The sequence below is a fragment of the Bubalus bubalis genome, chromosome 6, assembly GCF_019923935.1.
Source record: "Bubalus bubalis isolate 160015118507 breed Murrah chromosome 6, NDDB_SH_1, whole genome shotgun sequence".
NCBI lineage: Eukaryota > Metazoa > Chordata > Mammalia > Artiodactyla > Bovidae > Bubalus > Bubalus bubalis.
In genome coordinates, this window is record NC_059162.1 from 43,182,905 (window position 1) to 43,443,655 (window position 260,751).

At 38.4% G+C, this 260,751-nt stretch overlaps 5 protein-coding genes, 1 non-coding gene and 1 pseudogene across 19 annotated transcripts; 3 read left to right on the forward strand and 4 right to left on the reverse strand.

The window, feature by feature from the left end:
- Positions 1-4,168: 4,168 nt before the first annotated feature.
- On the reverse strand, positions 4,169-6,350 carry LOC102410123 (annotated as a pseudogene).
- An 8,176-nt stretch (positions 6,351-14,526) lies between these two features.
- Positions 14,527-37,314, forward strand: LRRC39 (leucine rich repeat containing 39). Of its 2 annotated transcripts, none has more exons than XM_006049786.4 (9): positions 14,527-14,680; positions 18,001-18,193; positions 26,253-26,358; positions 27,749-27,905; positions 28,472-28,608; positions 31,028-31,173; positions 32,167-32,319; positions 33,202-33,338; positions 37,058-37,314. In XM_006049786.4, exons 2-9 carry the CDS (start codon positions 18,081-18,083, stop codon positions 37,111-37,113), a joined length of 1,005 nt encoding a protein of 334 aa, XP_006049848.1. In that variant the 5' UTR covers positions 14,527-14,680; positions 18,001-18,080; the 3' UTR covers positions 37,114-37,314. The 2 variants fall into 2 exon arrangements, with proteins under 2 accessions (XP_006049848.1, XP_006049849.1); XM_006049787.4 differs by having other exon boundaries at positions 14,623-14,680; positions 18,001-18,095.
- On the reverse strand, positions 35,685-54,975 carry TRMT13 (tRNA methyltransferase 13 homolog). Of its 6 annotated transcripts, XM_006049790.4 has the most exons (12): positions 54,807-54,944; positions 53,701-53,787; positions 50,134-50,180; positions 49,980-50,046; positions 46,563-46,625; positions 46,314-46,383; positions 45,961-46,067; positions 45,442-45,609; positions 42,782-42,854; positions 39,530-39,604; positions 37,836-38,268; positions 35,685-37,535 (listed from the first exon to the last, which is right to left on the reverse strand). In XM_006049790.4, the coding sequence occupies exons 2-12, from the start codon at positions 53,725-53,727 to the stop codon at positions 37,340-37,342; spliced, it is 1,326 nt and encodes a 441-aa protein (XP_006049852.1). In that variant the 5' UTR covers positions 53,728-53,787; positions 54,807-54,944; the 3' UTR covers positions 35,685-37,339. The 6 variants fall into 6 exon arrangements, with proteins under 6 accessions (XP_006049852.1, XP_006049851.1, XP_006049850.1 ...); XM_006049789.4 differs by lacking the exon at positions 53,701-53,787 and having other exon boundaries at positions 54,838-54,975; XM_006049788.4 differs by lacking the exon at positions 53,701-53,787 and having other exon boundaries at positions 54,807-54,953.
- Positions 54,976-55,069: 94 nt separating this feature from the next.
- SASS6 (SAS-6 centriolar assembly protein) lies at positions 55,070-95,216 on the forward strand. 3 transcript variants are annotated; one of them, XM_044944644.2, is made up of 17 exons: positions 55,070-55,373; positions 60,697-60,757; positions 62,650-62,729; positions 63,145-63,249; positions 67,445-67,616; positions 68,265-68,330; positions 69,368-69,487; positions 80,137-80,388; positions 83,372-83,566; positions 83,676-83,765; positions 83,860-84,039; positions 84,397-84,478; positions 85,154-85,290; positions 86,965-87,093; positions 91,180-91,277; positions 93,155-93,249; positions 93,357-95,216. In XM_044944644.2, the coding sequence occupies exons 1-17, from the start codon at positions 55,075-55,077 to the stop codon at positions 93,461-93,463; spliced, it is 2,268 nt and encodes a 755-aa protein (XP_044800579.1). In that variant the 5' UTR covers positions 55,070-55,074; the 3' UTR covers positions 93,464-95,216. The 3 variants fall into 3 exon arrangements, with proteins under 3 accessions (XP_044800579.1, XP_006049856.1, XP_025143994.1); XM_006049794.4 differs by having other exon boundaries at positions 80,137-80,328; XM_025288209.3 differs by lacking the exon at positions 80,137-80,388.
- A 242-nt stretch (positions 95,217-95,458) lies between these two features.
- MFSD14A (major facilitator superfamily domain containing 14A) lies at positions 95,459-149,255 on the reverse strand. 3 transcript variants are annotated; one of them, XM_025288212.3, is made up of 13 exons: positions 146,082-146,107; positions 140,891-140,945; positions 128,738-128,833; positions 117,788-117,850; positions 116,923-117,050; positions 114,962-115,076; positions 111,401-111,619; positions 111,013-111,126; positions 110,076-110,147; positions 100,720-100,832; positions 99,450-99,547; positions 97,886-98,049; positions 95,459-96,813 (listed from the first exon to the last, which is right to left on the reverse strand). In XM_025288212.3, exons 1-13 carry the CDS (start codon positions 146,090-146,092, stop codon positions 96,607-96,609), a joined length of 1,455 nt encoding a protein of 484 aa, XP_025143997.1. In that variant the 5' UTR covers positions 146,093-146,107; the 3' UTR covers positions 95,459-96,606. The 3 variants fall into 3 exon arrangements, with proteins under 3 accessions (XP_025143997.1, XP_006049845.1, XP_006049847.1); XM_006049783.4 differs by lacking the exons at positions 140,891-140,945; positions 146,082-146,107 and adding an exon at positions 149,011-149,254; XM_006049785.4 differs by lacking the exons at positions 128,738-128,833; positions 140,891-140,945; positions 146,082-146,107 and adding an exon at positions 149,011-149,255.
- Positions 149,256-163,834: 14,579 nt separating this feature from the next.
- On the reverse strand, positions 163,835-209,053 carry SLC35A3 (solute carrier family 35 member A3). Of its 4 annotated transcripts, none has more exons than XM_025288215.3 (8): positions 208,234-209,034; positions 182,249-182,453; positions 178,177-178,331; positions 177,981-178,103; positions 175,831-176,002; positions 174,777-174,895; positions 172,998-173,131; positions 163,835-167,123 (listed from the first exon to the last, which is right to left on the reverse strand). In XM_025288215.3, exons 1-8 carry the CDS (start codon positions 208,504-208,506, stop codon positions 167,111-167,113), a joined length of 1,194 nt encoding a protein of 397 aa, XP_025144000.1. In that variant the 5' UTR covers positions 208,507-209,034; the 3' UTR covers positions 163,835-167,110. The 4 variants fall into 4 exon arrangements, with proteins under 4 accessions (XP_025144000.1, XP_006049841.1, XP_006049843.1 ...); XM_006049779.4 differs by having other exon boundaries at positions 163,835-167,613; positions 208,234-209,009; XM_006049781.3 differs by lacking the exon at positions 208,234-209,034 and adding an exon at positions 207,766-208,091 and having other exon boundaries at positions 163,835-167,613.
- LOC112585904 lies at positions 192,039-192,153 on the forward strand. The gene has a single exon (XR_003110471.1). It is a non-coding gene; the product is annotated as a U5 spliceosomal RNA (small nuclear RNA).
- Positions 209,054-260,751: the final 51,698 nt, after the last annotated feature.

Here is a 260,751-nt window from a genome sequence, read left to right on the forward strand (position 1 = left end):
AAGTGAAGTCTCTCAGTCATGTCTGACTCTTTGTGACTCCATGGACTCTAGCCTACCAGGTTCCTTCGTCCATGGGATTTTCCAGGCAAGAGTACTGGAGTGGGTTGCCATTTCCTTCTCCAGGGGATCTTCCCAACCCAGGGATCGAACCCAGGTCTCCTGCATTGCAGGCAGATGCTTTACCGTCCCTTGGCACACTAGTTAAGATTAATTTCCAGTTCTTTGTGGTGAAGTTATTGGAGACTCAGAACTCTCTAAATTTAAAAAATTATATTGTTGATAAATGTGGAAGTTCAGTGTTGAATGTCCATAGAACCATTTCCTTTTCCTTCTGGGCACACAGTTATATTTTTACAGGTTAGCCTGCAGACAGATAGGGCCATGTGATTATTTCTAGCCATTAGAATATGGGTAGAGATGATGTAGACCATTTCCAGATGTGGCCCATTAAACCTCCCAAGAGCTCCTCCATACTCTCTTTCCTTCCCCTCTACAGCCCTGAAGCCTGCATGTTGGAAATGACAGACATACAAGGTGGGAAGCACCAATATTTCCAAATGACTAGGTGGAGCAAGGGCTTCCCTGGTAGCTCAGCTGGTAAAGAATCTGCCGGCAATGCAGGCGATCCCAGCTCAATTCCTGGGTCAGGAAGATCCCCTGGAGAAAAGATAGGCTACCCACTCAGTATTCTTGAGCTTCCCTGGTGGCTCAGATGGTAAAATATCCACCTGTAATGCAGGAGACCTCAGTTCGATCCTGGGGTTGGGAAGATCCCCTGGAGGAGGGCATGGCAACCCACTCCAGGATTCTTGCCTGAAGAATCCCCATGGACAGAGGAACCTGATAGCCTACAGTCCACAGGGTCACAAAGAGTAGGACATGACTAAACACAGAACAGGTGGAGAAACCCCCACCACCCCATATTCTGGCACTAATTGGTTTACATGTTCAGTTCAGTCGCTCAGTCATGTCCAACTCTTTGCGACCCCATGGACTGCAGCACACCAGGTTTCCCTGTCCGTCATCAATTCCCAGAGCTTGCTCAAACTCATGTCCATTGAGCCCTTGATGCCATCCAACCATTTCGTCCTCTGTTGTCCCCTTCTCCTCCTGCCTTCAATCTTTGCCAGAATCAGGGTCTTTTCAAATGAGTCAGCTCTTCACATCAGGTGGCCAAAGTATTGGAGCTTCAGCTCCAACATAAGTCCTTCCAATGAATATTCTGGACTAATTTCCTTTAGGATGGACTGGTTGGATCTGTGCAGGTGAAAAATAAACTTGTATTGTTCGAAGACTCTTATTTTGGGACTAATCTCAAAATAATACTCTAAGCTGTCCAGTGCAATACCCACCAGCCAAATATGACTATTTAAATTTAAGTTTTAATTATTATGGCTATTGTGCAATTGAGATGTGACTAGTGTAACTGAGAAGCTGATTTTAATTTTATTTAACTTTTAATAAATTTAAAGAGCCACCTGTGGCTAGTGGCTACCATATTGGACATTGTAGGTACAGAATATGTCCATCAACACAGAAAATTCTGTTGGATAGGGCTGCTCTAGTTAATAAAGTTATTGAGAAAACTTATTTTTAAAATAAAGTCCCCTCCTGACCAAAACAAAAACAAACAGAAAACCTCCCTACCTCTTTAATAGCTAATTTCCCTCTGTCTAAAAGAAGACTCAGAGAATTCCCTAGTGGTCCATATGGTTAGGACTGTGAACTCTTATTGCCGAGGGCCTGGGTTTAATCCCTGGTTGGGGAACTAAAATCCCAGAAAAAGTAGACTTGAAACACTTCTTTCTTGCATTGTTACCTCTACCTGCCATTGCAGGGACAAGCTTCCCGTCCTGCTCCTTCCTGCCTTTGCCTCACTTGAGTTCAATTAATTAGGATGAACCAGTGAACTTGAACTCCTTGCAGTCTGACTTTCTTCCCCACTACTTGCCTGTAATCATGGTGTGCTTGGCAAGAGGTCCGGCCATATCTCTCTCCCCAGTGTCTACTAAATAGTTCTCTCTGGATCCACCTTTCTCCTAAGCTCGTTTTCACTCTTTAGCAACTCAAGGTCGCCACACGTCTCAGCGACATCTCACCAGACAGACCAGGTCACCTCTGAACTATTTGTGCCGAACCTGAGATCAGTCATGTTACCATTGTTGTCCCATCAAAATAACCGCAGGCTTTTTCATGTGACAGAAGGCATTCCTATGCAGGCAAATATTGAAGGTAACATGAATCTTTGTGCTCAAGCTCAGAATTAAAGAAAAATAAACTCATTAGGAGGCAGTCCCAGTACTGAGCAGAAGGGCTGTAACCACGAGCTAATTTGTATGCAAGTCAGAGTCCTCTGAGAGAACTCTCTGCCAGCTGGCTAAACTGAGCAGAAGAATTTGGAGACAGTCCAGAGGAGAGCCACATAAACAGCCAAAGCATGACAAGAATAATTGCAGTCCTATTAGAAAGAGGCCATCTATATCAGGCTTTTACTGAGTACCATGTGGAATGTTACAAGGCAAAGCATGGGGGACAGCTGCTGTGGATCCTAACAAGAGATGGCAGAAGAAATGAGAACAGGTAGGAGAGATCAAGAATTAGGTTTGAGTTAGGGGGAGAGTCAGGGTGGTTAAAGATAGGCTTACCTTCATCTCAGCTGAGGAGGGGGCAGCCTCCCCCAACAGGTAGCACAGGGCTCCCGCCTGCCCGCATTCCCAGGGAGCCACCTGACAGGGTTAAACTTGCAGTAAACTATGTAACTTGAAGTTTGCTGCAAGAAGCTTCTAAATATGTGGTGCCAAGTGCAAGTTGCTCAGTCATGTACAACTCTTTCTCACCCCCTGGACTGTACAGTTGCTCAGTCGTGTCCGACTCTGCGAATCCATACAGTCCATGGAATTCTCTAGGCCAGAATACTGGAGTGGGTAACCTTTCCCTTCTCCAGGGGATCCTCCCAACCCCGGGATCAAACTGCATTGCAGGTGGATTCTTTACCAGCTGAGCCACAAGGGAAGCCCAAAATATGTAGATAGTTCTAAAAACATGGTAAGAATGGAAAGTAAAAAACAAAAGTTATAAGCCAGTACAGAAGTCTAATCATCTGGAACAACCTAGCAATTTAATTTCCTTGAAAAATGCAACCAGAGTTCAGACTGCAGTAACCAAGGCAGATTAACTAGGTTGATGGCAGGTATAATTAAGTAATTGGAAACTGCAGGCATGAATATACATTTGAACATGACTGACAATTTGAAACATAATAAATGTTCAAATGTGACAGAGAGGAGTCCACAGGCTAAGCCATCACACCAACAACTCTGCAAACCAGGGCCTCACAAATTGCACCAGAACCTGACCTTAGTCCTATTTTGTTTCTGGCATAAGATGAGAAGGGCCTTGGTTCAAGCGTTCTGTGTACAGAGCAGGACAAACTGTCAGAGACTTGGTGTAATGTTTTAAAACCATTGCTGCCGCTGACTGCACTTCCTCAAATAAGTTTGTGGATATTAAAAATATTGATATATAAATGCAATGCTTTCCAATTTCTTTTTTTTTAACTTGTTTTTTTTTTTTTTTTTGCCTTTTTTTTCTTTCTTTTTAAGTCTAGTTGCCCTGAATGAACACAAATATATAGATATACATATACCCTTTTCCTAGGTTTGATTCCTCCCCCAAGAATAAAATAGAATATTTACAAAACAAAACCCCCAAAACTTCTTAAAAACCTATAGAGTTTGAATTTCACTATTTCTTTTAAAAAAAAAACAACAAAGTTCCCGAAAGCAACAACAACAAAAAAATTCAACTGATCTTGGCTCAGGGGTTTCATTCAACACAAGGAGCTGGGTGTGGTGAGTGTGTGACAAATGGATGGACCAAAAAAAAAAAGCAAAGAAAAAAACAAGATTAAAAATGAAAAAACACAGTGCAGGGATGTATGAGGTAAATAGGATTGGCCTGTTGACACCAGACACCAGTCCACGTGGGTCCACCAGGGCTGCAGGCCCTAGTAAACATTTGCCTCTCTCATTTCTAATTTCCTTTGATATTCTCACAATTCATCTCTGAATGTCCGAAACCTGATTAATTCAAGCGTTCCTTGGTTTTCCCCTGTTTTATTCAATTTTCTTTATATATATGCATGTATATTTTTCTTTTCCTTTTGGTGTTAAGCAGTCGCTCCTCTGTGGATACCTCCCCTCCCCACCAGTATCTTCCACCATCCCACCCCCTGCTTGGCCCACCTGGACCCCCCTGCCCAGTCTGGCAGGTTCCCAGGGTGGAGAGTGTTTGAGGTAGCTGTCGGGGGTGCAGACATCCCTGCTGGCCCTGCCTGGCTGCCTGCACAGCTGCTGCTGCTGTTGGTCTCGCTGTTTCCTCCCCGGCTGCTGCCGCCTCCACCTTTGCTGGGAGCGGAGCGTGGCATGGAGGCCGGCGGCTGGTCGAACAGCACTCCTGTGTACATGATTCCGTTTATCTCTCCTGACATGCCAATACTGTTGCTGCCGTTGGTGCTGGTCAGGTTCGCAGCCGAGTCCTGGTGGCTCTCGGAGGCTTGGCTGTTGATCTGGATGCTCATGGGCAGCTGTGCCATCATGGCCAGGAAGTTCTGCTGAAGTGCCCGCTGCATCAGCCGCTGCTGCTCCTCTGCCACCAGGGCCATTTTCTTCTCAGGAGGTTCCCCATACTCCAGTTTCTCCTGAAGCTGCTCCAGGGCAGCCACCTGTGCTGCTACTGCCGCTTGGGCTGCTACTGCCTGGGCCACCACCACTGGGTGACCAGGGAGACTGGCAGGCGGCCGGGGACTGTGATGGGGATGGCCACATCCTCCTCTTTCTTGACCTTGGGGACTGGGGGGATGGAGCTGCCGTTGGTGCTGGTGGCCAGGCCCAGGGAGGACACAGGCAGCTTGGGCGAGGACAGCATGCTGTGGGCCCCGGCCGGCAAGTAGGCAAAGAGGGAGCCCCCAAAGCTCTGGTGCTGGCCCTCCCTCCGATTGCTGTTGATGGCTGCCTGGAGCTCGTTGGGGTTGCTTAGGCCACGCTTCTCACACTCCTAGGGGTACAGGTACTTCATATACTGGGTTCGCAGCGTGAAGGCAGCACTGGTGATGGACGTGGGCAGGTTCAGTCCTTTGGTGATCTCCCGCCACGGCTGCTTGTTGATGACCTCCACCAGGCTGCCCTTCTCCATCACCAGCACATACAACATGAACAGGTCGAGCACCTGCTTTGCCACGATGGGATGCAGTTCACAGGTATCCCTCGCTTCTGCATGAAACTGAACAAGTCATCCTGGAACTCCTTCCTCTTGGGGTCTGCATCTAGTTCATACAGCTGCTTGAACTGCTCCTCATATGTCCAGTCCCCATGGTCTGGTGGCTGCAGCTGAGGTGCAGGATGGGCAATCCCTCCGGGGACAGCCGGGCCAGTCCCCGGGTGCTCCTGGCCACCCAGTGCCGGGATCCACTGTCACAGCGGAAGGCTTGGAGCGGCTGAGCCTTGTGGGGAACAGGGCTGAGGGGCCCAGGCTGGCGGTGCCCGGGGGCCCAAGCCCCTCCTTGTCCTCATAGTCCTCATCTTCCTCGTCCTCTTTGTCATCCCTCAGGTCTTCCTCCAGCTCCTCCTCCTCCCATTTTGGCTTCAGGTCATCGTAGGAGCCAGCATCCTCAAAGCGGCCATTGCCCGTGGGGAGGCTGGCTGCCTCCCTGCCTCGGCTGGGTGGGGTGGGTGAGCCCATTGCCCCCTCCAGGGCTGCATCCTCATCGTTTGAGCTGGGGGGGCCCGTCCTCCGAGCTGGGACTGGGCACATGGCCAAGGCCGGCAGCAGTGGCCTGCATGGCGGCCAGGGTGGCCATCTGCACCCACTGCTTCTAGGCACTTTCAGGCTCCTTGTCCTCTTCCGGAGTGACCCTGGTGCAGGCTGGGGGTTCAGGGGACAGCGGTGGCTGCCGGGCCTCCAGTTCTTGGTGTGCCTGCTGCTACCGCAGTGGTAGCATCCCCATCACAGCCTGCAGCTTCATGGCCCTGCCGGCCGGGCCGCCCTGGGCACCAGGAGGGGGCCATGGGGTCGGCCCCTGTGGGGAGGGGGCCTGGCTGCACTGCAGTGTGGGGGCCGCGGGGGAGCCAAGGCAGTACAGAGTGGCAGGGGGCAGGGGCAGGCGCCTCTGGGCTCAGGCTGAGGGCTGGCTGGGCATGCCAGTGGCCCGTGGGCGACGCCTCCTTTCTCACACTGGGCACTGGGGAGGCGGGTGGGAAGGCGGGTGGCGGCAGCTGGCCGGTGGCTCAATCATGTGTGTACAGAAACCTACTGCCCCAGCCTCACCGCGCGGGCCGCTCGGAGGGGGCGCATGCCCCACGCCTGGCCTCCAGCCCAGGCCGCGAGCTGCACGCTGCTGGCTCCTGGCCACCACCGGGTTTGTGCCTGCTTTCCAATTTCAATAAAATGCTGTTATTTCCATAAGATGTTTCTTTTCAGTTTGTAATACTTTCTTAATACAACAAAAATTCTCATAGCTCCCATCTTTACGAGCTGTTAAATGTTCTGCATAGTATTTGTGGACATACGAAAAAATCATTTTCGTGGTTGCTTATTGAAATGTATACCACGTTTCAAAAGTTGGATCAATATCCTAGAAACAAAGTATTATGTAATTCATATAAAATTATGCAGTGAAAGTTTAACATTTCTATAGAAATAAAGAGTAGTGCATAAAAATAAAAGTGGAAACATATCTTTTCAGTATTATGAGGCTAAAAATACCTTAACATAGGAAACTAGTGTAATTCGGGGGTCAATATTTGACAGATGTGGAAGGGCTATTGCTTTTTCTCTTTTTTTGTTTCTTTGAAAAAAGACTATAATGGTTTTTATTCTGTGTTCATCTGATGTTAGGTTTAAATTGCCCAAGGAAGTTGAATAATATTGATTATTACTGCTTAGGTTCTATATTTTATATGAGAATTATCCTTGCACAAGAAAGATAGTTTAAGGGAAAGACCATGGCAAACCACTTCATCCATAAGAGAAATTGTTTTGTTCACTTGTATTTTGTTTGCTGAATAACATATTGTTTATAGAGACTCACAGCATACTTAACACAAATGAGGATTAAATCATTTCCATGACTTTCTAATTTTTGACCCATTTCCAGTTCAGTTCAGTGACTCAGTCACATCCAATACTTTGCAACCCCATGGACTGCAGCATGCCAGGCCTCCTGTCCATCACCAACTCCCAGAGATTGCTCAAACTCATGTCCATTGAGTCGGTGATGTCATCCAACTATCTCATCCTCTGTCATCCCCTTCTCCTCCTGCCTTCAATCTTTTCAAGCATCAGGGTCTTTTCTAATGAGTCAGTTCTTCACATCAGGTGGCCAAAATGTTGGCGTTTCAGCTTCAGCATCAGTCTTCCAATGACTATTCAGGACTGGTCTCCTTTAGGATGGACTTGTTGGATCTCCTTGCAGTCCAAAGGACTCTCAAGAGTCTTCTCCAACACAATAGTTCAAAAGCATCAGTTCTTCAGTGCTCAGCTTTCTTTATAGTCCAACTCTCACATCCATACATGACTGCTGGAAAAACCATAGCTTTAACTAGACGGACCTTTGTTGGCAAAGTAATGTCTCTGCTTTTTAATATGCTGTCTAGGTTGGTCCTAGCTTTTCTTCCATGGAGCAAGCATCTTTTAATTTCATGGCTGCAGTTACCATCTACAATGATTTTGGAGCCCCAGAAATAAAGTCTCGCACTGTTTCCATAATAAATTATTTTCACATAATATTTTCTTGTGTCTCCACTATTGACTGACTTAGGGAAATGATGTGTTTGTGTTTGTATGTGTATATCTATCAAAAATGACAGCCAGCACAAAAATCCAAGGTCACAAGTACATTTTAAGTATGTGCATGTGTGCTCAGTCACTAAGTCATGTCCAACCCTTCACAACCCCATGGACTCAGTCCTCGAGGCTTCTCTATCCATGAAATTCTCCAGGCAAGAATACTGGTGTGCGTTGCCATTTCCTCCTCCAAGGGATCTTCCCAACCCAGGGACTGAACCGCATCACCTGTGTCTCCTGGATTGGCAGGCCAGTTCTTTACAACTAAGTCACCTACATTTTAAGTACATTCTTGGTTAAATACATTAACTTTTTATTATAAAACACATATTCAATAATAGGAGAAAAAGGGAATAATTAACATTTTTAATGAAATGCTTTCCCCAGCCATTTTAATAACTTCATTATTAATGATTGCAACTCTGTAGAGTCATGTGGCAGAAGTCATGTGAGACTGACCGGAATCTAGGAGCTCAAGCTCCAGAGGAGAGACTTTTGGTGCCTAATAAATTTCCTACCATCTCCTCAGGAAATAGCTCTGTTTTGTTAAACAAAGTGAAATGAGTTAGTATGTAGTTATAACTTTCTAATATAAGTATCAAAATGTGGAGAAGAGATGACTCCTTAATATTTGGCAAGTATGTGATCTGTTATCTAGGACTTTGGGTACACATATACACACACATTCACCCAGCCTTTTTTAACCTGGAACATTTCCACATTAAAGAATACCAGTGTTGGACTTCCTTGGTGGTCCAGAAGTTAAGACTTCATGCGTCCAACGTAGGAGGCATGGGTTTGATCCTTGGGCAGGAAAGTTCCATATTCCATGTGGTGCAGCCAAAAAAAAAAAAAAAATATATATATATATATATATATATCAGTATTTTTGAAAGTTCTAGAGCTGAACAGAAGCTTTAAAAGTATTCTTGTTTGTCTTTCAAATATTTGAAGTGCAATTATAAAGTCTTCAAATTCTATCTTTGTAAAACAGAATTCTTAGCATTGTAGAATTATTGATCTGATCAATAAGAGCAAGTCTGATATATTTATTTTTCTCAGTCCTCTAGAGTTATATTTTGTTTCTTCTTCGAAGCCCTAAATACTGACAAATTGCTAGTTTACTTGTTTTATTAAAGTCATAAAAAGTGATATAGTCCAAAATCCCTAGATAATATGCTTATTTTTTTCCATTTTTCCCTGTTTCATTATTTTTTCTTGTTCTTATTTGAAAGAATGGGTCACGCATGAAATATATGCTTGTATGCTGGTGGTTCAGATGGTAGAGAATCCACCTGCAATGCAGGAGACCTGGTTCGATCCATGGGTTGGGAAGATCCAGAGAAGGGAATGGCAACCCACTTCTTTATTCTTGCCTTGAGAATCCCCATGGACAGAGGATCTTGGAAGGCTACAGTCCATGGGATAAAAAGAGTCAAACACGACTGAGTGACTAAGGACAGCATAGCACATGCTTGGAAAAGGCAATGGCAACCCACTCCAGTACTCTTGCCTGGAAAATCCCATGGAAGGAGGAGCCTGGTAGGCTGCAGTCCATGGGGTCGCACAGAGTCGGACACGACTGAAGCGACTTAGCAGCAGCAGCAGCAGCAGCACATGCTTGATATGACTACTTACAGTACTGTAGTCTTGTCAGAATTTGTGGAAAGAAATTTGACTAATGACTGTTAATCCTTTTATTACAATTTTTTAAAGGAAAACACTCTAGGTTTCATAAAACCAACTTAAGAAAAACAAGGTAATAGCTATTTTAGTGTTTTATGTTTAAAAACATTATAGTCTTTCTCTAAATTTCTACCTATTTATTAACACAGGTTATGATGGCATAGAGTGAAAAATAATGGAAACTATGTATCATGAACTATTCTCAGCCCCCTTGTTGCTTTTACATTTATTTGTTCCCCCATCTTCATTTTCACTGCCTCTCAATAGACAAATTAAGCAGTAATTAAAACATTGTTTTGATGTTATGGGTATCTACCTACCAATACAATTCTGTGTAACTTCCATAAACTTGTCTTTAAAAGGAAGTAGAATAGCCCAAATGGTCAAAGTTTAGGGGCCAGATCCATTTGAGTTAGAATTTAGCTCAGCTGTTTTCCAGCTTTGTCTTTGACAAGTCCTTTACTCTCTTTACTCTTGGTTTCTTTGTACATACAATAAGGATGCCTACTCTGATGGCTAATTTATGTTTTAGCTTGGCTCAGCCAAAGGATGCCCAGACACTTGTCAAACATAATTCTGGGTATATCTGTGAGGGTGTTTCTGATGATGTTAACATTTGAATCTGTAGACAGAGTAAAGCAGATTGTAATTCTTAGTGTGGTGGACCTCATCTAATCAGGCGAAGACCTGAATTGAACAAACGTCTGTAACTGTTTCTTTCTTGTAACTAGTATCATGAACATTTCCTCATATTATTAATTACCTTTCTACTTTCTGTTTTTGTTATTTTGACTACTTTAGATACTTCATGGGAGTAGAATGATAGATGATTTGTTCTTTTGTGACTTTGTTTTTTCATTTAGTATCATGTTTTCAAGTTTCATCCATGTTGTAGTATGTGATATTCTGTTGTAGGCATAGACCACAATTTCTTCATCCAGTCATCTGTCAATGGATACTTGGGTTGCTTCTACCTCTGGATATTATGAATAATGCTATGATGAACATGGGGTGTATGAATATCTCTTAATGATCTTACTTTGAGTTCTTTTGGATGATGCTATATTTTTCAGTTCAGTTCAGACGCTCAGTCGTGTCCAACTCTTTGTGACCCCAAGGACTGCAGCATACCAGGCCTCCCTGTCCATCACCAACTCCTGGAACCTACCCAAACTCATGTCCATTGAATCAGTGATGCCATCCAACCAGCTCATCCTCTATCATTGCCTTCTCCTCCTGCCCTCAATCTTTCCCAGCATCAGGGTCTTTTCAAATGAGTCAGCTCTTTGTATCAGGTGGCCAAAGTATTGGAGTTTCAGCTTCAACATCAGTCCTTCCATTGAACACCCAGGACTGATCTCCTTTAGGATGGACTGGTTGGATCTCCTTGAAGTCCAAGGGACTCTCAAGAGTCTTCTCTAACACCACAGTTCAAAGGCATCAGTTCTTCAGTGCTCAGCTTTCTTTATAGTCCACCTCTCACATCCATACATGTCTACTGGAAAAACCATAGCCTTGATTAGACAGACCTTTGTTGGCAAAGTAATGTCTCTGCTTTTTAATATGCTGTCTAGGTTGGTCATAACTTTCCTTCCAAGGAGCTGTATTTTTAATGTGTTTTATTCCCTCTCTCACCCGGCCATCCCACTTGTCCCTCCTCTAGATTTGTTGTCTTTTTCTAAACACAAGCATCACAGTTGAACCCAGTCAGGGCCATGGATCCTGATGAAATATATGCCTGAGGGACCTCAGAACGCAAACCTGGGTAACAAGCAGCTGGAAACACACAGTGAGAGGAGAGGATAGACCAGTGTGTTTAACATTAAAATGAGATACTAACTGTGTGTGAAGAGTGGAGCCATTTAGCTATTAAGCACAGCTCAGTCGTGTCCGACTTTGCGACCCCATGGACTGTAACCCACCTGGCTCCTCTGTCCATGGGGATTCTCCAGGCAAGAATCCTGGAGTGGGTTGCCATGCCCTCCTCCAGGGGGATCTTCCCAACCCAAGGATTGAACCCAGGTCTCCCACAATGCAGGCAGATCCTTTACCATCTGAGCCACCAAGAATACTGGAGTGGGTAGCCTATCCCTTCTCCAGGGATCTTCCTGACCCAGGAATTGAACTGGGGTCTCCTGTCTTGCAGGTATATTCTTTACCAGCTAAGCTAGATGAGCTCATTTATCTCCCCTCCACTGTGAAGCTGTCTTCTTAATTTTATCTCAGTTTAGGGTTTCCCTGGTGGTCCACTGGCTAAGACTTCACCTTCCAATGCAGAGGGTGCAGGTTTAATTCCTGGTTGAGAAACTAAGATCCCACATGCTGTGCCACCAAAAACCAAAGCAATGTTATAACAAATTCAATCAAGGCTTTAAAAAAATTGTTTTGTCTCAGACTCAGAGGAAAATTCTTTTAAACTTAGACAATCTTCAGCACTGACTTCCACACCCAGCTCTTCCATTGGCTCCACTGCTGGAGGGTGGAAAAAATAACAAACCCTCACTGAAGACTTATTATCTTCAGGCATTGTCCAAACTCTTTCATCGGAGAAGGCGATGGCACCCCACTCCAGTACTCTTGCCTAGAAAATCCCATGGATGGAGGAGCCTGGTAGGCTGCAGTCCATGGGGTTGCTAAGAGTCGGACACGATTGAGCGACTTCACTTTCACTTTTCACTTTCATGCATTGGAGAAGGCAATGGCAACCCACTCCAGTGTTCTTGCTTGGAGAATCCCAGGGATGGGGAGCCTGGTGGCTGCCATCTATGGGGTCGCACAGAGTCAGACACGACTGAAGTGACTTAGCAGTAGCAAGCTCTTTCATATCTTAACTCACTTAATCCTCATGAAAACCCATGAGCAGCTCTTATTTTTATCTACATTTTACCAATAAGGAGCTGAGGCACAGGGAGATTAAGTAACTTGTCTGAGCTACATACAGTGGGAATTGGGACATTCAAGTGTATAAAGATATGGTAAACATACACAGGAAATTTAAAAAGTTTAAAAAAGTACACTTAACTCCAGAAAACACAGAAAGTACCAAAGCAAAGAAATGTAATCATATCTACTATTTAGTTCATCTATGAATAATATTTTCATAATAATAATGATCACTACTGATTTAACAAAAATTATAGTAGAACTAGGAGAGGACAGGAGAAGGGGACTGTAGGATAATGATGGGTGGTTTAAGACAGCAGAATACTCATCTTTCATGGTACAAAGTTAATAGGTGATTCTGCAATTCGTAGATGAATAAATAGCAGAATAAGAATATTTTTGGAAATCTAACAAGACATAGTTACAATACTTGTGTCAGTTTTTCAGATGCAGATAACAAAATTCTCCCAAGCAGATTTAAGGAAGCGATGTTAGTTCACAAAACAACTCTTGGAACTACATTACGGAACTGGCCTGGTGAGGGGGCTGTTGAGGCTGTCCCCAGAACCAGCTTCATCAACTGTGTCCTGAAAACTCTTGCTGCCCAAACTAACTCTTGAATATATTTCCTCTGCTGTACCCACACCAGCAAAAATGGACTCTGGTCACTCAGCCTGTGTCCTCACCTAGTTTGCCTCTAAATCAAAGTAGATGATTAGCAAAATCTTAGTCCCATCCCTAATCCAGTAGCAAGGGAGATTGGGATATTTCCCCCTAATTCTATCTTGGTAGAGTAAATTCACAATGTGGGTGGGGGAGGGGTTATCAAGCTATGGAGAGGGTGTTTGGAAGATATGGGCAGCCATGAATGACGGATAGTCACTATACATGCCTTATCTCTTCTTTCTAATCCCTTGTGTGTGTGCTTGGTTGCTCAGTCATGTCTGACTCTTTGAGACTCCATGGACTGTAGTCTGCCAAGCTCCTCTGTCCATGGGATTCTCTAGGCAAGAATATGGAGTGGGTTGCTATGCCACCTCCAGGGGATCTTCCCAACCCAGGGATCAAACCCAGGTTTCCTGTATTGCAGGCAGATTCTTTACAGTCTGAGCCACCAGGCGAGCCCGAGCCTTTCCCTTCACCAGGGGATCTTCCCAACCAGGAATTGAACTGGGGTCTCCTGCATTGCGGGCAGATTCTTTACCAGCTGAGCTACCAGAGAAACCCTTTCTAATCCCTTATTTTCCTCAAATAACCAAAATTGCCTAATCTCCTCATAAATAGCTCATAAATCTGTTCACTTTTTTCCCCACTCTCCCTGCCATTTCTCTAGTGTAGGTCACTTTAACAACTTCTCAACTTGTCTCACTCCCTGCCCTGTTGCCTCTTGGATCTGCATTATGGAAAATAAGAGGCTAGATAAGAGAAGAGCGAAACTTTGAAATTTGTGGATTTTCTATAAATATGGTCAAATTAAAATTTAATTGTAGACAGTGCCAAACACAGAAATAAATCTAAATTCTTTCCAAGGGGACAATTTAGTCTTCTTTTTATGGAAACAAAGCTCCTCCCTGAATTTCGGTGTTGACTTATGAATGTATTCAAGGCAGCTGTGTGTGGAATGGTGCCAGCTCTCTGGATAGGGAGATTATAGAGTTTAGGTTCTGTGATCTCCTTTACTGTTTCTGTGATCTTAAGAAACCCCACAACTCTCTGAACTTATTCACTATAGAGGCATTAGAGAATTTCTGTGGAATAATTGGGGCTTCCCAGATGTTGCTAGTGATAAAGAATCTGCCAACCAATGCAGGAGACGCAGGAGATATGTGTTCAATCCCTGGGTCAAGAAGATCCTCTGGAGTAGGAAATGGCAACTCACTCAAGTATTTTTGTCTGGAAAATTCCATGGACAGAGGAGCCTGGTGGGCTACAGTCCATAGGCTCACAAAGAGCCGGACATGACTGAAGCAACTTAGCATGCATGCATGCAGATAGTTTTATAATACCTGCAGCACAGCATTTTGCAGCACATGGAATGCACTCACATGTGTTATCAGTTGGTCCTTTGCACAGAAGCTCCATGTGATTTTTGCTATTCTCAGCTTTGTCCATGAACTAAAATTAGAACTAGGCTGACATTACATTTCACCCAGCTACAGTCTGAGGATTTTCATCACTGGGAGTCACACTGAAAACAATTCTGCCTTCAGTCCACTCCTAGTTGATACACTAACTTTGGACATGTCAGCTCCTGTATGCACTGACCGCGGTACGTATTTTTCAAAAACATTTTTTTTCCTACTCTTGACTTATAAATAGATAGCTGTTGATGCTTTTACTGTGTCTGTGTTTGCTGGAAGGTACAACTAAAGTTGGAATTGAATTTAAAAGTCTCTTTGGAGGTTCATAGTCATTCATCTAGTTGTCCTCCTCTGGAAGACTGACTTCCCCAGAAATCAAGAAGTGTTTCTTCAGAGATTGTAGTTCTTTTGTTTTCTTTTGACTCTGGGGAGTTGACTGCTCAGTCATGTCACAACCATGCTTACTTTACTGCCATGGTTTCTGTTCTTCTGTTGTAATAACCAAGGTAGAGAACACAATCCCACGTGGGAGGCAGAAATACATATATCACTACTGACTTGTTTTCCTCAAAGGGACATTGGTTACTGTTATAGGAAAATTGATCAAAGTTGATCAAAGTTTAATGGGAAATGGGGAAATGAATTGGCACATGAAGTTATACATGTCTAGTAAAATACACATTTACATGTAGGTACTTGAGATTTGAATTCTTTATTATCTGATAAATGCATGCTTCAAACCTGCTTACATCTGAGACAACAAATTATAACTGCACAATGTTATTAATTACCCAGAGGGTTGGATTATCAGCATAAATACTCCTAGTTTCTTGATGGGAGAAAGATCTTGCAAATCTGTTCCCATTTAAATGCTGCATTTATTGCTTTAAGTAAGGACCTCCTCCTAATAATTTCCTGCATATCAGTAATTATATATTCATCCTCAAATGTTAAAATTTTCCCTTTTTTAATACATTTTTCTTCCTCTCTCTGTCTGCCTTTCTGTCTCTCACACACAAATTACATAGTTTTAGTTTAAAGAAATCAGTAATTTAGAGGAGATTAATAATGGAAAAGCAATATTATGTACCCTTTTTATCACCCTAAAAGTAACCATTTTAACTCAGTATTTAGTTTTCAGTGGTTACCTCCTTAATACTTTTTTTCTTTTTCAAGGCAGTATGCTGTGTCTTCTCAGCTTTAGACATTATCTATTGTCTCATTATGAAAGATGATGCTTAAATTTACCTGCACTCCCATAGAGTTATATCTCTTTTAATTTCTTTTTTGTTGCCTTATAGCTTCAATACTTAAATCTCTCTCATTCCATAAAGTATAGACTATATCTCTTATCTCCCTCACTCTCTATTTTCTCATATCCTTCTATACCCTATTAAAAGGACTTTTATTTTTATATTTTGAAGATGTATTACATTCTGGTTTTTTAGCCACAAATAATCTTTGCTTTTTCATAGGTTGATTTATTTCAAAAGTTGATTTTCATCACTCAGAAAAGAAACTTTGTGCCCTTATCAAAGCCCCGTGGTTATCATTAATCTACATTCTTTCTTCATGGATTTGCCTATTCTGGACATTGCATATAAATGGAATAATACAATGTTTGGTGCTTTGTGTCTTCTATCAACATCATTTTACTCAAAGTTTCCCCATGATGTTGCAGTGCTTAGGTTCCTTTTCATGCCAGAATAACATTCTATTGTATGGATGTCACATTTTGTTCATTAATAGCCATTTGTTAGTTAACGGCCATTTGTTTACACTTGTCAGCTACTTCTTTTCCACTTTGGGGCCATTGTGAATAATGCTATTATCAACATTCATGTACAAGTTTTTGTGTGAACATATATTTTAATTTCTCTTGGGTATAAACCTAGATTGATCTTTTTCTATTTTGTGCCTTCCATTTTTTCTATTTTCATGTTTTAGGTATGACCTTGTAAATAATACACAGGATTTTGTCTTTCATTTAGTCGGGCAATCTTTATTAGCCTGGAGCAGTTAATAATCCAAAAAACATAAATTATGATCATGATATCATTTTATGCAGTAATATGGGGTGAAGATATACATCAATGGGGAAACAATTTCCAATGAAAACTGTTCCTATAATTAAGGTAGAGGCCACTTGTTTTCCATTGGAAATTACTTACTACAACTGTACAAGGAAAACAATTGGCCTCTATCTTATAAATTTGAACATAGTGATCTAACAATTCTAATTCTGGGTATACTCAATAGAAATAATACCACTTGAGCAGCAAGAAGATAAGAACAGGAATTTCAGAAACAGTTTTGCTCATTTGAGCAAAAATTTGGAATCTAAATATCCACATTAATTAGAATGGATAAATTGTGTCATTTTGGATATCATGCTTTGTCAGTGTATAACATGCTTTTCCTTCTTTATGGAGCTATATAATTCCTCATAATATGCATCTACTGTAATTTACTGGTAGAAAGTTATTGTTGTTTCCAACCTTTTGCTGTCATGAAAAACCCTACAGTGAATAATTTTGTATGTGTCATTTTCAAATCGAAAATATTTTCAGTGTAAATTCCTACAAGTGTTGGTGTGACTCTTAAGTTTGATAGATGTTACCAGAATTCTCTCCGTAGAGACTTGAACAATGTGCGCTGTCACATTCAGTGTATGAGAGCACCTTTTTCCCTATGCTGTTGCAAATTTTACTTCCTTCCAAACTGTATACCTGTCTATTTTATTCACGATATTGCTTTATTGCATTTCAATATAATGTTGAATAGAAGTGGTAATTGTGGACATCTTTTACTCCTTGAATTTTGAAGAAATAATTTAATTGTGAATCAAACTCTTTCATTATTGCTAGTTAATTTGGTGAAAAATCAATACCACTACATGAGAGGCAAAGAACATCTCATCAAATAGATCTACCGTGATTTACACAACCATTCCCCTATTGTTGTTTGCCTCTCTTTTCCGAGCTTCAGGTCACAATCCTCAATGTTAGATGAGTCCATTTGCAATTTATTTTCCACAAGGGCAAACAATCCCACCATATTACCACTTAACTGAATTCCAGCTTGTGTATATAGGGTCTAGATTAAGTAGCTCTGTCAAGATGCCTGCTCATCTTGTATATCCGTTACTGCATATTTCCCTATAATTGGACATGTAAAGCGGTTGCAGTGTTTCATTACTGTGAATTAATAGTAACAAAGGAAGTAGACTTGGCATCAGTTCCACCCTCTGTCACTTATTAGAGACAGGATGTAAACCACTTAGCCACCTTTTCTAGGGCTCGATTTTCTCCTCTTTATACAAAGACAATAAAAGTACCCATGTCATGACATTTTTATGAGAATTATTAAGTGAAATATGGCATGTAAAGTACATTAAATAGTCTTGGAAACATAGAATGTGTTCAATAAATATAAGCTATTATGTTCATTATGGCACTCAGTAAACATTCTGAAACACATTTCCCCCTATCTTCTCTGGTTCAATCAGGTCCTTTCTGAGATGGCATCTGTGATTCAGTTATTCAAAATTTAATGAAGTTGGTGACCCTGTGACAATGTGGAGAAATCATGTCAGAAAATGTGGTTAGTACTGGGGCTGTCAATGCTGTAAAGGAAGTTTGGGAAAAAAGAATAAAGAAACTCAATGAAGACCTGAAGCGAGAGAAGGAATTCCAACAAAAGTATGCTAAACCATGTTTATTATTTTGAATTAACAAAAATTTATAACATCTTCATTATTAAAATAGTATTTATTAATTGCCTTATTATTGAATTTTATAGAAGTTTTTATTTACAGAAAACTCAAAATATAACTAAAGGAAGCACCTGACAATGAAGTGTGGCCATATGATGCTAGCCACAAAAAATACAAATGAATTTAGTAATTATCCTAGGAGTCTGTTCAACATTCATCAAAGTTCGATTAGTATCATTTAGTCTACTTTTCACTGGAGAAGGAAATGGCAACCCACTCCAGTCTTGCCTGGAGAATCCCTGGGACGGGGGAGCCTGGTGGGCTGCCGTCTATAGGGTCACACAGAGTTGGACATGACTGAAGTGACTTAGCAGCAGCAGCAGCAGCAGTCTACTTTTCAGAGATTGTTTGTTCAACATTATATTCCCTAGGAGTTAAAACAACATCTTGCATTAGAAGTTCAGTCGATTCTCACCTAACTAAATAGCTGTGAGTTCCAGCCAGGGCCACTGTGGATCACCTGAGTCCTCTCTTTGGGTTATAGTTTGACTCTCATTTCCTCTGCCTTATTGATACCTACCTACTTTCCTCACTGGATGTTTCCAAAGTATTGCATTACTTTTACAAGGATAGCCCCTGTCCTCATAGATTCCATATAGCTCCCTACAGTTATCATTCATTAGATCTCTTTCTAAACATTGAATGGCAATGTTTAGTGTTTTGCAATATGTACAAATATCAAGCCATTATGTTGTACTAGACTTGAATTGTTGTTCCATTGAACATTAGACTTGTTGTACCATTAGGCTTGTACCATTATGTTGTATTAGACTTAATATAATGTTATATGCCAATTATATCTCATTTTAAAAAATGGTCTTGTGTCAGCTAATAAAAGAAAATGTGACTAAAAATGGCTTAAACAATAGGGAAGTCCTGAGTTTAGGCAATTCCAAAGCTTGCACAATTTTCTGGACTCTGTTTCTTCCACCTTCACAGCTAATTTTGGTATGCCAGTTTGGTCCTCAGGTTAGCTTCTCTCAGTGTTGCAGGGTGGCTGGTACACTTTCAGGCATCGCAGCCAGACATCATTATGTTATCGGAAGAGTGGGAACAATTATATTTATTTCTGTTTCTTATTTAAGAATGAAAATACCTTTCTGAGGTCCCCTAGCTAGCCTCTCCTTCACCTCTCATGGGCCAGAATCAGGTCATTTTTATACCCTTAATCCAGTAACCTTTTAGGGGAATGAGATTGTATGACTGGTTTAGACAAATGAAGATTTATACTTCGGTAACTTGGAGGGAGTGTAAAAACTTGGAAATAACTGGTATTCTCCCAGAAAAGAAGAGGACTGGCATAGCACTCCACTGCGTCAGACATTCAGGCTTTTTATCTTGTTGCTCAACTGGGCATGGTTTCCATTCCTTTAGGAACGGACTTTAGTTACTTCATGGCCCGAAATACATAGATAGACCAACTGTGGCCAACGTACTTGATTCCAGCCAGCCGGAAGTTGCACACATTACTATTTCTGCTAACATCTCACTAGCCAAAGCTTCACATGACCCATTCCTAACAGCAAGGGAGGATGGCTAAATGAAGTCTTGTGCCCAGTTATATTTAGAGATCTATTATGAGGAAGAAGAGGAATAACATATTGGAGAATGATAAGCAATCTCTGTGACACATGGGTGATGTTATTTTCTCCATTTTAAAGTCAGAAAACCTGAAGGATAGGCCTAGGTAACTTGTCAAAGATCATACTGCTAATAAATGTGGAACTGGTATTCACTAGTATTCATACCTAAGCAATCTGACTCAGTAAGCATTATATTAACCTCAGGTCTTAAATTTCCCTAGATTGACCCTTTACAGTAAAACTACTCTTACAAAACCTATTATGTTTATATTATACAATTATGATAAACTTGAGTACTCTTTTTTAAAACTTTTACTGAAATATAGTTGATTTACAATGTCATATTAATTACTGCTGTATAGCAAAGTGACTCAGTTACACCACACACACACACACACACATATATATATATCCTTTTTCATATTCTTTTCCATTATGGTTTATCACAGGCTATTGAATATAGTTCCTTGTTGTTTATCCATCCTATATATACACTACTTTATATCTGCTAATCCCAAACTCCCAATCCTCCCCCCTCCAACACTCCCATCCTTGGCAACCATAAGACTGTTCTCTTTTAACTCAAGTACTCTTAATAAATCCTATCCAATTTTTTAAAAAGCAGTGGTCAGAAATCATGAGTTATTACTTTACTCCTGACTTTCACCTATTAATATTAAACATGTCTGGCTAAGAATCATTTAATTTCAGCAGCTTCAATTTTCTCTGCACAAAACAGGCAAGGGCCAAAAAAAGATAACAATGTAATCTAATGCTCTTTTCTCAGCTAAAAGTGGCTAAAGATTTAACTAAAAACCCTTAAGTTTAACTTTTTTTTTTTGGTTGCACCACGGGATCTTAACTTCCCCCACCAGGAATCTGACCCATACTTCCTGCAGTGGAAGCATGAAGTCTTAACCACTGTACCACCAGGGAAGTCCCCCAAGCCTTACATGTAAACAGAAATTGTTCTGTCTTTTGATACAAGGTGGCCTGGAAAAAAATTAAGCACTTGGGTAAGAGTTGATATAACGACATTTGACAAAGGCTTTCAGTTCAGTTCAGTTCAGTTGCTCACTCGTGTCCAACTCTTTGTAACCCCATGAATCGCAGCACGCCAGGCCTCCCTGTCCATCACCATCTCCCAGAGTTCACTCAAACTCACGTCCATCGAGTTGGTGATGCCATCCAGCCATCTTATCCTCTGTCATCCCCTTTTCCTCCTGCCTCCAATCCCTCCCAGCATCGGAGTCTTTTCCAATTAGTCAACTCTTCACATGAGGGGGCCAAAGTACTGGAGTTTCAGCTTTAGCATCATTCCTTCCAAAGAACACCCAGGGCTGATCTCCTTTAGAATGGACTGTTTAGATCTCCTTGCAGTCCAAGGGACTCTCAAGAGTCTTCTCCAACACCACAGTTTCAAAAGCATCAAATGCTTTAGAGTATAATAAAAGGGTTTTAGAGGAGGTAGAAAATTTCTATTCAAAACTTGAAAGAGCCTCAAGCTTAAAATAAGCAGTGTAGGAATTACAGAATATTAGAGCTAGAAGAAACACTAGATATTATTTAATCCAAACCCCATATATTATTGGCAAAATCCTTGGAAGTGAGATGTCTTGTCCATGATCTCTGAATTAAGTGATACATTCTGGATTTAGATCACACAGAGCCAGAAAGAATAAGTGAATCATTAAAGAAATGGAAATAAACTTATCTGGTAATAGTTACGCTCACTATAAACTCATTAAGGACAGAGGTTTTTGTATCCACAATGTCTAACATAATATTTGGCATATAATAGGTGCTTGATGGAGATCTTTAATTGAAGTTAGAGTATAGGGAGTAAGACACCTCATTGCTCAACATTATATCTTACTCTGAATATGTATATCTAAGTGAGTAGTATAGTAATTAATAATCATTATGTCTACCATTTGAATAATTCTATTTTTATAAAACATGGTATAATTGAATATAAGGCATCATATATTTTGTCTCACTTAATCACATTTATTGCAAGCTTCCCTACTAGGGCTTCCCTCGTAGCTCAGGCGGTAAAGCATCCGCCTGCAATGCAGGAGACCTGGGTTCAGTCCCTGGGTTGGGAAGAGCCCCTGGAGAAGGAAATGGCAACCCATCCCAGTATGCTTGCCTGGGAAATTCCATGGACAGGGGATTCTGGTGGGCTACAGTCCATGGGGCCGCGAAGAGTTGGGCGTGAGTGAGCGACTGTTCAGTCTGGAAGGCCACACACAGTCATGGCCGCAGTGCAATTGTTAGCAAATTAGTTAATATTCAGAAAAGTAGTGGATGGAAATATGCAGGCTCCATAGAAATATTTTGCAAACACAAACATACAGAGATAGCAAATATTACACTTTTAGAGATATTTGGTTTTCTGTTCATTAAAATAAAACCCTCTCTGAAGATCAGTTAGTATGTAAAATTGCTAAGTATATATATTAACTCTCAGATTGTCAAGAGAATTTTGGTAAATAAATATTCAAATTGATTAAACCTTTGTTCTTTAATGATTGCTTATATTTTGTTTATTCTGTATCATTCTAATAGGCTAAAAGTGTAAAGTTTTCAATTCTAAACTCATTATTTTTCATACGTGAAAAATTTCTAGTATAGGAATAGGTAACCTTCTGTAACCTTTGTTAATCATTTTTATAGCTTGACATTATGTATTTTTGCTATGAACCAAAATTCAATAGGATGTATTCCAGAATTTTGTGCATTTTTATATCTGGAAAACTAAATCTCGATAAAATGGAATATAGTAATATACAATTTAACTCTGAAGTTGAACTATATCATTTGCAACCCTTTTAAAAACTTTTAAACTAGATAGCTATAGATTAGATATTTAATAAATGCAAATCAAAACAACAGTGAGGTACCACTTCACACCCACTAGGATAGCTATGATCAAGAAGATGGACTCGAACAACTGTTGGCAAAGCTATGGAGCAACTAGAGCCCTCATACACTGCTGGTGGGAAGGGAAAATGACGCAAGCAATTTGGGCACAATTTGGCTTAAAAAAGTTAAATGTAGATTTATGAAATGATCCAGCAATTCCACTCCTAGGAATATACACACACTCAAGGGAAACGAAAACATAGATCTACCTGAAAGTTTTACATGAATATTCATAGAAGCATTATTTATAATAGTTACAAATGTCCATCAACTGATGAATGGGTCAACAACTTTGGTATATCCATGCAGTTGAATTTAAGGGACTAGATCTGATAGACAGAGTGCCTGATGAACTATGGAATGAGGTTTGTGACATTGTACAGGAGACAGGGATCAAGACCATCCCCATGGAAAAGAAATGCAAAAAAGCAAAATGGCTGTCTGAGGAGGCCTTACAAATAGCTGTGAAAAGAAGAGAAGTGAAAAGCAAAGGAGAAAAGGAAAAATATTCCCATTTGAATGCAGAGTTCCAAAGAATAGCAAGGAGAGATAAGAAAGCCTTCCTCAGCGATCAATGAAAAGAAATAGAGGAAAACAACAGAATGGGAAAGTCTAGAGAGCTCTTCAAGAAAATTAGAGATACTAAGGGAACATTTCATGCAAAGATGGGCTCAATAAAGGACAGAAATGGTATGGACCTAACGGAAGCAGAAGATATTAAGAAGAGGTGGCAAGAATACACAGAAGAACTGTACAAAAAAGATCTTCACAACCCTGATAATCACAATGGTGTGATCACCAACCTAGAGTCAGACATCCTGGAATGCGAGGTCAAGTGGGTCTTAGGAAGCATCACTACGAACAAAGCTAGTGGAGGTGACGGAATTCCAGTTGAGCTATTTCAATCTTAAAAGATGATGCTGTGAAAGTGCTGCACTCAATATGCCAGCAAATTTGGAAAACTCAGCAGTGGCCACAGGACTGGAAAAGGTCAGTTTTCATTCCAATCCCAAAGAAAGGCAATGCCAAAGAATGCTCAAACTACTGCACAATTGCACTCATCTCACATACTAGTAAAGTAATACTCAAAATTCTCCAAGCCAGGCTTCAGCAATACATGAACTGTGAAATTCCAGATGTTCAAGCTGAATTTAGAAAAGGCAAAGGAACCAGAGATCAAATTGCCAACATTGTTGGATCGTTGAAAAAACAAGAGAGTTTCAGTAAAACATCGATTTCTGCTTTATTGACTATGCCAAAGCCTTTGACTGTATGGATCACAATAAACTGTGGAAAATTCTTTTTTTTTAATTTAATTTTATTTAACTTTACAATATTGTATTGGTTTTGCCATATATCAAAGTAAATCTGCCACAAGTATACATGTGTTCCCCATCCTGAACCCTCCTCCCTCCTCTCTCCCCATACCATCCCTCTGGGTTGTCCCAGTGCACCAGCCCCAAGCATCCAGTATCATGCATCGAACCTGGACTGGCGACTCGTTTCATATGTGATATTATACATATTTAATGCCATTCTCCCAAATCATCCCACCCTCTCCCTCTCCCACAGAGTCCAAAAGACTGTTCTATACATCAGTGTCTCTTTTGCTGTCTCGTATACAGGGTTATTGTTACCATCTTTCTAAATTCCATATATATGCGTTAGTATACTGTATTGGTGTTTTTCTTTCTGGCTTACTTGTATAATAGGCTCCAGTTTCATCCACCTCATTAGAGCTGATTCAAATGTATTCTTTTTAATGGCTGAGTAATACTCCATTGTGTATATGTACCACAGCTTTCTTATCCATTCATCTGCTGATGGACATCTAGGTTGCTTCCATGTCCTGGCTATTATAAACAGTGCTGAGATGAATAACTGTGGAAAATTCTGAAAGAGATGGGAATACCAGACCACCTGATCTGCCTCTTGAGAAACCTGTATGCAGGTCAGGAAGCAACACTCAGAACTGGACATGGAACATCAGACTGGTTCCAAACTGGGAAAGGAATACATCAAGGCTGTATATTGTCACTCTGCTTATTTAACTTATTATGCAGAGTACATCATGAGAAACGCTGGGATAGATGAACCACGCTGGAATCAAGATTGCTGGAAGAAATACCAATAACCTCAGATATGCAGATGACACCACCCTTATGGCAGAAAGTGAAGAAGAACTAAAGAGCTTCTTGATGAAGGTGAAAGAGGAGAGTGAAAAAGTTGGCTTAAAGCTCAACATTCAGAAAACTAAGATCATAGCATCTGGTCCCATCACTTAATGGCAAATAGATGGGGAAACAGTGGAAACAGTGTCAGACTTTATTTTGGGGGCTCCAAAATCACTGCAGATGGTGACTGCAGCCATGAAATTAAAAGATGCTCACTCCTTGGAAGGAAGGTTATGACCAACCTAGACAGCATATTAAAAAGCAGAGACATTACTTTGCCAACAAAGGTCCGTCTAGTCAAGGCTATGGTTTTTCCAGTAGTCATGTATGGATGTGAGAGTTGGACTATAAAGAAAGCTGAGCACCAAAGAATTTATGCTTTTGAACTGTGGTGTTGGAGAAGACTCTTGAGAGTCCCTTGGACTTCAAGGAGATCCAACCAGTCCATTCTAAAGGAGGTCAGTCCTGAGTGTTCATTGGAAGGACTGATGTTGAACCTGAAACTCTAGTACTGATGTGAAGAGCTGACTCATTTGAAAAGACCCTGATGCTGGGAAAGATTGAAGGCAGGAGGAGAAGGGGACAACAGAGAATGAGATGGTTGGATGGCATCACTGACTCAGTGGACATGAGTTTGGGTAGGCTCTGGGAGCTGGTGATGGACAGGGGGGCCTGGTATGCTGCAGTCCTTGGGGTTGCAAAGAGTTGGAACAACTGAGCGACTGAACTGAACTGAACTGATGCAGTAGAATATTCTTCTTCTATAAAAAGGAAATGCATACTGATACACACATGCACAAATTTTGGATAAAACTCTGCTTCACAAAAGACCACATATTATAGAATACCTTTTATATGAAATATCTAGTATAGGCAAATGCATAGCTATTGAAAGGAGGTTATTGGCTGCCAGGGGCTGAGGGAGGGAGGAATAGGGAGTGACTGCTCAGGCATGGGTTCTTTCTTGAGTGCTGAAAATGTTTGGATCAGACAGTGGTTATGGTTGCACAGTTCTGCAGATATACCAGAAAACACCAAATTGTGTCAGATTTTTATGGTATATGAATTATATCTTAACAAATCTGTACAAAAAATCTAAGGAGAGGTATAATACTTTTCAGAAACTTAAAAAGAGGGCATTTATCATATTAATCAAATTAAATGTCTTGCAAAATAATTCTTGTCTGATTTCCAGATACTGTCAATCAAATGTTTGTTTTTAATGGGTTACTTTTTCATACAAAAGTGAATGCTACCTATGTTACTACCTGTGACCTAAAATGATTTCCTGGTCTCCTAGGCTAGTGCGAATCTGGGAAGAACGAGTATGCTTAACCAAGCTAAGAGAAAAGGTCACCAAGGAAGATGGAAGAGTCATTTTAAAGATAGAAAAAGAGGAATGGAAGGTAAGTTTTATAGAAGCAATATTTTTTATATTTTGCATTGTGTGGGAGAGTTGAGAGAATGATTCTTAGAGTGTGTGCTTAAGTCTGAAATAGTTAGGAATTCTGATTTTAATAGTGTTTAATATCAAATGAATTTGGGCGACAGGAACTGAAAATGAACATAACTTCCCAACTTTTTTGTGCAAAAATTCAACCAGTGTGCTTTAATGCTGCCTAAATTTCAGTCATTTGTAGTATTTTCTCCACTAATCCTTCTAATAGGCATTTTCTCAGTTTTCATAAAGACTGTCTGCTTAACGAAAATCATATTGCTTTCCAAAGCTAATGCTCAGGTAAAAGTTCACAAAATGGAAATGTATATTAATTTTTCTTAGGTCCACAATCGGATTCATATTATCTTCTCTTTCTCTCCTTCCCTCCCTCTCTCTTTCTCTTTCACACATACACATATACATATACAAACAGATATCTGTTTAATTATTGTATGTTAGGCCTAGTATAATTTTAACAAGGGCCAACTTTATCCCTTAACTCAGTGTTTGTCTTCATACACATTGGTATATTTAGCTAGGTGGTTACCACCTTTATTTTGTCTTTTGGCTGCTGTAGGCTGATAGAGAAAAGGCATAAAGTTCAGAAGAGTTGAAACTTTAAAACTCTTAATTTAAAAGACAATCGTCTTTAAAACACTATACTATTTCGAAACAGAAAGGAAAGGGACTTTCCTGGTGGTCCAGTGGTTAAGAATCCACATGCCAGTGTAGGGGACACGTGTTCTATCCCTTGTCCTGGAAGATCCCATATGCCATGGGGCACCTGAGTCTGTGTGCCGCGACTATTGAAGCTTGCCTGCTTAGAGCCTGTGCTTCTCAACAAGAGAGGCCACAGCAACTAGAGACTGGCCCCCGCTCACCGCAACTAGAGAAAGCCTGTGTGCAGCAATAAAGACCCAGAGCAGCCAAAAATAAATAAATAATTTAAAAAAAAGAAAGGCAAGAGAAGTTTGAATTACTGATTAAAATGATCTTTTCTTCTATAATTTCAATTAACCACCATATTCTCATTTTCAATAACATATGTACTCTCATTAAGCCTAATAAAGAATCTTTAGAACACAGCTGTATGTGTGAGCAATATTGACTAAAATACCTTATTTTTGTTTATGTTATTCTGACTGGGGTTTGAAGGTTTAGCATCCCCTCTGGAAAGTAAAGTTCTTAAAACTTAGAAGTAGCACAAAGCACTTGGAAATGTAACTCATTAAAGAAAAAATATTCCTAATTTCTTTTACAAATCAAGTAATATCTCTACAATCACATTTCAATGTGGCATGATACTGAAATAATTTAAGTAATATAGTAACCCTATCATTTCTTTTTCTTGAGTTTAGACTCTCCCTTCTTCTCTACTAAAACTGAATCAGCTACAGGAATGGCAACTTCATAGAATTGGCTTGCTGAAAATTCCTGAATTCATTGGAAGGTTCCAGAACCTTATTGTGTTAGATTTATCTCGAAACACAATTTCTGAGATACCTCGAGGAATTGGTAAGGAAGATTGCTTCTATTCCTGTGTTTTTTATTGAAAAAATTTTTTTTGATACATGGAATAAAGATCTCATCTTTATATAGTCCTACATCTTGAGAAAACTCTAAACATCTGAGTTGAAGCTTCCAGGAGGTCCAAGCTTCTGGGTTTCCTGAGGTGATTCAAGATGAGGTTTTAATGCAAGAAAAGTCTCTTTGGAAATAATATTGTACTGATTCTGGAAACAATATTGTTAGTTCAGTTATTCCTTCTACAAGGGAACTGATTGAAGACAAGAAAGAAAAATTAGATAAAATTCTTTAAAAGAGGGGGAAAAAAATCCCCAAATGGAAAAGTGGTCAGGATATAGTACAGATAAACCAGAACAAAAAATTTTTTTTGCATGTACTGATAAATCATCTGCTGCTTTTCTGAAGAAGGCGCAGGAAACATACCAGGAAAAGGGAAGAGCCCAAATGTGAACTTCCCAATTTGAACCTGGAAAGTAAGTTATACTGTAATACTTAATAACTGGAAACAGTATTTTATATCCCTCTGCTATTTATTGTGTATTATTTTTCCATAGGACTGCTCACTAGACTTCAGGAACTGATTCTTAGTTACAATAGAATCAAAACTGTCCCCATGGAACTAAGTTACTGTGCCAGCTTGGAGAAACTTGAACTTGCTGTTAACAGAGACATCAGTGATCTTCCACAAGAGGTCAGAATGATGTAAATGCCTATGATTATATTTTCCATCTAATAGTGATTTATTTCTCCCCTGTAAGATCACTAGTGAAAAAATGCTATAAATTTTATTTCAGAAAATATTTAGAGAGAACAATTTATTATTATAAAACATGTTTTTAATTAGAGAAAGACCTATTTAGCATAAAAGATATTTCTACTATTGGCACAATACCGACAATATTTGTTGACTAGACTATGATCTCCTTGAAGGCCAGGGTGAGAATCATGTTTCTATTCCCAGAATTGAAGGCTCAGCTCAGTATGAAGTCATTACGCAATACTGAATGAATGTCCTTATCATAAAGCACAGGCAGTGTGGTGACAGAAAAACTCTTTTTATCTGTTGGTTTTTATAGGTGATCAGGTTTTGAGGTACAGGTGAAGTGAAAGGACATGAATTCTTCAGGTTAGGAAGTATATTTGCTAGCTTCCCAGGCTCTATCAAGGAAAAGCCAAGGCGATGGGCTTGTGAAGCCTTCAAACTTTTCATTGGTATATCTTATTATTGGTAAAACTGATCATAGAGATACAGATTCTTGTATTATTTTTCAAGCATATTTAAGGCTCTTATGAATCAGCAAAGGAAATTTCCATGGTGCTTTGCCTAGAAAACAATGATTTTGCAGGATAAGAGTTATATAAAAGAATAAAATTCACTTCATCTTGGTTATCATACTTGATTATGATGAAAATCATGATCATAGGGACAATTTCTTTTTATCTAAGAGAAGGCCAATAAATATTTCATTTCTAATTCCTAATTATTGTGATTTTGTTTTTAGCTTTGGTTCTGTCAGTAAAAAGTGAATTTGGGCATGTCTAATAACCTATCTTAACCTTAATGTCTTTACTTAAAGGTTTTATAGGAACAAATACTGAACTGAGATCATGAGCCTGGAATTATTTCCAAGTGTGGCCTTTAAGTAGCTGTGAGGCCTTGAACATACCACTTTACCTAAGTTAGGTCTCAGTTTTCACATATGCAAAATGAAGATTTAGATTATAATGGTTTTAATATCTTTCTTCATTCTTCTAGAACCAAAGGATCTTAGTACCATTGAGAAATCCTGTTACAGGAGATGTATCTCTAAGCCATTAAGATGCAACACTGTAACACACAAACATAATTATGCTAATGCAAAAGTAATCTTTTTATATACCATTCTGAACCATCTGAAAAATTTAAAATCTGATGACAGGTTTTGAAAAAGTTTTTTTTTTATCACTTGAATTCTAAAGTTGGAGAAATATCACTACTAAATGGAAAACTGCCTTTTTGCATTACCCATAATCACTGTATCTCTGCATTTTTTGAAGTTTAGTTAAAGTTGTGGAATGAATCTGAATGTGCCCTGAGACAGAAGGAAAACATAGAGTTGCCTAACTAAATGGAGAATCTTTTGTAAAACTTAACTAAATTCTTACATTTTGAAATTTTCACTACAGAAGAAAGAGAAATTTAGAAATTTTGTGACTTTAGGTCCATGAAAACTTGAGTGCACACCATAGCTCTCCCTTCTCTTTAAACCATTTTGTCCGTAAAAGGGAAAAAAGGTACTAACTTTGTAAAGTTAATGACTAAACTAGAGCTGTATGCATCAATAGGATTTATATAAAGACTGACACTGAGAGATAAAAGCAAGTTAAAGATAGATAAGTATAGTATCATCTTTAAAACTTATAAAAAGATAATTTTGTTTCTGAAAAAATACACATAATAGTAATATATATAGAAAAAAACATAGAAAACATATATTTATGTATAGTAATAAAAACATCTGAAGCATGGGAATAATAGATACCAAATTCAGGATAGAGTTATCTTTCAAGAGGAAGAAGGGAGATGTATATAGAGGGCAGTGATATCAATATATTTGCTTTCTTAAGCTGAGCACACTCATGCTGTTAGTCTTAATCAATTTTTTATTGATGTTTTCATTTAAAAAACAGAATTTACCAAACAGTAAATTCTATGACGGAGATAACACGTGTAAAGCATCAGGCACAAAAAAGAGGGTTTAACAAAGATAAGTATTATTCTGAACTTTGGGTTTTCCCAAGAAAATCTTCACTACTAGATAAAAGGAAAACATATTTACTCACAGAAAGAAAAACAAAAGCTTCTGCCAGGTGGATGCTCTAAACCCTGGAGCCTGGTGATTTTGGAAGATATGTTTTCTTTGAATAGATGAATTTTCTATGAGAACTTTTCATTTATCTGGAGGCTATTTAGCTTTATTGTTCTCTCAAATTTGCTGTGGATTTCTACGACTGAATAAAGCCCAAGCATAACGTAAACACTCCTTGACGTGAAATATCTCCTTTACCAATGTGAGTGTTGTAGTAGCTTACATTGTGGACAGTTTGAAAAACTTTGCCTTCCTCTTCAGCTCAGCAATTTGTTAAAGCTTACTCACCTTGATTTGAGTATGAACCTCTTTACTACAATCCCTCCTGCTGTGTTGAACATGCCTGCCCTTGAGTGGCTTGATATGGGAAGCAACAGACTTGAACAACTTCCTGATACTATAGACAGGTAAAATAACTTTTTTTTTTTTTGTTACCAAGAGATGTGTTGAAGCCATCTATGACAAATAAGAAAAACAAACAAAACAAAGGAGACCCCAGAGATAATCACTCACAATACATCTGTTTAGTGCTACTTCGGATTCCATCTCTGGTCCAGGGAACTAAAATCCCACAAGCCGTGTGGTGCAGACAAAAAAAGGAGGGGGCATGAGGTTTGGGACAGAAAAATGGGCCTTCTGACATCAACAAATTGACAAGAATACGCCACAATAACATTGCTTAGTGCTTGCTCTGTGCAGTTTAAAAACTGATTGAGGAAACTGAAGTGGAGATGTTAGTGAACTGCTGAAGATCACAGGAGGTGTGACAGCTACGATTTGAACCCAGGCATCCACACCCTCCAGTGGCTCAGCTGTAAAAAATCCGCGTGCAGTGCAAGTGATGTGGGCTTCGATCCCTGGGTCTGGAAGATCCCCTGGAGAAGGAAATGGCAACCGACCCCAGGATTCTTGCCTGGGAAATCTCATGGACAGAGGAGCCTGGCGGGCTATAGTCCCCTGGGGTCTCAAAAGCATCAGATATGACTTAGTGACTAATCAACACCTCGCCTGCACCCTCGCCTGAGCCCATGCTGTTAAACAATATGCATACTTGCCTTGCTCTAAATGGGCATATTAATAATTTCTGACTTTGCTTTTAAGATTCTAACTAAGATTAGATAACATTTTAGCAGTTCTTCTGCAAGATAGCCTATGAAATAGTGAAGAATTGTAGAATACCTTGATTTCATTTCTACTACTACATGGGAGTTGTACTGTGGATGGAGATTAGCTCTCTGATCCAGTTTCCCTAAAATCAGGTAATGTTAAGTCGGTTAACTCAGATAGACTGGTTAAACAAAATATTATATAGTATGACATTAAATTTTTTTTAAGTTAATAAGAACCAGGGTTTTCATATTATATGTGATTAATCACAGAAACCTCTTTTAATTCTTCAGAATGCAAAATCTACATACATTATGGCTGCAACGGAATGAAATAACATGCTTGCCAGAAACAATCAGCAGTATGAAAAATCTGAGTACTCTTGTTCTCAGCAACAATAAACTGCAAGATATTCCAGTGTGTATGGAAGAGATGACCAATCTAAGGTAAAACTTGTAGACACGGAACTCACATGTTCCTTTCTGACTGCAGAACAAAGTAATATGAAGAAATGATTATGAATAGATTTGAGTTCTCATTCACATAAATAAATACATTTAAAAATCTCTTCCAACTTTGACTATAGTTTATAAATAGGATTCATATAATACTGGCCTAAATTACTCAAGAATCCTTGAAACTAAAACAGTAGCGGGATTTATGAGCTTTAAGGAATGCCATCTGTTGGTGACATCTTCCTGAAAATCATCTTTATAATTGCTAACAAACTTTATCCATGATATAAACACCAAAACTGTAAGAACAGTGATTATTTTCCTTCTAAATAACTACAAATGGACACAGGCAATTATAACTTTTTACTAATTACTAACACATCTTCCTCAAGTATCTTCCAAAACTTAATTTCCTGACAGTGAGCATAAGACATTAGAATTCAGAACAAATCCCGCAACTTTCAACAGAATCATTCATTTATTTAGCAACTATTGCCCTGTACCCAGTGGTGAAAATACGATAAGACATACTTTTAAAAATATGCAGAAAATTTAAGTTCATAGCATTAATTGTACTTTTGAGATGCACTGGGATTGCTCTTGCAAGTTAAATTATACCACATTAAACATATGCTATGGACTAATAATTGCTTTTACAAGCTTGAAAAATAAGTTGTCTAAAGCTAATATTTTTTTCTTCTAGGAAAGAAACTTAAAGATTCTTGGGATATATCACATCTCACCAAGATGTTCAGTTATTGAAACCAGTTAAAAAAGAGTAATTTAGTATATTATCATTTGATCTTTCTCCAGGAAAATAAATGTACACTTCTATGGCACCTATAAAAATACTGTTTTTTGGTGAACTGCTAGGTTTGTCAACTTCCGAGACAACCCATTGAAACTGGAAGTAACACTTCCTCCCAGTGAAAACATAGAAGAGGAAGAGGAACGGGAATTATTCGGCCTTCAGTTTATGCACACATATATACAGGAGTCACGGAGAGCAGGTATGAGATTTGTATATAACACAGGTTAAAAATTCTTTTTAGTAATGTGTGTAAGTGTATATATATATATGTGTATATATATATATATGAATTCCTTTATAGAGTTTCATTCCATCTTACCTTTTCTGTCAAATCCTAGTCTCTTAGTCAATATTGTTGAAGGAAAAAAAAAGTGAAATTCAAATGTGTTCACAATTTTGATAAAGCCTTGGAGAGAAAGGTTGTAAAAATGTTAAGAAGTCTTTTAAATAGAGTCAGGAAATAAATTTCTTTGGTCAGGAACTTGAAGCAGGACCAAGTGATCAGATCAGATCAGTCGCTCATTCGTGTCCAACTCTTTGCGACCCCATGAAGATGTAATTCTTAAAGCTTCACTGCCTCATTCTATCAGTTTGTTATGTCAGTTACTCATTAAACACTACCTTCCCTACTGTTTCCTCTTTTTCTGCAATAATCCACAAACAGAAAAAATTGACTAGGAAAAAGAAAAAAGATTTTGCTACTGTGCCTAGGAGTGAAATGTATCAAGAGAACATAGATTTTAGCCAATAGTTACAATGTGAGTTTTTGATGTGTAGATTTTGATCACTGATAATTTAGAATTAAAACCTTTTTGTTGCTTTTTTTTGTGATTTGATACATTTTATTTTGTCATCCCTATTATAGTCAGGAATTACAGATGTTTTCAGTGTTTCTGGAGGAGACTTTTCTACTTGGCTTTAATTTTTATGCCTCAAATTTTATTATCTTCTTTGGCCTAAGCATTTTAATCTCTATTTTTTATTTTTTTATTAATTGGGTGTTTTTTTTTAATTTATCTATTTTAATTAGAGGCTAATTACAATATTGTATTGGTTTTGCCATACATCAACATGAATCTGCCACGGGTGTACACGTGTTCCCCATCCTGAACCCCTCTCCCACCTCCCTTTCCATACCATCCCTCTGGGTCATCCCAGTGCACCAGCCCCAAGCTTCCTGTATCCTGCATCGAACCTGGACTGGTGATTCTGATATTATACATGTTTCAATGCTATTCTCCCAAATCATCCCCCCCCCCTTCCTCTCCCAGAGAGTCCAGAAGACTGTTCTATACATGTGTCTCTTTTGCTGTCTCGCATTCAGGGTTGTCATTACCATCTTTCTAAATTCCACATATATGCGTTAGTATATGGTATTGGTGTTCTTCTTTCTGGCTTACTTCACTCTGTATAATAGGCTCCAGTTTCATCCACCTCATTAGAACTGATTCAAATGTATTCTTTTTAATGGCTGAGTAATACTCCATTGTGTATATGTACCACAGCTTTATTATCCATTCCTCTGCTGATGGACATCTAGGTTGCTTCCATGTCCTGGCTATTATAAACAGTGCTGCGATGAACATTGGGGTACACGTGTCTCTGTCCCTTCTGGTTTCCTCAGTGTGTATGCCCAGCAGTGGGATTGCTTTTTTAAACTATGGATAGAATGACTTAACCCAAGGGGAAGAGGACAAAAGGCATAATTATCTGTTAATAAAAAATAAGCAATAGGATAGTAATAGAAAACATCATTTTATAATTCACTAAAATGTGAAGAATTTAGTTAAAAGACTGTTCTTTTAGTTACATCTTCAGTTATTTTGAAGAGCAGGTATAATCCAAGCAAAAGGTAAATAGTATTTTCAGCTGGAAAAAATATTTTTACCAACATCCAAGGAAGGTCATTAGATCTGTTGTAGCAAGGTTGCAGAAAACAGTAACATGGAGGACAGACCGGAGGAAGATACGTAAAAAATTCGTGATAGTGTGGGGCCTAGGTTTGGATAGCAGAGTATAAATATATAAAAGACAGGTAGGAGACAGAATTGATGACTGAAAGAAGATGAGAAAAGGAGTCATCCAGGATGAATCTGGTTTTGGCTGGAACTACTAGATGACTGGTGATGCTGATGGGGAAATGAAGCTGGTTTGGTGGTAGAAGTGGAACATGAACTTAAGTTTCAACACAGTATATGTGATGTACCTGTGGGACATGCAGGAAGAGGTAGTTGTGTAGATCAATCTAAAGTTTAAGGAGTTTACTGAACCTGCAAATTTTTCTGGTCAAGAAATAGCTCCTATGTATATCCCACATATTCACTGTCTCATGTTATCTTAAGGGAAATAAGCAAGGTTGGGGAAAACAATAATCTTTACCTACAGCTGGCATGTTGATCTACAGCAAGTACTCTATGGCTTATCTTCCCATAGAGTACCTGGTATTATTGTCAGAAACATTCATTAAGCTAAATGGTCCACAGGACTTCATCAGTGTAATTCTTGTGTGCGTATATATGTTTTATGAAATATAACAGAGATAATGTCTGTTGTAGAATATCTTTTTATTTCCAGGCATAAATTGTTGAATAAAGTAAAACAGACTGTATGACACAAATTAGCATTGCCTAACTCAGCAAAATTGGGGTTAATTATTACAATGTATTATTATCTTCCTTTATGGTCTCAATTTGCAGGCATGAATAGCTAATTTAAAAAATAATCCAACTACTTTATTTTAATATTTGACATAGAACTTACAACAAGAGAAAAAAGGTTACAACTTAAACAGAGATAATAAAACCAAGTCTGTCATTAAAAATATTTTTATGAATTAGTACTATTAAAAACATAATATTTATTAAGTACTTACTCTGTACTTAGAACTGTTCTAAGCATTTTAATATGCTATATCACTTAATGCTCATATGACAACCCTGTGAGGTATTATCTTCGTCATCCCCATTTCAAGAGGGGAATTGAGGCACAAAGAGATCAAGTAGTAAGGATCTGAACCTAGGCAGTCTCATGAGATATATGTAAGTCCTAAGTAGAAAGGTCAGAAAGTAAAAATGTGCTAGACTTTATAATTAACATACTCACAGACCTACAAATACTAGTTATTTAAGAGTATCATTATAGTATCTAAATTAGTAATTCTGGATCTTTATCTTGGCAAATGTACAATGATTAAGACAATTTTTACAAATAAAGCAGAAATAAACCAAGGATGAGATGAGGAAAAGACTAACAGTCCTACCATATGTTTGGTTTAATGTTTACTTGTGCATAGAAACTGCTTATGAGCTGAGGCCCAAAAGTGAGGTTTTTGGTATCACTATCTAATTTCTACTTTATTCCAAATTATCTTCCCAAACAGGAGAGAATATACTTGTAATTGTCCTTATATATGTAAAAATGACCCATTAAAAGATGCTGATGCCTAATTAACTTCAGAAGTTATTTACAAATTTCAATTTAATTTGTGAATTAGGCTTATAAGTATCCTTTTTGAAGTTTTAACTAGATAATTATCCAATTAGTTATTATCCAAGAGGTAATTATCCAATTACCTCTTTAGTTTTAGTGTCTGTCATGATAAATTTTGATAATATATAAATACAGGTATGGCTCTTGAAATCTGAAGATAAATTCATTAATTGAGAACATTTCTGTATTTATTTGTAATAGAAACAAATAATCACAATTAATTATTCTTTCCAGATCTGCCTGGACAAAAAATCCATACATAAGCCAAATTCTCAGATTGGTCCTTGTTGTAAACTGATAATTGATCATTACATCTTGAACTTGAAAAATAAAAAGTATTAAATAAAACCAAAGGAAAATAAGTTTCTAAAATTAATGCAAATAGAAAGTGAATGTACTAGTTACATGCTGGCATGGTATGTGTTTCAGGTAACCAAGTCAACTGCTCGACTACTTCCCCAAACTCCATAGATGCTGATGGATAGTATAATTCAAGATGCCCTGCTGAAGAGGATTGCTTTGGGAATTTGGTGAATTCTCTAATGTTTGGATTTCTAAAGTAAAAAACAAAGCCATTATCTAAGTTCAATGAGGCCACAACATTTTTAAAGTTCACATTATCTGCTATTTAAATATTTCCATGGATATAAAAATACAATTAAAAAAATTTTTTTTGGTGGAAGACAGATGTTGCTCAAAATTTCTTTCCTTTTAAACACTTGCTTCTGGTGATGAAGAATGATTTGGTAAAGCAGTTAACAACACATTTTCCAAAGACACCAGAGGGTCTATATAGTACTGTAAAGCAGGACTGAAGCCTTTCTGCTGTAAATACTTGATTCGGCCTTGGTCAATCAGCAATTTACAAAGATGCCCTATTTTCTTCTTTTCTTCAACAGTAAGAAACCTAAATTGAATAAACACATATAACACATTATTAAAATTCTATAAAACCTTATAAAAATTATTTTAGCTATTCCTATTTATTGACAAACTGCTACATAACCCACCGTATGTTCTAGGTATGCTTCAAAGATACGTTTTGTTAATGCCACAATAAAAGTGTGTGTAGTTTAACTTATTCTAAAATTAGATGGTAAAATATATTTTCATGAATGAATTTTTGGCAGTATTCATCTAAAAATAAAGTACAGCAATAATAAAGTATTTCTGCCTTAGTGCGGTGCGCTTCAAAGTAGTCACTCACCCAGGCAAACCCTCAGGGCTGTCATCAGTGATTCTGTATCCTCCATCATCGTGCTCTTCACTGCCATCATTCTGTTTATCTCTTCTTTTTGTGGAACTATTTGAAGCTTCCAAAGTCGTTTTTCGCATCCCACAAGTCGCCCAACTACTCATTCGCTGGAAATAGTGGAAATCCACTGCTCCAAGGCCCAGAGCCCTGAAATATTCTTTGCCCACATAATGTCTCCAATCACACCTGTGGTGACAACAGAGCGCAATAACAATGCCAGCCACAGGGCTCCGCTTCTCTGGGGTTTTTTTTTCATTTCCTTCCTTGGCCAAAGTGTTAATTTCTTTTTCTGTTTTATCATTCTTTATGCGTTTGGCTAAAGGTTCTTCATTCCTTTCCTCACAACTGGCAGCATAGGTTTCAACCAAACATCGTAATGCAAGATCTGCAAACACAATTATGTGGCCCCCCCAAACCACATCATCTTTAAAAATAAGTCATTTTTACATTTATTAGGCAGTATGGTTTTAAAAGCCCAACAACAAAAACTTACTTAGCTTTATACCTGTGCTAATATCAACTTTGTTCATATTTGCTCTTTTCTCATTACTGAATAATTTTCTCTAATGATTTATTCTGCAAAAAGTCAACTCCCCCACCCCCAAAAAACTATGTGAAGCTTAAGATCTAAAATTTGAAAAACTATAGTCCAACTACTCAAACTGGCTCTCATTTTTCCTACCCTTGTTGAGGAAATGACTTGCAAAGAAAAAAATTATGTTTTCTACATATATATTCCAGGGAAGTTTTGAGCTTAAAGAACCCAAAAAAAGAAAGAAGAAAGGCATCAGCTAAGCATCTGCTGAAACTGACGTTCAGAGTCAGTCTTGAAATGTAAGATATTCACAGCAAACAGTGAAGAGTTAAGAAGAACAGGGTCAGAATGTGGAAAGCAGGCCTCACGGAGGCTCAAAGTTTAATCTGCCAGAGTTACACAACAAAGCTGAACCCTGTACTGTTTGATTTCAAAGCCCATGTTCTGTCTACTTTATCATACTACATCTGATGGATCCAAGTTTAAGACAACACATCTTAACATTTCTTTTTTTGTTTCCCCTAGAATTTTGATAAATAATCATCTTCTAGTGGGAGAGTCCTTTCTAAGCAATTCTAAAAAAATGAGTAGCTTCAGGAAAAGAACCATAATAGCTTCTGTAAATGACTGATTTCCTTTTTGGATGAAATATAACCCAAAGAACTTTAAGGTTCCCCCCACCCCCACCCTTTTTTAACATCACTCAGTTGTGTCTGACTCTTAGCGACCCCATGGTCTGAAGCCTACCAGGCTCCTCTGTCCATGGGATTTTCCAGGCAAGAGTACTTGAGTAGGTTGCCATTTCCTTCTCCAGGGCATCTTTCCGACCCAGGGATCAAACCCAGGTCTCCTGCATTGCAGACAGACGCTTTACCGTCTGAGCCACCAGGGAAGCCCTTATGATACAGCATTTACAAAAACTCCTAATTTATCCTGCAAAGTGGCCAAAATGAGCAACTAAATAGGAAAGCTCTAAAACTGGATATAATACAGGGCGAGTGCTACTAAGAAGATAATGAGTTACAAACAAGGGATTAAAACTACTGAAAAGAGACGCTTTCATGCTAAAACTTAATGTGTTCATCTCAACATTACTCATATGTTTACATACCTGTTGCCACACCACACAGATGCTTTCCAATTCCTACAACAGGTAGTTTTTCTTTGCTTAGCAAAGGAATCTTGTCTGAAATGAAGTAAGAACTAAGTTAGTTCTCTTGTGAGATAAGGCATTAAGTGGGCTTCCAAAGAGAACTAACTAGAATCTTTGAATTTTAGGGCCAAAAGAGGCACAAACAAAAAAATTCTCACTTTATAGCTTAGAAATAAGGGGCTCAAAGATGTAGTAACTTGATAAGTAACATAAGATGACTACTGATATGGAGAGAATTAGTTAAAAAGTTTTTTGTTTTCCTTTTCTTCCCACCTCATCCCCAGCAGGTCCTTTACTCCTAATTTAAAGCTTCTTGATTTTTTAGGCCAGTGCTATTCCATACTGACTCAGGACTTTACCCTGTTGAAGCCTTATTTAGCTCAATATTATTACCGATTGATAAAAGGACTAAAAAATTTCCCTACAAGGTTTATTTTTCATAACTAATATATATGACAAATACACATGAATAATACAACCAACATTTTACATTACACAATATTATATACTCCATATTATCAAACTAAAAATATAGCTTTTATTGTATCTTGAATAAGATATAATCTTATATAAGAATAAGACATTATTTTAGCTTTTCACACTGTTCTGAATAAAAGAGTCATAATATTAGTATAAAAAAAAAAAAGACATCTACAAGGTAATGTAGCAAAATGCAGAACATCACACACAGTTATGGCTTCTGTTCCCAACACCCCCACCCCCCCACCATCCAATTCATTTTCCTTTTTATAAGTTTCTGAAATGAAAAGTATGTTTCCCCCTACAAATTCAGCTATAGCACCCAGCACAGTTATTTGTCCAATGGAGGTCCTTAGTAAATATTTCAAATTTTCTGTTGCTTGCTTTCAGATGGTATCACATGGTAGGAGAAATTGCTAACAAGTGGAACAGTTTGCCCATGTAAAGTGACTTAAGAAACTTACATATCAGAGTGAAGAGAAAGGTTGTCTAAGCAAGCCCTTATGGAACTGGGGGCATCAGGGATTTTGGAAGAAGAGCTGAGACAGTTCTGTTATGAGTAACAGCGCACTGGCAGAAAGTCTGTTTAAGAAGTAGTCAGATCCACATCTCATCGCCACTTGATGATTACCTCTACCAACTGGTGGACAACTGGATAATCCTCTGAAGCAATTAAGACAGGAGGTCACTGGACTGATGGACGGTAAGAAGTGGAAAGTTGTGTGTGTGTGTGTGTGTGTGTGTGTGTGTGTGTGTGTTAGTCACTCAGTCATGTCTGACTCTGTGACCCCGTGGATTGTAGCCTGACAAGCTCATCTGTCCATGGAATTCTCCAGGCAAGAATACTGGAATGAGTTGCCATTCCCGTCTCCAGGGGATCTTCCCAACCCAGGGATCGAACCTGGGCCTCCCACATTGCAGGCAGATTCTTTACTGTCTGAACCATGAGGGAAGCCCAAAGCAGAAAGTTGATGTGTGGTAAAATAGCAGGATTAAGTGAGTATGCATATGGATGAAGCTCTTACTCCTCACTGGGTCCCACAACATTAGTAACTAGACTCTTACCCTCTAGGCAGGTGATCAAAAAGTGTTATTTGGGGAACCCGATCAGCCCAAGAGGAAAGATCATGTTTTAGACAAGTTACTTCAAACTGGAGCTTGAAGTCAACAATTCCACTTGAAGACTCAAGAGTTCATAGTCCCTTGATCCTCACTATGAACACACCATCAAAAAGCACAGATGTTTGAGCAGAGCCTCCAAGTTGAAAAAGATAGACCAAAACAAATGGAAAAGAGCAACTGAGTGCAAACAGACTCTAAAGGGAGAATACTTCTTAAAAAACGTACTGTTAATATCCTCACAAAGATACTGCATTATGAAAAAAAGAACAGTTAAAATAACAAAGATAAATTCAGAGAAAAAGATCTTAGAAATTAAAACTATGATAGAAGAAATTAAGTTGAAGAAATTTGTGAAAGTATAAAAAAAAAAGATAAAAGATATAGAACAGAGAAGTAAACTCAAGAAAAGTAGAGAACTATTCCAGGAGGTCTAATAACTAAATCATAAAAGTTCTCCCATTAAGGGAGAAAATAAAAATTGAAGTAGAGAAAATTAAGAAAGAAAGAACGCAAAGAAATTACCCAGAATGCAGGAAAATTTCCCAGAAAGCTGAGAATACTGGAATCTCTAAATCAGGATTTCTCACCCTTGACATTATTAACTTTTGGCTCCAATAATTCATTGTTGTGGAGAACTGTACTGTACCTTATAGGATATTTAGCAGGGCTCGGGTCTGTATCCATCTAGCCAGCAACATGTCTCCTCTTTTGACAACAAAAAATATCTCAGACGTTGTCAATCCTCCCTGAGGGCCACAACTGTCCTTAGTTGAGAACCACTGCTATAAACAGAAGAGCACACCAAGTGCCCAACACAATAGGTAAACATACGACTACAACAAGACACATTACTGTGAAACTCTGAGGACAAAGAAAAGAGCCTATAAATTTCTAGAAAGAAAAAAGGAGATGATATATAAGGGGTCAGGACTCAGAACAGCACTGAACTTTTGAACAACAATACTAATGGAGTAATAGTTTCAAAATTCTTAGAAATAGAAAGTCACTCAGTCGTGTCCAACTCTGTGAACCCATAGACTATACAGTCCATGGAATTCTCCAGGCCAGAATAATGGAGTAGGTAACCTTCCCCTTCTCCGGGGGATGTTTCCAACCCAGGGATCAAACCCAGGTTTCTTGCATTGCAGGCAGATTCTTTACCAGATGAGCCACAAGGGAAGCCCCAGAAACAGAAAAGACCCAGCCAAATCAAGTGTAAGGGTAAAGTTAAAGATATTTTCAGACAATGCAAGGCATCAAATTTCTCTCTGATGCAAGTGTTTCTCAGGAAGCTACAGAGGAGGTCTTTGCCCAAGAAGAGAAAATCAACAGAGGAAGATGTGGGATAAGATGTAGATAAATAGGGAATTAAACTATTCTCTAGTATGACATTTCATGCCTAGCTGATCCTGAAAAACAATTTCTTAGAGTGTCAACCCTCATCCCATTTATATTTTTCTAAATGTTAGATATAAAATTCTACATTAAAAACGGATTAATTTTGTTTTTCCTGAAGCACTGTTCTGCCTGATTGGATTTCTAAGCAACCCTCAAGAGTTTGAAAGTTCTTTGATTTATGGAAGAGCAACTGAAAGTTATGCAACTTACTCAAACACAAATGTTGAATATCAATTTGAAGTCTTTCAAACACTGAATTTTTCTTTCTGTGTTTGCCATCTACCTGTACAAATAGAACATTATTATAACAATGGGTTTCACGTAAGGGAAAAAAAAGCTTTATGAAAATAAAAAGATTTCTATTTATTTTCAAAAGTCAGAGCTAATAATTTTCCATTTTATTTTTTAGTATTTAAAAGTAGAATTGTTAACTGTATATTCTGTGACAGAAAATAACAAGTCCATGGGATTCTCCAGGCCAGAATACTATAGTGGGTAGCCTTGCCCTTCTCCAAGGGATCCTCCCAACCCAGGGATCGAACCCAGGTCTCCTGCATTGCAGGTTATTCTTCACCAACAGAACCACCAAGGAAGCCCAAGAACACTGGCGTGGGTATGCTATCCCTTTTCCAGCGGATCTTCCCAACCCAGGAATTGAACCGGGGTCTCCTGCATTGCAGGTGAATTCTTTACCAGCTGAGCTACCAGGGAAGCCATCACATTTTTATAAGCCTTGAACATTTCATAAATTATAATGTACACATTATTTCCTTTAATTCTAAAAATCCCCAATTCACTGATGAAGGCATTAATGTTCATAGATGTTAACTGACTTAACTAAGATTATTTGCCGGTTCCTTTATCTTTATCAGGCCCTAATACACTATTTGTGGCTTGCTTCTCTTCTTACTCTCCCTGAAAGATCACAACCATTCTCACCTATATCCATATACCTATGATTGATAAATCTACATTGTGGCCCAGACCGTTCTGATGAGCATACACAAATTCAATTGTCAAACAGAAAGTTCTACTTCAACAGCAAACTCACCCAAAACTGAACTCATTATTTCTCCCTCTGAACTATTCTTCCCCTTCATTCTGGCACATTCCCTGTCTGAGGGAAGAACACCACTTAAGTCATTTAAGGCACAAAAGGTCACCAGAATTAACTCCTCCGTCTTACTTAATCAAGTCTCATGGCTCCCACTATCATTACATTTCTCATACTCTTTCCCTCCTCTCTGTCTCACTGCAACATCCTTAGCTCTGGCCCATTTCTTACCTGGATCATAGGATGCTGCTGCTGCTGCTGCTAAGTCACTTCAGTCGCATCCGACTCTGTGCGACCCCATAGACGGCAGCCCACTAGGCTCCACCGTCCCTGGGATTCTCCAGGCAAGAACACTGGAGTGGGTTGCCATTTCCTTCTCCAATGCATGAAAGTGAAAAGTGAAAGCGAAGTCGCTCAGTCGTATCCAACTCCCAGCGACCCCATGGACTGCAGCCTACCAGGCTCCTCTGTCCATGGGAGTTTCCAGGCAAGAGTACTGGAGTGGGGTGCCAGGGCCTTCTCCGGGATCATAGGATAGTATCTTATTATTAATCTCTCTAGTTCAAGTTTCATACTCTTCTGATACTGCTAAGATGAACTTTTAAAAACTCTATTTACTTCACCAATCCTTATATACTCCTTAAATCTCTTCTTTGCTGCTTCCTTCTCCTCAGGAAACCTGAGGCTGGTGTTTCATCTTCTGGTAGAACTCTTACATATCTGGTACTTATCACTTAGTGTACTAAACCAATATACTTATAAAACTGTCCCATTAGATGTAAGCTTCTTGAAGACAAGAATTAAATCTTGTTTCCACTGTATCCCCAGCATGTAACAGGATAAAGTCAAATTCCTTCCATAGCATAAAATATGACCCCTTCCAGAATCTGTCCCACCTCTCCCATCTCACTGTTGAACTCTACTTCACACCATGTACTTCCATCACACAGAAATGTTCCTGTGTTCCCCTGTCTTTTCAGGCATTTTGTTACACTGTTCTTGCTTCCTAGAATGCTTCTCAAACCCTGTACCTAGCAAATACTCACTTTTCAAGACAGACCTCAAACATCACTTTTTCTATGTAGCCATTTATCATCCCTTCCCTGCAGTAAAACTTGTCACTCCCTCCTTTGAACCCACACTGTATTCTGTGCAGCATCTTTTTTTTTCTTCATATTTTAACACCATTAAAAAAATAATCATTTATCTATTTGTCTCTTCTTTCTAAATATAAGTGGGCTTCCCTTATGGCTCAGCTGGTAGACTCTGCCTGCAATGCTGGAGACTTGGCTTTGACTCTTGGGTTGAGAAGATCCACTGGAGAAGGGAAAGGTTACTCACTCCAGTATTCTGGCCTAGAGAATTCCATGGACTGTATAGTCCATGGGGTCGAAAGAGTCGGACACAACTGAGTGACTTTCACTTTCACTCTGAACATAATAGAACACAGGGACTCTTGTATTATTTGACTTTATCTACTCATTATCTGTCATGGTTCTGGTGGTATGCTCAATAAATGTTTACTGAACAAACAGTAAGTTTCAGAGGTAGGTAAGGACTCAAGACTTTTAACTGCTAGCTTGAGCTTGGCTCTTTTCACATATCTCCTTGTCTTTGTTATTATTTTAAGAACTCAGAAATTTAGATTAAAAAATTACCTTTAAGTCATCATTTTTTTTTTTTTTTTTAAGTCACCAATATAATTAGAATAAAAAACTACAATCAAATAAACACAAAAAACTCATTTTCTTTTAGAGGCTTTTTAAGTGCAAACAAAATCTGGCTACAAATATACCACAGTGTGGATTTCACTTACCTTGAATCTTGTGGTCACCTTTTCTACTAGGATGAAGTGAACTTTTTCAGCATCTTTTAAGGCAATATCAACCCAATGAGATAATTTTCCCTTTCCTGCTCCAAATTCAACAAAGCATCTTCTTGGACCAAGTAACTTTAAATTTTCAATATTACCTAAAATAGAAGCCTGCAAACTTCACGAGATTATTTTATAAACTAGAACAAAAACATGTGGCTCAAATGGAAAAACAGCAAGACAATTTCTGTATAGGGCACCATGTTCACAATGGTAATTTTTGTTTGGCTTTAAAGTTTTTCTCCTGCTTTTAAATACTTAACATGCAGTACTCAGAACCCTATCCATGCCAAGGACTTTCTATATATGTTTGAACAACCTTGTTTGAAATGGAGATTCTGTACCATGAAAGATAATCTAAACAAAATTTCATTAATACTATTTTAGAAAAAATAGAATGTTAGCTTCTGACAAATGAACAAAAAGGCCATTTTTAGTGGAGTTACTATGGCTTAAACATACCTGCTGTTTCAGATGTTTGGCTGCAGAATCACCATTTTTAGGGTCATTAAGGGCATCATGCAATGCTGGATGGGACATAATTTGATCTTTAAGTGTGCAGTTCAAACCTGTGCCAAATAAAAGCACACAAGCCTAAACAACCAAGTGTGAAACTGTAGGGTTCTAAGCAATGGTAGTAATATTAAACCACAGAGAAATTTCCCTTCTCCAGGGGTCTTCCCAATCCAGGGATCGAATCTGGGTCTCTTGCATTGCAGGCAGACTCTTGACTGTCTGAGCTACCACGGAAGTTCAACTCATATACTACCTCATTGTTCTAATAAAATTTAACTTGTAAATTTAGGCAGACTTACCTTCACTTGCTTTTCTCAATTTCTTAATTAAGTTTTCCAGCTGCTCTTCAGAGAGAGACGAAATTGGAACCTATATACAAAAATGGGACATGAGCTGGTCTGGGAACTGATAACATTGATTCTATAAGAAAACGCACTTTACGTCAAAATAGTTAATTTATTTCAAAAATTTGAACAATAATTGTAAGCTTATTTACAGTGTGGAGATGCTCTAGAACACCTCATAAAATTAAAAAGTCAAGTACTTACTAATTGATCTGGTATTTCAGTTTCATCTTTTAAACCTGCATTAATATCTTGAATAAAGAAGTCCTTAACAAAAACAAAATGATAACAAAAGTTATTAATGTGAAGAGTTCACAAAAATTAAGGCCAAAAACTGATTCATTCCTTCTAATACTCTGCACCTGCCACCTTCTCTTTCTTCCATTCATTTATTCATGAAAAAATTATTCATAAATAATTACTGAGAGACTAGTCTGGTCCTTAACTTGCTTTAGTTGCTGACGATTCACCAGAGTGAACAGAACAGACAAAAATCTCTGTGTTGCTGGATCTTACATTCTAGTGAGCTGGCTATCTGAATAGACATTTATAGTCTAAAGAAATTCATTAGTAATTTCTATGAACATTTTTACCTATCTCTAGCATAGACTGAGGATGTTACTTTTGCTAACTGTTAAAGCAAAAACAAAGGCCCAACTACAAATGGCTGTTTATCAGATAGGTAGCATGGCCACAAACAGATATGAAAAAATATTACAATGGTTTAGGTCTGATTTCTTCTATTTTAAAATACTAATTAAAACAGAATATAGAAATGTCCTGTGATACTATGTTGTATAAATTAACATAGTGAGATATTTCTAGTCCATTTTCAGAGACAGAAAGACTCTAAGTAAGGATCTAGTTCAACATGTTCAATAATGAAAATGTTCTATATCTGCCCTAGCTAACATGGTAGCTACAGCCTTGAAATATGGCTAGTGTGACTGAGGAACTGGACTTTCATTTTGCTTAATTTTAATTAACTCAAATTTAAATAGTTACACATGGCTAGTGGCTACATTGAAGAAACCAATGGCAACCCACTCCAGTACTCTTGCCTGGAAAATCCCATGGATGGAGGAGCCTGGTAGGCTACAATCCATGGGGTCGCGAAGAGTTGGACACGACTGAGAGACTTCACTTTCACTTTTCACTTTCATGCATTGGAGAAGGAAATGGCAACCCACTCGTGTTCTTGCCTGGAGAATCCCAGAGATGGTGGAGCCTGGTGGGCTGCTGTCTATGGGGTTGCACAGAGTCAGACATGACTGAAGCGACTTAGCAGCAGCAGCAGCAGTGGCTACGTATTAGACCATGTAGACATAAATGAATGAAATAGTGTAATTTTCTACAAATTCTCTTTTGAAGGTGAAAAGAACTCCTGAGACATTATGTAAAGTACTTTAGTTATATTAGACATTAATGCACAGGCGTTAGTTATACAAATGGCAGAGAAGTAATGTGCGGATTGTGGGTTGCTACTTTTACTTATATGGGTAATAAGAGAAACTAGTGATTAAGTGGAACAGGTTAGAAAGTGAGTATTAGAGTGTTTTGTTGGATAACTGACAAAACTATAACAGAAAATTATTAATAGCTACAACTATTAGTAAAGCAAAACCTGGGTTTCATGTTTTACATAGTGTACTAGACAAAAACTGTTCTATGTTTCTTTTCTCTATCTGGTCACCCCACTGCTTTTCTCCCTTTCCTTTCACTGTGTCCCTAGCATGCAATGAAATCTGTGCATGGGTATTCCATTTTTTTGGGGGGCCCAGTGCCACTCAGCCTGTGGGATCTTAGTTCCCCAACCAGGAACTGAACCTGGTTCTTCAGCAGTGAAATCATGGAGTCCTAATCACTGGATCACCAGGAAATTTACAGGGGTATTTCAGTTTTAATAAATTCACTTTTTATCTCAAACTGTTCTCAGAACACATATTCAATCTGTTTGCTTTAACTAAAGCCTAACAGTTAGGTAAGGAAGAGAACCTCCATGCCTGTGAAAGTGAAAATGTTAGTTGCTCAGTTGTGTCCGACTCTTTGCAACCCCATGGAATGTAGCCTGCCAGGCTCTGTCCATTGAATTCTCCAGGATAGAATGCTGGAGTGGGTAGCCATTCCCTTCTCCAGGCGATCTTCCCAATCTAGGGACTGAACCCAGGTTCCTTTGTGGCTCAGATGGTAAAGAATCTGCCTGTAACGCAGGAGACCCAGGTTCAATCCCTGGGTTGGGAAGATCCCTTGGAGAAGGAAATGGCAACCCACTCAAGTATGCTTGCCTGGAGAATTCCATGGACAGAGGAGCCTGCTGGTTACATGTAGTCCATGGGGTTGCAAAGAGTCAGACACTACTGAGTGACTAACACTAACAACTCCTGCATTGCAGGCAGGTTCTAAAGAACCTGTCTGAGCCACCAGGGAAGCCAGATAATCTCCATGCATAGTTGAAAGTAAAGGCAACATTCTTTTTACTAAGAGGCTAACTAGGGATAGTCATCACTTTTCTACTACACATCTTAATGTAAACATTTTTTCTTTTTAAACTTATGCCATCTGGCCTACTGGGTTTCAATTAGGAGGCATTTGGAAATGTATGGGGATAATTTGTTGTCAAATGACAGTGGTGTTGGGAATTCCCTGGTCGTCCAGTGGTTGAAAATCTGTCTGCCAATGCAGGAGACAGATTTGGTCCCTGATCCAGGAAGATTATTATCCAGGCGCAGTTATGCGCCATAACTACTGGACCTGTGCTCTAGAGCCTGGGAGCAGCAACTACTGAGCCTATGTGCCACAATGACTGAAGCCTGCGCACCCTAAAGCCTGTGCTCTGCAACGAGAAGCCACCGCAATGAGAAGCTGGCATACTGCAACTGGAGAGTAGACGCTGCTCTCCACAATTAGAAAAAACCCCACACAGCAACGAAGACCCAGCAGAGCCAAAAAAAAGAAAAAAAAAAAAAAAAAAGAATTATATATTTAAAAAAGGACTCAGTTCAAGTGTTACTCTCTCTGGAAAGTCTTTCTTGATCCCTCAGATTTAATTTTAATGCAAGTATGTGCTCTTATCACATGTACACTTACTTCTTTCATTGAACTTAAGAGTTCACTGAAGACTGGGATCATATTTTATTGAAATAAACTTGTATGCTAATGTGCTAAGTTGCTTCAGTTGTGTCTGAGTCTTTTTTACCCTATGGACTATAGCCCCCGAGACTCCTCTGTCCATGGGATTCTCCAGGCAAGAATGCTGGAGTGGGTTGCCATGCCCTCCTCCAGGGGATCTTCCTGACCCAGGGAATGAACCTGTGTCTCTTAGGTCTCCTGCACTGGCAGGTGGTTTCTTTACCACTAGCGTTGGCACTAAGTATTTTTGAATAGATAAACTGTGGAATTACTCTCTGAATACTATTTTTGTTGCAAAATCATCTGTTACCTGAATTAGGACTCTTAGTGGATTCACAGTCTAATGTCCTATATACACTCAGATGTATTTACCGTATTTCAGTCTCTTGAAGCAAGAGCTTTGTTAAAAGCTCATATTTGTAATCTACTAAGTATATATAAATATTACATAGCACCTATTTTATCATTCCATTTTACTGACCAAACACTTACAGGTTTCGGCTTCTCTCTTGAGTTACACTTTTTCAGATGCTTTGCTAGTTGATCTTCATATACTGTGCTAAATTTAAAGAGAAAATTATTTAAAATAAGACTGTGATAATCACTGTTTCTAGCATAGAAAAACCCTTCTCCAACCCATACTTACTGTTTTGGATCTAAAGGACACAGAATTCTTTTCCGAGCATTTTCTTCCTAAAAACAACCACCAAAAAAAGAACATATTTATTCTAACTATATATCAAGTTTATTGCTTACAGATACTAGATACAACTTCAGTATAATCCTAAGCTTATGCTATCCCAAAACAAGATTAAGGAAACCTTAAAGGCACATTAACAAAACACTCCCAAAATCAGATCATCGAGTTTAAAACACAAATCTCTAGTGTAATGAGATATCACCTCATACTTGTCAGAATGGCTATCATTAAAAAGAACATAAATAACAAATACTGACAGTCATGTGGAAAAAAGGAAATCCTCATTCACTGTTGGTAGGAATGTAAATTGGTATAGTCACTGTGGAAAACAGTAAGGAAGGTTTTCAAAAAACAAAAAATACAACTACTATATGACCCAGCAATTCTACCTCTGGGTACATATCCATAAAAACACTAATTCAAAAAGATATGTGTACCCCAATGTTCACAATAGCATTATTTATAATTGCCAAGATATAGAAGCAACATAAATATTCATCAACAGATGAATGGATTAAGATGATGTGGTAAACACACACACACACCCCCTATGGAATAGTATTCAGCCTTTAAAAAGACTGGAATTCTGCCATTTGCAACAAAATGGATAGACTTTGAGGATATGGTCAGAGAAATAAGTCAGACAGGGAAAGACAAATACTGTATGATATCACTTATATGTGGACTCTAAAAAAACAATACTCCTAGCAAAAATAAGGAAAAAAAGCAACAGAGTCACAAATATACAGAACAAACTACTGAAGAGAGGAAAGGGGAGAGGAGCATTATAGGGGCAGAGGATTAAGAGGTACAAACTATTATGTATAAAATAAACTACAAAGATATATTGTACAACACATGGAACATAGCCAGTATTTTATAACCATTGTAAATGGAGTATAACCTTTAAAATTGTGAATCACTGTATTATACATCTGTACCCTGGTGGCTCAGATGGTAAAACGTCTGCCTACAATGTGGGACACCCAGGTTTGATCCATGCGTCGGGAAGTTCCTCTGGAGAAGGAAATGGCAACCCACTCCAGTACTCTTGCCTGGAAAATCCCATGGACGGAGAAGCCTGGTAGGCTACAGTCCATGGGGTTGCAAAAAGTCAGACAGGACTGAGCAACTAAACTTTCACTTCATCTATACTTCAATTAAAAAAAAACCTTTAGTGTAGCTCGTTTAGGTATATATGAGCAAATATTGCTTTGGATAACATTGATCTACAGCTTCAAACAGGTTATAGAGAAAGCCTACATATGTAATTTTCAATCTATGACAGCACTGACTAGATATACACTATTATTCTAGGGACACTAAGGAAAAAAATGCTGCCGGTTTAAATTATGACATATTGATTATATTATGTAATCGTAATATCGTTGATATTAGAAAATATTCTGATTTTAGAGATGTTAAAATGTGTGGGAAAAGTGTGTCTCAGACACAACTAAAGATAGATCTTCCTCAACTTATGATGGAATTACATCCTGATAAACCCATTGTGCGGAGAAGGCAATGGCACCCCACTCCAGTACTCTTGCCTGGAAAATGCCATGGACGGAGGAGCCTGGTAGGCTGCAGTCCATGGGGTGGCTAAGAGTCGGACGACTGAGCGACTTCACTTTCACTTTTCACTTTCATGCATTGGAGAAGGAAATGGCAACCCGCTCCAGTGTTCTTGCCTGGAGAATCCAAGGGATGGTGGAGCCTGATGGGCTACCGTCTATGGGGTTTCACAGAGTCAGACACGACTGAAGTGACTTAGCAGCAGCAGCAGCAGTAAACCCATCCTAAGTTGACATATTCTCAAAAATGCATTTAATATACCTAACCTACCGAGCATTATAGCATAACCTAGTCTATCTCAAATGTGATCAGAACATTTATCAAAAGTCTATAGTTGGGCAAAATCATCTAAAAGCCTATTTCATAATAGTGTTGAATATCTCATGTATTTTATTGACTACTGTACTGAAAGTGAAAAACAGATGATTGTGTGGGTACAGAATGACAGTTAGCATATTAGTTGTTTACCCTTGTGATACTGTGGCTGACCTGGAGCCCTGACTCCTGACACTGCCCAGTACTGTGTATCACCAGCCCCAGAAAGATGAAAAATTCAAAATTCAAAGTATGCTCTCTACTGAACGCCCACTGCTTTTGCAGTATCATAAAGCCAAAGAATCATAAGTTGAGCCACAGTCAGTTAGGGATGTCTATACGGTCTTTTAACCACTTGGTACGTGATCATACTCTGCTGGCTTTGCAGCTTTTGGTACAGAATAATAACATCCTATTCATTTCTAAGTTACATTGATTTAATTACAAGTACTCAGAAAAAATAAAGGAGTTAATAGTTAATAGTGTTGGCAAGTGTGTATAACAGTCAAAACCAAAGGTCAGTCAGACTGCTTAGATTCCTAATTTTTCTAACAGTTCCTAACTATCGGCTCCTAACTCTATGATCTGAAGTCTTACTGCCTCATATGAAAGATAAGAATAAGGTATCTTACTTCTCAAGGGTTGTAAAAATTGAGCTAATAGGTTTCAAAAGAAATGTTAGCACAGTGCTGTTCATACAGCAAATGCTGTGTTCATTACTAGTATTAACAATTTCTTTTTCAGTCTATTTCAGTTCTGTTCTGTCTCCTAGCGAATCCACAAAATGATGTTCACTGAACTTCATGAACAAGTTAAGAGACTTTTCAATATCTTTTGAAGATAAAGCACATATTCTTCCCTATTTGCTGACTTTAAAGTCTAAACTCCATGAAGGAGAAGACTCTATGTTAACTTCCCAAAGTATAATGAATGATAAGTACGGGAAGAAAGTACTTTTAGAATTTGTTATTTGTTAGAAACAAGGCTTCTCAACCTTGGCACTACTGATATTTGGGGCTGGATAATTCTTTTTTGTGGGGGCTGTCCTGCCCACTGTAGGATGTTTAGCAGCATCTCTGGCCTCTAGCCACTAGATGCAAGAAACAGTCTTCAGCTGTGACGACCAAAATGTCTTCAAACATTGTTTGGGGAGGCTAAATCACCCCCACATTAGAAACACTGGGTAAAAATAAGTACAAGTTATACTTGTACTTATAACTCAGCCATATATGACACTTAAGAAAAGAGATGAAAACAATATACTCAATCATAACAAAAATTAAAGATTCAGTGAAAGTGTTAGTTGCTCAGTGTCTCCCACTGTGTAACCCACCAAGCTCCTCTGTCCATGGAATTTTTCAGGCAAGAATACTGGAGTGGGTGGCCATGCCTTTCTCCAAGGGAACTTTCCAACCCATGGATTGAACCTGGGTCCCCAGCATTGCAAGCAAATTCTTTACGGTCTCAGCCACCAGGCAAGTCCAGGATACCCCAAACTGAAAACCAAACTATAGTCATTGAAAGTGTTTCCACTTGGAGCTTTCAGTCTTTTTTCAAGAGATTAATAACATGATGTCATTCCTCTGCAGGAATATGGATTACCCTGTAAGGATCTAGTCATACTCTACTACTGTTTCCATCTGCTGTCATCTTCTGGACGTCTGGTTAAGGTGAAATACCAGGCCTTATAACAGGGAGAACAAAATCCTCCTGCAATCATAAAATTCATTTTTCAGTCAGGGGATGTTTGCTGGTCCTCTCAAAATACAACAGAAAGTGTACTTCAGAGTTCCTGTAAGTCACAGGTCAAAAGAAGAATAAGCTTGTTTCAGTACACTTCATTCCAGCCAAGTATCGGTTAAATCAAAATATGAGTTAGAGCTATAGCTATGAGGGATCAGTAGCAGATGAAGGGGTTCTACAGTGGTATTGGTACTGGATATTGCCTAGGAGGATAAACCATCTAACAAACAAAAATAATGTAAATAATACTGGATATTCAGAAGGCAGGAAATCAAATGGTTTTCTCTATGGCTTAATCTTCCTAAAACCTATGAAACATGCTCTTTTTCTATAAGCATTATGCTGATCTTGTTTTTAAATGCCCTGTCATATATACTCTAAAGAAATACACATACATAAAAATATAGGCTGCTTGACAATACAATCATATGTACAATCGAGCAAAACTGTACACTTTCTGTTCTCAATTTTAAAAGAATTCATTCTTACGTGTTTTTTAAATCTTTCCTTCCCCTTTTCAGCAAAGTAGTTACTAGTTGCTTTCAAAAGATTGTACGTCTAAATAAAAAATTTTTAGAAGTTTCTCTCAACCGCATTCACAAGACGTGATTATCGTTCACGAAACAATGAAAACACAATTAGTGAAACCTTGGATTCTTTCATTGATCACTCTTCTTTCTAAACCACCATTTCCCATCAGGAAGGCGGAGAGTGAGCCGAGCGCAAGAAGCGGTAGTCTGCAGTAAAACTAAAATCTAGCATTACCATGAGTTGGTATCAAGATAAACGGGTCACTGCTGGCGCTTTACTTAAATAAAACAATGCACTTCACTACGGCTCATCATTTCTCCCTAGAGAGGCCAGTATTGCGTTTATCACAGGAAAAGCTGCAAAATCCAGGGGGCTGAAGCAGAAATCTGTCAGAGGGGAGGTGCCGGACCAGGAAACTTATTTCCGACCCTCGAGAGGGTAAGGCGATACCAGACCTCCGAGGCTCCAGCGTGTTCACCACAGAACCTTTTTCCGGCTGCCACCACCATCCTGCAGAACCGCTTCTTCTTTTCCACAAAATAACCGCATCGCCCCTCTTCTGGAAAGGCAGTTCCATGCGGCGTCAGCGCAGCGGCCGCCATAATTCAGGGCTCACTCCGGGTGGCAAGCATTGATCGGCTGAAGAGACGAAAAGTTCTCAGATTCACTCCGGCCCCCTTCCCGTAACAAATATGGCTGCGTCAGGTCCCTCCACGCAGGATAATGCCATACCCGGAACTTTACCACCCCAGCTTCGTTAAACCGGAAGAAGTTGATGGTGGCCGGCGAGGTCCAAACCTCCTTTGTATTCCCTCTGTTTCGCTTTCTCCGCCTCCTCCGCGGAAGCAGAGCGGCAAACTCAAACTTAACAGGACCCGGAAGTCTTTGAAGCTAATATCTCGGGCCGGGCCTGTTGTGTTTTATTTTTTCGCACACCGGCCAGGGCAGCGGTTCAGCATGAGCCAGATTTTGTTCCAGCAACTCGTCCCGTTGCAGGTGAAATGCAGAGACTGCGAGGAGAGGTGAGGTTCGCGTTACCCCGTGCCCGTGGGTGGCGGTTGGGGTCGGGCCAAGGGGAAAGATGGCGGCCCCCGCCAGTGCGCAGCGGCCTGCGGGAGGGTATCCAGCAGGAGTCCCCGGGAAGAGACTTATCTGGGACCTGGCTCTCTCTCACTAAGTAAGTTCTCCGTCGCCGAAAAGGGAAGGGTGTGAGGAATGGGACGCTGACCTGCATCAAATTAATTTAAAGAAAAACTTATCTCTGAACGTTATCGTGGACATTATAGTCCTTTGCTCTTTGACAGATAAGAACTCCTGCTGAGAAAATTAATTTACTCGAGGGCTTACGAGTTCAACGCAGGGCGGGCACTAGAACTCAGGCCTTGGTTCCTAGCCATTTTACCACTCTTTTTTGCGTTATATTGGAAGTAAATTAAGCTTCGATTTAATCAACTATATGGTATATTGCTTCTTTTTCACATTAGTTACTAGAAATAAGATAAATTACTTTTAATAGACTAAAGACGATTGGGGAACACCGTAAATTCATTTATCCATTAAACAAATATTGCATGTTTGCAAAACACCTGCTAGGCACTGGGGATGCAATGGTCAGGAAAAAGTCCTTGCGTTCGTGGAGTTCACATTCTAGTGGGGTAGGAAATAGTCTCACAGATAAATGCAGAATTACAACTTTGACAAATGAGGTGGTGCTGTTGAGGCTTAAGTAGAGAGATCTTGGCGAGAAGTCAGATCAGATCAGATCAGTCGCTCAGTTGTGTCCGACTCTTTGCGAAGCCATGAATCGCAGCACGCCAGGCCTCCCTGTCCATCACCAACTCCTGGAGTTCACTCAGACTCATGTCCATCGAGTCAGTGATGCCATCCAGCCATCTCATCCTCTGTCGTCCCCTTCTCCTCTTCTTCTGGCGAAAGGTCAGGAGACTTCAATTTTGTCTCAATTCCACCAGAGTGGCAGCTGTCTCATTTGTAAAACTGACATAACATGCCTACCTACATGGTTGGTTGTTAGGAGGATCACGTGTGGAAATGTGACTAAAAATGAAGACGTTGGTATATTGAGCTACCAATAATGTGAAACTGGTGTATAGTTCAGAATTAGGTTCAAAATCAACTGGCAGGCCAGGCAAGTAGATGGTACCAAGACCAGCAGCTGTTAAGTGGAGATTTATAGGTTAGTTGGTGGTTCTTTTGTGCTGTCCAATATGGGAGCAACTATAGTTGACATTTGAAATGGATGTTAAGTGAGCTAAGGTACATAAGAGTAAAATGCACACTAGACTGAAGACTTACTATGAGAAACAAAGGAATGGAAAACATTTCAATTTTTATATTGATTATGTGTTAAGATGACAATATTTTGATATGTAGGGTTAATTAAATGTATAACAAATTTATCTGTTTCTTTTATGTTTTTTAATGTGACTTCCAGAAAATTAAAAATTATATATGTGCCTTATATTTGTGGCTCCATTGTATCTCTATTGGATAGCCCTGTTCTAGAATGATTATAGAAAGAAGAAAGAAAGGTGGGGGGCATAATTTCTAATTCCAGTATTGAAGCTCCTTAGCCCATTGCCTTTTTTTGTAGACAAAGTTTTATGAAATTCAGCCATTCTCATTTGTTTAAGAATTGTCTATTGCTGCTTTTGTGGTATAGGAGGAGAAATGAATAAATGTGACAGAGACCTTATGGCTGGCAAAGCTGAAAATATTTACTATCTGACCCTTTACAGATAAAGTTTGCCAACCTCTTATGGGAAAAATAGTCCAGACTTACGTAGTCAAGGCCAGTTCAGCTCAAATATTTATGAAAGCCTGCTGTGTACCAGGCACTGTCCTAGGTGCTGAGAATATAAAGCTCTTCTCCTTACCACCTTACTCCAATGACAGCAACAGCAACAAAACTATTTTCATTCTAGCTCTCAAGGAACTCACTTTAATAGAGGAAACAAAAAGTTCTTCCATCTAGAGGTAGTATAGCACAGGTTAGGAGTTCAGGCTCTGATAAACAACAAGGTCTGGGACTATATTTAATATCCTGTGATAAACCATAATGAAAAAATATGCAAAAGAATATGTATGACTGAGTCACTTTGCTGTATAGTAGAAATTAATACAACATTGTAAATCAGCTGTACTTAAATTTAAAAAAAAAGGATTTATAATCCCTCTGTTTTCTACATTAAAAAAAATAGGCTATGGAGCCACACTGTTTAGATTCTACTTTACCAGTTACTGCTTGATTCTGTACAGTTTTTCTTACTTCTCTGTGCCTCATCCTTATAATTGATAAAAATAAAGTACCTGTTTGTGGGATTATTATAAGCATAAAATAATACATATAAAGTACTTAGAACAGTGCCTGGAACTTAAGAGCATTCACTAACCATTAGCTATTATTGAAGAGTGATTAATGCATGAAGTAAAGTAAAGGAACTAAAGTCATAGAGAAAAAGGAACTTCAGTTGAAGACAGTGATAGGGCTCAGAGAACTATGTCTGGAGAAAAGTGGTACAAAATTTTGAAGCCCATGGTTTGACACCAACCTGCTTTTTCATTTTATTTTTCCCCTAAGCTCCTCTTCCCAATATAGCAGTCATGCAGGCCTACGTGCTATCCTCTGAGTGCACCTGATACTCTCTTAATACTTTATCTTTACTCCAGCTCTCCCTTCTACCTCAGATGCTTTTTTTTTCACGACTTCTATGTCTGTCTTAAATTCTTTCTTTATAAGGACGTTTTCAAAGTTGCCTATGTTGAAATTAATTGTCCTTATTTGTTTGTTAGATAGCATGGTATAAGTGAAAGATTTGAGTTCAGATTTGGGCTCTGTAGTGTGACCTTACCCAAATTTGCAACTCTGTGCATCTCAGGTTCTTTCTTTGAATGACGGAGATAATATTTACTTAACAACATTGTTGTTAAATAAGTTGATATAAGCAAGGTGCCTGGCAGACACTTAATAGTGTATGTATTAAAGCCTTAGAATACCATCAGAAGCAAATCTAGGATAAAGTCATTTAATATCATCTCAGTATGAGGTCATGAACCATGTTTATTTCTGTTTGTATCCCTGGCACCCAGCATAGTACCTGGCGTAGAGCAGCTTTTGTTTGAATTGAGAGTTTAAGGTCAGAGCTATTAGGTGGCAGAGGTGGCTAGGATCCAGTTCTGCTAATGCCAAATCTAACTGACAGGAAGGATGTTATGCAGATTTATGAAATTTATTTTGAGAAACAGCACTTTAAAAATTGTTTTTTTAAACTTGTTTTGTACTGTTCCTATGATGTTCACCATTACAGTGGAGAAAAGATTTCTGATTTTGGATCCTCTGAAAGCTCACATTTTCCTACAAGTTACTGCTCTGGAGGTTTTTGAACTGAATGTGGGAAATAGTTTTAACTTATGGGGTTCTCCTCTTTTTCTTCCCGTCATCTAATGCATATAGGCTTTTGAAATGTGTGTGTTACACGCTCAGTCATATCCTACTTTTTGTGACCCCATGGACTGTAGCCTGCCAGGCTCCTCTGTCCATGGAATTCTGTAGGCAAGAATACCGGAGTGGGTTGCCATTTCCTACTCCAGGGGATCTTCCTGCATCTCTTGCATTGGCAGGTGGATTCTTTACCACCAAGCTACCTGAGAAACCCACACATTTTAAAAAGTGTAAAGTTATCAACCACAGTGTCATATCATTATGGGAGTATGTACTAGGAAAAGCTTCAGAAGATGAAAACCAAACATAATGACATTGTAGAGCTGAATGGCCCTCACAAACCTGACTCGATTCACTTTTTTTTTTTTTTATTGGTTTATCTTATACTTTATTTTTTTTTAATTTTATTTTATTTTTAAACTTTACATAACTGTATTAGTTTTGCCAAATATCAAAATGAATCCGCCACAGGTATACATGTGTTCCCCATCCTGAACCCTCCTCCCTCCTCCCTCCCCATTCCATCCCTCTGGATTCACTTTTCTTATAAGTTAGGAAATTGAAAGTTGTTGTGTTCCTCCCCTCTGCCCCTCTGCCCACCACTGCCTAAGAATACATAAATGGAATTGGAGTAGGAATTCAATATTTTCACATATATTGCTTTAGATACTAGAAAAATAGAAATGAAACATTTTCTTACTTAAAGATAATTCTTCCTATCTTGGTGCTGTTTACCGGTACTGTTCTTTTTTAGATATTAATATACAAATTATGGTAATCGCATCATGTGAACTAAAATTTAACATCCAATCATATGTTCAATAAGAAATTTAACTAAAATCACATGGATTGAACCAATGCAAACTGCAAGTCAGAGCATAAAAGACTAAACTATTGAATCTAGGCTGAGTCAACTATTACCAGGTTTTTCCATCAACACTCAGTTGTTATGTCTGTACTTCTGTGGTAGAATGTGAAAAAAGTTTAAAACACATCTTTAAAAAAATAACTTAATATCGAACAAATTCAGTTTATTTTCCCTGCACATCAGGAAAAGACCATTATTATTTAATTCTAGCAGAATAGTTTGAGAACCACTTGTGCAGAGATGTATTTTCACCATTACCCCTTTATTTCCTGAGTGTTTTTTTTTTTAACATTTTTGCTCGGTTTGATTAATGTTTATGAACACCTTTATTTATATACCTCTGTTTGATACTGAATTTTCTAAGATGCAGTATAGAATGTGCAAAAAGCTGTGTTTTTTCTTTTTTTTCTTTTAGGGTTTAGAGTTGCTCTAGGATTAGATAGATAATTAACTTGTTGATAGTACTTATATTGTATGGAGAGTCCGTTGAGCAACGTAGTTTGTGGATCTGAAAAATTTGTGTGTGTGTGTGTACATAAGGAAAGTGAATATGTTATCTTATTTCCTTGGTTGTAGACATTCAGAGTATTCTAATTCTCAAATTAATTTGGTCATTTCAGTTTTTTATTTTTTATTTATTTTCAGTTCATATTTTTATGTGAAAAATCGTAAACCTGATGGTTTGGTTTTCAGTAGATGCTATTTGAAAATCAGTCCAGTGAGGTTGTATACCAAGCTAATAATAGGCATTCCACATCATTTATCTCATTTAATCCTCACAACATCCTCTTTTTACAGGAGAGAAAAAATTTAGCATCAGGTTAAAAACCTGATTACTTGTGGAAAAACAGGAAGTTAAATTTCAAATCCATCGAGTTTCCCAAACATGTATTCATAAGTTAGGGACAACCTGTGGAGGATCTTGTGGCTTAAAATGGAAAATGTTAGCTATACAAATGGTAGTAATAATTTACTGCATGTGAATGTTTCTGATAGTTGGGCATATCTTTTCATACAGGAGAGTGAGTATTAGACTGAGCATTGAACTACAATCAGTTTCTAACCCCGTTCACAGAAAGGTTGGTATTATATATTTTGAAATAAATATTTTTCTTTTTCTGAAAAATGGTAATTTAGTACATTATAGTTGTTTTAATTCTTTAAGAATGTGAGATCTTGTGTTAATATCATCTTGCTTTTTAATTTTGGGCCATTTAATAACTTGCAGATCTGGGATGGTAAAATCTAAGACAACAACTGAGAGATGATATACCATATGTTTCTAAAGCATGCAAGAGTTGGAGATTGGGACAACAGTCTCCTTAGGTTTTCCCCGTTGCAGTTTTTTGGCTGCATCACATAGCTTGAGGGATCTTAGTTCCCAGTCCAGAGATCACACCCATATCCCTTCTGTGGAAGCTTGGAGTCCCTAACTGCTTGGGAATTCCCTCATTGCACTTTTTAAAGTTACTCGAATATATATAGAACTGGCATTTCATATAAATGTGAGTATAGAATGAATTGAAGCACTGCAGGGAGATATTCTTGAATCTTTTTGCCTTTTGACAATAGTTGTTAAGAGCATCAGTCTTATCTGATTTAAAAGTGTGAGTCATTAACAGAGATGTGATACAGAAAGGAGGGTGAAGAAATACATCTGTTTTCTCTGTGTTATAGCTTTCCCTTAACATATTCAAGGATCTAATAGTAACAGCTTCAGTTTTTTTTTATAGCATCTTGGGGTGGGTTTAAAAAAATATTTAAATAAAGCTGCTTTAAGAACAGGGCCTTCTGAGACAGAGCAAATACCTAGATTGCTAATCTTCCAGGGTGAAAAAGAGAGTGAAAGTCGCTTAGTCGTGTCCGACTCTTTGAGACCCCATGGACTGACCAACGTGGATTATACAGTCCATGGAATTCTCCAGGCCAGAATACTGAAATGGTAGCCTTTCCCTTTTCCAAGGGCTCTTCCCAACCCAGGGATCGAACCCAGGTCTCCTGCATTGCAGATGGATTCTTTACCAGCTGAGCCACAAATTTTCTGGGAAAGAGAGTATATATTCTTATATTTATTCCTTATGCCTGCTATACCTCTTTATTTTCTAGCTCTACTCATAAGTGGTTTAGATTTTTCTAGGACCTTAGCAATTCCTCAGTAGCCACAAGTAGATTTTATTTCAAGGCAGAAACTTATTCTTAACCTGAATGCTTATGCTTTATTAGTGCTCTGACATCTTGCTAGTCCTGTTTTCCTTCTGCCAGTGTTTTCTGAAGTACAGGACTTTTCTGTTGGCTTTAGATGCTGTGATGATCTGCCATACAGTAAATTTAACTACCTGAAAAGTGGTCTTTGTGAAAGGTATTCACTTCGTTTGAAACTTGAAAACAGATGGGGGTTCCACATCAGTGGCCACCTGGAGTGGTAGAGAATAGGCTTTTAGGAAGAAACCCTGGCAACCTGTCACCTGATACCCCTGTCCTCTGCCTGAGAAACAAACGCTCCTTTCTTACCTGGGTAGATGACTGTCATTTCTGCTGATGTATTTGCCATTTTGGAAATACCAGACAATTAACTTGAGGGAAACTGAAAATATACTTGAATGTGACATCAGTGGTAAAGAATATTTTTGTCGTATTATCTTAGTAGAGCAAGAGGTAGGTCTGAACTTTCCTAAGCCTCTGATAGAATGATACTCGTCAGCTTTCAGCTCCTAGCATTTAATTAACTATTATAGACCCCATCACTTCTCACCTTGCACCCCATGTGGCTCTCAAGGAGCAGAGTATCCATTGCTGTTTAAGATGCTAAAATCTCCAAAGACATTAAAAACCTAGCAGCACCAGAAAACAGAGCCCTCTGAGCTATAACAGAGATGCATTGATGCTATTATGATTTCACTTCCATGGAGGAAGAAATTACTCTGAAAGCCAGATCTACTGAAAACATCAAAAATAACAATCTTTCTTTTAGGATTTAGTTATCCGTCTGACTGATGACGCGGATCCATTTTTTCTGTATAACCTTGTTATTTCAGAGGAAGATTTTCAGAGGTAACTAAATTTATTTTTCTGATCTTATATTTAATCTAAGAATAAGTAAGTTTTTAAGTTTTATGTATGTATCAGTGCTATTCCTTTGAAACACGTACTCATTAGGAACAATTAAGTATTTGGGGATCACTGGACTATTTATACTGTAATTTTTCAGGCTGTTTTTGAAAATACATATTTCATAGATTATTAGCATTCTGTTTAAAACAGCTCAGAAATTTGGAGCTTTATCTAGATTTATTGACCTTTTCCCTCCCACTGAATAAGCTCTATAAAAATCAAAGTTTCCTAGCTTAGTTCTTGACTATGATGGGTGTTCAGTAAATAAAAAAATAACCTTTCAGGATGTTATTTATAACTACATACAGTAATTAAAATTCTAAAAAAAAAATTTCTTTTCCTGTCTTCTGTATAGTTTAAAATTCCAGCAAGGTCTTCTGGTAGACTTCTTAGCTTTCCCACAAAAATTCATAGATCTCCTCCAGCAGTGTACTCAAGAATATGCGAAAGAAATTCCAAGGTAAGTCTCAGGAGAGCACTTATCATTAAACTTCTCTCGAGAAACACTCTTCTTTGTAAGAAGAGTCTTTGTAAGAAGACAGCAAAATATTTGTGTATTTTGAGTATCTGTGTCTCTTTTCAAAGCTGTGCAAAGAGCTCCATAAATCTCAAATTTATAAAACCAGAAATATTTACCCCCTAATTTTCATATCTTGACAAAGCCATTAAAGTTACCTGAAGTATTTAATAGCATCAAGTATGTGTTTTTTCCCAAGGTTATATTCTATTTATAGTTATTATAAAATATTGGCCATGTTCCCTGTGTTTTACAATATATCCTAGTAGCTTATTTATTTTCTTCATTGCAGTTTGTACCTCTTAATTCTCAATCCCTGAATTGCCTCCTCATTCCCTCTGCCTGCTAGTAACCACTAGTTCTCTATCTCTGTTTCTTTTTGTTATATTTACTAGTTTATTGTATTTTTTAGATTTCTCATATAAGCAATATGTAGTATTTGTCTTTCCTGACTTATTTCACTTTAGCATAATACCCTCTAGGTCTATTCATGTTGTTGTAAATGGCAAAATTTCATTCTTTTTTAATAGCTGAGAAGTATTGTACTGTGTGTATCTATATATATATGCACACATATCAAGAATATGTGTATTCCACATCTTCTTGATTCATTCATCTGTTGATGGACACTTGGGTTGCCTTCATATCTTCAGTTCAGTTCAGTCGCTCAGTTGTGTCCTACTTTTGCGACCCCATGGACTGCAGCACGCCAGGCCTCCCTGTCCATCACCAACTCCTGGAGTTTACCCAAAGTCATGTCCATTGAGTCGGTAATGCCATTCAACCATCTCATCCTCTGTTGTCCCCTTCTCCTCCCACCTTCAATCTTTCCCAGCATCAGGGTCTTTTCCAATGAGTCAGCTCTTTGCATCAGGTGGCCAAAGTATTAGAGTTTCAGCTTCAACATCAGTCTTTCCAATGAATATTCAGGACTGCTTTGCTTTAAGATGGACTGGTTGGATCTCCTTGCAATCCAAGGGACTCTCAGGAGTCTTCTTCAACACCACAGTTCAAAAGCATCAATTCTTCAGCTCTCAGCTTTCTTTATAGTCCAATTCTCACATCCATACATGACTACTGGAAAAACCATCGCTTTGACTAGACGGACCTTTGTTGGCAAAGTATCTCTGCTTTTTAATTTGCTGTCTTGGTTGGTCATAATTTTTCTTCCAAGGAGTAAGCGTCTTTTAATTTCATGGCTGCAGTCACCATCTGCAGTGATTTTGGAACCGCCCAAAATAAAGTCTGTCATTGTTTCCATTGTTTCCCCATGAATTTGCCATGAAGTGATGGTACCGGATGCCATGATCTTAGTTTTCTGATTGTTGAGTTTTAAGCCAAGCTTCATAATACTGCTATGAATATTGGGGTTCATGTATTTTTTTGAATTAGTGTTTTTATTTCAAATATGAACCCAGGAATGGAATTGCTAGGTCATATGACAGTTCTATTTTTAGTTTTTTGAGAAACCTCCCTACTGTTTTTCACAGTCCAGCGGTGTTGGAGAGTTCCCTTTTTTCCACATGCTTGTCAGCATTCATTATTTGTGTTCTTTTTGATGATAGCCATTCTGACAGATGTAATATCTCATTGTGGTTTTGATTTGCATTTCCTTGATGATTAGCCATGTTGAGTATCTTTTCATGTACCTGTTGGCTACCTGTATGTCTTTGAAAAATGTCTTTTCAGGTCTTCTGACCATTTTTTAGTCAGTTTGTTTATTTTTTTCACATTGAGTTGTGTAAGCTATGTATATAGTTTGGATATTAACCCCTTATTGGTCATATCATTTGCGAGTGTCTTCTCCCGTTCAGTAGATTGTCTCTTTTGTTGGTGTTTTCCTTTGCTGTGCAAAAGCTTTTTAAGTTTGATTAGGTCCCATTTGTTTATTTTTACTTTTATTTACTTCTGTTTTAGGAGACAAATTAAAAAAAATGCTACAATTTATGTTAGAGAGTGTTCCACCTATGTTCTCTTCTAGGAGTTTTATGATTTCTGGTCTTACCTTATGGTCTTTAATCCATTTTGAGTTATTTTTTAAAAGCTCTATTTATTTATTTATATTTGGCTGTGCTGGGTCTTCATTGCTGCACTTTCTCTGGTTGTGATGTGTGGGCTTCTCATTGAGGTGCCTTCTCTTATTGATCATGGCTCTAGGGCGCAGTCTTCTGTGGTTGCAGTGTGTGAGCTCTAGAGCAGAATCAGTGGTTGCGGTGCAGGGCTTTGTCGCCCACAGCATGTGCAGTCTTCCCAGAGCAGAGATTGAACCCATGTCCGCATTGGCAAGGTGATTCTTAATCGTTGGTGGGTGTGTGTTAGTTGCTCAGTTGTGTCCAACTTTTTGCGACCCCACGTACTGTAGCCCCCCAGGCTTCTCTGTCCATGGTGTTCTCCAGGCAAGAATACTGGAGTGGATTGCCATTCACTTCTCCAGAGGAACTTCCCAACCCAGGGATTGAACCCTGGTCTCCTGCATCACAGGCAAATTCTTTACTGTTTGAGCTCCAGGAACCACTGGGGAAATCCGAGTTTTATTTTTATGTATGATGTTAGAGAATGTTCTATATTGTTCTTTTACATGTAGCTGTCCAGTTCTCCAGCACTACTTACTGAAGAGACTGTCTTTCCCCATTATGTATTCTTGCCTTCTCTGTGGTAGGTTAGTTAATTATAAGTGTGTGGGTTTATTTCTGGGCTCTGTTCTGTTCTATTGATCAGTGTCTGTTTATGTGCCAGTATGCCAAACCAGACTGTTTTGACTTCAAAGCTTTTAGTAAGGTCTGAAGATAGGAAGCATGATTCATCTAAGTAGTCTGTTCTTCTTTCTCAAGATTGTTTTGCCTATTCGAGGTCTTTTGTGTTTCCATGCCACTGCTGCTGCTAAGTCGCTTCAGTCGTGTCTGACTCTGTGCGACCCCCATAGACTGCAGCCCACCAGGCTCCTCCGTCCCTGGGATTCTCTAGGCAAGAACACTGGAGTGGGTTGCCATTTCCTTCTCCAATGCATGCATGCATGCTAAGGAGCTTCAGTTGTGTCCGACTCTGTGCAACCCCATAGACGGCAGCCCACCAGGCTCCTCTGTCCACAGGGTTCTCTAGGCAAGAATGCTGGAGTGGGTTGCTATTCTTCTCCATGCAAATTAAACATTTTTTTGGTCTAGTTTTGTGAAAAATGCCCTTGGAGAATGGATGGGGATTGCCCTGAATCTGTCAGTTGCCTTGGGTAGTGTGGTCATTTTAACAATATTCTTTCAATCCATTTCACTATTTACACTAATTAATCCATGGTATATCTTTCCATCTCTATTGTCTTTGATTTCTTTCATCAGTGTCTTGTGTTACAGTTTGCTGATTACAGGTCTGCCTTCTCCTTTAGGTAGGTTTATTCCTAGAAATTTTATCCTTTTTGGTGCAGTTGTAAGTGGAATTGTTCCTGTAGTTTCTCTTTTTGATAGTTTGTTGTTAGTGTTCAAGTATATGTTTTTCTGATGAACTTGGACAAAGAAGATTTTGGGTCCAAGTGTATCCATATTTGTTTAGTGCTAACGCCTGATCCTTTCTTTGTAAAGCTTTCCAACCTTTTATCTATAAGTTTCATCAGTTGGTGATTCTTGTTTGAATGAATTATTTCATTAGTAAGTACAAAATTATGTTTTTCCAGTTCCATCTTTCTTTCTGTATTTATTAGGTATAATTCTTCTATGAAAAATAGCTTCCTTCATCAGTAAGAGCTCTTTGATTACTATGAAAATTCATACAGAAAGGGATAAATGCTCAGTTCTTATTTTTAAATTGTCAGTTTTCGGAGTAAGGATTGTTACTGTAGTTAGTTTTCTGGTTTCAGTGGGTTTTGATTTGTTTTTGTGTTTAGTCTTTTGCTTTCTCTCCTTATCTGTTTCTCATTATGAACTCATGGAGATTTATATATTCACTGTTTTCAATCAGTAGGTAAATATCCATTTTGCTATTTACACTAATCCAGTTTTACTGTTGGGAGTCCTTTCATGTTGGCCCCTATGATTCCAGCATGTTCCCTTTTCTGATCCTTTTAATCATTGATAATCCAGTGAGGCTCATTATTCAATGGGAGAGTTGTCACTGTCTCATAAATGTGTTATGTGATACTTTCTCTTCAAAGGTTTTTGCTGCAGTTAGTTTCTACAGAAGCTATTTTGGATAACTCACCTGCTCTTTTAAATGTGGTAGAGACAAATCCTTTTAAGCATCTGACACACCTCTCACTAAAACTTTTACCTGGAAATGATGTGGAAATAAAGAAGTTTCTAGCAGACTGTTTGAAATGTAGTAAGGTAAGATTTAAATTTAAATTGTTTTTTTAAAATAAGTCCCAAAGCTCTGTGGTAATCCACTGAAAAGCTATATTGCTACTAGATTTTATTTTCTGAATAAAGTCTTTTTAAAGGTATCCAAGAAATTTTTATAACACACAGTGACTTTATTTTATTGTTTTAGGCACAGTACTAGAAGATAAAACAGACCAGGAATTAAGAAACTTAGATCCTAGGGTTTTTACTAATTTTCTGTGACCTTGAGCAGGTCACTTAAGCTCATGGTGTCTTGGTTTCATTAGTTCGTGGATATGTATGGAAATAATTATCCTCTGAGCTATCTTAAATAAGATAAAATATATGAAAGTATCTTGAAGATTACAAAGTGCTCTATAACTATATAAAATACACGCTCAAGAAAACAACATTGGGATGCCTCTTGAGAATTTTTAGAAAGTCAAATACTATGAATCAGGACATCTCTGGATTTAAGGTTAGGTCTTGCCAGTGCAGATTCTAACTCAGAAGGTCTGAGGTGGAGCCTGAGATTCTCTCTTTCTAATAAACGCCCAGGCTGGTGCTGATGCTGTATACTTCATTGCACTTTGTGTAGCCCAGCTACAGATGATTAAATTGTAAGCTGCATAATTTTATTATTTTTATAAATAGGAAGAAAAATTATCATTAACACAATCACTGGATGATGTTACGAGGCAACTGAATTTCACCCAAAAGGTAATTCAAGTTTGATTTTTTCTTTGTAAGTCATCCAAACATGGGCTCTGAATTGCTTCTTAAGTCTAGGCTTTTATGTATTTTTATTTTCAAAGCATGCTACTGTTGAATTCATCCTTTTTGTCACCCTTCGCCTACCAGTTAATTGTCTTAATCTGTCCTTTTTCTTATTCTATCCAAACATTTCTGTTATCCCCAATATATGACACATTCTCTCCAAGTCTTCATTAAATAATGTATAGTATTTGTCCATGTTCTGCTCCTCTTTTTTTCACCTCATTCTTCTTGTCTAAATGGCATTTTAGTTCCTGTCTTCTAAATCTTTCCTTCCTTCTGTTTAGAATTAATTCTGATAGATTAATCATCATTTCAATAATAGCTTCTCCTTGAAATTGAGGATAAAAGTATCTGATAAGCTGCATGGCTTCAGGTAGAAAATTTTTCTGCACCATATGGACCATCTTGGGAAGCTGTGTTACTGGTTTTTAGGTGTATAAGTAAACTACAGTTGACCTTTGAACAACGCAGGGGTTAGGGACATCAGCCCTTTGCACAGTTGAAAGTCCTTGTATAAGTCTGTAGTCAGTTCTCCATACCCATGTTTCCACGTCCTCAGGTTCAGCCAACCATGGATTGTGTAGTACTGTAGTACGTATTTATTGGAAAAAAACTGAGTATAAATGTATCTATACATTTCAAACCTGTGTGTTGTTTAAGGGTCATCTGTACTACTTATGACTGACTTGCTCTACCCTGGGTTGCTTTATTTCTTAATGCCAGAGGAGAGGATTGAGTGGTGAAGAGCCAGATTTAACTAAAAGGTTAGTGATAGTTATACTGTGGGCTGTGTTAACTCTAAAATTGCTTTTATTCTAATCTTAATTTCTTTAAATACAGAGAAATCTGTGTAAGAAAAGACTTTGAATGTAAGAAAAGATGTGATTTCATTTTCTTTTATATCCTTTGCAAATATGATCATGTTCCAATCTAATAACATATTCAAGAATTTTAATATTTTGTACTGAACTCTACTATAGACATTATCAGAAAAGATCCAAGAATTAGATAAGTTACGGAATGAATGGGCGTCGCACACAGCAACATTGTCAAATAAGCATTCTCAGGAACTAACGAATGAGAAGGAAAAAGCTTTGCAGGTATGACTATTAAAAAATGGAAAAATATTTTGTTATTGTTGTTAGTCATTTTGTTAATAATTTTCAAACAGTACAAAAGTATGTAAAAATTGTCTCTCCTTAAAAATCCTAACTACCCAGAGATAACTTCTAAACATTCTGATGTTTGTTTTCCCAAATTTTTCTCTATATATGTGAATAGTATATAATTTATAAATACTTGTTTATATTTATAAATTTAGAAATATATAAATTGGGAGATATGTCCCTGGTGGCTCAGATGGTAAAGTGTCTGTCTACAATGTGGGAGACCCGGGTTTGATCCCTGGGTTGGGAAGATCCCCTGGAGAAGGAAATGGCAATCCACTCTAGGACTATTGCCTGGAAAATCCCATGGACAGAGGAGCCTGATAGGCTACAGTCCATGGGGTCGCAAAGAGTCAGACATGACTGAGCGACTTCACACACTAAGCTAACGAGGTTCCCATCACTTCATGGCAAATAGATGGGGAAAAAGTGGAAACAGTGTCAGATATCATTTTCTTGGGCTCCAGAATAACTGCAGACAGTGACTGCAGCCACGAAATTAAAAGATGCTTGCTCCTTGGAAGAAAAGCTATGACAAACCTAGACAGTGTATTAAAAAGCAGAGACATCACTTTATAGACAAAGGTCCGTATAGTCAAAAGTGAAAGTGAAAGTCACTCAGTCATGTCCAGCTCTTTGCGATGCCATGGGCTACATATAATACAGTCCATGAAATTCTCCAGGCCAGAATACTGGAGTGGGTTCCCTTTTCCAGGGGATCTTCCCAACCTAGGGATTGAATCCAGGTCTCCCACATTGCAGGCAGATTCTTTACCAGCTGAGCTAAGAGAGAAGCCCAAGAATACTGGAGTGGGGTAGCGTATCCCTTCTCCAGGGGATCTTCCCGACCCAAGAATTGAACCAGGGTCTCCTGCATTGCAGGCAGATTCTTTACCAGCTGAGCTACCAGGGAAGCCCATGTATGTGAGAGTTTAACCATAAAGAAGGCTAAGCACTGAAGAATTTTCGCTTTTGTACTGTGGTGCTGGAGAAGACTCTTGAGAGTCCCTTGGACAGCAGGGAGAGCAAACCAGTCAATCCTAAAGGAAATCAACCCTGAATATTCATTGGAAGGACTGGTGCTGAAGCTGAAGCTCCAATACTTTGGCCACCTGAAGTGAAGAGCCAATTCATTGAAAAAGACCCTGAACCTGGGAAAGATTGAGGGCAAGAGGAGAAGTGGGGAACAGAGGATGAGATGGTTGGATGGCATCCCTGACTCAATGGAGATGAGTTTGAGCAAACTCAGGGAGATGGTGAAGGACGGGAAAACCTGGCTAGCTGCAGTTCATGGGGTCGCAGGGTCAGGTAGACTGAACAACAACAATGAGGTCAACTGGATACAGTGATTGTAATTTTTTTCTCCTTACAATATCATAGATACCATTTTTTATCAGTTTGGAAATGGCTCAAGAAGAGGAAATTATTTAAGAACTTAGCTAACTGGTGGAGATTGAAATGCTTTAAATTTTGGTTATTGCAAATAGTACTGCAGTGAACATTTTTATTCCTAGAAGTGAGTACAATATATCCATATAAAATATTAATGGATATTGCAAATTTGCCACCCAAAAAGGCTGTACCAAATAGAACCCCAAAGATAGCGTATGACCATACTTTCATGTATTCCTGATGCTGTCAGCCTTCTCAGTATCTGCTACATGATAGGTATGGTAGTAATGTTAGTTTTAATTTACATTTCTTAGATTTTTTTAGTGAAGATAAGTATCTTTTAATATGATTTTAGCCCCTTGTATTTCTTCTGTGGATTATATTTTAAATCTTTTGCTTTTTCTGTGTGACTTTTACTGCTTTGTAGTGTGGATTTATTGTATACCTTTTATATCATTAATTTCTTTAATGTTAAATTGTTATTTAACATTAAATTTTATTTTTATTTTTATGCACTTTACTTAAGGTTTGCTTTTAAGGGTACAACTTGGTAACAGTTTATGTGTACTTTTCACCTAAATTAAGATTCAGAAAATTGTATCACCCCTCTCTGTTCCCTTGTGCCTTCCCAATCCATTTTACTCTCACAGAAGGCGTATCACTTTGGTTATCATTGATTAGTTTTGCTTGTTCTTTAACTTTGGATAAATGGACACATGCTGTATGTCCTAATTTGTGTGTGGCTTACTTTACTTAGTAACATAGTGTCTCTGAGATTATGTTCTTGTATTGTTTCTTTTTGTTGTTGTGTAGGATTCTGTTCTATGAATATCCCATAATTTATCTGTTTTCCTCTTGGTAGACATTTGAATTGTTTCTGACATTCTATTATTAATTAAACTGTTACGAACTTTCTTGTAGTGTCTTTGTGAACATATGTACTCATTTTACTTGGGTATATACAATATTTAGGACTAGAATGGCTAGATTCTAGCAGTTGGCATATGTTTAACTTTAGTAGAAACTGTCACAATTTTCCAAAGTGGATATTCAGGTCACACTGCCATTCAGTGGGTGTAGAGTGGTACCTCATAATAATGAACATTTTTTTTTGTATGTGTATTGACCTCTTGGATGTTTTCTTGAGAAGTGCCCATTCGTGTCTTTAGCCCATTTTTAAAAAGTTTTATTTATTTATTTTTGGCTGTGCTGGGTTATTGCTCTGTGCCAGCTTTCTTTAGTTGCGGCGAGCAGGGGCTACTCTGGTTGCGGTGCTGGTCTTCTCACTGTGGTTGATGGCATCTCTTGTTGTGGAGCATGGGCTCTAGGGTGTGTGGGCTTCAGTGGTTGGAGCCCGTGGGCTTGAATGGAGACTCAGTAGCTGTGGTTCATGTGCTCAGTTGCCCTGTGGCGTGTGCAGTCTTCCTGTCCTAGTGATCGTACCCATGTCCTCTGCATTGGCAGGTGGATTCTTAACCGCTGGACCACCAGGGAAGTCCTTCAGCCCATTTTTAATTGGGCAGTTAATGGTTTTCCTTATTGATTTATATGAGTTCTTTGTATATTCTGAACATGAATCCTTTGTCAGATATATGCATTGTGAATATTTTTTGTCTATGGCTTGCCTTTTCATTTCTGGTGCAAAGTAAGGATATTATGTGCTTAGTTGCTCAGTCATGTCCAATTCTTTGTGACCCTGTGGACTGTAGGCCACTAGGCTCCTCTGTCCATGGGGATTCTCCAGGCAAGAATACTGGAGTGGGTTGCCATGCCCTCAATTCAGGCTCCACTTGAAATTTATAGCAATCAAATCAAGACATTATTTGAGATCAGTCAGCATTATACCACAAGGAGACAGCTGACATATTCAGAATATTCAAATCAAGTGTTGAAAATCATTTGCATCAGCTTGGTTATGTTAATCACTTTGTTTGGGTTAAGTGAAAAAAAACCTTTTTGACCATATTTCCACATGCAATTCCCTACTTAAGCATAATGAGAAAGTTCTTTTTAAAGCCAGTTGTGACAGGCAGTGAAAAGTGGATATTGTGCAATAATGTGGAATGGAAGAGATCATGGGGCAATGTAAAGGAACCACCACCAACCACATGAAGGCTGATCTTTATCCAAAGACGGTGATGTTGTGAATATGATGGAATTGGAAGGGAATTATCTATTATGAGCTCCTTCCCGGAAACCACACTTGTTGGATTAATTCCAACAAGTACTGTTCTCAGTTAGACCAACTGAAAGCAGCACTCGACAAAACTGTCCAGAATCAGTCAATGGAAAACATGCGATCTACCATCAGGATACCACAAGACTGCGTGTTTCTTTGATAACCACGCAAAAACTTGCAGTTTGGCTGGAAAACTCTTGACTCATTTGCTGTATTCACCAGACGTTGTAACTTCAGATTTCCATTTATTTTGGTCTTTATTTATTTTTAATTGGAGGATAATTGCTTTACAGTATTCCATTAGTTTCTACCAAACATCAACATGTATTTTGGTCTTTATAAAATTATCTTAATGGAAGAAATTTTCCATTCCCTGGGAGATTGTAAAAGATACCTTGATCAGTTCTTTACTCAAAAAGATAAAAGGTTTTGGGAAGATGGAATTACGAAGTTGCCTGAAAAATGGCAGAAGGTAGTGCAACAAAATGGTGAATACATTGTTCTATAACATTCTTGGTGAAAACGAAAAATGTGTCTTTTATTGTTACTTAAAAATCAAAGGAACTTTTTGGCCAACCTAGTAGTTTTGGAGTTAATTCTCTTAGATTTTTCAAATAGATAAACTATAAAAAATGGTAATTTGTTTCTTCTGAAGGTTTGCCTTTTTCCCTTATATAGAAAGTGGTAATGGTGGAATCCTTATCTTGATCTAGTCTTTAAAAAAATTTTTTATTTTATATTGGAGTATAGTTGATTTAATGTTAGTGTTAGTTTCAGGTGTATAGCAAGGTGATTTCAGTTATGAAAAAAATGAAAGTGTTAGTTGCTCAGTCATGTCCATCTCTTTGCGACCCCATGGACTGCAGCCCACCAGGCTCCTCTGTCCATGGATTTCCCAGGCAAGAATATTGGAGTGGGTTGCCATTCCCTTCTCCAGGGAATCCTCCCAACCCAGGGATAGAACCCCGGTCTCCTGTGTTGCAGGCAGATCCTTTACCATCTGAGCCACTAAGGATTTCAGTTAAACATTTGTGTATATCCATTCTTTTTCAAAGTCTTTTCCTACATAGGTTATTATAGAACATTAAGTACAGGTCTCTGAGCTATACAGTAGATCCTTGTTTATTATCTGTTTATATGTCATAGTGTGTATTTGTTAATCCCAAACTCCTAATTTATCTCTCCTCCAGCTTTCCTCTTTAGTAACCATAAGTTTGTTTTCAGAGTCATTTCTGTTTCTGTTTTGTAAGTTTATTTGTATCATTTTTTTAGATTCTACATGTAAGTGATATATGATATTTATCTTTGACTTATTTCATTTAGTATGATAATTTCTAGATCCATCCATGTTGTTGCAAATGGCATTCATTCTTTTTAATGGTTAACTAAGATTCCGTTAAAGCTCAACATTCAGAAAATGAAGATCATGGCATCCGGTCCCATCACTTCATGGGAAATAGATGGGGAAACAGTGGAAACAGTGTCAGACTTTATTTTTTTGGGCTCCAAAATCACTACAGATGGTGACTACAGCCATGAAATTAAAAGACGCTTACTCCTTGGAAGGAAAGTTACGACCAACCTAGATAGTATATTCAAAAGCAGAGACGTTACTTTGCCAACAAAGGTCCGTCTAGTCAGGGCTATGGTTTTTCCTGTGGTTATGTATGCATGTGAGAGTTGGACTGTGAAGAATTGATGCTTTTGAACTGTGGTGTTGGAGAAGACTCTTGAGAGTCCCTTGGACTGCAAGGAGATCCAACCAGTCCATTCTGAAGGAGATCAGCCCTGGGATTTCTTTGGAAGGACTGATGTTGAAGCTGAAACTCCAGTAGTTTGGCCACCTGATGTGAAGAGCTGACTCATTGGAAAAGACTCTGATGCTGGGAAAGATTGGGGGCAAGAGGAGAAGAGGACGACAGAGGATGAGATGGCTGGATGGCATCACTGACTCGATGGACGTGAGTCTGAGTGAACTCCAGGAGTTGGTGATGGACAAGGAGGCCTGGCGTGCTGCTATTCATGGGGTCGCAAAGAGTCGGACACGACTGAGCGACTGAACTGAACTGAACTGAAGATTCCGTTGTATATGTGTAACACATCTTCTTTATCCATTTCTCTGTGATGGACATTTAGGTTGCTTCCATGTCCTGGCTATTGTAAATAGTGTTACAGTGAATATTGGGGTACATGTATGTTTTCAAATTATGGTTTTCCTTGGATATACGTCTAGGAGTGGGATTGCTGAGTCATACAGTAGTTCTCTATTTTTAGTTTTTTAAAGAAGCTCATACTGTTCTCTGTTATACCAGTTTACATTCTTAGCAACAGTGTTCCATTTTCTCCATACCCTCTCCAGCATTTATTGTTTGTAGACTTTTTGATGATGGCCATTCTTACTGGTGTGGGTGATACCTCATTATAGTTTTGATTTGCATCTCTCTAATAATTAGCAATGTTGAACATCTTTTTATGTGCTTTTTGGCCATCTGTATGTCTTCTTTGAAGAAATGTCTACTTAGATCTTCTGCCATGTTTTGATTTTTTTTGTTTTTAATATGTTGAGCTGTATAAACTGTTCATGTCATTTGGAGATAAATTCCTTAACAGTCTGCTTCATTTGCAAATATTTTCTCTCACGTGGGTTATTTTTTAATTTTGTTTATGGTTTTCTTTGCTATGCAGAATCTTTAATTAGGTCCCATTTGTTTACCTTGGTTTTTGCTTTCATTAATTTGGGAGGTGGATCCAAAAAGATATTGCTTCAATTTATGTCAGTGAGAGCTCTGCTTATGTTTACCTCTAAGAGCTTTATAGTATCTGGTCTTACATTTAGGTCTAATCCATTGTAAGTTCATTTTTGTGTATGGTGTTAGAGAATGTTCTGGTTTCATTCTGTTTGTATATTCTTGCCTCCTTTGCTGTAGTTTAATTGACCATAGGTGCATGGGTGTATTTTGGGGCTTTCTATCTTGTTCCATCGATAGATATTTTTGTTTTTGTGCCAGTACCATATGGTTTTGATGACTGTAGCTTTGCTGTATTGTCTGAAGTCAGAAAGCCTAATTCCTCCATCTCTGTTTTTCTTTTTCAGGATTGCTTAGGCTACTCAGGGTCTTTTGTGTTTCCATACAGACTAAAAAAAATTTTGTTCTAGTTCTGTGAAAGATGGTATTTGTGATTTTATAGGTATTGTATTGAAACTGTAGATTGCCTTGGCTAGTCATTTTTGCCAGTACTGATTCTTCAAATCCAAGAACATGGTATATCTTTTCATCTGTTTGTGTCATCTTTGATTCTTTCATCAGCATCTTACAGTTTTCAGAGTATAGATCTTTTTCCTCCTTGTGTAGAATAATTATTTTTCTTGATATAGTAAATGAGATTGTTTCTTTAATTTCTCTTTCTGATCTTTCATTGTAACTGTATAGAAATGCAAGAGATTTGTGTATATTAACTTTGGTAATGTTTTTTGGTAAATAACTAAATTATCTTTCCATTATATGTGATATTTACTCTGTGTTTGAGAAAATTTTCTTCTGTCTGGCATCCAAAGAATGCTAGCTAGGTCAGATGGAGTGACTTTTGGAGATTTAACCAAATAATATCATTTTTTTCACTTTTCTAATATATTAATGATAATGATAGATTTCTAAAAGTGGAACCATCTTTGAATTCATTGAATAATATGTATTCAGAGATTTTTAATATCCTGTTGAATGAATTTGCTAATATTTAGTTTAGAACATTTGTGTATATATTCATAGGTGAGATTGGTTTGAGATTACTCTTTTCCTATCTTAGTCTGCTAATTACAGTGATAGGTTTTGCACTGTGGTATTAGAATTATGCTAGTGTCATGAAAGGTATGAAAACATTTTCTGGTTTTCTTTATGCTTTGAAACAGTCAAATGAAGAATTATCTGTTCCTTGAAGGCCTGATAGAATTAGCCTTTTACCATTTGGGTACGATGCCTTCTTAAGGCGTTTTTCTTTTCTTTCTTTTTTTTTTTTATTTATTTATTTTTAAATTTTATTTTATTTTAGGCATTTTTCTTTAGATTCTTTCCCGTTTCCGTCATGATTTTTTATTCTTTTTTGTTTTGTTTTTTTGTGTGTGTGTATTTTTGGGGGCTTTGGTGGGTTTTTGTTGTAGGTGCAGGTCTCTGCTTGCAGCACGTGGGCTCTGGAATGTGTGGGCTCAGTAGTTTTGACATGAGGGATCAGAGTTCTCCAATCAGGCATTGAACTCGAGCTTGCTGCTTTGGGAGCTTGCTGCTCTGGGAGCTTGGAGTCTTATACAAGCTGGATCACCATGGAAGTCCCTATCGGTCCTGTTAGATTTTCTGTTTTTCCTTGAGTTATGTTAGTTTATATTTCATTAAAAATCTATTTATTTCATGTTTGTATTTAATTAGTAAAATATCTTATAAGCAGTCTTATAGTTTTTAAAATCTCCATACCATTTCTCCTATGTTCTTGTCTTTTTTAATGAGAGTTGATAGTTTGTTTTCTTTAGTGTTTTTAAAGAAGCAGTTCTTTGTTTCATTAATTAGTTCTGCACTGTCTCTATGCTCCCATCTGATTTCATTAATTTCTATTGTTTACTAAATATTTTTTGCCTCTATTTTCAAACAGGTTAGGTTCTGAAAGTCTCATCATTAAGTATATTTGTGTATAACATGAAAACGACTGAAGGATTTGTTTGCATTCCTGACTGCATTTTTCTAATAGGCTTGTGAATCAGTGCTTTGAGACTTTAAAACCAAGCAAGCTGCTCCTCTCTTCCTGCTGATAGATACTCTGTAGGGCAGTGATTTTAAGACTTGAGTGTGCATCAGAATCACCTGAAATAAACAGAGCAGAAAATGTAAATGTTGAAATTCTATCCATTACACTTTTTTTTTTTTAAAACAAAAGTTCTGAAATTCTGATCATCACAGGGATAAAGCCAGTTCTTTATTTTTGCAGCCTTTGGCCTCTTGTTGCCTTCAGTGTGTTTGGTTACCCTTTTAGACAGTTAACAGTTAGCATCATAAACCAGTTTGTTCATTGTTGCTTTTCTCCCTTGATTGCTCCTTCAGTGTTTTCTTCCATGGTTGCATTTTCATTTTTATATTGGACTCTTTCCTATTTTATTTCTTGTGCTTCTTTCTTCTCTCCATTTCAGTTTTCCAAAAATGAGGAAATTCCTAAAATAATCATGGAAAATATCCTAAGTATTTTATGAGAGACTCCCCTGCTTTTGTGTTAGGAATTTTTGAATGAATACAACTTTTCTGGAGTGTGGTATTTGTAACTAGTACCAACCTTTATACTTGTTTGCATATTTTCAAGCTATAATTGATCATAAGGAAATAATCTGAATTTGGATCTATGCTTATGAAGAAAAGTTTTAACCATGGTTTTATTTGTAATAGTGAAAAATTGGAAACTCAGTATCCATAGTAGGGCAGGGGTTAATTGCGTTATGGTATAGCCATGGATTGGGGTACTGTGTGGATATTGAAAGTATTTACAAAGAGTTTTTATCGATATGAGGAAGTGCAAGTGCTAAAGGATTAAAAAGCATAATTGTGTAAAGTGCTTGGTCTCAATTTGTTAAATTTAGCTATGTGTTATGTGTATTTGTATGATGTCAGTTTTGAGTATATAGATAGCTGGAAAGGAATATTCCTAAATATTTATAATGACTTCCTGGATGGAGGTTATCGGTTATTTGTGATTCTTTCTTTATGCCTTTTAAAAGAATGTATAGCTTGCATAATTAGAAAAATATTTTTTATTTTTAAAATGTATTTAGGTTTGTTAGTGTTCATCACGGAGAAGGCATTGGCACCCCACTCCAGTACTCTTGCCTGGAAAATCCCATGGACGGAGGAGCCTGGTGGGCTGCAGTCCATGGGGTCGCTAAGAGTCGGACACCACTGAGCGACTTCACTTTCACTTTTCACTTTCATGCACTGGAGAAGGAAATGGCAACCCACTCCAGTGTTCTTGCCTGGAGAATCCCAGGGACGGGGGAGCCTGGTGGGCTACCGTCTAAGGGGTTGCACAGAGTCGGACATGACTGAGATGACTTAGCAGCAGCAGCAGTGTTCATCAACAGAAATTATTTAAAATTTTTTTACTGAATGAAAGTCTTTAAATTCTATTGTGCTTTATAATTTTCAAACGTTTCACACACACAATTTTATATAATCCCATAATAATCCTGTTTTTAATCCTCTAATGCTATGTAGCCCCTAGACTTTCCCTCTCTCAAACTGATAGCCACTAGTTTGTTCTGTTTGTGAGTCTGCTTCTTTTTTATTTTATTCGCTAGTTTGTTGTAGTTTTTTAGATTACATGTATAAGTGATATCATACAGTATTTGTCTTACAGTAACTTATTTCACTTAACATAATGCCATCTATGTCTTATGACAGAAATTATTAAGATAGATTTTTGGTATGATACAAACAGGTAAACAAAGATTTCAGAGTTACAACCATGTTCAAATTTTATTGTTGATAGTGAAATTTAACAACTAAATGTAAGACTGAGCAGTACCTTGTCAATTTTACTGTAAGTTTAGATTTTTTTTAAATTAGAAAACATTTATACTAGTTGTAAAAAACGGAAACAGAATAATGTGGTTTAAAGCAAATACTGAAAGTTCCTTATATACCTGCTCATTTTTTCTTTTCGTGGGGGTAGTTTGACACTATACATAGTGTTTTGCGATTTGCTTTTCCCCCCTTAACACATACCATTCTTCCCTTAAATTGAAGGCCATTACTTCTAAACAGGTGGGTTTAGGAGAAGAAGAAATGATGAACAAGATCATAGTGGTAAATTTGCCTTTGTTTTGTTAATTTTCTTTTTCATAAAATCCATAATTGAAAATAGAATCTCTTAAAAGCAGGGAAATCTTACAAAGAAGAATAATTAAGATGTTTTTTTTACTCAAATATTCTCATATTTGTGTTTTTTTCTTTGAATTTTGGTACTGTATTTTATTATATAATAGGCCCAGGTTCAATACCAACAGCAACATGAACAACAGAAAAAAGATTTAGAAATCCTTCATCAACGGAACATCCAGCAGCTACAGAACAGATTGTCTGAGTTAGAAACGGCTAATAAAGACCTCACTGAAAGGAAATATAAAGGAGACTCCACCATCAGAGAACTTAAAGCAAAGCTGTCTGGTGTTGAAGAGGTATCAAATCTTGGAGTTGGTTCCCCTCCCCGCCCCAGTTTAAAAGCAAGGTCTAATTTGGTAACTTGATTTGAATTTGTTTACTTTATTACTTCTATGGGTAGTATTCTTCTGGATGCTTTGCAAGGATCTCTTTAGATAATCAGCTCAGAGAATACCCAAAATAATTGAGAAACCAAAATCTAATAAAATGGGCTGGTTCAAAACAGAGCTAAAGTAAACCTGGGCACTTCTGGTTAGGGTCTTGAGCGGCCCTTTGGCATGGCCCTCAGGTTTGTCAGTGTACTTTCAGTGTCAGCCCAGTGTTGTGGCTCAGGGTATTGGCAGGCTGATCTTCCAGTCTGCTCAACATGGTGAACAACTGTGTGAAGTTTCGTGTCTAGTAACAATAATAATAATAATAATAAAAGTAATGATAATAACTATAACACTGTTTTAAGTGCTTTACCTATATTAACTCATTTAATTCTTATAGCAGTTATTTTAAAGAAGGTATTATTATTACCCCATTTAAAGATGATGAAACTAAGGCACTGAGAGCTTAAGTAATTTACCCAAGTAAGCCTCGCCATTGAAATTCTCTATTATTGGCCTATCTCTAATACTGTCATGTTCTTTCAGGCAACAGAGACATTTAAAAAATATTGCTATAGTAGTACTTTTGTTGATACTTTGGCAGTGATGATAAACTCCTTCCTATGATAACTATTATACATTATTGTCATATGAGTTATTAGAAAATGTATGTAGATTTTGTTAAACCTATCATGTTCAAATAAACAGTGTTATTCTAGCTCACAAGACCTCCAATTCTGAATAAAGCCTGACTGATTTTATGTTCAGATCCTCATCGCATTCTGCCCTATTAGATGCTTCAGTCCTTCTCGCTACCCTCTTCACCTTTCACACCAGTTGGTGAAACATTTCACCCTGCACATTGGATGAGTACTTCATTATAATCCTGTGTGGTTTCTTCTCTTTTAGCCCTGACACTGGCCAGTGTATAAACTGTGCTTTGTTATGTTGATTTTCATGTGTGTGTGTATGATCAGTCACTCAGTTGTGTCCAACTCTTTGTGACTAAATAGCCTCCTTTGTCCCTAGGATTTCTCAGGCGAGACTACTGGAGTGGGGTGCCATATAATGTAATCAAAATATTTCTTGCAAGGTTTGCATAGGACTTGGAAATTTTGAGTCCTGAAAACTTTTTTTAAACTTCAGTATTGTTACCTAATTATGTTAAATTATACCTTTTAGAGATTAGTACCCTAAAATTAATAGTTACTACCATTTATTAAGCATTTGAACTTCCCTAGTGGTTCAGACAGTAAAGAATTTGCCTGCACTGCAGGAGACCTGGGTTCCATCCCTGGGTCAGGAAGGACCCCTGGAGAAGGGAATGGCAATCTGCTCTAGTATTCTTGCTTGGAGAATCTCATGGACAGAGGAGCCTGGCAGGCTACAGTCCATGGGGTCACAGAGATGACTGAGCATCTGACACATAAAACAGAGTTTATATAAGGGTTTTTGCAAAGGTGAAATAATTTGTGGTATTGTTTCTCTTTTACAAATGAGAGAACTGAAATTTACTGAGGTTAAGTAATACTCGAGGTGACATAGTAGACTTCCCAGGTGGCTGTAGTGGTAAAGAACCTGCCTGCCAATGCAGGAGACATAAGAGACAGCGGGTTTGAGCCCTGGGTTGGGAAGATCCCCTGGAGGAAGGTACGGCAACGCATTCCAGTATTCTTGCCTGGAGACTCCCATGGACAGAAGAGTCTGGCTAGCTAAAGTCCATAGGGTCATAAAAAGTCAGACATGACTGAAGCAAGTTAGCATGCACTCATGCACTGCTTGATAGCAGAGTCTGTGCTTCTAAAACCACTAGGGTATATACTACAAAATTATTTTATATGGTTATTGTTAAAATTGAAAACTAGGAATACTATTACGTACTGTACTTTAGTGTACTGGCAACATTTGGACTGATACTAGATGATTGAGGTGTTATTTAGTATGTGTGTGTGCTCAGTCATGTCTGACTCTTTGCGACCCCTGTGGACTGTAGTCCACAAGACTCTTCTGTTGATGGGATTTCCCAGCCAAGAATACTGGAGTGATTGCCATTTCCTACTCCAGAGGATTTTCCTGACAAGGGATCGAACCTGTATCTCTTGGTGTCTCCTGCATTGGAAGGCAGATCTATTAAAAAAATTATTTAAAATATTTTTTCGTGTTTTCATTATGGTTTGTATTATTGAGTATAGTTCTCTGTACTCTGCAGTAGGACCTTGTTATTTATTTTATATAGTGGTTTGTATCTACTAATCTCAAACTCCTCATTTATATCCCCCTTCTTCCCCTTTGGTAGCTATAAGTTTGTTTTCTATGAGTCTGTTTCTGTTTTGTAAATATGTTCGTTTTTGTCATATTTTGGATTCCACATCTAAGTGATATTATGTAGTATTTGTCTTTCTGACTTATTGTTAATTAACAATATCTCATGATTTCTTGGCTACCCTGAGAAACAGGTTGAAGAGCTCAGGTCATACCTCATACGAATGAAATCAAAATCTCTTGGGCAGGATACCAGGCATCAGTAGTTGTTAAAGCTTTCCAGGTGATTTCATTATGCAGACTAGATAGAGGATCACTGCTTTGGTGGTAGAATGATAGGACTTTCTTTTTATTTATGTATTGTATATATTTTGAAATTCTGTTATATCTGAGCATTTATTACCTAAGTAATTTTTTGAATTTGTAAATTTCAAGACAGCAGAAAATTCTTGTTACTAGGTTTTAAAAGTTTCAGTAATTCATAAGGATTGTTTAATTTTCCCTTACTGTGATTGAATTAGATATTAGTGTATTTTACAGTTATGTTTCAAATCTCAGTTACATATACCTTTAGAGAGACCGTTATTTCTTTAAAAGAGCATTAGTACTGGAACTTCAAAGTTATGAAAGACTTTTTCCTGTTTTAAATATCTTAATTATAAATTATCAGACCAGCCAACTTTCCTTTTTTTCCCCCCTCGTCTAGGAGCTCCAGCGGGCTAAGCAAGAAGTCCTCTCTTTGAGAAGAGAAAATTCTACACTTGATGCTGAATGCCATGAAAAAGAAAAGCATATTAATCAGCTGCAAACAAAAGTGGCTGTTTTAGAACAGGAAATCAAGGATAAGGACCAGCTTGTTTTAAGAACAAAAGAAGCGTTTGATACAATCCAGGAACAAAAGGTCTATTTTAAAATTTTCTAAACAAATTGATGATCACATACATATATGATGTTTTTCCTAAATAAACACAGACTTCCTAATTGTTCATGTTTTTAAAAATATATATCAGGTGGCTCTGGAAGAAAATGGTGAGAAAAATCAGGTACAACTAGGAAAACTTGAAGCTACAATAAAATCATTATCAGCTGAACTTCTTAAGGTTTGTTTTTTTAAAACAATAGAATATTTCATTGGATTATGTAGAGATGTTTCATTGGACTGTGTAGAGACATTCATGTGAAACTCTTCTACAGGCAAATGAAATTATCAAAAAACTGCAAGGGGATCTGAAGACTTTAATGGGTAAGTTGAAATTGAAGAATACAGTAACTATTCAGCAAGAGAAACTCTTGGCTGAAAAGGAAGAAAAATTACAAAAGGAACAAAAAGAATTACAAGATGTTGGACAATCTCTCCGAATTAAAGAACAAGAGGTAGTTAATATTTTATATTTAGTATGTGTTGACTATTTGCAAAGCTTAATGTATTTCCTCATATATTTTAAACATTTCTACTTTGTTACATTAGAGAAAGTTTTGGCTTTTTTCCCCAAGAATACATGACTACAATCAACAAATTTTTCAGTTTGAAAAATTAGTTATTATGACTCAAATACGTTGAGTGTTCATATATATGTGTGTGTATATATAATTATGTGCACATACATTTTATTACACAGCTGAGCTAATTCCTTTCATATTTAATAGTAATTATTTAATGAATAGTAATATATCTCTTCAGTTTTTATTTTAGCCTTTATTATACTTACTTTAAGGATTAATGTATTTTAGGTATGCAAATTACAAGAACAATTAGAAGCTACAGTTCAAAAACTTGAAGAAAGCAAACAACTTCTAAAAAATAATGAAAAGTGTAAGTATTTTACCTTTTCATTTAAATGAGGTTTTTAGTTTTATTCTTAACCTGCAATTTTTACTGAATTCATAAGTCTAGTTAAATCAAGGTTTTGCTGTATACATATAATCTGCTTTAAATATACCATCTTAATGTCTTTGCTGTAGTAAATTAAAATCAACTATCCTGTAAAACAGTTACCATCATTAAAAGAAACCCTATCACATGTGTCAGTAACCCAGAAGTAAATGTTGAAAATATTGACTGTAATTTACATTCTTTCCTACTACTTGCTATAATTGCTGTATTTACCCACTGATAATAATACAAATATTTAAAACAAAAATATGAGATTAAGTCTTCTACATTTTTCTCAGTTTGTAATACTGATTTTGAGAAATAAGAGTTTGAATTTAAATAAACTGGAAGATATTCTAGAAATGAAATCAAAGAGATTTCAAAGAGATCCTTGACTTGCAGAAATACGTACTTCTGATAGACAGTAAAAGGATAAAGAGTGCTTGTGGCAGTTGTAAAATAAAAATATTTAGTGACAAATATTTAGATGAACTTGTTTTCCTATGATAAAACAGTTTTAAAAATGTAAAATTTTAAAAATTAATATAATTTTAAAATACTTAAAATTATTAGAAAAATTGAAGTATTAAGTTTCTTCTTGTTCTTTTATTTAAGTAATCACATGGTTAAATAAAGAATTAAATGAAAATCAGCTAGTGAGAAAGCAAGATGTATTGGGACCTTCTACCACTCCACCTGTACATACCAGTAGCAATACCATCAGAAGTGGGATTTCTCCTACCTCTAATGTGGTAAGATTTAAATTAAGATGTTGTGAATGGTCTTGGTAAATTTTCTAAAACAAAAATATTCTCAGATTGTTAGGTGCTGGTACCTAATATGACTAGAGTCTTATTACAATTTTTAGCACTGAAGTAGTTTTACCTTTGGAAGAGGGACATAAAGGTACACTTATTCTTAACAGAGGCTCTATTTTAAGGGTACACTACTTTGTAACATTTTAATGGATACAGAAATCATTCAGTATTGACTGAAGTAAGGCCAAATATGCTGAAAACTGTTAACAAACACAGCAAGTATTTAGGAGGCCTCAGTAAGGGCGAACAGGATATGGGCTCAGCTCTGGCACTATACTGGAGGAGCCTAATCTGAATTCTATTGGGAAAAAAAGAGAGAAAGAGAAACCCTATTACCAAGCTTGTCAGCTTTAGATTCTGGAAGAAATGATTTACAAGAGTTAAGCTTTTTAGCTTTGAGTACCTGGATCTGGCTTGGTACTATCAACTAGGCCTGGGCCTGGCTAGGAATTGGCCTTGCACTCAGAGCTAGGTTTTCAGGCTTTCCTGTTGAACATAATCAAATTCACAGAATATCAACATCAGGTAAGGCCATGCCCTGACTGTGATGGATCAAGACAAAAACAAGACCACTTCATAGTCATGTTTGAACACAGACAAAAATAGGACATTGCCAAACCATAAAAATGGGCACGTATCCTCCGATCCGGCTAGAGTGAGTGACTGCTGCTCATTACCAGTTATAACTTTGGTCTTAGTGCATTCATCCTACCTTACTGGATAAAATCTATTCATATACCTAGTCATATAGTTATCCCCATTTCTTGATAGCATCCAGTCCACAGTATAGCCCCACATTCTTAAACTGTTCCTTGATTCATCTAACACATGACAAAGTCCAATAAATACTCCTTTTTAACATTGTCTTACAGAGACACGTCTCTTTCTAGGTTTCACCTGGTCTTCAGTTTTCCTTGTTGCAAAGCGTGTGTACACCTATAGATGTATTTCTGGTCCAAGTCTTTGACTGGAGGGCATTGGCAGAGGATTTAAAGTGCAAATCCATAGTAGAATTTTTAATCTACTCTAGTAAATGAGATAGTACTTGATGTTTAAAGAAGGGTAAGGATTTTTGCTAACTTGGGAAAAAGTACAGAGTTAAGTGGTACTTAAATTTTTAAGTGGTCCTTACTGGTACTGAATTAAAAACATGAAAAGACGACAGGCTTAATCTTACCGACTGATGATAAATAGCTGTGTGAAAGGTATTGCTCGATTATTTTTATTTTATCCCTTATTGGCTTTTTGGTCTAGGACTACCCCTGAACTCCATTTTCAGGAATTCAGGGCCTAGAGGGAACCAAGATGATTCAGAGGTCTTTGTTTTACTTCAGTTCAAAATCAGGTCCAGTGTGTGGGTTTTTGTTTTGTTTTGTTTGTTTTGGTCTAAGCTTACACAGCCACTCTGAAAAGCCCTCTGGGCCAAAGATATTCCAGTTTCATAGTATATAATGAAGCAGAGTTTGGTGTCATGGTACACAAGTTTGGCCTCTCAGAGAGTGTTCTTAACTCTTAGTTATTATGACAGATGCTAATGCCTCCTGCATCGCCAAATACTATTTAGAACAAATTTCTCATCCTCAGCCTTTTTTATGCTTTTATTTTTAGGTTGAGGGTAGACTGACTTACCCAGCTTGTGGGATTGGTTATCCTGTCTCCTCTGCGTTTGCATTCCAGAATACCTTTTCTCATCCTATATCTGCCAAAAATACCATCCACCCAGTTTCAGGACCAAAGGTAGGCAAAATAACTAACACCTTTTTTAAAAAAAAAGAAAATAGCAATTTATTTACTTTATTTAAAACATCTATTTTTGATCAGTTGCTTAGTATTAAATGAATATAATTCTGAATATATTTATGAATATCTAGTGTGTTATGCTTACAGGAAATATTAAATGCACTATATGATTTTTTTGAGTCACTATAATTTATAATAACCTAGATAGCAGTATGTTTAAACTTATTTTTATTCCTCTTTATCTCTCCATTTTTTAATTCATTCTTCTACCTGTATCTCCTACAACTCTCAAACTTAACCTAGGATTACCAGTTTCATGCTGCTGGTATATTAGCGGTACTGAAATTTTTGGATTCCATTGTTAGGATTTAACGGTCTGATTGGCAGGGTTATAATAAATTGTAAAATGTAGTTCTGACAACATTATCTCGAATAGCATATACTTAGCAATCTCTCCAAACCTTGATTCATTTGCTTTTTTCTGCCTGCTTGAGTTTTTCATCATCATCATTATTACTAATATTTTAGATTTATACATTGTTTTCACATGTATTATAATTGTTTTCACAGTAATTTTCTACCCAGATGAGCCACTGATTCTGTTTTCATTTTTGAGAAGACTGTTTTATGAAAGGTAGAATTGAGGACTTTGAAACTGCTATTATAAACTTTATCAAATTAGTTTGGGGCTGCCCTAAAAATAAGTTGGCTATGTTGTTTAGGCATATACTTCTTTTTTTACAATCAGATCAGATCAGTCACTCATTCGTGTCCGACTCTTTGCGACCCCATGAATCGCAGCACGCCAGGCCTCCTTGTCCATCACCAACTCCCGGAGTTCACCCAGACTCACATCCATCGAGTCAGGGATGCCATCCAGCCATCTCATCCTCTGTCGTCCCCTTCTCCTCTTGCCCCCAATCCCTCCCAGCATCAGAGTCTTTTCCAATGAGTCAACTCTTCGCATGAGGTGGCCAAAGTACTGGAGTTTCAGCTTTAGCATCATTCCTTCCAAAGAAATCCCAGGGCTGATCTCCTTCAGACTGGACTGGTTGGATCTCCTTGCAGTCCAAGGGACTCTCAAGAGTCTTCTCCAACACCACAGTTCAAAAGCATCAATTCTTCGGCACTCAGCCTTCTTCACAGTCCAACTCTCACATCCATACGTGACCACAGGAAAAACCATAGCCTTGACTAGACGAACCTTTGTTGGCAAAGTGATGTCTCTGCTTTTGAATATACTATCTAGGTTGGTCATAACTTGTCTTCCAAGGAGTAAGCATCTTTTAATTTCATGGCTGCAGTCACCATCTGCAGTGATTTTGGAGCCCAGAAAAATAAAATCTGACACTGTTTCCCCTGTTTCCCCATCTGTTTCCCATGAAGTGATGGGACCAGATGCCATGATCTTTGTTTTCTGAATGTTGAGCTTTAAGCCAACTTTTTCACTCTCCACTTTCACTTTCATCAAGAGGCTTTTTAGTTCCTCTTCACTCTCTGCCATAATAAGGGTGGTGTCATCTGCATATCTGAGGTTATTGATATTTTTTTACAATAGCCTTATTAAATAGCCTTATTATTATTTGGAACTATTGAGAATTCTCAGTGAATCGAGAATTAAGCCTGAGTTTTTATATTTAGAATATTATTATGTAAAGAGTATTTAGATGCATTTAATTGGCTTTTCTTGTATTGCTTATTGAAAATTAGATACATGTAATCAAATGAATACTGTTGTTTTTTCATAAATATCAGTATGCTCAAATGTGCTTACATATTGGTATCAGTTTTTTCTTGAGGATTATAATTAAATTCAAAATTGCTTTTAAACAGCTTTCCAGCAATATATATATAATGTTCAAAATGAAGATGAGAACTACTGCAGATAATTGTTTAGTTGGTAGGACTAAATATGACTTATAATAAGATTACCTTTCTTATAGCTCTTCTGGAATCGGAGGAATTATGATAACAATCCTGTTCTTAAATATCAAAGCCAGACTTCTAGTGTTTCCTATATTATTGGCCTCCGTAGTCTTTTGGTATGCATCCCTCACGAAAGCAACCAAACAGCCCTAATACTAACAGTACACTTTGAAGTTGAAACTCTAATTGAATATTTATTTGTGAATTGAATGCATATACTGCCCAATTATAATGGTTAAAATGTGGAATCAGATTTTGGAGTTTAAATCTTGCCTCTTATTAGTATGAAGTTGGGCAAGCCAGTAACAAACAAAAATATCTAGTTGTCCTGCTTCAGTTTCTCCATTTGTAAAGTGGAGCAATAATTTTATCTTACTGAATTTCTGTGAACCTTGAGTTGATGCATTTGCTTAGAATTGTGCCTCGGATGCATTTGCAGTAGCTTTTACTCAAGGGATAGTTCAGCCCTCTTACAAATGCTCCGCACTGAATGTCCTAAATGATCACCAAGACTGTCCACTTTGTCTTCATGATTTTGAACCTTGGAAGATGTTCAGCTAAAAGCTCCGCTGTGTTTATTTGCGCAGCGTTGTGGAGTTTTACTCTTTCAATGTACCTGTGCTGTGCGTATGTGCTCAGTCATGTTCGACTCCTTGTGACCCCCATGGACTGTAGCGCACTAGGCTCCTCTGTCCATGGGATTTTCCACACAAGAATCCTGGAGTGAGTTGCCATTTACTCCTCCAGGGGATCTTCCTGACCCAGGGATTGAACCCGGGTCTCTTCCATTTCCCGCATTGGCAGGCAAACCGCCATTACCACTTTACTGTCTTTACCACTGAACCACATGGGAAGCCCCATGCCTGTGCCTAGTACTCAGAAAAAACTCAGGGCATTCATGTGTTGACTTCTGGCGCTTTTTCTCTTTATACCTCACTTTTCATCAGAATTCTGCCTTGCAGCTTCCAGGTGACCTACCTCATCCTCCCTAAACTGATTATCTTCTCCATTTAGCAGTACCTTCTTTGTCTGTACTGTGGTGAGTCAGGAAGGGCCTCTGATTAGAAAGCTGGGTCAGTTATATGGATCACAGCTTCTCTCAGAGATCACAGTCCTGCACTACCTGTTGGTTAGTTTTGGGGACCATTCTTTTTGTTTATTTTGTCCAGTTTTCTAATTATTTATCATTGGTGTCTGGAAACTATATTATGTATAAAGATGTTAGGCTCTTTTAAAACTTTCTTCCCTCTTGCATGTTTTCTATAAGGACTATGCGAATCACCTTATTTCACTTTTTAAAAGTCCTGTACTTGTATTTTTTGTGATCTTGTTAAATGTGTAGATTAATATAGGGAGAATTGTAATCTTTAGAATGTTAAGCCTTGATAGCTGAGGAAAGCAGCATATACCTTTCTGATTTATAATTTTTTCCTATTAAGCTAGTATCTATATTTTATTATGATTTTTAACAAAAAATAGGTGTTTATCTCCTTATGCCTTTTTTTTGGATTCAAGTCATCATAACTTTTTTTTTTGATTTATTAGAATGGTGACTTACGTTTATGGATTTCCATAACATAAAGCCCATATGTATATTTTTGGTATGAAACCCCCTCAGTCATAGTCATTATTATTTTAAATAAGCTACTACATCCCATATGCTTGATATTTTATTTTGGACTTTTGTATAGATTCTTGGATTGTTCTTGATTATTTCAAAGTTTAGATTCCTAGCACTCATTTAGAATTCTTAAACTCTGATAAGAGTTTAAATTCTTGAAAGGGAATTTTCAGAATGCATGTGGTAAATAAATGCATCATTGTGGTTCTTGGTTACTTTTAACATTAAAGCAGTGTATAATGTATTATACTTAATTACTTAAATGTATAATGTTTATGTTTTCATTTCAAAAGAATTAAATAATTTGTGCTATTACTCTTATATGATGGGAACTTTTTGGTAAGGAGAAATAGGATTTTAAAATTAAACCTTCTCAATAAAATGTGCTTGTGTTATAAAATATAGGTTGAACTTCTGTGGTCTACATTTATCAGAGAAAAAATTTAGCCACCTATCTCTATATAGAACTGTCTTGGTTACTCCTGCTTAGTCTCAGTTCTCACTAATCAGTTATATGATGTTTTCCTTCTTCACAGGTTCAGTTTAACTTGCAGTTTACAAAACCAAATCCATCACTAGGAGATGTTCAGTCAGGAACAACTATTAGTATGCCCTGCTCAACTGATAAGGAAAAGTAAGTTCTTGACATAAAATTTAATGTTTGTAATTCTGAGAGTCATCTTAAGGAGTTTTTAACAGTGTTTGAAAGCTGTGATGACCACTTATTTATGTGATGTGTTAAGTTGCTGAGCAGTGGGATTAAGTTAGTCACTTTCATCTGTAAGAAAGTGGTTTCTCATTTTTTTAAAACTATGGACGGAGGAGCCTGGTAGGCTGCAGTCCATGGGGTCGCTAGGAGTCAGACACGACTGAGCGACTTCACTTTCACTTTTCACTTTCATGCATTGGAGAAGGAAATGGCAGCCCACTCCAGTGTTCTTGCCTGGAGAATCCCAGGGACAGGGGAGCCTAGTGGGCTGCCGTCTGTGGGGTCGCAAAGAGTCGGACACGACTGAAGTGACTTAGCAGCAGCAACAGTAAAATTTAATTTTTTAAAAGGGATTTCCCTACATAACTGAAGAATACCCTTTCAGATATTCTTGGGCAATTAGATAGAAATCTTTAATTCATCAGAGTTGGCGGTTTTGTTTTTATTTTCCTATATGGCTATGTCTACCTTTGGAAGCTCTTTGTCCAAGTAATTGCTTCCAGTGTACTCTGAGAATTAAAATTCTGTGGTAAAGAAGAGTGAAAAGGCTTTTGAGGTTGCGCCCTAGCCAAGCTAACATAAATAAGCTTTAATGCCAATTTTGCCTACTTAGATTCCTTGCCTATTTTTTAGTTAAGGTGGTTTTGCATAGTGAAGTTTGTTGAATCAGTGAGTTGTGGCTAAAGTAAACAATTTATAGATGCAAATTTGTCTGTCTGATTAGTATTTATGTTTGTAATACTCTTTTCTTACCATTATGTTTATTTACTTAAAAGTTAATTGCTTTAAGGTTTGTCTGCTGGTACTTATCATGAGCCATCACCATCCCCAATATGTTGCAAACGAAATTACTGACATGGCTCCAAGAGGCTTCTTATTCCAGGTCTCTGGCCTTTATTCATTGGCTCCTCTAAAATTAGCACCAAGATGAGTATTATAATAGTTAATGTTTGTGAGCCTCCATTTTTTAAAAAGGTGAGAATTCTTTCAGGTCCTGAAATGTTCATGCTTGCTGTATTGAAGCTCATAGTTGTTCAAGTGCCAGAACACCTGGAATTAATAGAACACCATGATGTTTAACTTTATCATATACATCAAGAACAATTTTAGTTAACAGAAAAAAATGATATTTGTGGTACAAAGTCAACATAATCACATGTCTATAAAATTAGGACTGTTGTGCTGTTTTGAGTTGTTTAGAACTTATTTGTAGTCTGCTAGTAATAAGTGGCAAAGGTTAAAGAAGAATATTAAAATTGAAAAAACACCTATTCACCCATTTTTTTCTGAAAATTGAGAAAAGATCATCATTTAATTTTAAAGATAAAATGTCATTGCTTTACAAGATCTTTTAACTTCTTACAAGTGTACTATTAGAGAAAATGTTAACAGTGGACAGATTTAAAAGGAAGGAATATAGTGGTTGAAAGAGGGAAATTACAACTACAGAATACCCCCTCCTTTGTTTTTTTCAAGATTTCATGTTTTTATTCATCTGACCAGAATTTATTAGTGTAGTGAGTATTAACAGTTAATAATGACCACTTTGAAGCACCACAAAATTTTGAGGGGCTTTTGGTCAAAGGAAAATCTTAATTTTTTTAATGAGAAGATGTATACTTTGGCTTATGGATAAATTATTTGCTTAAGAATCCACTGGAAAGCATGATCTGGTTTGAACAAAGCTATAAATGTTAGTTATATTGTCATATACATTTATTTGTATATAAACATTCAGACCTTACTGTAGAGAAAATAAAACTTTGTTAAATTAAGTTCATAATTAGTGTTTTCCTTTCAAGTGGTGAAAATTTAGGACTGGAATCCAAATATCTGAAGAAAAGGGAAGATAGCATTCCTTTGCGTGGACTCAGCCAAAATCTATTTAATAATCCAGGTGAGAAGACATTTCTGAAGTAGTGTGGATTGTATACTGTGGTTTAATTAAATGTATTATATAAGGACTAACATAAATACAAATAATTTTTTTGTCCTCATTTGCAGACCATCAGAAAGATGGCACTTTAGGAGCATTACAGACATCTTCAAAACCCACAGTGCTCCCTTCTGCATCTTCAGCTTACTTTCCCGGGCAGCTACAGAACAGTTAATCCTAGTGTCGTTTTTTTTTTTTTTGAAATTTTAGAAATTGACATGGCTTAAAAATATGGTAACAGCATATAGCTCAAATTCTGAACACGCAGGTTTCAGGGTTTACTTGAGTTACTGCTGTATTAGATTGGATCCTTTACTGCCATCATTTATGCAGTTTAGAGGAGCAAATCTGTACTTGGAAATTGGTGAAGATTCTGAACAAATGACACTTTTTAGTTTGGAATGTAGTGTTTTATAGAGTAATATGAATTTTATTAAACTAATCCTTAGAAATTCTCAGAAGTTCTAAGGAAAGAATTGATCCTTGTAAGAGAGAGCCTGATCATTCAGTATCTTAGTTCATTAAAACCTGCTCAGATATATTAATATTTTAATGAAGCCAAAGAATGCTATCAGTTCACTTTATCATTTTCATCAGTACAATAAAATTTTAAATTTGCCACCTGAGAATTATGAGGGAAAATGATTATCTCTTGAGATATTATTATTGATGATATTTAAAGGGAAAAATCCTGAAATTACCTTAAATGAATGAAATTCTTCATAGCAAGTAAATATTTTCCTTGAACCCTTTAAATTATCTTTTGAGTAAGTCTGTAATTTTAATAAATTATACAAACAATTTTGGACAGTCTAATTACATGACCAGATTAGGTACAAAGTGCTTTAGTCATTTGAGCCAGTTAATAGGATTTTAATGCTTCCTGGAAGCCTGTAGTCATCCAGTTGTTCTCTTTCATTTGAAGTTTTGTTATTCACTTAAATCTGTATTAGTGGAATATTGTTTTAAAAATTAGTACTTATACAAAATATTTACAAGAGCATAATGAATATTAATTTTTATAATATCAAAATAGGTTCATTTTCATGTTGGCTTAGTAAAGTAGGCAGGGTGAATAATTTTAGAAGTGACAGCTTTCTTTTCTTCCCTATAATTAAAAGTTTCAAGTAAGAATTTGTTCCTTGGAAAAAATGAGGTGATTTAAAAAAAACTTATCACAATCACAGGGCTCCATTTTGTTTTCTTAACAGCCATCCAGTAGAGTAGCATTCTCTTAAGAAACCTCTAAAGCATTTTTTGTTTATAGATTGTTAATACTCTTGTGATACTTTTTCAAAATATTTTCAAGAATGTTATTACACAGATGAGGAAAAGAGACATTTCAGGATATTGACAACCCACCAATGTTATTAGCCTCCATAGTAAAATAGAGAATCTTTGCTAATTCTTTGGTGAAGCCACAATATTGAGTCTTTTCACACTTTGAAACTGCTGGGAATTGCAAACTGTCTTAAAATAGGGATCTATTGTAAAAAAAAAAGCTTAGTAACCATTATTAGTTTTTATACAGTTTTTTGGTGTGTGTCATTTAGATATACTATATTAGTAAGAATACTCAGTTACAGTAACTTGAAAACACTAATCATCTGGAAAGCAACTTCTCGGCAATATTGGACTCTTCCTTGTAAATACTGTGTAATATAAAATGTTGTGACAAGGGTTTGGATAGGATATATGACATAAGGATACAACAGCTAGGATAGAGATCATTTTGATGTCAACTTCCTAAAGACTTTTTGGTATTAAATACAGACTTCTGAGTGCTAATTATTTTCTCTACCTCTTAAACTTTTATTTGAAATTGTTCTGCTGTGTACAATTGTACATGTGTTAATAATCAAAATATTGCATTTAATGTATTTCTGTAAACTGAGCTTTGTTTTAATAAAGTATTAATATTTTGGGAATATGATACTTAAATGTGTATAAAAACAAATAGGACTGACCTATAACACCTGCACCTGTGCTTAGAAAATTATTTTCAGTTAATTTATGGACTAAGTTTTCATTGCTTTGCTTCCTGTTACAGTACTGAGGGAAGTGAAATGGATTCAAAGGGAGGAGATATTGTTACTGTAAAAGTACAGTAACAAAGCCAAAACAGGCCTTATAAGGGAATCACAGATCAAGACTTTCTTTAAAAAAAAAATCATTAAAATATTTAATTTTATTAACAGAATATTTACATTTAAGACCTTATTTAACCATAGTGAATGTTCCAAGTTTAAAAAGCATTAAGCAATAACCACACACAAGATGAAAACAGTGTAAACTATACAGTACTTTATGTACAATTTTTACAAAGTAACACTTTTTTAAATAATATAACTGGACACAAAAATATACACTATAGAGAAATTCACATCAGTAATTGTATAAAGCTCTCTTCTAGGGTCCTGGAAATTGAGGACAAACATTAGCTCTGTAAATCAAGTGTTACCGTGACAGTCCTGAAAGGCCACTAGAGATATTTATCTACATATAGATATCACATGGACAGTTTTCAAGGCTACCAGCTTTACTATATAGTTTTTAGATTATGTATTCAAGTGTTGAGGTCCTTATGATTATGCAAACATTAAAAGATAGTGGTATAAGTAGCTGGGAAACAAATTCGAGCCAGCGTTTAGATTTACAGGCTCCAGACACCCGAATTTAAATTCTAAAGGGCTGATCTTTTCTCATTTCAAAAACAGTAGTGAATAATGTTTAAAATAAAATTACTAAAAACAAGCTTGAAACATGATTCAGATTTAGTATAGTTTTCTTAAGAATTTTGTTTTTTAAATGCAAACATTTACCATTTCTTTAGTGCATCTGCATTAAGGCTTTGAATTATTTGACCCAAGATTTTACAATATTAAAATCTGACTCAGGATTTTACCATGTTAAAATGAACAGGTCCACACTATACTACCTACTCTGTCTCACTGTTGAGTCAGCATAAATAGAGTTAAAGCTCAACACCTGAAGGAAATGGTAGCAGAGACATTGCTAGTATCTAAAGAAGTTCCATATATAGTTTTAAATTTTAATTAAAGGATGTATAATAAAACAAACAGCTTAGTGGCAAGAAACTGGTGCTAATAAACGATTTCTTTTCAAAAGAAATTGTAACATCTTTGGAAAACTGTCCGGTTCTTTTTCTTTCTTTAGTTCCCACGCAGTTCATGCAGATACATTTCTTAAGACAATCTTATTAAAGTACATTGTGGATGGAAATGGAATGTACATCCAGAACTACAGGTGAAAACTAAGACCTGGGTACTGATAGAAAAGTCTTCCTGATTTCGGTTGTCACACGTTCGTGTCCTGGAGTAAAGGTTCTTTGGCCTCTCCTGGCGCTTGTGTGCTGTGAGGGTGGCTGTGGCTACCACAGTGCTTTCTCCAGCTGCTGGGCCGCAAGCTTAAGTTGGTATGCTCTGGGATAAACAAGGCCACAAGCAGGGCCAGCAGTACTGAACAGGCTCCAAAGAGGAAGGGGGGTCCAGGGATGATGGAATTCTGGGGAAGAAAAAGATAGTTAAGATTTTTGCACAGACTTCTTTGCTCATAAGAAATTGCGTATCTTTTAGAATAACTGATGGCTGTGAATTATAAGCCAATGATTCTTCTTCATTAAAGCCACAGTTAGAAAAAAAAGTTTTCAAAGGGAAAAGAAATACTCTCATATTCTCAATATAAAATTCTGTGCAATAACAGCTGACCCAAGAAATAGCCCCAATTTTTTTTAAAAACAACACATGCAAAAATATATTGTCACTTAGAGCATAAAATATGAACAGTCTGTGAACTTTCACTTTATTGTTAGTTTAAGAAGAAAACGGAGATGTCAAAAGTGAAATCAAGTAATATATAATATTAACTGCCGTAGCAGAATGACTGACCATTTTCTTTAAAAGGTGGTTATATTCTTTAGTGACTGAAAGTGAGAAAAACAGATAATGCTGTTACTATGAGAAGAATCAAACAGACTTGTGTTTTAGTCCCAAATTACATTCATCCTTAGCAAAAACCTGCATTGCCAGTTTTACCTGTGGGCTTGTGTAGAGCCCACAAACAAGCATGCTTTTTTATTTAAAAGCAGTCTTAGCTGGTTAGAAGAGGAATGTAGAACTCTGCTAAATACAAAGAAACTAGTGAGTTGTTTGTATTGGCTAAAATGATAATATGTTTCACGGTTAATATTTCAGTTTTAAGGAGGGAACTTTAGTGAACAAAGATGTTTACCAGCACCTGACTGACTTCTATAGAAAGGCAGATCTGATACAGGGCACTCAAACATTCCAGAAGCCTTACATGAAAGACAAATAGTTTACACAAATGGCCGTTACCTATGCCACTAGGTACAGTAAGACAAACTAGAAATTAATATATAATAATAATAAAAAATTATCCAGGGAAGAAAGGAATACACAGCCAGTTTTATAAAGAAATGTGTGTATAGAAGGATATGGTCCCTTGGGCTCTGGTTTTAAGTGTTTTTATTCAATCTAAGAATCTCAAATACTTTTGTAAAATGACCAAAAACTATCATCTTTCAGCCCAGCCAAACGAACGGACTTCTTATAATTACCTGTTCAAAGTGGTGCTGTGGGCTTGTGTTTGTTCCCAAGTCTGTTCCTGTCATTGGCAGTTCTTTAAGTTCCACATGGAATATGTAGAAAATAAATCCATAAAGAGCTGGTCCCAGACCATTGCATAATCCTCGAATTCCTGTTATCATTCCTTGAACGACACCTGAATTGTTTAAACAAATTAGTGTACCACTTAGTTTTTCCTGCTGTATAACTAAGACCTGAAATCACTTATTCTAAAGCCAAAGCTTTTACCAGACACTGGCTGCAGTGGCATCAAGATTACTTTGACGCTATAAGCTCTACAAAGTACAGTGAGCTGTCTTGATGCAAATGTAAGCTCAGGTATACTGAGATATAGGCCTAATTTAGAAAAAAGTGAGCAGAATTATTTCCCTAAAAAAAAATCTGGCTCAAAATCAGGCATTGGTTCATAAGCATCATAAGCACAGATACTAAAAAACCTGTCCCCAAGCAGCTCCTTAGGATCTCACTTGGTCAAATATAGCACTCCCCCTCCTTTTAAAAAAATACTTATTTATTTGGCAACCTTGGGTCTTAGTTGTGGCATGCAGGCTTGGTTGCTCAGTGGCATGTGGGATCTTAGTTCCCTGACTGGGGATTTAACCTGCATCCCCTACACTGCAAGGTTAATTCTTAACCACTGGACCACCAGATAAGTCCCTAAGCCCCCTTTTATAGTCTGATTTTTGTTTTATCTCTGGGATCTCCTAAATTTAAAAAGCAACTTGATTTGGCCAGGGTCCTTTCCTTATTTATCAGCCAAGTGACTTCTGCTACTCTTTTGTAATGCCCTTTTTTCCTTTTGACATAAACAAGCTTTTCAAAGAATTATTCCTCATCTCTTAGAATTTTAAGAATTAAAGAGTTCCTGCCACAAAAACGTAAGACAATAAAAATAAGTTCTTTATGTTCTTTAGATAACAAACATACAATATTAATGAAAGGGTATGGATAAGGAGATGGCAACCTACTCCAGGATTCTTGCCTGGAGAATCTCATGGATGGAGGAGCCTTGCAGGCTACAGTCCATGGGGTTACAGAGTGACATGACAGAGCAATTTCACTTCACTTTATCAGTGTATGTGCCCCTGAGATATCTAACACATCACAGCAAATGTGTAATAACTAAGTGGTTAGTGAAATAAGGTCGTCAACCTTCATCACTAAATTTTTTAGCAAAAGAACAGATAGGGCCACATATTCACATTGAGAGACAAGGATATCCACCTAAGGATAATATCCTAGAGTCTGCTTTTCCTCTTTACGATGAAAGCAACTTCTTATTTTTAAATTTTATTGGACTACAGTTGATTTACAGTGTTTCAGTTGTACAGCAAAGTGAGTCAGTTATACATATACATATATCCACTCTTTTTTTGGATTCTCCCATATAGACCACAATAGAGTACTTAGTACAATGAAGCAATTTAAAACTCTCTACTCTGAAGATATGCATATGCTTCAGTACTTAGGAAAGAGAACAGAGAATTAGAGTGTCCTGTATTTTAAAGTAATTATCATTGGTTCCTATCAACCCACCTTGTTGATCAGCATCAGCGGTTCGTGAGACCAGTGCACTGACGGCCGGAAAGGTGATGCTGGACATGGCGGCCACCGCCCCAGCAGCCCACATCATCCTGCGGGCAGCGGCGAGACAAAAATAGCACACTGTTACTCTCCACCGTGCCTGTGTGTGAATACGTATTTAAAATCAAGTACCTCTTACTGAGAAACAGCTGTGGTACAGGAGAAAGGAGATCTAGCTCTTCTTTCCTGACTCTGGGCAAGTCACTTAAAAGTCTAACCCTATTTACTCTTCTAGAAAGCAGAAATACAGTCGCTTATTCACAAGAATGCTGTGGGTATTAATGTAGAGTTGGGATATCACATATCACATCTAAACTGTAAAGTGTGTTGGGTATTATTTCTGCAGGACTGGGGGTGGGTGGAGGATGTTGGAATCCTGTATAGTACACAGAATGAAACATTAAATGTTTTCTTGTAACTTATGGCAAGGTTCCCAGAGATCCGTGATTCAGTGTGGAAAAAAAAAGCACTTATTTGATCTAAATGTGCTTCTGGCTTGATGTTTAAAAAAGAAATGTTTTCACTAAGTTGTGAGCATCTCTTTTACAAGCTAGACTGAAAACTACAACGTCCATCAGAACACACTCTTGGGTGCTTACTCATATCCACGCCCAAACAGATGATGTGTTCAGTTGAAGGAAACACTACTGCAAACACTATGGAATTCAGTCCTGTCGTATCTGAGCACAGAAGTGTACACGGGCAGCCTGACCGCAGCAGCACCACGACCATCACCTCCCTGCAGGAAGCCAAGCTGGCAAGAGAAGCAGAGAGCCTTCCAAGCAGGAAGCCAGAACCAGAACAACTGGATTCCTGGTTTGCCATCAGTAATGATCAAAAAAGTGGTATTACTCCACTTTTTCTTTCTTAACCTTGCTGCTCTGGGATTACATGTTATTTCCTAACAAACTAAACTGGACTAAATGCTCATTGGGGACTGAAAAACTCAGTAATCTCATTAAAAAAACCCAATCTGTTGCTTAGATATAAAATGTCACTCCACTGTCCTCAAGCCACTAAAGAATACGCAAATGAGAAATCTGTTTATATACATTTTGAGGGGGGAAAAAAAAGAGCATACCAAAAGACAGATTAAAGTCTAATCCTTATTTGAGAAGCAAATTAAGAAATATAAAAAATTTGTCAGTTATACCCCAAAAAAGGTGAAAAATAAGAACAAGGCAAACACCACAATTAAGAAAATTAAAAGATTTGTACATACCAAGGTTCTGAACCGAAGCCATACCATGCTAGTTGTAATATTTGAAATCCCAGACCCAATAAAATGGTGTTCTTATTTCCAATTGACCTCATAAGTAAACTCAAGACTATGGTCTGGAAAATAAGAAAAATCAAAATGGTTTATTAGAACAGAATAAGCTTTTTAACACTGAAAAGAAAAAAAAAAATACATGGTAACTTATTTCAGTATCTAATATAAAAGGACTATTACCACATTTTGGTTTTAGAAATGTAGACTATTTCTACATTTTGGTTTTTCAGCAACAATTACCCTGAATAGACCTGAAATTATACCAGGTGAAATAAGCAGATGAAAGGTTCCTCTGCTGACAGATCCAGATTCAGGGGAAAAGTCAGAAAACTGAAAATAGAAAGCTGAACTTTGTGTTCAGTATATTTCTACTGAGGACTATTTAAAATCAGAAATTGTAAAAAGGAAGAATGAAAGGTTCTAACTCACGGTTTGGAGATTTCCTCTTACATAATAGCTTAAAAATTTTTTTTACAGGTCCAAATTAATCCAAAATGCTTACTCTCCTGACTAAAGAAAACTGGAACAGTAACTTATATATCCTTCACTAAATTAACCTATTGTTGAAACTAGGATGCTTTTATGAACAGTAAATCAGTTTAACAAGTATGACTTGGAGGAGTGTAGGATAATAAATAAGAATATAGCTTTGGGAAAAGCAGCCTTAATCATAATCTTGGCTCTAATCATGTGACCCTGGGAAAGTCACTTCACTCTGAAACTCAGTCTTGTCTCTCACAAGATCACTAAAATAGTATCCACTTCAAAACTTGGTCATGAGTTAGATGAAATGATAAACTCAGCATTGTGCCCAGCACATTTAATAAACAATATTATAGATTTTCTTGCTTTTCTTTCAAAGAAAAATTCAGCAATGATTTGGGTACCTTAGTGTTAATTACACCCCATTAGATAGCTGGTAAGTCCATAGAGGAAGAAGTGAAAATAATTCAGGAAATCACTATTAGATGACTGGCTGATGCACTCAACTCAAAATTATCAAGTATAAGTTTAAAATTCATTAAATTGAGACAATCATTTAAGAGTTTAATCAGATTCAAATAAGCCAGTGGGTAGTAAATGTAGATTCTTTTCATGATTCTTGAACAATAAACATTCACAGCTTTCTTCTCTGAGATTTTCCCTTAAATCAACTGAACATAGTGTTGAATTCCACAAAGCATGAAACCTTGTTGGATTACATTCTTCAAAAACCACAGCCACAAAAGGGAGCAATCAGAGCAATCAGTTAGAAAATAAAAATTTCCTTTGTATATGATACTCTAACATTTTCTCCCAAAGGCAAGGATTTTTTTCTCTGTATCCCCAGTACCTAGTATAAGTTCTTAGTAAGTGTTTTAGAAAGCATGCATGATTTTAAATGTTACAATATTCTTAATAATATAAAGAAGAAATTTCTTATATTATCTAGACTGAGCTAGGTGGGGAAAAAAATTGGTATGCCTTAATTTAATAAAAAGCCTATTGATGAAAGTGAAAGAGGAGAGTGAAAAAGTTGGCTTAAAGCTCAACATTCAGAAAACAAAGATCATGGCATCTGGTCCCATCACTTCATGGGAAATAGATGAGGAAACAATGGAAACAGTGACAGACTTTATTTTTTGGGGCTCCAAAATCACTGCAGATGGTGACTGCAGCCATGAAATTAAAAGATGCTTACTCCGTGGAAGAAAAGTTATGACCAACCTAGATAGCATATTCAAAAGCAGAGACATTATTTTGCCAACAAAGGTCCGTCTAGTCAAGGCTATGGTTTTTCCAGTGGTCATGTATGGATGTGAGAGTTGGACTGTGAAGAAGGCTGAGCGCCGAAGAATTGATGCTTTTGAACTGTGGTGTTGGAGGAGACTTGAGAGTCCCTTGGACTGCAAGGAGATCTAACCAGTCCATTCTGAAGGAGATCAGCCCTGGGATTTCTTTGGAAGGAATGATGCTAAAGCTGAAACTCCAGTACTTTGGCCACCTCACGCGAAGAGTTGACTCACTGGAAAAGACTGATGTTGGGAGGGATTGGGTGCAGGAGGAGAAGGGGACGACAGAGGATGAGATGGCTGGATGGCATCACTGACTCGATGGACGTGAGTCTGAGTGAACTCCGGGAGTTGGTGATGGACAGGGATGCCTGCTGAGATTCATGGGGTCGCAAAGAGTTGGATACGACTGAACGACTGAACTGAACTGAATTGAATTCAATATAATTCTCATTTTCAACAGAACCAAAAGAACCAAGTCCCAAAAGTTAAAATGACTTATGACTTAACCAAGATGACACAGCTAATTAACAGTTAACTGACATCAACTTGTCACTCAGTCAACAAATATTTGCCTAGTTCCTACAATATGCAATTGCTATTTTAGGAATGAGGGCACCAACTTGGGAACAGTGAATAGATCAAAGTACTGTTCAGAATATGTTTGGTTAGTCAAAATACTTGTTCCATAGATGGAAATACTTGTTCCATAAGATGGAAAAACCCAAACGAACTTTTTGGCCAATCCACTAGATCACCTCCAAGTAGAGAGAAAATAGTCAAATTTGAGGTTGTAGCTGCTATGAAGAAAATAAAATAAGGTAGTGTGATAGAGGTGCTGTTCAAACCAGGATGTGCAGGAAAGGCCTTTCTGAGGTGACAGCTGAATGAAGAGGAGGGGTAGTTGTATGAGTACCCAGGGGAAAAGGGCACTCCAATTTAAGTGTATATGTAGAAACGAGGAAAAGGAGGTTTTTGTCAAGAGCCTAGATGTTATTCTGATTGTGACAGAAAGAGAATATTAAACAAGACTCAATTTCAACTTTACAAAAATCCCTCTGTCAAGTGGCAAACAGTAGGGAGACAGGTATGGAAACAGACCAAATGGAGGCTACTGTCATGGTTTAGACAAGGTTCCTAGTAATGGAGATGGTGAGAAACACTTCGATTTAAAATAGGTTTGGGGGAGACAGGTTCAAGATGGTGGAGTAGAAGGACATGCCCTCACCCAGTTCTTGAGAGAGCACTGGAATCACAAATAACTGCTGAACAATGATTGAACAGGAAGACGCTGGAACCCACCAATAGATACCCCACATCTAAAGACAAAGGAGAAGCCACAACGAGATGTTAAGAGGGATGCAATCATGGTGAAATAAAATTCTGTAACTGTTGGGTGGGTGACTCACGACTCACAAACTAGAGAGCAATTATACTACAGAAGTTTTCCCACTGGGCTCAAGATTCTGAGCCACACATCAACCTTCCCAACCTGGCTATCCAGCAACAGAAGGAGGAATCCCCAGAGAAACTGACTTTGAAGGCCAGCAGGATGACTGCAGGACTTCTACAGGACTGGGGGAAACAGAGACACCACTCCTGGAGGCACACACATGGTCTTGTGCACACCAGGACCTAGGGAAAAGGAGCAGTAACCCCACAGGAGACTGAACCAGACCTACCTGCTAGTGTTGGACGGTCTCTTGCAGAGGTGGTGGTAAGGGGCAGTGGTGGTGGCTGTGGCTCACCACAGGGACAAGGAGCAGCAGTTCTTGGAAGTACTCATGGTGTAAGTTCTAAAGAGGCCCCAACATCAGCCCCAACAAACAGTCTGTAAGCTCCAGTGCTGGCTCACCTCAGGCCAACCAACCAACAGAAGCCCCACCTGTTAGCAAACAAAGTTTTGCTGAGCAAGACCCAGCTGCACCCACCATCAATCCCTCCCATCAGGAAGCTTGCACAAGCCTCTTGCATCATCCACCAGAGGGCAGACAGCAGAAGCTAGAAGAGCTACAATCGTGCAGCCTGCAGAATGAAAACCACAATCACAAAAAGTTAGATGAAATGAAAAGGAAGAGGGTTATGTCCTAGATAAAGGGACAAGACAAAATCCTACAAACACAAATGAAGTGGAGGCAGGCAACCTTCCTGAAAAAGAATTCAGAATAATGATAGTGAAGATGATCCAGGATCTTGGAAAAAGAATGGAGGGAAGGATCAAAAAGATGCAAGAAATGTTTAACAAAGACCTAGAAGAACTAAACAGAGATAAACAATACAATAACTGAAATGAAAAACACACGAGAAGCAATCAATAGCAGAATAACTAAGGCAGAAGAATGGATAAGTGACCTGGAACACAGAATGATGGAAATCACTCCTGACAAACAGAATAAAGAAAAAAATGAAATGAAGAGAGCCTAAGAGACCTCTGGGACAACATTAAATGCACCAACCTTTGCATTATATGGGTCCCAGAAGAAAAGAGCAAAAGGACCCAAGAAAATATATGGAGAGAGAACAGCTGAAAAATTCCCTAGCATGGGAAAGGAAACAGTCAACCAAGTCCAGGAAGCGCAGAGTCCCAGGCTTTTTTTTTTTAAAAACCCAAGGATGAACACACCGAGACACATGGTAATCAAACTGACAAAAATTAAAGACAAAGAAAAAAATATTAACAGCAACAAGACAAAAACTACAAATAACATACAAGGGAACTCCCATAAGGTTTTCAGCTGATTTCTCAGCAGAAATTCTGAAAGCCAAAAGGGAATGGCATGGTATATTTAAAATGATGAAAGAGAAGAACCTACAACCAAGAATACTCTGTCCAGTGAGGCTCTTAATCAGATTTGACAGAGAAATCAAGTTTTACGGACAAGTAAAAGCTAACAGAATTCAGCACCACCAGACCAGCTTTGCAACAAATGCTAAAGAAACTGCTCTAGGCGAGAAAGAAACAAGCAACTTAAAACAATCTGGTACATATACAAACTGCTATACTGAAACCTCAGGGGAACAGCAAACCCAAAAACTACACTATATAAACACACAAAAGAGAAAAAGCAACCAAACCCAACACTAAAGATAGTCATCAAACCACAAAAGAAGAGAATGAAAGAGAAGGGAAGAAAAAAGACCTACAAAAACAAACTGAAAACAATTAAGAAAATAGCAATAGGAACACAATACTTATCCTTAAATGTATAAGGATATTTACATCAATACTTAACCTTAAATGTAAACAAATGGATTAAATGCACTACCGAAAGACACAGAGTGGCTGAATGGATACAAGAACAAGACCCATATATGATGTCTAAAAGAAATCCACCTCAGATGGCCAACAGGCCCATGAAAAGATGTTCAACATCACAAATTACTAGAGAAATGCAAATCAAAACTACAATGAGGTATCACCTTACACCAGTCAAAATGGCTATCATCAAAAAAAATCTACAAACAATAAATGCTGGAGAGGGTGAGGGGAGAAAGGAACCTTCCTACACTACTGATGAGAATGTAAATTGGTACAGCCTTTACAGAGAACAGTATGGAGGTTCCTCAAAATAAAAACAGCCACCGTATGACCCTGCAATCCCACTCCTGGGCATGCATCTGGAGAAAAACGAGGTCTGAAAGGATACATGCACTTGAACTCACTGTAACACTGTTCACAATAGTCAAGACAGGGAAGCAACCTAAAAAGTCCATCCACAGGTGAATGAATGAAGATGATGTGGTACATATACACAATGGAGTATTACTCTGCCATTGCAAAGAATGAAATAATGTCATTTGCAGCAACATGGATGGACCTGGAGCTTATCATACTTAGTGAAGTAAGTCAGAGAAAGAAAAATATCCTATGATATTGCTTATATGAAGACTCTAAAAAGAAATTATACAAGGGAACTTTCCTGTACAGCACAGGCTATATGGCATCCTGGATGGGAAAGGAGTTTGAGGGAGAATGGTTACATGTATACGTATGGCGGAACCACTCTGCTGTGCACCTGAAACTACCACAGCATTGTTAAACAGCTATACTCCAATATAGAATTAAAAGCTTAAAAGCAAAAACAAACAAAAGTTAAAAGTTTAAAAACAAAATAAACACACAAACAAAAATACCCAAAATATGTTTTGCAGAGAGAGGTGAAAGGAGATGCCATCTGATGGGTTGGATGTAGGAGAAGGAGAAAGAAAGGAATCAAGAATGGTGCTGAGGTTCCTGGCCTCAACAACTGGGAGAGCAGTGATGGGACTGAATGAGATGAGCAGCGTGGGTGGAAGGAAGCCAGGTTGCAGTCATGGCCATATCAGGTTTGAGATGTCCAGCAGATGTGTCTGACACACTGGCTTGGTAAATTTGGATGTCACCAGAACACAGGTGACCAGATGACAGCACCAAAGAAGAGAAATGTGCAGAACTAACTGTATTCATGCACTCGTGTAAATATTTAGTGCAAATGTAATGAACTCCTGCCTACTGGCGCCATGGAAGTGATGGGCCTATGGCAAACCAGAGTAAAGGCCTCCAAGGGGACGGCAACCATGTGGCTTCTATTGAAAGGCTGTACCATGTTATTAGATCTCATAATTTTGGGTGAGAAGCTACATTTCTATATTTACTATGGGGAAGAAAGTGACCTCTGATTTAGCACCCGTGGGGCTGCAGGTGCAGTTTAAGGTGCTAGAGTGACAAAAACAAATTATGATATAATTCTGACCTCACATCTTCTAAGAGCTCTACTAGAGTTCATGATCTACTGAGGTGAAAATAATCAGAAATAAATAGGTAAAATTCATAATACAGTGCATTTTGTACCATGATAGAGATATAGGCAAGTTAATATGAGAATGCAGAGAAGGAATACTCAAGTTGTAAAAGGGGGAGGCAGTAAGCACGGCAGGAACAGGGGCGCAAGCAAGAAAATAAACAAAGGGAGGCACCAGTGGGGAGCTGCAAACAGCTCTGTGCTGCTGGAGAGACACAAAGACACTAGTTTTCACTGCCTTGAGAGGTCAACAGGGGAGAAGTCATTCTCAATTGTATACCTGCCAGAAATGAAAACATAACATAATGCTTCTACCTGTAGGGCTATAAACTATACTTGATATTTTAATTCATATAATGACAAACTATAATTATCAATATTTACATGCAGCCTCAGTTCAGTTCAGTTCAGTCGCTCAGTCATGTCCGACTCTTTGCGACCCCATGAACCGCAGCACACCAGGCCTCCCTGTCCATCACCAACTCCTGGAGTCCACCCAAACCCATGTCCATTGAGTCACTGATGCCATCCAACCATCTCATCCTCTGTTGTCCCCTTCTCCTCCTGCCCTCAATCTTTCCGAGCATCAGGGTCTTTTCAAATGAGTCAGCTCTTCGCATCAAGTGGCCAAAGTGTTGGAGTTTCAGCTTCAACATCAGTCCCTCCAATGAACACCCAGGACTGATCTACATACTCCTATTCACCTGTTTTTGAAATTTAACTAATTTTCTCACTTTCAGAAATGTGATTTTACATCTCAAACACTACATCCCTACGTAGGCCCCCAAAGGTGACTGGTCAATTAAATACTGCATTCTTTGTGGACCATGTTTCTGTATACAGTATCTGTTGTGCTATCAATGCCGGCTGGGCCGAGGCGTGTTCCTTCCCAGATTTACAGCCCTCATGAACCTGCTACTGCAGGACTCTTTCTAAGGCAAACCCAACCAGGCTCTCTCCTGGGTTCACATGTCTGCCCACCCTGATTCTGAGCTCTTCTTAGGGCTGTTTTCCATTTTTTATCCTTTGTACCTGATACTATCTACTGAGCAAAGGGAAAATTTGCTCTAAAGCACCTTCAATTACACATTCAAGCAGTCCACAGTGTGCCCAAATTTACCAGGTGCCCACCTACAGCTTCCATACTCAGTTAAGTATGAAACAGAACTTACGACCGTACAGCTACTAACCTCTTAAGTGTCATTATAGGAACTGTTAGCCTGTTCTCTTTAAGATCCAAATCAAATACAATAGTAGCAAATCTAATCACAGCAATATATGAAAAAGATAAGATGTAACTATCAGGCTAGATTTATCTCAGGATTCAAGGTCAGTTAACATTTGATAACTCATCAAGCTTTAGTCTTAGTACACTTTACTTCATGTTCAGAAAGGTGTTTTTTTTAAAGCTATTTGTATATACTGGCAATACTGTATTTTCCTCCAAAGATAAAGAACACATTTCTGGTAGCAAGGAATGCAGTGTTTTTCCAGATCAAGGATTCTTAGGATAAAACTGAGGTTAAAAAATAGGACTAATAATTAGTGCCATATGTATGCATGTGTGAGGTCATGGGGAAAGTATATTACAGAATTTAAAGTTTTTAACTAAACCTACCAGAAATTCATAAATGATGAGATCTGCAGAAGCAATCCTACCTAGGAGATGGTGAACCATCCATTAATACTATCAAATACAGCTTACTTACCATTTTAAGAGTACAGTAAGACAAAGCTGCAACCAGGAGACTGGATTTCAGATGGGAAAGTATGTGTGTGTGTGTGTGTGTGTGTGTGCGTGTATGTATGTATGTGCGTGCACTCTCTTACAGAATCTAGAAAATCAAAGCCAAACAGGAAGAAAAGCGAGAGTCTTTTCCACCTTGGGGAAAGTATGGAACAGAGATAATGCGAAGGTCAGGTTGAAATATCTAAGGAAATCCAGATTCTTGTGTTAATTAATATCTTATTCTTCAAACAACCACTGGCTCCCAACTGGGTTTCCAAGATAAAAATACCTTCATGTCACTTCTCTGTTCAAAACGCTCCATGGCTTCCTATCTTCTTGTCAAGTCTTATGGAGACCTGGAAGATCCCACACAAATCTGGTCCCTCTGCACCTCTTGGATTTAATTTCCTGCACTCTCCCTTGTTCACTCCACCAGAGCCATCCTGTCCCCTAGCTGTTTATCACACATCTAGGAATGGTCTCCAGAGGTGTAGATCTGTGCTGGTGGTTTAGAATCCTCCTCCTCCAGGTATTCTAGTGAGTCGTTCCTCATTCCTTTGGGTCTCGGCTCAAATGTCACATCAGCAAAGCCTTCTCACTCTCCCAGATAAAACAACACCCTACCCTAGCCACGTGCTGCACCCCTTTTATACACTTTTTCTCTAGTTTTCATTACACCAGGTATGTTTACACCAACACCTTTATTCATCTTCTTATCCCACAAGAATGCTAAGTTTACAACAGCAGGGATTTAGTTAAGTTCACTGCTATATCACAAGAGCCTGACTCATGACAGATATTCAATAAATATTTACTGAATGAATCATTCAACAGTAGAACAAGACTAACATAAAATTTCTGATTTTATGCAGGTGACTATATTCTAGTGTAAATCGATAAACTGTCTTTCTTGTTTACACATCATATGTTGATTAGTATGTGTCAATCAATACTACCTATACTAACAGAATTGTTATCTCTGAACCTTCAAGCATCTCTCCCTCTAATGAGAAAGAAACTCACCTGTGCAATAATAGAAAGAATGCCAAGGACTGCTATAAATGCTGCAACACTTTCTGGTGAAAATTTCATTATCTAGAGGATTTCCAAAAAAGTAATGTTAATAAATATAAAAGCAGAACAAATACCATACTAACATAACTACCTGTATATTAACATTAAATAGGCCAAGAAAAGAAAATGCAATTCATTCATAATCAAAGAACTCCTCAAAGGAAGAATCTGGCATTCACTGAGAACCAAAATTATAACAAGGTTAAGATGATGAAAATAACAGCTACTTAACTCAGATTAAGTAAATTTAAATCCTGATCCCTTAATTTTGATTTCCTAAATTGGAGACTGCTATCAAGCATTTAAAATCTATTTTACAAATAAATATCATACCACTTTGTAATTTTCATGTATATTGATAAAGGCTTAAGCTCTGCCAAGTAAGATTAGTGTCAAGAAGAAAAAAACTAATGCTCTCATTCTGGCTAGCTGCTTTATTAGTATATGCTCTAAATCACAAAGAGACTGTCTGCTGCTGCTGCGTCGCTTCAGTCGTGTCCGACTCTGTGAGACCCAGGCTCACAGAGCAGCCCACCAGGCTCCCCCGTCCCTGGGATTCTCCAGGCAAGAACACTGGAGTGGGTTGCCATTTCCTTCTCCAAAGAGACTGTCTGGGTAAATGGATTAAAGCATTCCGTCACCTCTGTAAGGAACACATAAACTCAAACCACACACATTGACAGGAAGATTATCTCTTTTTGCCTAAGCCAAGAGTCTTAATAGAAATGCATCGGTCACACTAACTAGGAAGTTAATTCTAGTGAGCCGTTATTTCTAAAATGATAGTCATTTAAAAAAGTCTCTAATAGCTCTCTCAAGATTAAAATTTTTTATTAAGGCACTAAACAATGAAAGAAAAGTCCACTTTAGTAGAAAAGAATTTTACCTGTCTGAGGTATAAAAAAAAGCTGGAATATTGGCCTGCCTCTGGTAAGTAGGAGAGAAACACGGTAATGCAGATGAGCAGCACGATGGAGTCTTGGCCCACCTTTTTTAAGGACTAGAACAAGAAAAAGACCAGTATAAGGTTTTATATCAAAACACTGAACTATGCTTAAGAACATGCAGAGGTACCTTCTGGCAGTGTACATACAGACACCTAGTTGTCATATTTTTCCCCCAGTTTATTCTCATCCTCCCCAAAACTATTCTGAAGTTTCCAAAGTAGTTTTAAAAATCCATCACGATGTTTTCCCCAAAGAAACATCTGCAACAAAACATTAATGCTGCATTGAATCACACATTCATGTTTTAGCCAAAATGTATAAAATTACCGCAAAGGGGTCGGCCTGTTCCCAGGAAATGGGTGCTCCCCACGACGCAGGCCGCATCTTCTCAGGTAATGACTCCGGCACAGCAACCAGGATAAAACAAATATCTAGCAAAGCTATTGCTGTCGCCAGGACCACCACCAAGCTGTCCCCATACACTCGTCCAAGATAAGCGCCAATTGCAGGGCTGGTTACCAAACTTGCAGCGAATGTTGCCGAAACCTGCAGCAAATCGATATCAACAGAAAGAGATCACTAAGGACACCCTGGCTCCATTCCTTCCACACCAGGGAGACTCGGACTAACGTCAGTCCTCCTACTGCTCCCTTTCCTCCTCCCTGTGCCGGTTTTTTTACACATTCTTCTTTTGCAGGAGAAAAGAATTAGATTCTTAACTAAAAATATGTAATAACCTCTAAGATAGTGGCTTCAAACTTTCTTTTAAGAGTTGGCACCCTCTGTTTAAATAAATCCTGCTGACAAAGTTATAAGTAAAAATATATTTAAAAATAAACAAGAATTGTTTTAGTTGAAGAAGGGTTGGGGGCCTGGATTACTGTCCAAATACCCGCCCTTACCCCAGCTGCCGGGCATGCTGGTCCCCAGGGTGCCTCCACAGTCCCATGGTGCTCTGTGGAAAGAGTCTAAAACGATACTCTATGGAAATTCAATGCCACTGAGACTCCTCCCCCAGTACTAAAATTAAATGAATTTTTACTGGCTGAAATACAGCTGAAAGACTTTAAAGTTTATCTCTTTAGCAGTAACAGTGTTAAGCCACAACACAAAACTGAGCTTGGTCATCATTAGGTGGTAGGGTTAGGAAGAACGAGAGCTTTGATCCTTGACATTGAGCACATCTCTAACCATGTCTCTCTCAAATTCTGAGGAAGTCCATACACGTCTGGTTGAAGATGCAGATTAAAACAGAGGACACAGAGGTGGAGAAAAACCACTAATCGCAGACATATCTGCCCTACTGAACAAAGTGTTCTGCAAACGAACAGTAGATGTGACGGCACGTAACACCTGATAGAGACCACACTCTTCAGAGGGCAGTTAGAAATTAATGTTGAAGGTCCAGAGCTCACTACTCTGTGCTTTATTGTTTCTATGCTCTTTCTGACTTTTGCATGGAGCATTTAACCTGCACAGGAGTGCTTATTTATAGCTGCTTAGTATTTCTTTAATGTTTATGATTTATGTATTTGGCTGCACTGGTCTTGGCTGCAGCATGCAGCATTTTTAGCTGCAGCACACAAACTTAGTTGTGGCATACAGGATCTAGTTCCCTCACCAAGGGTCCGATCTGGGCCCTGTGCATTGTAAGTGCAGGGTCTTGGGCACTGGACCACCTGGGCAAGTTCCTATAGCTGTTTATTAATCATACATGTTAAGGATAAGCAATTCAATTGTCAGTGGTCAACTATCTGACAAATACATAAAATTCTAATAACTATCAACAATCTAGCTATCAACCCAAACATTCATCAACTAGTAAATGGCTAAACAAAATGTGGTACGTCCCACACAGTGGAATACTACACGACAATAAAAAGGAACTACTGATCTATATATCAGCATAGATAAACCTAAGATTATGCTAAGTGTAGACACAAAAGACTACATTTTACATTATTTCTTTATATGAAATTTCTATTGAAAGCAAAACTACAGAGACAGAAAGTAGCTGCCTGAGGTCAGGGGTGAAGTGGAGATGGATGCCAGATGTGCCCAAGGGAACTTTTCAGGCTGATAGAAATGTTTTAAAACTGGAGTCTGGTAGTATTTTGTTTCAGTAACTCTAGAAATTAATTCTAGTGGGCTGTGGTCTCAGAGGGACCTGGGTATAAGCAGAGCTCTGGCACTGAGCTGGGAAAGGGGCAATGGCTCTCATTGTGAAAGTCAATGAATATTCTCAGGATCACAGTGCAAAGGCAGAGTGAAAAGGCCTAATCAATCAGAGTGTAGGTTATTTCATGTCACTTCCCTTCTCCTCAGTTCTTCCCACCTGGTGGCCATTTGTTCCTGACCGAACAGAAGGAGGGCCACAAAGATCACATTAACCTCTTTTATCTGCATCCATATAACTTTGAGAAGACTGAAGTTGTCATTTCCTAGTTGTGCCTTTAAAACATAAAGCTTCCAGGCTGAAAATTATTAATTTCAAGGATTTAGCTAAGACAAAATAAATTACTTTAGCAAAAACAGAAACAATCTGGACTATGGCCACAAAACTGATTTATCTATCCACATAAAATGGATAATTTTATAGTTCGTATGTGTGCATGCTCAGTCACATCTGACTCTTTGTGACCCCATGGACTGCAGCCACTAGGCTCCTTTGTCCATGGGATTTTCTAGGCAAGAATACCAGAGTGGGTTGCCATTTCCTCCTCCAGGGGATCTTCCCAACCCAGGGACTAAACTGGCATCTCTTCTGTCTCCTGTATTGAGCAGGCAGATTTTTTACCAACTGCGGCACCCGGGAAGCTGCTTAAAAACATCCTGGCTATCATCAACCTTTTATCATTTATTCTTGAGTTTACAGCTGATTAGTTTTTTCTAAGTTTCTTACTGTACTTCTCTCAAAATCCTCTTAATTCCATGATTTTTTTAATATTCTTTTTGACCTCTGAATCAAAGATAAAACAGTCTCTCATAAAAGTAAGATTCAGCCTGACACAATGTTCTAATCCTTATTTAACATGAGATGCTTGCCGCATATCTGCTGAAACTCATCCCATTTCTGGCTATCTAATCATGATCTGTTAACCTGATTTGATAGACAACAGACTCTACTGCCACTAAGTATTTAGTTTACCAAAACAATGTTCAGTGTTTGGCAAACTACCACCTGTGGGCTAAATCCACCTATAAATGGTTTTTTCACATTAAAAGTGATGTAAACACATGCCCACAAGGAAAAACAAAAGAATATGGGAGACAAACTTGCAAGGACTAGTAAATAGGCCAGAGAGCACCAATGCAAGGTAAAATGAATACAGACAACAATATTGTACTACAATTACGTAGTATAATAAATATACAACAGCAATTATATTACAATATATTAATGTATCAAAGTAACACTTTGTGTACTTCAAAGTTAAATAATGTTATGTCAGATTTATTCAATAAAAATTAATTTTAAAAAGTTGAATATGAGAGAGAGACTATATGTGGTCCACAAAGCCACAGAAAAGGTTTGTGATCCCGGAAATGGATATTAACCTATTATCTTTTAGATGAACCACTAAATATTAGTAATTTTTAGTCTTATTACATATTAAATAGTTCCTTTAGTAGTCTATTAAAAAGAACTTCTATAAGGTAAAAATATTTCACTATAATTTCAAATCTGACATGTCTGACAAATACTGTATGAAAATAACAGAACTTACATGGCTTTTGTACTGAAAAAAATTTTTAATGTAATCTAATGGATGATTTTTATAAAATGTATTTATGCAAAAAAATCTTATAATGCAAAGGCTGTACTCCCTGTAATAAGAGACAATATGGGGTGTTTTTCAGCAAATAAAGGTATTAGACTAAACATACCAGGCCATACGCCATACTTCTTTCATGTTCTTGGGTTATATCTGCTACATATGCAAATACCACGGAGAAAGTCACTGCAAAAACCCCAGAAACAGAGATAACAGCAAAGTACCACCTAGGATTAAAAGACAATTGACAAGAAAAGGTTAGAACAATTACCATTACCTTGATCTACCTTCATTTTATAAGTGAACTAATGTAAGAATAGCTAATTTCAGTCAACAGCTAGTAGACAATTCATAGATTAATCCTTCTATAAATCATAAGCTCCAGATATTACAAAAACATTGGGCTAGAAGTGGGCCTTCAATAGCAGCTCAGCTACTATGCAGGAATATTTAAAATTAGATAATGTTTTCAGGTCAATTTTTTACCCAACTGTTGGGTAAGTGGCTTTGTTGTTGTTTCTACTAAAAATAGCAAAAAACTAGAGTTTATTGTAATTCATCTTATTTCCCATCACAGTACTACACAAAAAAACAAAATTGAGTAAATAAAACTGAGGGGGCAAGTTAGTTCCTCAGTTTCTATTACCTTAAGTTTATATATAAAAAACTAGATGTTTTTCCATAAGTTATCTTTAGCTCTTCAAATGTTGCCAAAACAAAGAATTCAGTTTCCATATATATAGAAGAAACCTATATGGCAGTGTCCAATATAAATACTATAAAATGAACAAAAGCCATTTTAAAAAGCAAACTACATTTTGCTATTCATGATTCAAACATCCCTTGCTGAGAATAAGAAGTTTCTGCTGTAATGATGACTTTCAGTTTTTAAAGTCAAATATAATTACACTTCACTTTCAAAATACCATGCCACAAGTACTTTACCGCTTACTACATTTTTTTCTAACATGCTGCTTTTCACAGCCAATAATTTGTTCATGCCCTAGATTTGTTCAGTAAGATTTCATTTACATGATTAGCATTCTTCAGGGGTTTGGCCTTTAGGGCAATATCTCACCTATGCGAAAGGAAGATCCTGCCCCATAAATACCCCTGGTTCTAGATACACGATGGAAATACAGCCCATCTATGATGTAGAAGTAACTAACATTAACACTCAAGTGGCGAAGAATGTTAGTCAAAGAATTAACACAGTTATCTACAACTAAACTGGGCTTTATTATCTTGGGAAAATCATTCTCATTGTGAGTTTTCCCTCCCTTCTTCCCCAGTGAAAGACTTTTGATTCTAATCAAGGTGGCAAGGAGCCCAGTCTCTCTTAACTAGGATGTGCCTGAAATCTGACCGAAAAGACGCAAGCAGAGGTTGGGTGAAAATGCTAAAGTTTCCCTAAAAGAAGGTGATGTGCTCTTCTTAAGTCACTCCTTCCACCTTGCTGCCTGAAGGTGACAACAAGCTGGAACTCACATAAGCAACCATCCTGGACAGCAAGGTGACAGCAGAGGATGGCAGAGCGTGAAGACGAAAAAAATTTAGTTTCCAGGACCTGCCATATCAGCTCTGAACTGCTCAACTCCAGACTTCTTTCACATGGAGAGAGAAATTAGCAATGAATTTCCCTGATTTTAGGAAACTACTATTTGGAACTGATATATAACTAGATCTCTTCCTAATTAATACAGATAATGATGATAAACTGTGTTGTTTTTTTTTAAACATTCTACTTAAGAAAATTAGAAGTTACCAACTCTATCTGATCCCTAAAATATCATTTTGAAATTTGGGCTATGAAATCCAAAAGCAGGTTAGCTAGTAGTCTACATGCTTTCTATAGGGGCAACAAGTTCAAAATATTTTATTACTTATTACTATATTTTTAATTAGCTGTATTATTCAGCTACTGTATTTTATCTGTATCAAAGAATCAATATATTAGAAAAATATATTTAAAACCTACATAAATAAGATGGAAAAAAGTGAAAGAAATGAGGGAATATTCAGAAAACAATTAACAGTTAATATTTAATTGCTATAATCTGAATGTGTACATACCATGGGCTGATTTTCATTAAAGGAATTGGGGCACACGTGAAAAATACTGTTAGCAGCAAGAAGGATTTTCGGCCCCAAACATCAGAAAGAGCACCAATAAGAGGGGCACTGAGGAATGACAACAAACCCTAAAAAAAAGTTAAATGAAGAAAATACATATACTATGTATACTGATAAGCCAAAAATAAATCATTTTAAAGAAGAATTTTAAACAAGTCTATTTCTAAAATAAGTACATCACCAAATTTTAGTTAAGAAGCTTATTTCTTGTCTGTACATAATTGAAAATTCCCAAGACTGTCCAGAATCATCTGCAGGGCTTTGGTAGCACATTAAATACTAAATGTTCTAATGAATTTTTGACTACAACTCTACACTAGCAATTCTAGAAGGAATATTATATGCTTATTTTCTGTTTATAAACCTGTTGATCACAGGGAATCAACAGTAAAGAAAATGTAGAATAATCAATACTTTACCATAACAATATATTTCATATTCGTGTATTTTTTAAATAGTTCTTTTCTCTTCAATATATATTCTTGTTGCTAGTTTACAGAAGTGTTCAGATCTCCATAATGAAAATGCCAACATATAAAATGCCAACACACAGGGGAAATATGTTATGATGTGGCTTATCATTATTATACATAGTTGGCTATATCTGAGCCAAATCGATTTAAAACTCAGTTCATTTAAAAAGTGTTAAGCAATCCCCTGAGGTATATACTCCAATTGTAAAAATTAACACTTAGCAGGTTGATCTAATAGCATGATGGACTGGCAGAATTACATATATATAAGTGTATGTGTGCATGTTTGTGTATATGCATATACATATGTATATACACAGGACTGATCTTACCTTTACTCCTTGAATTAGGCCATTCATCAGAAATGTATGTTTAGGGAAGGTTTCATGTAATACCTAAAAAATAAAAACACAATAAAAAGTTCATGCTACATTTCAGTCCTAGTAAAAGTTAAACTGCCTCTTCATAATACAATCGAATTTTATTTCCTATAATTTTTAGGTTTGTAGGACACTATGAGTATGAGTAAATACTAATAATACTAAACATTTACATGGCATTTACTATATCACAAGGCATTAAATTGCACACTGTAGCACATTATCTCCTTTAATTCTTCATAACAGCCCTATTGGAAAACTGATACATACAGAGGTTAAATATCTTATCCAACATCACAGTAAGGCAGGAAGTCAAGCTTGAAGGTCCATGCTTTATTCACTATGCTATCCTGCTTCCTACATATAACTGACTGACTTACAACTCCCTTTACAGATAGGTGTATTATCTAAGATAGAAGACTAGGAGAATAAATAGAGAAATTTTAATTGCCAAAAGCAGATCTAGAGATAAAACCGGGCTTCCCAGGTGGCTCAGAAGGTAAATAATCGGCCTGTAATGCAGGAGACCTGGGTTCAATCCCTGGGTCGGGAAGATGCCCTGGAGAAGGAAAAGGCAAGCCACTCCAGTATTCTTACCTAGACAATCGCATGGACAAGAGGAGCCTGGTGGGCTACAGTCCATGGGATCACAAAGAGTCAGATATGACTAAGCAACAAAGCACACAAAAATAAAATTAAGAAATATTACTCAAAAATCACTAACATGCAAAAAATCACATTTATGGTATTCATATATTTTGTGATTCTCAACCAAGGGTGATTTTGATCCTCAAAGGACAACTGGCAACGTCAGAGACATTTTTGTCACAACCTGAGGGATGGAGGAAGGTGGCAGTGGAGAGGGAGAGGAAAGGTGTTACCGGCATCTACTAGGTAGAGGTTAGGAAAGCTGCTGAACGTCCTACAATACACAAGTCAGCTCCCCTTGTTCCACCCTCCACGACAAATAATCATGTGGCCCGAAATCTTAGTAGTTTAGAAATACTATTATTTGTTATTTATAGTAAAGACTCATGGATCTAAAGAAGGTGTCTGCAAACTTTTTCTGTGACGGACCAGAGAGTAAATATTTTCAGTTTATTCTAACTCTGCAGGCCACACAGCCTCTGTCATAAACGCTCAACTCAATAAAAGCAGCCACAGACTATATGTAAATGAATAGGCATGGCTGTGTTCCAATCAAACTCTATTTACAAAAAAACAGGCTAGCAGTATTTGCTCTGGCCATAGCTTCCCCAAACCTTTCGTAACTCAAATCTGCTTTTCTTCCAGTTACTACTAACGGCCAGTTTTTTTTAGGGACAAGAATGGGTTTGGTATTAGAAAGACTGAAGGACATAATGAATACCTACAAGAAATTTTATAATATGCTCAATCCTATTGATAACAATTCACTTTGCCAAGCTATTTTTCATTCTAATCAATCTGGTCTCTACTGTTTTTAGAATATTCCTGTGCTGTCCAATATTCATACTTTTATACATGATATCCTGTCCAGCTTAAATGTTTGTTCCCCTTTGTGGTCGTCGTTCAGTCACTAAGTCATGTCCGACTCTTTGGAACCCCATGAATTACAGCATGCCAGGCTTCTCTGTCCATCACTATCTCCCTGAGTTTGCTCAAACTCATGTTCATTGAGTCACTGATACCATCCAACCATCTCATCTTCTGTCACCCCCTTCTCTTGCCCTCAATTTTTCCCAGCATCAGGGTCTCTTCCAATGAGTCTTCCTGCAAATCTTCACATTGCTACCAAACTTTCCTATCCAAAACAATCTATTTCTCCTTTAGGACCATATAATAGGCAGTTACAATACTCTCACATACAGCTTTGTAAGGGGTTTCGCCTGTGGCACTAGAGGTAAAGAATCCATCTGCCAATGCAGGAGATACAAGGAGACAAAGGTTAGATTCCTGGGTCAGGAAGATCCCCTGGAGAAGGAAATGGCCACCTACTCCAGTATTCTTGCCTGGAGAATCCCATGGACAGACGAGCCTAGTGGGTTACAGTCCATGAGGTAGCAAAGAGTTGGACACGACTGATCAACTTACACTTCTGTGTTAGTTCGTTCTTATACTTTTTTCTCTCAAGGTATTTAATAAATATTTCAATTATACTTCAAACTTATTAAGGATAGACAGGCACTATATCTACTATATATGCCTTGCATCTAATATATTTTTATCTCTATTGGTACCTCAGAGATAGTGCCTTTATATAGTAACTGTTCACTAAACATTCATAATTAACAGGTTAAAAATTCTGCCTTCAAAATGACTTAATATAACATGCAAACTGACTTAACCAATTTAAAAAACAGAAACTCTCAGCAAAGAATACTAAGACATTTATACAGAAGAGACGCAGGAGGTCTGGAGTCCAGGGTCTTGCTCCTTAACACAGATTGTGCATCTAGCAGTTTGAAACATCAAATATTTCTAGAGCCATCAATCCACTGAAAAAGTGAAGCCACTTCTTAGCATTATAGATCCTGCTGTTGTTAATTCTTTTAACCTAAATGTATATTATTTAGTCAACCAACAATCACTATTTGAATACCATTATGAACCAACCAAAAGGAGTTTGTCAAGGCTGTATATTGTCACCCTGTTTATTTAACTTATATGCAGAGTACATCATGAGAAACGCTGGGCTGGAAGAAACACAAACTGGAATCAAGACTGCTGGGAGAAATATCAATAACCTCAGATATGCAGATGACACCACCCTTATGGAAGAAAGTGAAGAGGAACTCAAAAGCCTCTTGATGAAAGTGAAAGTGGAGAGTGAAAAAGTTGGCTTAAAGCTCAACATTCAGAAAACGAAGATCATGGCATCCGGTCCCACCACTTCATGGGAAATAGATGGGGAAACAGTGGAAACAGTGTCAGACTTTATTTTTCTGGGCTCCAAAATCACTACAGATGGAGACTGCAGCCATGAAATTAAAAGACGCTTACTCCTTGGAAGGAAAGTTATGACCAACCTAGATAGCACATTCAAAAGCAGAGACATTACTTTGCCAACAAAGGTTCGTCTAGTCAAGGCTATGGTTTTTCCTGTGGTCATGTATGGATGTGAGAGTTGGACTGTGAAGAAGGCTGAGTGCTGAAGAATTGATGCTTTTGAACTGTGGTGCTGGAGAAGACTCTTGAGAGTCCCTGGGACTGCAAGGAGATCTAACCAGTCCATTCTGAAGGAGATCAGCCCTGGGATTTCTTTGGAAGGAATGATGCTAAAGCTGAAACTCCAGTACTTTGGCCACCTCATGCGAAAAGTTGACTCATTGGAAAAGACTCTGATGCTGGGAGATCCGGATTGGGGGCAGGAGGAGAAGGGGACGACAGAGGATGAGATGGCTGGATGGCATCACTGACTCGATGGACGTGAGTCTGAGTGAACTCCGGGAGTTGGTGATGGACAGGGAGGCCTGGCGTGCTGTGATTCATGGGGTTGCAAAGAGTCGGACACGACTGAGCGACTGATCTGATCTGATCTGATCTGATGAACGAACCATATAGTCATAACCTCTCAAAGTGTTAAAATTACAGTTCTTAAAAGTATTTGTCAGTATAAAATTCTCCTATGTAATTAACATACATCCCCTTCATGGAGACTTCACCATCCTCTCCTGCAGAGGCCCGCCACATAGAACACAGCTTTTGTTCTTTGACTGTATTCTGTGTTCTTCGACTGTATTCTAGAACAACACTCTATAAGCTCTATGAGCTTCAAACTCAAAGATAACTGCAAACACATGAAAATATTTTTTTAATTCTTTTAACTTCACCTTACTTTTTAAAACAAAGGCTATTATAAATCCAAAACCAAATATTTATTATAACTAATACATCTTAAGTTTGGTTATTTGTTAAATGAGTTAATTCAAAGAGTATCTTTGAAAACTGAAATACTTAAGCTCTGTAATTTTTGAGAGTTCTGTATGGGAAGAGAGATGAACATAAAATACAAATAAACTCATTTATATCTTCACTCTCATCTTCCCTTTCTAGATGTACATTAAGAGCTGTTCTAGCAGGCACCATGCACGATCAGTTTCAAAACTCATGAGGCAGAGTAAAATGTTTAAAGGTTAACAGATTTTTGGAAAAAAGAACAAAGTGCTACAGCTTGGTGCCTTCTACCCCAGAACTCACTTCTCCCCACACACCAACACTGGGGAGTGTAGGAGTCCAGAACAGAGAAAAGAGGACTGCTAATAAAGTCAACAGCAAAAAATTGCAAAGAAAGTCTCAAAATGAGCAAAATCTGTTTTAAAAGCCCACACTGAATTACTATATTGGTTCTTAATTAGTGATGTATACTAGATATATGAGAATCACTTCTAAAAAATACATATGCCTGAGCCTACCCCTGGTCATGAGTAGCAAGCCCAGGAGACGGTGAAGGACAGGGAAGCCTGGCGTGCTGCAGTCCATGGGGTCTTGACTGAGCGACTGAACAACAACAACATTGTAAAAGCTGAAATCTTTACCTCCAGTTGGCCAATCTGTCTCACTGGGGCTGGTAAAGCATAACCTGAAGCTAAAATTGCCTAACTGAAGGGTGCCTGGAGGGATAAACAGGACTTCAGGAGAACTTTCCTGTCCTGACATGTTATATATTGCTTAAGGGTTACAACAGGCACACATTACTGATTATTAAAAAAGTAACATATAGGTAATTCCCTGGCGGTCTACTGGTTGGAATTCTGCGTTTTCCATTGCAGGTAGCACAGATTCAATCCCTAGTGGGGGAATTAGGATCCCCCAAGCTGCATGGCACAGCAAAAAAAAAAAAAAGTACATACATACATTGATATAATATATAGAGGTTTGTGTATATACAGATTTCTCGTGTACAATTTCTTCAGCGATATTTCAAAGATTCTTGCAGTTCCAAGGCCCAAAGGCCAAAACACCAGGAAGGATTCAATACCTGGAGTTTAACAATCTCTACCAATTTACATACATCTAATCTCTACAACTCAATCTCTGGTTTGCCTAAATCTCTTCAGCCAAGGTTTTCCCCATCAAACAACTAAAAAATAAAGAGCATAAAAACTTCCAATTTAAAAAATGCATATACGTTAAAGATGAAAGAAGAATTATAAAGATAAAACTCTGACCTTAACAGTCAATAATATTTGAAACTTATTTTTTCTGAGAGAATGCTTGATTTAAAGAAATAAAGTAAAAAATTGAAAAAGGTAAAGAATTATGACTATGATAATATGGACAACTGTCCCACGTAACCACAACTCATCATTTCACCATCTTAAAAAATTCAAGTACGAAAAACAAATGAGAATTAACAGTGACTATTACAATAATGATGGGGGGAGAAGAGCAATAATTCTGAGAAGTATATTTATGCTGGCAAAGGAAAAATAATTCATTAAGTCTCAAAACAGCACTTTTCATTTTCCTGACCAGAATTCAAAAAAGTGAAAGAAAGAGAAAGCAACAGGAAAATCAAAATCAAAGGCACTTTCCATGTTTTAATTAACAAAAACAGTTAAGAATATACTAAGCACAGTTTTCCCACAGCTATGAAAAAACGAGTAAGTTATTTATATTAAATAACTGGACGTCTTCCTTGTTCTTAAAGAAGACAATCTCTTTCTAATTAAAAAAGAAATGATATCAAAATTAGACAAAAAGTTGAGATATTGAAAAAAATATAAACCAGAAATCAATTTAAAAAACAGCTACACAAATTACGGGATCATCACAAAAAACTTTTTTTCAATGGCTTGCATAGTTTAGCCAATATTTAAATCTCTCTACTTAGTGGTTGGGCTGCCAATAACCTCAGCTACCTAAAACATGGGTGTGAACCACTTACTGCCAGTGTTCTCCAAGACTGAGAACTGGAACAAAACAAGCTGCTTAACTCTTGAAATCCTTAATTTCCTCATTTGTACGACTGAAACCAAGCAGGACAGTGTACAGGCTCCTGGACCTAGGGAGCCTTTCTGCTCAGTCTTCATGACCTTTCCTGAGTTCCAAAGGGCGAATTCAAACAGTTGCCAATCCAGGAAGGGAAGGGATGCAGAGTTAAGGGACCAAAAACCAGAAAACAATAGTAAGCCTTGGAGCAGGGTTCTGGTTCCAAATCAGTAATAATATCTTTAAGCTCTTTTATAGACACACAAATTAATATCTTTAAGCTCTTTTATAGATTTGAAGTGAAGTGAAGTCACTCAGTGTGTCTGACTCTTTGCGATGGCATGGACTGCAGTCTACCAGGCTCCTCCGTCCATGGGATTTTCCAGGCAAGAGTACTGGAGTGGGTTGCCATTTCCTTCTCCAGATCTTCCTGACCCAGGGATTGAACCCGGGTGTCCTTCATTGTAGGCAGATGCTTTACTGTCTGAGCCACCAGGGGAGTCATTTTATAGATTTAAAACCCAACAAATGGAAGATGTCAGTATTCTCCATAGCACAGACCACCTAAGGCCAGACAAAAGGCACCCGATGAACTCATCAAGAAACTTACCCTGGATGAGATTAAAGGAGTACAGGTCCTAATGTTATCAGCAACCCCACCCTTGAGCTGAAAGTGAAAGTGAAAGTGAAGTCCTTCAGTCCTGTCCGACTCTTTGCGACCCCATGAACTGTAGCCTACCAGACTCCTCCATCCATGGGATTCTCCAGGCAAGTGTACTGGAGTGGGTTGCCATTTCCTTCTCCAGGGGAATCTTCCCGACCCAGGGATCGACCTGGGTCTCCCACCTTCCAGGCAGACACTTTAACCGCTGAAGAACTGTACCAAAAGAACTATACCAAAAAGATCTTCACAACCCAGATAATCATGATGATGTGATCACTCACCTAGAGCCAGACATCCTGGAATGTGAGGTCAAGTGGGCCTTAGAAAGCATCACTAAGAACAAAGCTAGTGGAGGTGATGGAATTCCAGTGGAGCTATTTCAAATCCTGAAAGATGATGCTGTGAAAGTGCTGCACTCAATATGCCAGCAAATTTGGAAAACTCAACAGGGGCCACAGGACTGGAAAAGGTCAGTTTTCATTCCAATCCCAAAGAAAGGCAATGCCAAAGAATGCTCACACTACCGCACAATTGCACTCATCTCACACACTAGTAAAGTAATGCTCAAAATTCTCCAAGCCAGGCTTCAGCAATACGTGAACCGTGAACTTCCTGATGTTCAAGCTGGTTTTAGAAAAGGCAGAGGAACCAGAGATCAAATTGTAAACATCCACTGGATCATTGAAAAAGCAAGAGAGTTCCAGAAAAACATCCATTTCTGCTTTATTGACTATGCCAAAGCCTTTGACTGTGTGGATCCCAATGAACTGTGGAAAATTCTTAAAGAGATGGGAATACCAGATCACCTGACCTGCCTCTTGAGAAATCTGTATGCAGGTCAGGAAGCAACAGTTAGAACTGGACATGGAAAACAGACTGGTTTCAAATCAGAAAAGGAGTACGTCAAGGCTGTATATTGTCACCCTGCTTATCTAACTTATATGCAGAGTACATCATGAGAAACCCTGGGCTGGATGAAGCACAAGCTGGAATCAAGATCAACGGGAGAAATATCAATAACCTCAGATATGCAGATGACACCACCCTTATGGAAGAAAGTGAAGAGGAACTCAAAAGCCTCTTGATGAAAGTGAAAGTGGAGAGTGAAAAAGTTGGCTTAAAGCTCAACATTCAGAAAATGAAGATCATGGCATCCGGTACCATCACTTCATGGGAAATAGATGGGGAAACAGTGTCAGACTTTATTTTTTTGGGCTCCAATATCACTGCAGATGGTGACTGCAGCCATGAAATTAAAAGATGCTTACTCCTTGGAAGGAAAGTTACGACCAACCTAGATAGCATATTCAAAAGCAGAGACATTACTTTGCCAACAAAGGTTCGTCTAGTCAAGGCTATGGTTTTTCCTGTGGTCATGTATGGATGTGAGAGTTGGACTGTGAAGAAGGCTGAGCGCTGAAGAATTGATGCTTTTGAACTGTGGTGTTGGTGAAGATTCCTGAGAGTCCCTTGGACTGCAAGGAGATCCAACCAGTCCAGTCTGAAGGAGATCAGCCCTGGTATTTCTTTGGAAGGAATGATGCTAAAGCTGAAACTCCAGTACTTTGGCCACCTCATGCGAAGAGTTGACTCATTGGAAAAGACTCTGATGCTGGGAGGGATTGGGGGCAGGGGGAGAAGGGGACGACAGAGGATGAGACGGCTGGATGGCATCACTGACTCGATGGACGTGAGTCTGAGTGAACTCTGGGAGTTGGTGACAGACAGGGAGGCCTCGTGTGCTGCAATTGATGGGGTCGCAGAGTCGGACACGACTGAGCAACTGAACTGAACTGAACTGAAGTGAGTGATGACACCATCATGGTTATCTGGGTCATTAAGATCTTTTTTGTATAGTTTTTCTGTGAATTCTTGCCACCTCTTCTTAATATCTTCTGCTTCTGTTAGGTCCATACTGTTTCTGTCCTTTATTGTTCCCATCTCTGCATGAAATTTCTTCCCTTGGTATCTCTAATTTTCTTGAAGAAATCTCTAGTCTTTTCCATTCTATTGTTTTCCTTTATTTCTTTGCATTGATCACTGATGAAGGCTTTATTTTTCCTTGCTATTCTTTGGAACTCAGCACTCAGATGGTTATATCCTTCCTTTTCTCCTTTGCCTTTCGCTTCTCTTCTTTTGACAGCTATTTGTAAGGCCTCCTTAGATAACCATTTTGCCTTTTTGCATTTTTTTTTCTTGGGGATGGTCTTGATCACTGCCTCCTGTACAATTTCAGAAACCTCCATCCATAGTTCTTCAGGCAGTCTGCCTATCGGATCTAATCCATTGAATCTATTTCTCACTTACATGGTATAATTGTAAGGGATTTGATTAAGGTCATACCTGAATGGTCTAGTGGTTTTCCCTATTTTCTTCAATCTAAGTCTGAATTTTGCAATAAGGAGGTTCATGATCTGAGCTACCGGCAGCTCCTGGTCTTGTTTTTGCTGACTGTCTAGAGCTTCGCCATCTTCAGCTGCAAAGAAATCCTTTAAGGATTAATAATAAAAATGTATTTATAGTGCTTAAGACTGTGCCTGGACTCATCATAATATAAATATATACAAACTGTTTGCTATTACAAAGCTCAAGTCCTTTAAACTAAACACCAGCCAGAGAGATTGATGTGTTAAATTGGTAGATTATAAATAAGCACACTGAAATATTAGAAAGCTAATACAGTACAGTGGATGAGAATCTAATTGCCAATGCAGGGGACAGGGCTCGATGTGTAGCCTGGGAAGATCCCACAGGCCGTGGAGCAACCAAGCCTGTGTGCCACAACCACAATCCCTTGCTCTAGAGCCCTCGAACCACAGCTACTTAAGTCTATGTATCTAGAGCCTGCACTCCGCAGCAAGAGAAGCCACCAAAACGGGAAGCCCAGGCACCACAACCAAGAGTAGCCCCTGCTTGCCACAACCAGAGAAAGCCTGCGCATAGGAACAAAGACCCAGTGCAACCAAATAAACAAACAGCTCAACACTGTGAGAGAACAGTTATTATAACCCCAGTAGCACTTGACATCAGGTTATTACAGTGTAATGTACATACAAATGTCATAACGAACCTGCATCATATGATAAAGCTTCAAATCAGTGCTCATGGATTATGACAGCAGGAAATGTGTAAATTATTTGAAAAATTCCCATCAGAAATTATTAAATTTAAAAAAAGTCAGACATTTAAATGTCACATATCAATTAGTTTGAAAATTCATTTATGTAAAACTGATCGCCCATTACAGGTAAATGAGTTGTTTCCTTTTTAAAAAAGAAAGGATTTCAAAACATAATCAAATCAGAATTCCTAAAATTATATGTCAGGGAACTGTCATTCATTCAGGGAACTGCCATAACTTGCAAAGCATGGTTTATTACAAAAGGAATTATATTTACTTGAGATTTCATTTTCTTTTGAAACTTGTTTTAGCAGTATTTGTAAATATGCCTTGTATATTCAAAGTAACTGTTAGACATCAGTGTTTTATGTAGATACAGTAATGATTATATAACCATATAATAAACATGTCAAGAAATATGGAACATAAATTTTCTTAGACTAGTTTAAACTATCCTTATATGATCATTCAATTTATTTATAATAAACTTTTTATAAAAGTCTTTTTTGGATATCTACACACAAGCTCATGAAAATATAAGAAAGTATCTCTTTAAAGTTATCTTAAAAATCTGTTCTTCTGGGATTTGGCAAGCCGTGATTATACTTTTCAAGATGTTACAGAGTTCTACTGTAACTACTTCTTCCTTCATTCCATTCCTCTCCTCTATACTGATAGGAGAAAACTAGCTATTACCTAAGATGTTCAATCTTACAGAGAGGTTTTTTCTAAGATTCTAAACCTGGGAATATTTGAGCAAAATCAGCTTAGGGATATAGAAAGAATGACCTTCCTAGATGGTCACCTCTAGATACTTGGCCTAAACTAAAAGAAACTTATATTTTGAAAATGTAACTAGAGATATGAATCTCAAAATGATAATGCTGAGTGATTCAGGGCTAGACATCATTTTTCCTAAGCCTGCATAAGAATCGTTTCCACTCTACGCAGAGTGGGGACTGAGCCCCCGCTTAAATTTGTCCAGTATTCATCAGACGAATCACACCCACCTAAGCCCTATCAAAAAGTAAGGGAGAAGTGAAAGCTGGAAAAGACAACTAAAGCAGTAAAATACAGTACACTAAAGGGCTGACGACACTGGTGGGAGAATTAGCCTCGGAGAGGTAACAAAGCCATTCCTCACCCACCAATTGAAGAAAAAAGATTTTAAAGTCAGTGAAAAATAAGTTAAAGGATTACTTACCACCAAGGTGGGTGCTGTCAATAATCCCCAAGCGAAAAACTCCAAAAAGATGACGATAACTGCATGATAAACACTAGGAGAACCTATTCCTTGAGGCTACAAAAACAAGAGTTTGAAAAGTTAACAGTGTACTCCAGAATTAACAACAGTAGACAAACAGTCGACAAATATCCATGGAGAACATACATGCAATAGGTACTCTGCCACACTTCGGGACGTTCACTATCCCTGTCCTCAAGATGATGGAGGCAGACAAAGAAACAAATAAATACATTATTTAAACACCATGTGCAATGGGAACAGAAGTCCAGGGTGGGGATGGGAATGTCAGAACATTCCAGGAGGAAGGCTGAAAGGATGGAAAGGAGGTAGGTGAGGAGTAGGAGTGGGCAGGAGGAGAGCAGCAGTCAAGGAAGCTTTTTGTGCAATGGTGGTAATGCCTGAGAGCAGGAATCACAGGACTCCACTGTTCAGTACACCCAGAGCATGGGCTGCGTGCTCAGAGTACTGAGAGACCAGCTAGAGGCACACAGGGCTAACTTCCAGGCTAAGGTGTCTGCTCAATTCTGAAGGCAATGGGGAGCCACTAAAAGATGTTAAGTAAGGCTCGTGATCAGATAAAAGTTTTAAGAAAATATCATCCTGGCAAAGGTGTAACAGATAGATTAAAAGGGGGCAAAACTAAGGAAAGTTAAGAGACTACTGCACTGATTCCAAAACATAAATGAATTATGTTGCAAGAATCACAACAGATACCAACATGATTCAAAAACAGAAAAGTTCTGAGCAGTATGTGAGAGATCTTGGGTTTGATACACACAAGAAAGACAATACAAAATCAGCTTTACACTTCAGTTCAGTTCAGTTGCTCAGTCATGTCCAACTCTTCGACTCCATGGACTGCAGCACACCAGGCTTCCCTATGCATCACAAACTCCTGGAGCTTGCTCAAACTCATGTCCATCGAGTTCGTGATGCCACCCAACCATCTCATCCTCTGTCTCCCCTTCTTTTCCTGCCTTCAATCTTTCCCAGCATCACGGTCTTTTCCAATGGGTCAGTTCTTTGCATCAGATGCCTCAAGTATTGGAGCTTCAACTTTAGCATCAGTCCTTCCAATGAATATTCAGGACTGATTTCCTTTAGGATGGAGTGGTTGCATCTCCTGGCAGTCCAAGAGACTCTTCTCCAACATCATAGTTCAAAAGCATCAATTCTTCAGTGCTCAGCTTTCTTAATGGTCCAACTCTCACATCCATACATGCCTACTGGATAAACCAGAGCTTTGACTACATGGACCTTTGTTGGCAAAGTAATGTCTCTGCTTTTTAATAAGCTATCTAGATGGTCATAGCTTTTCTTCCAAGGAGCAAGTGTCTTTAAGTTCATGGCTGCAGTCATCATCTGCAGTGATTCTGGAGCCCAAGAAAATAAGTCTGTCACTGTTTCCATTCTTTCCCTATCTATTTGCCATGAAGTGATGGGACCAGATGCCATGATCTTAGCTTTCTGAATGTTGAGTATCAGTACAGCTTTTTCATTCTCCTCCTTCACTTTCATCAAGAGGCTCTTTCGTTCCTCTTCACTTTCTGCCATAAGGGTGGTGTCATCTGCGTATCTGAGGTTATTGTTATTTCTCCCGACAATCTTGATTTCAGCTTTTGCTTTATCCAGTTCAGCATTTCGCATGATGTACTCTGCATATAAGTTAAACAAGTAGGTTGACAGTATACAGCCTTGATGTACTCCTTTCCCAATTTGGAACCAGTCCGCTGTTCCATGTCCAGTTCTAACTGTTACTTCCTGACCTGCATAGAGATTTCTCAGGAGGCTTGTAAGGTGGTCTGGTACTCCCATCTCTTTCAGAATTTTCCACAGTTTGTTGTGATCCACATAGTCAAAGGCTTTGGCGTAGTCAATAAAGCAGAAGTAGATGTTTTCCTGGAACTCTCTTGCTTTTTCAATGATCCAATGGATGTTGGCAATTTGATCTCTGGTTTCTCTGCCTTTTCTAAATCCAGCTTGAACATCTGAAGTTCTCGGTTCACATACTGTTGAAGCCTGGATTGGAGAATCTGCTAGTGTGTGAGATGAGTGCAATTGTGCAGTAGTTTGAACATTCTTTGGCATTGCCTTTCTTTAGGATTGGAATGAAAACTGACCTTTTCCAGTCCTGTGGCCACTGCTGAGTTTTACAAATTTGCTGACATATTGAATGCAGCACTTTCACAGCATCATCTTTTAGGATTTGAAATAAATCAGTTGGAATTCCAGCACCCCCACTAACTTTCTTCATAGTGATGCTTCCTAAGGCCCACTTGACTTTGCACTCCAGGATGTCTGGCTCTAGGTGAGTGATCACACGATCATGGTTATCTGGGTCATTAAGATCTTTTTATATAGTTCTTCTGTGTATTCTTGCCACCTCTTCGTACTATCTTCTGCTTCTGTTACATCCATACAGTTTCTGTCCTTTATTGTGTCCATCTTTGCATGAAACTTTCCCTTGATATCTCTAATTTTCTTGAAGAAATCTCTAGTCTTTCCCATTCTATTGTTTTCCTCTATTTCTTTGCACTGATCACTGATGAAGGTTTTCTTCTCTCTCCTTGTTATTCTTTGGAGTTCTGCATTCAGATGAGTGTATCTTTCCTTTTCTCCTTTGCCTTTTGCTTCTGCTAGCAGTATCTTACACTGCGGCTTAGATGTATCTTAAGGATTACTTCAGGGCTTCCCTAGGGGCTCAGTGGTAAAGAATCTGCCTGTCAATGCAGAAGAAAACAGTTTGATCCCTGATCTGTGAAGATCCCACATGCTGTGAAGCAGCTAAGCCCATGTATCTCAAATACTGAGTGTGTTCTCTGGAGCCCAGGAGCAACAACTGCTGAAGCCTGCATGCCCTAAAGCCCATGCTCCACAACAAGAAAAGCTACTGCAATGAGAAACCTGTCAACTGCAACTGGAGAGTAGCCCCCTCGTGTAGCAACTAGAGAAAAGCCTGCACAGCAACTAAGACTCAGCACAGCCAAAAGTAAGTAAATAAAATTATATTAAAAAAATTACTTCAATTGTTGGATTTTGTATTTCTAAAGACAATATTAAATTGATAGAAATGCAAATGACCTGTAACATTAACACGGTCTCCACTGACAAGTTTGTGTAACAGAAAAACAAGTTTAATCAATACATATAACAATATCATACTTAAGTTTTAAAAATATATTTGTTAGAGGAAACACTGACTGACACCAGCCACCCTGGCCAGGCAAGATAGCAGTCACTTGCATGAGTTGTCTTAACAAAGAGGTCCTGGTAAGGAATGCAAACTAACAAGTTATCACCAATCAAAAGAATTTGCAAGAAGTCAAAAGAGGAATGGAGACACCAGCCCCTGATTCCTACCAACCTGTGAGTCCTTCTCACTAGAATCCACCTTGGCTGAGCAATGCATGAACCACCAGGAAGGACCCTGAGTCAGAATGGCTGGCCAGAGATGACCCGAAAACAAACCCTATCACCATAACAACCCAAGACTGAAAGCCAGGTGGCAAAGCAATTTTCTTGGGTTCTCGGACCCTGCTGGTCTCTGCCTAGGCACCCCTTCCCAATAAAATCTCTTACTTTGTCACCACGTGTGTCTCCTCAGACAATTCATTTCCAGTATTAGACAAGAACATACACTCTTGGACCCTAGAAGGGGTCCCTCTTCTGGCAACATATTCAACATACTCAGTCTTATGTGCAAAATATTAACACTGTTTGGATTTCTCTGTACTCTGTACTCAAAAAGTAGATGTCTTTCCCAACCTGCAGAATTTAGGTACCTGGAAACTCCCTTAGTAGAACCTGCAGCTGAGGAATTAGATTCAACAGAGGTGGGGTGGGAGTTGGGAGACATAAGTGTTGAAGGACCATGACAGGAATGAGTTTGTACATGACTCATTCAACAAACACAGAGTACCAGAGGTGCTAGAAGTAAAACACACTCCTTGATCTCAAGGAGTTCAGTCTAGAGAGGAAGAAGTCTCATTATAATCATCTGCTTATACAAAACTGCAATAAAAGCGATATTAATTCATACAAGTTAGGAACCAAGAAAAGGTTATTGCAAGACAATGAAGTAGTGTGGACAATTACATTAGAGAAAAAAACGCAGATGAAGTAAACAACAGCCATGGCAGTTAAAGGTAATGGGAAGACAGAAGAGATGGCTCTATCCTTTGTTAAGGAGGTTCTTGTCTTCACTCTAGAGATACAGGAAAACCACTTAAGGGTATTTAAGCAAGAGAATTGTGTGATGAGACCGGCATTTTTCAATACATCATGGTGATTTTTTTTCTAAAGGATGTAACTGAAGAACAAACTGCATGCAGAAGCAAGCTATTTGAGTCAGTTCACACAAGAGATGACGAAGGCATGAAATAGGGATGAGGCATGGACGCTGCAGGGGAGGAAATGGATATGAGATTTCAGGATCTGAAACTGAGAGAATCTGACAAATGTGAGAGGGAGCGTCAAGAGGACTTCAGCTTTTTAGCTTGGTTGTCTACTAGTGGAGGCTGGTAGCTTCCTAGCTTGTCTTCCCCTAGAAGGCTCAAAATTACTTCAGATTCTATATAAGAGATAGCCCTTATACTTAAAACATTTCTATTGTCCTTTGAGGGCTGATTAAAACAATTAGTCATTAGCAAATATGATGTTTGAAACCACCAGAGTAGGTGAGATAAAGTGTGAAAAGACAGGTGGACTAGCTTAGTCAAGAATCACCAAGTACAGGGGTTAGGGGCATCAGGCCTCATATAGTCAGAAACCCATGTATAAATTTACAGCCAACCCTCTGTATCCAGGCTCTCCCATCTGCAGATTCAACCAACTGCAGACCATGTAGTATGTATTTATTTTTTTAAAAAGTCCATATATAAATGAACCCACGCAGTTCAAACCCACATTCATGGGTCTACTGTATAGCGCAGAGGAAAAGGAACTCATTAAAATAAAGGAGCCATCAGAGAAATATCAGGAGAATCAAGAGAATTCAGTGTCACAGGTGACAAAGGAGCAGTTTTAGAGAGGAAAGAATAATGCCCAGTACCAAACACAGCAAGTATAGTAAGACAAGGTTAGGAAAAAACTCCGTAGGATTTCGTAAGCTCCAAACTAGTTTTGTTCATCACATATATTCAATACCTATTAGAATACATAGAACTTCTGAGGACCTTTAACATACTAATGCATATTATGAATCTCCAGAAAGCTACAGTATGCACTGTTTTCCAAATTTGACCGTGAAATCCTTCTGTCATATAAAAGATGTATCTCAAGAACACCTGAGTTTCTTAGAAAATTGGGAAATGCTAATAAAAAGTAAGATGATAATTACATGACAATGAGTATAAATATACACATAGAGCCAAAAGCCTAGAAGAAAATAAGTGTGTTAAAAGTGGCTGCTTCAGTGAAGCATACTTAATCACTCAAGGACAGTGCTGGGAAAACCTATCAGAGAAATAAGACAGAGGCAGTGAGGATGGAGCGAGCTGTATAGATACAAAAAATATTTGAGAAACTATAAGGACTCAGTTTGGGGATGACTAGATGTAGCAGAGGAGGGTAGAGAAGATCGAAGATGAAAGATGTCAGTTTCTGCCTGGTCAGCTGGACAGTGAGGAAAGGGGAAAGAATAAAACATCAATTCGTTTTCGGCATATTGATTTCAGAAAAACATGGACAGTATTCAGTTCAGTTCAGTCGCTCAGTGGTGTCCGACTCTTTGCGACCCCATGAATCGCAGCACACTGGGCCTCCCTGTCCATCACCAACTCCCAGAGTTCACTCAGACTCACGTCCATTGAGTCAGTGATGCCATCCAGCCATCTCATCCTCTGTCGTCCCCTTCTCCCCCTGCCCCCAATCCCTCCCAGCATCAGAGTCTTTTCCAATGAGTCAACTCTTCGCATGAGGTGGCCAAAGTACTGGAGTTTCAGCTTTAGCATCATTCCTTCCAAAGAAATACCAGGGCTGATCTCCTTCAGACTGGACTGGTTGGATCTCCTTGCAGTCCAAGGGACTCTCAAGAGTCTTCTCCAACACCACAGTTCAAAAGCATCAGTTCTTCGGCGCTCAGCCTTCTTCACAGTCCAACTCTCACATCCATACATGACCACAGGAAAAACTATAGCCTTGACTAGACGGACCTTTGTTGGCAAAGTAATGTCTCTGCTTTTGAATATGCTACCTAGGTTGATCATAACTTTCCTTCCAAGGAGTAAGCGTCTTTTAATTTCATGGCTGCAGTCTCCATCTGCAGTCATTTTGGAGCCCCCAAAAATAAAGTCTGACACTGTTTCCACTGTTTCTCCATCTATTTCCCATGAAGTGATGGGACCGGTTGCCATGATCTTCGTTTTCTGAATGTGAAGCTTTAAGCCAACTTTTTCACTCTCCACTTTCATCAAGAGGCTTTTTAGTTCCTCCTCACTTTCTGCCATAAAGGTGGTGTCATCTGCATATCTGAGGTTATTGATATTTCTCCTGTCAATCTTGATTCCATCTTGTGCTTCTTCCAGCCCAGCGTTTCTCATGATGTACTCTGCATATAAGTTAAATAAGCAGAGTGACAATATACAGCCTTGACGTACTCCTTTTCCAATTTGGAACCAGTCTGTTGTTCCATGTCCAGTTCTTACTGTTGCTTCCTGACCTGCATACAGATTTCTCAAGAGGCAGGTCAGGTGGTCTGGTATTCCCATCTCTTTCAGAATTTTCCAGTTTACTGTGATCCACACAAGCGTAGGCAGCTGCGACCAGCGCATTAAGCGCAGCCGCGAGGAGCTACCCCACATCTGAGATCAGAGGCAGAAGCCGGGAGGACCCCATGCCCGAAGGGCAGCGGCCAAGAGGAGTTACCCCACGTCCAAGGTCAGGGGCAGCGGCCGAGAGTGCCAGGCTGCAACAGCACAGGACCACCGAGAAGAGCTACCCTGTGTCCGAGGCCAGGGGCGGCGGCTGGGAGGACTAACCCCATGTCCAAGGAGCAGTGGCTAGGCAGGCGCCCGAGGGCCTAGAGGAGCTATCCCACGTTGAAGGTCAGGAGAGGCAGTGGTGAGGAGATACCCCTCGTCCAAGGTAAGGAGCAGCGGCTGCACTTTGCTGGAGCAGCCATGAAGAGATACCCCACGCCCAAGGTAAGAGAAACCCAAGTAAGACAGTAGGTGTTGCAAGAGGTCATCAGAGGGCAGACACACTGAAACCATACTCACAGAAAACTAGTCAATCTAATCACACTAGGACCACAGCCTTGTCTAACTCAATGAAACTAAGCCATGCCCGTAGGGCAACCCAAGACGGGCGGGTCATGGTGGAGAGATCTGACAGAATGTGGTCCACTGGAGAAGGGAATGGCAAACCATTTCAATATTCTTGCCTTGAGAACCCCATGAACAGTATGAAAAGGCAAAATGATAGGATACTGAAAGAGGAACTCCCCAGGTCAGTAGGTGCCCAATATGCTACCGGAGATCAGTGGAGAAATAACTCCAGAAAGAATGAAGGGATGGAGTCAAAGCAAAAACAATACCCAGTTGTGGATGTGACTGGTGATAGAAGCAAGGTCTGATGCTGTAAAGAGCAATATTACATAGGAACCTGGAATGTCAGGTCCATGAATCAAGGCAAACTGGAAGTGGTCAAACAAGAGATGGCAAGAGTGAATGTCGACATACTAGGAATCAGCGAACTCAAATGGACTGGAATGGGTGAATTTAACTCAGATGACCATTATATCTACTACTGCGGGCAGGAATCCCTCAGAAGAAATGGAGTAGCCATCATGGTCAACAAGAGTCCGTAATGCAGTACTTGGATGCAATCTCAAAAACGACAGAATGATCTCTGTTCATTTCCAAGGCAAACCATTCAATATCACAGTAATCCAAGTCTAAGCCCCAACTAGTAACGCTGAAGAAGCTGAAGTTGAATGGTTCTATGAAGACCTACACCCACTCCAGTGTTCTTGCCTGGAGAATCCCAGGGACGGGGGAGCCTGGTGGGCTGCCGTCTATGGGGCTGCACAGAGTTTTGGACACGACTAAAGTGATTTAGCATAGCATAGCATGAAGACCTACAAGACTAACACCCAAAGAAGATGTCCTTTTCATTATAGGAGACTGGAATGCAAAAGTAGGAAGTCAAGAAACACCTGGAGTAACAGGCAAATTTGGCCTTGGAATACGGAATGAAGCAGGGCAAAGACTAATAAGAGTTTTGCCAAGAAAATGCACTGGTCATAGCAAACACCCTCTTCCAACAACACAAGAGAAGACTCTACACATGGACATCACCAGATGGTCAACACCGAAATCAGATTGATTATGTTCTTTGCAGCCAAAGATGGAGACACTCTATACAGTCAGCAAAAACAAGACCAGGAGCTGACTGTGGCTCAGACCATGAACTCCTTATTGCCAAATTCAGACTTAAATTGAAGAAAGTAGGGAAAACCACTAGACCATTCAGGTATGACCTAAATCAAATCCCTTATGATTATACAGTGGAAGTGAGAAATAGATTTAAGGGACTAGATCTGATAGATAGAGTGCCTGATGAACTATGGAATGAGGTTCGTGACACTGTACAGGAGACAGGGATCAAGACCATCCCCATGGAAAAGAAATGCAAAAAAGCAAAATGGCTGTCTGGGGAGGCCTTACAAAAGCTATGAAGAGAAGAGAAGTGAAAAGCAAAGGAGAAAAGGAAAGATATAAGCATCTGAATGCAGAGTTCCAAAGAATAGCAAGGAGAGACTTTAAGAAAGCCTTCCTCAGCGATCAATGCAAAGAAATAGAGGAAAACAACAGAATGGGAAAGACTAGAGATCTCTTCAAGAAAATTAGAGATACCAAGGGAACATTTCATGCAAAGATGGGCTCGATAAAGGACAGAAATGGTATAGACCTAACAGAAGCAGAAGATATTAAGAAGAGGTGCCAAGAATACACAGAAGAACTGTACCAAAAAGATCTTCATGACCCAGATAATCACGATGATGTGATCACTGACCTAGAGTCAGACATCCTGGAATGTGAAGTCAAGTGGGCCTTAGAAAGCATCACTACGAACAAAGCTAGTGGAGGTGATGGAATTCCAGTGGAGCTCTTTCAAATCCTGAAAGATGATGCTGTGAAAGTGCTGCACTCAATATGCCAGCAAATTTGGAAAACTCAGCAGTGGCCACAGGACTGGAAAAGGTCAGTTTTCATTCCAATCCCAAAGAAAGGCAATGCCAAAGAATGCTCAAACTACTGCACAATTGCACTCATCTCACGCTAGTAAAGTAATGCTCAAAATTCTCCAAGCCAGGCTTCAGCAATATGTGAACTGTGAACTTCCACATGTTCAAGCTGGTTTGAGAAAAGGCAGAGGAACCAGAGATCAAATTGACAACATCTGCTGGATCATGGAAAAAGGAAGAGAGTTCCAGAAAAACATCTATTTCTGCTTTAATGACTATGCCAAAGCCTTTGACTGTGTGGATCACAATAAACTGTGGACAGCATTGCTGCTGCTGCTGCTGCTGCTGCTAAGTTGCTTCAGTTGTGTCCAACTCTGTGCGACCCCATGGACTGCAGCCTACCAGGCTTCTCTGTCCATGGGATTCTCCAGGCAAGAACACTGGAGTGGGTTGCCATTTCCTTCTCCAAGGCATGAAAGTGGAAAGTGAAAGTGAAGTCGCTCAGTTGTGTCCGACTCTTAGCGAACCCATGGACTACAGCCTACCAGGCTCCTCCATCCATGGGATTTTCCAGGCAACAGTACTGGAGTGGGGTGCCATTGCCTTCTCCGGTGGACAGCATTAGCTGAATTTAAAGAAAACAAAGTAAGATGCGAGAAACAGCAAAAGATTAATATCTTAACTAGGTAAAGCATTCATGAAAACCAATACAAAAGCACTTAAGACACTATAAAGAATATAAACAACTTATAAAACAGCTCATAAAATTCTATCAAGGAAATAACCACTCAGAAAAAGTTTCACCATAAAAGATGTTCATAGCAGTGTCACTTATAGGAGGAAATATATAAATCTAAATGTTCAACCTAATTATACATCCTATAATCAAATCATGGTATATAAATCATAGAATAATATGTAGCCAAAAACTGTTTATGGATAATCTATAATAACATGTAAACATGTTTATGACAATGTTAAATTAAAAAATCAAAGCAGGATACAAAATTGTGTATGTATAATAATTTCAACTATGAAAAACAAAAATAAAAACCTCAACGTTAATAGTGTTTATATTAGGTAGTGATTTTAAGTGACATAAAATTATTTATTGTTCTGAGTTTTCTAAATCTTTTCTAATAGGCATGATTGTACTTTAAATAAGAGGAAAATGTTTTATTTATCTAAGAGAAAAACTACTGTGTAAAACTAGAATGGAAAAAGATAGGTAGTTGTATATGCTTGGCCCTCCTAAGCTATTCTCTCATATGTCCCCAGAGGTGGGAGAAAAAATTGTGTGTGGGTGTATGTGTAAGATGGTATGGAAAAAACTGGAGAAACTTCTTGATTAATCCAATATTTTAAAGAAGGGCAGGGGGAGAGACAGTTCCTTGCCCCAAGGGACTGGTAATTTTGAGAGCTGTTGTTATATACATATCTATCTATCCTGTTTTAAATAAATTCAAAAGTAATATAAGATATTAATAAAATAGACAAATTTTTAAAATATTTTGCTAGTCTGAAAGTACATAAAGTTAGAGGTAGCACTTTTGACATAAGGCTGGTAGGTTTAATGGAATAGCAATCCATAATCAAAATTCCAGGACAATTTGGAAAGAATACAAAGGTCATGGCCTGAGGAGAAAGACCAGGGCAAGAGGGTTAACAGCCAGATTAGAGGGAAAATATCTGACTTATGTTTATAGCATCAAGAGTACAAGGTTCAGCATAATGAGATCATATCAACAGATAATATTTGAGGATTCTTGAAAGAATTAAAGAGGTACAATGTGAAAAATTCTGGATAAACTAACACATACCCAACCCCAAATGCTAAGATATTCCACCTAAAAACATAATTATTACTGTATCAAAAGTCCATTCAGCTGAGTAACTTTTTTCTTATGGAGGCATGAGACTGCCTCCATGAGACTGCCATGGTTCCATGGCAGTCACCTCTAACTTCAACTCAGAAGTCAGGGGACAAACCCCTTTAACCCTGAATCCACTCTCCAATCTAATTCCCATTTCTCAATGCATACTTTCATATTTCATCACGTAAGCTTTTGGCTAAGCCTTTTAAAAATCTACTTATTCTTCTATCCTTTAACACTTGATAACTTTCACAGTTGCATTTTGCTTTGTAAAGTATCTGTTTCATTTTATTTAACCTAAACTTTACCTTTCTCGTGCTCATGCTCTCTGAGGCAGGCCCTATGCTTCATTCTTCTACAATCTAGAGTATGCAATACATGCACAGCACGAAAGTGCTTAGTATGTGTCTGTAGAAATGAAATGAATTACTCTGTAAGTCTCCTCTACCTATTACTTCAGGTATTCAGTATATGGTTACTGTATTTAAACACTGTTAAAAGGGCAATATATCCATTAATGAAATTTACAACTTCTCCCCATCCTCTATCCTCTGATGGGGCTTCCAAGTGGCGTAGAGGTAAAGAATCCGCTTGCCAATGCAGGAGATGCCTGAGACATGGGTTGGATCCCTGGAATAGGAAGATCCCCTGAAGGAGGGCATGGCAACCCACTCCAGTTTCTTGCCTGGAGAATCCCATGAACAAAGGAGCCTGGCGGGCTACAACCCATGGGGTCACAAAGTCGAACACAACTGAGTGACTGAGCGCATGCACACACACATCCTCTGATATCCCACTGTTCAATACTGTATCATCTCTCACATGCGTTTACTGTACATACACATGAGATTAAAATAATAAAAATCACTGAAGACTTATAATGATTTACATTCATAGTCTTATTTACCCCTCCTAACCTTTTAAGTTACATATCACTATCTCCACTTTAGAGCCCAATATAGCAAGTAAGAGATGAGAGCTCAAGTCTGGAGCTACACTAGTTTCAGTGGTTACGCGACGCATGTATTATCATCACAAACTGTTACTCACCAAGAGTAGGGATCCAATCTTAACCATTTTAGTATCTCTCTGCATAGCCCAATGCCTAAGATGGAAAGGGTATTTCATGGTCATGGATTAGATAACCCTTATCAAGAGAGTCATTAAGCTATGAGATGACTTAAGTAAGTCACTTTACCTCTCTTACCAATTACGGGGTAAACTATTAATTTCCTACCTAAATCCTCATCTAATTCTCAAATACCAAGTCTATAATTGCCCAATAAATACGAGTTTATGAATCCAGCAGTTGTTATGGAGAATACTGACTGTAATAACTTATGTTACAGTCCTATCAATGAATCAGGGACTTATACGGGTTTTTGGCCAGGAGAAAGAAGTAAGTCCACTAGTAACTGGGCATTATAATCCTACTTGTTAAATGGATGTTACCATGTGAGAAAAACATAAGAATAAGCGAAACTGAGGCTCTTTTTTCAAAACGGCCTATTTAAAAAAAAAATCAATTGATATTTTTTAAGCTTAAAAACCAAAAAGCTAATCTAGACAGAAGATACATGGCAACTAAACGTAATAATTCCACATCCAAAAAAAGACTATAAAGTAGTTATTAGGATTATTGGGGAAATGTGACTATGGACTATATACTACCCAAGAGTATTTTATCAGTGTTAAATTTCTGAACGTGGTGATTATATTGTAGTTATGTGGTTCAACTCAGTTCAGTTCAGTCACTCAGTTGTGTCCGACTCTTTGTGACCCCATGGACTACAGCACGCCAGGCCTCCCTGTCCATCACCAACTCCTGGAGTTTACTCAACTCATGTCCATTGAGTCAGCGATGCCATCCAACCATCTCATCCTCTGTTGTCCCTTCTCCTCCCACCTTCAATCTTCCCCATCATCAGGGTCTTTTCAAATGAGACAGTTCTTCACATCAGGTGGGCAAAGTATTGGGGTTTCAGCTTCAGCATCAGTCCTTCCAGTGAATATTCAGGATTGGTTTCCTTTAGGATGGACTGGTTGGATCTCCTTGCAGTCCATGGGACTCTCAAGAGTCTTCTCCAACACCAGAGTTCAAAGGCATCAGTTCTTCAGCACTCAGATTTCTTTAAGTCCAACTCTCACATCCACTCATGACTACTGGAAAAATATCCTTATTCTCAGGTGATACTTTTAGGGATAAAGTATCATGATGTCTACCACTAATTCAAATGGTTCAGAAAAAAAAAAATGAAAAAAACACGCATAGAGAAAGGAAAAACAAATGCGGCAAAATGTGAACAACTGTTGAATCATGAATCTCTAGGATAGCCAAATAAATATTCATTATGTTATTTTTGCAACTTTTCTGTAGTTTTGAAAATTCTCAAAAGTTGGAAAAAAAATGACAAAAACCAAAATAAAGTATGAAGAAGAATAATTTTGAACTTAAAATTTAATACTGAGAAGCTACTAATCAAGAATGAGGAAGATGGGAATTCCCTATCCTATGCTGTGCTAAGTCACTTCAGTCGTGTCCGACTCTGTGTGACCCCATAGACGGCAGCCCACCAGGCTCTCCCATCCCTGGGATTCTCCAGGCAAGAACACTGGAGTGGGTGGCCATTTCCTTCTCCAAGGCATGAAAGTGAAAAGTTAAAGTGAAGTCGCTCAGTCATGTCCGACTCTTAGTGACCCCATGGACGGCAGCCTACCAGGCTCCTCTGTCCATGGGATTTTCCAGGCAAGAGTACTGGAGTGGGGTGCCATTGCCTTCTCCAGGGAATTCCCTGGGGGACCAGTATTTACAACATCGTGTTTCCACTGCAGAGGGCATGGGTTCGATCCCTCGTTGGGGAACTAAGATCCTGCATGCCTCGCAGTGTGGCCACAACAACAAACAAAAACAAACAATAATGAGGATAAAACAAATCTTCAGAATGAAATGCTGAATTTTCTCTGAGCAAAACATAACTAACTTGATAATAAAACAAAATATAACTAAAATAATTTAATGTAAAAATCTTGTGTGTACACATACACACAAAAGTGCTTAATCACAGACATCTAAGACCTGGAACTTTTCATGGAAGAATACTAAAAAAAAAAACAATTCCTAAAGAGAATACTGTAACTGTAATCCTATGCTCTCATAGGATCCTGGCACATTTGGAATAACCAGAGGAAATAAGACTTTACTGCTAGCATCTGGTATCATGTTGTGTGTGTTTTCTTATTTTCTGTGACTTTAATCAGGCAAGGTAAGTTTCACTACATTTTTACAAAAAGAAAACTGATCCTTAATTTCCTCAAGGTATAAATCATTGTAAACATGTAAAGACACTATTATACTAATTAAGGGCCTTCTCAGGTGGTGCTAATGGTAAAGAACCCTTCTGCCAATGCAGGAGACCCAAAAGACGTGGGTTTGATCGATCCCTGGGTCGGGAAGATCCCCTGGAGGAGGCCTGGCAACCCACTCCAGTTTTCTTGCCTGGAGAATCCCATGGACAGAGAAGCCTGGCAGGCTACAGTTTATAGGGTTGCAAAGAGTTGGACATGACTGAATTGACTTGGCAAGCATGCATACTAATTGAGTCACTTTGGCTTAATCTGCAGTGAGACTTTAAAATTACTTACTGACATGTTATGATCAATTTTAAAGAGCTATTCAATATTTGTATATTATCAGAGAAGTGAAGAGGTATGGGTTAGACTGCTCCTAAATAGAATGAAATACACTTATAAATATTCGACAAGAATATAGTGAGATCAAGTTTTACTCTTAAAAAAATTAAAAAAGATCTACAGCTTAAGATTGTTATTGCCACATATGCTTTTTATTTTTTTGGCCACACCACATGGATCTTAGTTCTCCAATCAGGGATCCAATCTACAGCCTTTGTATTGGAAGCACGGAATCTTAACAACTGGACCACCAGAGGAAGTCCCATGATTGTACTGTTTTGAGATAAATTTTGAAAAGATAAGTAACATGACAATCTATTGCAGCACTCTCTGAAGAGGAAAATATGTGGCTGGCTGTTAAATCAAGATAAATCATCATTACATTAAATGCTTATCCTCATGAACACGGAATGGGTTACACAGTTGAAATAACTACAAAGTTCACTAAAAAGGTAAAATAAAATTAAAAATTAAAAACAAACAAAACAAAACACAAGACCATTAACACAAAACTTAAACTGTCACCAATGTCTAGGACAGAGCCGAAGCTCAAGAATGGTCCTAGTGTGATCTCTGATTACCCAATTTATATAGCTAAGTGATGAAATATCGACCACCTCTTGCTAAAGACTCCCTAAGAAGTATTTCCTGTGGTAGAATTCATAACTGTATTTATACACTATTGAGAAAATAGAGCTATTATTAAGAACAAGCTACTGTGATCTGGCACTGAAAGAGATGAACCCATTTTAGGGATCCTGATATATGTACCCTGGCTGAAATGGTCAACTGTTACTTTAACTGACACTTCCAATTCAAAATAATGCTAAAAGACAACTTGAGCTTTTAAATAATTGAAAATTTAAATCATATATACTTGTCAGAATGATTTTGGAGAAAAACTATTCTTTTTCCTAAACTTCAACACTTCAACTATAAGTGAATTTCCACAGATGATGATGGGAAGCAGGTTTTCAAACTATAGTAAGACAAACTGGAAATATAAATGGAGAAAACTGCTTACTCATTTACTACCCTAAAGCAAGTGTTGACTCACAGAGGTAGACAGGTAAATCATCCATGGTTCTGCCTGCCACAAGCTTGCCATGGACATGTGTACAACCTGAAGATTCTAGGCAAAGGCTAGTGATATCAAAGAACAACTGCTTTTTGAAAGGCACCATGGCCCCCTTCCTGGCTTACTTGCACTCTAGGAACCAGTAGCTGCTCTCTGGGGGTTCAGAGAGCTATTCTGCAACTCCTTCAGTCACCCTAGCAGGTGAAGAGTGCAAAGGATCAGAGCTTAGGGCCAGACTTCTGAAATGGTTTTTGACTCCTATTTATTGTGATTAAATCAGAGAAATCAGGAGTAAAAATCTGGTACTCTGCATCTCTGGGCATATTTGAAATGTCAATTCTACTTTTGTCAGGTACTTCTAATAAATCAATTCACATGTGCTTTACTTTCTATCTGATCTTTAAAGTCATTTTACCAATTCATTTGTGAAAAAAATCTACATATTTTCACTTTATCAGAGATGTAGTCTCTGTATTCACAAAACAATAAAAATCAGAATAAAAATCAAGCAAACTTCAAAAATCATAAGGAAAATTCTATCTTTGCTAATACAAATAACTCATGTAAATAACTCTTAGGCTCTACCAAGAATACTTATAAACAAATTGGAGACTCTGTGGTAAAGAATCCACCTGCCAATGTAGGAGACACGGTTCCATCCCTGGGGAATCCCACAGACAGAGGAGCCTGGGGGTGGGGTGGGGTGGTGTACAGTCCATGGGGTTGCAAAGAGTCTGACACAACTTAGTGACTAACAACAAAACATAGTAATGATTTAACAACAAAACTGGAAGCATTCTAAAATGTCAGAATGCAGTTTTAATTTAACTCTCCTCAGTGGTCTGCAATGAATAAGAGATGTAGCAAAATGTTACATACATTAAAACATAACTAAACCCAGTAATCCTATGTGCGCTTGCTCAATGGCTTCAGGAGTGTCCGACTCTTTCGACCTCATGGAGCCCACCAGGCTCCTCTTGTCCATGGCATAGTCCAGCAAGAATAGTGGAGTGGGTTGCCATGTCCTCCTCCAAGGGATCTTCCCAACCCAGGAATCGAACCCATGTCTCCTCCATCTCCTGCATAGTAGGCAGATTACTTGCCCAGTGAACCACCTGGGAAGCCCAATTCTACGTGTAAATGCTTCCCAAAGCAAATTCACCAATAACGTCACAGTTACTTTCATCAGTAAAATGGTATACACTAGATAACCGACAGTTAAAGTCGCTCAGTCGTAGCTGACTCTTTGTGACCCCATGGACTGTAGCCCCCCCAGGCTCCTCTGTTCATGGTGATTCTCCAGGTAAAGATACTGGAGTGGGTTGCCAAGCCCTCATCCAGGGGATCTTCCCAATCCAGGATCAAACCCATGTCTCCTACATTGCTGGCGGATTCTTTACCAATTGAGCCACCAGAGAAGCCCAGTAAATATTTATTTAATTTAACCTGTGAAACTATTCTTTAGTTACTTACGTTGTTTTCATACAAAACAATTGTTCTTAAACTTTCAGGAAGTATGAAACCTTTATGGAATTTCCCTAGAGAGATGTACAAAGAAAATTTTACAAATAACTTCAGGGTGAACAAACCCAAGTTAAGAACTCCTGATATAGAATCACACACTCATATAATGTACCTTAATTGCATACTACTCAAATAGACAACATATTAGTCAGTCTTACCTAGGCTTCAGAGCCAACTGAAATACAATTTCAAGAAAAGAAAAACATTTAGTAACTTATGATTAACCTGGCTTGTTTAGAAAGGTTCACTTCTTCAACTGTTAAAAACTACAACAAATATGTGCTAAGTTTTTGATAAATCATTAACAACTCATTACTAATTTTGCTTTACGAACATTACAACTGGCTGATCAAGCTTAAAAAGATGCCATTTGCAGGGGACAAAGCAAAATAATCTTAACATTGTTGAACACTAGGAAGAAAATGGAAGGGGTTCAGGTCAGTACCATTGGCCAGGGATGTGAAACACTGTTCAGAGCCTGTCATGTATGACCAAACAGCCTCAGACACCAAGGTGTTCATAACAGTAATCTGATCAATTTTAAGTAGAGAAGAAAAACAAATGTGATTTTAAAACAATTTTTATGACTATAATAATTATATGCATTTTCACTTATGGCTAGAGTAGGTTAAAACACAGTGTAAAAAAATTACCCTGGCACGTCAAGAAACAGAAATATCCCCTGATTATATATAGGAATGAATAAAATTACACTAAAAAATGATCTTTAGAATGTGCTACTCATTTTTAAAAATCACTCTAAATGTGTTTTTATCACTTTAAATTCACACAGTAGGCCCTGTGGGATTGAACGATGCATAAACAAAGTTCCTATTCTAAAGAGGTGTCCAGTGCTCTGAGAATTGAAAGTGCAGCATAAGGGTACAAAGATGACAAATGATGACACCCCCATGCGCACATCCCTCAAAAGAAGCATTCATTTATTCTCTATGCCCTCTTAAAAACCTACTGCTGGGGTAAAAATTGTGTTTTGTGTCCAAAAGTAAACTATAAATTCACAACTTTAATAAATACCAAGATTAAAAAAAAACAAAAACCTGTTCCAAATCTCACAAGATTTAATTGCTATAAAGTGAGTTTAAAAAAAACTTGAGAGGTAACAAAATAGAACAAGGAAAAAGGAGGTATGCTTCCTGAACACAGCTTCTTTCTCTTTTAGAAACAATATTAATCTTAAATATTAATTGCTTTTACAAAATACAATTCTTTGCTGCTTCTATTTTGTTGATTGTATGAAGAAATTAAAATATTAAGTCCTTATGACTGGTAAAGGCACCAGTGTTTTTTCAAGCCATTTCTCTCCCATCAATGAAGTTCTAACCAAGTTTGACAATTCGTAACTGATGTAATCAAATGTTTTTAATGTTTAATTAAAACATGAGATCTGAGGACTTGAATTTCAAAGATTCTTTTTTCACCAAATGTCAAAGCTACGACATCTATAGATTTGACAGTTACTAAAGGTATACAGACTTTCCTCGTGGCTCAGCGGTATAGTGTCTGCCTACAATGCGGGAGACCGGGGCTCGATCCCATGAGTCGGGAAGATCCCCTGGAGTGGCAACCCACTCTAGTACTCTTGCCTGGAAAATCCCATGGACGGAGGAGCCTGGTAGGCTACAGCCCATAGGGGTCACAAAGAGTTGGACACTACTGAGCAATTTCACTTTCACCTTCAAAGGTATATAATGTAATTGCTACATATGTCCCAGGCTTTCTAAATTTTAGCATACTGACGGCCATATTCTGAAATGTCCAAACCAAGTTGTCACTGATTTCAAATTAATTTAGCAAATCCTCAATGGTGGCCTAATTACACATTTAGCACTGTGCTAGCAATGGAGGGCTCCAAACAAACATGGAATAAAAGGAACCATTCCTGCACATTTCTCGAAAAGTGAAATTCACTTTTCTATTCTAGTTCAGAACCTGATATTAAAGAATGCAGCAAAGACCAGAGAGGAGCAACGAGGAATTTTCAGCATTAAAAAAAAAAAAAAAAAAAAAAAGTGAGTTATTTTCAGTTAAAAGGCCTATCTCCCCTGCCGGTTAACAGCAGCATAATGCCTAAAGTTGATTTTGATGACACTATTTCTAAAAAGCAAAAAAAAAAAAAATTTCTCGTCCTCAATCTGTCTTCCTTTTTAAGGTCCTCTAACGCTCAGGCCATGATCAACTCTATCGAGTATTCTTGTTTTAAAATACACCAGATGATTTTAAAACAAGAGGGTGGTAACTCTTCTTTGAAAACTACACACTGAAGTCTAGGCCCCGGGTGTCCTCCGGCACAGTCCCGACAGCGGACAGCGAGGAGCAGAGCCCACCTTCGGCCAGTGTTTACCGCACCGGACGCAGCCGAGAGCAGAAGCACTGATCCCGAACGGCGTGGAGAAAGGGGGCGAGCGCACTACGGGGCCACAGTGGGGTCGCAGCGCCAGATGCCACCCCGGGAGCAGCATACGGGAGGGCAGGGGTCGCTGCCGGCCGCTTCCAGAGAGCGGCTACCTCCTCGCGGGGCCTGGACGGCGCTGACGAGGCTGCGAAGGCGAGGGGAGCGGCGGGCGGCGGAGCCCGGCGTCGATTCCTGCCCGCGGCGGCGGCGCGCGTAGGCTCGAGGCCGCAGGGCCTCCAGCGGCGGCCGGAGGGCAGGGCGGCAGGTGCGGGAGAGGAGTGTGCCTTCTCCATCCGGGAGGATGTGCCCCAGAGGCCGCAAGCCGGGGCGAGAGAGGAAAGACCCGGGAGCCCGAGATACCGGCCCCCCGGGAGCGGTGGGGCAGTCAGGGGCGACTGCAGACGGCCGCGTCGGGAGCAGAAAGAGATTCGGCCCGACACTCCCCGGCTTGATACCCCAGCTCACCGTGCCTCCGTCCTTAATGATGATCTTTTTGGCCAGCATGATACTGCGGTTCGCGGCCCTTTTCTTCTTCTTCCCCTGGGTCATTTTACCATCCTCGATTCCTGGTGCTGCTGCAGCCACTCCCGGGGCGGCCGGCCCCAGCGGCGAGTGCCGTCCCGCTACTACTGCCGGGCCGAGCCGCTCGGGGCACCCGCCGCCATCTTGAGGGCCCGGCCTGCCTCCGGCGGCGCGTCACATCGTGCGATCGGCCGACAAGTGCGCCCCGCCCCGCCCACGTGACGCGCCCCGCCTGCTCGGCCGCCGGGCGGTCGGTGCTGGGAGGGAGGCCGGGAGGGAAGCGGGCGGCGCGCGGAAGGGGCCACCTGCGGGCGGGCTGCCTGTGTAGGGAGCCCTGTGCCCTTCACTCGTTCAGGCCTCACCGCAACCCTGGGCGCTGGGGGCCGTGATAGAGCCCTTAACCGAGGAAGAGTTTAAGTTTCTGAATGTTAAATGCTCGAGGAAATACTGCTGGATATACAGTTATACTGGAATTTCAACCAGGCGTCCTCAGCTATCAGGGCTGACTCCCGCTGTGACCAACACTGGAACCGAAGGAGACGTTGAAATCGTTTTCCATAAATTGTGGGTAACTGAAAGAGTGGAGATAAAATGAGTTTTCATTTGGGTGCCACGGGCGGCGGCTGAGGGATACCAGGAGCTCTACTGAAGCAAGCCTGTTTCCAGCAGCACCCTGGCCCCAGATGGGACCTTTTCTTTATTCCCTGCCAGTAAAAACTGATAGAACCTAGGGAGGAGAAGGGGACGACAGAGGATGAGATGGTAGGATGGCATCACCGACTCAATGGACATGAGTTTGAGTAAACTCCGGGAGTTGGTGATGAACAGGGAAGCCTGGCGTGCTGCAGTCCGTGGGGTCGCAAAGAGTCAGACACGACTGAACGACTGAACTGAACTGAGCGCACCCTTTGTAGCCCACTACTTGTTTTACCCGATTGTTTAAAAATCAATTTGAGAAATTGCGAAAAAGGATAGCTGTCACAAGTGGACTATGGACTTCAGATTAAAGTATCACGATGTTAAATTTGATTGTGATGACTGTCAGATCAGATCAGATCAGTCGCTCAGTCGTGTCCGACTGTTTGCGACCCCATGAATCGCAGCACGCCAGGCCTCCCTGTCCATCACCAACTCCCGGAGTTCACTTAGACTACGTCCATCGAGTCAGTGATGCCATCAAGCCATCTCATCCTCTGTCGTCCCCTTCTCCTCCTGCCCCCAATCCCTCCCAGCATCAGAGTCTTTTCCAATGAGTCAGCTCTTTGCATGAGGTGGCCAAAGTACTGGAGTTTCAGCTTTAGCATGATTCCTTCCAAAGAAATCCCAGGGCTGATCTCCTTTAGAATGGACTGGTTGGATCTCCTTACAGTCCAAGGGACTCTCAAGTCTTCTCCAACTGTTATATAAAAGAATATTCTTTTCCTTAAATATACACTGAAGTCTTAACGAGTGAAGGAAGGTGATGCATGCTATGCTGCGTGTGTGCGTGCTAAGTCGCTTTAGTCGTCTGGCTCTTTGAGACCCTATGGACTGTAGTCCCACAGGCTCCTCTGTCCATGAGATTCTCCAGGCAAGAATACAGAGGTGGGCTGTCATGCCTCCAGGGAATCTTCGGATCCATTGATCGATCCTGGGTCTCATGTCTTCTGCACAGGCAGGTGAGTTCTTTACCACTAGTGCCACCTGGGAAGCCCGGTGATGCATGCTGCTGCTGCTGCTAAGTCACTTCAGTCGTATCCGACTCTGTGCAACCCCATAGACGGCAGCCCACCAGGCTCCCCCATCCCTGGGATTCTCCAGGCAAGAACACTGGAGTGGGTTGCCATTTCCTTCTCCAAGGCATGAAAGTGAAAACTGAAAGTGAAGTCGCTCAGTCGTGTCCAACTCTTATCGAACACATGGACTGCAGCCTACCAGGCTCCTCTGCCCATGGGATTTTCCAGGTAAGAGTACTGGAGTGGGATGCATGCTACCTACTCTTAAATAGTTCCTAACTATTAAATAGTTCCTAACGTGTGTATATATAAGGAGGTCTATACCAGCAAATTTGGAAAACTCAGCAGTGGCCACAGGACTGGAAAAGGTCAGTTTTCATTCCAATCCCAAAGAAAGGCAATGCCAAAGAATGTTCAAACTACCACACAATTGCACTCATCTCACACGCTAGTAAAGTAATGCTCAAAATTCTCGAAGCCAGGCTTCAGCAATACATGAACTGTGAACTGCCAGATGTTCAAGCTGGTTTTAGAAAAGGCAGAGGAACCAGAGATCAAATTGTAAACATCCACTGGCTCATGGAAAAAGCAAGAGAGTTCCAAAAAAACACCTATTTCTGCTTTATTGACTATGCCAAAGCCTTTGACTGTGTGGATCACAATAAACTGTGGAAAATTCTGAAAGAGATGGGAATACCAGACCGCCTGACCTGCCTCTTAAGAAACCTATATGCAGGTCAGGAAGCAACAGTTAGAACTGGACATGGAAAAACAGACTGGTTCCAAATAGGAAAAGGAGTACGTCAAGGCTGTATATTGTCACCCTGCTTATTTAACGTCTATGCAGAGTACATAATGAGAAACGCTGGGCTGGAAGAAGCACAAGCTGGAATCAAGATCAATGGGAGAAACATCAATAACCTCAGATATGCAGATGACACCATCCTTATGGCAGAAAGTGAAGAGGAACTAAAAAGCCTCTTGATGAAAGTGAAAGTGGAGAGTGAAAAAGTTGGCTTAAAGCTCAACATTCAGAAAACGAAGATCATGGCATCTGGTCCCACCACTTCATGGGAAATAGATGGGGAAACAGTGGAAACAGTGTCAGACTTTATTTTTTGGGGCTCCAAAATCACTGCAGATGGTGACTGCAGCCATGAAATTAAAAGACGCTTACTCCTTGGAAGGGAAGTTATGACCAACCTAGATAGCATATTCAAAAGCAGAGACATTACTTTGCCAACAAAGGTCCGTCTAGTCAAGGCTATGGTTTTTCCAGTGGTCATGTATGGATGTGAGAGTTGGACTGTGAAGAAGGCTGAGCACCAAAGAATTGATGCTTTTGAACTGTGGTGTTGGAGAATACTCTTAAGAGTCCCTTGGACTGCAAGGAGAAACAACCAGTCCATTCTGAAGGAGATTAGCCCTGGGATTTCTTTGGAAGGAATGATGCTAAAGCTGAAACTCCAGGACTTTGGCCACCTCATGCGAAGAGCTGACTCATTGGAAAAGACTCTGATGCTGGGAGGGATTGGGGGCAGGAGGAGAAGGGGACGACAGAGGATGAGATGGCTGGATGGCATCACTGACTCGATGGACGTGAGTCTGAGTGAACTCCAGGAGTTGGTGATGGACAGGGAGGCCTGGCATGCTGTGATTCATGGGGTCGCAAAGAGTTGGACACGACTGAGGGACTGAACTGAACTGAACTGACTGATGCGTAGGAGTTTATTTTACCATTGACTGGCTTGATCTCCTTACAGTCCAAGGGAATCTCGTGTCTTGTCCAACACCACAGTTCCAAAAGCATCAATTCTGTGCTCAACTTTATGGTCCAATTCTCACATCCATACATTTGACTACTGGAAAAACCATAGCTTTGACTAGATGAACCTTTGTCGGCAAAGTAATACTTAGGTCATAAAAGGCTCTGCATCTTCCTGCTGCTGCTGCTGCTAAGTCGCTTCAGTCGTGTCCGACTCTGTGCGACCCCATAGACGGCAGCCCACCAGGCTCTGCCGTCCCTGGGATTCTCCATGCAAGAACACTGGAGTGGGTTGCCATTTCCTTCTCCAATGCATGAAAGTGAAAAGTGAAAGTGAAGTCGCTCAGCTGTGTACAACTCTTAGCAACCCCATGGACTGCAGCCTACCAGACTCCTCCATCCATGGGATTTTCCAGGTAAGAGTACTGGAGTGGGGTGCCATTGCCTTCTCCGATCTTCCTGCTAGCTCTCTCTTTTTCATTCACTCAGAACACAGGTTTAGTGGAAACCAGCTGCCATGTCATGAAGACACTTAAGCAGCCTGTAGGGACATCCTGGTGTCCAGGAACTGAGGCCCCCTATCAACAGATACGTGACTGAGTCATCTTGGAGCCAGTCCTCCATTCCTGATCAAGGCTTTGACTGACAGCAGCCCCTGCCAGTCAGTCCTAAAGGAAATCAACCCTAAATATCCAATAAAAGGACTGATGCTGAAGCTGAAGCTGCAGCTGCAATACCTTAGCCACCTGATGTGAAGAGCCGACTCACTGGAAAAGACCCTGATACTGGGAACGGTTGAGGACAGGAGAACATGGTGGCAGAAGATGAGATGGCTGCATGGCATCACTGACTCAATGGACATGAGTCTGAGCAAACTCCAGGAGACTGTGAAGGACAGGGAAGCCTGGCATGCTGCAGTCCATGGGGTCACAAAGAGTTAGACACGACTGAGTGACAGAACAATAAGAACCCCTGCCAGCATCCTGACTGACTTCAGGAAACCCTGAGCTAGGACCACCCAGCTTAGCCACTCAGTTTCCTGACTCTCAGAAACTGTAAGATAAAAAAGTACTTGTTTTAAGCCACTAAACCTTGGGGTAATTTGGTCCACTGCTATAGATAACTAATACACAGGGTAAAGGGAATGTGCGTTGTTGGTACTATTATTGCAACTTTTCTGTAAGCTTAAATTTGATTGAATTTTCCTTTCTATTTTAATAACTGACTAGAAATGGAAAGCAAATCAATTTCCATGGAAGGAAGAAGAAAGGCATTTTAGCTTGATTATTCAAGTTATGTGTTACTACAATAAGTAAACTCAACATTTGTTTTAAAATGTTCTCTTATGGAAATTGACATGAAACTTTAGAGAAAGTAAGATGAGATAGATTTCATAATTTAAATACCTAGGAGCTTGTTTTGGATGAATGAAGAAGCCTGGTAAGACCATGTTTTTTGTGGTTACTCTTTATTAAAATCATCCTTCATCCAGCTGTACCAGTTTTATCATCCTAAGAACTGGTTCAGTCATTCAAAAAATATTTGAGTACCTCTGTCACTCTTTTACTAGACACTGGAGATACATCGATGAATGACATGGTATTTATCTGCATAGAGCTTAATTATACTGGGGGACAGGCTATAAAACAAACACAAAAGGAAGATAATTTCAAATTGTAGTAAGTGCTGTTGTTAAAAAAAAAAGGCAATAAAATTTAACACACACTGTCAGAATGTCCCGGGCATTGAGCTAGAAGAGCTGCAATAGTCAACATGAGAGATGAGTCTTGTTCTACCAGACTTACTGTGAATATATAATTCTTGTGGCTTTATATGTGATTTGGGTCAAGAAGATTCAGACTTTACATTGAGAGGTTGACATGTCAGTTAGGGTTCTCTGGTGATAGCAGAAACTAGCATTAGCTAACATATGCAAAAAGGAATGATTTGAAAGGATATTAAAGTTCCCAAAATTAATTGGAAAGTCAAGAATCAGACTTGAAAACAGGCAAAAACCTATTTTTGGAAAGTTCCTTAGACCCTTTCATGAGAGAAATCCCTGGTAAAGAACAGCAAGTGGCTGCATCTAAATATTCCTAAAGAAACAAGATTGTGTTACAGAATCCAACCCCCTAAAGTGAAAGTGAAGTCAAAAAAGTGAAGTAAAGTGAAAGTGAAGTTGCTCAGACTCTTTGCAACCCCATGGACTGTAGAGTACCAGGCTCCTCTGTCCATGGGATTCTCTAGGAAAGAATACTGGAGTGGGTTGCAATTTCCTTCTCCAACTCTCTAAATGTGCCCTGTATTAAAGAAATTGCATTTTGTCATGTGAACAGAAGAGGGCCTCCTTAACTATGAAACAGTCACCTCGCTTCTGTAGAACTACCTGCTCTTGCTGACTTAAGAAAATCCTGTTTCATCAAGAACAAAAAAAGCCACCAAAGCCCCACCCCATAAAAGCCTATTCTTTAAAAAAAAAAACAAAAACAAAAAACAAACAGAAAATGACAACTTTTCAGTTAATAGAAAATACTACCCTCTAGAAAATATGAAACAGAGGAAAAGTATGTATATCACTCCAATATGAATTAAATATCATTAAATAATCTTTCACATTGCAGATGTGAAAGAACTGAGTTAAAAATTCAATAGGAAGATGAGACTTGAGCAAACTCAGGCAATATACTGAAAAAATAAAATCATGCAAAATGTGAAACCTAAATTACAGGGTTTCTAAAAACATGAAAGTAAGAAATATGGAGGAGAGGAATACAATCAGCTATGAAGAAAAAGAGAGAAAAAAGGATCAGAAAATGACATGGAAAAAATTACTTGGGCCTCCAGGAAAACCACCACAACAAACAAAAGCATTTTTTTCCAAAGGGGGGAAAAAAAATCAAATGGTGCCAGACTTCTTGAAAATAACACCAAGCAACACAACAATGGAACATTTAAAAAAAACTCAAGGAAACATAGTGTGAGCCAAAGATCTTATAGTATGTCAAGCTATACTTAAGAGTGTCTAGGCTCTAGAAAGTTTAAACATGCTAGAACCTGAGGAATATTATACTTACAAGCCCTCCTTGAGTACTTAACTAGCAAAGCTTCATTCAGTTTCAAAGAGTTGATTTGGGAGCCTTGGCTAAAGTATTGAAGAGTATTAAATGTACTTAAATATGTTTAATTACATTAAATATATTTATAAAGTATATTGGTATACTATTGAATTTTATAACAAATACACAAACTAGGATGAGAAAATAGTGTGTAAATGTTTTATGTTCTAAAAATTTCAAATAGAAATAAGGCAACTAAATAAATATGGGAAGATGGGAGAAAGGAGTAGAATAAGTTTGTTGGTTGTCACAAAGGCAATTACATGGGAGTCAAAGCATATCATCTAAAACAGCAAAGGGTCTGCCGGTGGTCTGGTGGTTAAGTCTCCACCTTCCATTGCAGGGGGCTTGAGTTCCATCCCTGGTTGGGGAACTAAGATCTCACATGTTCTGTGGTGTGGCCAAAAAAATAAATACACAGGATGACAAACAATAGTAGAAGCTTGGAAAAGCAAAAAGGGGTCTTTTACAGCATTACATAAAATGTTATCAATATAAATGTAAACCATTAGAACATAAAAACATTTTATGTTCTAAAGATAAAAAGAAATTTTAAAAGCAAGGAACACTCCACATAGTGAAAGAAACAGTAAATACAGCAATATATACACTCATTTATTTTTTTAAAAAGAAACACAGGAAAGATAAACTAGCAACTAATGAAAATAATTACCTATAAGAGGTGGTTAGGAATGGAGTAGAAGCATAGGCCTGACAGCTAGGTTACTCTGAGTGTACTTTTTACATAATTTAACTTTGAGCCATGTAAATGCTTCACATTCAAAAACCATAAAAATTTGAAACAAATACAAAATTGAATACAAACAAAAACAAATGAAATTAGTTATATCACATTGATAACATAACTATGTAGAGAAAAGAGTAATTTCCATTAACTTTTGAACGCTGTACTCTGACTACACTTTCTTAGTGGGCTATTGTTCTAAGGACAGAGAACTGCAGAGATCTTAAATTTTATTTTGTATGTTTACCATTAGTAATACTGCTATTGTAGTGCTGAAACATAAGCTATAAGTAAAGCATATAAGCAATTATGGGCTTCCCTGGTAGCTCAGCAGTAAAGAATCTGTCTGAAATGCAGGGGACCCCGGTTCAATTCCTGGGTTGGGAAAATTCCCCTGGTGAAGGGAATGGCTATCCATTCCAGTATTCTTGTCTGAAGAATCCCATGGACAGAGGAACCTAGACGTCTACAGTCCATGGGGTCACAAAGAGTCAGACACAACTGAGTAACTAAGCACAGCATACAGCACAAAGAAATACATTTTTACTCAAAACCATTATTTTCACTGCAAGAGAAAAGAGAGGAAAATATAAAATAATAAAAAAAGCCTGTAATGCTTAATTTTAATTGTAAACATCAATTTGAATTTATGAATTCTTAAAAATGTTATCTCCTAGCTATGCCCACTGAAATATGGCCCAGAAGCAAATGGGAGTTAAAATTTCATTTCCCCTGAAAAGGAATAGATATTCCCCAGGTTGGGAACATGACGAGTACGAGGCACGTCTGGGACATGTTGTTATACCTGAAGAAAGGAAATTCAAAGACTAATGCGGTCATGTCTAAAAGATACAGAAGCTAGTTTACAGTGACTTACACTGGCTACTGGCTCACAATAGGAACATCAAAAAGAACTATGATGTAACTGACTATAATACATTGAAGAACAAAAACACTGATTCTTGAAAAAAAGAGAGAGAGGACTTTGGGAAAAAGGAAGGAGGGAAAATAGTCTTTTTAAAATAGAGAACAAACTAGTAAATGTAAAAGAAAATTAGAGAATTAAAAATTTTAAACCATCATTTTGCACCTCAATGTGATAAACGATTCAATTAAGATCATCAGTTGATGCTAGAGACATTAAATAAAAGGATGTTAGAAAAAAGAACATTCTCATGGTGCCAAAATATTACCCTAAAGAATACTATTACTAAAGGGAGAAAAATGATCTTTACAATGGAAAGATCTGTTAGTCATAATCTTAACTGAACAATTATCATCAATAATGAGACAATCCAGAATTGCGTGTCTTCTGATATGATACAATATAAAACCTATAAGATAATCCATGAAATGCTTTCAAAAAACATTTAACCTGAATTTAATCAAACCTATAGACTTCCAGTTCAAAGGAAATGCAAATAAAGAAAACAAATCAAGTATATAGACAGATCAAGGATAATGTCAAGTAATAGATTATTCAAAAAGTCACGACAGGGGAAAAAAAGCCATCAGGGTATGAGGAAGTCTCTTCCAGGCTAAAAGAGACAATCAAATAGAAAGTATGAACCTTAATTGAATAGATCACAACAAGAAAAACCCTATAAAAGTTCATTTCTGAGACAATTGGAAATATCTGAATATGAATATAGATGGTACAATTTAAATTTTCTTAAGTGTGACAATGGGATTGAATTTAATTAGAAAAAATGTCCTTATTTTAGGAGTAAAGTGTCCTGATAATGCTAGTATGCAAAATGTTAATAATTGTTGAGTTCAGGTGGAAGGCAAATGGGCATAACCATTATTTCAACTTTTATATACTCAAACATTATTTTTTAATGAGAAGTGGACGAAAATTTCAGAGAAGGCAATGGCACCCCACTCCAGTACTCTTTGCCTGGCAAATCCCATGGACGGAGGAGCCTGGTAGGCTGCAGTCCACGGGCTCGCTAGGAGTGGGCTCACTAGGAGTCAGACACAACTGAGCGACTTCACTTTCACGTGTTGGAGAAGGAAATGGCAACCCACTCCAGTGTTCTTGCCTGGAGAATCCCAGGGACGGGGGAGCCTGATGGGCTTCCATCTATGGGGTCGCACAGAGTCGGCCACTACTGAAGCGACTTAGCAGCAGCAGCAGCAGCAGCAGCAGCAGCAGAATGAAAATTTAAATAGGAAAAAAAAAAAAGGTCTTTAACAATGCTTACTTTGTGAGTGCCTAAAGATAACCCAGGGCTTCACTGGTGGCTTAGATGGTAAAGAATTTGCCTGCAATGCAGAATACCGGGGTTCAAAACCTAGTGGAGGTGATGGAATTCCAGTTGAGCTATTTAAAATCGTAAAACATGATGCTGTGAAAGTGCTGCACTCAGTATGTCAGCAAATTTGGAAAATAGCAGTGACCACAGGACTGGAAAAGGTCAGTTTTCATGCCAATCCCAAAGAAACACAATGCCAAAGAATGCTCAACTACCATACATTTGCACTCATTTCACATGCTCAAAGGTTATACTCAAAATCCTTCAAGTTAGGATTCAGCAGTATGTGAAGTAAGAACTTTCAGATGTACAAGTTAGCTTTAGAAAAGGCAGAGAAACGAGATATCAAATTGCCAACATCCACTGGATCAGAGAAAGCAAGGAAATTCCACAAAAACTTCTGCTTCACTGACTAGTGACAGCCTGAAACCCTTTGACTGTGGATCACAACAAATTGTGGAAAATTCCTCAAGAGATGGGAATACCAGACCACCTTATCTGCCTCCTGAGAAGCCTGTATGCTAGTTAAGAAGCAACAGTTAGAACCTTATATGGAACAACAGACTGGTTCAAAATTGGGAAAGGAGTAAGACAAGGCTGTATATTGTCACCCTACTTATTTAACTTATATGCAGAGTACATCGTGCGAAATGCTGTGCTGGATGAATCACAAACTGGAATCAAGATTGCCCAGAGAAATATCAACAACCTCAAATATGCAGTTGATACCACTCTAATGACAGAGGGGCTTCCCTGGTTAAAGAGTCTGCCTGGAACGCGGGAGACCCGAGTTCAATCCCTGGGTCGGGAAGATTCCCCTGGGGAAGGAAATGGCAACCCACTCTAGTACTCTTGCCTGGAGAATCCCAAGGACGGAGGAGCCTGGTAGGCTACAGTCCATGGGGTCGCAAAGAGTCAGACACGACTGAGCGACTTCACTTCACTTTAATGACAGAAAGCAAAGAGAAACTAAAGAGCCTCTTGATGAAAGTGAAAGAGAGTGAAAAAGCTGTATTAAAACTCAACATTCAAAAAACTAAGATCATGGCATCTGGTCCCATCACTTCATGGCAAATAAAATGTGAAAAAGTGGAAGCAGTGACAGATTTTATTTTCTTGGGCTCCAAAATCACTGTGGCTGGTGATGCAGCCATGAAATTAAAATTTGATTGCTATTTTGAAGAAAAGCTATGACAAACCTAGACAGCATATTAAAAAGCAGAGACATCACTTTTCTGACAAAAGCCTGTATAGTCAAAGCTATGGTTTTTCCAGTAGTCATGTATGGATGTGAGAGTTGGACCATAAAGAAGGCTGAGTGCCAAAGAATTGATGCTTTTGAACTGGTGCTGGAGAAGACTCTTGAAAGTCCCTTGGACAGAAAGGAGATCAAACTAGTCAATTCTAAAGGAAATCAACCATGAATATTCACTGGAAGGACTGATGCTGAAACTTCTATACTTTGGCCACCTGATGCGAAGAGCCAACTCATTGGAAAAGACCCTGATGCTGGGAAAAGTGAAGTCGCTCAGTCATGTCTGACTCTTTGTGACCCAATACTGGGGAAGATTGAAGGCAAAAGAAGAGAGTGGCAGAGGATGAGATGGTTAGATAGCATCAGCATCACTGACTCAATGGACACATGAATTTGAGCGAACTCCAGGAGATGGTGAAGGACAGGGAAGCCTGGTGCACTGTAATCCACAGGGTTGCAGAGTTGGACATGACTTAGTAGCGACTGATGAACAACAAAAAGGTAACGGATACAAAGTAATGGAAATTTGGGGCATTGTGTGTGTGTGTGTGTGTATATATATATATATATATATATATAGAGAGAGAGAGAGAGAGAGAGAGAGAGAGAGAGAGAGAGAGAGAGAGTTGTTGTTTAGTCAGTAAGTTATGTCCGACTCTTTTGCAGCCTACTAGGCTCTTCTGTCCATGGGATTCTTCAGGCAAGTATACTGGAGTGGGTTGCCATTTCTCTCTCCAGGAGATTTTCCCAACCCAGGGATCGCACCTGCTTCTCCTGCATTGACAGGCAGATTCTTAGGGAAGACTATAAAACATCCAAAGTAAGCTTGAGACCTTAAAGTTTTAGAATTCACAGCAGTATTTTAAAAGTCATAAAATGAAGCATAAACTCACCTTATTTTCTGTAATCCTATCATCACCCAAGAAACATTACTGTTGTTATAATATTTAAAATGTATTGAAGCACCTTGCATATATTAGAAAAAAGCGCTTAATTTTTAATGGCTGTATTTACTATCCAAGCAGAATAAAGTAAAATGAAACATAATAAAACTTCAGCCTAAGGAGAAAACTTAAATCCCCAATTATTAGAAATTGTGTTTTTGTATATACAATGTCTTTTAAGAAACAGCAAACACATAAACCCACATCGACATTTTGTTTAAAATATTTAAGTGAAGTCTGATTTAACACATTTAATTAAACCTTTTAATACTCTATGTTTAAAATACATCTTAACAAGAGTGCATTTTCAGATTACCCCAAAACACTGTAACAGCATTCATTATTCTTTTAAATCCTTAGTGAGTTTAATTTAAAAAAAAAGATGAAAGTGTGTATCTCAGGTAAACTATTTTCAAAGGAATATCATTACTGTTCATTTTAAAGAAGTTATTTTAACATATCAGAGACCCTAAATAAGTAAACATAAATAAATGCAAAAATGAAAAAACCTGGTTAGATCTAATGAGGTTTGATACTTAACACCAGTAAAGGATGACTGGAAATGTGGAGCTATCAGTTAACAGTGAAGGTCTATTATGAGCCATACTAGCAACTGATACCAATTTTATTCTATGAACTCCTCCTCAGAGTAGTGATGCCTAATGGTAATTTAAAATTAGCTCAGGAAACACCCTTCTAGTTGCTAGATGGGATGCTGTTCAGTTCAATTGCCAAAAAAGCCAATTAGATCTTAAAAATAAATATATAAATAAAATTAGCTCAAAACTGTACATAAATATACAGCATAGGTTAAATTTACAAATTTTTAATGTCTTTTAATTATCCCAACATTTAATAAAATTGTCATTAAACATCAGAACTGAAAACTAAATAAAAAATACAAGTGCTACTTAGTACTGTATCTGATTGTTTTTCTACCCTTCAGTCGTATGTTCAGAAGCATCTGACAAAATATCTGAAATTAAAAATGACGTGTGTAAGTCTTTATGGGCTTCGCAGGTGGAGCTCATGGTAAAGAACCCACCTACCACTGCAGGAGATATGAGAAACACAGGTTCAATTGCTGGGTTGGGAGGAACGCTTGGAGGAGGGCATGGCAACCCACTCCAGTATTCTTGCCTGGAGAATCTCACGAACAGAGGAGCCTGGTAGGCTACAGTCCACAGGGTTGCAAGAGTCAGACATCACTGAAGAGACTTAGCATGCAGCATGCACAATCTCTATAAACAATTGTCATTGCCTGTGTCATTCTCATCAATTCAGAAAAATGTATATTAGTGATGAATGTTAAGGAATCTGGTCTTACCCCAAAAAAGTTCTGGCCTACATCCTCAGGAGGTCCCAGTAGGAGAAGTGTCTTTATTATTCATGTTGGGCTCCTCAAATTACACGAGCTAATTTATGCTAACATGAGACCCTGGTATCTGAGGTCTGCTAGTTCTCCAGGCAGAATCAGGGCTGGAGAGTGAGTTCAACTATGTGATCAAAGAATTAATCAAGCATGCCAAATAATAAATTATACAGAGTGAAGTAAGCCAGAAAGAAAAACACCAATACAGTATACTAACGCATATATATGGAATTTAGAAAGATGGTAACAATAACCCTGTGTACGAGACAGCAAAAGAGACACTGATGTATAGAACAGTCTTATGGACTCTGTGGGAGAGGGAGAGGGTGGGGAGATTTGGGAGAATGGCATTGAAACATGTAAAATATTATGTATGAAATGAGTTGCCAGTCCAGGTTCGATGCACGATACTGGATGCTTGGGGCTGGTGCACTGGGATGACCCAGAGGGATGGAATGGGGAGGGAGGAGGGAGGAGGGTTCAGGATGGGAAACACATGTATACCTGTGGTGGATTCATTTTGATATTTGGCAAAACTAATACAGTTATGTAAAGTTTAAAAATAAAATAAAATTTAAAAATAAAATAAAACTTTGGTAAAAATATGAAAACCAAAGCATGGGTGAATTTTCCCAGTTGGCAGTACTCTGCACGGAGTATCATAGATTTTAGCTTGGAGTATATATACAACATCGTCCAAGGCTTCACCAGGAATGGACAATTGGAAAGGATGACTAGAATTTAGACCCCTCCTTATATCTGTCCAGTGTTCTCTTCCTTTGGCTGGTTCTAATTTGTATCCTTTCTCTGGAATAACTATGATTGTGAATATAATAGCTTTCAGTGAGTTCTGTCTTTCCAGTGAATTATTGGACCTAGGTGAATTTGGGAAACCTCTGAATTTATAGTCACCAAGATGCTCTACAATAGTAGAATTTAAAATCTTCGGGATTTGAGGTCAGTTTATTTCCTCTGATATTTTCTCTTCTAGAATGTGTAGGTAATCAATCCTGCTTTGGAAAAAATTCTCTTTAAGAACAATAAAGACAATTATGATTACTACTACTGGTCACTATCTGAATCTGCCGAATAGCAGTGGTATCTATAAGATTTAGATTATGAAACATATTTGCATTAGCACAGGATTCAAGAATTTTGATATACTTTCAACAGAAGTATTCCAGTACAAATATAAAGATTTTCAGTTGGTGCTTCTCATGTAGTTAGAACTCCACACTTCCATTGCAGGAGGCATAGGTTTGATCCCTGGTTGGGGAACTGAGATCCTGCAAGCCATGCAACACAGCCAAAAAAATAAATTATGAAGAAAACATATACCAATTACTGTAATCTCTTAACTTTGACGCTATCAAAAGAGACAATTTGTTTAAAGCAAAAAGTTTTAGACTGTTATAATCATACAGGTAGAGAAATTCTAACTAGTTTAAATAAGATCCAGTCTTTCACACTAGAGCAAAGTAAAAAGGAAGAGCATAGTAAAAAGGAAGGTAACCAGAGAGGTAGGAAAGGCCTCAGGGAGTCATTTTAATCTATTTTCAGAAATCTAGAGAATAGAAAATAACTGGATACCAAAAAATGACAAAGAGAAATTTATCAATTAAAAAGCCATTTAAACAAAAGACCAATTTATACATTCCTTTGAATTATGTCCATAAAAGATTTAAATATACAAATCACAACCCCAAACCCAGAAGAATCTTTTTAAACAAATGAAATACATATAATGACAAATTCAGAATCCAAATCATTTAAAAAATATTTTAAAAATCACAGTAAATTATATCTTATAATAAGAAAAAAATCAAAATGAGAGTTATATACAATTGTTAAAGTTTCAAAAGTTCAATGATGGAGCAATGGTACCATAATTTCTTTAAATAAATTCTATTTACTGATATTTATACAATATACCTATTTCAATATTCTGTTAGATAATGAATTTAAATAGCAACTGTTGAAACAATGAAAATACTGAATTATAGTTATTCTTAAAACATCCTAATTTTGCCTATGTGTTCAAAATTGTGAATTACAGTAATATCCTCAAGAAAAGCCAGGTATTTGGTAAAGCAAGGCACACAGGACCAGATTTTGATAAAGGTGCTTTTTCTTTGGTCCTATAAGTACTTTAAATATGCTACATATCTGGGAGATTCTTAAGATGACTTTCAATATAGCATAAATAACTTTTATAAACTTTTTATCATGTAGAGCATACATTCACATGTAATTAAATATTATAACAATGAATGCGTAAATACAATGAGTGATGCTAAACCCTGTTTTTAAATACAAAACTCAGATGAGTGACTATACAATGACATGTTAAAGTTTAATAATCTGATATGTAGGAAAAGTTTATCAGTTCTTACAAATACTCTTATTACACTAGGTCTACTAAGCACAAAGTCTATTAGTTTCCACTCAGATTCTGTCTCCTTGGACTATAGATTAAATCTCAAATCACCTTTCCTTCTACGAAACTGTGACCTTCAATATAAATTGATGTAAACATTCAAGTTTTGCATGTCTAAATTACATTTTCCACTGTAAAAGTAGTCTATGACTTCTCTAAAAATCACTTATTAAAGAATTGGTAATATTACTGTGTTGATTACATCTATATGTTGCATTTCAAGCTTTTCTTCCAAAATACCATAGTTTTAAAGTTTTGTAGAACTATCAACTGGCACTCTTCTCCCACGCATTAGCACGTTTCTTTAAAATGAACAAAGTTGTTGAGAGATAAATGTAAACTTTAAAAAGTATAAGAATTTAAATAATCAAGGAATCATCATTATAGAAGGTTGACATAATAAGGCTTTTGGAGGTCATCAAAACACACACCACACACAGAAGAAAATGGCATTATGTGTACATATGACGTGATCTAGGACACAGGTCCACTGTTTCAAATATGGTTATTTCTTTATGAATCAAAAACTATAGACTATACAACCAATTCTCTATTCCAACCTACTAGAAAAGCAACATATAAATTATGCTTGTCTAATAAAAGTTTGCTTTGAGAATATATTAGACTATTTTGCTCATTCTCCAAACTCTTGACTACATTTTATAAACTTTGGAGGGAATCTTGAAAATTGTGTTATTTTTGGGAATCTGAAAATATACTACTACTATAACATGTCTGATGTCCAATAATTTGCTTGTATCATTTTTTGAAGTGTTAAAATTGGGAGAGACTAAACTTGAATTCACAATTAATGATGAATGCATACCAGATTAATACATAAGTACCCAACACTTCAGTGTAAGCTGAACATAAATCTTTATATTTAGTCTTGAATTCTCTGCATTACAGGTTTTAGATTTCTCTTAGCATTAAGTAGTAAATGTAAATGTGAATGTTGTTATAGTTTAAAAACACCATTCTCAAATTGTAGTAAAGTTATTTAATAAATACTCTAAAAAGTAGTCACTGAAAAATGTAAGTCAGAGTTCCAGAAAGTTTGCTTGGTACCAATTTGGAATTACCAGCAAATTAATGTAAAAATACTTTGTAATTTTAAGCATTTTAAAAAACTCTGTATGGAATATATTAGGCCTGTGTCTTGTTGAGACTAGGTTTGCCTCAGCAAAGTAACACAGCCAGTCCTAATTAGCCAAGACTAGCCAACAGATTGTAACATAGTATTTTCAGCCAAATTTTAACAAAATTCAATAGAATTATATAAAAATATTTATTTTTTACAGTTTTTATACAATTAGAACAAGAGACTTTTTAAAAATACATAATGCATGAAGGAAAAAATAAAGTACAATACTTCTATACACAATAGGTAATTCTGTCTCTAGTCAACAATAAATTAAACTCCTATTTCAATTTTAGAAAGTAATGTGCCCACCAATTCATTTGATCATTTCTGCTATATTTTCTCTCCCTGAACCATAACTCATGTAATTTGCAATCTCAACTCCAGTGCTAATCAAATGGAAAAGAAATGGAAAATAAACTACTACTGTAAAGCAAAGTTGTGGCTCTTTCTTGGCAGCTTTTGTAAGGTCACAAAAAGGGAGTTCAGAATTTGGTTGCCTCTCTCAGACATTTGATCAGAACATTCCTAGGAATGGTGGGTTTATGAGAGGCCTAGAAAGTTCTTCTGAACACTCTGAATTTATAGTTATAGTGCCATTTAAAATATATCATGGCAATCTGGAATGTCTCATTCTGGTCTCAATTTATTCATGTCTATACTATTATACATTTGGTTGTTTTGTCATCAGTTATAGATCAGTGAATAAAATCGTCATCTAAAAATGCTCTAGTTGTGTAGAGTATATGCTTTGATAGTTTAAAATTCTCCAAATGGAGACATTAGACAATAATTATTATTTTAAATTATTAAATGAGTATTTAACCCCTTTAAAATACATTTTAAAACTTTAATGGAAATTAACACAGAGAGAAATTTATTTTAAAGTAATAGTAAGGATTTATCCAATTTACAGAAAAGAAATACAATTAAAAGATAAAGGACAAAACTCCATTAATGTAAAAGTCACTGGCTACTATCTAGCACAGGAACAAATGGATTGCATTCAGCAGTTTCAAAGCACTAAAAAGATCTTAAAGTTTAGATGGAGAAACAGATGTGTATATTTCTTTATATTAAATTTAAGTATGAATTTTTTTCTCTGACAGATCAGACCCAGAAAGTTACTTTATCAACTTTTATGCATTTGAACATTTGCAACATATAGCAATCCTTTGTTTAGTAATCTTCTGTATAAATATAAAAATCTGAGATATGTGAAAATGGTTTTCAAATCATACTATTTCTTCACAGCTTTATAGATAATTATAATGTTCAAACTTTGAATATCCATGTTATTTGATATATCTGTACAGAAAGAATAAGATAAAAAACATTTAATAAAATTAAATATATATAATTTGCAAAATTGTTGTCTGACACTTGCTGTGTGCTGTTTCAAAGAGTGCATAGGATATTTCTGCAGCAATCAAAAACATAATATCTTTTAAAAAACTCAAATTTTAAATTTCCTCTAGTAATTATTCTAATCCCTGGAAATACTTTCAAGTTTTGATTTTTAGATGCAATAGGCATTTTGTTACATATATGTATATTTTATCCTTAAACTTTTATATTTTCAAATCATTTGAACATTATGATCAGATTCAGCATGATGATTTTCTCTTAGAATCTGTAGAAGTCCTCTGTGCAGCATTAATGTTGAGATTCCCAGTGCACCACTGTGAAAAACCAGATAAATTACCACTATGCTTTAGTGGGATTTCCTGCAGGTTTGGGATCATAACCATATAGGAAAGTAGCTGTTATTACAAGGATGGCTCCAAGGAAAAAGACACTAAATAGATGAAGAAAAAATGAAGAAAAGAAAATCAGATTAAAAACAACACAAATTATATTTCTTTACTATAAAACACAAATATAATTTGGGAAAAAATGTTCCAGTAACATGGCTAACAAATACTAAGTGGTTACTAGATTCCAGATATTCAGCAGGGTGTTTTACATGCATTATCTCATTTAGTTCTCAAACAACTTTATGAAGGACTAGCATTGCCCTCATTTGTTAATATAAGAAGAAACAAGTTTAGAGAATTTAAATAATTGTCTTAAAGTCCCACAGCTTGAAGCAGAAAATGGGATTCAAACTTGGGTATGTCTGACTCTAGAGCCAAACCTGCACTTCCATCCACTGTGCTATATATACTGTAGTCTCCCAAAATAAGTATGTATAAAATGTTGTGTTTCATCTTTTTTTAAAACCTTTTTTAAAAACTGTAGTTAATTTATAACGTTTTGTTAGTTTTGGGTATACAGCAAAGTTATTCCATTAGACATGTATGTGTATATAAAGTATTTCATTTTAGTATGCTTTTTGCCTATAATACATTGAAGACTAACAGATTTCGATTTTTTAACAAAATTTGAAAATATGCAGGGAAAACTGCACTCTTTTCAAACCAAAGTTCAGTTTAAAGTCAAAGGTATTAATAAATAAAACTCAGGACTAATTTTTATAGTAGTAGTGTTAGTTGCTCATTCATGTCTGACCATTTGCAACCCCACAGACTGAAGCCCACCAGGCTCCTCTGTCCATGGTATTCTCCAGGCAAGAATACTGGAGTGGACTGCCATTCCCTTCTCCGGAGGATCTTCCCAACTCAGGGATTGAACCCGGGTCTCCTGCATTGCAAGCAGATTCTTTACCATCTGAGCTATGGGGAAGATCAGTTTTTATAGGATGCTTTAAAAAAGGAAATTAGATTAAGTGCAAGAAGACTTGTTTTTTTCTTCATCTATCCACATATATATAATATACCTTACTATAAACTAGAAATGAATAGAAACTGGTACTGGAACTTAAACTGAATATAAACTAGAATATCAATTTTAACTTTTAATGTGTATATTCTTTGAAGTGCTATTACAGGGATATGAATTAGTCTTGTTTTTAAAGTTTTATTAACAGTTATGATTTAAAGGCCCTTCATAATCCAGTCCTTGCAGTCTTATCTCCCACACTCCACCCAACCCCCTCTAGGGAACACAACATGCCTTTCAGGACACTGTCTTTGTAGATGTTATTCCTCTGCCTGCAATGTTCCTCCCAAGAAAACTGCTTATTGATAACAACTCAGGTCTAAAGTCTCTAAGACTAACTTCCCCAAGCAAAGTTACTCTATGGTAACACTTTATCACACTATAGTAAATAATATGATATTTACATTCTGCTCCTCTGTTCAACCATGTGTTCCTCACTCATCATTATATTCTAAGAACCTAGGATATATAGGGAGCTTAGTCACTACCTGTTATGATACGTCTAGTGTTGACTTGCTGCAGATGGGCAACTTTTCAAAAGCCTTGAATACAGGTATATGTAGACAATTAAGAGAACATAATACTTCCTGCAATGTATCCTGAAGAAAATTACTACCACAGGAATATTTGGTTAACTACTTAGACTCTGACTGAGCACTTTCTTGGTCAATCATAATGAGCTTTTCCTAGCTTTCCAGAAACCTGGAATTGTATAAAATCACATGCTCAGTTGGAAAGTTGTCTGATCCACTTTCTAGGAATCCATTCTATGATATCTCTAACAGCATCTACTAGAATATCTATTACTATCAGGAAGCCCCTGCTTTCCCAATCCAGCTAGTTTTAGATGGTTCTGAGAGAAAAAAATTTTAAGGAAGAAGCTGCCAGAATTTAATACTTAAAGGATGTGCACCCCCTCTTTCTAATGGATTGTGTATGTACTTCCATTGCTGCATTGATCATAGTTATAATTTATTCTGTTTCTCCGATCACTGAGACCTCCTTGAAGATAGAAAATCATATCTTATTCATGCATTCCTATTTCTCTAGGATCTTCTAGTACACTGACAGACACATAGTGGAAACAATAAATTTTTGATAAAAGAATGCTGCTGCTGCTGCTAAGTCGCTTCAGTGGTGTCTGACTCTGTGCAACCTCATAGACCACAGCCCACCAGGCTTCCCTGTCCCTGGGATTCTCCAGGCAAGAACACTGGAGTGGGTTGCAATTTCCTTCTCCAATGTATGAAAGTGAAAAGTGAAAGTGAAGTCGTTCAATTGTGTTCAACTCTAGCAACCCCATGGACTGCAGCCTACCAGGCTCCTTCGTCCATGGGATTTTCTAGGCAAAAGTACTGGAGTGGGGTGCCATTGCCTTCTCCAAATAAAAGAATAAGCAAGTCTAAATATAAGGATGGTAACACCAACAAGCAAAAAATGAGCACCTAAAAACAGGAAAGGGAATACTGGTGATATGATATCAGTAGAGATGTCCAGCAGCCAGCTGAAAATAGGAATTTAGAGTTAAGGTGAAGTTGGGACTTCTTCATAGAGAGGACAGGTTAAGACATGACAGTAGATAAGATGGATAAGAAAGTGAGTGAGAACTGACAGGTTACCAAAGGAACAATTAGAAAGGCAAGTACAGGGCTCAAGGGTAGTACTGAGAAACCAAAAAACTGTTTCAGTAGGTGAAATGGGGATAACAAAGGAAAATATATTATTACATTCAGAATATAGATCTTTGCATGTATTAGATAATGGAAGTTTTCCACAAAAGTAAAAATACATAAAGATGGAAGGCTTAGCTATCTATTTTAGGAAAAATAACCTGTCTCCTCCATCTAACTTGGTGTCCTATGCATATTCTCAAAACATTCATTCATTCAATAATAACAGTATCATTGTCTTTTCTCCTTTTATCTTCATCCCAACATACTCTACATGCTCCCTCAGAAACACGGATTTACTCATGCAAGTAAGCACCTTACTAAAAAAACTCCTACTCTTTTGTCCCTCTGCTTGTTTACTTGTTCATTTACTTATTTTATTCCCTGTATGATTCAAAGATTTAAAGTTACCACCTTGGCCTTATATGAGGTTTTAATTTTTTTTAAGGTATGCCTTTTTAAGTTACCCTTAAAATCTACAAGTACTAAACATTCTCAAATAATATTAAAGCATGTAATTTCCCCCATTTAATAGGTAGGGAATTTAATGTTGTATTTAGTCACTAAGTCATGTCTGTCTCTTTTGAGACCCCATGCATGGACTGTAGCCCTTAGGGTCCTCTATCTAAGGGATTTCCTAGGTAAGAATACTGGAGAGAGCTGCCATTTCCTTCTCCATGGGATCTTCCGACCCAGGGACTGAATCCATGTCTCCTACATGGCAGGCAGATTCTTTATTGCTGAGCCACCTGGGAAGCCCTTAGGTAGTTTAGGTAGGGAATAAAACATCATTAAGATAGAGGTTTTAATTATTAGTCTCACTAGTAAGTAATTCATTCCAAAACCAAGCTAAAAACAGTAACACTTTTAAATTCATGCCTCAGAAAAATTACAGATTTCAACACGCATGTCCCAGTCCTACTGTTCAAGTTTCTAGAGAAGAACCAAACGATAAATGTTCAACATAGAAATATAACAAGCATATTACATTTTTCTACTACCATATTCCATCCATAATCCTATGTTACTCTTACTAACACAAACGAATTTTGTAATTTTAAGATCTTAAACATTCATTCAACAATCAGAGTATCTATTATATGCCAAGTTCTGGCCTTGCTTACTTATCAGATGGTGATAAGACTTTGGAAGACAGAAGGAAAGAATGTTGAAAGAGGGGTTGCTCTTTTTTTAGAGACATCTCTTGATAAAGGGATGTTGGAGCTAAAATCTGAAGACATGAGGGAGTATGCCATGTGAATATGTAGGGGATGAGTATTCCAAGAAGAATAAAGGGCAAATCAGAGCCCATAGCAAAAAGGTTAAAAGAAAAAAAAAAAAGGCAAACAAGAGGTAAGTAATGTCAGATGAGGATAGAAAGATAGATAAAAGCCAAACCAAATAGGCCACTGATGGTGACAACTTTTGAGTGACATGGGACGCAATCAGAAGGTTCCTGAGTACACTGATTTTGAAAATAATCATTCTGGTTACTGAATGGGGAAAATTCAGAGACACAGGTGAAGAAGCAAGGAGGCAAGTCAGGGGCCTATTTCCTTAATCTAGATGATAAATGAGGGTGACTTGGATCATGGTAATAGCATTAGAGGTTGTGAGAAACAGTCAGACTCTGGCAATATTAAAAAGGAAGCGTTAATAGGATTTGTCTCTGTGTTAGAATGACATGTGAGAGGAGAGTAAAGAGGATGACTTCACTGAGAAAGTAAAAAATTTTCATATATTTTAACTTTCTCTTATAAAACTATGTCCATATCTATAGACTCTGCCTTCAAAGAAGGATAAATTGTGTTCCTAAGTTAAAAGGCCTAAGCAATTGAAAGAATGAAGGTATGTACAACAATTGAGAACCCTGACAGAGATGGGGAATGAGTTATCTAGTAGACACGGAAGAGAAAATAGACAAATGGACAATTACATATAAAGGCCTGGAGTTCAAATTTAAATTTGAAGTTATTAGCCTATAAACAGTATTTAAAGTCATGAGAATAAAGATCACCAAGGAAGTGAGAGCAGATATAAGCCCAAAGACGAATGAAGACAGTATTCCAAAGTTTAGAAAATGAGAAGATGAAGAGGGAGTGAAATTACAGGAAACTAAGGATGGTATCCTAGAATCCATTAAAATATAATCTCATTACCCTGGGATTACAAGTTAATAACTGTAGACCAAATAGAACTTTATGTTATATGTTATACTTTATTATTCCTCACTCTGTCTTCTCTCTTGGTATCCATGACACTACACAGTCCTGGGTCTCCTGCTTCACCCATCATTCTTTTTGCAATTCTCTAGACTATTTTTCTCCCTAAAGAACTTTCTCATGAGCCACCTTTTCAAGGTGACTCAAATTATCTTATAAACAAATTATCTTCTTCAAGAATGTCACCTCCTTTCCTGGCTTAAGCTATATAAATTCTTAAAATGACTTTATATGACTTAATAATTTTTAAAAATATGACTTTTAACTTTGGGGGAAAGACCACCATTCAGATCTACTGGGGAAATTCTGGCCAGCCAAACTGTATAAAAAACTGTCTAGTGTTAGACTTTCTTTCATGCATTTAGTTTGAAACCCTTTTAAAAAAATAGTTAAATGAATCTTACTATATTTCTTTAAAAGCTGTAATAGAACAAAATTTTTCAGATCAGATCATATGAAGGACTCATTTTTATAAATAAGATCTAAAGAAATAGAAAAGAATACACTACCTGGTTGGTACAAAATCTTGTAGCCAAAAATAAGATATTAGTGTTGATAATATTATGGACAAAGAGGTTGCAAATCCTTTCAAAATGTTATCCGCATACTTAATAACAGCAGCTATTACAAGGCCTCCCAGTGCCTGCAGAAGTTTTAAAAGATTATTTTCAAAAATGGACACATATAAAACTGCTTTTCAAAATACTTTTTTGTCCTATAATCTGATTCCATTAAATAAGTGATTTTTATTAAACATTTTGTAACATATGAGCATCTAGGTTTTGTTCAACAGACTCTCTATTTCAAAAGGTATCGGATAAAATAACTACCAGAAGAATCTGCAGTTTGTTATAATGGAGTTTGACCATATTATGAATAAAATATCTATCCTTATCCAATTTAGTAATTAAACATCACTTCTTCAGACAAATGTGGGAAGATTGAATACTCTGATTAGTGAAATATTTTTATTTTTGATTAAAAATAAAATGTAACTTGATATTTTACTAGCCTTTTAATTGCCTAACTTGGCTCTCTTCCTCAAGTTTCTTCCCATTCTAATCTACCTTTCAAATTGCTGTCAGAGTACTCTTCCTGAAGCACTTTAATCATTCTCTTTAAGAGTATAGAAAGAACTTTCTGCCAAATCCCTCTCAAATTCCAAATTGTAGCTACTTAAATAATGGTTTTACCATATCTCATAGTTTTGTTTTCTACCAAACCCTGGAGAAGGGAATGGCAACCCACTCTAGTATTCTTGCCTGGAGAATTCCATGGACAGAGGAGCCTGGTGGGCTACAGTCCATGGAGTCGCAAAGAATCAGACATGACTCACTTCATTTCACCAAACTCTACGTATCAACTCCCAAATCTGAGTTACCCACTTTCATTGCACCTCTTCAAATGGTAAAAGCTTGAAGAGAGAAAGTCACAAATTATGCCAATGAGCTCACTATAAATAGATGTTTGAGTCCTGTTATTTCTTGGCAGTGCTCTCATTCTTCTATTTTCTCCCTCATACCAGCTGTACCAAACCTTTTAAATTCTTCTCAAGGCTGTAGTCCCTTCTTAAGGAAAGAGGGCTTTCCTCTTCAACAGGATAAAAGCCATCATAAAATCTTTCTCAAATTTTCTCTGAATTTTCACTTATCCCTATCTCCTTTTCTCTTATCTTAAAAATAGAAGTATCCTTCCTGCTTTCAAAACACAGTTATCCTTTGCTACCTTCTCACCCATCTTCCCTAAGGGACTTTCAGCTTCAAATATCTCTAGAGAAAGGCTGTGAAGGCAGAAACTTGTATCTTCATTTTTGTTTCCTCCAGAGTACTTAAGTATTTTTTGAAGATGAAATTACTCAATCCTTGAATAATTTCAAGTTATAAACTGAGGTTATTTGATAGGGATACTCCAATATGTAATGAATATTAAACTTTTAAACTGTTACAGATTTAAATATCTAGATCTGCTTCTTGAGCTTGAATGAACTGACTTTAGACTTCCTGTGAAATGATTAGAACTGTAGAAAAATTAAGAGTTGTATTTGTCCTCAATTTTAACTCTTTTATTATTCTTAATCTTGCATTTTCATTATGTTAAATTTAAATAGCACAAAGTTCACATTACGGCATTTAGATCAGTCCTATTTTAACTTCCCTGAATAAACTAGATATAATGAGAGTACTAACAGGAGAAGCCCTTTTTCCTCCTATCAGTACATCATAGCTATTTTGATTTTCTATGTTAAAATAAAATTTATTAGCATAAATACAAGAATTTAAATGCTTTACCTGAAGAACAACAACTATCCAGGTCAGTCGATTATATCCCTGAAAAAACCCATTCTTTGACACCAGTTCTCCATCATAAACATATACACCCATTAATCCAAATATACTCCCAAAGAAACCTTAAAAAAAAAAAAGTAAAGTCTATGTTATATGTTCTCTGGTTTGTCAGGAGAGAGATTTTTCCATTAACATTACCAATAATTTTAAACTTTTCCATTTTGATAAAATTTGATTAAAAGTTTTTTTAGTGGTACAATTATATAAACTTAGAAAAAATATACTTAGTACTATATTATGACTAAGAAAAAGACATGGGAATGTAAAACAGAACAGATTACCAGCTTTGGGGCACTGAAAAAATAGAGTGTATACATTACAGGACTGTATGGACACCCCATTCAAATATTTGTAAAATGTGCACTTTTGTATATTTCATTGTATCTTCCTATTGCTAGATCTACATTTTCATATATTCACATTCATATATGCAGATATAATAACTCAGGTATGTGGTATGGCATTTTTTTTTAATTAGAAATTTTGGATGTACGATAAGTAATATCCAAAAAGTTAGAAAAGAAACAGTCAGCCACAGGCAACATCAGAAGGTTGTTACTGAAGTCTCACCGTTAGGGAAAAGTCAGCTCAGTGAGAGAAGGAAATGTGTCTTGTTCACTGCTGAATCCCTTACTTCTACCACAGAGCTTATGGTAGACTTACCCCTTATGACTACTGGAACTAAGATTTCCTGGAGCAATCCTAAACTACGAATAAAGAAATGGTTATACTACAGGAGTCACCTCTTTAGGGGAAATTCTCTGGTAACATACGCAAAGAGTGCATGGTAAAGCAAATTTCTAAATAAAGTCACAACTAATCAAAGTATTCCACGATGAAAAAGGAACCAAAAGGGATGTGAAATGTTCTTTCTAAAATTTTATTTGCAGCAACAAGCAGTTTTTATAAGGTTTATTTAATTAAAGATACATAGAAATCTTTAAATATAACAATATAATCACTTTAAAAGTAATGTTAGAGAACATTTAAAACTTACCAAGTTGAATGTTTCTTATCCACACTGATTGTTTGGTTTCTTTTAAGATTTTCTCAAAGTAAACCCCAGCAAAGCCACTGGAAAAACATGCTGTGAGAACTGCCATGAGGCCTACAAATTGTGAGCCAGCTGAAAGTTCCTTAGAATTAAGCTCTTGAGAATCTGAGGGCCACTGAACAAAAAGAAACAGCACAAGTTTAATTCCTATAATATTTTACAAAATACATGTTTAGAGCCCACTCTTAGACCTTAAGGTAAAAGTGCAACCATTTCCATTCCTGGGGATTACAGAGGAGAGCTTTTGAAAAAACCTTAGAATCATTTTTTTTCCCATAGTGATATTGCCTTTACAATCTATAATTTTAAAAATATCCTAAGAAAAAGAGCTGCTGTTGCTGCAGTTTAGTCACTAAGTTGTGTTCGACTCTTTGCAACCCCATGGACTGCAGCCCGCCAGGCTGCTCTGTCCATGGGATTTTCCAGGCAAGAACACTGGAATGAATTGCCATTTTCTTCTCCATAAAAAAGAGAGAATGAATAAATGCACAGATGCACAAAACAGCCTCTACAAGCAGATCAGTTATAGAAATTCAGAGTGTGAAGTATTGGAGCAGCAAAAATAAGTCCAGAGTGGTTGCTGTATTATGGAAGGTCCATATCAAGCTAATCATTCTGAGTTTTATTCTGTAGATCAGTGTTCCTAAAACTTCACTTATTTCTCTATCCTTCTCATGGTTTTTGCCTACCTGAACTATTAGTTACTTGATTTTTTAAAATACCTCACTTTTAAAAATTGAATACCAACTACTTTACCTTAAGTAGGACCTATGAAAATATGGGTTTGATATGCCAATTATATTTCAGTAATACTCATTTAAATAAATATTAGAAATATTTATTGAAAATATACAATACATACCACACTCTAAGGAAAGTGACTGCGGGGAGAGGGAAGGAGGACTTTGGATAGCAAGAAATTGACATGATTAGATTTATTTTTAGATAGCCCACAGTGGTGAATAAGTGGAGGCTGAATTTTCAGTGATAGTAAAAAACAAAACAAAACCATCAATTAGGATTTGCTGCAAAAGATTACTTGAGAAACAAAGAAGTCATGAAATGGGGAAATGTTAGTAGAGACAGACAAGGACAGAATCAAGAAGTATTAGAAAACAGTCACAAAGTCTTAGTGATTGGATGTATAGGCTGAAGGAAGACTCTAGGACAACTCTCAGGCTAGGTAAAGAATGACTGGAAAAAAATAGAAATAAAGAACAGGTTTGGTGGGGGAAAGGTAAAGTTTAGTTTTGGATACACTTGGTTTCTAAGGCCTACTGAAGTGAAAAGTGAACCTGTTAGTCGCTCAGTCATGTCCACCTCTTTGTGACCCCATAGACTGTAGCCTGCCAAGCTCCTCTGTCCATGGAATTCTCCAGGCAAGAGTACTAGAGTGGGTAGCCAGTCCCTTCTCCAGGGAATCTTCCTGACCCAGGGATCCAACCCAGGTTTCCTGCATTTCAGGTGGATTCTTTACTGTCTGAGCCACCAGGGAAGCCCACAACCAACCAAAGATGTCCAATGGGCTTTTAGATATACAAATCTGAAACTAGAGGTGATAACCAGAGTTGATGACACAGATCAAGAACCCATCAGCATATGAATTAATAAAAACATCCAGAAAGAATGAAATCTCCAAAAATAAGGACATAATTTAAGAGAAACAATAAGCCTATCCAACAACCCCAATCTCCAATGTGTATATGAGGGAAGAGGACCCCCAGAAGGAAACCACTAAGGAACCATTAGAAAGATATGAAAAGAACCAAGAAGGAGTGTTATCAGGGAAGCTGACAGACAATAGGAAGGGAGTGACTGATCTCAAATGATCTGATACTAAGTAAAAATCAGCTTTGTTTTACAAAGTGTCTTATTTCCCTAAATAGACTATTCACTTCTTTGCCTCAGATTATTTGATTTGATTTCTTTGTATCATTTATAGTCCCAATGTGGTATATTCCTCATGGGGAAGCCCTCAAAAACAGTTGTGAGAATAAGCATTAATTTGCATCAACAAAGAACAACCATACTCTCTAAAATGAGATTTTGAAACTGTGATAAAAATGAAAGTTATACTTATCTTGAATAGTTACCTGTACAAAAGCAACTCCTGTCATCAAAATTACTAGGGATAGCCACTGGTACACACCTAATTTTTTACTAAGCATTGACACAGAAAATAGTGCAGTTGTAAGGATTTTCAACTGATATGTGACCTGAAAAAGAAAACAGCTAATATTATTGTTTGTCTGTTTCTTAGAAGGATTACTAGAAATGTATTTTAGATACCTGATAAGTAGCTGCATCGAGATTTGACAGTGCCACATAGAGTAAATTATTCTGAAGAGTATATATCCCTGATGGAATAGCAAGTTTAAGCGTTTCCATAGGTTTATTAAGAATTTCATCATGTAGTATTCGATTCAGTGCTCTTAGACTACATTCTAGGAAAAAACACAAAATGGACAAAATCAGTAATTAAGTAACTCTGAATCCGTTCCATATTCTCTCTCAAATCCTTGTTTTTTTCACCTGTAAAAAAATGGAAATTCAGCTACCTATTAAGATACTTCGAGATCTACAGACATACCTCAGAGAGATCGCAGGTTCAGTTCTAGACCACAGCCATAAAGTGAATATCACAATAAAGTACAGAACTTTTTTGGTTTCTCAGTGCAAATAAAAGTTATGTGCACACTGTATGATAGTCTGTTAACTGTGCAATAGGATTATGTCTAAGAAAATCTACATCTTAATTAAAAAATACTTTATTGCTAAAAAATGCTCATTATCATTTGACAATGCTGGGTTGCCACAAATCTTCAATTTGTAAAAAAACACAATATCTGCAATAAAATAAGGTATGCTGCTGCTGCTGCTAAGTCACTTCAGTTGTGTCTGACTCTGTGCGACCCCATTGACGGCAGCCCACCAGGCTTCCCCATCCCTGGGATTCTCCAGGCAAGAACACTGGAATGGGTTGCCATTTCCTTCTCCAATGCATGAAAGTGAAAAGTGAAAGTGAAGTCGCTCAGTCGTGTCCGACACCAGCGACCCCATGGACTGCAGCCCACCAGGCTCCTCCATCCATGGGATTTTCCAGGCAAGAGTACTGGAGTGGGGTGCCATTGCCTTCTCCAAAATAAGGTATATCTATACCTTTAATGATGCTAATATTTCAAATGTTAAATCTCAGAAGATAGTGTCTTAAGAAGTGCCTTATCTTTATAATAATATATATCTTTCACTGGGAAATAAATTGATATGCACACACATATATTTATGATAATAAAAATCTCATAGTATTAATTTGTCAACCAAGTATTCTTACTTTATCATAGCAACATTATAATACCTAGTATTTTATAATATATTCTATCAGTCATTCATGCCAATTAATAATTATGAAGACTTTAATCATAAAATGGTATCGGTTAGGAAGTGGGTTTAGCTCAAACAGCAGAAAACTCAACCAACACTGGCTCAAACCCACAAGGATTTGTCTCACATTATCATGAGTCCAGGTCCAAAGCTGCTACAGCAGCTCAGTAATGCCATCAGGGACCTAAGTTTTCTCTCTCTCTTTCTCTCTATATATAAGGTTTTTAATTTCACGCTTTTCATCTATTGTCTACGTGATTTTTGCAACAGGTTACCAAATGACTGAGCACCTCTGGTTCTTCCTTTTGGCGACCAAAAAAAAAGAGGAGGGAACAGTGGCCTAGCAGGCATCTTCTTCCCTCTCACTGATCAGGACTGTGTGTTGCATACCTACCCCATGCTGCAAGGGAGCTGGAAAATCAACCCTTTTCTTTTATATTCTCCACTTTAGAGATAAGAAAGGGGGGAAGGAGTTAACAGTGGACTCTGAGCTAGCCAATCCACAGTATCAATCACAAAAAAAGTCCAAAGAACTTTAAGAGATACATAATCTCCCAAAGAAAGGAGAAAGTCTAAGGAACCCTACCACTCTACCGACAATGACACTTTATAGATGACTGTCTCTCTCAACATAAAATCTGAAAACTTTGATTATGAAAACTGTTTTAAAATGAAAATAACTTTTAAAAATGCTGCTAGATATTCATCCTTTCTTGACTCTAAGATAGTCAAAAAAGTATGTAAGTAGTTAAAAATTACCAAGATCTTTTCTTAGTTTTGGCAGAAAAAAATCTAAAATATTAGCTCATTCTTAAAATTAAAATTTTAAATAATTAATGTTATCACATTTTTCTTATTAGCAGTCTGAGGGTAGTGAAATTGAGTGTTGTGGCTTTAATTTGATTTTTCTCATTGCTAGAGAGGTAGAGCATCTTTTTAAACATTTATTATTTTCTGAATACAAATGCAATCTCTTTTTGTCTCTCCCAGATCGATACACTCCAGCTACAATGGCCAACATGACAGTTTCAAAAGTATACAAAATTTACAAACAACCCAATTCAAAAATGGGCAACAGACTTAAGCAGACATTTCTCTAAAGATACACAAATGGCCAATAAGCAAATGAAAAGGTGCTCAACATTATCAGTCATCAGGGAAATGCAAATCAAAACAACAATGGGATACTACTTCACACCTACTAGAATGGCTGTAATTTTTAAAAAATGGAAAATAATAAGTGCTAGTGAGGATATGGAGAAATTGGAATTCTTATACATTGCTGGTAGGGATCTAAAATGGTGCAGTTGTTGTGGAAAAGTCTCACTGTTCTTCAAAATGTTAAACAGAATTACCATATGACTCAGCCATTCTATCCTGAAGTATATATTCAAAAGAAATGAAAGCAGAGACTTGTGTGTCTAATGCAGGATTATTCATTGTCTATCACAGCATTATTTACAATAGCCAATGAGTGGAACAACTCAAGTGTCCATCAATACAAGAATGGATAAAATGTTACACAGATCTTTTTTCAGTTACAATGGGTTATATTCCAATAAACCCATTATAAGCTGAAAACATCTTAAGTCAAAAATGCATTTAATACACTTAACCTACCAAACATCATAGCTTAGCCTAGACTACCTTAAATGTGCTCAGAACACTTAAACCTTATCCTAATATTGGGCAAAATCATCTAACACAAAGCCTATTTCATAGTAAGTGTTGAATATCTCATGTAACTTATTGAATACTGTACTGAAAGGAAACACAGACTGGTTGTATGGGTAAGAATGGTTGTAAGTGAACTGGTTGTTTATCCTTGAGATTGCATGTCTGACTGGGAGCTGCAGGTTGCTGTGGCTGCCCAGCACCCTGAGAGTATCGTATCACTAGCCCAGAACAAGATCAAAATTCAAAGTATGGTTTCTGCTTAATGCATATCACTTTAATGCCATCATAGGAAATGGCAACCCACTCCAGTATTCCTGCCTGGAAAATCCCATGGACAGAGGAGCCTGGTGGGCTAGAGTTCATGGGGTCGCAAAGAGCTGGACATCAGTGAGTGACTGAGCACAGCACAAAGTCAAAAAAATCATTAAGTCGAACCATCATTAAGTTGGGGACCTCCAATGTATACATATATATATATATACAAACACATATACACACAATGGAATACTATTTAGCCATAAAAAGAAATAAATTCTAAGACATGTTACAATATGTGTGTGTGTGTGTGTGTGTGTGTGTGTATATAAAAAATTGGTCATGGCTGGACTAATCATGCAGCAAATAAAATAAAAAAGCTTAGACTTAAGTAAAAAATTATGATTCCTCTAAATTATTCTTATTCTCAAAATTATTGTAAATGTAAGAAACGATGCTTCATATTTATAGCATTAATCAGGACATAAAATCACGATATAGATTAGAATAAGATACTTTTATTACTAGACTAAAACTATCTTAATAAAATGAAAATTGAAATGTTCTTAATGCAATAGTGTTCCAATGTGTAGTCACATATATATATATATATATATCATATACATATCCGTACCTATATATATATATGTATGTATGTGTGTACTGTGTGAGCTAAGTCGCTTCAGTCGTGTCCAACTTTTTGTGACCCCATGTACCGTAGCCCGCCAGGCTCTTCTGTCCATGGGATTCTCCAGACAAGAATACTGGAGTGGGTTGCCATTTCCTACTCCAGGGGATCTTCCTGACCCAAGGATCCAACCCGAGTGTTTTGCGGGTCCTGTGTTGCAGGCGGATTCTTTACTGCTGAGCCAATACGGAAGTCATATATGTGTGTGTGTGTGTGTGTGTGTGTGTGTGTGTGTCTATGTATGTATGTATGTGTGTGTGTGTGTATATACATGCACACACATATATATGAATAACTCCAAAACAATTAAATAAACTTCAGTGACTTAAAAAAAAACAACAAAAAACCCTAGATACCTACTGCTATCTTTGTAGACTAATAAAATGCAGGCCATTATCTTCAAAAGTTCAGCAACAACCACAGCTGTAGATGACAGATAACGAGGCCCCTCTTCTTTTAATGTCCTAGAATAACGCATCGTCAGAACCAAACTGGTAGTCTGAAAGACCAAAATTCCTAAAGAAAGGTATTTTAGGTTGGCTGACATTGTTTTATCTTCATTTGCCTGAAAAACAAAATACACAGGGCAAATAAAGTTAGAAAACATAGAAATTAGAAACATTAAAAACCAGTAAGAGATGTCTCATTCCAAAGAAGATAAAGTGCATTCCACCCTATTTTTCCTGCTAGTTACAACTATAAATCTTGGACCAAAGACAAAGCAACTATAAGGAGACTCTGAAAAGGTGAAAAAATAAGACAAACTGGCTAGAGACTGCAGATCTTGAGAAATGTAGCAGTGAATTCCCTGGAGATTTTTGCCACTCATGTATCTCACCCTGGGTGCTATAGCAGTTCACAACCTGGAACCACCAACAGATGTAGGTCAATTAAGAAAAAGGCCGTAAGAAAAAGCCCACCGTCTCCAACCAAGGACTGGGAAGACAGCAGTCCTACAGGATGCGACCTCCCCAACTGAGTGCTGTGTAATCTGTGAGCAGAGCCTTGATGACCATCCCTAACTCGCACAAATGACAACAGAGTTGGTGGCCCTCCCAGCCCCACCAGACACTGTAGCCAAACAGATCATGGGGGCAGAGCTCTGCCAACCACTCCTGCTCTATACAAGGTGAATGGCATTGAAGGTGCAGAACCATCCCTCCCTCTCCAGTTGTCTATTTAAGTAGGAACCAAAGTCTCATAACGCTCTAAATGCCCAGGATACAATCCAAAATGAGTGTACTCATCATACTCAAAGACAAAACAATCTCAACTAGGATAAATAAGGACAATCAACAGGCAACAACACATAGTTAGTACAGATGTTGGAATTATCAGTCAAGAATTTTAAAGCCGTCACTACAAAAACGTACCACCAACAAGCAATTATAAACATTCTTGAAATAATTTTATATCTACATCATTGAAAAAAATAGTACAGAAGTTCTCATGTACACTTCATCCAGTGTCCCCCAAAAATAAAAGAAGCAAAGCTCCAATATTTTTCCTAAAGTAATTTAATATTAACTCTAAGAGACTCACTTTAAATATTAACACAAATATGTTAAAAAGTAAAAGGAATGGAAAAAGATAAGCCATGATAAAAATAGCTAAGTGAAAGTTGGAGGAGTTAGATTAGTATCAGGCAAAACAGATTACGTAAGAATTATTTTTAGAATTAAAGGATACTTCATAATGATAAAAGAGTCAACACATCAGGAAGATATTATAAATGTACATGTGCTAACATAGCTTTAAATACATAAAGTTGACAGAACTAAAAGGAAGAACAGATAAATCTACAGTCAGAATGTGGGATTTTAATCCACCTTTCTCAGTAATTGATAGAATACACACACACACACACACACACACACACACACACACAACCCAGTAAGAATACAGAAGATCTGAATAACACCATCAGTCACTAAAACTCTGTAGACTTGGAGACGATCCACTAAGATCCTCCTTCAAGGAAGGACTTAATGTAGTGTGCATGGTCAGTCAACTGCCTCTCTGCCCCAAGCCACATCTTTGCTTCAAATTCATCTAAAGATTCAATCTCAAAAAAAAAAAAAAAGAATCCCTGAAGGGTTTTTTTTTTTGGTAGAAACTGACAAACTGATTTGAAAATTTATAGGAAAATACAAAGGACCTGGACAACCAAAAGGATTTTGAAAAGGAAAAATAAACTGGAAGGGGTTAAACTACTGAAATTCCAGACTCACTATAAAGCTCTAGCAATAGACTGTTATTAACATAAGGACAGAAGAATAGATCAATGGAACAGAATGAATTCCAGAACAAGATCCATACATATTTGGTCAAATAATTTTGACAAAGGTACCAAAAAGAAAGCATAGTCTTTTTAACAAATAAATCTGAAACAATGAGCTATCTGCAATTTTTTAAATGAACCACTATTTGTCTGCCTCGTGCCAAATATTAACTAGAAATAGAGCTGTTATAAAAGCTAAAAATATAAATATTCAAGGTAAAAACACAGGAGAAAATCATATCCACATTTCTTACAAAACGCACAAACCACAAAAGAGAAATATGGAAAAAGTGGACGTCATCAAAATTTAAATCTGCTCTTCTGAAGATACTGTAAAAATAATGAAAGGCAAACCACATCATGGGGGAAAATATTCTCAATACAAAAATCTGACCATGGCCTTGTATCTAAATGTATATAGAACTCTTATAACACAATGAGTAGAAAAAAATTACCCAAATGAAAATGGACCAAAGATTTGATAAACATTTCACCAACAAAAGATAAAATGGCTAATATGCCCATGAAAAAATGTTCAATATCAGAGTCATTAGAGAAATACAAATTAAATCCACAATGAGATAACATTATATACCTACGAGAACAGATGAAGTCTTAAAAACTGATGCTACCAAGTGTTGAAGAGGGTTTAAAGTGAAAAGAACTCTCAGTTTTGCTAGTGGGAATGTAAAGTGGTACAACCACTTTATCACCCACCTATCTCATTCTTACAGATCTGCGTGAGCAAAACAATCCTAATGTGAAATAAAACTGTAGCATTTTAGAGGTGGAAAATGTTTTAGAAATCATCCAGTACAATCTATTCATCTTACAATAAAGAAAACAGTGAACAGAGAAGTCAGATGACTTCTTCAAGGCCTTATAACTACTAATAGGAAATAGCAGTTATGAAGTCAAATATCAGGTTCTCTAGATCCCATTACATGCTACTGTAAAATTTCAAAAGACTTCCTGGTGGCCTTTTATCTCTGTATAAAAGGAGAATAAGTTGCCAGCAATCTACATTTGGCGAAGGCATTTGATTTTCCTGGAAAATGTTACAAAATTATTTCAAATCTGGTCAAGAAACTCTTTTGTTTATTCTGTACAACTAAAACTCTGCAGTGGCCACAGGACTGGAAAGTGTCAGTTTCATTCCAATCCTAAAGAAAAGCAATGCCAAAGAATGCTCAAATTATGCACAACTGCACTCATCTCACACATCAGTACGCAGAAGGCAATGGCACCCCACTCCAGTACTCCTGCCCGGAAAATCCCATGGATGGAGGAGCCTGGTAGGCTGCAGTCCATGGGGTCGCTAAGAGTCGGACATAACTGAGTGACTTCACTTTCACTTTTTACTTTCATGCATTGGAGAAGGAAATGGCAACCCACTCCAGTGTTCTTGCCTGGAGAATCCCAGGGACGGGGGAGCCTGGTGGGCTGCCATCTATGGGGTTGCACAGAGTTGGACACAACTGAAGCGACTTAGCAGCAGCAGCAGCACACGCTAGTAATGTAATGCTCAAAATTCTCCATGCCAGGCTTCAGCAGTACGTGAACAGTGAACTTCCAGATGTTCAAGCTAGTTTTAGAAAAGCCAGAGGAACTAGAGATCAAATTGCCAACATCCGCTGGATTATCGAAAAACCAAGAGTTCCAAGAAAACATCTACTTCTGCCTTATTGACTATGCCAAAGCCTTTGACTGTGTGGATCACAATAAACTGTGGAAAATTCTGAAAGAGACGGGAATACCAGATCACCTGACCTGCCTCTTGAGAAACCTATATGCAGGTGAGGAAGCAACAGTTAGAACTGGACATGGAAAAACAGACTGGTTCCAAATAGGGAAAGGAGTATGTCAAGGCTGTATATTGTCACTCTGCTTATTTAACTAAGAGTACATCATGAGAAACGCTGGGCTAGAGGAAGCACAAGCTGGAATCAAGACTTCCGGGAGAAATATCAATAACCTCAGATATGCAGATGACACCATCCTTATGGCAGAAAGTGAAGAAGAACTAAAAAGCCTCTTGATGAAAGTCAAAGAGAGTGAAAGAGTTGGCGTAAAGCTCAACATTCAGAAAACTAAGATCATGGCATCTGGTCCCATCACTTAATGGGAAATAGATGGGGAAACAGTGGAAACAGTGACAGACTTTGTTTTTTGGGGCTCCAAAATCACTGCAGATGGTGACTGCAGTCATGAAATTAAAAGATGCATACTCCTTAAAAGGAAAGTTATGACCAACCTAGACAGCATATTAAAAAGCAGAGACATTACTTTGCCAACAAAGGTCCGTCTAGTCAAGGCTATGGTTTTTCCAGTAGTCATGTATGGATGTGAGAGTTGGACTATAAAGAAAGCTGAGCGCCGAAGAATTGATGCTTTTGAACTGTGGTGTTGGAGAAGACTCTTGAGAGTCCCTTGGACTGCAAGGAGGTCCAACCAGTCCATCCTAAAGGAGACCAGTCCTGAGTGTTCATTTGAAGGACTGATGTTGAAGCTGAGACTCCAATACTTTGGCCACCTGATGAGGAGAGCTGAGCATTTGATAAGACCCTGATACTGGGAAAGATTAAGGGCAGGAGGAGAAGGGGACAACAGAAGATGAGATGGTTGGATGGCACCACTGACTCGATGGATATGAGTTTGGGTAAACTCCGGGAGTTGGTGACAAATAGGGAGGCCTGGCGTGCTGTGGTCCATGGGGTCGCAAAGAGTTGGACATGACTGAGCAAGTGAACTGAACTGAACTGAAGACCATAATGTACATATTATAATGGCAATACTCTGATTTCTTTTCAAATGAAAATGTAAAGGTCAGATTCTAAGCCAGGATACATTACTTCTACAATGTGGCTTTTCCACTTCCAAGTATATACAACATCAATATAAACATTCACTGTGATAATAGAGTTCTTAATATTCTTAGTCTCTCTCAATGTTATTTTTTGTTTTTCTAAGTCTGTGAGAGAATAGAAAAAAATATACACTGGTTTCTGCCCCTGGCTCCTGAAACCCTGGTAGTTCCCTAACTGATAAGGGCACTAGGAGCATCTTTTATTCTAATATTTGGTCTTTGACCCCAGTTCCTGACACATTACTCCTGAAATCCTTGTAATTTTCTGGGTGTCTTTTGTTCTAATAAAGCAAACTTGGGTGGGCTTCTGGATGAGTCCTAAATGAGAGCTGCTCAGCAGGAAAAACAAGCCATGATTAGAAGCTTGGAATTTTCAGCCCCATCTCTGAGCTCCCCTACTCCCCCATTGTCTGAAGAAGGCAGAAGGGCTGAATATGGAGTTAATGATCTATCATGCCTACATGATGAAGTCTCCATAAAGTCCCAACAGTATAGGGTGTGGAGGGCCTCCAGGTTGGTGAACACATGTGTACAGGGAAGGTGAAGCACCCCAAGTCCATGGGTACAGAAGTTCCTGTGCTGGGAACCCTCCCAGACCCTGCCCTAATCTTCATCTGATTGTTCATCTGTATTCTTCATCATATCCTTTAATAAACTGGTGAACATAAATGTTTCCCTGAGTTCTACGAGCCACTCTAGCAATTTAATCAAGCCTGAGGACCTCTGATTTATAGCTAAATCCAAGTCAGTTGGTAACTGGGGACCCAGGTTGTGATCAGCATATGAAGTAGGGTGGGAGCAGTCTTGTGAGACTGAGCCCTTAACTTATGGGATCCGACACCATATCCAGATAGGTAGTATCAGAACCGCAGAAGGACATCCAGCTGGTGTTGCAGAGAATTTGCCTTGGTGTGGGGAAAAACCTCACACAGATTTGATGACTAGAAGTGTCAGAAGTGAAATATTCTGTATGAGGAGTAGAGGAACATGCAGGAGGAAAGAGGGGTGTTGTTTTTCTAATATGAAGTCAAGAAGTAAAATATATGCAAACACATGATTATTTGCACTAGAGCACCTGTAAAGAATTACAGTTGAATTTACAATTCTGCCTAAAGGAAGAAAAAAAACTCAAAATGAAAAAAATGAAGTATTTCCTTTTTTTTTTCCTATTTCTTTTATTTCCAGTTTTACTGAGATATGATATCTAGTACTGTGTCAGTTTAAGCAGTACAAGATGACTTTCATGTATGATTAAATGATTATCAAATAAATTAACATCAATCACTCTTTGCAACCCCATGGACTGCAGCACACCAGGCTCCCCTGTTCTTCATTATCTCCCAGAGTTTGCTCAAACTCATGTCCACCGAGTCGGTGATGCCATCCAATCATCTCATCCTCTGTCAAAAAGTGTATTTCTAAGACATACAAACACTTAGTCTGATTTTAGAGTACAATATAAGGTAGAAGTAAGTACTTTCATTTAATAAACCCCTATATGCAAAACAAATATATAAAAACAAAATAGATGAAAACAAAGATTATGTTCCACCTCTATAAGACAGTCTTATATTATATATATTATACATAGATAATATTATATTAGTACTTTGGCCATCTCACGCGAAGAGTTGACTCATTGGAAAAGCTGGGAGGGATTGGGGGCAAGAGGAGAAGGGGACGACAGAGGATGGGATGGCTGGATGGCATCACTGACTCGATGCACATGAGTCTGAGTGAACTCCGGGAGTTGGTGATGGACAGGGAGGCCTGGCGTGCTGCGATTCATGGGGTCGCAAAGAGTCGGACACGACTGAGCGACTGATCTGATCTGATCTGATTATATCTATAATATTTTCCCATTATAACTGCAAACAAACTTCTAACATTTTCATGTTTAATATTTAATTTCAGTCTCTCCTACATTTTTTTCTCTTATTGTCTAATCCCCCTTCTTTTATCCTTTCAGGTGACACCAATCATCTAGTTTCCAGATTATTCTTTGTTTCATAAAAATTTCCTATCCAAGAAACTTACATATCAATAATCAACAATAAACTGTTCTTTCCCAAATGTAGCCATATTCAGTTTACTGTCAAAACCCTCATGTACCAGTCAACAAATTAACACCCATATTCCTTTAAAGACCCCGATTACTAAGCTCCCTGAACCCACCTAGAGTTCAGTGAGGCTCTCAGATTTAGAGCAGTATTAGAAGGGTCAGGATGCTTAGATGCTCCACTTTCACCTTAAAGCTAAGACATGAAAAATGTATTGTTCCTGATCAATAAACAGCACTATTTCATTCTGATGACTTTCTTTGGTTCGGTTTGTTATGGTTTTTCTAAAAAAGCATTTTATTTTATTTACTTTAAAAAGTAGTTACTGTTAGTGAGAAAAATGTAGAAACAAAAATTATATTGAACCCAATCCCACTACTCAAAGACATATGAAGATATTTTGATTTAGATTCTGTCAATTTTTCTTAAGTTTTTGGGAAATCTCTAAACCTTGAGGACATTAGCAGCAAAGATAAAAGTACCTAGGCCATTTCATATTCCCACTGAAAGGACTTCAACAACTTTTGGAGATTCTTAGTTACATAGGAAATAAAGTCTTGTAATCAAAAGTTCTAAATTCTCCTAAAAAACAGTAGATCTTTCTTGAGGGAAAAGAATGGATTTTAAAAATATAATAAAATACCAAGAATGTAACAAATGTCCACAATTCCACCATCTAGAACTAACAATTATCAATCTTGTCGCTTTGCTTATCTTTCCGTTTTTAAAGGAATAAAACATTATAGTTAAAGTCAAAATTCTCTCTAAGCCACAACTCTAAGTCTTATTCCTCACTGTGCCCCTATTATCATGCGCTTGGAGTATGTGTTTCAGTGTACTTTTAAAATTTTATATACCTACACAGAAATATGTGTAATCCTAAATATTTTAATATATATATACATGGCATCAAACTTTTAACATAAAATATTCCAATATTTTATATTATTTAACATTAACAGAATTATATCTGTATAGAACATGTAATAACATAATATACAGTATATTAATATAATTATATTAAATACATTTAATGGTTTATATTTAATATACATACCTATACAAACATGGTATACATTATTTAGCATCTTCCTTACTGTATTCAGCATTGTTTTGCCTTCTATGTTGACATACAGACCTAGTTCATTGCTTTTAATAACTCTATAATGTTCCATCAAATAAGCGGGCCTTCTATTTACCCATTCTCCTACTGATGAACATTTAAGGTCCTTTTTTCTCCTTTTAAAGATTTAAATTTAAAAATTTTCTTAACATTTTTCAACAAGTAGCTCCTAAATATTATATAAGCTAATTTGTTTCCAGCTATTTTTCTAAAATTTAATATTTTATATGACTTCTCAGGTCTCTTCTAGTTCTGCTAAGTCACTTCAGTCGTGTCCGACTCTGTGCGACCCCATTGATGGCAGCCCATGAGGCCCCCCCGTCCCTGGGATTCTCCAGGCAAGAACACTGGAGTGGGTTGCCATTTCCTTCTCCAATGCATGAAAGTGAAAAGTGAAAGTGAAGTCGCTCAGTCGTGTCCGACTCTTCTTGACCCCATGGACTGCAGCCTACCAGGCTCCTCCGTCTATGGGATTTTCCAGGCAAGAGTACTGGAGTGGGGTGCCATCACTTCTAGTTCTAACTATACACAATTTTATTAAAGTAATTTCAATTTTTTCATCCAGAAGTACTATCTCAATATTTAAATTGTAAACTCTGAGGACTTCTCTGTTGGCACAGTAGATAAGAATCTGCCTGCCAATGCAGGGACACAGGTTTAATCCCTGGTCTGAGAAGATTCCACATGCTGTGGAGCAACTAAGTAGTAGTTCAACAACCACTGAGCCCACATGCTAAACTACTGAAGCCCACACAGCCCGTGCTCTGCAACAAGAAAAGCCACTGCAGTGAGAAGCCGAAGCACTTCAAGAAGAACAGACTCCGCTCTCTGCAATTAAAGACAGACTGCACAAAAGCAACAAAGACCCAGTGCAGAAAAAAAAATTACATTGTATACAGTGAGTATACATATAGCAATACATAACATATATTATCATTAACTATTATAAAGTTATTAGTGTATAATAATAATAATGTATAACTGTAATCTTGGTGTGTGTATACTATAATCATACTAATTTGATACAGTCACACTGCAAGTCCTTCTAAAAATCCTTTGCACAGGAATATTTCAGGATTTGCTTAGTCACTAGAAAAGATCTTGTATTTGCTTTCTGATCACTATTTTTCTTTTGAATTGCCAGAGAAGTTTGATATTTACAAAGTTGAGTTTTATTATTTTTAAATCCCTCTCACTTCTTGAAAGAAAAATGTACAACAAAAACTTCATTCACCTAATAACCTCCATTCATTTGGATTTGATGAGTTTGTATGATGACTTGGTTAGAATTGTGTGTAAAAAATATTAGTGAACTTATTAAGAGTTCAAAAAATTCTCAGTAATTAACAATCTTCAGGGGAAAAAAAAGGTTTTTCAAAAATACTAGAAGGTATAATTTAAGCATATTTGATATGCTAATTACATATCCCTTATTTTCATTAAAGTAGCTCCCTAAGATCCTTGCCTTTATAAGGCTTTGTCAACCAATTCTGAGTTACTTAAAGCCTTTAAACATTTTTAAAAAATATATATTACATAAAGTATATTTATCATTAATGCACACTACTACTACTTTCACCCTTATGTTAATCAGGGTTAGTGAGAAATTATTTGTTTGTTTATACCATTATTATTGCACTACTACTACTGCTACTACTAAGTCACTTCAGTCGTGTCCAACTCTGTGCGACCCCACAGACGGCAGCCCACCAGGCTCCCCCGTCCCTGGGATTCTCCAGGCAAGAACACTGGAGTGGGTTGCCATTTCCTTCTCCATTGCACTAGACAGGCATTAACCAAATTCTGAAACATTCAACTCTATACTCGTGTTTCTCTTCAAATTGAATCTTTTGCCTTTTACTAAAGATCCTTGTTGGGGGGGAGAAGCATGAGTGTTACTTCAATTGTTTGAGGCCTTGTAAGATGAACAAGACTGGAAAAAAAAAAAAGGAAAGAAAAATACTATATAATAAAAATTTCTATTTATTTTTTACTTGTAGATAAATCTGAAAATCAGCCTGGCTACAAAGTTATTTCCAATAACTTATATGTATAATCTTTAGGTCTGTGTATGAAGCCCATTATTCCATGGAGACAATATCTGTATTTTGCTGTTATGTCTCCAGCCACTAAAAGTCCTGCAAAACTAAATATTTAATTAATGTTTTTAAATTGTAGTACAATTTATGTGGATTTTGAAAGACAAGTACCTAAGGAATTCTAATTAATTTTCCTTCCATTATAAAAACAAAAGGCTAAATTTCTAACTTAAGATTTCTTAGAGTGAGCTACTTTTACATTTTCTAAACATTAGTTCTGATATACACTTCCTAAGTATTATATATCACACATTATTGATGCATAATAGAGAACATATAAAAACATTATAAAGTGGTATGCAAATATAAATTCAGAGTAGTCAGAAACAGCTATTAGTATAAAAAAAAACTTTCCAAGTTTTTTCTAAGTAAATGAACAGAAAAAGCAAATACATACAGAAATGCTGAGTTCAGCTGCAATTTTTTGTCCATTATCTTCCATGATGCCAAAACTTTAAAACTGCAACCTATAACTGTATGCTAAATAATGATGAATAAAATTCATCACAACTGGCATTTATATGTCTTCTTTCCAAACTATCTCAGTAGAGATAATATTCCCCCCAAAGTAGCAACTTCCAAGTTGTACCTGAAGTTCATAATACTCCTGTGGAAAATCCAAAAGTCTTATTTTTTTATAAAAGTGAAAAGAAACATGAGTTAAAGGTACTTTATATTATCAATATAGTCAATTTTGTTTCTACAGTAGAATAATAACCTCCACTAAACTAGTGAGCTTAAGTTCACTCTTGAGTGCTTAAGAAAAGCAAAATCCTGTTCAGTAACACTTACCAACTGACTCTACAGTCTGTGGTTCCTATTACATTCTAAGTTAAACAACCTTTCATTGTTTCTCCTCCCTTTTCTTCTTCAAGGTGCCAGGTTTTCTGTGTACATAAGACAGTATGACCTGTATGTAAGTTAGAGTACTGTCAATTTTTAACTTGTTTTTTTCTTTACAGATGGCAGATTTTTCACTTCTACATTCAGATAAAATCAATAGTACTCAAATATTTCTTCAACTTCACAAATATAAAACCTCTTTGCATTCTAGTTTTTAGATTAAAAATTGTCCAGTATTATCATACTCTTTACACACGTTAATGATTGGGGAAACATAATGACCTAAAAGATACAGCTCTAAGAGTCCCTTCTACTGTAGGTAGGTGCCACGTAAAAAGGTGCTCCTTTCTCACTCATCCATTTCCCTACCCCTTTGCTATTCTGATCTACCACTTTCTGCTGTGGTCACATCCTGCCATTGATAGCTAAAGGCTGAAGTTAAGAGGCATTCTACAAAGAAGAGAGGCTAGTGTACAATCCAGGTAGGGTCTGTAGAGTGCCAGAAGTTGCCACCCCAAAGTATGTCTTCAACATGCAGATTATTTCAAGCTGAAAACAGTGAAAGCCCTAAAGACTCAGCAAGAAACTTTGACCTTTCCCCTAACTGACCAAAAAAAAAAAAAGGAATTTAGACAGAGGGCCTGTTCCCAGAATGTCACCAGAGATATCTGCAAGGAATATGGGCTGTGTGTGGTGGAAACTCTAGGCAGAGCCTAGAGATCATAGTCCACTCTGGGTCCCACTGTCACGGCATGGCCTAGCAAATATTTACTTAGCAAACTTTTACTTTTCCATCTTCACTTCAATTGCTTTCCTTCTCTTTGAAGAAACAAACCACTACCTCCAACATCCTCTTTTGTCTTTAGCTGCAGAGGGTATTTAAGATGAGGGTTTCAGCCATTTTGACAAGTTACTCAGTTTTCCTGGGTCTCTGTATGTACATGTGTTATTAAACTTTTGTGTGCTTTTTCTTTTCTCAATCTATCTCATGTCAATTCAATTCTGAGACCAGTCAGAAGAACCCAAAAAAATTAAAGGAAAAATTCCTCCTCCATGACAGGGTCACAGGCACTAACCATTAGGATAGTTTCAAGACTCAGGAGATTGGGGTCAGAAGTAGAAAATAAAGGTATCACACAATTCACCATCCATGTTTAAATACATACATACCATAGTCAGGCACTACAATGAGCACTGGATATACAATGATGAACAAAACAAATATAATCTTTTTCTTCGGAGGGCTTATCCTCTAGCTTGGAAGACACAGATTATTCAAATAATATAAGAAATAGTATAAGGATGCAAGGGCTTCCAAGGTGGCTCAGTGGTAAAGAATCTGCCTGCCAATGCAGGAGATAGAAGTTTGATCCCTGGGTCAAGAGAAGGAAATGGCAACCCACTCCAGTATTCTTGCCTGGGAAAACCCATGGACAGAGAAGCCTGGCAGGCTACAGGCCATTGGGTCGCAAAATAGTCAGATACGACTTAAGAGACTAAACAAAAACAATATAAAGGTGTAAACTGCTATGACACAGTGTATGATAGGCAAGTATCACAGGGAAATTACAGTCCTTGTATTATTACTGTATACAGTAATGGTTAAACTGAAACACATTTCCCCAAATCCCCTTCTCTAGATGGTGCTGGGTCAGAATCAACTAAACACAAAACCTGCACAATTTTTGGAAGGCAGAGTGAACGAAGCAAGAGCCATTACTCCAGAAGATTCTCAAGAGTTAAATGTGATGAAACAGAAACAACGGTGCTAGCAGGTCCCATTCATCCTCTCTTCCCTGCTCTAAGTCAACTCTTCCCAACTGCTGACCCTACTGAGCAACACTTCCTAATCCCTAGAACCTGAAAACGTTACCTTATTTGGAAAAGGGAATTTTGCAGATGAAATCAAGTTAAGGATCTTGAGATGGGAAAATTATTCTGAATTTGCTAAGTAAATCTTAAATGCCAACACAAGTGTCCTCATAAAAGACAAAAGAGGAAAATACAAATACTTACAAGAAGGCTTTTCCTATGGCTCAGTGGGTAAAGAATCCACCTGCAGTCAGGAAAAATAAGGTACAGGTTTGATCCCTAAGCTAGGAAGATATCCTGGAAGAGGAAATGGCAACTCACTCTGGTATTATTGCCTAAAAACACCCTGGAGGGCTACAGTCCAAAGGGTTGCAGAGAGTCGGACATGATTGAATATGGATGCACGAAAGAGAAGACAGCACTGTAAAGATGGAGGAAAAAGAAATGTGAAGATGCTGGCCTTGAGCATCTGGAGTGATGTTTCAGACTGGAGTGATGTAGCTACAAACCAAGTGATGTTGGCGCCCACCAGACGCTGGAAGAAAAAGTGGAGTGGATTATCCCCTAAAGCCTCCGGAGGGAACAGAGTCCCTCTGACACTTTGATATTAACCCAATGATACTGATTTTGGATTTCTTGCCAGCAAAACTGTGGGAAAATACATTACTCTTTATTTTAAGCAATCAAACATGTGGTAATTTGTTACAGCAGCCCCAGGAAACCAAACCAAGCATCTGAGTCTATAATGAAAAAATGTAATTGTTCTCCAGTCCATGTGTAGTCGGGAAGAATGCATTTACTATGTGCTGGAAAAAGACTGGTTAAAATTAAGCTTTCACTACTCAAAAGAGATATTAATAAGTTAACAAGAAAACTGGGTTATACTGAAAAGTGCATAGAACAGTTCCTGGCACATAGTATGTGCTCAATAAATATATTTTTAAAAATAAATGCCAAAATCTGTAACAAATCAAGGATACAAAAAAATGAGATATCAGTCTAGAGATTATCCATCATGGAAAATCTGAAGCCTATCCACTTGGTTGATAAAACTAAATGATTAATAATAACACTTCTACAGGGAAGGTAAAGACTTGACAAACATTACAAAGTAATTCTACTACAGCTAATTTTATAAAACATCAATTTCTTTGCTATTTTAAAGAATATAAAGGCAAAAGAAAGTACAGATTACATGTTTATTAGTCTCTGTTTTTATAACCTGAAATATTAATAGTAGATAATCAGAGATAAATGTACAAGCTGGAAAACAATTTTCCAATTTTAAGTTTTCTAAAGTCAATATTCAATTACCCTCAAATTGACCAATTTCAGGTATACTACATTTGTCAAAACATATCATCTGAAATATATCTATATATATGCAGAAAGTCAAACATAGTCCTATAAAATAGCTTTGATTTTCAAGCACTAACATTAATAATAGGGTTTTAGTATTTTCTAACATTTAAAAAATGTTTAAGTATTAAACTGTACTAGGGTAATCAAGAATAATGTCTAGCTCTTTATATAATTCAGCCTGAGGATAAATCTTTAAGATAAGAGGCCTTAAAATATTTTTCTTTGCAGCCTTCACAAATGGTAAAAGTTTTAGAAAAATATGTTTATCAGTGAAAATAATTTTTAACTGAAACTTCACATGAATTGTTATAGTTTATGGCCTGACAAACTATCAAAGATTTAAAAATTTTTAAAAATCCTAAGCTGTTAATTTGTGCTTGGGTAACTAATGAAAGATTACCACACTACCATAAGGACAAAATTCCAATATTAAAATTCAAATCCATTCTAAATCTGACAACGCAACCACTCCCAAGTAAACCTATAATAGTCTTAGAAGTTTCTATTCGCTATGGTTGTATTAACTATATAGGATATAAAAATATTTTGTTTTATGCTTTTTTGTTTCCAAAATGTAAAAAATTTTTACTGAAGTACTGTACAGTTGATTTACAATGTTGTATTAGTTTCTGGTATATAGCAAAGTGATTCAGTTATACATGCATAATTATTTTTCATTATAGGTCATTATAAGATATTGAATATAGGTGCCTGTGCCAAACGGTAGGATCTTGTTTATCTATTTTATACATAGTAGTTTCATAGTAGTTTCTATCTGCTAATCTCAAACTCCTAATTTACCCCTCCTCCTGCTTTTCCCCTTTGGTAATCATACGTTTGTTTTCTATGTCTGTGAGTTTCTGTTTCTATTTCTGAATACAATATGAATCTATCTCATGTCCTGCTTCATTTCTGATTGTGACAGCCTTCAGGGTTTCACAGCTCTAAATCTACCGTCCATATAGCAAATGTCTTAATAAAATGTAGATCTAATCACATGCCTTTCCTATTTGTAAAGTTTAACTGAAATACAGGGCCTGTCACATATTAGTCATTTACTCTATGTTAGATTTATTAAAGAACAAATAAACTCTGTAATATGTAAATTCTCAGAAGGGAAAAATGACCCTGTGAATTAAGTCTCTCAGTACATACATATGGAGAAGGAAATGGCAACCCACTCCAGTATTCTTGCCTGGAGAATCCCATGGAGAGAGGAGCCTGGTAGGCTACAGTCCATGGGGTCACAAAGAGTTGGACACGACTGAGCGACTTCACTTTCACTTTTAAACAAATGCAACTGGTTTTCATTAAATATTTTCTAACAGTTGCAACTTCACAAGAGAAGTTAATGAAATAATTATTTACTGAGCACCTGCAACCAATCAGACATTGTGCTAGGTGCTTTATAGGCATCATCTCACTTAAAACTCATTTAATGTGTAAAGGAGATACCACTCATTTTACAGATTAAAAACTGAAGTTCTGAGATATTAAGTCTATAACTTCCTTTGCATAATACGGCAGAATTCAGATACGAAGCATGATTTCTCTCAGTCAAAGGTACAATTCATGGCCCATGAATTTTTGCAAGGAGTCTATTGCATGGTCTTTGCAATAATGCCTAAGTGTTGAAACATGTCTAAGTTTTAGAGGGTCAGTCACCATATGCCTCCACCAGACTGTGTAAGTTCACATTCTGTCTCCACATAACCATAACCAGGGCAAAGTACTTTAACTCTGTCCCTCCTTTCTCTTACCTATAAAATGGGAATAAACAATAGTATGCACTTCATAGGATGGTTTAAAGGATATAAATTACAAAACAGTGGTTATAATTCTACATTGCCTCATTGCTATGTATTCACTGGATAAAAGAGTCAGCAAAAACAATACTGGGAGCAGACTGTGGCTCAGATCATGAACTCCTTATTGCCAAATTCAGACTTAAATTGAACAAAGTGGAGAAAACCACTAGACCATTCAGGTATGACCTAAATCAAATCCCTTATGATTATACAGTGGAAGTTGAGAAACAGATTTAAGGGACTAGATCTGATAGACAGAGTGCCTGATGAACTATGGATGGAGGTCTGTGACACTGTACAGGAGACAGGGATCAAGACCATCCCCAAGAAAAAGAAATGCAAAAAAGCAAAATGGCTGTCTGGGGAGGCCTTACAAATAGCTGTGAAAAGAAGAGAAGCCAAAAGCAAAGGAGAAAAGGAAAGATATAAGCATCTGAATGCAGAGTTCCAAAGAACAGCAAGGAGAGATAAGAAAGCCTTCTTCAGTGATCAATGCAAAGAAATAGAGGAAAACAACAGAATGGGAAAGACTAGAGATCTCTTCAAGAAAATTAAGAGATACCAAGGGAACATTTCATGCAAAGATGGGCTCGATAAAGGACAGAAATGGTATGGACCTACAGAAGCAGAAGATATTAAGAAGAGGTGTCAAGAATACACAGAAGAACTGTACAAAAAAGATCTTCATGACCCAGATAATCATGAAGGTGTGATCACTCCCACTCACCTAGAGCCGGACATCCTGGAATGTGAAATCAGGTGGGCCATAGGAAGCATCACTACGAACAAAGCTAGTGGAGGTGATGGAATTCCAGTTGAGCTATTTCAAATCCTGAAAGATGATGCTGTGAAAGTGCTGCACTCAATATGCCAGCAAATTTGAAAACTCAGCAGTGGCCACAGGACTGGAAAAGGTCAGTTTTCATTCCAATCCCAAAGAAAGGCAATGCCAAAGAATGCTCAAACTACCACACAATTGCACTCATCTCACATGCTAGTAAAGTAATGCTCAAAATTCTCCAAGCCAGGCTTCAGCAGTACGTGAACCGTGAACTTCCAGATGTTCAAGCTGGTTTGAGAAAAGGCAGAGGAACCAGAGATCAAATTGCCAACATCTGCTGGATCATTGAAAAAGCAAGAGAGTTCCAGAAAAACATCTACTTCTGCTTTATTGACTATGCCAAAGTCTTTGACTGTGTGGATCACAATAAACTGTGGAAAATTCTGAGAGATGGGAATACCAGACCACCTAATCCGCCTCTTAAGAAAACCATATACAGGTCAGGAAGCAACAGTTAGAACTGGACATGGAACAACAGATTGGTTCCAAATAGGAAAAGGAGTACGTCAAGGTTGTATATTGTCACTCTGCTTATTTAACTTATATGCAGAGTATATCATGAGAAACACTGGGCTGGAGGAAGCACAAGCAGGAATTAAGATTGCCGGGAGAAATATCAATAACCTCAGATATGCAGATGCCACCCTTGTGGCAGAAAGTGAAGAGGAACTCAAAAGCCTCTTGATGAAAGTGAAAGTGGAGAGTGAAAAATTTGGCTTAAAGCTCAAGATTCAGAAAACTAAGATCATGGCATCCGGTCCCATCACTTCGTGGCAAACAGATGGGGAAACAGTGCAAACAGTGGCTGACTTTTATTTTTCTGGGCTCCAAAATCACTGCAGATGGTAACTGCAGCCATGAAATTAAAAGACGCTTGCTCCTTGGAAGGAAAGTTATGACCAACCTGGACAGCATATTAAAAAGCAGAGACAGTACTTTGCCAACAAAGGTCTGTTAAGTCAAGGCTATGGTTTCTCCAATAGTCATGTATAGATGTGAGAGTTGGACTATAAAGAAAGCTAAGCACCGAAGAATTGATACTTTTGAACTGTGGTGTTAGAGAAGACTCTTGAGAGTCCCTTAGACTGCAAGGAGATCTAACCAGTCCATCCTAAAGGAGATCAGTCCTGGGTGTTCATTGGAGGGACTGATGCTGAAGCTGAAACTCCAATACTTTGGCCACCTGATGTGAAGAGCTGACTCATTTGTAAAGACCCTGATGCTGGGAAAGATTGAGGGCAGGAGGAGAAGGGGATGACAAAGGATGAGACGGTTGGATGGCATCACCGACACAATGGACATGGGTTTGGGTGGACTCCAGGAGTTGGTTGATGGACAGGGAGGCCTGGCGTGCTGCAGTTCATGGGGTCACAAAGAGTTGGACATGCCTGAGCAACTGAACTGAACTGAACTAAGACTTACTCATGTTACAAAATGCCATTTTGTAATAACATTTAATACATCTAATAACATCTAATAACATTTAAAATTGGCTTTTTATAGCACATATGAATTTAGAAAAACCTTATCTACCTTTTACAGAAAAACTAGGCAGAGTAGGTATAAAGTCATGTGTGGACATTTCCTTACTGGAATAATTTTCTTTCTTAGCACTTATCTGACATGATCTAAAATTCCAGCTTCATTTTAACTCTGTTTTCTACTATATTACCTGATTTACCAAAGCTCTTAAATTAAAGTGCTTATCTCCAGGCAGCAACTGATTCTTTGGTTCCATTTGGGATGGTATCTCCAACATGGATGATAAACTAGTAAGAGTTTTGGGTAGGCAATCTGGATTGAGCAGCTGAGTTACACTTTAGCTTATAAAATAAACACTCATATTTATATACCAAACACTCTCAAATTTATATAGCAGAAGACATCCAAAAACCAATCATTAAAATACGTATAAAAAAAAACATATAAAAAAAAAGTAAAAAAAAAACAAAACCCATATATAACCACAGCACTATACTCCTTCATTAAAGGAAACAATTAAGCTTAATGTACTTAGGATACACCTGTTTTTCAGACAGGTGAAATCTAATATTAAGCTACCAATTCATATTGATCTGAACTTTAATAAATTCATACACACATTATTAACTACTAGTTTGATGATGTTCAAGCTACCTCAGTAACCCAGACAGGTCTACAATTTACTCTTCAGTTTTTTATAATTTCACACACACACACAAATCCACAGCAGATTGTTATCAAATAGAAACTTCCTTCTCTAATAAAGGGAAATAAACTCAAAAGTTATACTTCATAGCTACTGAAGGATGATTAGGCTTTAAGGGAGAGAATATTTCAGTTGATTCCAATTATCTGTCCAGTCATTCATCCAACATACTTTCTACTGATACCCATTTCAAATATAACTGAGGCAGCCCAGACCGTGTATGTCGGACACAGGGTTTGATCTGTCTCACCCTGAATATTCTCATTTAAAAGGTGGTGATGGGAAACAAAATATGTCACTCCCAAAATATGCTATTTTGACATATTATTTTGAGTTGTAGGTATTAAAACGCAGGGAAACCTTCTCTGAATTTCCCTTATCTGCTTAAACATAAATCCTCTAAAAGGAAGTCAACTGTCATAAATCCACTCCCCAAAGGAGCTTCATCAACCAAGACTAACTATTAATCACAAGAGAGGAGACTAAGAGAGGAAGGTAAATTCTCATGTTGTCCTTTACAAATTCAGATTAGCAGGAGCGAACATTTGTAAAAATTCATTCTCTGAATTGCAACTTTGTATATAAAATGGTTTTGGTGTATTCATCGTTTTTTATTTTATTTTATTTATTTGTGGCTCTGCTGGGTCTTTGCTGCTTCATGGGCTTTTCTCTGGTTGCAGTGAGCAGAGGCTACTCTCTAGCTGTGGTGCAAGGGTTCCTCATTGCCGTAGCTTCCTTATTGCGGAGCACAGGTTCTAGGGCACACGGGCTCAGGAGTTGCAGTTTCTGGGCTGTAGAGCATAGGCTCAGTAGCTGTGACCCACGGGTTTAGCTCTGCGGCGTGTGTGATCCTCCAGGTCCAGGGACCAACCAATCTCCTGCATTGTTGTTGCTGTTCAGTTGCTAAGTCATCTGACTCTTTATGACCCCACAGACTGCAGCATGCCAGGTTTCCCTGTTCTTCACCATCTCCCATAGTTTGCTCGAATTCATATCCACGAAGTCAGTGATGCCCTCTTCTCCTTATCTCAGACTTTCCCTTTATCAGGGTCTTTTCCAATGAGTCAGCTCTACGGTACTATGGTAGCCATAGTATTGGAGCTTCAGCTTCAGCATCAGTCCTTCCAATGAATATTTAGGATTGACAGTTTGATCTCCTTGCTGTCCAAGGGACTCTCAAGAGTTTTCTTCAGCACCACAACTCAAAAGCATCAACTTTTTGGCACTCAGACTTCTTTATGGCCCAACTCTCACAACTGCACACGACTACTGGAAAAACCATAGCTTTGACTATATGGACCTCTGATGGCAAAGTGATGTCTCTGCTTTGTAATATGCTGTCTAGGTTGGTCATAGCTTTTCTTCCAAGGAGCAAGCATCTTTTAATTTCATGACTGCAGTCACTGTCCACAGTGATTTTGGAGCCCAAGAAAATAAAATCTGTCACTGCTTCTACTTTTTCCCTTTCTGTCTGCTATGAAGTGATGGGACTGGGTGCCATGACCTTAGGTTTTTGAATGTTGAGTTTTAGGCCAGCTTTTTCACTCTCCTTTTACTTTCATCAAGAGGCTCTTTAGTTCCTCTTCACTTTCAGCCATTAGGGTGGTATCATCTGCATATCTGAGGTTGTTGATACTTCTTTCTCCGAGCAATCTTGATTCTAGGTTGTGATTCATCCAGCCTGGCATTTTGCATGATGTACTCTGCATATAAGTTACATAAGCAGGGTGACAATATACAGACTTGATATACTCCTTTCCCAATTTTGAACCAGTCCATTGTTCCATATCTGGTTCTAACTGTTGGTTCTTGACCTGCATACAGGCTTCTCAGGAGACAGGTAAGGTGGTCTGGTATTCCCATCTCTTTAAGAATTATCCATAGTTTGTTGTGTTCCACACAGCCAAAAGCTTTAGCACAGTCAATAAAGACGTTTTTCTGGAATTTGCTTGCATCTTCCATAATCCAAAGGATGTTGGCAAGTTGATTTCTGGTTCCTCTGTCTTTTCTAAATCCAGCTTGTCATCTGGAAGTTCTCAATTCATGTACTGCTGAAGCCTAGTTCATGAACTGCTGAAGCCTAGCTTGAAGGATTTTGAGCATTACCTTGCTAGCATGTGAAATGAGTGCAACTGTGTGGTAGTCTGAACATTCACTGGCATTGCCCTTCTTAGGAACTGGAATGAAAACTGACCTTTTCCAGTCCTGTGGCCACTGCTGAGTTTTCCAAATTTGCTGACAGGCAGATTCTTTACCACTGAGCCACCATGGAAGCCCACTCAGTGGTTTGATACTTGCCTTCCCAGGGACAGCTATTGCTTTCCAGTTTGTCTCATTTTGTGTCTTGAAAAACTGGGGTTGGTTTTCTGCCTGCTCAGGCATGCAGGTTATGATTCTTGTGTATGCAAGCAACTCAACTGTAAGGCTGGGGGCCGAAAAAATATGAGTAGACAGAAATGTGGGTTACATCTCATCTGCAGCTACTGTCCTACTGACCACTGCCAGCTTGGGGTGGGGGTGGGATGTTACCATCTTAAAATTTTGTGTATCACAGAAATAATCAAATTTCCTTGTCCACTGCATTAGAATGAACTCTCACTAGATCCTTAACTATGACCATTTTTAAGTCTTCTGTCATTTACAAATAGTTACTGTTTTACTCTCATGCTTTCCTGCTGCTGCTAAGTCGCTTCAGTTGTGTCCGACTCTGTGCGACCCCAGAGACGACAGCCCACCAGGCTCCCCCGTCCCTGGGATTCTCCAGGCAAGAACACTGGAGTGGGCTGCCATTTCCTTCCTGAAGTTTGTCCAAAACATTTGCCTTCAAAAAGATTCAAGAAAATGACACTGATAAGTACTCTACATTACAGATTTGTAATAACTTTAAGATCGTACCATTGAACTAGGTAATAAATTCCAGAACTCTAATGGAAAAAATTAATGGATTCATGAAACCACTAACTTTAGATCAAGCAAAACAGGAATAATTACATGGGACTGAGAAAATGATGAGAATGATTTTGAATTTTACGACTTTTTGTTAAAAACATTGCTAGCTCTTTAACACTTTAACAGATTGAAGGAAACCTTTTTTCTTCAACTTTCTATAATTTAAAGCAATTTGGTAAATTATATCTTTGTAAACAGAACTGAAACATTTATTTATCTGTTTCTCCCTACGTGATTCTTCAAGAAATAAGAAATTAATAGTGCATATTATTAATTTCATGACAATATAGTTACTTGCATATGTTCAATAAGAATCTATTTTCCTTGTAATAGGATACAATTGGAAACACTGGCTATACTGCCAAAGTTTTGACTGAGATGTCATATTTGAGGATAATATCAACTTTAAGGAATTAAGGTGGACTTTGTGTAAAGTCCACCATTCTTTTGGTAAAGAATCCGTCTGCAATGTGGGAGACCTGGGTTCAATATCTGGGTTGGGAAGATCACCTGGAGAAGGGAAAGGGTTTCCACTCCAGTATTCTGGCCTGGAGAATTCCATGGACTGTATAGTCCATTGGGTCGCAAAGAGTCGGACTCAATTCCAGCTTTCACTTTACAAGGTCAATGAAGCCCCTTCCAGAAACACACGCACACACACATCCACACACAAAACCCCTGGTATCTTGCTTTCATAGTTCCCAGCCATATCAAGTGAGTAAGGAAGGTCATTTTCTGGTGGGTCCAAGAACTTAAGGATTTCTTAGGGACCTCAAGGAAAAAGAAGAGAGAAATTCACTCAAATCTAAGTATTACAAGGAGAAATCTGACAGTCAGTCCTTGGCTTAGCTTTCTCGGCTTGAGATACTTTCAAATGTCTGCGATTCCTTCTGAAAAGTTATAGCAAAGCAGATTTTAAAAGAGTCTTTATGGTCAATTACTATTCTTACTGCATTTACATAAATAATCAGGCCAAGTTTAATGAGACTAGACTTATTGTGCAAACAAATTAGTCTTACTGTAACTATCTTTGGTAGAAGTAGAGAGGACTATAGAGAGAACATTTATGTTTCAGTAGCACACTTTTGTGGATATCAAATTCTACTGTAGTCCACTGCCTTTGAGGTTTTGTAATCTACTTGTACACTGGAATGGATCTCTGAATTATTCTAGTTTCCTCCAATATCTAGTTATGACTCTCTAAACTAACATTTTCAACTTTCTCTACTCTGACTTGGAATCACAAAAACTAAACACTGTCCTTTTCCCAAAGCCCTGCAAGCTGAAGCTAGACAACTTGGATAACTTATTATTTTTCCAGTTTTATTGAGTTATAATTGACATACAGCACTGCATAATTTTATGTTGCACAGCATAATGATTTGACTTACATACATCATGAAATGATTACCACAGTAAATTTAGTGAATATCAATCTTCTCATGTAAATTAAATAGAAAATATATATTTATGTTTTTTGCCTTATGATGAGAATGTTTACGATTTACTCTCAACAACTTTAATATATAAAGTACAGAAGTAATACTTACATTTATCACATTGTACATTATAGCCCTAATACTTATTCATCTTATAACTGAAAGTTTTTTCCTTTTGACTACCTTCTTCCAATTCTACCCTACCTTCCACCCTGCCACCCTCTGGTAACCACAAAAATGATGTCTTTTTCTGAGTTTATTTTTGAAGTACAATTGACATACAACACTATGCTAGTTCCTGGTATGCAACATAGTGATTTGCTACTTCTATACGTTTCTAAAGTAATCACCATGATACATACAGTCACCATCTGCCACCTAAGATTTACACATGTACTGACTATATTCCCCACATTGTACATTTCCTACTTGTGACCGCTTGTTATTGGAAGTTGTACCTTTTAATCTCTTCCACCTATTTCTCCCCTAACCACCTGCTTGTTCTCTGAGTTTATGATTCTATTTCTGTTTAGAATGATCACTCTTATGTTATAGTATAATCTTATTTCAGCTTTTTATTAATCTTATATTTGAAAATACTTTTCTGTTCTATGTTTTAGTACTTTATTGATCCTCAAAGTAATAAATCTTTGAGGTAGTACAGATAACTTTCTCAAAACATGATAGCAAAATGCTAATTTAACAAATATTATAAAATACTTATAAAGTGCAGCACACAACAGAAGAATGTTTTGGACTGAAGACAGACTTTAGAGAGCTTTATAAGAAGGAAGTAGCAACTTCCAGTTGGAAAAGAAGTCCTGGGAATACTGTACAGCATGCTAACTATAGTTAATAATACCGTATTGTATATTTGAAAGTTGCAAAAAGAGTAAACTTAAAATCTTAAAAGCTGTTATTACAAGAAAAATTTGGGGGACTTTTCTCATGGTCCAGTGGCTAAGACTCTGAGCTCCCAATGCAGGGGACCAAGTTCAATCCCTGGTCAGGGAACAAGATCTCACACGCTGCAACTAAGACCTGGTGCAGCCAAATAAATAAATATTAAAGAAAAAAAGAAAAATTTTGTATCTATGTGTGGCGATGAATGTTAACTAGATTTGTGGTGATAATTTTGCAATACATACAAATATCAAATCATTATGATGTACACTGGAAACTAATACAGAGTTATATGTCAATTACATCTCAATTTTTAAAAAAATTAAAGGAGGTGGCATTAAAGAATACCTTTTGCAAAGATGGACAGAATGATTTCTACAAAGATGGAAAAAAAAGGCCTTCCTTGTAGGAAGAAAGGATGTAAGCAAAGAAGGCGGCACGTAGGCATAGAACATGTTCAGAAATTAACTTCAAAGTAACTATTATGATTGAGCTAAAAAACAGAACTCGTGGGATAAAATAATTTTTTAAAAAAGAATGAAAGGGGCATGTTGATTTGATTGAAGTCAAGGACAGCTACACATTTTTGAAAAGCTTTGGTTGGTAACCTAAATAATTTTAAATTTAATCCGGATTCAATAGAAAGTCACTTGAGTATGTCTGAGGAAAGAGAAACCAAGGAATACATAAGACCTCTGGTTTTGAAAAGCAGTTTCAAGGGGAGTTACTGGAAGGGAGATAGGCTGAGGGCAGCAAATCCAGCCATTGCCACAGAGCAAGTAAGAAGAGGAAAGTGAAGTCACGTTTAGCATAGAAATGAAAAAGAGAAGAAGCAAACTGGGATGCTGAAAAAGTAGAATCAATACTTGGGAGGAAAGTTAGGACCAGGAATGTAAATTTAGAAGTCATGCCCTTAAAGGAAACAATCTGAGTTTACCAGCGAAAATGAGTAAGGGCACCAAGTGAGAAACTACCAAATTTCATTTTTAACTACCAGAGTTGACTGCTGATCGAAAACAAAAAACTGCGGTTCCATTTTCAAATACTGCATGTAACAGAACATAATAAAAGATTCAGCCTTCTACCATAAAGTAATGAAAAGTGTTTTACCAAGCATGGCCCAGTACTACATTTAATATTACCCTTTAATTCATTTGAACCAGCATCCCCTGTAGTTTAGTTGCTTTAAATAAAAGTTAATTAAAATCTTCCCTTCCTAAACACTCAGAACCCAACAAGCACACCTTTTCTGATAGCAATCCCACCTGGCCTCAGACAGCCTTTGCCTGCGTACTAGCCTTACCAAGGACAACCTTTCCATTTCTTGAAGTCCCTGAGGCTTCTTCAGCGCAGGGTCCCGGTCTCCTGGCTCGGCATCAGCCACAGGGCCGTACACCGAGCGGGAAGCTCCAGGGCAGTTCGCAAATGGAATGACCGCCAGCCTGGCCCTCCGGCCACTCGGTTCCGCACGCCCGAGACTCTAAAGCACACACCGCCGTTTTCATTTGGTTGACACACCCCTTTCCTGGAGCCCTTTTCCTTCCTACACCTAGCACATTCCTCACGTCGTCCCTCGTACTTACAACGTGTCACTTCATCCACTCCCACCCCGTACTCAGCTAGTACTTAAGGTATTCCACACCGTTCCCTTCACTCAGACAGACTTCGTATCAGCCCCGCGCCCGCTGCATCCTCCCGGAGTTGCCCCGGCCAAAGCTGAGGCCACCGGCCTGCCCGTGCCCGCCGCCACCCAGGAGCGCACCAGGCTCACCTTTCGCGCAGCTCGGCCGGCTGCGCGTACCGGGGGCGGCGGCTCAGCTCGGCCCGGCGCCCCAGGCTGCGGCGCCCGCCGGGTCCCCCGCCACCCTTGAAGCGCAGCGCCACTCGCTACCGCCGCCGTCGCTGCCGCCGGCCCAGTGCGGCCCAGGCGTTTCCGGGTTCCCGCGGTCCCGTCTCCCAATCGCTCCGGCTGCCGCCTCGGCCCGGGTGAACGCCGTTCCCGGCTCGGCTCTGCTGGTCCCACCTTGGCATTTGCCAACTCCATCCCCAAGATTAGGACTTCAGAGGCTCCGCGGGCGACCCCCGGAGCCGGCTTCACTCTCGTGTCCTTGCCTGGGGCAGTGCCTTCTGCTAGTTGTTTCCTAAAGGGACGTAGTGGACGGAGTGACTCCAGCGGCGTGCCTCTGCCGGACTGCCTGGTGGCGAAGGGCGCCAGGGTGTGAGACTGCGAAAGTAAAGTCAAAGTCCTTTGGGGGCAAAGGACCCTGAGAGGGAGTGAGGTGGTGGATCCAGGAAGCAAACAAACTGGGTTCTAGAAATGTCAGTGACAGTGAAAACTAACGAGATTCGCTCTGGCTCAGGCTGCCATTCATTTTTCTGGAAGGCTTGTTAGGTTGGAAATAACCGCTTCTCCAACTCTGGTTTAGACCCTGAGGCTGAACAGAGCCTAGAGCAGCGCCACCAAATTAGTAGGGTAGGATTATCCCTTTCCTCTTAACACCACGCCGCTATGAATTAAGCCTGTGTCTCTTTATATTGCAAATGATTAAAACTACATCCGAGAAAGACAAACGCAGAAAGAGAGCAGAAAAACAAAATTAAATAACTGTATTAGAGTAGAATGACTGGCTTTAAAATTTTGGCTCATTTGGAAACGAATCTGCCTGCAACGCAGGAGACCCAGGTTGGATCCCTGGGTTGGGAAGATCCCATGGAGAAGGAAATGGCAGTATTCTTGCCTGGGAAATCCCACGGACAGAAGAGCCTGGAGGGCCTACAGTGCATGGGGCTCACAAAGAGACATACTTGAGCGACTAACACTCATGATCTTGAGAAATTCCTTGGATGGTGGAATATATCTTAGATTTTCATGTTTGTTCTAAATATTTTGGAAGTAAAATGTGCCTGATGCATAATAATAATAGCTAGGCAGTATTCTAAGATTAAAATAGAATATATAATGAATCTTTTCCTCCTTTTGTAAGAGGGAAAAGATTTAAACTATTTTAGAAATACTTCGGCAGGAAAAATATACCTTATGACATAAATAAGGTATATTTTATGTTTGGTTTTTTTTTTAAGAGAAAAAGATTTTTTAGTCTGTTCAAAAAGTTTTAAAATGAAAAGGAGAGAAGTGGAGGCAATTATTCATTAGGAAACAGTAACATGGTGCTTTGACCTCTTGGAAGAGGACCAAAGCTCTAAACAGACAAAAACAACAATGAAAATAGAGGATTCAATATATTTATGACACCCACAACTGATGTAAAGATATGGGTTGCCAAACTGATGACCAAAAGAAAGTAATGCTTTCATTGACCTCTCCTAGCTTTACAATTTGTACTTAGATACTAATGTAGTGGAAACTAGTTTAGGCACCCCATTATGTTAGCCCTTATTCTCTCTACCCATTCAACCTACACAGCACACAGTTGCACCTCAGTCCTATCTGACTTACTCTTTGTGACATCATGGACTATAGCCCCATGGACTGTAGCTTGCCAGGCTCTTCTGTCCATGGAATTTCCCAGGCAAGAATACTGGAGTGGGTTGCCATTTTCTCCTCCAGGGCATCAAACCTGACCTGAGTCTCTGGAGTCTCCTGTATTGGCTGGCAGATTCTTTACACTAGCCCCACCTGGGAAGCCCAACATACAGATGTTTATAAAGTTTTCCCTCCCTTTCTTGCTTAATAGCACTGTGAAAATGATTGCCCTCTAGCTAAGGCTGTACCATCCACCTAATGTTTAACCCTCCAAGAGGATACTCCCTATCACTGCTTTCTATTGGGAGCATTCTTCATTCCAGAAAGAGAGTCATGGCTGACCACCAGAACCTGTTCTGAATCACCTAATGCCAGCCCTAACATCTCAATATCCCCAGGAGGAGAAGAATGCAAGAACACATCAGCCCTGATCCTCATCTTCAGCCCCATTTACCACCTGAAAACTGTAAGACCTCTTCCAGCTTCCCTGGGGAAGGAGAGCACAGTCTTGAGAGCATTAACTTTCAAGCTTATGCGCTCAAGCCCCACTGCTCCTGGCAAAGTAATAAAGCTACTCGTTTCTCCAAAGCACTGTCTCTGTATTTTCACTTGGTGTCGGTGAGCAATAACACTGAACTGCTTTCAGTTTTCCTGTATATACCACTCATAGCACCTATTCCGGAGAAGGCAATGGCACCCCACTCCAGTACTCTTGTCTGTAAAATCCCATGGACGGAGGAGCCTGGTAGGCTGCTGTCCATGGGGTCGCTAGGAGTCGGACTCGACTGAGACTTCACTTTCACTTTTCACTTTCATGCATTGGAGAAGGAAATAGCAACCCGCTCCAGTGTTCTTGCCTGGAGAATCCCAGGGACAGGGGAGCCTGGTGGGCTGCCATCTGTGGGGTTGCACAGAGTCAGACATGACTGAAGCGACTTAGCAGCAGCAGCAGCACCTATTCCCATTCCTCATGTTCTTAATTGAATGTTGAATATGTTTCCACTGGTCCTGCTTACATTTTTTATAGCTAGCTCCACTCATTTTTCAGCTCTCTGTTGAGGTATTATCAGAAACTTGAAGCTTTTTCTTGCTTCCTTCCTTACAGGGATCTGAACTCCTTCTCTGTGGTTCCAGAACATCTTGAGGCATCTTGTACATCTCTAAATAATTTACTTCACTGTATTGTGATCTGATCTATATTTCTCTTTTCTGCCCAACACTCTCCATGAGGTAAGTGCTATACTATTTATCTCCAGATCTCCAGCATTTGGCACAGTGCTTAGCACATAATAGAAACTCAACACATATTTCCTGAATGGAACTAAACTGGTTGGTAATGATGGTGAAGACAAGCCAGAGAGTATAAAAGCTCGCTGGGGGAGAACGGCCAGCACAGCCTAAACTGCAAGTCTAGGCATCCAACACAAAGAATTCAAGTCAGCACCTAAGGTCTGAAGCTCTTTTAATAATAATAACCCAATAAGGATTGTACCTTTGAGTAGTTTGCTGTATCAATCTCATCTAACCCTCACAATAGCCCTATAAAGTAGGCATTAATACCTTCAGTATTTTACTGCAGGAGAACATGAGACAGATTAAGTAACTTACTGAAGCTCTCATATCTACTGAAAAGTAAACTGGGATTCAAATCCTAATTTGTCTGCCTTTAAGTCCATGCATTAAAACACTACATTTAGCTGTAGTAGAACAGAAAAGGAATGAACACCGTATAGAAAAAAAAGGTGTCTGTCAGCAAAGTAGCAATAGGGGTAGGAGTATCATTGAAAACCAGAGATGACCATGAAGGAAGAGAGAAAAACAGCAACCTGGGGGTACTGGGGCAGAGGACCAGCTTTGGGTTTTCTATGATAACAGATCTGAAAGGCAAAATTTTGACACCTTAAAAGACAGACAAATGAGAATAACATATTAGTCCAAGGGCAGCCAGAGTAAAACAGGACCGTGTTTCTCACTGGTGCTTCATTAGGGTTGCCAGATAAAATACACAGCTAGTTAAGCTTGAATTCCAAATAAACAATGAATAATTGTTTAGTATTAATATATGCAATACATGGGGCTTTGCAAGTGGCTCAGTGGTAAAGAATCAGCTTGCCAGTGCAGGAAACACAGGAGATCTGGATTCAATCTTTGGGTCGGGAAGATCCCCTGGAGGAAGAAATGACAACCCAATCCAGTATTCTTGCCTGGAAAAATTCCATGGACAGAGGAGTCTGGCAGGCTGCAGTCCATGGGGTTGCAAAGAGTCTGGACATGACTGAGCGACTGAGCATGCATTCAGTATGTGGTGTATACTGTGGAAATGGAATGTTGCCTGCCATTCCAGAAACAGTGTTGCCCATTCTGGTTCTACAAGGATCAAGCCACCAGCCAATGAAGCATACCCCACCCCATGCACCCCAAGGGGAATTCAGGATGGAGAAAGATAGGAAGTAGTCAGTCTATACTTCTGGATACTGGCCCTAAATAGTTGAGCTGTATATCTAAGGAATAATTTCAATGCATCAGTCCATACACCAAAAAGCATACATCTTTAACTTTGATATCTGTTTTTTGTGATTAGCACTAAGCTCTTGATCTTAGACTGCATGTTTTTTGTTTTCAGCAGAAATCTCCTATATGTCTTGGCTTCTCCCTTAATTCTTTGAAGCAGTTCCCCAGAGCTATCTGAGAGTATGTTTCCAAGGCTACAGACCACAATAAGATCTCCAAATAAAACTTAACTTGCAACTTTTTGGTTGTATGTTTTTCTTCATTTGACAGTGCTTAAAAAAAATTTGTTTTATCAGAAATTCAAATTTAACGTGATATCCTATATTTTTATTTTCTAAATCTGGCAATGCTATCGAAAGCATGAATATTATAATATTGCACAATAACTGCAGTTTCCAAGGGTGCCCCAGAGAAATTAAGACCAATTAAATTATATTTGGTGCAGATGACACTGCAAGCCTTAGGCACACAAAGTGACATTCCCCCCATCAGTATCTTCAGGCAGAGTCAAGGCTTATACTTTATGAACTTTAATGGCTTAAGACTTCATAGGGAAAAAAGACAAGACAGAAAGTGAGCAGGGACTATCGAGATTTATATATTTAATTTTTAAAAAATTTCTTTCTAAAACAGTTAAAATACAAAAAATTTCCTGGGGAATTAAACCTCAGGTTTCCAGATGTCACTTATACTTTGTTCTTATACTATTATAGTTCTTAAAACTATGGAATTGAAGGTGAAGCTCATGAACAGGAAAAACCAGTCTTTCCTTGATTCTCAAGCTACGGAATCTGGCATGTTCTTGTTAGTTCTTTAGGGCAAAGCACCTGCATAGAAAGAATAGCCAAAGTTTATTTACTTGACCATCATTGACCTCTAAGAGAAATTGAATGAGGTTACTTCCATATCATCAGTAGCTCAGTAGTCATGTGCCTCTTTTGCTTTCTGATAGATCCATAGATCTCTTTAACACTCTATAGAACAGCTATTTGACAGGTTTGAAAGGAAATAACTTTTTATTTCCAGGTTCTGCCTGGCTTTTCCTATTATAACAGACTTACTTTCGGTGGTGGGGGGGGGAGGTTAGGAGGTTGTTCAGAGAAGGCAATGGCACCCCTCTCCAGTACTCTTGCCTGGAAAATTCCATGGATGGAGTGCCGGGGTCCAGCCCCGGTGGATCCAGGGAATTCGAAGCAGGGACGGCGTTGGCGAGGATCAGGAAACAACTGCTTAATTAAACTTTAATTAAGGATATAGAGTAATAGAATAAGGATAGCTCAGTGAGGAAATTCAGTGGAGAAAAGAGGCTGAATAATTCAGCCAGAAGGTGAGAGAAAGAACGACAAGGGGACACCAAGTTTTGGTGAACAAGGCCCGCACTTTATTTTCCAAAGTAGTTTTTATACCTTAAGTTATGCATAGAGGATAATGGGGGAAGGGGTGGAGTCATGCAAGGACAGCAGTTCCTGGTTCTAATCTAAGCCAGGCTTTCAAACTTATCATATGCAAAAGTTCAGGTGAATTACATCATCTTCTGGCCAGGAGGCCTGTTAACATTTTAAGAAACTTATCTTTCTCTAAAGGTGATTATTCCAAAGTCAGGCACCAGCCTCCAAAAAAGCATTGGACAAAGCTGCATTTTACATTTCTATACACCCATTACATCAATCAATACACTGCCAAGGACACAGTAGGTAAGGAGTATGGAGACTTAGCAGCAAACATTGGCCCAACAAGTGAAAATCCCTTCACCAATACAATTTCTAATCAATCTTTTAACTACTCAAAGGAATCTGTGTTTAGGCAGTTTAGAACATCTCCTGCCTCTCACAGTTGGGAGGCTCTGAACAATCACTTGTGGCCGGAAAAACCTATTCAGGCAGGCTAGAGGATTTCCAAAGGAGTTTGTAGGTTAAACACTGTCACACCCAGGAATTTTATTAACTGGAGCTGTAAGTTAACTCTTTTTTCAGAGAGAGGTAGTGGGGGACAGCCCCCCGTAAAGTCAGAGGTGTAGGTGAAAGCACAAAGCAGAAAGTAGGCAGACTCTGGTATTGGGGGGTAGATGCTCGAGAATTTCCAGGGGGACTCCTGAGGCTTGATCCCGCCTTTGCGTATGCCGAGCCTCCTTCCTCATGACCTTTGTCATGGGTGGAGCTCCTCACGCTGGCTCCCGGCAGTGATAGAATTCCAGTTGAGCTATTCCAGATCCTGAAAGATGATGCTGTGGAAAGTGCTGCACTCAATATGCAATATGCACTCAATATGCAATATGCCGGCTCCCGGCAACGGAGGAGCCTGGTAGGCTGCAGTCCATGGGGTCGCTGAGAGTCGGACACGACTGAAGCAACTTAGCAACAGCAGCAGCAGGAGGTTGTTTAGGCTTCCCAGGTGTTGCTAGTGGTAAAGAACCCGCCTGCCAATGTAGGAGACATAAGAGATGTGGGTTCAATCCCTGGGTTGGGAAGATCTCCTGAAGGAGGGCATGGCAACCCCACTCCAGCATCCTTGCCTGGAGAATCCCATGGACAGAGGAACCTGGTGGGCTGCAGTCCATTTGGTCGCAAAGAGTGGGACATGACCGAAGTGACTTAGCAGCAACAGCAGCAGCAGCAGGAGGTTGTTTAACAAAAGTGATGCCGTTTGCTCTGTGTGCTCAGAAACTGGGGAAATTACCCTGGATGATTGCTGCCCCATGGAGTTTGTTGATTCTGGTCAAAGAATCAGTCATCACTTGATATTCTTTTAAGTCTCTGATTGGTAGATGAACTTGGTGGTCTGGATATTAAGGAATTGGTTTTATCTCAGAGTCAAGCGATTCCCTTTTACCTGGCATAGTTACCTGACAAAATCACCACAAATCCTTTTGTAGAGACCTAGGAAAAAGGTACATAGATGAAACTGTGCTGTTAAAGCCAGTCAGGGGCCCCTTAAGTCTGAGAATGGATGAGGGGTTGCAATTTAGTGAAGTTGGTCATCTATACAGTCCCAGAGTTCATTTGATTATATAGTTCACATGTAGTTGCATTATGCTCTTCAGAATACTTCCTGTTCTCTACCTTCAGGACACCTGGTAGCTTGTAATTTCTGACTCTTGTAGCTGAATGGGACCACATGACTAGTTCTAACTGTTCAGCTCAGTTCAGTTCAGTTCAGTCGCTCAGTTGTGTCCGACTTTTTGTAACCCCATGGACTGCAGCACGCCAGGCCTCCCTGTCCATCACCAACTCCTGGAGTTTACTCATTCATGTCCATTGAGTTGGTGATGCCATCCAACCATCTCATCCTCTGTCGTCCCCTTCCCCTCCCACCTTCAAACCTTCCCAGCATCAGGGTCTTTTCAAATGAGTCAGCTCTCCTTATCAGGTGGCTCAAGTACTGGGGTTTCAGCTTCAGCATCAGTCTTTCCAATGAATATTCAGGACTGATTTCCTGTAGGATGGACTGATTGGATCTCCTTGCAGTCCAAGGGACTCTCAAGAGTCTTCTCCAACACCACAGTTCAAAAGCATCAATTCTTCAGCACTCAGCTGTCTTTATAGTCCAACTCTCACATCCATACTTGACTATTGGAAAAACCATAGCCTTGATTAGATGGACCTTTGTTGGCAAAGTAATATCTCTGCTTTTTAATATGCTAAGTTGGTCATAACTTTCCTTCCAAGGAGTAAGTGTCTTTTAATTTCATGGCTGCAATCACCATCTGCAGTGATTTTGGAGCCCCCCAAAACAAAGTCTGTCACCGTTTCCATTGTTTCCCCATCTATTTGCCATGAAGTGTTGGGACCAGATGCCATGATCTTAGTTTTCTGAATGTTGAGCTTTAAGCAAACTTTTTTACTCTCCTCCTTCACTTTCATCAAGAGGCTCTTTAGTTCTTCACTTTCTGCCATAAGGGTGGTGTCATCTGCATACCTGAAGTTATTGATATTTCTCCTGGCAATCTTGATTCTAGCTTGTGCTTCATCCAGCCCAGTGTTTCTCATGATGTACTCTGCATACAAGTTAAATAAGCAGGGTGACAATATACAGCCTTGACGTACTCCTTTTCCTATTTGGAACCAGTCTGTTGTTCTATGTCCAGTTCTAACTGTTGCTTCCTGACCTGCATACAGATTTCTCAGGAGGCAGGTCAGGTGGTCTGGTATTCCCATCTCTTGAAGAATTGTCCACAGTTTATTGTGATCCACACAGCCAAAGACTTTGACATAGTCAATAAAGCAGAAATAGATGTTTTTCTGGAACTCTCTTGCTTTTTCAATGATCTAGTGGATGTTGGCAATTTGATCTCTGGTTCCTGTGCCTTTTCTAAAACCAGCTTGAACATCTGGGAGTTCACTGTTCATGTACTGTCGGAGCCTGTCTTGGAGAATTTTGAGCATTACTTTGCTAGCGTGTGAGATGAATGCAATTGTGCAGTAGCTTCTAACTGTAGGGAAGGTTATAACCGTAGGGAAACAAAATTAACCACCCCCAAATTTTTCTTTGGTATGTGGATTATTTCGAGTTGACAATAATCACAGCCCAAAAGACTCAGGAAGAAACTTTGACCTATCCACCATCAGCCTAAAGGAATGTAGATAAGAGGCTTTTTCAAGACAGGCGCCATCTCCAAAGATAACTGTAGTATGAACTAGATGTGTAGACAAGGAGGAACCTAGCAAAGTTTGTTAAAATTCCTGTCTGTGTCCCATTGTCTCTGCATGTTGCAGCAACAACTGTTTACCAAACATTTGCTTCTCTATCTTCCTGGCAATTAACTTTCCTCCTGTTTGAAGCCCCAAACCACTACTCCTAAGACCCTCTTTTGTTTTTAAATGAAGATGATCTTTAATGTGAGAATTTCAGCCATTTTGGTGAGTTATTTAGTTTTCCTGGTTTTCTCCCATGTATACATGTTATTAAATTTTGTTTGATTTTCTTCTTTTAATCTGTCTCATGTCAATTTTAATTCTTAGACCAGACAGAAGAACTGGAAGAGTACAGGAAAATTTCTCCATCCCTGACATGGCCAAATCAGTTGTAAGCAGATAAGCAGATTATGTGTGTCGTAATCACATAAGGGCAATAGTGTTGAATTGCTGTTTTGTGATCATCTGGAACTCTCCGTTTTGAGTCTGGTAATGTTCGTGATCATGACTAGGTAGACTCATGAGCCTACCGAGAGTGAGGAGCTCTAAAGTGAAGTCTTTAGCAACCAGCAATAGACATTTCGTATGAAAAAGAAACAAAGTAACAAAGAAAAATCTTTGTTATTATATATCATTAAAATTTTTACTACACTTGGCATATATTGATTCAGAAATGGGGTGTGTTTTGATAAAAATCTTTCTTTGCAGAATTGGCTTCAGTTAAGTTCAGTTGCTCAGTTGTGTCCGACTCTGTGACCCCATGGACTGCAGCACGCCAGGCCTCCCTGTCTATCACCAACTCCTGGAGTTTACTCAAACTCATGTCCATTGAGTCGGTGATGCCATCCAACCATCTCATCCTCTGTCATCCCCTTCTCCTCCTGCCTTCAATCTTTCCCAGCATCAGGGTCTTTTCATGTAACCTGATTTATAAGCTAAAAGAATGATTATGTTATGCACTGGAATATTTGATAAAAAGTCATCTACAATAAACCAAAAGGTAAATAATAAGCCTTATATACTTGTAGCTCTGGCAGAAGAAGCTAGAAAACAAATGTTAACTGTATATGTTGGTTAGTGTTAGCTACGTTTAACAATATGCTTCATGAAAGAGAAGCACTCCAAAAATAATTGACTTTTTTATTAGCAGAAATGGAAAGGAATGAAGAGAACAGGGAAGTCCAAGAGCTTTTGAAGTTGGGAGTGGCAGATGCTTTTCACCTCAGTTGGTAACTTACAAAATTGCATACGCTTTTTGTCCTCAATTGGTAAACTATAAAACTGGGCAGATTTTTAAAACCAAAAAAAAAAAAAAAGGCTATTAGAACTAGGTAATTAGGCAAGGATCAAGTCAAGCCTATCTTTGTTGTGTGTGCGTGCCTGCTCAGTTGCTCAGTCGTGTCTAGTTATTTGGGACTCCATGGAGTGCAGCCCGCCGGGCTCTTCTGTCCATGGAATTTTCCAGGCAAGAATACTGGAGTAGGTTGCCATGCCCTCCTCCAGGAAATCTTCCTGACCCAGGGATCAAACCATTGTCTCCTGTGAGTCCTGCATTACAGATTCTTCACTGCTGAGCCACCCAGGAAGCAACACAGCCTACCTAACATAAAACTTGTGAAAGTATATTTCAATAGGTCAAACCCGCATAGCAAAATTTCTTGAATTATTATTAAAAGTATAGGTTCCAGCTCTAGTTAAATCACATAAACATACTCTATTCTATTTCTCCCAATGACTATAACACAAATCCTGAACAGAATACATAAAGAAGCTAAAGACTCTGAAAAGTAAATAATAGCATACAAATTAAGGAGGAAATCAAAACTCAAGACCAACGAATTGTGAATTCTCAATTTTTACCCTCTATTATTTCCTGGCTTAGTCTCAATGAAACCCAAATCCTGGAACACTGCAATGGGCACAAGACAAGAGAAAATCAGTCTCTCAGGTAAGAGGAATGGGAAAAGGGGCCCCTGAAGAATGGAAAGAATGGGGACGTGCCCTGGTTTTGTTTTCTCCTCTATTGGCTCTGGAGAGCTCCAGGGCCAAAACTGTGCTCTCCCTGGGCAGTGGCTTAAGGCAGCAAGTGCATCAGCAGGTGAGCTTGCTGATCTGCTTCGAAGGTAGATCCAGTTGTGGGAGGTGTTTGCCTGACAGCCCAAGAGACAGAAAGCCAGGCATTCTGGCCAGAGGACCAGGGGAAGAAACTGAGAGCCAGAGAATGTTTGAAGAGTTTTGAAAGGAGAGAGCTCAAAAAGGGAATCCTATAGAGATACATTTTAAAGTTTTAGGATCACCCCTAGGAGGCCATGTGTGAAACTAATATGATACAGAAGACTAAAGGCTTTGAACACTGGTCTACAGCATAGGTCACTACTCAGGTCCACTTTGCTGCTGGGGGAGACCCACATAGAATAGATTCATATAATACTGCAAATGTTTGAAAACTGAAATTACACACACAGTGTATGAATGTCTATAGCAACATTATTGATAGTTGACCATACCTGCAAATGCCCCAAATATTTTTGAATGGGTACTTCAATACAATGTACAATTCTATTATATGACATCCAGGGATTATAGCGACCAATGAGGAGGGATTGGTAGTTGTCAGGGATTTGAGTGGGATAGAACTTTTGACTACAAAGAAACAGCATAAAGCAGGCTAAGACATTTGGCCTGAACCTAACCGGGACAGTAGTGCAGTGTTAGTTTTTCAGTTGTGTCCAACTCTTTGCGTGAACTGTATGGACTGTAGCCTGCCAGGCTCCTCCATCCATGGGATTTTCCAGGCAAGAATACTGGAGTGGGTTGCCATTTCCTTCTCCAGGGGATCTTCCCAACCCAGAGACTGAACCCAGGTCTCCCACACTGCAGGCAGACTCCTTACCATCTGAGCCTCCAGTGAAGTTCTACCTGAGACAACTAGCTGCTAAAACAAAACAAAGAAAAACTCAACATTCTACAGAGGATTTTAACAGATCTTGAAGTCTCATAACATAGAAATTAAAACATCCAGGATACAATGCCAAATTACTCAATGCTAAAAAATAAATAAAACAGAAGCAGAACCCAGAAAATTGTAACAGTGCATAAGAGAAAACACAAATCCCAGTTTAAGATGACTCAGCTCTCAGAATTACACGAACAAGACTCAATAACTCAATAGTAAAATGGAAAAGAGGAAATTGTCTGTAAACTTGAAGATCAATAGAAATTATCCAATCTGAACCACAAAGAGAAAATACTGGAAAAGAAAAAAAAAAATGAACAGAGCCTCAGGAAACTGTAGGATGATACCAAATAGTTTAACACGTTTGACAGGCAAGAGGAAAGAAGAATGAAATTAGTGCAGCAAAAAATACTTGAAGAACAAAATTAGAAGATGCATACTACCCAATTTTGACTTCCCTGGTGGCTCAGACGGTAAAGCGTCCACCTACAATGCAGGAGACCTGGGTTCAATCCCTGGGTTGGGAAGATTTCCTGGAGAAGAAAATGGCAATCCACTCCAGTATTCTTGCTTGGAAAATCCCATGGACGGAGGAGCGTGGTAGGCTACAGTCCATGGGGTTGCAAAGAGTTGGACACGACTGAGCGACTTCACTCACTTCACTCACTCACCCAATTTTAACGCTATGGTAATCGACACAGTGTGATACTGGTAAACATGTACACATATGATCAATTCAATAGACGAGAGTCCAGAGATAGACACAAATATAGTCAACTGCTTTTTGACGAAAGTACAAAGTCAATTTAATGGATAAATGATGCTCTTTTTAGCAAATGGTAGGTAAAAACAATTGCATACACAAATGCAAAAAAAAAACACAAAACTCTACATTAACCCCCTCTAAACCTCCCAAACTATGACATATGTAGAAAAAGAGGTAGGACTTTCCAGGTGGGGCTAGTGGTAAAGAACCTGCCTGCCAATGCAGGAGATAAAAGAGACTCCGTTTGATCCCTGGGTAGGGAAGATCCCCAGGAGGTAGAAATGGCAACCCACTCCAGTATTCTTGCCTGGAAAATTCCACGGACAGAGGAGCCTGGTGGGCTACAGTCCATTAGGCCACAAAGAGTTGGACAAGAATGAGCACACACAGACACAGAAGGAAATTTCTGTGATCTTGAGTTAGACAAATTGTTTTTAGTTATGATACCGAAAGTACATCCATTTTAAAAGAAAAAATTATAAATTGGACTTCATCAAAACTTCAAAAAATTTGTTTTTTTTGCAAAAGACACTGTTAAAGAGAATTAAATTCTAGGGACTGTTAGACAATATTTAAAATCTCCTGACAAAGGACTTGTATGCCATATTTATAAAGAATTCTTAAAATTTAACAATAAGAAAAAGCCCAATTTTAAAAATGGACAAAAGATTTGAAAGGACAATTTCTCAGAGAAGATACACAGATGACAAGTAAGCATAGGAATAGATGGTCATCATCATTAGCCATCGTTGTTGTTGAGTCGCTAAGTTGTGTCTGACTCTTTGTGACCCCATAGACTGTAGCCTGCCAGACTCCTCTGTCCTCCACTATCAGGGTTTGGCCAGTTTCATGTCCATTGAGTTGGTGATGCTATCTAACCATCTCATCCTGGAAATGCAAATTAAAATCACAGCAAGATACTATTGTATACCTATTAGAATGGCTAAGGAAGAAAACAAAAAGTTGACAAGGCTGACAAGGATGTGAAGCAAGAAACTATAATACATTTTTGGTGGGAATACGATATCATGTAACTATCCTAGAAAACAGTTTTGCAGTTACTTATAAAGTTAGATAATAACTTATATGACTCAGCAATCCTGCTCCTATGTGTTTATTTAATCAAGAGAATTAAAAACCTATGTTCACACAAAATCCTATACATGAACGTCTATAACAACATTACTGAGAGTTGCCCAAACATGCAAATGCCCCAGATGTTTTTGAATGGGTAACTCAATACAGTGTACAATTCTATTACATGACATCCAGGCATTATAGGGACCTATGAGGAGGGATTGGTAGTTATCAGGGACTTGAGGTGGGGAGAATTTTTGACTACAGAGAAACAGCATAAGGAAATTTGGGGGGTGATGGAGCTGTTCTGTGTTCTGATTTCAGTGGTGGTTGCATAAATCTATACATGTGTTAAATCTAATAGAACTGGAAACTTTTTTGAAAAAAAAGTAAATTATAATCTCTCTCTCTCTATATATATATATGTAGACATATATGTAGGTATCTTTACCAACATACAGCAGTATGTTAAAAATTCAACTCTGTCTTGGCAGTAGGTTGTTTTGATGGTATTTTCAGCATTCGACAGAATATAAGTACACTGCTACCTTTTTTTTTATTAGGGAGGTACCAGGTAGGGAGGCACCCCACTCCAGTACTCTTGCCTCGAAAATCCCATGAACGGAGGAGCCTGGCAGGCTGCAGTCCATGGAGTCACGAAGAGTCAAACATGACTGAACGACTTCACTTTCACTTTTCACTTTCATGCATTGGAGAAGGAAATGGCAACCCACTCCAGTGTTCTTGCCTGGAGAATCCCAGGGACGAGGGAGCCTGGTGGGCTGCCGTCTATGGGGTCGCACAGAGTCGGACACAACTGAAGTGACTTAGCAGTAGCAGGTAGTTGGGAAATATGCAAGTCAACAAGGTATCAACAGTCTTCCCCTTTAAATCTTATGCTAGGAAGGCTGCTCACTCAATTACACAGCTCCTCCAGATCTAGAAGATTCTGTTGTCATTTTTCTAGCTCCTCACTACTACATTTAGCATTGAAACATGTATATCACCATATGTGAAATAGATTGCCAGTCCAGGTTCGATGCATGAGACAGGGTGCTCAGGCCCGGTGCACTGGGATGACCCTAAGGGATGGGATAGGGAGGGAGCTGGGAGGGGGGTTCAGGATGGGGAACACATGTACACCCATGGCTGATTCATGTCAGTGTATGGCAAAAGCACTACAATATTGTAAAGTAATTAGCCTCCAATTAAAATAAATTAATTAATAAAAAAACATTATTCCCTCACTGACAAAGGAAAAGGATTCTCCTTGTCATTTTTGCAGTCCCATCTTGTGTCCTTCTTTGTCCCTGACATCTGCTGGCCACATTTCCACACTTAGGAGGATTACCACATGATTTACAGTCTATTTATTTACTATACTTTAGCCACCTATGCCCATGGCTACATATTGGACTTTATCACCATGACTCTCTATCTCTGAAATAATAAACCCCAGTAGTCCAGTACTTATCCAGAACTTCCTTTCATTTCAGCTGTATCATTTCTTTACGCCCACTATACCTACTTATTTGAACTGTTTGGGAATTTTAGTCACTTTGTTTCCCTCATTTGCCTTATTCTATCTGTTCCCGCTTTCTGTCTTTCTCTGAGCTTTGACTCTCAGTGTCCATAACCTCCTCCTGTTATCATGCATTGCCATGTTTTTTTTTTGTTTTTTTTTTTTTTTTGGCCTTACCATGGCAGCATACAAAACTTCCCCAACCAGGGATTGAACCCATACTGCCTGCAGTGGAAGGATGGAGTCCTAACTACTGGGCCACCAAGGAAGTCTGGCCATGTCCTTTTGTACTTCTATTCCATTCACCCAGAATTGCTGAACTTGGATCAGTCCATAGACCTCCTTTTCTGTTCATACACTTAGCTGACAAATTTGCTAGAGATTCGGGAGAAAACTACACAACCACATAACTTAATGGATTAGCACCATTACAGATTTTAGACTTTAATGTTAATAAACATGTCTACTCATGTTGATCTTCAGTATTTTCAACTGAGTCACTCTGTGTTTCACAACAGTCATTTCAAACCTTCACAAATCTCTAGACAGCCTCCTCATTATGTCAACCCTCACACATACCTCAAAGAGAAAATTGATGTTATTAGGCAAATTTCCTGACCACTTTCTCAGTTTCTTGAACTAGCCTGGTGGTAAGCAGAATTCTAAAATGGCTCTCACGATCTCTGTCCCTGGTGTCACACCCATGATTAGATTGTCGTATATAGTGTCCATGTTAAGCTTCACTTGAGCCTAGTGCTGTTTAAGAAATCCCCGTCAACCCTTTGTTTGCCAAAATTACTCCACCCTTTCTTGTGTTGAGAAATAGCTTACTGTAAAGTACCACTTCTCCCAATAAAACTTAAATAAGATTTGCTATCCAACTTTCTCATAGTTCCCATAAGACTCACAGATGACTCCACAGTTTACCTGACAAGTTCAGTTTACATGAAACTTCTGACGTGGGGAGACTCAAAACGTCCATGATCAATTAGCTGAGTTTAGAACTGTTTGGTCCACCCCAAACTAGCTATTCACAGAGAAAAACATTTCCTGTTCAGCTAACTGAGACTTGCCCTGCTTACAAAACAATTCCAACCGTAAATCGCTCCATCTGTAACTTGCTGATCCTTCTTTTTTTAGTTCATATTGCTATGACAAAATATCAGACTGGGTGGCTGATAAACAACAGAAATGTATTTCTCACAGTTCTGGAGGCTGGGAAGTCTAAGATCAAGGTGCTGGCAGATTAGGTGTTTGGTGAGAGCCTGCTTTTTGATTCATAGACAGAACCGTCTAGCTCTATCCTCACATGGCAGAAGGGGCTAAGGAGCTCTGTGGAGTCTCTTCTACAAGAGCACTAACCTCATTCATGAGGGCCCCATAATCATGACTTAGGCACCTCCAATGGCCCCACCTCAAAGCCATCATATTGGACATTAAGATTTCAGCATAAATTTTCGGGGACACAAACATTCAGACCATAGCATTTCTCTATGAAACTGTAAGGCAAAACCACATGCTGAGATACTCTAGTCTGCTTTTCCTAACAGCCTGAATAAAATCAGTATTCTGACTTGTCTGGTCTTTGTGTTTGACAGTGTGGTGTCATAAATCAGGCAAGGAGAACTCCTCAAGCCATTTGTGCTCCCCTCAACTGGGAATCCAGAGATTTAACAGCAAATCCAACTTTTGATGCTGTGTTCTGGACTCCTGTTCATCAGTGGCACAGTAAGGACTTTATTTTTATTCTTTTTATGGGCTGAACTTTTAATGACCTCTGTAAATGTCTTAAATGGTTTATAGAAATCTTGCCTCTATAGGTGAAGGGTAGTAGAGAATTGGGTTTATTACTCTTTGTTTGAAACTCAAAGTCAATTAAAAGTTTGTACCTAATGAGAACAATCCCCTTATTTCCTACATGACAGAAATAAAAAATTGACTGAGATTTAAAAATTGAGGCTATTAGCTCTTTTTGGGTCTGTCTGTATTAACATGTTTATGCATCTGTATGTAACATTTTCTTTCCTTCATGGTATTACAGGATTATAAAATCTCTTAAAAGAGTGCAATTTGGAGTGATTTAGAGATAAATAAGACTTACCTAATTCTAAAATTCCCAGAAATTAAGGACATTAGTATTCTAATAATTTTATTATATATATATATATATATATTAATGCAAATGACTTAGGAGTTTGAGTTCACACTATTGAGGTAAACCTTTAGCTCAGTTGGTAAAGAATCTGCCTGCAATGCAGGAGACCCTGGTTCAATTCCTGGGTTGGGAAGATGCCCTGGAGAAGGGAAAAGCTACCCACTCCAGTATTCTTGCCTAAAGAATTCCATGGACTATAGAGACCATCGGGTTACAAAGAGTCGCATATGACTGAGTGACTTTCACTTGGCAAATGAGACTAGCTATATTTTCTGAGTGTTAGCATTAAGCATAAGACTCATATGCTTGATTTGTATTTATTTAGTTGGGTATATTTTTACCTAAAGTTTTACATTTCCTGATCAAATAAGCTAGCATATATCAACTAGATGTTTCAGTTCAGTTCAGTCGCTCAGTCGTGTCCAACTCTTTGGGACCCCATGAATCGCAGCACGCCAGGCCTCCCTGTCCATCACCAACTCCCAGAGTTCACTCAGACTCACGTCCATCGAGTCAGTGATGCCATCCAGCCATCTCATCCTCTGTCGTCCCCTTCTCCTCTTGCCCCCTACCCCTCCCAGCATCAGAGTCTTTTCCAATGAGTCAACTCTTCGCATGAGGTGGCCAAAGTCCTGGAGTTTCAGCTTTAGCATCATTCTTTCCAAAGAAATCCCAGGGCTGATCTCCTTCAGAATGGACTGGTTGGATCTCCTTGCAGTCCAAGGGACTCTCAAGAGTCTTCTCCAACACCACAGTTCAAAAGCATCAATTCTTCGGTGCTCAGCCTTCTTCACAGTCCAACTCTCACATCCATACATCACCACAGGAAAAACCATAGCCTTGACTAGACGGACCTTTGTTGGCAAAGTAATGTCTCTGCTTTTGAATATGCTATCTAGGTTGGTCAGAACTTTCCTTCTAAGGAGTAAGCATCTTTTAATTTCATGGCTGCAGTCACCATCTGCAGTGATTTTGGAGCCCAAAAAAATAAAGTCTGACACTATTTCCACTGTTTCCCCATCTATTTGCCATGAAGTGATGGTACCGGATGCCATGATCTTCGTTTTCTGAATGTTGAGCTTTAAGCCAACTTTTCACTCTCCACTTTCACTCTCATCAAGAGGCTTTTTAGTTCCACTTCAAGATCGTGAAAAAAGTAAATTTGTGTTTAATCAAAATTGAATTGTTATTCTGGCAAATTTTATTTCAATAGTAATTGTGCTTTGTATTATGTCCTTTTAGAAATAACTTCCAAGGTCTCTAGGTGACTTAAAACTCTTAGACAATTGTTAAATTGAGTTAGTTAATGGATATTCATAGATACCTAGCTCATTTCTAAGTAGGATACTGAAATATTAATTGCAAAGTGTAATTTCTAGTTTGTATAATTTTTATATACTTTTTCCTCTCATTTTTATTGATACACAGAGGCTATATGTTTGGATCTGTTAATGAATGTGTTCATTTTTGCAGCTTTGGAAAGTGTATGGCTGTAAAAAGTTATGAGATATATATTCATGAGCTCTGCTGATCTGCTACAAATTCTAATGTATTACAGACAGTCGTAATTGTTTAACCTCACTTTTCTCTGTGAAATAGAAGTGACTGTGGTTAAAAGTTATAATCAATATCTGTAAATGAGTCTTTACTCAGAGCAGTAGTGGGAGAGAGGAACTTTGTATACAAGGTATGCAGAATGTGTTTTTGTTAGGCAAAATAAAGTACACAACTGTTCTAGAATGAGAAGGAGGAAGGTGTAAGAAAAAATTAGAGTGGATATAGAAAGTTGTAGCAGTTTCTTAGAAAGTAAATTTTAATTTTGGTAGTCCAAGTTGGCTAACATGTAATGGATTTATTTACGAGATTGTCAAAAAGTCTTTTAGTAACAAATATACTGATGAAAACCTAGGCTTTAATTTTCTCTCTATTCTTGGATTACTTGTCTACTTTACTTAGTAAGAGTTGTAAGAGATTTTTCTTTACCTTCTGAATAATTTGCCTACATAACAAGGATTCTGTCTTATCAGAATTATTTGCTGTGCTTTATGTTGACTTTATCATGTCCTTGATTATTTAAGAGTACAAAGTCTTCCTACTTTTGAAAGTGCTAGGTTCTTTATGATCATATCATTCCCTATGTACACTTTTAAAATATTTTATTGTCATTTTGGATATATAGGTGGTCAAGTATTGTTTCATGATCAAGTATTGTTTCATAACCCATGACCCTATTTAAGCAAGTATTCACACCTAACAAATTTTGATATTTTACGTTCCAAATATCAAATCCCAAATGATACATTTTGCATTTAAAACTGATTTCTCAGAATGATCTTGAAAGATCACAAACAAAATTTTTTTTTTTTATCTTATAAAAAGGGAGGTTCTAGAAATAATTCGGAGAAGGCAATGGCACCCCACTCCAGTACTCTTGTCTGGAAAATCCCATGGATGGAGGAGCCTGGTAGGCTGCAGTCCATGGGGTCGCTACAGTCGAACACGACTGAGCAACTTCACTTTCACTTTTCACTTTCATGCATTGGAGAGGGAAATGGCAACCCACTCCAGTGTTCTTGCCTGGAGAATCCCAGGGACGGGGGAGCCTGGTGGGCTGCCGTACCTGGGGTTGCACAGAGTCGGACACGACTGAAGTGATGCAGCAGCAGCAGCAGCAGCAGATGCTTCCCTGAAAGGACCTGCAATTGGCCACAGGCCAAAGTGTGTCAACAAAAATGGATTTTCTCAGAGCCCTGTGCCTGGGTACTCTGGGACACAGGCTTCTGCTGGCATCGCTTCAGCAGCTTTGAGTCGATACCAGTAGACTGAGTCAAGCTTTCCAGAACTCTAGTCTAGATATATGACTTAGTGACCAAATAACAACATAGATAGTTTAAGAGCAAAGAGAAAGAGGGATTCCTTATATCTAGGAAATATAGCATTAACATCAACTATATTCCAAATAAAATCTATGATTATCCCTTATTATTCAGTCCTGTGTAATTAATTCTTTTTTTTTTTTTTTTTTTACAAATAACAAGTGTATTTCTCACAGATCTGGAGGCTATTATTATTGTTCTTTAGTCACTAAGTTATGTCTGACACATTTGCGACCCCAAGGACTGTAGCCTACCAGGATCCGCTGTCCGTGGGATTTCTCAGCCAAGAACACTGGAATGGGTTGCCATTTCCTTCTCCAGGGAATCTTCATGACCCAGGGATTGAATTTGCATCTCCCAGATTGGCATGCGGTTCTTTACCACTGAGCCATCAGGGAAGTCCCTAAGCAAGCTATAATTCGTAAGAATTTAGTAAACTCTGCTTTTGTAAACAAAAAATGAAACATTTATCTTTTTCTCTCTTCTTGACCCTCCAGAATTTGAAAACTCTTGTTAAGTATTCTTATTTTCATGGCAATGTAATTATTTTCATAATTTCAATGAGAATCTGTCCTCCTTGTTAACAAAACGTAATTGAAAACATTGGTTATACAACCAAGGCCTTGCCTGAAATGAATAATTGGGAATAATGCTGAATTTAATCAGCTATTACTGGACATTTTTAAGGAACTACAGTTAACTTTATGACACTAATGCTTACAAAGCATGCTTAGGAAAACTGGACTGTTTTCTGGTTTACAGAGTAACAAAGGTCCTTTTCTGTTAGGCCTATTATTCTTAGGATATTTCAGGGAATTTGAGAAGAGAGGAATTTACTCAAATTTATAGATATTATAAGTGAAATCTGACAGTGAGTTCTTGACTCAAGAGGCTTTTAAAAATCCAACCTGACATTTCATATTAAACTGCCAGCAAAGCAAACTTAAGTATTGTATGATAAATACCATTTTTGCTGCCTCTATGAAAATATTCAGGATAAATCTGATGAGACGAGCTTTACTTTATGATCAAAAATAATCTTTCTTTGAGATTATCTTGGATTAACGGGGGAGTGAGTATAGAGAAAAATTTTGTTTTTCAATGGAAAACAACAGCACACCCTTCTGACTCTAGTCCTAAGTTAGTAATAGTTGGAGTTATCAGATTCCAGCCTTGCTCATTCTTTGTGTTCTTTGCACACTTAATAAATTACAGGCAATTGATGGATAAGCAAACTCCATCTTCTCTGGCAGAGATTTAAGTGACTTCCTCCCTTCCTTGTGGAAAAAACAGTCGAGGAAGCTACCTATAATTTGAACTGGACCTTGTAACCTCACACAATTCATTAAAACTTATCAAATGTTCAGTTCTTCCATATTCCTTCAATGTCTGGCTACAACCCTCTAAACTAAGTTTTCCAAATTCTATCCCTTCCATTTTCAGAAACTAAAATATTACCACCCAGATTCTTTTTTTGTGCTGCACTGGCCTTCCACCCGGGATTGAAAGAAGCCCTGTGAGCCAGGGCCCAATCGCTTCATATAAACCTTGAAGGACTCAAGTACTCATCACCATAGCGGACTATGTATACATTGGATTTTTCCCTGGACAAACCACCGTCTGGACCTTTAAAGAGTTTGACAAGATACTGAGTCATGCATGCCCTTACATGAGAAGTAACCAAGGCTGTGGACAGTATCACTAAAGGCATCAATATCTTAGCTTCAAGGAACTCAATGAGTGGTGCTCCACCAACTTCTTAGAATTCACTGGACTGGTTACTCTCAGCTCAGCTCTTGAGGCTATTTACTTTAGCACAAACTTTCATATTGCTACTTCTTATTTTCACTTCAGGCATTCCTTTTTAAGATATCTGATGTCTAGGACTCTGAAACAACTGACCTTTTTTTATCACTTCTCCATAAATGGTTCAACTGATTTTAAAGAAACAGTGCCCAAAAGATCTTAAAGAATTATTTCTTGGACTCCATTCTCTTTGTTTTTTTCCCCCCCTTATTTCTCTGATTAGTTCTTTGCTCCTTCTCCTTCTCAGTCTTTATGGGGGTCCTCGTTTTCTACCTAATCCATTTATTAATACCTTAATAGCTCAAGTTTCTAGGGGTTTTTCAAGGTTTGCAGACACCTATAAATCTCATAGAGACATGTGTGTGCATGTGTGCACCCACAGACACACACATACACGCATGCCCCGGGTTTTACTGGGATTCACTTTCGTAAACAAGTTCACTTCACTGGTTGCTGCAGTTTCTCTGCTGTGTGATCTCTTTCCCATCACAGCCTCTCAGCAGTGGCTGCCCTGTTCTACCAAACACCACAGCCACTTCCAATGCTGCTACCTCCTTTCAGCAGATAGAAATAGCATCCAGGAGTTCCAGCCCTTCTGCTCCCTGTTCAAACTGGGCAGTTGCCAGGAGCGAACTGAGCATACTGAGGGTCTGCTATGAGGGATGTGACACCCCTTTCCCTTTTTTAAAAAAGATTTTTTTCTTTGATGTGGGCCATTTAAAATGTTTTTATTAATAATAATTATTGTATTATTAATATTAATTTATTACAGTAATAAATTACAATATTTTTTCTGTTTTGGTTTTTTGGCTGCAAAGCATGTGGGATCTTAGCTCCCCAACCAGGAACCGAACTTTTACCCCCTGCTTTGGAAGGCAAAGTCTTAACCACTGGGATGCCAGAGAAGTCCCTCTCTTTCCTTCTTTTTTTATCTGCAGTTGGAGGAAGTCTCTAGCTAGTGCTGCTTATTTCCTGCTTGAAAACCTTTACGGAAAAATTTTCTGCATTTCTTGCAGTTTTTTCTCCCTCTGGAACTCAGACCTACACATCCATGGGGAAAAATGGAAATAGAGTTGATTGACAACCATTTAAGTATTCTCAAAAGACTGTTACCCTCTATGGCTAAGGTATTTTTACTGAGTTGAGTTCATTAACCTAGTCCTTCAATTTTAGGAAGAGTTTGTTCCTATGAAGCTCCTGAGACCATAAAGACAGATAACTGTTGGGCCTCTTCTACTATTATTGATACATCAGATAAGCCTTGACACATTTGAATCTCTTTTCAGTGGTGACTAAGAAAGAGCTGCTCATTTATCCTAGTGAAAGACCAATTTTTTTCCCCTCAACTCATTTTGGATTGATATCTCTGTAAAGTTCAATGAAAGGAACTACTGGAAAAATGAAATAAAAACCAAACTGATAAGACAATGTCAGACTGCCATAACTTTTCCAAATGCTCTCAATGTCTGTCTTTCTCTATTTGCAGACCTATAACAAACAGTTCATTGCTCTGCACTGGCCTGCAGAACATTCTGAGTAGAACTGGTCTATCCTGTGAAGGCAAGCCAAGTCCCGAATGTTCTGCCTGTCATCTTAAACTGTGTCCTAGTTACTATTTTTCAGGATTTATTTTTTCTTCCAGCTTCTGGAGAACTGCATAGATGATGACCATTTTTCCTTCATTTGAACTCTCAGTTCTTAATTTGTTGCCAAAATTTCTACTTCCTGAATATTTTAAATCATAAACATTTCCCTATGTCTCCTCTCTCTTTAGTTTATTGCTCTTTGATAACGTTAACATCTCCAGTAGAGAGTATGAGAGGTATTTTGCAGGGAATCAAAGTGAATTGTCATGGAGAACAGACTTCTGGTTGCCAAGAGTGTGGGAGCTGGGGGAGGGTGGGAGAGGGAAGGACTGGGAGTGTGGGATTGGTTGCTGTGTGTGCTGTGCTTGGTTGCTCAGTTGTGTCTGACTCTTTGCAACCCCGTGGGGTGCAACCCTCCAGGCCCCTCTGTCCATGGGGGTTCTCCAGGCAAGAATATAGGAGTGGGTTTCCATGCTCTCCTCCAGGGAATCTTCCCAACCCAGGGGTTGGAGCCACAACTCTTGCATTCCGGGTGGATTCTTTACTGTCTGAGCCACCAGGGAAGTGTATCAGGATGACCGAATGGTCTAAGGCACCAGACTCAAGGTGGGATTAGCAGATGTAAACTATTACATATAAAATGGATAAACAACAAGGTCCTTCTATATAGCACAGGAAACTATATTCAATCTCCTGTGATAAACCATAATGGAAAAGAATATAAAAAGAATATAAGTGTATAATGGAGTCACTGTGCTGCACAGCAGAGATTGGCACAACACTGTAAACGGGTCTTCGTGGCTGTGCGTGGGCTTTCTCTAGTTGCCTCGGGAAGGGGCTACTCTTCGCTGTGGGGAGCAGGCTTCCCATTGCAGTGGCTTTTCCTGTTGTGAGAAGAGCATGGGCTCTGTAGCTGTGGTGCACTGGCTTAGTTGATCTGAGGCATGTGGAATCTGCCTGGGGATTGAACCTGTGTCCCCTGCATTGGCAGGCAGATTCTTTATCACTGGACCACCAGGGAAGTTTTTGGGTAGCATCTCTTGCTAAAGCTTAAACAGACGTTTGAATGCTATCTGTGAATTTCATTTTACTTCAGAAAAGTACTCCTCTACACTTGATCTGAAGGATCTTCCTTCTCAGTGAGATTCAGGGTTGAGGAAACACAGAAATATTCATCTACTTAGGTGTTGGATGCAGGGAGGGGATTGAACTGTTACATCACTGTTTTCATCTAACTCCCAACAGTTCTCTTTCCTTTCTCAGTTTTCTTCTAGTTCTTTATTGTGTAGATCAACTTAACCTCTAAAGCTTCTCTTTTTTCCAGGCTCTGGATTTAGAATCATAATGACCTGAATCAGAAAGCTGGGGACCAGGGTTGTTGTTCAGATGCTAAGTTGTGTCCAGCTCTTTGTGATCTCATGATCTGCAGCTTGCCAGGCTTCCCTGTCCATCACTATCTCCTGGTATTTGCTCAAACTCATGTCCACTGTGTTTATCCTCTGTGGCCCCCTTCTCCTTTTGCCCTCAACCTTTCCCAGCATCCAGGGTCTTTTCCAATGAGTTGGCTCTTTGCATCAGGTGAAAGTATTGGACCAGAGTAGTACATCCTGAAGTGTGCCTTGGTGGCATATTGATTATTTTGAATTAAAGTTACTTAAGAGGTAACCAATGCAAGAGGGATACTCTGGCCCTCCTCTCTGTCTCCCTGATGGCAGGAAGTAAATCTTTTATGTGAATGGTACACTTCCTGCATCTGGAGGTAGAAGGACACCCTCAGCACCAGAGAATTTAGGGCCAAGAAGCCCGTAATTGTATTTCTTTGGGAAAAAAAAAAAAAATTTTATTAGAAATACACTTCATTGTCTAATATTGTAGATCTCATCAACCCACTGACTTTCATTATGTCTACCTGGGAACGGTGCTATGAATATGGAGACCTATGCTGTCTTTGGCCACAAAACTTTGGAACTCCAGTCTAGGCTGGGTGCCTTCTGCTTGGGACACCTATTCATCAATATCCTTTTGCCTCTCCTCTGTGTTGTGTGCTTTTGTTTCCCGTATTGAAATTATTCCTCTCTTGATAAGTTTTCTCCTTTTGATATAGCACATCCTCCAATAGCCTCTTGAGAAACTGTGAAAGCAAAACTTTTGCATGTCTGAAAACCTCTTTATTCCCTCCTTTTCTTTGATTGATTGCACTTGTACTTTAACTTACTACCCCAATCCCAAACTCTGTTTGGAGTACTCACTCACAGGGCACTTAAAAACCTAAGTTTTTTTTTGTCCTGTCAATTCCTTACAAATGTATTGTTTCTTTGTCTAAAAGTATAAAAGCTGCCAACTACGGCCATTTCTTAGTTCCCATTTCTATGAGACCTCTGTGCTCATGAATTAAATTTGCTTTTTTCTCCTGTTAATCTGTCTTGTCTCAATGTTATTATTAGCTCAGCTAAAAGAACACAAGATGAGTAGAGGCGGCAAGTTCCCTCTCTCTGACAGTTAATGTGTCAGGCAGGAGGCTTGCTGGACCTTACTTTTTGCCCTGAAGCTGCTGCAGCTGAAAAATCCTAGGACATTCAACAAAGGCCAGTAGAAGGTAAGATTTCTTACCATACCAGCCTCCCAGATCTCTGCCTGCAAGTTGCGCTGGAAGGGAAAGTGGTGAGAGTTCCTTTTCTCTAATATTTTTCTCCTGTTCTTTGGACTAGTTCCTTGGACTTAGTGACTCTTGGGAATTCTTTTCCTCCTAGAGATGGTCACTTTTTCTTTGTCTCTGTCTACTGTGCTTCTTTTCATAATGAGGAAGAAACTCAGGGCAGACTGCAGGCATGAGCCCTATAAACCTGCTTTCAAGCTGGCCATACAGACTGGTGAGTTCATGGTTCTCACCAGACTGGTGTCTATTTAGATAGATTTTGCTGTGGGTCCTCTATATAAAACACAGATGAAGTTTTTCCTCTGTCTGTTCTATGTCTGGAGAGTTGGCTTTGTGTCCAGTAAGAAAATTCTCTCTAGTTTCCACCACCCGGAAGGGGTACTTACTGATGTCCCACTGAATAGATGGGGGTTCTCAGACATGAAGTCGCCACCAGCATTCTCTTTGTTCAGCCGTGCCGGGTCTCGGGAAATTTGCTCATAAGGGGCTTTTGTCATCTCAACTTTTATTGCTTGTTAATGCAGAACATTCCAAAGGCACCTGCCTAGTGACATAAATTAGCGGGTCTATGACTATGAGGAACCCCACATTTTTGTGGGGCTCTGTTTTCACTACACCATTCTTACTGCCTAGAGCAACGAAGGGTTTTTACTTTCTTAGACTGAGAATTAACTTTCTGGATCTTTTGAGGGCTACATATTTTCTTGTGAGATGCCTCTTGCAAATTTGGCTAAACTGTAAAAGAAAAAGGGCTAACTGGTTTGAGTTGCTATTTGAAATTAATATAAGATCCTCCTTGTCAATAGCCAGACAATGGATCCTTTAAATTGGCTATATTCAAAAGGAAACTTTTTTTGTGAGAGCTCTCATCATGAACAGCTGTCATACTGGTACTCACTGGAGGATCACATGGAAAGGAGAAAAAGGAAAGGATAATGACTGGCTGTAAGGAATCCCTTATTAAGATGGAAGAATGAAAATCAGACTTAAAAGTGCAAAATAAGTTCCCCTTCTTAAAAACTGCCCTGTCTCCTTAGCAGTTCCCAGCCCCTTCTACAAATAATCAGGAAATAAATCAGCTGGAGTCCAATATTTTAGGGCAAATAGAAACAACTGTCTTTTTCCTGCAAATCTCTACACAACCAGAAGTATAATACGAGAAACAAGTCAAGGCCCATCTAATTTTACAGTCCCAAGGCCTCACCTATTTTTGTCTAAACACTTGTAGATATTATAAAAAGATCAAGACACTGGAGCAAAATTGTCCTGTTAAGAAAAAAAAATTTTATTTAAGACTTATAAGAGACAAATAAATATACCACAAAGCTACTAAGAGAAACGTACATTTTCTTTCTGTTTCTTAAAGTTATAAATCTTATTTTGTCTTTGCAACGTAAACAGAGCCCACATCCTCTGAGACTAAGCACAGATTAGCTAAATTGGTAGAACCTGAAACTAAAGGAAAGAAAAAGGAAAGAGGCCTTTTAAAACACAAACTGTTAAAAGAACTCCCCTGCCTCCTTAAACGGAGAAGGCAATGGCAACCCACTTCAGTACTCTTGCCTGGAAAATCCCATGGACAGAGGAGCCGGGTGGGCTGCAGTCCATGGGGTCGCTATTCCTCGGGCACGACTGAGCGACTTCACTTTCACTTTCATGCATTGGAGAAGGAAATGGCAACCCACTCCAGTGTTCTTGCCTGGAGGATCCCAGGGACGGCGTAGCCTGGTGGGCTGCCATCTATGGGGTCGCACAGAGTCGGACACGACTGAAGTGACTCAGCAGCAGCAGCCTCCTTAAAATTGCTTGTTAACAGCAAAAACAGATCTTAAAAGTCTTCTCCACAAATAATAAAAGACTTTAGCTATCTAAAGGAATAATCCTAGTTATTCCAATTGTTATTTATGAACTAGTGAGTTTTGTAATGTACCTGATTTTCGTGCCTAAAGTTTTAAAATGAAAACTATAAGGTCACTTGAGTCTGTCTATGTGTCTATATGTGTGTGTTATAAATATGGTATCCCACCTCTGTATGGTATTGCCAAAATTAATTTATAAGGGTTCTATTTTATTGGCTTAAACAAACAAACAAACATAAAAAATATTTAAAGTATATTAAAAACTAACAAATATTTTTCAAGTTTATGTAGTCTAGGATGATCTTTAGTTAAATAAAAGCTAATTTTAAGCTTGTTTGCTGAATTAATATAAGCATGTCTCCAGAGTTAGCATAAAATATAATGCATACAAAAAACTTTTGTTCTACTTGGGTTTCCTAGTCAGAGTTGGTTTTTTGTTGTTATTGTTCTCTATTGGTCTGCTCTTGATAACAAGAGATTACAAAAAAATTTTCTTTACCTTTAAATAGTCTGCCTAGGGGGAGAAAAAAAAAAGATCTTATGCCTTGTCAAAATAATCACTTATATTCTATTTTGTCTTTATCAGTTCTTTGATTACTTAAGTAAACCAAGTCCTCTCAATATTAAAAGAGATAAGCTTTGCTCCAAACTATCTAACTTTCTATATTTGCCTATGAAGTCTTTCTTATTTTGGTTAAATGTATGTATGACTAAGCATTGTATCACAGTGATCTATTTGACTGTTTTAAGATCTTTTTAATACTTTTGACAAAATTCCCCAAAATCAAATTCTAAATGAGACTTTAAACTTAGAGCTAACTTTAAGATATAATATATGTTAGAGTTCCAGAAATATCTCAAAGATTTGTTCTCTTTCTTTTTAAAAGATATTAAGTAATTAGGCTTATTTTGATATGTTAAATTAAGTGGGAAACATTATCAAGAAGTAATGTTAAGCCTTCTTTATGTTGAATTTGTATAGGTATGTAATATGGGTATTCTGGAAACTGTGAAATTTCTGGAAGTCTTCTACATCTTGGCATAAAATGTCTGCGTCAAAATCGAGGCTCCCATTAAAAAGACTGAACTAAGTATGATAGAAATGCTTTGACTTTCACACAAAGGCAGCAACAACAGAGTCTTAAAGATTAAGACTTTAATCTTTTTTGCACATGTAAATGAAGTCTATTCTGCTTCTACAAAAAAAATAAAAAATTGACTTTTGCCAGACTTTTGCCATCCTGATGTCCTTACAGCACGGCAACAGTCTGCTCCTGAATCAGAGAAATTAAGATGGGTAAATAATAGCTGTAAATTAAACAACTGTCAGGACTATAGGAAACCCAAGATGGCTGCTTGATTCTTCCGTCTTCCTGACAAACCTCATTTTTTGTTTTTGTTTTCCATTCCTTCACCCAACATAGTGCATTTAAGATGACTCAGACTGTAAACAGATATTGGTGGGAAGATTTCTATAAAAATTGCAAAAAGTCTACCAGCAATGTCTGACCTGTCAGGTCCATAACCCTGGAGAAAAAAAAAAAACACTATTTTTGTCCTCTTCCCTCTGGACCCTTTGGTCACCTGCAACTAGACTTCATTCAACTGACAGTATTGGTTATCAAAAATGTTCCTGTTACGGTGTATACATTTTCCAGATGTGTTAAAATCTTCCTGTGCTACAAGTCCGATGCCCTCACAATGGCAAGGAAAATGGAAAAAACATATTTCCCACTCGGGGTATACCAGCCACAGTCTACAGTGATGAAGACATGTACTTTACTGGGCAAGTCATATGAGCCTTAACAAAAACCTTGCAAACTTCTTGGAATTATCACTGTCCTCCTCACCTTTAGTCTTCAGGCAAGGTTGACAGAACTAATGCAAAAACTGGATTCAAGCAGAACAAGGATTAATTACATGGGATTGAATGGACTGATGAATATATTTTATAATTTTATGCCTTTTTGTCTCAAATATTACTGCTAATTTAAATCTTTTGTTTTCCAGATACAAAGACTTTAAAAAAATACTTAGAGCAACTTGATAAATTATACCTTTATTATCCAAATGGAAGCATTTAGCTTTTTATTTTTACCTGATCCCTCTGGAATTCAGAAACTCTCAGTGAGTATTCTTATTTTTTGGCACTATAGTTATTTCAAAAGTTCAATAAGAATCTGTTCTCCTTATAACAGGACAGAATTGGAAACCCTGGTTACATTATCAGTGCTTTGACTAGAATGTCATAAATGAAATTCAGATAAACATGTGGACTCAGATATGACCACACAGTTGGAAGGAACTTTTGACTTTTAGAGCCAATGAAGCCTCTTGGAAAATCAGCCCGGTACCTTACGGTATTCACAGCAGCCTTACAAGGTGAGTAAGGAAGGTCACTTTCTGGCAGGTACAGGAACCTCAGGATATTTTGAGGACCTCAAGAAGAGAGAAATTCACCAAATCCATAGGTATTACAGGTGAGCCTGGTGATAAATTTTCAGTGTGGCTTCCAGGCCTTGAGAGAAGTTCAGTCTGGAGATTTACTATGAAAAATTCCAGCAGAGTAGGTTTCAAAGCGCCTCTATGGCCAACCACTATTCTTGTTGGACTTATATAGATAATCAGGCCAAGCTTATTGAATTTAGACTTACTTTGCAAACAAAGTAGTCTTAATCTGTCTATCTTTGATAGAAATGAGGGTGATTTTAGAGAGAAAAGTTATGTTTCAATAGAAACTAGAATACACACTTGTGGATATTAGCATTCTAGTGCTGTTAATATTCCTTAAGGTTTTGTTAATTCCTGAAAACAGGACTGGGTCCTGAATTTTTCAGGTTTCCTCCAAAAACTGTCTATAACTCCCTAACATTTCCAATTTTCTCCCAGCCTTTTGATTTGGAATCATTGGGAAGTAAAACTGCCCTTTTCCTGAAATCCTGCAAGTTGAAGCTAGACAATTTTATATAAACTTCAGAGAAATTATCACAACAGCTCACATTTAAACAGTCCCTGTGCAAGATTGTCAGGAGAAATATCAATAACCTCAGATATGCAGATGACACCACCCTTATGGCAGAAAGTGAAGAGGAACTAAAAAGCCTCTTGATGAAAGTGAAAGTGGAGAGTGAAAAACTTGGCTTAAAGCTCAACATTCAGAAAACGAAGATCATGGCATCCGGTACCATCACTTCATGGGAAATAGATGGGGAAACAGTGGAAACAGTGTCCGACTTTATTTTTTTGGGCTCCAAAATCACTGCAGATAGTGATTGCAGCCATGAAGTTAAAAGACTCTTACTCCTTGGAAGGAAAGTTCTGACCAACCTAGATAGCATATTGAAAAGCAGAGACATTACTTTGCCAACAAAGGTCCATCTAGTCAAGGCTATGGTTTTTCCTGTGGTCATGTATGGATGTGAGAGTTGGACTGTGAAGAAGGCTGAGCGCCGAAGAATTGATGCTTTTGAACTGTGGTGTTGGAGAAGACTCTTGAGAGTCCCTTGGACTGCAGGGAGATCCAACCAGTCCATTCTGAAGGAGATCAGCCCTGGGATTTCTTTGGAAGGAATGATGCTAAAGCTGAAACTCCAGTACTTTGGCCACATCATGTAAAGAGTTGACTCATTGGAAAAGACTCTGATGCTGGGAGGGGTTGGGGGCAGGAGGAGAAGGGGGCGACAGAGGATGAGATGGCTGGATGGCATCACCGACTCGATGGATATGAGTTTGAGTGAACTCTGGGAGTTGGTGATGGACAGGGAGGCCTGGCGTGCTGCGATTCATGGGGTCGCAAAGAGTCGGACACGCTGAGCGACTGAACTGAACTGAACTGTGCCTGTTTCTGTATGAGTAACTCAGAAAGTTTATCTGAACAACCAATGACATCATCAAGGACATTTCAAACTGCAAAGATGCTTTGACCCCGACATCTAGAAATCTTTTTGACTGACTGCCCCCAGGCTCAGAAACTGGCTTATAATCTGCTTCATCATTAGCCATTGTTTTCCCTTTTGTTTCCATAGAGATGCCTCTTATTAAAAGCTGACTGTTTATACCATAGGACAGCTTTGGTACTCCCGTCTGGATCACTGCGTCTTGAAATGAGATGTAATTTTTTAACTGAACTGACTATTCTAAGAACTTAGAAACTTAATCAGTGAAATGGAGGACTCTACTAACGCTTTCTCCCTCTCTGGAGTCAGCAGCTCAGCTTTAATTTGTGAGACTTCCAGGGACATTTCAGCCGAGGGAATGATGGGAGTCCAGGCTGCGTGTGTGCTCAGTTGTGTCCAACTCTTTGTGACCCCATGGACTGTAGCCCACCAGGCTCCTCTGTCTACTGCATTTTCCAGACGATAATACTGGAGTGGGTTGCCATTTCCTCCTCCAAGGGATCTTCCTGACCCAGGGATCAAACTTGCATCTCCTGTGTCTCCTGCATTGGTAAGTGGATTGTTTACCACTGCTCCAGCTGGGAAGCCCTTGTGTCTTCCTAAAAGAAGGAAATAAGCTCTCACGCAAAGGTGCACTCCCTGCATGAACACCCTTGTTGCCAGATACAAAATTTTGAGGTCAAGAAGATTGTATAAAGAATACATTTGAATCAGTTCTAATGAGGTGGATGAAACCGGAGCCTATTATACAGAGTGAATGAAGTAAGCCAGAAAGAAAAACACCAATACAGTATACTAACACATATATATGGAATTTAGAAAGATGGTAATGATAACCCTGTATGCGAAACAGCAAAGGAGACACAGATGTATAGAACAGTCTTTTGGACTCTGTGGGAGAGGGAGAGGGTGGGATGATTTGGGGGAATGGCATTGAAACACGTATAATATCATATAAGAAACGAATCGTCAGTCCAGGTTCGATACAGGATGCTTGGGGCTGGTGCACTGGGACAACCCGGAGGGATGGTATGGGGAGAGAGGTGGGAGGGGGATTTAGGATGGGGAGCACGTGTACACCCGTGGCAGATTCATGTTGATGTGTGGCAGAACCAATACAATATTGTAAAGTAATTAGCCTCCAATTAAAATAAATAAATTAAAAAAAAAAACTGTTCATTGAAAAAAAATAAAAACCTTGCTACTTCTTTAATTCACTATCTCAACCCAAACTCTATCTAGATTCTTTACTCATTGGGGACCCAAAAGCTAAGTTTTTTTTTGTCCTATCAATTCTTTATAAATTTGTTGTTGCTGTTTTTTGTCTAAAAAGTATAAAAGCTGTCTGCTCTGGCCACTTCTTATTTCCCATTTTTATGAGAACTCCATGCTCATGAATTATGATTTTTCTTTTTCTCCTGTTAATTAGTCTTGTGTCAACATTATCAGGTCAGCCACAAGAACTCAAGAGGGGGAGAGGGAAACTTCTGCCTCCTATCTTCATGGTAAGTTATATTTACCACTGTTTTCTTTTACATATAAATCTCTGTGTCATACATGGGAAACTCATGCTGGACCTCAAGTCTCTTCACATTTATTATTAAAAACACTAATGTTGACTAGACATGACTTACAAGAGCAATTTTTGATCATTTTGAGCTGCAAAACAAACAACCAAAATCCCTTTAAACATCCAGGATTTTTTTCTTTTCTCCCAACACCAAAGAGAAATTTATGGTAACCTAATTCACCATTTATATCTTGTCTGATAATGTTCAAAACACTGGTCTTAAGACTTCATCCAGGAAGAAAAAGCACCAGGATTATGACTCTATCTTCTTAACAGTAAGCTACCATATTTTAAGAACAATCATGTCTCATGTTTCTAAAAAATTCTCCAGACACATGTGCCCTAAAAGACTCTGAGTAGGAGTCTCTTCCAAAATTGGCTATGAACAAAATATGAAACGATCAAGTTACTTTGTTAAAGTAAAAGATGAAACTGGTAAGGGTCATCAAAATACTGAGACATTTTAAAGAATCCTGAGTATGCAGAACTTTAAATGTCTTCAGTTTCTGGTATTTTGCAATAAGGAAGTATCTCCAATCTTACTTAATTACCTACCCACCCTTAACTATGGGAAAGTATTTGAGGCAGTGGGAATATTATACTCCTGACCCAATTGGATGCATAGTATTAAACAACAAAAATTCAACTAACTTCAAGAATCAAATTGGCTTTACTAAACAATTCATGAATCAGGCAGCATCCCATTTAAAAAATACAAAAGAAAAGGAAAGATGTTTTAAAGGTGGAAAGGGAGTGAGAAAAGGAAATTATTAGCTAAGCTCACCCTCCTTCAGAAATGCTTGGGGCCTCAACTGCTTGCACCAGGAGCTGTTGACTAGTTTGGTGGGGTTGGGGGTGGGGGGCAGATGGAGGAGACTCACCCAGCCTATGCAGCCTGAGACTTTCCTTGTGGCCAGATGAGTTTGTATGGACAAGCTTGTCCATTGGTAGCTTCATTAAGGCTTGTAGTCTGTCTTTAGTGCTCCCTCTTGGCAGAGCCTTATAGGAAGGCAGCTGGCAAAGCAAAAATGTGGTTTGCAGAGTTCCAATTCCAGCATCATTAATGCAGATTTGGAAGAAGCAATGTGGGTTTGGAACTGAGGGCGAACAACTTAATAACTTGTTCCAGCAAACTACTAGGAAATATGGTGTTAAGAATCTTTTCTCAGATATGTTTGGCAGCTAGTGTTTATGTGATTTTTAGTAGGGTACTTGCATGTTGCTATAAAATGCTAATTTTATAAATCCTGTGATATTACATATTATAAAAGATTCACAGGTATTCCTTGCGATCTGAATCTACTGCACAGTCGGAGTCTGGAAAGTGAATACTGGGTTATCTACATCTATTTAATTCCTGAGTTTTGGATAGCAAGAGTGAGAGTTCAGATAATGATGGATACAGTTTCTGTCAGACAATAGAATCTTAGAAATTTAGCAGAATCTATTTGGTTACTGATTTTATACAAGATGGATTTAGATCCTGAGGTGTACTTACATTTTATTTCCAGATACAGACTCAGTTCAGTTCAGTTCAGTCGCTCAGTCGTGTCCGACTCTCTGAGACCCCATGAATCGCAGCACGCCAGGCCTCCCTGTCCATCACCAACTCCAGGAGTTCACCCAGACTCACGTCCATCAAGTCAGTGATGCCATCAAGCCATCTCATCCTCTGTTGTCCCCTTCTCCTCCTGCCCCCAATCCCTCCCAGCATCAGAGTCTTTTCCAATGAGTCAACTCTTCGCATGAGATGGCCAAAGTACTGGAGTTTCAGCTTCAGCATCATTCCCTCCAAAGAAATCCCAGGGCTGATCTCCATCAGAATGGACTGGTTGGATCTCCTTGCAGTCCAAGGGACTCTCAAGAGTCTTCTCCAACACCACAGTTCAAAAGCATCAATTCTTCAGCGCTCAGCCTTCTTCACAGTCCAACTCTCACATCCATACATGACCACAGGAAAAACCATAGCCTTGACTAGATGGACCTTTGTTGGCAAAGTAATGTCTCTGCTTTTCAATATGCTATCTAGGTTGGTCAGAACTTTCCTTCCAAGGAGTAAGCGTCTTTTAATTTCATGGCTGCAGTCACCATCTACAGTGATTTTGGAGCCCAGAAAAATAAAGTCTGACACTGTTTCCACTGTTTCCCCATCTATTTCCCATGAAGTGATGGTACCGGATGCCATGATCTTCGTTTTCTGAATGTTAGATTTAAGCCAACTTTTCACTCTCCGCTTTCACTTTCCTCAAGAGGCTTTTTAGTTCCTCTTCACTTTCTGCCATAAGGGTGGTGTCATCTGCATATCTAAAGTAATAACAAAAGTTTACTGAAAAAGTAGTTTTCCTGGAACATGTTTTATGTAGACAGGCAAATACATATATGCATATAACATAGTTCTTTTTGGGCTTCCCTTGTGGCTCAGTTATAAAGGATCTGCCTGAAATGTGAGAGACCTGGGTTTGATCCCTGGGTTGGGAAGATCCCCTGGAGTAGGGAAAGGCTACCCACTCCAGTATTCTGGCCGGGAGAATTCCATGGACTATGCAGTCCATGGGGCTGCAAAGAGTAGGACATAACTGAATGACTTTTGCTTTCACTTTTCACTTTTCACTTTCACATATCTTAACATTCAGTTCAGTTCAGTCGCTCATAGAACTTGTGTTAAAGAGTAAAGCTTTCAAATTTCATTGTGATACATAGAATATACAGAAATGAATTCTATGGAAATGCCATTTACTTAATAGCTAATAAACTGACTAAACACTAAGTTCAGTTCAGTTGCTCAGTTGTGTCCGACTCTTTGCGACCCCATGGACTGCAGCTTGCCAGGCCTCCCTGTCCATCACCAACTCCCATAGTTTACTTAAGCTCATTTCCATTGAGTCAGTGATGCCATCCAACCATCTCATCCGATGTCATCCCCTTCTCCTCCTGCCCTCAATCTTACCCAGCATCAGGGTCTTTTCAAATAAGTCAGTTCTTCACATCAGGTGGGCAAAGTATTGGAGTTTCAGCTTCAGCACCAGTCCTTCCAATGAATATTCAGGGCTGATTTCCTTTAGGATGGACTGCTTGGATCTCCTTTCAGTCCAAGGGACTCTCAAGAGTCTTCTCTAACACCACAGTTCAAAAGCATCAATTCTTTGTCACTCAGCTTTCCTTATAGTCCAACTCTCATATCCATACATGACCACTGGAAAACCATAGCCTTGACCAGAAGGACCTTTGTTGGCAAAGTAACATGTCTGCTTTTTAATATGCTGTCTAGGTTGGTCATAATTTTCCTTCCAAGGAGCAAGTGTCTTTTAACTTCATGGCTGCAATCACCATCTGCAGTGATTTTGGAGCCCCTCAAAACAAAGTCTGTCACTATTTCCACTGTTTCCCCGTCTATTCGTCATGAAGTGATGGGACCGGATGCCATTATCTTAGTTTTCTGAATGCTGAGTTTTAAGCCAACTTTTTCACTCTCCTCTTTCACTTTCATCAAGAAGCTTTTTAGTTCCTCTTCACTTTCTGCCATAAGGGTGGTGTCATCTGCATATCTGAGGTTGCATATATGCATATCTGCATATTGCATATCGGCAATCTTGATTCCAGCTTATGCTTTATTTAGCCCAGCATTTCTCATGATGTACTCTGCATGGAAGTTATATAAGCAGGGTGACAATATACAGCCTTGAAGTACTCCTTTCCCAATTTAGAACCAGTCTGTTGTTCTGTGTCCAGTTCTAACTGTTGCTTCCTGACCTGCATACAGATTTCTCAGGAGGCAGGTCAGGTGGTCTGGTATTCCCATCTCTTTCAGAATTTTCCAGTTTATTGTGATCCACACAGTCAAAGGCTTTGGCATAGTCAATAAAGGCCAAGTAGATGTTTTTCTGGAACTCTCTTGCTTTTTCGATGATCCAACGGATGTTGGCAATTTGATCTCTGGTTCTTCTGTCTTTTCTAAATCCAGCCTGAACATCTGGAAGTTCACGTTTCGCGTACTGTCGGAGCCTGGCTTGGAGAATTTTGAGCATTACATTACTAGCATGTGAGATGAGTGCAATTGTGTGGTAGTTTGAGCATTCTTTGGCATTGCCTTTCTTTGGGATTGGAATGAAAACTGACCTTTTCCAGTCCTAACGTTAGACTGTTTTTATAATTTGGTTTGTTTAAAGCAAAATAAAATTTGATATTGCTTTGGACATGTTAAAATGGGGCTCTTTCTGCACTTATGAACTGCCTAGCATTTATGAGGATTCATTTTAGGGTTCACATGTGTATTCAGTCTTGTTTTCCCTTGTGGCTCAGATGGTAAAGAATCTGCCTGCAATGCAGGAGAGAGAGAAATCACTCAGTCGTGTCTGACTCTTTGCAATCCCATGGACTGTAGCCTACCAGGCTTCTACGTCCATGGGATTTTCCAGGCAAGAGTACTGGAGTGGGTTGCCATTTCCTTCTCCAGGGGATCTTCCTGACTCAGGGATCGAACCCAGGTCTCCTGCATTGCAGACAGATGCTTTACCATCTGAGCCACCAGGGAAGCAATGCAGGAGACTCAGGTCCAATCCCTGGCTCTGGAAGATCCCCTGAAGAAAGACATAGCAATCCACTCCAGTACTGTTTCCTAGAGAGTTCCACAGACAGAGAAGCCTGGCGGGCTAGAGTCCATGGACTTGCAAAGAGTGAGTCAGACTACACTTTCACTTTCATTCAGCCTAGGACATTGGGTTATCAGATCAGATCAGATAAGTCGCTCAGTCGTGTCCGACCCTCTGCGACCCCATAAATAGCAGCACGCCAGGCCTCCCTGTCCATCACCAACTCCCGGAGTTCACTCAAACTCATGTCCATTGAGTCGGTGATGCCATCCAGCCATCTCATCCTCTGTCGTCCCCTTCTCCTCCTGCCCCCAATCCCTCCCAGCATCAGGGTCTTTTCCAATGAGTCAACTCTTCGCATGAGATGGCCAAAGTACTGGAGTTTCAGCTTTAGCATCATTCCTGCCAAAGAAATCCCAGGGCTGATCTCCTTCAGAATGGTCTGGTTGGATCTCCTTGCAGTCCAAGGGACGCTCAAGAGTCTTCTCCAACACCACATTTTCAAAAGCATCAATTCTTCGGCGCTCAGCCTTCTTCGTCACAGTCCAACTCTCACATCCATACATGACCACTGGAAAAACCATAGCCTTCAGTGGTACTTTAAGTATCAATAGTTTTGACCTTTTCCCTGAGGTTTCTTCCTTTCATTATGTTTTTCTATCTTTATGGTTCACACTTACCTTTTCCTTTTTGTTACACGTCTCCCTTAAAGAGGTCTTTATTATTGATCCAGTCTATTTGTTTAGGTTCTGTTAGGGATCAAATAGGGATTTTCATCACCAGAGAAACCACGTGTGTTAGTGTCCCAAATAAATTTGCTGTTCATCTGTTTCCTCATTTCCCTCCCTTTGCTATTGATAACCGTGCTATTTAGAACGACCAGAGAAGGGTCGATTTATTTTAAGGTTTCTTGCTGTCTGGTTTCTAGTAGCAGACTTGGTACTGTTAGTGCAAGTCTGGTATATAGTCTTAGAATCAGGTAGATACAGGTTTTCAGATCCTTGCCATGTATTATTCATATAATCTTGGGTAAGTTACTTCACTTTTCCTAAATTTTTTGTAATAGAGTGGTTAATGTTTACCTAACTGGTCTGTTTGGATTCACGGGATATAACATAATAAAGCATCTGGCCTAATTTTTCCTCTTTTGCATTTTTTCAGGAGTAGAAAGGGCTTCCCAAGTGGTGCGGTGGTAAAGAATCCACCTGCTGATGCAGGAGATGTGGGTTCGATCCCTGGGTCAACATGACCCCCTGGGAAGGAAATAGCAACCCACTCCAGGGTTCTTGCCTAGAAAACTCTATGGACAGGGGAGCCTGACAGGCTACACTGCACGGGGTCACAAAGAGCTGGACATAACAGAACGACTGAGCATGCAACCTCCTAGAGGTGAGGGGGCCTACAGAGATGATCTCCCTAGTGCTGGCTAGGGGAGCTTTCATTTCTGGGAAGGTGAGACTGCAATTAGTTTTGGGAATGAATTTGCTTTGGTGGCACTGATGTGGGCTTAACACAAATGACTTCATTTCAGGCGTGTTGTTTCTTTTTAATAATAGAAACACCACATCTCTGAATAGTAGGCATTGTTATCCAAAGAGGCTTTATGCAAAAGTGTTTTTTATCCTCTTATACTATCACTAAACTGAAATGAAAACCTCTTTACTAGTTGGAAAAAAAAAGATTTTAATTTTCTCGCTGTTTAAAACTTCAACCTTATCTAGTGTTGAAATGATATGTGTTTAGAGTTTTGGTCTTAATTCCTTTTCTTTTTTTCCCTATTTTTATTCAGATGCAATCGATATATTTAAGTTTAAGGTGAACAATATGATGATATGCTATACATACCACAGTATGGGATTTCTTTTCTACAGAGGAGCCTGGAGGGCTACAATCCATGGGGTCAAGATAGAGTCGGATACAACCTAGTGACTAAATAGCAACAACATATAACTGATTCACTTTGCTGTACACTTGAAACTAACACAACATTGAAAATAAACTCTATTGCAATAAAAATAAATAAATACATAAGTCTGCTTCTCTTCCAAAAAAAAGAAAAGTCAACTCATTTCATTTAGAATTGGTTAATTCTACTCAATGGGAAGTAACCAATCCCACCAGGTTTTTGGGTAGTTTGGGAATATTTGACAGGCCATGTAAAGGCTAACAAGGCAGAGTGTATATAATTATGGTCAATATTGATCCAAAAGGAAGGCAACGTTTCATTTATGAGAGTTTAAAATAAAGCCCCTTATAGTATGATTTATATCAGGGTTAAACTTACTCTCAAGTTAAATTTATTATGAAATTTAAAGCAAACATACATGCCCTGATTTCAGCTGGCAAAGTCCCTAGTTAGCTAAAACTGTTGGTTTCCCCATCTGGAGTCAGCTGTTTAAAAGGGTGAGGTAGAGAGGTGCGCTGAGCACACACTGCCCTCTGGTGGCGCTTGCTCAAACTCGGTCAGCTTCCAAGAGGAGCCTGGGCCCGCAGCTAAGCAGGCTCTTGACAGGGTGTACTCTTGAACCAGTTCTACCGCTGATTTCAGAGTCTGCAGATGGCTCTTGGAGGGCCTTCTTTTAAGAATTAAAAAAAAAAGCTTAATTGTATCTAAGCTTTCAAAGATAGCTTTTTGTCCCATTCTATAAAAAATGATTAGATGCTTTTTGAATTGAAGAATTCTCGTTAGACTACAAAAAGAATGACCATGTTCCCTAGAAGTCAAATACTTTAACTGAATGTTGATATCATTTTGATGTGAATTCTAATTTTCTTGAATTCCCTGACCTCTCTGAAATAGGGTCAATTTTATACCTGGGTTCAAATGGCTGGGGAGCCTGTGTTGTCATAAGCCAGCAATAGTGGCACTGAGATCAGGGATGTCCCCCAGAGGCCCCCAGGTCTCGTCTTACACCATGGAGACACAGGAAGAAGACTGCTGAGCTGAGCATCAGGATGCTGCTGCTGCTGCTAAGTCGCTTCAGTCATGTCCGACTCTGTGCAACCCCATAGACGGTAGCCCACCAGGCTTCCCCGTCCCTGGGATTCTCCAGGCAAGAACACTGGAGTGGGTTGCCATTTCCTTCTCCAATGCATGAAAGAGAAAAGTGAAAGTGAAGTCTCTCAGTCGTGTCCGACTCTTAGCGACCCCATGGACTGCAGCCCACCAGGCTCCTCTGTCCATGGGATTTTCCAGGCAAGAGTACTGGAGTGGGGTGCCAGTGCTTTCTCTGAGCATCAGGATACCTGCATCTAAAAATTTATGTAACACTTAGGCTCTAAATTTTTATGTAAAATGATGTGAGAGAGAGATGGAAAAGAGATAACTGATTATAGATGAAAAGATTTGAGATATGCTAGAAGCCTATAAAATAATCAAGCACATTATAGATATCTAATTAGGATAAACACAGGTTTACTGAACAAGCTGAGTAAAAATTCTGAAACGATCCCTGATGGCTCAGACAGTAAAGAATCTGCGTGCAACACAGGAGACGTGGGCTCGATCCCTGGGTCGAGAAGATCCCCTGGAGAAGGAAATGGCAACCCGTTACAGTATTCTTGCCTAGAGAATTCCACGGGGCTGCAAAGAGTTGGACATGGTTGAGTGACTAACACTTCACTTTCATATTTAGCTAACTTTTTAAAAAATGGACTACTTCACTAGCAGATAGTGAACTTTTAAAATCTGAAGTGATAAATCACAAAACCTAGTTTAATTACTATTGAAATAGTACAAGGGCTCTATAACAGGTTTTAATGGCAGGACTAGGGGGCCATTTTATTGTACTCAAACCTATAGACAGAATAGTGCACAAATTGTAAGTGTGAAGGCTATGGTTTTTCCAGTGGTCATGTATGGATGTGAGAGTTGGACTGTGAAGAAAGCTGAGCACTGAAGAATTGATGCTTTTGAACTGTGGTGTTGGAGAAGACTCTTGCGAGTCCCTTGGACTGCAAGGAGATCCAACCAGTCCATTCTGAAGGAGATCAGCCCTGGGATTTCTTTGGAAGGAATGATGCTAAAGCTGAAACTTTAGTACTTTGGCCACCTCATGTGAAGAGTTGACTCATTGGAAAAGACTCTGATGCTGGGAGGGATTGGGGGCAGGAGGAGAAGGGGACAACAGAGGATGAGATGGCTGGATGGCATCACCGACTCAATGGACATGAGTTTGAGTGAACTCCGGGACTTGGTGATGGACAGGGAGGGCTGGTGTGCTGCAATTCATTGGTTTGCAAAGAGTCGGACACGACTGAGTGACTGAGCTGAACTGAACTGAGCTTAAGGATTTTCAATAAACTTGCCTTCTACATATAAATAGCAACTGATTAGCAGGAGTTCCCTAATGGTCCAGTGGTTAGGACTCCATGCTTCCACAGGCCTGGGTTTGATACCTGGTTGGGGAGCAGAGGTCCCGCAAGGCATGCTGTGCAGCCAAAATAGGTAAATAAAGAAATAAAGTGGCAGCCATCAGGACACAGTGCCCAGAAGCCTTTCTCATGCCTTTCTTTAAGCTCTGTACATATCCACTATCCTGACTTTCCATAGCAAAGATTATTTTTGTTCATTTGTATTTTCTAGTATTACTCTACTGCATCTGACTGAACACTACTTGTGAACTTGGGAGATTTATCTTCATAGTTGCTCTAGATGTATTTGATACTTCTCATTGCTGTGTACCCCACTGTGCAAATATACCAGAATTTATCTGTTTTTCTGTTGATGAGCATTTGAGAAGTTTCAAGTTTGGTCTACCATAAATTATGTTTCTTTGAACATTCTTGTGTATGTATTCTGTTGAACATATGAACATGTTTCTCTTAGATATATATACCCCAAATGGAACTTGGGTATGTTTAGGCTTATTGCGACATGCATGATAAGTTGCTTCCATTGTGTCCGACTCTGTGCGACGCTATGGACTGTAGTCTGCCAGGCTCCTCTGTCCATGGGATTCTCCAGGAAAGAATACTGGAGTGGGTTGCCATGCCCTCCTCCAGGGAATCTTCCTGACCCAGGGATTGAGCTCGAGTCTCATATGCCTCCTGCAATGGCAGGTGGGTTCTTTACCTCTAGCGTTACCTAGGAAGCCCCTTAAGCTTATTGCTGCTGCTGCTGCTAAGTTGCTTCAGTCGTGTCCGACTCTGTGCGACCCCACAGACGGCGGCCCACCAGGCTCCCCCGTCCCTGGGATTCTCCAGGCAAGAACACTGGAGTGGGTTGCCATTTCCTTCTCCAATGCATGAAAGTGAAAAGCGAAAGTGAAGTCGCTCAGTCGTGTCCGACTCTTAGCGACCCCATGGACTGCAGCCCACCAGGCTCCACTGTAGGTGCTGCCAAGTAGTTTTCCAAAGTAGTTGTGCCAATTTACACTCCTACAGGCAGTGTATGAGAGTTCTAATCACTCCGTCTTCATGCCAGTACTTAGTGTTTTCTCTTTTTTGTTTTAGCCATTTTTATGGGTGTAGCTAATTTGTATTTATTCTAGTTTGCTTTTCAAGGCTTTATCCTGTGTCTTATTATAATTTAACTCAATACAAATCATGTTGCTCACATTCCACAGGCACCCCACATTCACTCTTCCCTCCCTCCCTCTGCTTGGTATAGAAGCCTTTCTAAGCCTGTCCAGGCCCCACGATTTTCCAAATCTCAATTTTTAGTGCACCTTTTCAATAAAGAACTCCTACAAGGTCAATGTGAGTTAAAAAGCTTACCTGCTTCATACGTATGTATATCAGATTGCGAGGTATATGTCCTAGGAGAGAGAAAAAATTTTGTTTAGCTGTGAAGTCACATTTCAGTTCAGTTGTGGATATTTCTGTTACTGTGCTCCTCATTAGTTAGTCCAGAGAAAATGAAATATAGTCATTAATTTACTGAGCACTACGTGTGTTTAAGGCTGGAATATACAAGGGTGAACAAGGCTCATGGAACTTTCTTCTTATAGGGGAAACTTCAAAATCCCCACAATAATTCTCGAAAGGTTTTATGAAATAAAGGCTATACATTTAGAAACAAAAAATTAAAAATATCCAATATGTTAAGGTGCCATATTTCGGGGTAGCTTGTCCTGAACCCTATTACAATGTTCTAGGCACTGGACTCCATGCTCCATCCTGTTTTCAGGTAGAAATGTCAATCTAGCAGGGGACCTATTTTAATTAAACAATGACTAATGTAGAATTATAACTATTTAAGTGATGCAAAAAAAGTTCACAGAGTCAGTATAGTAAGGAAATCTGGTCTATAGGATCAAGGAAGGTCCATTTAATACTGAAAAAAAAATACAGAATAAAAAAAAAATACTAAAGTACATACCTGTTGTATTAAATGAGGCTATGAGTTTTTGAAGCAGAGTCTGAATTTGTAATTAGCATATAAAATGAATTAGTGGTTTCCAAAGCACCTTTCTTTTTATAAATAGCACAGAACTTGGTTTCTGCTCCTTTATAGCGGTTAAACTTTTCAAATGAACAGTTAAAATATGCTAATATTTGACATTGACTTGGAAATTTTCAATTTTTACTGAAATAGATAACATGGTCTTTGACAACTGCATGATAAATACTGGTGAGAGAAATGTTTTACCTGTTTGTTGGGTATTCATCAGGACCTGAAAAATAGAACCATGTAGAACAGCTTACCTCAATTTGCTTCACTTAAGTAACCCAAAGGTCACTTACCCACCTACCCTCTCACTCAATTGTTAAACCTCATCATTACCTTCTTTCTTAAAAGCTTTTGCGTACAAGAGAATATCTCTTATATTATTTCCCAGATAATCATCATTAGGAGCAACCATTTACTGTAAGATGAATCAACAATATTTCAAGAACTATACTAACTGCTAAAAGAAAGCAAGGGTAGAAAATTGAACTGATTAAATCATTTTTTATCACTGACTCAATGGACATGGGTTTGGGTGAACTCTGGGAGTTGGTGATGGACAGGGAGGCCTGGCGTGCTGCGGTTCATGGGGTTGCAAAGAGTCGGACACGACTGAGCGACTGAACTGAACTGAAGCAAAGTTAGCCTTTGGGCTTCCCTGGTGGCTCAGATGGTAGAGTCTGCCTGCAGTGCGGGAGACCCGGGTTCAATCCCTGGGTCGGGAAGATCCCCTGGAGAAGAAAATGGCAACCCTCTCCAGTATTCTTGCCTGGAGAATCCCATGGAGAGAGGAGTCTGGCAGTCTACAGTCTATGGAGTTGCAAAGAGACATGACTGGGCAACTTCACAAGCAAAGTCAGGAATGCTAAGAGCTTATTTTTATAATTTCTTAACATACATAACTCTGTGTACTACATTTGCAAATAATTCTGTTTTGTTCATTTTCCCCTTTAACTGCTATTTCATTCTAGATAGAATGAGATTTAATATAATAAAATCCTTAGGTCCCACTTTTAACTAAATAAAGCTTTTATCTTTTTTTTTTTTTTTTTACTTTTAAACATCATGTCTACATTTAGGAGCTAGATTTAGGATCTACCCTGTAGCTCAGATGGTAAAGAATCTGCTTGTAATGTAGGAGACCTGGGTTCCATCCCTGGGTTGGGAAGATCTCCTGGAGAAGGAAATGGCAATCTACTCTAGTATTATTGCCTGCAGAATCCCTTGGACAGAGGAGCCTGGCAGGCTACAGTCTGTGGGTTGCAAACAGTCAGACACGACTGAGTGACTAACACTACTACTATTTTACTAAAAATTACTAAAGAAAGATAATTTAAACATCCTCAGGTCCTACTTTTAACTAAATAAAGCTTCATATATCTTTTAACTTTTAAACATCACATAATTAAATAGGCCAAATATATCTCAAAATGCAACTTGGGAATTTAAGTTTGAAATTTCTGACTCTATTGATTATATTTGAATGCTTTGGTTATTACCTTCAACATTTTAAATTTTCCATGAGAAATACAATTGTTCTATAATCAATCTGGGTCATGACTGACTTTTCCCATTTTTGAAGGTCAACATTAGTTCTTCTGAGAAGTGTCCTTACCTGTCTCACTCTCCCCACCATATATTAATAATAATTTTATTATTGAGAATTTAGAGATACAATTGGTATGACAGTAGTTTCAGATGTACATCATAATGATCTGATATTTGTATATATTGTAAAATGATCACTCCAAGTCTAGTCAACATTTGTTACTATAGTTAACACATTTTTTTCTTGTGCTGAGCAATTTTAAGATCTACTCTCAGCAACTTTCAAGTACGTAGTATAATATTACTAACTATAGTTGTCATGTAGTACATTACATCCCCATGACTTTATTATTTTATAACTGGAAGTTTGTACCTTTTGACCCCCTTCATCTATTTTACCCACACCAACCCCTCCCCACTGTGGGATTTATTACAACCTGAAGAGAAAATGTGGAGTAAACTACCAAGGGTAAAATATTTATTATTCCAAATATCTTTACTGGTATAGCCTGACTTTACCAAATAGCAAGAAGATTGTATATAGTACCATGGGATAACTTTCCTATATCTATGGTATGAAAGTTTAGAGAAAACTGTTAAAAGCCCACAATTGTAATAAGCCTTGAAATATATATAACTGGAACACCAAAAATCATTTTGGTTCAACAACCCAGGATCAGAATACACAGACTTTGATGATTTAAATAAACAGTTGAAATATTTACCTGACAGAATTGTGACTACTTATGCTACTTTAGCAGAGAAGGCAATGGCAACCCACTCGTGTTCTTGCCTGGAGAATCCAGGGACGGGAAGCCTGGTGCGCTGCTGTCTATGGGGTCTCACAGAATCGGACACGACTAAAGCGACGCAGCAGCAGCAGCAGCATGCTATTTTAGCAGAGAAGGCAATGGCAACCCACTCCAGTGTTCTTGCCTGGAGAATCCCAGGGACGGGGGAGCCTGGTGGGCTGCCGTCTATGGGATCGCACAGAGTCGGACACGACTGAAGTGACTTAGCAGCAGCATGCTATTTTAGCGGAGAAGGCAATGGCACCCCACTCCAGTACTCTTGCCTGGAAAATCCCATGGACAGAGGAGCCTGGTAGGTTGCAGTCCATGGGGTTGCTAAGAGTCAGACATGACTGAGCGACTTCATTTTCACTTTCCACTTTCATGCATTGGAGAAGGAAATGGCAACCCACTCCAGTGCTCTTGCCTGGAGAATCCCAGGGATGGGGGAGCCTGGTGGGCTGCCGTCTATGGGGTCGCACAGAGTTGGACACGACTGAAGCGACTTAGCAGCAGCAGCAGCATGCTATTTTAGAATGTTTTGGCTAAAGGGTTGTTTCCTTACAGGAGCAATGGGAATAATAAAAGAATATTAGAAAATGGAGTTGCTTTACACAAATAACATTTCTAATATAAAATCTGAGAATAACAGTAACCACTCAGAATTCTTCTTGCAAAAGCAAAGATGTTGAACCAAATAATTCGGTTGTTTTGGCACTGGAACAATTATTTTCAAAGTTTTGTCCAAGGAGTTTTAGATTTTGTAGGTATTGAACTCAAAGCTGTTCAGTTTTTTTTCCTTTTTTTTTTTTTTGTGAACACTGCTATGTGGCCATGCAATGTTTATAGTTCCTATGGTAAGAATAAGGTAATTTCAAGGAATAAAATAAGATAGGAGAGGCGGAAGAAAAGGGGGAAAGGGAATTTAATTTAAGGGAAATTAAAAAAAGGAAAGTGATGTAAAAAGACAATAGGGTTTTAATAAAATCTGGTTAGTTATTCTTAAAAAGGGCAACTTCAAATTTCTAATATATATATATATACACACACACATATGAACATTTCAACAGGATTATAAAAGACAAAAAGAGTCAATGATAAAAATAAAACTGGAAGAAAAAAAGGGAAGAGAGAAAAACCTGTCATCCAAGTTTTAAAAAAGTGCTGTGCTCAATCATGTCCAACTGTTTGCAACCTCATGGACTGTAGCCCACCATGCTCCTATATCCATGGGATTCTCAAGGTAAGGATACTGCAGTGGGTGGCCTGCCCTTCTCCAGGGGATCTTCCTCACCCAGGGACTGAACCCACATCTCCTGCATTGCAATCAGATTGTTTACCACTGAGTCACCTGGGCAGCCCTTTAAAACAGTAGATCATACAAAATATTCTTGAACGACTTGACTGGATAGAAAGGGAGTTATGACAACCATGTGGTAAATGCATTTTCGAATTAAATTTCAATAAAGTGTAGCACCTAAGAACAATTTTTGTAATTTCAAAGATCATGTTAAACTGGAGAGCATTCTCTAACACACAACATGTAGCCTTTCCACCATCCTGCTGATTTCTGTTAAGACAGTAGCTTGAGTAGTCATCTTAAGTTTGATGCTGTGGCTCTCACAGGCCTGTCAGATGCTTTGATAGATTTGAAAGGTGTTTGGCTTCCGGTTTTCAATGTAAAATTCGCCGCATTCCCAAGGACCTATGAAGCAAATGTTGCTGCAAGTGTCATCAGAGAAATCCTGATGAGCAAAGCTGTTTCAGTGGTTTGACCATCTTACCTTCCTAGAGCAGAGCTCCTGGAATACGCTGCTATTGTCTTTGCTTGGTCTCAGCATTGTTTAAACTGGGGACAGAAAATTTGTTTCAGTTTTTAATTTTATGTTGGGTTCATGGTTGTTCATTTACTTATTCTTCTTTAAAGGTGCACGTGTTATATACTCTTTCAGGTGGACAACATATTTCAAAATAATTTTTCTCTAAGAAAGCAATTGTACTTGAACATACTTTAAGAAGTTACTAGACTGAAAACTGATAAGCCATGTTTTAGCAAGTCCAAGAAACCATTATTCATTAATTACATATGTTGGGCACACATGTATATATAATTATATATGTGCCCAACCTTCTTTAGGTTGGGCACAAGCTTAAGTAGCCTCTGTACTGGGAGTTGTTTTCCAACCAAAGTTGAACCCCATGATGAAAAGGTTTTAAGAGTGACTTTTTAAAAAGCCCTTTAAACCAAACATCTCGGACTATTTGTCAGCAACCAGAAGCATCCTCCTCTCATTTACCACAAAATGTTGTTTAAATATCTTTTTCTACATATTCCGCAGTATGTAAAAGACCAGGAATTGCTGGTTCATGCAACTGTGTTTTGTGGAAAATGGCATCTAGAATCACATTTGATCCAATGGAACAATCACATTATTGGAAACACAAAGAAATTAAGAATGCCTTCATTCAAAGCAACATATTTGCTTATTTCTGAATAAGCAGAGCTGAATTCAGTAAATTTAAGTGACCCTCTAATAGAAAGTTCCTCTAGGTCTTGGAGTTAGTGCTTTGAAGTTAAAGAAGCTCATATTTCCTGAGAACACTTAGAAACAAAGGAATTCTAAAGCTAGTAACAACTGCATTCTAGGTAATTATTCCAAACCATTTCTTATTTTTCTGCTGAAATACATTTTTTCCTTTTACCCAATGATGAGAAATGACCACATCCAAAACAAGAAAAATTTAGACAAAATTCCATCTTGCTTATTAGCAGAGACTTGAATAATAGCTTTGTTTCCTTAAAATTTAATGTATTGAATTATGAATTAAAAATGTAAATGTAAAATGATCAGTTATGAAATTTGTTCTTATTTTAACCAAGCCATAAAATTTACAGCCGATTTGAAAGATATAAATGTTGAGTTCTTTCTCCCCCAAAGTAAGGCTTTGGGAAGTCAAGAGGAAAAAGAATTTGGAGAAATCACTGATTAAAGTTAAGTGAATAGGTTACTGTACATCTGTCCACAACATCTAAGCGACAATGAACTCACAGTGAGAAAATTGTATCTAAAAAATTATAGAATATTTTTTGTCATTAGATGCTAGCCTTGGTTTCTGATGATCACAGAACCAGGATATCAGCCATGGATTGCACACTCTGGGCCTCTGTCTCATAAAGACCACTGTTATGGGCAATCAAACTTAATTCTAATGTATTATGAGCTGCCTTCATGAATCCTTTCTATCCTGCAAGGTAGGTATTAACCATCATCCTTGTTTTTACAGCTGAAAATGCAAAGACTCAGAGAAGCAAGTAATCAGCTTTGGAAAGAGCAAAGAAACATTTTAACAAAACTGGGATGAGATTGGAGCCAATTATTAGAGTATCTCAAACATCCTCTGAGCAGTGGTGGGATATACTCAGTGTTCAAGAAAGGTTTTTCTCAGTTCTCTGAGGGATAAAGTATGGTGTGACCAATCAAGAAATTATTATGTTGGTCTAAGGACAAGACAAGAATGCAAATGCAAAGTGGGGAATAGATGAGAGCCTAGGCAGGTAAGTGAAGACTGCAATTTATTGAGTGTGATGTGGCAAAGATGAATTATTTTTTGGAGCACTTCTCCTTAATGTTCTAAGAAAAGACATCTAGTGCTTTGTTTTGTACTTCCAAACATATCAGTTACAATAAATACATTAACACTAGCTTCTGCATCATTAAGAACCATATTTGTTAGTGGACTTCCACAGATATAACTTGCTTCCTTTCACCAAAATTCTCATGTACCAACTTTGACAACTGGCCATCTCTTAAGTTTCCTGTTGCCTTTGAATTTTCTGTCTCACTTTAGTAAGACACTCACATTTACAACTTCATCCAAGTTTTGTAACCTAACTCAGGCACTTTGAGTCTGAATATTGAGCCACTAATATGTAGGGAATCAGCAGCAGCAGCAGCAGCATGCTATGCACAGGCCTGTACTAGAATTAACAGGGCATCTTTGAAAAATAAGAATGACTTTCTCATCACCCCAGGCAAAGGGCTGGGAGCAGTAAAAAGTACATCATGGAAAGACATCTTGAAAACAAGATGCTGAAGTACTGATGTGACTGATGGAAAACCATTAGTGAGTGTTCCCATAACCAGAGCCTTGAGAGAGTTGCTGAAAAATGGGTGTCACTAACCGAAAGGCTATGACCAGTGCATTTTCTTGGCCAAACTCTATCAGTCTTTGCCCTGCTTCATTCCGTATTCCAAGGCCAAATTTGCCTGTTTCTCCAGGTGTTTCTTGACTTCCTCCTTTTGCATTCCAGTCCCCTATAATGAAAAGGACATCTTTTTTGGGTGTTAGTTCTAAAAGGTCTTGTAGGTCTTCATAGAACTGTTGAACTTCAGCTTCTTCAGTGTTACTGGTCAGGGCATAGACTTGGATTACTGTGATACTGAATCGTTTGCCTTGGAAATGAACAGAGATCATTCTGTCATTTTTGAGATTGCATCCAAGTACTGCATTTCGAACCTTTTGTTGACCACGATGGCTACTCCATTTCTTCTAAGGGATTCCTGCCTGCAGTAGTAGATATAACGGTTATCTGAGTTAAATTCACCCATTCCAGTCCATTTTAGTTTGCTGATTCCTAGAATGTCGATGTTCACTCTTGCCATCGCCTGTTTGATCACTTCCAATTTGCCTTGATTCATGGACCTGACATTCCAGGTTCCTATGCAATATTGCTCTTTATAGCATTGGACCTTACTTCTATCACCAGTCACATCCACAGCTGGGTATTGTTTTTGCTTTGGCTCCATCCCTTCATTCTTTCTGGAGTTATTTCTCCACTGATCTCCAGTAGCATATTGGGCACCTACTGACCTGGGGAGTTCCTCTTTCAGTATCCTATCATTTTGCTTTTTCATACTGTTCATGGGGTTCTCAAGGCAAGAATACTAAAGTGGTTTGCCATTCCCTTCCCTAGTGGACCACACTGTGTCAGACCCTCTTCCAACAACACAAGAGAAGACTCTACACATGGACAAAACCAGATGGTCAACACAGAAATCAGATTGATTATATTCTTTGCAGCCAAAGATGGAGAAGCTCTATACAGTCAACAAAAACAAGACCAGGAGCTGACTGTGGCTCAAATCATGAACTCCTTATTGCCAAATTCAGACTTAAATTGAAGAAAGTAGGGAAAACCACTAGACCATTCAGGTATGACCTAAATCAAATTCCTTATGATTATACAGTGGAAGTGAGAAATAGATTTAAGGGACTAGATCTGATAGACAGAATGCCTGATGAACTATGGATGGAGGTTCATGACATTGTACAGGAGACAGGGATCAAGACCATCCCCATGGGAAAAAAATGCAAAAAAGCAAAATGGCTGTCTGGGGAGGTCTTACAAATAGCTGTGAAAAGAGAAGCGAAAAGCAAAGGAGAAAAGGAAAGATATAAACATCTGAATGCAGAGTTCCAAAGAATAGCAAGGAGAGATGAGAAAGCCTTCCTCAGCGACCAATGCAAAGAAATAGAGGAAAACAACACAATGGGAAAGACTAGAGATCTCTTCAAGAAAATTAGAGATACCAAGGGAACATTTCATGCAAAGATGGG

Coding starts and splice junctions, on each gene's coding strand:
- SLC35A3 (XM_006049779.4), bottom strand. CDS start 208,506: ATGGAGTTGGCAAATGCCAAGGTGGGACCAGCAGAGCCGAGCCGGGAA. Junction 178,332..182,248: donor ATTAGTCTACAAAGATAGCA/GTAGGTATCTAG, acceptor GTTTTTTCCTAG/AATGTAGTCTAAGAGCACTG. Junction 178,104..178,176: donor TCGATGCAGCTACTTATCAG/GTATCTAAAATA, acceptor TTTCTTTTTCAG/GTCACATATCAGTTGAAAAT.
- SASS6 (XM_044944644.2), top strand. CDS start 55,075: ATGCCATACCCGGAACTTTACCACCCCAGCTTCGTTAAACCGGAAGAA. Junction 67,617..68,264: donor ACTGTTTGAAATGTAGTAAG/GTAAGATTTAAA, acceptor TTTTATAAATAG/GAAGAAAAATTATCATTAAC. Junction 80,389..83,371: donor TAAAAGCAAGGTCTAATTTG/GTAACTTGATTT, acceptor CCCCTCGTCTAG/GAGCTCCAGCGGGCTAAGCA.
- LRRC39 (XM_006049786.4), top strand. CDS start 18,081: ATGTCAGAAAATGTGGTTAGTACTGGGGCTGTCAATGCTGTAAAGGAA. Junction 27,906..28,471: donor TGAGATACCTCGAGGAATTG/GTAAGGAAGATT, acceptor ATTTTTCCATAG/GACTGCTCACTAGACTTCAG. Junction 28,609..31,027: donor TCAGTGATCTTCCACAAGAG/GTCAGAATGATG, acceptor CTTCCTCTTCAG/CTCAGCAATTTGTTAAAGCT.
- TRMT13 (XM_006049788.4), bottom strand. CDS start 54,953: ATGGCGGCCGCTGCGCTGACGCCGCATGGAACTGCCTTTCCAGAAGAG. Junction 46,384..46,562: donor CTGAAATACCAGATCAATTA/GTAAGTACTTGA, acceptor TTTTGTATATAG/GTTCCAATTTCGTCTCTCTC. Junction 45,610..45,960: donor CCAAACATCTGAAACAGCAG/GTATGTTTAAGC, acceptor TGAAGTTTGCAG/GCTTCTATTTTAGGTAATAT.
- MFSD14A (XM_006049783.4), bottom strand. CDS start 149,094: ATGACCCAGGGGAAGAAGAAGAAAAGGGCCGCGAACCGCAGTATCATG. Junction 115,077..116,922: donor TTAATGAAAATCAGCCCATG/GTATGTACACAT, acceptor TTTTAATCCTAG/GTGGTACTTTGCTGTTATCT. Junction 111,127..111,400: donor AACAGGCCGACCCCTTTGCG/GTAATTTTATAC, acceptor TTCTTGTTCTAG/TCCTTAAAAAAGGTGGGCCA.